Consider the following 217,504-nt stretch of genomic DNA (forward strand, 5'->3'; position numbering starts at 1 on the left):
CTACTAGCACATTTAACAAGTTTTCTTAGCTGCACTGATCCACCAAACCGCCATGGACATATGCCATGCTGAAATATCTTTTTTATGCAGACATCTTACATTTTATTTATCTATACCCTTTCTTTGCCTTGGTTTCATATTGCAGTTCTCTATTCATGTGCCGCATCACACTATAAGGACTTTTTTGCGCTTTTTACCTTTGAAGTTTTCAGCTTGCTTCCTGTGGTGATGCAGGCTGGTGTGTGCGATGGGGTGTCCGCCACAAATAACCACAATGGAATTGGTAGTAAGCTCCAAGGTCTTTATTTGGACTTTACAATAGAGTCATTATATGGTCCACAGGATCTTTAGGGTCTACCGAGCTCTTAAGGGGGATTGGCGCTAGGGCCATCCCTCAATCTCTACTTCCCACCAGTTTACCCCCTCCATAGCCCAGGCACCCCCAATGGGGATGTTAGTTTCTCGCTAACGGGGACAAATATCCGTCTGTCGGCGCCTATTCCATTGATGTTTCTCTAAGATGGTTGCTGCCTAACTCCCTATGGGATTTTATGACTTTCCCTGTCCTACACCGCTAGGTATCCTATGGAGTTAGGGATGGTGCCTTCTTTCACCTAGTATGACTCGCTCTTTTCACACACGTTGTTACCTGACCCTTCAAAACACTGCGTTCCTAAAATGTTCTTCTCCAACCTCTCACTTCGCCTTTCCACCTCCACCCTTCCATCTTACTTTTTGCATTCCTGCTCTTACAATCAATCTAAGCTCCAACTATCACTCCTCTTCTCCCTACGCTGTTATACTATCCTTCCTACCTCTGCTACTAATATTACTGCCTCTCCTGTCACACTGCTACTCTCACCACTACGCCTATTCTCCCACTCTGTAACTACTGCTCCACTACCTCTCACCACCACTACTCCCTCTCGACTACCACTTCCTAAGACTCACTACCGTTGACCTACCATCTCCTACTCCCTTTACCACTTTACTATCCCCACAACTACCACCTTCACTACCAGTACCACCCTGCTACTCCTACTCTACGCCACTCTCTTTACTAACACCTAATTAAACCCACACTCAAGTATTCACACACACCTACTAAAATACCCTACACGCTCACAGGATTAGCCAACTTACCTTTAGCAAATCACCTTTCTCAATGATTTATTTTAACATACGCATACTAGATGTCCCTCATTGAAGGGGTCTTTTCATACTTTTAACAGGGTTTATTGTAAGATGTATGTGATGTAGTTTGCCTTTTCCACACAATGAAAGATGCTCTTTAATTGAATTGACACTTTTTGTGCTGCAACACTGTTTGCTTGGAACAACTTTGTATGATCCTGTGCCAGAACCAACTTCATTCCCCCTGTGGTGGCAAGTTCTCTAGTTGTCTTGGATCAGACCTGCTGAGCACCCATGTTTATGAGAAGGCCACAACTCAGTATGTTTGTGTTCATCTTGCTATGCTTGCTTACTCCCTCTCAACATAGCTCTCAACCGTTTATGTTGCAAAAGCGGTTGAAAACACCCGATTTTACTTTTGGCGGGTGAGCGGCCCATTTAAATGAATGGGCGTGCATGAGGTTTGGCGGGTGAGTCCGCTGTTTACAAGGCTGGTGACACCCGCCAAAAGCGTGTGAGTTGGGAGCTATGCTCTCAATCCCACTATTTCTCCATCGGTTGGTTTTCTTTCTCTGTCTGCATGTTTGGCTACTTCTCTCTGTAAGTCTACATTTCTGGCGTCATTACGATTAACTTGAAGGGTCCACATGATTTAGTCAGATAGGACTGCAAAAGGATTGTATATTACCGCACAGTAATGAATTTGTGTGGAGATAATTACTGCTACACTATCAATTTGAAAATGTACATCTGGAACTTGGAATTTGGTGGTTTGGCAAATCATTGGATATTGTAGAGCATCCGAGTGTTTTACCACTACCACCAAACTATGTAATCAGGCCCCTTGCCTCTGCTAGTTCATAATCTGTTTTTTCACGTTTCTGGATTTTTTTTCTTGGTAGCTCTCTCTTTCTAGCCTCTAGCAGGTCTTTCAATCTACTGCCCATCTCTCAGTCCCTTCCTCCCTCCCCTCCGCCGCCTCATGATAACCAGATTTCCGGTATGCTTGCGCCTTGGTTTGAGGAGTTTCCTCAAAGGAAGCTGGCGGGGGCCTTCATGCCTGCTGCTGGGTGGCCCTGGCGTTCCTCCACAGTACGGCTTCCCTTCCCGTCCTTCTGTGAATGCTGCATTGTGTAATCCCACCTGCAGCTGCCCCAGAAAGCGCCTCTCTGGCAGTTTGTTTCAGTCAGAAACAGAATGGCGTACTTTTCATTCAGCTGAGATCACTTCCGGCGCCGGGGAAGGGGAGACCGGATGGGGCGGGCTCCTTCCGATGACCTCATCCGTCATCCTAGGCCTCGGTCTGTTTTCATAATCATGGCGGAAACAGACGCATCTGCTGCAACCTCGGCGGGCTTCCTGGCCGCAGAGGGAGGGCTTGCTGCTTGGCTTTCCCTCGCACAAGCGCACAGGCTGTGCTGCTCCCAGAGCGGCCGTGTTTATTTAGGAGAAAGTTGAGAGTACCTGCTGGCTGCATGAAACAGTGCTGGGAAAGGAAAACATTTAAAGGGGGCGGGGTTCCAAGGAGGCGGGGCTCAAAGGAAATGTTCAAAATAATAGTTTTAAAATGGTGACATTTCTTCATAGCTCTCAACTCACACGCTTTTGGCAGGTGTCACCCGCCTTGTAAAGGGCTGACTCACCCGCCAAGCCTCCTGCACGCCCATTAATTCCAATGGGCTTCTCACCTGCCAAAAACAAAATTGGGTGATTTCACCCGCCTTTGCAGCACAAATGGTTGAGAGCTATGTTTCTTTCATGCTGCTTCTTTCCAAACTACTTTGTAGTACATGACCAGCGTAGCTCAGCAAGTTGAGAGACAGTTGCTGAGATGTTCTACATTAAAAACTGGTTGTTAATTGTATGACTTTTTGTAATTGCTTATTAAAAACAAGCGCTATAAAATGTGTTTGGCCAGGGAATGGGTTGGAATGGTCGCTTATATTCAGGGCGGAGGGTGGGCTATTTTTGCCCCTGTAGTTAAAATCAAAAGTTGGCACCCATGAACACACAATTTAATTTCCTAACAACTGCTGTCAGCACAACATAAGCATTTGTGCTTAGGCAGCTTGACAAGCATACAACATCCTTATAAATATAACAGGTGATAAAACACAAAGAAAGGGGCACACAAATGACAGGGTATTATTTGTGTTGTAGTCTAACAAAAAAAGAAACACATTTCAAAGAAAACTAGTCAATGCCAGTTTAAGCAGCATTTTTGAGTTTGGAAATTACTTTGTCTTTTTCTATGGAAGAGTAAGTTGCACATTTGGAAAACAATAGTGTGGCCAGCATGTAAAAAGCCTACTTTTAAAAGTGATGGCCCCTCCCCCAGCGATAGTCATGGCTCGTTGATTCCTTTGGTGTCCCTTTTATGCCAGAAGAAAGAAACAGGCTGAGCAAATAGAGCATACAAACACACAAATGGCTGCTGGGGAAAGGAGCACAGAGCAGATCATTAGATCACTGAGCCCGCAGCTTCCCTCTGCAAAACTGTGGGCTCCGTAAAGTCTTATCAGGGCTGAGGCAGGCCGGGTCTAAGATCCGAGATACATCTGATGCCAGAACTCAGACCTGGCAAGAGCCGGTCCATTGACCAGCGCTGGCTGCATAAGGAAAACAACAGGGGAGCAATTCCTTGCCCTGATGCTTTATTAAATGGATTAGTGAGCAAAATGTGGTCCAGGCAGGAACATGTGGGGTCTGTGCACATCACAGATAGATTGACAGTGCATTGTTTACATTCAAGTGCTAGGGCAAAGTTGAGCATTAGGTGGCGAGTAGGTAGCGAGGCATAATGCCACTCTAGAACCCTTGTGCCACTGCCAGAGCCAGGGAGTGCATTTCCAGAGCTGTCTTGGTGGCCTGCTTTGTGGGGGTTGCATAACCTCTTGTTCTTAATTTAAATAGAAACATGGTTAAACACTGCACACGGATAGCAGGGGAGAAAAGTCAGGGCGACTTGAACTGTGGGTGTGAGGAGCTTGGGGAACATGCATGCATACATCACCATTCTGATGCACCTGGGAGGGAGATTTCATCAGAGAAATGGGGAGACAAAAATGTCCCCATAGGAATGCACTGGATCTAGAATTATTTTAGGTGGGGGAAAAATATTTTTCACTGAAAAATCGCAAGCCTCCCGCCTAAATCGGAAGGGTTGGCATGTATGCACATGGACAGTGGGTGTGAGGTGCTTGGGGCACATGAAGAGTGAGTGTAAGGAGTTGGAGCCAGTGGCGTGTCCTGGGAGGGGTCTGGGGTGGCACGTGCTAGCCCTGGAATCTGATTGGCCACCCCATTATCCTAAACTATGATCATTATGTTTGTGTGTGTGTGTGATCGTACTTCATGACACCGCTGCATAAGTCAGTGCCCCACTTGGGCCACTCTAGTCAAAAGAGCCTGAACATGCCACTGGTTGGGGTGAGGAGTTGGGGCACATGGACAAACAGCATAGGACAAGACTGGTTGGTAATAGAGCTGTAGAGAAAGACATATATCATGTTATATTTTGTTAAGATGCATATCCGTAGAGTGGCATATGTGCAGTTGAAGCATTACAAATCCATAAGAGTATAACATCAGGTGAAGCGATGGTCTTAGGAAAGATTTTCTTTTTGCTCCTTTTCCTTCTATAGACTTCAATGGGACAGTCTCTCTAAATGCTTTTGTCTGCTTACTGACTTGATGCAAGTAAAACCCTCAGCTTCAATTCACTTGCTTTTTGCTCACTTTTTAATGAAGAAACTGATCAGTTCCTAAGACTATCAGTACTGGTAGACCCTTTCTCCCTTTTTCGAATTCTTGTTATTGTAAGCTGCACACCTTGAAGTCAAGTGTGCTTAAGATACTTTGTATCCTTATACATTTTTCTTTTTGTAACTTTGTTATTAAAGTCACAATATGTCAAGGAAGAGTTGGTGGCAGCGGATAGTTTCCTACTGTCTTTTTAACTTTTTACTTGTGCACTTTTACATTTGCTGCATAATGCCATTTAGAATACATATACTCTAACATGGCTATACTATGAGATGTATGCCTGTGCCTTGGCTATTTTGTGCCTGTGCCGATTTCCTGCCTTGTTGGGTCTGGAATTGCCATATAGGGAAAACCCTTTCCCAGGCAGAGCTTCTGCTTTCCCGGGTAAAGTGGTGGCCTGTGTTTGTAGCTGGATGTGGGTGCTGGGACTGTCTGGATCCAGTCCACAGCCAAGCCACAGTGGTTCTGTTTCTGGGTATATGTGTTGGCCAGAGGCTGTCCATGATTGGATAGCATCTGTCAGTTTGAAGGGTGCAGATCCTTACTATTGGTGGGTTTGGGGGCAACTCAGTCCCAATCCTGGATAAAAGTAGGACTCCTGCAGCCATTCGACAGATCAATGTTGGAGCCAAGACCCCTATGAATAGTTGCAGCAGGCCGAAGACCCCAGGAGGACCGTTGCAGCTGATCAGCATTGCCTCCAGCTGAGTCCCGATGAAGCCCTGATCCTCTGACCTGATCTCTAGAAGGCCTGAAGCTCCGGACTAGTGGGAACAGCCTGTCCCGACGCCTGCTCGATGATCCATGCCCACTGAGCCTTCGGAAGTGTCCCTGGACCATCCAGTGGACTGACCAGCTCTCTTGCTGCAGGTGGTACCATTCCGAGTTCGTCCTTGGAACTCTGCAGATCTTCAGCTTCTGTAAGAAGACACCTGCTTTCGTAGTTTCAGCCTTGCTAACCGAAGAGAAGCCGTGACGCGCTGCTCCTTGTTCACACCATGGGGATTGCCTGTTGCTACCTCATTGTGATGACTGCTGCTGCAGCTTGCTGTCACTGTGTCCTCATGGTCCACTGAGGTCACAGCAAAACAAAAGCAGTGATAATGACATTGCTCTGGGCAACCCTCCAGACCATCGATCTTCAGCCTGCCAAGTCATTACAGAAAGGGGAAAGACTATGTGCAAATCAGGCTTGGTCCCATCCTAAAAGGGGCAGTGCAGTCCAAACTGCTAGGTCACATCTCTTCTGCACAAGACCACAAGCAACCCCAGCCATGTTTCGGGCTCATTGGGCATCATCAGTGACGTGTAGCATGGGTTTAGAGGCCCAGCAGGTTTGGGACCCAATTGTGGCAATACCTGTCCTACTCGGGGTCACAGAGCAAAACAAAAGGTGATGGCTGGAAGGTTTTGAATACATCATAACCACAGGCAGGGCAGAGCTCACTTTGTACGTCATGAAGGGGCCAACCTATGCGAAAACATTTTTTTTAGCCTGCTGGGTTAGAGCTTTGCTCATTCTCTGCCGTAAATACTATTGGGTTTCTTTTTAAAAGCAAAGTTTGACGGATCTTACAAGTCAGAGACAAGTTAGGCACCAGTAGTGCCTAGTCGCTAGGCTCCATATTATGTAATGCTGACGATGTGGGATACTGTGGGCAGTAAAAGGCGACGGTATTGCCTTCACAAACTTTACTGGTGAGTGCTGATTTTAGGCATACTAGACATAGGCAGTGCTGAGACAAAACAGAGGCAAGTTGCAAGTATGAGTTAGTTGTGCGTTATATGAGTGTATGAGTTGTGTAGAAACGCTCATTTGGCAGTGGCATCATGGCATGGTGTGGCCTTTATTGGGACTGGGCAGATGGGTGGCGCGCACGCTCGTAGACTTTGAACTCCAGTAAGCAATGCTTAGTGTGTGAATGCTAATAGAGGTCAAAGTGCTCCTTGGTTTCACTCTGCGTTATGTGAGCACGGGGGAAACGTTCCCTCCCCCAAGGGGTGGACTGGGAACCAAAAGAGGCCCTGGAAATAATGCTCAAAGTGGCCCCATATGACCCATGTTCAGCAAGCCCAATTCTTTTCCGATGGGATAATTTGAAAGAAAATCAGTTACCACACAAAGGAGGTCCAGTGAGAATCTCCAGAGATCCATATAGGCCAGCCCACCCCTGCAGTGGGGTGCAAAGTCCTACCGGGAACTCTCCAGAGATCCATATAGGCCCGCCCGCCCCTGCAGTGGGGTGCTCTCCAGAGATCCATATAGGCCAGCCCACTCCTGCAGTGGGGTGCTCTCCAGAGATCCATATAGGCCAGCCCGCCCCTGCAGTGGGGTGCAGAATCCTACCGGGAACTCTCCGGAGATCCATATAGGCCAGCCCACCCATGCAGTGGAGTGCTCTCCAGAGATCCATATAGGCCAGCCCACCCCTGCAGTGGGGTGCTCTCCAGAGATCCACATAGGACAGCCCACCCCTGCAGTGGGGTGCTCTCCAGAGATCCATATAAGCCAGCCCACCCCTGCAGTGGGGTGCAGAGTCCTACAGGGAACTCTCCAGAGATCCATATAGGCCAGCCCACCCATGCAGTGGGGTGCTCTCCAGAGATGCATATAGGCCAGCCCACCCCGGCAGTGGGGTGCAGAATCCTACCGGGAACTCTCCAGAGATCCATATAGGCCCGCCCGCCCCTGCAGTGGGGTGCTCTCCAGAGATCCATATAGGCCAGCCCGCCCCTGCAGTGGGGTGCAGAATCCTACCGGGAACTCTCCGGGGATCCATACAGGCCCGCCCACCCATGCAGTGGGGTGCTCTCCAGAGATCCATATAGGCCAGCCCACCTCTGCAGTGGGGTGCAGAATCCTACCGGGAACTCTCCAGAGATCCATATAGGCCCGCCCACCCCTGCAGTGGTGAGCAGAATCCTACCGGGAACTCTCCAGAGATCCATATAGACCCGCCCGCCCCTGCAGTGGGGTGCTCTCCAGAGATCCATATAGGCCAGCCCACCCCTGCAGTGGGGTGCAGAATCCTACCGATAACTCTCCGGGGATCCATACAGGCCCGCCCGCCCCTGCAGTGGGATGCTCTCCAGAGATCCATATAGGCCCGCCCGCCCCTGCAGTGGGGTGCAGAGTCCTACCGGAAAGTCTCCAGAGATCCATATAGGCCAGCCCACCCATGCAGTGTGGTGCAGAACCACCCCTGCAGTGGGGTGCAAGCTGGACGGTGCTCTTTTATGCTCATGCAATGCCTTGCAGCATGGCTGCTTCTGACGCCTGCTGATCAGGAGGCTGATGGCAGCGTGGGTTGGAAATGTGCCAGACCCACATTCTGTCTCGCGTTCCTGTGCCCGCTTGAGTGTGTGAGCTCATTCACTGCCAACCAACAGTGGCACACACCAGCACACACATCACTTAAACACCTGCAGCATGACCACATGTAAGCCTTGACCTTCCGACGAGAATCAAAGCAATCATTTGCAGAAACACCGGCCTTACTGAACCCTCTCCCGCATGAGTGAAACTGCTCCTGCACTGTCATCTATGGAAACACCGGCCTTACTGAACCCTCTCCCGCATGAGTGAAACTGCTCCTGCACTGTCATCTATGGAAACACCAGCCTTACTGAACCCTCTCCCGCATGAGTGAAACTGCTCCTGCACTGTCATCTATGGAAACACCAGCCATTGGTGCCCAAAAATCATGCACAGGGCGCTGGTAGGCCCAGGGCCGGCACTGCCTGAGCTGATAAATGGCACCAAGGGCTGTTGTTTCCAACCCTCTGAGAATTCTGCGTTGTGTCCATACGAAGTTCAGAGCAGGGCAAACGAAATGCCTCATCACAAGTGTGGGGGTATTGGCAGTGCTAACACCTTGAGCAGGTCTTCTAGGCTCCCAGGCTGGGCTCGAGGTGCCAGCTCTTCAGCCAGGAAGTGTATAGAAAGTCATTCTCTCGCAGTCCCCAGTCCCCTGTAGCACGCATTAATAAACAGCCAACACAGGGGCCGCCCGAGGTGCAGGGGATTGGTTAAAGAGTGCAAAGGCAAACTAGTGCATACTGATTGGTGGATGAGGATAGTGATGGCATGTAAATATGTAATTCTCAATCCACTTTCACAAGAGGCGCTTTGTGTTTCCAGGAAAGGGTGCATGTGGTCCTACTCTACCAAATAAAAGATGGATTGAAAGTAAATCAATTACCAAAAACTCAATTCACCCCACTGCAGGTTTACCAACCATATGCCCTAATCCCAAGACCAGAAACCTCAGACTTCGTTCCAGGATTCCTATAATACCAAAGCCAAACGGTCAAATATATCCCACCCTACCCAAATAAACCCTCCAAAGAACATATCGACCTCAAACTGAGCCAAAAAAAGATCCTACCCAGAGCTAACTTCACTCACCCCAGCAGTGAAAGGGGAGCCCGTCAAAGGAGTGCTAATAAACGCCAGATTCCTTGTTGCTCACGCCATTGAAATTGCAGACGTCATTCTGTCCAAGAACCTCGACTTCCTCGCAGTGACAGAAACCTGGCTGCATGCGGCAGCAGGCCCATCTTTAGTACTAGCTGTCCCTGATAATGATTCTATCCTCAGAGCTGACAGACACAATGCTAGAGCAGGAGGCACCGCCATCATCTTCAGAACTTTGCTAGACATAGGAATAGTGCCTTCATGTTCTTGCACATCATGCAAGCTTTTATCAGTTAAATTCCAAACATCGCTCAGAAGTACTATCAGCATCCACCTGATATACAGGCCGCCGCGTCCCATAGGATCCTTTGAGGAAGATGTCATGACACTACTTGTCGACAACACCAAACCTACATTGCAAAATATAATCCCAGGCTTCAACGACCCCAATGATCTACCAGCCACAGCCCTAGCTAATGCTCTATCCGAACAAGGATTCACGCAAAAAATCACTCAACCTACCCATGAGAAAGGAATGAACAAGCCCTTACCTCTCTTCTCCACTTTGTGCTCAGCCTTAATAACTTAGAGAAGAAAACATACCCAGTAGCACCACCGTGTCTCACTAGAAACAAACGCAACATCACTGCTGAAGCTATTGTACCTCTAGTAGTCCCTGCTTTAAAGGCTTTCCCTTCTCAAATGACAACAACTTACTAGTAGACCTATAAAACGAATCAATGGCCAAAGCCATAGACACAATCGCTCCGCTCAAAATGTGTAGAGAGAAACCAAGAGCTCATCTAAACACTTGGTTCACCAATGAACTAAAAGTACTACGATCTGAAAAGAGGAAACTTGGAACACTCTGGAAAATCTCCCCATCCTTAGTGAACAAATCCAACCTAGCAGATATCACTGCTAAATACAAAAGCGAGATTATCCGAACTACGAGGGAGGCCTTCAACAACAGAATAAACCAAGCAGGCTCCAGCACCAAAGAATTGTTCAACATACTGAGAGAGTTAGAAAATCCTAACCCACCCTCGGACATCTGCCTAAAAGACAAACCCTGGTGCACTAGCATCCAAAACGCTCTCACCAATAAAATTGCCGGCCTTCAATCCAAAATAGCTGACAAACGGCATGAACTAAATGCCTCCACCCCTACTTCACCACCTGTGGATCCCTCTACTTCTCCACATCAATTTACAGGCTTTAAATTTACTCACATATCAGTTACAGATGTACAAAAAATAATAGCCTCCCTGAAGATCTCCAACTGCCAGGGTGACAGCTGTCCAGCACAGATCATAAAAGATGCGGCCAGAGACTTGTCTCCATTCATCACTAAGCTAATTTTTAAAAAACAAAAAATTATTTTACTTGATTCAATTTACAAAAGAAATTTTTACAAGATAGAAAAACATTTTCCCTCCCTTCCACCTTCCAATTTATCAGTTCCAGTCTGTTCCAGTCTATGATGTGAGAGAGGCAGATAGCCTCCTCAGACGAAAGAAGAGAAAGAACGAGAAGTAGATAGAGGATGGGGAATAGCCCTCTATGCTGACACCAAGCCAGGTACTAGCTTAGCGTAGTATAGTACAAAAGGGTCTCGAACTTTTCTCATTCCAAAAGTTCCAGATTAAGGTTCAAGAGGAATTGTGTGACCGCTATAACATAGGAGGTGTTATCTCCCTCTATAAGCTTGTTCCACCAGTCCTCTTCTCCACATGTGGTTGTCTCTTTAAATATATGGCCAAGGTGTTTACTTGGCTGGACCCTCAGGTTTGTACATGTCAACAGCAGATGTCTCAGTGATTCAATTTCCACTGTTTTTTTACAAAAACGACAGCTGTTTTCCAGTGAGATCTGTCTTATCACCCTGATTTCGTTTGTGGGCAAGAGGTTCATGTGAAAACGCATAAACTTGCTTCTTAGACGTCTATTTGGAAATTTTTTAAATAATTTGGGATGTCATTTATACCTCTTGTTATAGGTGGTTGGTGGTTTATTAGTTTGCCTCTATTTTCCAAGGACGTTTTCTGGATCCAATCTCGTTCCCACAGTTTTTGTCTAACTTTATTTGGGTTTTGGATCAGCTCTTCTTCAGTACTGTCAATCTCGGCGAGAGTATTTTGGTTTTCTGTCGCCCAGTTTGTGAGAAGGTTGCTTATGTGGGCTTCAAGCTCAGCGTTGATGATGGTAGCTACACTTGGGCATTTACTGATTTTGATTTTTCTGTATAGCATTATTATATTTCTTATCACCATCGACTCGAGTGATTGTAGTCCCAGTTCTTGACGTATTGTTGAAATGGGTATCGAGGTCGGTAGCTTCTGAGTAGTTCTCCAGAAAAGGCCTCAATTCGCCTCCAGAATTTACGTGGCATCATCAACATTGCATTGGCTCCATATATGAGGGCTGGAACCACTTTCCCCTTGTAAAATTGTATCAGGGGAGTTATTGTATATTTACAGAATCTTACGTCTATCATTTTTGCCTGGGTAGCCAATTTCCTTGTTTTTTCCAGGAGATGAGCTTGCATTGCAGATTCCTGATTGTTGTTACTGAGGATTACCCCTAGGTATTTGAATTTGTTTACCCGTTCGATCTTTTCTCCATCCAGGGTCCATCGGAAGTTTTCAGCACTGTAGGTTTTTCTTTCCATGATCATCACTTTGGTTTTGGTTTTACTAATTTCTAAGTTGTTATTCTTTACGTAAGCTGCCAGCTCATTTAGTTGGCGCTGTAAACCGATTGGTGTAAAATCCAACAAAATTAGATCATCTGCATGAAGCAGTCTTGAGATTTTTGATGCTCCTATAGTAGGTGGAAATGCACGAGTCACTGATTCTCCTTCTTTGATGTCCCATAGATACGAATTGAATAACGTTGGGGCGAGGGGGCACCCTTGCTTCACTCCTCTAGCCGTAGTTATTTGTTCAGACAGGAGCCCAGCATGGTTTAGACGTACTCTGATGGTGGTATTTTGATGGAGGGCTATAATCGGTTCCAAAATCCCTGCCGGGCAGTTTTTCGCTCTTAATTTGTCCCATAAGGTTTCTCTGTTGACCTGGTCAAAGGCCTGGACCAGGTCTACAAACGCCAGATAGATTTTTGGGCTACCTTCGTGAATCCTGCTTTTTAAGGTGCTTAGTAGCAGGATATTAACAGCAGTCCCGGCGTCCTTCACGAAACCTGATTGTAGTGGGTCTTCATTGCCCGAGGTTCTTGCCCAATGTGGAAAATTTTCCAGAAGAAGTGAGCCGAAGATTTTTCCAATCACATCAAGAAGCGCTATTGGACGATAGTTCTTAGGGTCCCCTCTCGGTCCGTGTTTATATATATCGGCACTATAGTTGCCGTTGTCCATGAGGTAGGAATGGATCTATGGAGAGTGCACTTCTTTATTACTTCATGGATGAAGTCAGCCCATTCTTCTTTATTCTCTTTTAGGTCAATGTTTGTAATGCCATCAGGGCCGGGTGCCCTCGAGTTATTTAAACGCACCAATTTTCTCATAATGTCATCCCGGTCCCATGTTGTTGTCCAGGGGGAGTCTAAGGTGGCAGATGTTATAGTATTTTGCCTTCCAACTTTCTGGAATAGGGCTCTAAAATGTTTCATCCAGGCCTCTTCTCCAACAAAGTAATTTGTTGCATTCACTTGCGCCCCAGAAGTTGTTCTGATCAAGGACCAGAAGTCTCTCGATTTCCTGCTGCATGTCCGCAGCATTGAAGTGGCGTCTGCCTGCTCAATTGTTGCTCTGTTGAGCCAAAGCCAGCTTTTATAAGATCTTTCAGCAGATTTCACTTGATTCAGCAGCTCAAGGGTGTTTACTTTTTTTGCTGAAAGTTTAAGTTTTCTTAATTTTTTTCTTTCCTCCACAATACTTTTATTGAATTCGTGCATATGGTTTTTTATTTCACGACTGGCCCACAGTTTTTTCTTTTTCTCAAAGATTTTTAGTAGAGGACGGTAGTCAATGTTATCTTTTTCTGTACTTAATCCTGTCGCTCGATTTGGTTTACATATCGCAGTATAGATGCTCGTCAGTTGTTCGACCGGCTTAGCTGGCAGTCTTAACCTTGTGCCTCCACTGCATTCCTCGATTTTTGCCGTCATACTTGGGCTAGGTGATCTTATATTTGTCCAAGTTGCCTTTAATAAGTTGTGGTCGCTATTAGATGTTTTCACGACATCGTAGTTGACCATTATTCTCAGCAATTCGTTGGAGATGAACATATGGTCAAGGTTTGCTTTCTGGTTATTACGTTCCCACGTTGGAATTGTCGTCCCTTCATTAAGCATAGATGTTTCTAAGCTATGGAGGTTCCACGCAGACATCATCTCCATCCATAGGAGTCCTCGGACCATATTTTGGGGTACTTTCTTCGTGTTTCTCTTGTGCGATTTGATTTTTGGGCAAACCGCATTCAGGTCCCCACATATCATGACAAATTTTGGTGCCCAATCTAGATACATTTTCTCTAGTGTGATGTTTCCTGTTTTCAGAAAGACTTCATTTTTAATTACTGCCGGGTTCCAATAGGCATTTATCACAACAATAATTTCTTTCTTTACAGAATTCTGGTTGTTGATGTCTGTCACCGTTTTCGTCCAGCCTAAAACGGATACTTGGAAGTGAGCGTTGGAAACCTCCCTTTTCATATGTTTGATTCCCACCCCAGATCTGATGGCTGTCATTAAGCCTGATGTTGGTCGGCCCTTTCCAGAGAAGGAGGCTGGCGCTAAAAATGTTTCATACCCTTCCAGAAAGGGTTTGTTAATTAGCCATGTTTCTTGGAGGCATAAGATATCAAAATCTCCAAGATTCACGTCGCTTTTTGCCAGAAGATGGCTAAAACCTCTAGTGTTCCAGCTACCCATTACGATGTTGTTCATCTGCTCCTCCAGCCCTCCTCTCGGCCCTTGCTCCCTGTCACGTCTCACGTTGCTCGCCCCATTAAGAACCGCACAACCACAAGCCCCACACCACACCTACCAAAAAGAGCAGTCCCTGCACATAGAAAGAACCAGCAGTTTGCCTGGCGTAGGAGGACACCAGCCTGTAGCCCCAGCGTCTACCGTCCTTTGTTTCGCTGGCAGTTACCATGGAGGCGCGCTCACGGCTGGTCACGCCCACGGATACTCCCACGGCAACGAACATCCAGTGTCCCGTGACCACGTGATCACGTCACGTCTCACACATCCGTGAGACACATCACGTGGTTACTGAATCAGTTTAAAAGCATCCTGGCAACGTGGTTACAGCGCTTCACAGCTGATCTCTTGAGGATTGTGTAGCGCTTTGGTTTTCCTGTTTCTGATTACGGATTTTTGCGACCTCGGACTGTTCTTTGGATTTGTCTTGCCTGCCCCTCGGATTTCTGTTTCTTGGATTACACCTTGTTTCCCCGGCACCTTGACTTTGGAACTCTCTTGGACTGCCTTTGGATTATCCTCTCTGAATCTAGTATCTTGGAACTTGGTTTTGAACTTCTTGCCTTGCTGGTCCATCTACATCAGACCCAGGTGTATCCCACCTTCTAGCCGTGCAGAACGCCTACTTCACCACCACCAACAATCTGTGGCTCTTACCACATTTAGGACCCTACTTGCAACACTCCTGGGTAAGCCTTGTCAATACTGATTGTTACCAGTTACCCGTATCAATTGCATTGCTCCTGTTTAACCATTAACCATTGCCTTGCAGCGGTCAGGGGTCTTTCCGGCGTTCCTGCTACCTGATTGACGGCTCAACACACCTGTGGCTTCAAAGATTGCACAGACAGTGTATCCTTTCTGTCTGTGCGGTACTTGGGGACGGAGGTTCAATAATCTGCACGACCATCACGATCAGAACACTCCCGGAGCTCCGTTGGTTCTCTGCGTGGCTAGTTCTTTCTGCTTAGTGCTTTTGAGTTCCAAGTCCATCTTGAGGCCACACTGTCTGCTTTGTCCTTTAGCGTGTGCGATACGGTTGAGCCATTATCTCTTGATGGTTCTTCCTGGGGGACTGTTATTGTCAGGGTCTTCACTGGGCCCTTTGGATGTCTTCCGTTATTTAAGGGGTCCCGATATATAGTTCTAACTGGGTCCACCAGGGGCTGGGTTCCTTTTTGGGTTATCTTCTCCTCTGTATGAGTTCTTAATGTGTTCGAGGGCTTTTTGTCACTGTGGATTGCTCTTTCATTTGATCTCCATTGGTGATCACTTATGTCAGCCCCTGTTTGTGTTCTTCTTGAGTGTGAGTAGTCTCGTCTTACTCGTTTGCCTTTCTCCTGATCCAGTTGTCGGTTTCTTGAGCGGTAAACGCTTAGATCGTACCCTAGCATTTGGAAACTTTCTAATTCAGCTGTTATCATGGCTCTGATTATTGGGGATGGAATGTGTAGATAGACACTGTCTCTTTTACCCGACGTGCTGAATTCTACGAATCTGATGTCGTTGTAATTGATCTGTCTCAAGTTAGGAATGCACTTCATAAGGGCCAGTGTGTTCTTTCTGTTCAGTATCAGGTTGCCTCGCGTTTTTCCTACACGCTCCAATTTGAACGACCTTTCACTTCCAATTTTTTTGCTATATGGAATATAGGCCTCTTTCTCGTACTCTGAATTCTTTCTTTTGTTTCTCCCCTTTCTGTCTGTAGTTTCGTCTCTTTAATTTCTCTTTCGCGTATCGTCTGGTTTTTGATTGTTAGTGGATTTTACTTCTTTCCATGTTTGAGTTTTAGAGACTCTTTTGGGGCTTCTGGTTCTTCTTCGCTGGGTCGATGTCCTTGATTCACATTCCTTCTCTCTGGTAACAGCTGCCCTTTTTCCCTTTTTTCCTTGGTTGGAGTTTTAGCTCTTGCACTGTCTACATGTGCCCCAACAATTTTTTTACGCTTATCTTCTAGCGTTAGGAACGGGCTATTACTGTCTTTTTCTGCCATATCGCTGTTATTAACTTTGGCTTCTGTTGTCTCGGTTTCCAGTTGAGGCGACTCTTGATCGACATCAGAATCCTCACTGTCATCAGGATATATTGACAGGTCCATGATGTCGATGCTATCTTCACTGTCTTCAGTATTTTGGTCGCTTATAATTATTGATGTGGTGTAAGCTTCTTCTCCCCTGATTATATGTTCTATTTCAGAAGGGGCTACTGGTCGAATATTCACTTTTCCATTTAATTTCGTTGTTATTTCCTCATGGTTAGAGGATTCTTTCGTCGATTTGCTAAGTGGTTGCTTTCCTTCTAGTATAACCACTCTATCACCAGCTTTGTTTACATTTATTTTGCCATTCTCAAAAAGTGGGTATGTTGACTGTACTCTGGGTAATGTGTTTAGGTGTTTTAATTCGGAGGTTACGCTTAATGGATTGGGTTTCTTCTTCTCAGTTTGGGGCTTTCTATTTCCGATTTCCTCTTTGGATATTGTACTTTTCCCCTCTTTTCCCAAAGTCAAAACTACGCATCCATTTGTGGATTGTTTTTTTTGCAATTCTTTTAATTTGCCTCCTTGTTGAGTTCATACTTTAGTTTGGGGGGTATTCTGAGGCTCCTCACCGGCCTTGCGAGAGTCGTTTTCACTCTTTTTTGTCGTTAATAGATGACCCAGTCGTTCTCCTGGTTCTTGCTCCTTTTCATTTCTCAATTCTTTTAAATTGTTCTCCGTCTGGGTGGCAGTTGAGGCGAGGTGCTGGCTACACTTCATTAGTTCTATGTTGGTTTGTTGACCGTTATCTCTACTTTTTACCCTATTAGGTGTAAGGGGTTGCCCTCCTCTGGGTTCCCTAGCCGCAATGAAGCCTTCCACGTAGATCATTTTCGTATGTAGCATTGCTACCAAAGTCAGTTGATCCTTTAGAGTGTCATGCAGGGATTCGTATAGTTTACAAAATGGGTTCATTGCGATGTTTATTGCAGACATTATTGCAAAAATGTCAGGTTTTTTTGTCGAAGGTTCTTCCTCGCTATCGGTGTTCCTTGTTGAAGCTCTCCTGTTTTGCATTGGTGTGTTTATCTCGTTATTCTCAATCCCATTCCATGATCTTCTATTTTGTGATTGGGGGCATACATACGGACCTGGTGTGACACTGTTACTGAGGTCATTTGACCTTACTTGTTTTTCGCTTTGAAAATCGTCTTCTATAGTTCTTTTCTCTCCTGGAGGGTGCCCATACAATTTCTTTCTCAGTTCGCCCTCCGTCAATTTCTCCATTGGACCACTAGCTTCTAGAGACTTCGTTTTTTCCTTAGTTGGAGTTCTGTCGGTCTTTTCCATCGTTGGAGTCTCCTGAAGTTGTTCCCTTGTCGGGGACTCTGTGTCAGTCGAAGCTTTTTCTACTACTGTCTCAATGTTGGGCTCCAGTAGTATAGTGTCCATTGTCTCCTTTGTGCTGTCACTTACAAAGGCTCCCTTGGGTATCCCGGATCTCCCTATATTCGGGTGATTATTGTTCGTCTTACTTCCTTCGCTCCGGGCTTCATATGTTTTCTCAATCGACTTGCTATTCTGATGTTGCGGCCCCGGATCAGGAGATGTGCCCTGCACTTCTGGGTCTTTAAAATATCGAATTCCTGGTTTTAAGCCAGTTTTGGGGGTGATTATTCTCATCCCTAACCGATCGGTTCTTGATTCATGGATGCTGTCTGGTAATTGAGAGATATCACCCTCTAAAAGTTCTGCATCTGATAGTTCCTCAGTTAGATCATGAGTTTCCAGCGTTTTTTTTTTAAAGAATCTGGCTACTGAGTTTATCAGATACATATTTTATTTTAATCTGGATTTAGCTTTTCTCATCGTTCTTTTAGGTTGGAACTCTAAAGAATTTTTCCTCTTGTCCGTGGGTGATTTAAATTTTCCGCCTCGTTGCTTTTGGGCTGTTTTTTTTGCCGGGTTGATTGCTGATGGTTTCCCGGATAATAACACCTCCTCGCCCTCCTGGGATACGTTATGCGATTGTGGGAGATTGATGTTGTCAGAGTTGTTATCAGGTAGCGCAGCAACCGTTTCTTTATTTGCCAGGGCCACCTCACACAGAATTTCTGGTTGGATGTTTACTTCTGAAGCCGGTTTGTCTAGCTTAATGATTTTATTAGAGCTCTTTAAGTCCTTCGTTGTTGTTTTACCCCAGTCACCTGTTGGGGAGGGGGCCAGATTTGGGGCGTAGCTGTCGCCCATGTCAATCCTCAAATCGACCATAGAATTTTCCAATATTGAAGTGTCCTCAATATTCACACTTTCATTAGAAATTGATTCGTCCATTGTCAGGACGTTGGCCGGGCTTTTCAGGTCGGCACATAACTTTGTCGGATGTACCTCTATGGCGATGTCAACATGAGTTCCAAGGTTTACATTTGCAGTGTATGTCTGCGGTTCCCTTTGTGAGATTTCCCCACTTTCCTTTCCTTCCCCCCTGCTCCCGTCTACCGCTGCTTCAGCAGCACCTCCGGGGGAGAGCGGAGCATTGACTTCTCCCCCCTCGTCCACACAGTCTATTTCCCTCAATGCGAACAACTCGCACGCGTCCTCCTTCATCAAATTCCTCGCTGACGTCTTTGAAACAGAGACACCAGCAGCCTCATCCCCCGTCACATAACCAACCACTCCCTCCAACCGTGGGCACAAGAGCTGTCCCATCAGAGACAGTGCTCCCTCTGTTTCGGGGCCCCCGTCCGACGGCTCCGCCAGCGGGAGCACCACCCATAACGCCGGGGCAGGGAGAGACGAGATGTCCCAAGCTACAGTGGGCGAGTCTAGTTCTTTCCGTAAGGGGGATGGTTGGGATGGTTAGGAGGAGGGGGGAAGGGGGAGAAGGAGTTTGAGGGAAGTGGATTGAGAGGTTAAAGTCATGTTTTTGTGGGTAGGTTCTCGATGAATCCTACCTGATAGATCCTGTAGAGGCGTCGCTGGTGTAGTCATTGTTGTGGCTGATGTAGTGGGTAGACGCCGTTGCCGGATGCTTTTTTTCAATGGACTCCTTAGATCCAGTCCAGAGTCCTCACGGCTCGAGCGGCTGCTACGCAGGGCCCGCCCCGACTCCTCCATGGAGGGAGGGTAGGAAGGGTGTCCGGGGGGTCTAAGGAGGTCAGGGGAAGCCTCTGCTCCCTCGTGCCTCCGCAGACTGCCGCGGACTAACCAAGCTCTGCAGCTTTGGTTATCGTCAATATCAGCTGCGGGAGATGTAGTGATACAGGACTGCCACTCTGCAGCCAAATGCAGTAATTACCTAAAGGAAGGCTGCGTAGGAGAACCTTGTCTCATTAATGTTTTCAATAGATTTTTGAAGAAGTGCAGGCAGGATCCCGATCCCAGCCCCAGCAAACAGCCAAACAGTAGCAATCCTTGTCGCCCTTCACTTCGCCGGGCTTAACCACTAAGCTAATTAACTCTTCCTTCTCTAGTAGTACTGTACCTTGTAACCTGAAGGAATCGTGGGTACTCCCCTTACTTAAGAAACAAACACTAGACCCTTCAATACCTACAAATTACAGACCGATTACCACGGTACCTTTCTTACTAAAAATCCTCAATAAGGTTGCAAACTTGCAAATCCAAGAGCACCTAGAGGCAAACAAATTACTGGGAACACGACAATCTGGCTTCAGACCTCAACATGGGACGGAAACTGCCCTTGTCGACCTCAAAAGCCAGACTGACGATTTGAAAGATAAAGTAAACGTGGCCATCTTACTCCTTCTTGACCCGTTGACGGCATTTGATCTAGTCGACCACAAGGTACTATGTGATCACCTCGCCACAGCAGCTCACTTCTCGAGCACTGCCATCACTTGGATTCAGTCATTCCTCTACAATAGAACCATGCGGGTCTTTTCACCGTCAGCAGCGGCTGACCCCATACCTATCGCCTGTGGTGTGCCCCAAGGGTCTTGCATATCGCCCACTTTGTATAATATTTTTACAAAGCCCCTGTTTGATAAACGGGACCATCTGGGTGTCACCTACACCAACTACGGAGATGACACCCAGGCACTCCTTCCTTTGACTGGCACCTATGACACGGATGTATTACGGATACATTAAATCTACACCATCATTCAGGCTTGGATGGCCCTCCACGGCCTCTGCCCGAATGATGATAAGACTGAAATCCTCCTGGTCGGCTCATCTACCAATCTAAATAAACTAAGCACAAACTACAGCAGCATCAACATAGATGGGAACAACATCCCGATCGCTAGGTTTTTACCCTGACGCTACCTCTAACCTTACCAAACAGGTGAACATGACTGCATCAGCCACCACCTACACAGGCAAGCTGATTAGGGCATGTAGACCTCTGCTGTCATCCGACAGCTGCCTCATACTAGCCAGAGCACTCATACCGTCCAAACTGGACTAGTGTACTGGTCTCTATCTAGGTGCCAACAAAACCATACTTAATAAACTCCAGATAATGCAGAACAATGCACTCCGAGTGGCCCTAAACATACCTAGAAGAGAGCACATCTCAGCGACTAGAAAACTCTGCAAATGTCTATCCATACAAGACAAAAATCTGACTAAAAACGCTCTGCCTCACTTACAAAGCACTGAACAATTTAGCGCCACCTTACCTCACTGACACATTCACTGTAAGATCCTCCACTCGTACTACAAGATCCTCCAACTCCTCTTGCCTAGTAGTACCCCGCTACAACTTAAAAAGAACAGGCGGCACCAGATTCTCGGTCCTGGCCTCCCAACTCTGGAACACACTCCCATCTGACATTAAATCCATCCAAATATTCACTAACTTTAGGGTGAGTGTTATCTCTTGGCGACTCAAAAGAAATAACCCGACCCGTTTCTTAATCATGTATGCAAATGCTTTTCACCTTCAATTCTTGTATGTCTCTGCCTCTTGAATACGACTGAAAACCTATTTGTAGAGTGTTTATCACTGCAATCTGTAACCGTCCTCTTACTCATGAGCACCCAGATACCCCTGGGTCAGGTGCCCTATACCAGTAAAATAAACAAACAAACAAATGCAGGACATCCAGGTGAATTCCCTGAATTGGATTTGGCTTACTTTTAGCTTACTTTTGGTTTAATGCACCCGAAATATGTTAATTAGCAATCCCAACCACAGGCAATGCAATCCCCAAAATAATCCTACAAAAATCCCAAACCAATGCAATTCTCAAATCAGGGTGCAAAATGTCAAGTTGCAAGAGCCTCGGTTTAGCCGTAGAGCCAGTCAACAAGAAGCATCTGATGGGAGATGCACGCCTGGCTCTCCCACAACTGCCTGACATCACTCTGGTTAACAACATGCTCTTTACAAACACAGGAACAAAACGCATGGACCGGAGCACCCTGCACTGCCAGTGCTCTGACGCACCCTTCCTTAGGCAACTCCCTCCCACCCAGCTTATATGTCCCCGGTGACTCACCGGCCGGACTCACCCACGGGTTAGTCTTCGCTTGTGGTTGCAGTTTCAGTAGGGTGACCTTTTCATGGGGTGTTTGTGGCAGGCATCTCAAAGGCGAGGAAACAGCTGTTAGGAGAGGGCGGTTTCCAAAGCTCTCAAGCTGTTCCATGGCATATGTAGCTGCTTGTTTACTGTTGCATGCGCAAATGCTTGCTCACTGCTGCATGTGTAACAGCATGCTCACTGATGCATGTGTAACTGCAGGCTCACTGCTGCATGTGCAACTGATTGCTCACTGCGGCATGTGTAACTGCTTGCTCACTGCTGCATGTGCAACGGCAGGGTCACTGCTGCACGTGTAACTGCTTGCTCACTGCTGCACGTGCAACTGCTTGCTCACTGCTGCACGTGCAACTGCTGGCTCACTGCTGCACGTGTAACGGCTTTCTCACTGCTGCATGTGCAACTGCTTGCTCACTGCTGCATGTGTAACTGCAGGCTCACTGCTGCATGTGTAACTGCAGGCTCACTGCTGCATGTGTATCTGCAGGCTCACTGCTGCATGTGCAACTGATTGCTCACTGCTGCATGTGGAACTCTGCTCACTGCTGCATGTGCAACTGCCTGCTCACTGCTGCATGTGTAACTGCTTGCTCACTGCTACTTTTGTAACTGCAGACTCACTGCTGCATGTGTAACTGCAGGTTCACTGCTGCATGTGAAACTGCAGTCTCACTGCTGCATGTGTAACATCGTTCTCACTGCTGCATGTGTAACTGAAGGCTCACTGCTGCATGTGCAACTGATTGCTCACTGCTGCATGTGTAACTGCTTGCTCACTGCTGCATGTGCACCTGCTTGCTCACTGCTGCACGTGTAACTGCTTGCTCACTGCTGCATGTGCAACTGCTTGCTCACTGCTGCACGTGCAACTGCTGGCTCACTGCTGCAGGTGTAACGGCTTTCTCACTGCTGCATGTGTAACTGCTTGCTCACTGCTGCATGTGTAACTGCAGGCTCACTGCTGCATGTGTAACTGCAGGCTCACTGCTGCTTTTGTAACTACAGGCTCACTGCTGCGTGTGTAACGGCTTTCTCACTGCTGCATGTGTAACTGCTTGCTCACTGCTGCATGTGTAACTGCAGGCTCACTGCTGCACGTGTAACGGCTTTCTCACTGCTGCATGTGTAACTGATTGCTCACTGATGCATGTGTAACTGTTTGCTCACTGCTGCATGTGCAACTGATAGCTCACTGCTGCATGTGTAACTGCTTGCTCACTGCTGCATGTGCAACTGCTTGCTCGCTGCTGCATGTGCAACTGCGTGCTCACTGCTGCACGTGCAACTGCGTGCTCACTGCTGCATGTGCAACTGCTGGCTTACTGCTGCATGTGCAACTGATTGCTCACTGCTGCATGTGTAACTGCTTGCTCACTGCTGCATGTGCAACTGCTTGCTCGCTGCTGCATGTGCAACTGCGTGCTCACTGCTGCACGTGCAACTGTGTGCTCACTGCTGCACGTGCAACTGCGTGCTCACTGCTGCATGTGCAACTGATTGCACACTGCTGCATGTGCAACTCTTTGTTCACTGCAGGCTGGTGTGACTGCAGGCTCGCTTCTGCGTACTTGCTTGTGTATTTCTGCTAAATGACTGTTATTTGAGTGTGTGTGTGTGTGTGTGTGTGTAGGCGGGTGAGCTAGAGCCATGGCGCCTTTTTTCATTTTTGGAGTGTTTTAGACTGTGACATGCACAGCGACCTAAACGACAGTCAGTGTCACCAAACACTGCTTGTGCGATGCCAGGGCTGGATGCAGGCTCTGGGCAGTGTGTTCTGGGCGCCACATTCATGCTTTGTAGGGACGGCGCTGTGCCTCTCTGAGGCCCATTTCATGTAATGTAAGTTGCCACCACCGTCCACCCTGGGGGACCTGACCTGCACCCAGCTGATGTCCCGGGCAGTCCCACATACCGACCACCCCCCATTCCCGCCTCGCAGGTTCACTCATTTCATCCAGGAAAGGTGCATTGTCCATTTGCAATTTTCACAGAGGTGACCTCGAGCTACGTCGCCGACCCCTGCTGAAAAGAGTCCCCTCGTCCCATGGCCTGCAGTGCAAACTCACCCAATACTGGTCTTGAGTAAAATAAACTACTGGAGTGGGGTGGGCCACAAGGGTCCCGCTCCCAATCCAGAAACTTCCGGCTGAAATGGTGGGGGCTGGGAGAGGGCATGACATCTAAAGGAAATGGCCCCCTGCCAAATGAGGGGGACAAAAATGGTGTGCCCCCTTAAAATGATGGTCATGCCAGCTGGTGCCGAATCGAGCTGCTCGGATCACCTTGCAGCAGCCCAGGAAGCCCAAGGCTTGCTGGCAGTCACCCAAAGATGCCCACTCTGAACACTTGGCAAACCCTCCTCCCTACCTCATCTTCAGACGTCCACCCTAAATCGGCCAACAGAGTAAAAACAGGATCGAAATCGCTGCTGGCTCAAGGCCTCAGCCTGTGATACTAGCTCCCCGATAATTTCCGAGAGCTGGGGTGTGCCATTCAACAAGACCTCTGCGTCCAACGTGTTGAGACCAGGCCTCAGTGTCCGCCATCTCTGGCCTTGAGAAACCCCCAGTCCAACCATGCGATGTGTCCTTCAGGGCCGGGACCGTGTGCACGTGTAAGTGCCAACCTTGAGAAAGTGACAGTGTGCTGAGACAGACCCCCCTCACGGGGCTGCATGCGCTCTGCTTGTGGAGCGCAACCTTGTAGCACATCAGTACAGAACACACTGGTAATGGCGGCCTTCTCTCAGACACCCACGCTGGGCATAATAACGCCTCTGGAGAAGCTGCTGGCTGTCACCAGCTACTTCAACTGGTTCCTCCAGCCCCTTGAAGCCCTTAACCGCCCTGGGCTGCGCAGACCCCCTCACCCCCAACTACCCTGAGACATAGACGTTTTTATGGGAGGGCAAAAGTGGCACTTGCCCAGGGCCCCCACCTTGGAGGGGCTGGCTGATCTAAAATAAGATTCCATTGTTCACCAGACTTAAATAGCACACACCAGGAGATTGTATGGCATGCTCCTGAGGCGCTAAACCTATTGTCTGCCTTGATCAATTAATCATGTAATGCTTTCTGTGTTCACTGTGGAATAATAGTGTGTGTGTTCCGTACGGCACAACTCTGTAGCATTCTTTCCTTCTTGTGGGAATTATGTTGATCATGTGCAATAGCCAAAGTTGAAATCCATATTGATAAATTGAGTGCCACAATGGTTCAGACGTTAGCTCAGTGTGTTAAGCACTCATTGCAGAGATGTGTGTTCATATGGAGGATTAGAAGAGCACATTACAGCAAGGCTGGATGAACCTTTCCTATGTCTGAAGTTTATAAACCTACCTGCATATCTACTTGGTTTTGCAGCATAAGAGGTGCTATTATCAGCAATGTTCCTGCACCAGATAGGAGTTGCTATATAAACTAACATGCCATTCGTATGGTGAAGGTCTAGAAATTGGTTTGTTCAGATGGGGCGTTCTAAAACCTAGGTAATCCCCTCCAAAGATGAGCATAAACTATTAGTCCAAGAGGTGAATAAAAGACTCTGGAACCAAAGCGTTCATGCTGGTATCCTGGCTTTGCCAGCAGACGATACAGTGATCCTGGTCAAATCATATAATGTCTCTTGCATTACTGTGCTGTCTTTTGTGTGGTTTGCCTTCTTGCATGCTGGTGGCATCGTTTAGCTTGTTACTTGATCTTTCTTCTTATGTAGGCTATTTGAGTGGAAGGGGTGGTAGACAGGAGAGAGGAGCCCAGATTTTGACCGCTCGTTTGACACAAAAAAGTTTAGCTTTTTGTTTAAAAGTCAAAGGGTTTTTTGCACGTTTATGAATGACAATTTCACGAGCCGTTGTTTTGGAAGTATTTAAAGCTTAAAAGTACAAAAGACAAACCTAGATTAAATCTGTTAAATCACATTGATTGATATGCTGGTACTTGTATACTTCCCTTGATACTAGAGAGAATGAAGCTATAATCATTCCCATTTTGCCCAACACCCTTCTGTAATATTTTGGTTTTAAAAATTGTCAGGTTTGGGAATGTGATTTGTGTACTTTGCAAGTCCGTTTTATAAAATGAGATTGTTTTAGTACATGGCAAGAGCTGGAAAAGAAAGTGTTCAAATGCAGAAATTGCAGGGTTGGCGCAAATCCCAGCTTCACCCCTTAAGCAATGTGTGATCCTGGGCATCTCATTTAATCTTGTATTGCCTAACCTCTCAGAATTGTCAGCCCTTCAGAGTGATTTCCTTCTCAGGGTATGATCTTGATAAATGCCTCACTCATTTTTTCACTGGCTATAGGGTTGCTTCCACTATAATAGTGAGGATTGATATACTGCACACCACAGGAACTTGATCCCTTGATCTCTAATGGCAACACTATTTGAAAACCATGTCCCACTTCTATTCTTAGTCTGTCTGGATAGAGACACCTTCCCGGTAGCTTCTAATCTGCATCCACTATCCATGTTATGCTATGTGTAGCTTTCTCCTTCCTTCCAGTTGGTCTCTTCTATCCATGCTTGAGCACTTTTGCATTCTGTGAGGCAGCTAATGTGAGTTCTCTGCCTATTCTGGGTTACATGTACCTTTTACATACGGTCCTGCATTAATACTACAGGATGCATACCTTCCTGGATGCTATTGATAAAAAGTCTCCTGTTTCTATACTAGAAGAGAAGTAACCTCCTCGTAGATGGCTAATGTTGGCCTTCAGATGCTACTGGTTTATCATTCTGATTAGAGCAAGTATGAATAGGGTACAGGGACTTAAAGGGAGTAAACATGCTTATTTTGAATGCTGCAAGGCGGCATATCAACCTACGGGTTATGCTCATGGTGGGGGCCAGGGTGCCACCAGATATTCTTGATCACTTAATTCCTTTTGGTTTGGTTGAGGGGGGCCCAAAAATGTCCATGCCCAGGGGAGAGAGGGGGGGCAAAATGCTTAAGATGGCCCTGCCCTGAGAACCCTAACTTCCTTATGCTAGACTCAAAGGCAGATTCTGAAAAACAAGCACAAATAAAAGAATCGCCGAGGATGCCCACATTGACAAAATGCGCAGGACAGACACTGTGTTCTCAAAGGTGACCTGGTCATTTCATGAGTGGCTGGACAGGAGTAGCGCAAAGATGCGAACTCACGGATGTGCTTTAAACCACGGTGGTCATACTGACAGAAAAAAGCATCAGAGAGTCATAAATAACCGTGATCTCAACAGGTGCAGGGGGGGGGTACCCTAACTTCTGTGCATTTCAAAGCGCACCCCGTTTGTGAATTCTTTTAAATGGGCAGAAACGCCCCCTTAGTTGCACAAATGGTTGAAAAAGTGCATTTGAATGAGCGCATCTAACATGCGCTCATGCCCCTAAGTGCACACCCATATCCGCCATTTGATGCTCCGCTCAAATAGCTCCACTCACTCCCTGTCCGCTGCCTCTTTGGTGCAGTGTCTGAGAACCCCTCTCAGGGAGGGTGAACATTTTGCCATTTTAAACCTTTTTTCTTGCCCTTTGAGACTCACTGTGCCTGCATGCTGCCCCCCGGTGCCCAACCACACAGCTCCTTGCTCACCGAGTACAACCCAAACCTCAAAACCCTGGGGCAAAGGGTATGTATAGGAACTCTCCTAGGGCCATTGAAGGCGACCAACTCCTCCAAGAGTAGCGCAGTGGGTTTGTCGGAGGACGGAATGCTTATAGTAGACTGGAGACCGCAACAAGCGGCACTCTAGAGGTTTTAGACTCCAACTTCCACGATCCCTCACCATTCACTATGCTGGGTAGAGATGGAGGGAGTTGTAGTCCAAAACATCTGAAGAGTCAAAGGTTGCAGACCCCTGTAGTAGACACAAAATTCCAGCGTCCTACCTTTTTTACTGCTTCACCAATCATTCTCGCTGCTGCACCAATTCTAAATGACTGTGTTCCATAACTGCTGCATCCAAACCAGCGTGACCCAGCCCGCTTGTCAGCACAGTGCCGAACTAATACTCTGCCAGGGCAGTGCCATCTTGAAATATCCTCTTACACGGGTTTGATGGTATAAAAGGTTTATTCATGCATGAGGATTGAAACCCACCTGTCATCACAGCTTACAGAACATGACTGACCCTTTCCTGTGCATCATTCCCCCAGCAACCACATTCTAGCATTCTAGCATCCTCCCTTCCTACAACATTCTATAGTCCATATCTATAGCCCATCTGCATATGTGAATACACAAACAATGTAAACCCTAATACAGATACATACATAATAACCAATAACAATGAGATACTACACATCTTCATTTACCTGCAGGCATCCACCCCTCTGTGGCTCACCTGTGGGTATTGTCACAAATCCGAAGGCAACATCCCTTTTTAACTGGCGAGAGCCACTCCTTTTAAGGCCAGAGACTTGAGCCTGCGCAGCAAAACCCTCCCTAGGGGGTTGGGAAAGCAAGACCTCACTGGGAGTGACTCTCCTCGAGGGGACAAAGACTCCCTTTTCCACAGGGAACGCCCTATAATTGAAGAAGTATCTGCATACACAGGAATCCTAGAAACTAATGTTACATTGTGCTGTGAGAGGCAAAGTAATACTGAAAGTGCCTTTGGAGGTTTGGTTCAAGACAATGCTGGTCTCTCCGTGGGCTTAACAGCTGAACATAAACAACACGCCCCATTTTCCATTTTGGTCATAGAGTAAGAATAAAGGCACAATCATCCTTGAATGGCAAAGAAGAAGCTATACGCAGAGGCGAGCGTTTGTAGTGACCGCTTCACTGAGAGGCGGAGCCGGCTGTGGGCGGAAAGATGCTAGAAAAGGAGAGAGATGCTGCCAACCCGGCACAGAGTCATGAGAAGTCGGCGAGGCCGAGGCCTTATCTGCAGGCGCTACCACATTGAGGATGTGGTGGCTAAGGGCCTGAGAAAGAATGCCAAACCCAGACCACGAGGGCAGAATTAATCCTTCGCTCCCAACTAGGAAGCAGAGAAGCAGAGAAACGTTGAGACAAGCGGACGGCAGAGCTTGCTCATAGGCGGCTTTCTGGCATTCTAGAAGGTACCTGAGTTTCTCATAGTGGAAGGGTGCAGAGAGACCAGAGAGTGAAGGGGGAAGAGAGAGAAAGAAGCAAGTAACCATAAGGGTTATGGGAGCCCAAGGAACCCGAATGTTGTAATAAGCCATACGGCTCATAGAATAATTTTTGTTATTTTGACAATTAACAAGCACTTTTGTGTAGTTTGTTAGGAAGGGAACTCCCCTTTTTAGCAATATCGCTAGACATGTGTTCTCGTTTAAGTTAAACGCCTTTTATAATAGGCCCTCTGGTCTGAGTCGTTCTTCTGGCTTGCCATATATGGTGTTAAAGGTGGGATTCTAGTTGCCTGACACAGAGTAAGACCCTCGCCCCAGGTCGCATGGCAAAACCCATTGACCATCTTCCACCAATAGGACACTGTGGGCTAAAACCATCTTTTGGGGGCGATCCCTAAAAATCCCAAGTTAGAAAAACTGGTAACTATACCCCTTTCCATCAAACTCCCAATTGATCTAGAGGACAAGGAAGAGTGAGTCCCCTCCCTCCGAAAACTGTTTTTGGCAATGAAATCCTGGATCCAGGAGATAAAATTCAAATGGCCTCACTCAAGACTCTCCTACAATGGATCATTGAGAGCAAAGCCCGGACCGAACAACAGCCCCAGGAGAGCCTCGACAAATAGGGATCGGCCAAAACCAATAGGTCCTCCCCGCCGGGCTGTCACAACCCTACCATGAGGGAGAAGACCCAAGCGCCTTCTTCACTAATTTTGAAAGATTAGTCATCCAGTTCCAGTGGGACAAGACCCTTAAAGTTTGCTATTTGGGCTGTCTACTTAGGGGAGGATTTCAACTATCTTACCAAAATATCAATCCCCATGGAACCACTCCCTTTCAGGAAATGAAAACTGTCCTCTTTGAAATAGTGGGTCAAACCAAAACCTTTTTTTCCGTCGAAGTTTAGAAATACCCAACTACTCCCAAACAAAAGCATATTGGAGTTGGCCGGCTGAATACAAAACACTGTAGTCAAAGGTTGGGGAAGAAAACTGTACCCCAACCATCCCTAGATATGGCTATTCAAATAGCTGAGGCCCACTCCAAGGCATTTACATGTTTTAAAAATATGGGAAACCAAGGAGAGAATATAAAACACTGAATCTCTTCTGGAGAAACCTATAAAATACCAGAAAAACGCGTTCATAATTTGAGCACGAAAGAAGAGACTAACCAGAGACCCTTGTCTCTCCCAGTCACAAAATCAAAGGGGAACCCAGAGGAAGAGCTTGGGACGACGAACACCTCTTTTTTCTGTTATACCCACCTGTTTCTCCTGCAGAGAAATGGATATTTCACCCTGTCCTGTCCCAAAAATCTAATTGAAGGATCTATGAAGCCAGGATGGAAGAGGAGGGAGGAGGATCCCGAGGATGCAGAAATTGGCTATTGCAACCCACATCCCTTCCAAACTCAAGAGATCATCTGAGTCAATGACGTTTGGCTAAAGCTGTGATTGACTCCAGAAGCAAACAGATGACTATCTGCTCAGATTTAATCTATGCGGAAGATCTAAAGAATGAGGGAGTTGTAAAAATCAGTTGCGTGCACGGAGATGTCGACACCTATCCTGTAAATCCCCTAATCCTAGAACTTCGAGGTTATCCCACCAGGAAAAGCGCACCATTGGTACCAGGCCTACCGGAGGAAGTCATAATAGGTACGGACTTCCCTACCTTTCTATGAGTTCGTCCCCCTCCTCCTTGAGAACTTTCAAAGAAATATTACACCATGTCCTCCTGGGAAACCTTTGCCGAAAATGACGGTGCATCGATATGGGTCTGGGAAAATGAAAATATCAGAGGCAAGACAGCCTTGTAAGAGGGGTCCTCATTAATGGTAGGGGTATGTGACAAATCCAAATGCTTCATCCCTTTTTCCCTGGGGGCGCCACCCCCTTTGAGTTTATGGAGGCGAGTCCGCTCAGCAAAACCATCCCTAGGAGTTTGGGAAAGCATGGCCTCACTGGGAGTGACTCCCCTCAAGGGGACGAGGACTCCCATTCTCACAGGGAACTCCATATAACTAAGGCATTACCTGCATACAAAGGAATCCTAGAAATTAATGTCACATCCTGCTGTGGGACTGATACTGAAAGTGCCTTTGAATGTTCGGCTCAAGACAATGCAGGTCTCTTGGTGGGCTTGACAGCTGAACATAAACAACACACCCCTTTTTAGTCACAGAGCAAGAATTTAGGCACCATCATCCTTGAATGGCAGAGAAGAAGCAATATTCAGAGGCAAGACACCGGAGTGAGCACGTCACTGAGAGGCAGCGCCGCGCTGCACAGTAAAGTCGGCCATGGCATGGAGAGAAGCTGAATGAGAGAAACGCTGCTGACCCATCACAGACCCATGCGCAGTCGGGGAGGCCAAAGCCGAGCAGAGCCGGCCTTATCTGGAGGCTCGGCCATGAAGAGGATGTGGTCGGCCCAGGGCCTGAGAAATGACACCAAACCTAGACTGCGAGGGAAGAAAGAATCCTCTGCTCGCAACAAGGAAGCAGAGGAGCAGAGTAACACTGAGGAAAGCTCAAATCCAGATCGGAACGCCAGAAAGATGCCACCTCACTGGAGCACACCCTGTGACATAAGGTACCCAGGTTGCTCATACTGGAGGGGGGGGGAGAGACCAGAGAGTGGAGGGAGAAGAAAGAAGAATTGCCCTAACGCCATACCAGTGGCCGAAAGGCCTAAAGGGAGAGAAAGAAGCATTAACCATAAGGGTTACGGGAGCCCAAGAAACCAGAATATTGCAATCAGCCAAACGGCTCACAGAAACTCCCGAGAACCACGAGAGGCATGAGGACTTACCAACACCGCAGGGAGAGAAGTGAGCAGGTTCCAAAAATGGCCACCCAGGGATGTAGATATGAAATAACGTTCAGACAGAGCTCAGGTATGAAAGGGAAGGAATAGTGAACTGTGCAGTGCCCCTTGGGCATGCCATCTGGTGGCACGACGGCACAGGGTCGGATGGACTGGAGCATAAAATTGTCTACGGCACCAATGAAAAAGTGCTCCACAGTTGCAAATGGCAATTCATTTCTTTTGTGACAGACTGTTCGAGTAGTACCCAAGTGGGAGGAGGGGTTTGATAAAATGTGATGCAAATTGTGCATTTTAAAGAATATTTTTTCAGTAACACTGGTAAAAACTACTAACCAAATGGTGAAGTCACTTATCAAACTGGCCCACCCTAGCGTTTTTGATTTGGGAATTGCTCTATTGCCCTATAGGCCAGTAGAAGCCTGCAACAGCAGGCTTATGGCAACCCTGCACCATCTCACGTCCTCTCTTTATCTGCCTCTCCGCTGAAGGCATTGGTCGCAAAGGGCTGAAACACTGCCTGTCCCCGGTCTCCAGCCTGTAATCATTGTGCAGGTTTGCCCAGCCGCCGCCTGTTTATTTTCCTCATGTCCACTTAGTAGAGTTTCCTAAAGACACAGCCCACTCTTACTATATATTGTAGGCGCTACACCTGCTGGTGACCACACAGCGCATATAGGCATGGGTGGGAAGAGAAGGGAGACAGACAGGGAAATATAATCATAATGTTCTGTACGGGCCACACCGATACTCCACATTAATGCTGCGCCTCCAGCCCGAAGCATTTGGATAACACAAATGCGCAGATAATTATTTCATAATAAATTATGCACAAAGGTGGTGTAGGGGATCAGAAGTAGGACTGAGACAAAGTGGTAAAATGCCTGTCTATCACTAAAAGTAAGAGGGGTTTACATGCCTCAAAGGAAACTAGTGAATCTGTAAGGAAGTCCGAAACTGAAAAACCTGTCACAGTCCTGTCCAAAAACCTATCCCTATCCCTAACACTACAGACACAAGAGAACTGTGCAAGGATGGTTTCTTCCAAATAAGCAGTGTCTTTTGAGGTTTCAATCACAAGAAAGGTTTCCAGCTTTGCTGTTGATAAAGTGCTGCAAAATGATAAGGATCCAATATTTCCTGTGGATATCGAGTTTCCAACTGACCCCAACGCCTGCTTAGAAAACCTATATCAGGAATATAATTCACTTGTCTTTGTTAAGGTTTTCTCTCCATCTCACAATCCATCAATGTCACCTGTTAGGATACTATTCTCTTCCCCCTTTTATCAGTTCGCTATTTGTGGTAAACGTTTTGCACTCTCCTGCCAAGTATTACCTATTGTGTTTTCCATCCACTGGGACGAGGAAGAACAACACTCTTCTCATACGTTTCCTTCCTCTGATGTGATGGGTTCAGTTCTGGTCAGCTGTCTTCCAGTTACTTCACTGGAGGCAGGGTGTGCACAATGATGGCACGCTGTAGGCTTCCAGGGCACCCATGAGGCCTCCTATGGCATTGGACATATGCTCCTGGAAGCCAGGTTCCCTAGTCCTTGGGAACCTGTAGTTAGTGGGCTCTGTTGTAAGGAGCAGTGCAGGGGCGGTCCTCTTCTCTGGCGCTCTGCCAACGTTCTCCGAAGCGCAGGTCCACGCGCTTCTCGAGGACGAGAGATCTGGCGAGACCACAATCTCGCGACGTCTCCACACACTGCTTGTCATATGCCTTATTCAGAACATCAAGTTATTTAGTGTTGGTCACTGTTTTTCTTAGGAGCTTAATTGCACCCCTCTTCACCGCTGGCAGCGTTGCCTCTGGTCCCCACTGTTTGCTCCCCGCCCAGCAGTACCTCTCTGTCCTGGTTCCTCTGCTTCCTTGTCTGACTGTCAGCTGGGTCTGGGAGGACGAGACAGGCACGTCCTTGCTGCGCCTCTCCCTGGCAACAATCACATCACTCGGCAAACCCTTGCCTGGAAGGATTCTCTTTCCCGTGGTCTGCTGCTTTCCACCGGTGTAACGAACCGGTTCATTTTCGGCCACCCCGTCGCACGGTGTATATTTCTTTCCACCGCCTCATTCTCTTTAGGTTATTCTCTCCACTTCTGCTACCGCTACTGCTGCTCTCTCAGCTGCGTCTCAGTTCCTTTTTTGTACGTGGCCACCCTTCTGCTGTTGGTCGATGCCTAGACCGCTCATTCCGCCTCCTCGTTCATCGTGTTACAATGCCTAAATACATAGGTGTGTGTGAATTTTGACTATTAGTGAACAGAGAATCTGTGGGAATGTCACTGTGATGTTCTACGTTTTCCAATTAATTCTGCCCAGCACCATTGTGTGTAATTGTTTCCGGGGCATCTACTCTCTAATTATTACTGCTAAGGGGAGTATTTGGTAACTGCAATAATTCCCAACCTGACCGACAGTGGTTTACCCCTTTAGAGAGTTATCTTGTGCCTCGTCACAGTGGACACAACTCTTACATCCAACATCTTAAACTGGGCATCTAAGAAATCCAGAAAGAATGACCAGTGCAATAAACTTCAGGGGCAATGAGTAGGGCAGTCACCCGAATCATTCATGATTGGAGAAGTGGAAGTGGAAAACAAGACCTTTTAAATCCCTGATAAATACAAAAAATCCAGTTCTTGGCCTAGAACTCCCTGAAGCCCTTGTGGGTACAGGGAAAATGCCCAGAGGCAGGTCAGTACACCCAAAATCACGGTAGCGGAGTTCCTTAGAAATCAATGGGACAAAGCAAGTTGGCCATCTGCTTGTATGGGGGAAAACGGGTACGTCCCTGTTTTATCCCTCAGTGTGGATTCTGTGGCACAAATACTCAGGGAGGACAGGGGAGACCCCATTCAAGATGAACTGGATAGTCACAGCCCCTTTGATGAGTAGCAATTACCCTGGAGATGGATGGGGATGCAGATTTGTATTCATACACCAATAATCGAAACGACTCAGGTAGTTGGCAAAAGTAAGACTTTTAATATCAATTATCTAAAACAGGGAGACTAACGAACATCAACACACTCGCTCGATCCTCTTACTCAAACATTCTTAGTAAAAACTGAGATCTTATAAGGAAAACTCACCATCAGTGACGTTAACCTGCGTATGTACTAACGTTATCCTACGTAGCAAACTAGAAAAACCTAGGAGTATGGGTGATTGGCTCTGAGTGGACATCTAAGTATACGATTCCATACTAGTCTAAAAAAGTGTGAATATGTGATTGGCTACTTAACATCAGGTGGGGCAATAAAGCCCTACCCTAAAAATGACCACTATGAACGTCACTAAATACCCAAGGTCCCATTGGTTTACACAGCCATAGGACCCCTAATTACACGGTCCTCTACAATTGGTTGGCACTCTAACCTCCGTCAGTACTTTTCCATCTATGTCTAGTAGCATGCAGGCTGGCCATCCAGGTGCTGGTGAGCTCGCCTTAGCTATTGCTTCCCACCAATTAGCATATCAATCCATCATCACCTCAGTGGTCTGCTGTCAATTAGGCTTTGAAGCTTGGCCTTGAGCTTGCTCTTAGCTCTGAGAAATTTAGGGAGTGAGAAGCATGGACTGCCTTTGTGCGTAGGTGGGACCATTTTGTTTGTCCAACTTCATGCTTCCATGTAACTAGAGACCATGGAATCGAGCCTTTTGGTGCATTTAATAAAACATTTTAATAGACCTCTGATGTCTTCCTTGTTATGTTCATGCCTTCTGAACGGGAGTTTTGTTCTTTCACACGATTTTGTATCTAATGTCAGTTCACTCCAGTTTGATAAGATCTTGGCTTCTTGGCTCACCCAGCCTCGTCTGCTGAGATTCACTTTATAATAAAATTTTGCTTTTTAACTGCGACACACGAGAAATGAGGACTTCTTGTCCAGCACTGCTATAATGCTTAGTGGAAACATCCATCCTTCACTTGTCCATATGCCTATATATATATATATACATATATATTGGCGCTTGTCGCAATCTATTCACTATAAAGCCAGCCTTAAAATTACTTGGTCTGCTTGCGTTTCGTTTGCATCTGTACATGTGTAAAATGAGTCAATGTCTTCATCTGTTTCTGTGGCATAAGCTTCTTCACCTTGATCCCAAGATGTCACTTATCCTTGATACTTTCTTGATGCCTTATAGAATATCTGCATTCGCTGGTCTCTGCATCTCTTCTGGGTACATCATCTCAGCTCTGCATGACGTGTACTGGCGATGGTTAGTGACGTTAACATTCTTCCTTGCCATTTATTGGCTCTGCTTCTTCAAGGATTTCATTCAAAGGGTCATCATATTTTCTTGTATGCAGGTATGGTTTTCTCAATGGGTACCCTGCATCCAAGATTTGCTTAGGTATTGGTACTTTCACTGGTACTGCACAGAGTCCATACTCTGCCCTTTGTTGATTCAACTGTTCTGTGTATGTCACATACTCTGGTTTCCAGCATACAGGTAAAAGGGGTGGAATGGTTGAGGTAGGGGTACTTGGCTTCTCCTCTACAAAGAGATTCAGAGGTCAGTTGAGGAACCTGAAGTCTCAGAAGAAGATGCAGCAGGGCAGGAAAACCTCCGATGTTAGTCAAGGGGGAAAGTGATAGTACCTTGCTTACAAAGAACTCTAAACCGCACCAAAAGGATCACTGAGGCTGAATATCTCAGATTATCACAGGTTGAGGTAAGGACCCATGGTTGCAATTTCAGCACAATCGGCTCCAGCAGCACGAAACAGCTTGGTAACCACAGAGCTTTTTTTTCAGGTCTGGTTTACAAGATCTGGTGCCCTGGGGCTTAAACCTGTAACTAACAAAGACCTCCACCATGGAAAAGAGCAACAGGCAGCGTTCCCAGGATGTTGCCCATGGCCACCAGTGAAAACACCAGAGAGGAAGACTCAGGGGAGACAAAGGAACCCAGGAAGATGAATTATGGCGACTTGGTGGACAGAAGGAGGGTGGCGCAACCGCAGGACACAATCCCATGATTAGGACAGAGGTGGAGGCGACCCAGCTCCAACTAATGAACTGATGAGTTGGGTGTTTGTGTCCCAATAACCTTCCAGGGAATGGCAGCAACCGACAGCGGGAGACTATGGTGGAGAATGTCGGGAAGCAGCGGTAAAAGGTCATGGAAATGGTCCCAGCACAGAAGGCTCGACCCAGCACTGAAGTAGAGTCAGCAACTGCACACAGGAAGCCCGGCTGAGACTTCTAGGAGCAGAAACCCCTCAAGTGGGATGTGCCCAAGCTAGTATAGCCAGATGAGGACCTAAAACTGCACAACACAGATGGAATAGCGGGACACTCCTCCAACAGGACACCAGTCCTGCTTCTTTCAAGATCGAGCAACAAGAGAGCGAGCAGTGGAAGGGGGACGCTTTAATACCACTGCCTTTACGGACTGACCAAAGCTACAGAGTCAGGTAGCCACACAATGTGTATGGTCATCCGGATGGCCTGTCGGCCCAGACCACCCCTCACGAAATGAGTTATAGCTCATGGACTTTGGCTGGTCTAAACCAGTTAGAACCAATATGGAGGCAACAAGCTGGGCGTGAATAAGCCTCTTTTCCTACAAAAATCGACAGATTTGCTGCATGGTTCATCCAGCGGTGGTAAATGTGGAGGAAAAAGGCAGTAATGGAATTTCCAACATTTTTTTCTCACCACGTCAAACATGTTATGAGACCCAATGTCTGAATACCTGGATTTCAACCCTCAACATGACCTACTGAGTCTCTTATTATTGTGGTATTTATTGAGCGCGGCCCTAGCTTCGAGAAGCGACTGAGTGCTTTACAAGCCATAGTGAAAAGGACACCGTGAGGAAAGCAGAGAAACAAGGGTGCGGGGAGCTAACAATGGGGAGGCGGGAGGGGAGGCAATTTCGCAGCAAGTACTCTACAAGCAACCAGGGGAGGAAATGGGGGAGCCATTCACCCAGTCTCAGGTTAGGTGGGGACTGGAGGGCGCCTGGACGGTGTTTGGTATTATCCCCCCATCTGCCGTCCTGAACATGAGCCTATAATCTTTAAGGACTCAAGGGCACCCAACAACTGGATGCCAGGCCCCACGCCAGTGCTAGTTGAGGTGTCATTCACAGGAGGGTGTGGCATGTTCACATGGCCGTGCAGCCATCAGCGAAGGGCCAGAGGCAAAGTGCAGGCCCCTACTGAGCAGCTCCACTTCGTGTGTGCCGTTGTTCGCCTGGGACGTGTGAGGGGTCAGAAATGCAAGACGGACACAAAGGTATTGTTTTATCAATGTTTGCAATTTTTTTAAATAAAAGGGGTGAGATAAGCACCTATCTTTCCTGATCCTAATGAGAGTATCCCTACCTAGCAAACTAAAACGAAAGAAAGATGACCTAATGTTCAATAGTTTCTGACCCTCACACTAATACATACAATACACATGTACAGGGAATAGTTGGCTGACTTCAGTTCAACAAAACAATGCACAAGTTCAAAATTAGATGTTTTGAAAGTACTCCTTGCAACCAGGGTTGGACTCCCTTCCCCTGGATCAAGTCAGGAGTAACCTTAAAGCAGTTGCGATTCAACAAAAATCTGCCCAAGTAAACAAAAAATGTCTTTTCCATCTAATGCTTCTTTGGACTTGATAGGCAAATATCTTCTATACAAACACGTGTTCAAAAACCAAAGCATTAGTTCTCTTCCACAAATATCCTTCTTGATAAGGCATATGTTTATTTCACAACATACCAGTTCATAAACCAAGTGAATAAAGGATCAGAATTTCATTTTCAGCCTTAGCACAACCTTATGGCGAGACTTTGAATTTTTGAAATTTGATTTGAATTTATTATTTTCCGTGGGGCTGCACTTTGGCTCCCAAATCTGAGGCAGATCAGACTCATGAAGAAATCAAAAGTGGGCTTGAAAGATCAGAAACCTGATTTTGCACCCTCCTACTGGTTTTCACTTTGTTTGTAATGAGAGAAAATGTTATCAGCTGTTAGTTCAAATTCTACTCAAAGACGATTAGAGTCTTATCACTGCTTTTGTTTTACTTATAACAAAGTTTGCTTTATTCTTGTGAATTGTTCCAAAATAAATTGCTATTTCTCAAAGTGCATCTTATTTTGAATACACAATGTCAATGATTTTGGGTTAAATGAAAGAAACATCCTCACAACCTCGACACGTGTTCCTCTGTCCTGTTTTGGCAAACAGTTCCTCAGGAGGGAAGGAAAGCCTATCAATCGGCTTAATAATAGTTTGTATACATCAACTAAAAATTAAAAATAAACAGTGAATATTCTCAAATGCTATTCGTTTAACATTTTTTGAAAAGACACATTTTTTCCTGTTCTATGTTCAAGGACTATTTATCCTTATTTCATGTTTTTGAGCTGTATATTTTTGCTTGCCAGATTCGTGATGTCCTGCTTTGTATGTTTTAGCTGAGTCAAAAGGAGAGAAATGTGTATGTAGAAGCTCCGGTTTAGATAAGTATCCTTATTTATTTCTTTCCTTTCCATCAGTTCATAAACCAAGGCAATTGTTTTCTCCACACAATGGGCCTCATTACACGGTAGGCGGTAAAAATCGGCAATTACCGGCATGGCGTAATTAGCGTGTCCGCCCTCGCAAGAGGCCGCAAATTGCATGCCATTACGAGATCGCGGGCACGAGCCTACCGCCATGCCGGTAATGAGCCTACCGCCATGCCGCTAAACTCCCCAAAAAGTCCCTTAACGGCATCCTCGAAAGCGCTGTTAGCACTTCCGACCTGCCGCCACATGCAAATAGCGGTTTCCGCAAATAGCGGTGACCGCTATTAGCGGTCCCCGCTAATAGCGGTTTCCGTAATATTGCGGAACCGGAAATAGCGTCATCGCACAGGAACGGGAAAGAGCACGGCGGCCATCTTTAAAAACACAATCCATTGCCATCCTCCTTATCCAGGACACCTTACCAGGAACCACGTTGGGAAAAACACCAAGGACACCGTGAAGATGCCCAAGGCCGTTAAGAAATCGTCTGAGCGGCAACGCAAGGAGACATTTTGCAAGGAGGAGCTCCTCATGCTAATGCAGACAGTAGCAGACAATGCTCATGTTGTCTTCAACAACGACATGCGTCGGGAGACCATTGTGAAGAAGAAGGCCATCTGGGAAGAGGTAGCCCACAAGGTCAGCGCGGTAGGCACCACAACCCGCACAGTCAAAGACTGCCGAAAGAGGTGGGATGACCTCCGGCTCCGTGTGCGGAACATTCTATCCGTGAACCGCAACATGGCTACGGGCACAGGAGGAGGCAGTGAATCGCCAATCAAGCTCACTGAGTGGGAGGAGACATGTGCATCAACCATCGGGGTGGAATACATTGAGGGAGTTGGACAAATGGAGCATGGCGTGGCCGTTTCGTCCGATGGAGGTGAGTGTATGCATCAAACAATGCACAGTGAAGTGTGATGTTCCCCCCAATCATATGTCCATATGAATGCCGTGGCTCCAGCCACAAACAGACATGCATGCATCACCACATGCCCGTACAACACAGACCCATTCATGCATGACCCACCCAACATCCCCATTACCTGCATCCACACTAAAGAGCCCGGAATGCATAGAACGGCATGAGGTATTCATTTTGCTCAAGGCAGGTCGACCCATTACTGATGGTTGTCAACATTTCTCACCCTTGCAGGTTCACACACTGACACTGAGGAGGCACGCACTTCCACACCTGCTCTCACATCCAGCAAAAAAGCAAGGAGGGATGCCACAGGGGACACCGCCACATCCACAAGGGCAGCCAGGACGAGTGTCCATGACCACAGGGACAAAAGCAGCCGGAACACCAGTTGCACGCATCCACAGGCCATTTCTGCTCCCGTCGTGGCACCCACGGAAGTGTGTCTCCCAGTAGGTGAGGGCAGCATCGAGGGGATGCACTCTGCTGCCACCAGCTCAACTGGTGAAGCAGCAGCCACGGCCCCACCTTCAGATGAGGAGGACACACCTGCCATTGATGCTGATAGCCAGAGCCCCAGACCAACAAGCCCCTTACTAGCAAGCACGAGGTACTCCTCAGGTCTGGGTAGTCATGGAGATTCACCCACCCCTGAAGGGATATGGAGCCCCCAGATATCCTCTCCTGATGCAAGTGCAATGGGACCAGGTGCATCAGCCATCCCACCAGCACCCACCATGCGACATGACCTCTCGTCCATCTACCAGAGGCAGACCGAGATGAGTGGCCTAGTAGGTCAACATGTGGCAGAGACAGCCCGCCTTAGGGAGGACATTGCTACACTTGCACAGCAGACAAGGGAGGGCATGGAGGCATGCACCAGCCGAATCTGCAGTGAAATGGCCCAACTGCGGCAGGCCATGAACCGCATAGCAGACGCTATTGAGCGTCGGTGCCCACTCCCGGCCCAGGAAGAACCAGGCCCCTCCTCGTCTGGGAGTTCACGCCAGACTAGTCCCCTGCGCCGGTCTATGCGGAACCTGCGGCGCACGGCTTCACAGCCACCAGATGACGATGCAGGCACTGGCAAATAGGGCCACCAGGATTCGTGTGCCACATGTGGCAATGGACACATTCACGTCATGAGACTCACATGGGAGTGTTGAGGGGGGGAGGGGGGTAAGGGTGTGTTTGGGTGTGTTGAGGGGGGGTAAGGGTGTATTTGGGTGTGTTGAAGGGGGAGGGGGGTAAGGGTGTGTTTGGGTGTGTTGAGGGGGGTAAGGGTGTATTTGGGAGTTTGGGTTATGCACTTTAGTACCACGATATGTTCAATATACACTGTTCAGAGTTTGAAACCCAAGCGTGGTCTCCATTATTGTGTATGTCTTCATTCATTGTGGACAGGGTCCTTTGTGGGCCTCGAAACATGCACCAGGGCAACAATTCCCATCTACGTCCATGCTATTTCACCTTGGTGCATGATGAGATTACAGAATCAGATGCTGATGCACATCGTGTGCCTCCTTGGCACTGCCTGTTTCATGTCCTGCTGGGGCATTCCACCCGCACTCATCCCCAGCCACATCATACTCTTCTGGTGGTTGCATGTCAATTTCAAGTGGCATAGGCACATTCCATCATATGCACATTTTGTGATGCTCTACACATGCCATGGTTGTCTTTGCCACTTTGACACGGCCGTACAGGAGTGCCACACCCAGGCCGCTTAGGCAGCGGAGCACTGTCATTGGAAGGATGTACTATATTGTTGCCCTCTTCCTGATGGTTCTGTGGGTTCCGTACAGGGGTTAGGAGCCACCTCCTCAGTGGATGGCTGTCTTCGCCTGTATGGTGTGGGTAATGGGTGCCTGTTACGGCTCACCTCTGGTGCTGGCTGTTGTTGTAGGTGCTGCACTGCTATCATGTATCAAGGCTGTCATGTCATGCTGCTGCTATTGGGACCATCTTGGTGTGGGAAGGGGTGTGGGTAGGGGTGTGGTGTGCTCTTTTGTGCTGCCTGTCCCCATAGCATGCACCTGTGCTGATTGTGTCCACCTGTAGTTGATGGGTACACTGCTCAGGTCTCTTAACGGGTGCTTTTCGATGCCGTTATTAGCGCCATGCCGGTAAGGGGTTTTTGGGTGTTTTACATGCCGCTAATACCATGTCCGCATGGCTTGTGATGGCCTGGTATTAGCGCCATGGCGCTAATTCCGGCATGTGGGTCGCGCGCCCGCGGCCTTGCCGCTATTAGTGGCACCGTAATTAACGGGTGCGCAGATAGCGGTGGGTCCGGGTCGTGATTTGCTTAGGGAATTAACAGTACCGGTAAATCATTACCGGTAACGGTATTCCATTACCGCACAACGTGTAATGAGGCCCAATGTCTTTCTCAGACTTTAAAGTAAATCTTAGCACACCACACTGATTCTTCCAGTGGAATGTTTTTGTCAGGAAAGCACACCGACCACACTTGGTGATGCAACAATTTGTCAAAAGAACATAATTCTCAATGTCTCCTCTACAACACCTTTTTACAACAAGCATTTTTCTTTCAATCAAATGTTACTCTCCTGGTCTATTCGCCCACCAGGACTAACTGTGAAAGGTCCCTTTCCTGGTTCACTCTCCTGCTAGGAAATGGGAAATTTCACCCTTTTCACCTTCTTATATTTTCTCAATAAGGGTTGTTAGTTAGGCATTAATGCATCTGTCCTTGCCCCCCCCTCCTGCTGTTACGTCTGTAAGGAACTCATGGTGGTAACAGTAAAGACAGACACAACTGATCACAGTTCAAGGTTGTTTATTAAACTGTATAATGGGTGAGAAAACCGCCTAATCTAAACCTAAATCTAAGATGGGAGCAAGCTACCACCATCAAGTAATAATAAGGCAGTCCTTGTGGCGTCTTGTCAAATAAAAAGGGCCAATACTAAATAGTGGGGATAACGTTCTCAAGAAGAGAAAGAAGTGTTTACCAAATAATAAGTTAAGATTGTATGGCTGGGGTCTCCCTTCCACATGTTTTTAGCACGGGACAAGGCAGGTCCTTTGAGCACAGCACACTCCTGGGCCTCACCAGCAGGAGGTTACAGTTCCATTCAATGATGCCAGGACCTTCCCGGGCCAAGTCTGTTTCCTGCAATGTTTCTTGCCTTAGAAGGTCTGCTGGACCATAAACAATAAACAAAACAAAAGTTCCTTTGGTAACCTTTCATGTTGGGCGATTGCCCTTCGCGCCTTGGATCCCCCTCAGCCGGGCTCTGATCCTTCTTGCAACGTTAGCCTCCCTCAATCGGGTTCACTACGGCCTTTCACTCAAATTCGTATCATTAAAAAGTCTCAATGTCCTTTTGAACAACTATTCATTGTGGACATCCCTCAGCCGGGGTCACACTTGTCACCACAATGCTCACTGGTATTTCACTGATTACCCTCAATTTGCAGGCATCCCTCTGTCGGGTTCACATTTGCCAATTTCACAGTTCAATCAGTTTTCTCCAATGTGTCAAAGACATTTGAGTGTACAAGGGGTTTTGCTCGACCCTCGTAGGACCACTTTGTCATTTCACACCGGGCTCTCCGATGGCCTCTTGCAACATGGTTTAACTAAACACCACAACCCAAAAAGGCTTCAGTCAGAGTGCTTCGAATGAGCATGCTTGTGACGCCGGACCACTTTGCTTTTGAACATTTTACTGGGGTTTCTTTAAAGTTCAATTACACAGGTTCTTTGTTCAACAAGGTTGCCGCCTTCAACCTTGGGCCCAGCACAGTTTGGTTTACTATCTGTCTTCTCCGACTCACCGGCTGTGGTGAACTGTTGGAGTTTCTTGTCTTGGGAGTCAAGGACGGCACCACGGTGGCACTGCTTCTACCCGCTTTGGCTATCAGCGCGGGAGGGCCCTGTGTGCCATTGACACCTGTCGCACCACACGCCACAAGCCAGCTTGAAGTGTGTTTTTGTGCTCTGCCTTTTATCCCTGTGGGGAAGGGAAAGAGCCATCGGGTGTGCGTAGTTATTGTCCATTGCCTGACTCTGCCTGACCCTTCTGTTGGGACATGTCAGGTAAACGGCTCTGGTGTTAGTCCGTTGTCTGTCACGGTGTAGGAAAGTGTTTGTGTTGGAAAAGGGTTTTGGTAGAGAACCTCTGAATATCCTAAGGGGTACGATGGGGAAAAGGTGTCATAAGGAAGGGGGTGGTTGGTCAACTCGGAAAGGTGAGCTTTGTAGGGTTTGTGGATTGAATAGGGAAGACCGTGGGAAGGGTAGGGTTTTGTCAAAACAAACTGGGAGTTCAGGAAATAATCAGAGGGACAGGGAGGAGAATGACTGGGAGTATTCAGGTAGGACACAGAAAAACAGGGATTCTGGGAAAGATAGTTTCCGAGTGCAACTGGGTTTGGGTTTTGTAAGGAACTCATGGTGGCAACAGTAAAGAAAGACACAAGTGATCACAGTTCAAGGGCGTTTATTGAGCAATGTTTGCAGGGTGGAAAAACGCATAGACTAAACATAAATCTAAGATGAGAGGAAGCGTCGACCATCAAATGAAAAATAAGGCAGTCCTAGTGGCGTTGTGTCAAATAAAAGGGCCTATACTAAGAAACGTATTGCCAATCCTTACAACTAAATCTAAACAGGAGTGTGGGATAGTTTTCAAGAAAAGTCTGATCATAGTCCGATAAAGGAGCCCATATATTCATGAATTGGTGACGTTTTCCTTCTTTGCTGCCATAACTTTTTCAGCTACCAAAATATCCCATACTTTAATCCACCAGAGAGATAGATCCGGCCCCTCCAGAGATTTCCAACAGTGAGCAATCGTAATGCCTGCTGCCAGCAATAGTTGTGTAATTCATTTTGCACGTTCCCCAGATTTAGGATCCATCTCTTCAATTGGGGCCCCCAAAAGGAGAGTCTCAGGATTCATCGGCAGTTTGGTATGGGTGATGGACTCTATGATAGTGATTATACCTTCCCAGAAGGAGTGAATAAGTGGACAGTCCCACCACATGTGAAAATATGAGCCTTGTGCCCCACAAGTTCGCCAGCAAGTAGGTGCCAATGAAGTCTGAAAATGATGTAGCTGTGCTGGGGAGTAATACCAGCGGAATAGAAGTTTTATGCCACATTCATTGTTGGTCATGCATCTGGAGGAAGAATGGTTTCTGGCCCAAATGTCTAACCCCAATTGGTCCTCCAGTGGGTGGCCCAAGTCAGTTTCCCATCGACTCATGTAAGATGGATGCCCGGATAGCATATTGCCCCTCAGGAGTTTATACAATTTAGAGACCCCGCCAGGGTGTGGACCCTCCAGGGCGGTTAGCTCAATCGGGCTCAAGGCACGTGTGGCATTTTGTCTTATTCCTGGATGTGTGATCAAGTGCTCCAGCTGAACATAGGAGAATTTGTCTGACTCAGAGAGTTGAAATACCTTTTTACAGTCATTGAACCAGTGTGGCTGGTCCCCTTCAAACAGCTGGGCCAACGTTTGAAGGCCAGCCCGCCTCCAATTCCTAAAGGCTTCCGTCTGCATGGTAGGAGAAAAGGCAGCATCATAAAAGATTGGGGAGAGCGGGCCCATGCCTCTAGGAATCTTTTCCACTCTCAGAGCTCCATCCCATAACTTGAAAGTGACTTTTGAAGAGGAGAGCAGGTTTTGCCATTGTTTTCATGTCATATGGGGGACAAAAGGCAGAAAACGAAGAGGCAGTGGGAGTCTTGACTGTTCAATATCAACCCATTTTGGTAGGAGAGTGGGGGACATCCATGTTAATAGATGTGAAATCTGCACTGCCTCAGAGTATTTGTGCAAATCTGGGACCCCGAGCCCTCCCAACCGGGCACCTCCGATCATTACCTTCCCAGGTATCCTAGCCTTTTTGACCCGCCAAATGAACTCCATGGTTTCCGCTGAAGGCGGTCTTGTATGTTTTTCGGGATTTCCATCGGAAGGGATGAACAGGAATAAAGAAGGCGAGGAAGTAAATTCATCTTCTCATTCCAGATTGTCTTTTTGCATGCATCCCAGGAGTGGTGTGCCGCCAATGATCTCTGCCTTAATGCCAGAAAGACTGAGATCCTCCTCATCGGCACACCTGCACCTTCCTTTCCTGTCACTCTCTGGCCGGCTTCCCTTGGCCCTCTTCCTGCTCCCACCTGTGAGGCTAAGAACCTCACGGTAATCTTTGACTCCACACTCTCCTTCTCTCCTCACATCTCTGATGTCTCTAACAAGTCTAAATACCATCTTCACCTCCTCAGAGGTATTCTTCCCTTCCTCGCTTTCCCCCAGAAGCTCACCGTCTCCAGAGACCTGGTTCTCTCTAGACTGGATTACTGCAACAGCCTCCTTTTAAATCTGCCTGTCTCTACTCTCTGTCCTCTACAACTCATCCAGAACAGGACTGAGAGACCTGTCCTTGGCCTCAAACCCAGGGATTGTATCTCTCCAGCCCTGAAATCTCTCCATTGGCATCCAGTGGCTGCAAGAATCAAGTTCAAGACCCTCCGCATTGTCCACAAGGCTTTCTGGGGCCTAGGACCGCAATACCTCCAACTCCCTCTTCGGAAATATCTTCCTACTTTAGCTCTTCGCTCCTCCACCTCCAACTCCTTGAGGGTCAGTCGCTTCTCGAAGCAACGAGTTGGGGGCAGATCTCTTTCTTCGGCTGGTGCCTCCCTCTGGAATAGCCTCCCTGTCTCTCTGAAACTTGAGCAGAACAATCTCAGGTTCTGGGAGCACCTCAACACCTTCCTCTTTGCTTCTGCCTTCTCTCTTCCTCTCCCCTGCTGATCTCCTGCCTGACTGGCCGGTCCCTGCCTGTCCAGCTGCAAACCTGCAGTGCCTCGTCACCCCCTGCACTTGTGGTCTGTATCTGTAACCCTACAGTCCTCTCTCCTGCACCTACCTAACACTTGTTGTCTGCACTTCTGAATACCCTCACTTGCCACCCGTTGGCTGCACTACTTGTTGTTTCCTGCTCCTTTACCCTGCACTTGTCCAACCTCGCCACTCCCTCCCCCCAGCACTTCCACCCTTCCCTGCACTTGTGCGATCTGAATGTCACTAGGCCTAGTAAGATCGTTGTTTTTTGTCCTCCCTCTGTTTCCCCCCTTGCCTTGTCGCACCTTGAAACACTTGTGAATAGGCGCGTTATAAATGCCATATCATATCAAAAGAAAGAATTGTTCAGAAATAATATGTCAGGATGCGGTAGCTTGGGTCTCCCTTCCCCACGTTTTGAGCACGGGGTAAGCTGGGATCTTAGAGCACAGCACACACTCGAGCTTACTCAGCATGAGTGAATAGTTTCATTCCAGTTTATTGACCCTCTTCTTGCTCCCACCTGTGAGGCTAAGAACCTTGGGGTCATCTTCGACTCAACACTTTCCTTTTCTCCTCACATCTCTGACATCTCTAAGAAGTCAAACTACCAACTGCACCTCCTTAGAGGTATTCGTCATTTCCTCTCCTTCCCCCAGAAGCTCATTGTCTCTAGAGGTCTGGTTCTCTCTAGGCTGGACTACTTCAACAGCCTCTTCCTAAATCTGCCTGCTACTACTCTCCGCCCTCTGAAACTCATCCAGAACAGGCCTGTGAGAATTGTCCTTTGCCTCAAGCCCAGGGATCATATCTCTCCAGCTCTGAAATCTCTTCATTGGCTCCCAGTGGCTGCAATGATTCAGTTCAAGACCCTCTGCATTGTCCACAAGGCCTTCTGGGGCCTTGGTCCCTATACCTTCAACTCTCCCTTTTGAAATACCTTCCTAGTCGAGCTCTTCGCTTCTCCACCTCCAACTCCTTCAGGGTCAGTCGCTTCTCCTAGCAACGAGTTGGTGGTAGATCTCTTTCTTTGGCTGGGGCCTCCCTCTGGAACAGCCTCCCTATCTCTCTTAAACTTGAGGAGAACCACCTTCGGTTCCGGAAGCACCTCAAGATCTTCCTTTTTGCTTCTGCCTTCTCTCTTCCCCTCCCCTGCTGATCTCTGTTACTGCACTGGGCACATGGGTACCCTCTGAACTCGGGCCCAGATCCCTGGCACCCCAGCTGCATACCCACAGTGCCTCCTGGCAACGCTTGCACTTGGGTCTGTATCGGCAACCCTACAGTCCCCTTACATGCACTTACTAGACATCCGTTGTCTGCACTTAATTCTTGCACTTGCCACCTACTGGCTGCACTACTTGTTTTTTTGATCCCGTGTTCAGCACTTTCCACTCCTCCCCTGCCCCTTGCACTCTCCCCTGCACTTGCACGTTCTTAATGTCACTGGGCCTAGTAGGATCATTGTCTTGTCCTCCCTTGTACCCTTCCCTTGCCTCGGGTGCCTTGAAACACTTGTGTATAGGCACGCTATAAATAAAATATCCTATCATATCTTAAGTTTCTTTCGGCAGAGGGTTAGCAGGGTTTTGTCGAAAAGAGCAAGGTCGTGTCTCTCCTTGTCAGCCTCTCGATATTTCCCACCTTTCTCCTCCTCTTGAACTGCCGGGTCTGGATAGCTGTCTCGTCGTGCAGTCTGCCTTGCTCGTACTGTGCTCTCTTGGTCCACCTTTTATTCTTGCAGGGAAAGGAAAGGGCTGTCAGGTGTGTATGACTTTGATTAATCGCCTTACTTTGCCTGACACTTGTGTCGGCCCAAGTCAGGTAAACAGGTTTATGGTTAGTCCGTTGTTTTCTTCTTCAGGAGGAAGAAGGTGGTAGATTTTTCACATATCCTATAGGGTCTGAAGGGTAAGAGGTGCTTGTGTCAGAAAGGGGGAAAGTTAGAGAGTTTGAGTATTCTACGGGGTGTAGGGGGGAAGAGGTGTTCTATGGGGTTATATTCCCTTGCCAGCGGTTTGTGTATGTTCAGACGGGTGAGATTTGTAGGGTGTGTGGAATAAACTGGAATGACCAGGATTATTGTCAGAAAATAAACAGGGGGGTTTGTGGGAATGGTAGTGTTTTGTCTGAGCAGGTTGGGAATGCAGGAAATGATCATCAAAGGGACGGGATTGGTAGGGTTTTGTCAAGGTCAATTAGGTATTTGGGAAAGAACAATCGCAGGGACACGAAAAAGAATGGTTGGGAGTATTCGGGTATGAAACAAGAAAACAATGACTCTGGGAGTTGTGTGTTTTGAGGTTAACAGGGTTCCTAGTTGGTCTACTAGAGTGGTCAGGGTGGCAGGATGTTAAAAAGGGAGCTTCTTTGGTTGGAAGGGAGGTGGATGCAGAATAACCAAAGAAAGCTTCAGGGACGTCGTCCCTGGTAGAAAACTGCATCTCTCTTGGATTGTTCCCTCAAGTACAACCCCAGATTCCCCATCCCGGTGAGCCTTTCTCGCTCTTTCACCCCTAGAGTTGGGATCTGAGCGGATCAGCCCCTCGTTGGCCACCTGAATAAGGGTTTCTCGCGGTTCGCTATGTGAGATACCTTCAGATATTTAACAGTTCCTAGAGGATTTGTTATATATGGAGGGGTCATTGGATCTTGGCAAGAGAGATTCATTGTGTAAGAAAGCAGACAGATGTGGTACAGCCTACCAAGGTCTCAGGGATCCAGTTTCCTCTCCTTCTTCCCTGGTATAATACTGCATCTCACCTGGGTTTTTCCCCCGAGCACAACCTCGGGCTCCCCCATCCAGGTGATCCTCTCTCGCTTGTCCGCCCCCTTGGTTGGGATCTGAGAGCGTCTGCCCTTCACTGGCCACCTGAATAAGGGATTCTCGAGGTCTGCTTGGGAGAATACCCTCAGGTTTCTCAAACTTTGCTCTCGGATTCCCCATTCGTTATTCACGGGGGCAAACAATGTTATGAAGCGCCCAGTGCAATGCGGTGCTTCTGAGGCTCACCGGTTACTGTTGGCGGCTTCACTGCTCTTCTTAGGTACTGTGCTGTACAGCGGCTCTTCTCTGCAGCGGCTCTGGGGCCTCTCTGGTTCTCATGCCGCCCCTGTCTCGCTCTCTGGGAGCCTCGGCTGATCAGCTCCCCGAAACCATGGGTCTCCCGATCTCCCGGTTTCCTTGTGGACACTGTCTGCTGTTTCTTCACTCGTCTGCACACCTACTGCTCCATACACGCTTCTGTCCCAAGCTGCAGCCTTTGAGAGCAGAGTCTCTCCTGCTCCTTCTGCTTCCCCCTCATTCTACCCACAGCTGTGTTTCATCTTCAATGTTAAAGGTCCCGCTCAGGTGCCCTGCATCCAAACAACTAGACTGCATATTCTTTTCCATGGCATTTCTGATCCTCATTGACTTCTGGTTCCTCTTCTTCGTCCCGGGAGCAGAGGCATTATGGATATTGAAGTCCATAATGGGTTTGAGCTTTTTATATCCATTCATTTCTATGGGAATGTTGAATTGGATGCTATCAGAGTTAGGAAAGGTTATAGAATTGATTTCCTCTACTTTACAACATGCCATCAATTCTTCAGGGAGAATAGGAGAATCAAAAGGGGTCACCAATTCCACTAGAAATGAGTCTCCTCCCATGTGATCCTCCCTCATAATACCGCCCGCGGGATCAGGTAGCAGCTGCCATCCTCTGGCCACATGAAAGCAGGCGCAGAGTCTCAGTGATGATCTCACAAGATTCATCACAGACGCCTGAAGCAGACAACCTGCAGCGACGGATAAGATCATTGTGATGTGGGTGGGGAGTGCAGCCATTACTTTTCTCCATCACTCTTATTAACTAATTATCCTATACCTACTTGCATCTAGCCTAACTGTCTAACTGGTATTTCATTATACTACCAGAGTTTGAATCTAAGTGGTATTTCATCACACTGTTGAATCTAAGTGAGTTTTCTATCTAGGTTCATTTTCCCACTACTGTATATTTAGAATCTAGGTGCCTTTTCCCACTACTATGACTTTGAATCTAGGTTCATTTTCCCCACTATTGTATATTTGGAATCTAGGTGCTTTTCCCCACTAATGTGAGTTTTGAATCTAGGTCTTTTTTCCCCACTACTGTACATTTAGAATCTAGGTGCTTTTCCCCCACTATTGCATATTTTGAATCTAGGTGCTTTTTTCCCACTATCGTATATTTTCAATCTAGCTGCTTTTCCCCAATACTGTATATTTTCAATGTAGGTGCTTTTTCCCACTATTGTGAGTTTTGAATCTAGGTGCTTTTCCCCCCACTACTGGACATTTAGAATCTAGGTGCTTTTTTCCCACTATTGCATATTTTGAATCTAGGTGCTTTTCCTCACTAATGTGAGTTTTGAATCTATGTGCTTTTTCCCCACTACTATATATTTTGAATCTAGGTGCCTTTTCCCACTAATGAGAGTTTTGAATATAGATGTTTTTCCCACTACTGTATATTTTAAATCTAGGTGCGTTTTGCCACTACTGTATATTTTGAATCTAGGTGCTTTTTCCCACTAATGTGAGTTTTGAATCTAGGTGCTTTTCCCCACTACTATATATTTTGAATCTAGGTGCCTTTTCCCACTAATGAGAGTTTTGAATCTAGGTGTTTTTCCCACTACTGTATATTTTAAATCTAGTTGTTTTTTCCCACTACTGTATATTTTGAATCTAGGTGCTTTTTCCCACTAATGAGAGTTTTGAATCTAGGTGTTTTTCTCATTACTGTATTTTTAGAATCTAGGTGCCTTTTCCCACTACTATGAGTTTGAATCTAGGTTCATTTTCCCACTACTGTACATTTAAAATCTATGTGTTTTCCCCACTACTGTATATTTCGAATCTAGGTGCTTTTCCCAATACTGTATATTTTGAATCTAGGTGCCTTTTACCAATACTGTATATTTTGAATCTAGGTGCTTTTCCCCACTAAAGTGATCTTGAATGTAGGTGGGGTTTTCCCATTACTGTATATTTTGAATCTAGGTGCTTTTCCCCACTAATGTGAGTTTTGAATCTAGGTGCTTTTTCCCACTACTGTATATTTTGAATCAAGGTGCCTTTTACCACTAATGAGAGTTTTGAATCTAGGTGTTTTTTCCCCACTACTGTATATTTTGAATCTAGGTGCTTTTTTCCCACTACTGTACATTTAGAATCTAGGTGCTTTTTCCCCAATACTGTATATTTTGAATCTAGGCGCTTTTCCCCACTAATGTGAGTTTTGAATCTAGGTGCTTTTTCCCACTACTGTATATTTTGAATCTAGGTGCTTTTCCCCCCACTAATGAGAGCTTTGAATCTAGGTGTTTTTCTCACTACTGAATATTTTGAATCTAGGTGCTTTTTCCCCACTACTGTATATTTTGAATCTAGGCGCTTTTCCCCACTAATGTGAGTTTTGAATCTAGGTGCTTTTTCCCACTACTGTATATTTTGAATCTAGGTGTTTTTTCCCCCACTAATGAGAGCTTTGAATCTAGGTGTTTTTTCACTACTGAATATTTTGAATCTAGGTGCTTTTTCCCCCCTATTGTATATTTTGAATCTAGGTTCTTTTCCCCACTAAAGTGATCTTCAATCTAGGTGGGTTTTCCCCACTACTGTATATTTTGAATCTAGGTGCTTTTTCCCCACTAATGTGAGTTTTGAATCTAGGTGCTTTTTTCCCACTACTGTATATTTTGATTCTAGGTGCATTTTACCACTGCTCTGCACTCTAAAAGCACTCTGAATGTTTGATTAGATGGATTGTTGGGGGTGGGAAAAGTGGTACATTTAGTTGGATTTTTGGGGGTAGGAAATGTGCCCTATTCAGATGTATTTTGGGGGTAGGAAATGTGTTTCACTCAGATGGATTGCTGGGGCAGGAATGTGTTTACACTTAGATGGATTGTCAGAGGAATGTGTCATACCTAGATTATTTGTGAGGGATTGGATTTGTGTTACACTTAGATAGGTTGCCGAGGTAGGGAATGTGTTATACATATCTATGAAAGACAAGCAATGCGTTACAGGAAGATGGATTGTTAGAGGAAATGTATTACTCTTGAAGAATTTGCACATGCTTGCATTAGAAGAAACAGTGTAGTTTTAGTAGGCTGATTCCTCTTGAAGACCGTCGCACCCATAGGGCCAGTGTGCGCATTAAATTGATCTGGGAATGACCATTCGCGGTGCGCCCATGAGGCTAGCCGCCTTTACACCCCAGATCTACTCTGGTAATCCCTCCATTACACTTAAGATCATAGCTCAGCCTTGGTATCCTAATGTCACAGTTAGTAGACGGCTGTTAAGAGCGTACATAGAACCAGGAAGATATCTAGTAAGACTATAAAGGTAGCCTGTCCATGGCGCCTAGAGAACCCTACTATCCTAAATACCATGGTAGCCGCCTAGTAGATATACTCGGCCAGTCAGCCTATTGCGCTAAAATGACTTGAGGATAGCCCCGCAATGATGTCTAGAAGAGTCTACGAGCGTAGCTGGTCTTTTTTTTCCAAAGACTTTCAGAGGACACAGCAACATCAAAGATAAGTTCCATCAGTGCTCTTGGTACGTAAAAATGCACTGCTGTAGCTGACATTCTGCCGCAGGCACGGCTATCCATTCACTCACAGTAGAATGCAGCTACGACCTACGACAACATTTGGGCTAGCTGGACACTTAAAGAAAGTTGGTAAGCCTACTTACACCAGACTGTGTCTCAACACCCCTGACATTAGTATGCAGCGTAGACCTGTTACAAATTCGGGCACGCTGGTCACATGATGAGTCTCTAGCACTCACGCCATATTATGACCTCTCTCAGCACTCATCCATCTGCCTGATCTTCGTGGGTTGTTTCTACCAGAACCTGGCCAGCCCACTAAACCTTATCATGGACACACGCACACATGCATTCTAATCCTACTCTGTGATCTTCAACACTCTGGACTTCGGTCCACCAAGGGCGTTCCCACTACCAGTGCTTTGAGACTAAAATGATGGTAAAAGGCGCTATATAAATGACAATTACAATACAATACAGTACATCATTGACTTGTGCCAGACAGAGTCTTTCAGGCACACTCTTAATTGGAAGCAAAATCACTGTTTCATAAAAACAAAACTGGAAGTTGCTGGTGAAAAGATGAAGAGACACAAGTCTTTCTAAGACACCGGAAAGGCTACTCTGCGACCATAACATGGAAGAAGAAAGCCTTTTCAAACAACCAATTTGGCACAGTGTAAAAGCATATTAAAGCAACATAACAATACCCCATCGCCCAAGCCACTAATACTTCTGCTGAGGTTTCCCAGTGCTCCTCTGAAACCACTGCTGGCCCAGGAACTTGCAGGTGTCCTGTATACATTATTCCATGACAAGATTGAGACCATCCAATACCACATCTGGCTCCTCCTGCCCTGCCACACCGGAAATTATACCATCGCCCTCCCTCATGACTTCCAGACAGATCACTCTGGCAGGAATCATGAAAAAGAAAGCCTCATCTTAGCAAGCTTTTCCTTCTCCAGTAACGACACTCGAAGATCCCGTTTCTTCCCTTGCTCTGCAGGTGACCTTTCTGGCCAAATGTTATTCCCAGAATGGCTGAGTCCCTCAGTACATGAAAACGACTTGCGAATCTCCTCTTCTACAGAAGCACAGGGGATCCTGACATTGTCGGCAACTAGCCCCCTAATATTGCAAATACCCAATCATCAGAAATGGTGCTGGACTACAGTGAGTCACCCTTGGAATATACCTCACGAGCATCAGTGAGTGTTGAGACCTGCTAGAGACACTCAATCCACCCACCTACCCATGAATGATGACTGCGCACTTCTTGAGAGCAAAGTGCTTGTGTGTGCAGGAGGTATTTCTGTGTGGATTACCTGCAGAGAAAAACTATGCAGTTTCAGTGCGGATGTCACATGTCGTAAATCCGTTCCACATGTCAAGTCTGCACTGTATGGAAAAACATCAACATCCACCAGAAAAGCTAAGGGCAGAAGTTCTAGGGCTATTAATGTACATTCTCTGGCAACAGCAAAGTTATTGGTGATTAGATGTAGTGGGCTAGCCCCTTTGCCCCCTTTCTGCTACACTGTATTTAGTACTTGTGAGAAACCTGAAGTTGTCTCACCCGCTAGTCCCCGGGGATCTGTCATCCAGGTGGCCAGGGAACGGCCATTGCTATTGGATCCAGTTCCTGGGGGTGGACCGGTGCGGGAGGATCACCTGGATGAGGCGTCCTCGGAGAATAGTTGTGGGACACAGAAGGGTGAGACGCAGTTTCCCCTTTCCGGTAACACCTTTTCTCCATCCTACCAGTAGGATACCTGGAAGCTCAACCCCTCCACCCTTTCCCGACACAAACACTTTATTATGGGCAGTTCATCATGAGCGACAACGGACTAATACCAGAGCCGTATACCTGACATGTCCCAACACCCTGGTCAGGCAAGGCCAGGCAATTATTAATCATTACACACACCTGACTCCCATCACACTTCCCCACACAGATAAAAGGTGGAGCACGAAAGCACACTGAGTGAGGAAAAGCACACAAGGAAGCAGCATTTCCAAGGTGGTGATTTAACATGAGGAGAAAGGCGGCAAGGCCGGAGAGGGTTGCAAGGCCGGAAGTACCCTTGACCTCTAGAAACCGTTACTTTTACAAGCCTTGGAAATTGAGAAGCCTAAGACTGGGAACTGGAGCTAAACAAGCCTACGCTATGCATCAAAAGTATGCGTGGCGGTCCTGTGTCAATAACCCAGGCCGGGAGGAGCGATTTCTGCCGTGGTACTGTCCTTGGCTCCTGCAAGAAAGCCGTGCAAGTATAAGCAGCACAGCTGGTGAGTCAGAGAAACCGATCCAAAATCAGCTTGTGTTTGAACCAAGGTTCCAAGCGACAACATTGTATGAAGAAATCCACAAAGGACAGTGTTTGACGTGCATGTGATGAGAGGCGCAAACAAGTGGAAACTAAAGGAGTGAATGTACTTGGAAAAAGCCAAATCAGAGACAGTGTACAGAGTGGTCCAGCCCACGTGGGTGCTCATTCGAAGATCTCTGCTAGGTATCCAACTGAGTGGCAACTACATTGTAAAGAAGGAACTTTGTATCGAAGTGGTCCTGCGACGGGTCAAGCTAAACCCTGTGCATATTCGAAAGTCTTTGATGAGTATAAAGTGAACTGTAATTGGTCAGAGCCCGGCTGAGGGAGACTAATTGAACACCAAGAAAGGATCTGAGCCCGACTGAGGGGGATCCGGGGTGACCCGCGAGTCAGCCGAGAAAGTATAATTGTGGAACCTGAGAATAAATGGATCTGAGCCCGGAAGAGGGGGATCCGCAGGATTTAAAAAGGGATCTGAGCTGGAATAGGGGGATTTATGGTATCTAGAAAGGGATCTGAGCCTGGCAGAGGGGGATCCAGGGTGAGACATCAGAATCGCATAATTGTAAGAAGTGAAGAACCTGCTATTTTTTTTTATACATCAGACCCTCTGAATCAAGAGACTTTGATGGAAAAGAAACTTGAGCACAGAAGGCTCTGATGCTTGAATTGGAACTGTATCCTTGTGTCAAGGAAACCAGAGTGTGTGCTTGGCTCGAGTAAACCACCTTGCCCCATGCTGAAAATGTGCGGAAGAGGGGAGGCCAACAGCCTGAACATCCTGACTTCTCCAGCATGGGGTCTGGCATGAATTCACATGCTCGTGAATATTTGCCGTCAGGCTGGGAATCCTCAGTAAAAGAAAAACAGTTTCACTTTCACTTAAAAACTGTATTTCTCCTTTAAACCAATCACTGTCCTCTGGGTCATACTGCCCCATCCAACAACAGTCCTCTCCCTAAGCCCCTCCTCTTGCAGCCATCTTTAGATTTTTACTGCACGCTTCATTGTTGATAGTCTTCGAGTTTGCTCTGTGAGCTACTTCTACATTTTTTCGTGTTTTTCAACCGAAAAAGGTTCTATTTTTGTTCCGAAAGAGCCTGTGTGCTCTTCTGTCCATCTGCCGAGAGCATGTTGTTGGTGAGTTTCGGCGCCCCTCAAGAGCGAAGATCATCAAAGTTTCCAGAAGGCCATTGGTCCTACTTCGTGCCCTCCAAACCATGACGTAGGTAGAAGAAGGACGGAAGATCCCTATTCAAGTCTTGCACCAAGTACAGTCTACGGAATGTGTAACACCTGCTATGCCTCTACTGCCTGCATCCAGACCACAAGGAAGGAGAATGCGAGATATGCCTTGGTTTCTCCAAGAAGATGATGAGGGATAACCACAGTAGACTGGTGGCGTGGCTGACCGCCAAGGCCTCTGCCTCGTGCTCCGAGCAGGGTCATGCCTCACCCAGGACCTGCTGGTCTGAGGAGCAGTCTTCTAAGTCATTTGAGGGCATCTCATCTATGGGGGCCCAAGACAAGGCCAAGAATCGCAAGTCCGGTTCCACCGGGGTCGCTGTGGAAGCCTGTCCCACGGTGGACAGGGCACGATCGAGGTCACCGCCACCTCCATTGCCAGCTGCCAATCGAGCACCTCCTCCACGAAAAAGGAAATCGTCCAACCTGGCTAAACTGTGGCAGAAGCCCGAGAAGCTGCGGACGTAGGAGAAGAAGGCCGAATTGCCCAAGAAAGCCCAATCAGCACAGGATAAGTCTTCATCGGCGATATAGTTGGTGGCGGCTGCTCTCACGAAGGCTAAGGGGGCTGAACCGGTGAAAGGGGCCCCCGTGGCACAGACGGTATCTCTTCTCCTGAGGCGCAAAACCGCTGCAGTGACTTTGACAAAGTCTGCTGGCAAACCGGAGAAGAGGACACTCTCTCAGAACCTGGTTCCAGCCCCTCAGGGTGGGGAAAAGAAGAGGGGGGCAAGGAGGCCCCAGATCAGGCCATGGCCCAAACCATGGAGGTTTTGTCCACGGATGACGAGGACATGGAGTCCTTATGCAGGGTCCACAAGGACTTGAAAGAGGAGGGCGACGGTGACGACGATAGCGCAGTGCCTAGTGTTCTGATCACGCCAGCTCAGCTGAGGGATGGGTCTCTGTTAATCCTGTCCACACATTGGTGTCGGAGATCCAGAAGAGGATGCCACAGGGCCCGGCTCCAATGGTCCCCCAGACCCCTGATCATCTGCCAGCGAAGAAGAGGACGCGTCATCCGACACCCCCATTTCAGCATCCACATCCTTGTCAGGCCCTCTCTCCCCGAGCAGACCCAGACATGGGTACGGGGACAGATACAGCCACGACGACAACAGATGATGACATCGTCGTAGCGGGCAGCTGGTCCCCGCACCCTAGGGCATCCCCACCGGAAGAGGTGAGGTTGTTCCATTCCATGATCGGCAGAGCCTCTGAGCTAGTCCAGCATGTGCCCAAAGAAACCAGGAAGGAGGGTTTCTTGTACGAGTGACGCGAGGCCAAGAGGAAGACAATCATGGTAGTGCCCCTTCTGGACGATGTGTGGGAGGAGGGCCTGGTCCTCTTGAAGATCCCTTGCATGGCTCCAGCCAAACGGGATAGGCTGGAGAAGAAGTACCACATGCCAGAATTCGCACTCAAGTGCATGAAGTCCCAACCATCGCCGGATTCGGTGGTTTCAGCGGCTGTGAGGAAACGGTCAGCTAACCCCTTCTCGTCGTCTTCAGTCCATCCTGGCAGCAAGGAAAAGAAGATGGACGCCATGGGAAGGAAGGTGAGTTATACTGCGGCATCCACCATCAAGTCAGCCAACGCACTGGCGATCCTAGCCAGGTACTATGGGTAGCTATGGTACAATCTGGGGCCGATTTGGGAGTTCCTCCCCGATGACAAGAAGATGGAGGCAATTGCTCTCTTCCAGGAAGGGGAGGTAGCATCGGATCATTCCATCATAGCGGCGCTGGACATTGCTGACTCAGGGTTCCGGCAGATCGAGAACAGTGTTTGCCTTTGTCACCAAGGGTAGATGAATGCCACAAATTTGTGCCAGGAGGTCCAAGCGAATGTACTAGACATGCCTTTTGACAGAGAGATAACCTTTTCTGGTAGGTCGTCGACGAGTCCCTGCAGTCCATCAAGGTGGATACAGAGACAGCCCTTCCCTGGGCACCCTCCAGCAGCACCGCTCTTCTTTTCGCTCCTCCAGCGGAAAATCGAGCAGGTTGTCAAAAGGTTTCTCCTCATCGTACCATCAGCCTACCAGACCCACGACTCGGGAAGTCTACAGAGGCCATTCCCAGGCCTGCGGTCGAGGAGGACTGCTCACCGTCGCCCGCAAGGAAGGACACCAGCGCCGAAGCAGGCCTGAACCGGCTAGGATGTCGTTCCCCCCCGTGCACCACAGTGGGAGGCCAGCTGATGAGGTTCGTCTGCGAGTGGAAAAAAATCGCCAGCGACAGATGGGTGCTGGACGCTCTCGTCCAAGGGCATCCCCTGTGGTTTCAGTACAGGGGTCCACGGATCCCTCCGGTGGTCCATCAGGAGGAACACATCCCTCAGCTCTTGGAGGACGTACGGGCCATGCTACAAAAAAGGGCGATAGAGCTAGTTACCTAGCGGCTCCGGGACTTCGGAGTCTATTCGAGATACTTTTTTGGTCAGAAAGAAGAACGGGGGCAGGAGGCCACTCCTAGACCTGCGACGTCTGAACAAATACCTCAAGTCCCAAAAATTCAGGATGGTCACGTTGCAGCACGTGCTTGGCCAACTGGAAAGAGGAGACTTCTTGATGTCACTCAACCTGGAGGATGCCTACTTCCACGTCCCCATTCACAGGAAACACTGATGGTTTCTATGCTTCGTAGTGCAGGGACAGCACTACTAGTACAAGGCCTTACCTTTCGGATTGAAGTCGGCCCCCAGAGTGTTCACGATGTGCCTGGCCCTGATGGCGGCCCATCTGCATCCACAGGGGATACATGTATACCTGTACCTCGACGACTGGCTCATCTGGGCCCGCTCACGAGAGTTGGCCGTCGGACACATGGAGGCGACTGACCAGTTGCTGATGGATCTAGGATTCTCCATCAACTATCCAAAGTCCTGCTTGACACCATCGCAGAACGAGCTGTTCCTGGGAGCCACATTCAATACAGTGTCCTGCCTAGCGTCACCCTCGGAGGAGAAGGTAGTGGCCATTCAAGGTAAAGTGCAGTGGCTGTTGTTAATGAAGACCGACACAGTGCGAACCATCAAGTCGTTGCTCAGCATGATGTCCTGCATCTACCTTATTCGGATCTGCAGGTTACAGATGCGACATCTTCAGGAGTTCCTGGATGCTCGCTGGATACAGGGGTCCAGAAGCGTTGCGGACATGATCCCGCTCGACAAGGAGTTCCGTCGACCGATGAGGTGATGGGGCATTCCAACATCGCCCAGGGCACAGGGTTTCAAAACCCCCATACCAGTAGATAGTCACCACGGACGCTTCCCTGGAACGTTGGGGAGCCCACACAGGGCTTCTACATGTCAGAGGCCTGTGGCTGCTGGAGGAGAAGGATCTCCATATCAACATCCTGGAGCTCCGGGTGGTGTTCTGGGCCCTCAAGTAATTCCTTTTGTCTCTGAAGGGCAAGGTGGTGAAGATCTTCACGGACAACACCACCACAATGTCCTACATCAGGAAGCCAGGGGAACCCTCGATCCCTGGTGCTCTTCAAGGAAACGCAGGACATGTGGTGCTGCGCCGTCAGACAAGAGATGTTCCTCGTTCCTCTTCACCTAGCGGGAGTCAGGTACACCATTGCAGACACCCTGAGCAGGAAATTGCGCTCCTGCCATGAGCGGGAGCTTCAGCAGGACCAGGTGGATCCCACCCTCGTCAAGTGGGGCAGGCCCCAGATTGAGCTGTTTGTGACAGCGGCAAGCTCCAAATGCCAGAAGTTTGCCAGCAGATTCCACCAACCGAGGAGCCCGGGGACGCGTTCTTCCCATGGGATGGCCAGTTTCTTTACACATTTCCTCCGTTGCCTCTCCTACTACGAGTCATCAACACACTCAGACAGTGCCGATGCAGGATGATACCCATCGCCCCGGCGTGGCCGAGGCAGATTTGGTACCCGGACTTTCTTAGCATGTCAGCATCGCCTCCGGTCAAGCTGCCAGTGGCTCTGGATCTTCTCACCAGAGATGGAGGCACAATCCTTCACGATGATTCAGGATCGCTGAACCTGAGGGCTTGGCCACTGCAGCCATAGAGTTTGGAGAATATGAGTTGCCTGCAGACTGTAGGGAGGTCCTCGCCAAGGCCAGGGTGTTGTTGACTTTGAAGTGCTACAGTCACAAGTGGAAGCGTTTCACTACGTGGTGCGGTTCTCAGAAGATTACCTCTCTGAGGGTCACAGCCCCGCAGATTAATCCATACTTTCTATCCTTGGCCAAGGCCGGACTGGCACAAGCTTATCAAGGTACATCTGGCCGTACACCAGGTTTCCGGGTAGATCTTCACGTGGTCTCACGTTGAGGAGCTCCTCAAAGGATTGTTCCGATCTTTCCAACCAGTGAAGGTTCCTGCCCTGGCGTGGGAACTCAACGTGGTGCTGATGAGGATCATGGGGGACCCCTTCGAGCCCATGCATCACGCCCCTCAAGTTCCTCTCGTTGAAAACTGCTTTCCTTGTGGCCATTAACTTTGCCATGAAGGTAGGTGAGATCCAGGCCCTATCCTGCAAAAAACCATAACTGATTTTCCACAAATCGAGGGTGGTGCTGCGGATCCACCCCTCTTTCATGCCGAAGGTTCTGTCGGAATTCTGCCTCAATGAGCCTTTGGTGTTACCTGTTGTTTTCCCGAAGCCTTTGTCACCGGCTGAAAGGGCCTTGCACTCGCTGGATGTTGCTTGTGCCCTGAAGTTCTATGTGACACAAACAAAGAGTTTTCGGAAGACTTCTCAACTGTTCTTGAACTTGGGTCCTGTGACGCATGGGAAGGCCTTTTCCAAGGCGTCAATCTCAAGGTGGCTCTCAGGCTCCTTCACGCACTGTCATCTGTTGGCGGGCCAAGCGCTGCCAGGCCGTCCGAGAGCCCACTCCATCACAGCGATCACTCCGACGATGGCGTTCCTGTCTGGTGTGTCCCTGCTGTACATCTGCAGAGCGGCTACGGCGAGGTCCACGCACACCTTCACGAACTTCTACTGCATCGACAGGGATTCCAGGGAGGAGTCCAGAGTCGGCCAAGCAGGGCTACGCAACCTGTTTGCTTGAGGCAAGTCTGTTCCAGAAGCAAGAGTTGATTGCTTCTGTTGAGCCTTGCCACTTTCCGTGGTTGTGTAATGTTGTACTGCTATGTATTGGTTATTCAGGAGCATGTGAATCCGTGCCAGACCCCATGCTGCAGAAGGAACAAGTTACTTGCTTGTAATTACTGTTCTCCAGCATGGGTCTGGCATGGATTCACATGCGAACCCTACCTCTGTCCCCTCTGCCACTCTTCTTGGTCATACTGGCACTTTACGTGCTACCAAATCTGAAGATGGCTGCCAGAGGAGGGGTTCAGGGAGAGGGCTGTCATTGGATGGGGGCAGTATGACCCAGAGGACAGTGATTGGTTTAAAGCAGAAATACAGTTTGTAAGTGAAAGTGAAACTTGTTTTTTCTTTTACCGAGGATTCCCAGCCTAACGACGGGCAATATTCAGGAGAAAGTAACTTTTTCCTTATCATTTTGTGAACACTTTTCTTTTTCATGAGCATTACCCCCACACTATTTGTAAAGTAGCAGTAAGGATTGGCAATAGGTTTATTGGTATAGGCCTTTTTATTTTGACAAGACTCCACTAGGACTGCATTATTATCATTTGATGGTCGTAGCTTTCTCCCATCTGTAGATTTAGGATTAGATGGGCGCTTATCACACCCTTATGAAAGTTTAATAAACACCCTTGAACCGTGGTCACTTGTGTCTGTCTTACTTCGATACCATGCCTTCCTTACATACTCCTCTTTCAGGCTCGCCCTGTCCTACAATGTATTGGAAAGTAGGGGGACTGACCTTTTGCAGCCCCTTCTGCTACATTGTATCTAGTGATCCTCTGTCAGGATTGCCTTGTGCTACGATGTATACGAAGTAGGGGACTACCCTCCTTCTGCTACACTGTATCTGGTACTCCTCTCTCAGGGTCGCCCTGTTTTACCATGTATTGGAGGTAGGGGACTACCCCATCCCCCCTTCTGCTGCACTGTGTCTAGCACTCCTCTGTCAGGATCACCCTGTGCTACAATGTATTGGAAGTAGGGGACTACCCTTTTCTCCTCGCCTTCTTCTACACTGTATCCAGTAATCCTCTGTCAGGATCACCATGTGATACAATGTATTGGAAGTAGGGGACTACCCTCCTTCTGCTACACTGTATCTGGTACTCCTCTGTCAGGGTCGCCCTGTCTTACCATGTATTGGAGGTAGGGGACTACCCCATCCCCCCTTCTGCTGCACTGTGTCTAGCACTCCTCTGTCAGGATCACCCTGTGCTACAATGTATTGGAAGTAGGGGACTACCCTTTTCTCCTCGCCTTCTGCTACACTGTATCCAGTAATCCTCTGTCAGGATCACCATGTGATACAATGTATTGGAAGTAGGGGACTACCCTCCTTCTGCTACACTGTATCTGGTACTCCTCTCTCAGGGTCGCCCTGTTTTACCATGTATTGGAGGTAGGGGACTACCCCATCCCCCTTCTGCTGCACTGTGTCTAGCACTCCTCTGTCAGGATCACCCTGTGCTACAATGCATTGAAGGTAGCAGGGAACGTTGGCCAGCTACTGTGGGGTATCTGTTATTTCTTCATTATGGGGCTGCAATTTACCGATGTTTATGGTGTCCTTTTCTCCCTACTCCTTTAGCATTCCAAGGTGCAGGTCTTGCTTCTAGGATTTAGTCACAGCACTTAAGAATGGGAAGAGTCTTACCTAAGACCATTTACTGTTTTATGGACTTACTTACTGTTGTGTTGATTTTATAAGAGGTATTTGCCTTTATGGGGACTTCATGTGTAATTCTGTAATAAGATGTATATTTTGCAGTATATCTGTGTACTGTATTCCTTGGGGTAATCTGTTGGGCCTGACTGTCCTTGGCTACCAGTCAGGATCACCCCCCCCCCCCCGAGGGAAGCCTGATGCTCCGCCATGCTACCCCTTGAAGGAAGTTTGGATTATATTTGGAGGAAACCTTGTATTCAGTTAGGATCATTGTTCCTCACCAGAGGGTTGTGGAAATTCTTCATTATCAACAAGGTACATCGAAGAGACACCCCACCATAAGAAAGGCCTGAGACCACCCATTACTAGCTGCATGGCACCCCAACTACCAAACTATCCCTTTATGCGACATCCATAACCGCTGTGCTGACCCTTTAAGACACAGGGTCTTTAAACAGTGTCAGACCAACATTGGAAACCCAGCACCAGAAATTACTCCACTCAATTGGAGGCCTCTCAAACAACAGGGTATCTTCACATATTCCTCTGCGACCTCCGTTGCAGCCCCACAAAGGCTGCTGGAGTTTGCAAAAGTCTCACGCATTGCCCATGGTGCGAGGACTGCAGACCACTCCAGCAATGCCAGTGGCACTCGACACGGGCAGAGTAGTTACAGAGGCCATGGGTGGGGTTGGATTACTTAACCTGTGCATAGTAGCATTTACAGATACCGGTCTTGGAAAAGCAGTGGACCACTGCCCTCACAGCTCCATACAAACCACAAGAAAGGCTCTTACAAAAGCCAAGATGGCGGACCCGCCATTTAAAGACTTGGTCTACCATTTCACGGGTTGAATACTAATTGACCTTTTCACAATTGACCTCGGGAGAATTTACCTAATTTAGAAGGTCAATTAGGACATATATAGGGGGGGAAACACCCCACAACCCCCCACCAAATCCAAAAACCCCCACAACCCCTCACCCAATCCCCTTATACTATTCATAATCCAAAACCAACCCAATACATATATAAAATAACTAAAATAATATAAAGGTCAATTGTGCAGAAGGTCAATTAGGACCACTATAATTAGTTCAATTGTGCAAAAGGTCAATTGTAAAAGGTCAATTTGGGTAATACCGTTTTACGCATCCTATTGACTCCAGCCAGTCTCAGTACTTCACAACTGAAGATCCTCATATAGAGTCCAGCCCAAGGGAAGTCAGGGCTCTCAGTCTGACACCGTTGGTGGTTGTTTGGAAAAGCAGTGATTGTTCAGAATTTGAAGGCAGTTGAAAGAAAGATGAGTTTGGAAGGAAAGAGGATCCTGGAGAGTAGGAGGAGGTTGGAACAGGGGAGAAATCTGGGGAGGAGGTTGGAAATAAGAGGGGAAGAAGGAGGCGGGAGAAGCAATCAAGGATAGGCTGAAGGAAGAAATAAGGAGAAGGGTGGTAGACATCAGCAGGAGGTCAGCAAATATTAGGAGGAGGTGGGTGGTGGAGTTAAGAAGGACATTGGTGGAGAGAATTGGGAGGTGGTGGGGAGAGAGGAGGACAGTGAACATCAGGGGTGTTGGTGAGATAAGTATGAGGTTGGGGAAAGAGCACGAGATGGTGCTGAAAAAAGATGAGGAGGAGGTTGGTGAGCATCAGGAGGAGGGCAGTGAACCTCAGGCAAAGGGGTTGGAGGATAAGTAGGAGGTGGGAGAAGAACATAATGAATGAAGAGAGACAGCTCAGGAAGGTCTGAGGTCAATTGGGACCAAGGGAGGGAGTCAGTGGAAGACCCTGATCTGAATGGGATGGGCCCATGCTGGGAGAAGGAATGAGCATGTGACACAGTGATTAGGAAGGGAAACCCTCAGAGGCTTGGAGATCAGAGATCCGAGTGTGGGGTCCCAGAAGAGTAAGACTAGTCCAGGCTCCTTCACCCTTCCTAACACTCCTGGAGAAGGTCCTTTAGATTGCACAGGGTCAACAAGCAGCGCCTACAGGGCTACCTAAGAACCAATGACCAAATCAGAAGCAGAAGCCCAAGAGTGGCCTAAGAGGAGTGTGTTGGAAACCCTCAAGCCCAAGAGTGGTAGAAATAGAAAGAGCACAGGAATCCCTCAAACCTGAGATGGGTAGAGAAGAAGGCTTCAGGAAACCCTCAAGCGTAACTTAAGGCTGTCAAGAAGGCCCAACTGACTGGGACCTGAATTCTGAGATACTTTTGATAGTGGAGATCCAAAGCCTTGAGCTGGTCATCCATGGATCGTCCCCATCTATGTTGGCCGTTTGGCCCCTCCTGTGATAATGCCCCTAATAAAAGTTGAGCTCCTTGCTTCTTTTGACTTGGTATGATTACTGACCCGTGTCACCCTCATAACCGTAGTCTTTGTGGCGAGTGAAGAAGCATCGATTCTGGCATTTGGTGGGAGATCCTTGTCACTTGAGGGTCCCTACTACAAGCAGATTTGATTAAAGATATGCCAGCCCTCAACTATTCTGCATTCCTCCAGACCCCTATGCCGAGCTGTACCAGGGTATCGAAAAACCTTAGTTGCCACAAGTTTGCAGTGCAGGCTCTAGTCCTGAGGTATGTCACTTGACCTGCTCCCCCCTCACACCCTGACGTCATGGAAAAGTGCACCCTTTGTTCCTCACGTCTTTTCCTGCCGTACTGCTCCAGTCTCTCCCTTCTCCAACCTGATCGCCACCAGCTCTCTCTGCCTCGCCTGTCCTGTAGGTTCATCCTACCTCTTGTCATTATGTGTTCTGAAGTGACCACTCGTACTGCATAAGCTTGTTGCAAATGTCCCAAAAGCAACACATGTGAGTATGCCTAGAATATGAGGCTGTTCTGGCCTCTTATGACTAAATCTACGCCCGGGTGTCTGCTCCCGGGCCAGGGCCTAGTTTAACAGGGCTATGAACCCTTTGGTGCAAGGAGATTATATATCGCTGTACAAATGGGAGCGTATGCTGCCTGGCCCACTGTTAAATCATGTATTTATTTTCAAATGTGTTTATTGGCATTTTTCAATAATATCAAACACGTTGTGTACAATGGAGCCAATCTCAAATAGTTATAAACATATGTTTAACTTAACGTCAAAAAATTACAAATACAAAAACAAAACAACCGTAACTGTCTCCATATTCTGTCCGTTTCATATATCGTTAACTGTTTCGGGGGGAGGGTGGGAGCGAAGGGGAACCATCCGGCAACTACAATTGGGGAAAGGCTTCCGCAAGGTCTCTGTCCTCTGCCGTACTTCCGCTGCTGCTGGCTTTATGACAGGTCTCACATGGGCCTGGTTTAAGTTCGGATTCAGGGGGGTTTATCATCCGAGGGGTGGAACATGTGTCTGGTGAGTTCCTTCCATGCCTCGAGTGACATACTAGAGTCATCCCTGGATCTGGCCACACAGTCCTCCCATGCCACGGTCTCGGCCAGCAGCCACCGTTCAGTCTCTTTGTGCCATAGTTTGAACTGAGGGCCCATGGGTTTCTTCCAGGCCATTGCTATACTTGTTTGGCCAGTATGCACGATATGTCCATGAGCCTTGTTGCATGCTTGAGTTTGGCTGGTCTGGGGTAGGTTCCTAAGAGGCACTCACCAGGTGTCCAATTATATTTACTCAGGCCTGCTTTTTCGCAAGTTTGTTGGACCCTGTCCCACAGAGCCCTTGTCTTGGGGCATTCCCATAACATGTGGATAAGATCCGCTCTTTCCCCCTTGCACCAGTTGCAGGTCGGTTGCGCCTGGGGATTGAAGGTGGCTAAGCGGCACGGGGTCAGGTAAGTTCTGTGTAGTATGTTCAACTGAATCTGCCTAAATCTATGGTTTCTGGACACCGTTTTGGGGAATGTGAGAGCTCTATTCCACTCCCCTTCAGTCATTTCCCGGCCTATATCCTCCTCCCATTTGCTTTTCATTTCCGTGCTCCGAGGATTTGGCATGTCGATCAGGTGGCCACAGGTTTTCCGCCCTCTCCCAAGTTGTACATCAAGGTGAGGAGTGGGTCTGTGTCTGGTTCCATCGGCCACAAGTCCCATTGCGTCGGGCCACAGCACGAGTTCTTTGGTACCACAGAAACTGGCCGGTATGTATGCCTTCCGTCTCCTGCAGCGAGGTGAACTCCCTGAAAGTGCCTTCATCATACAGATCTCCCCAGGTCTAGACCCCTTCCCTCTCCCAGAGCCTGATATGTTTCAAATCTGAAAGTGTTGTGCATAGGTCTGCGATCAGGGGGACTTCTGGGGTATAGGAGTCCCGTGAGTTAGTGAGCATTTTCGTCCTGTGCCAAATTTTCCTTCCCAGGTCAGCCAAAAAGGGTAGAGTACCCAGCAGTTCGGACGGTGCCCAGATCAGTTCTTTCAGATGGAATTGGGGCAGCATGGCCTGTAGCAATGGTGTTTCAGATGTGGGTTCATCATCTAGCCATTTGGTCACAAAACTTAGCTGTGCTGCTAGGTAATATCTTTCTAGGTTTGGAAGTTGAATACCGCCGTGGCTATATGGTAGGGTTAGCAACTGCAACGCTATCCTGCGCCTTCCTTTCCCCCATAAGAACTCTCGCAGTATGGTCTCAAGCAGTCGGAAGAAGGGCTTGTGTATATAGTAGTGTACATTTTGAAACCCATAAAGGAAACGCGGGAGAACGATCATTTTAGTTATCGAAGCCCTGCCCATCATCGAGAGGGGAGTTGTCGCCCAGAACGCCATTGATTTGCGCAGGACGGGGAGTGCTGCCTTTGGGTTTCGTTCGTGCATTAGCTCGGGGGTATGCATAATGTGTACTCCAAGGTAGCGGAATGACGTATTCTGCCACTGGATCCCAACTTCAGGGAGTGCTTCTAAACTCTCTGTTTTCAGGGCCGCTAGGGGGAACATACAAGACTTTAACCTGCTAAAACTTATCCCAGAGACCTTGGAATAATTGTCCAGCACTTCTAACATGGTTGGTACGTTGAGGTGTGGGTGCCTGATGTATATGAGAACGTCATCCGCGTAGAGCGAGATGATGTGATCCACGTCGCCCAGTCTAATGTCTGCATCGAAGAATTGCTTTCTAAAGTAAACAGCTATGGGTTCTAGTCCCAGTATGTAAAGCATTGGGGATAGTGGACAACCCTGTCTAGTCCCCCTACATATATCCCAGGCCTCCGACACATACTTCCCAGATTTCACCCTTACCTTAGGTTTAGCATACAAGATGTTAATCCACCTGATAAACCCGGGACCAAAGCCAAACTCCCTAAGCACTGCCACAAGCCATTCCCAGTAAATGGAGTCAAACACTTTGACTGCGTCTAGGGACAGCAGCGCGTATGAGTCCTTGTCTTTATCGGTTTGCGCTATAATGTGCTGCAGCCTGCATAGGTTCATGGATGTATTTCGGCCCGGCATGAAGCCGCACTGATCTGGGTGAACTATGTCTCCTATTATTCTAGACAGCCGCTTCGCTAAGATCGTAGTCAAGATTTTAACATCATAATTTAACATTGCAATCGGGCGATATGAGTCACATTGGTCTGCCGGTTTATTGGGCTTGAGGATCGGGATCACAAGCATCTCCCTCATACTTTCGGGTAGTATCCCTTCTTCCTATGCCTCCTGGTATACTGCGTGTAATAGGGAGGTCAGGGAGGACTCATACGTTTTAAAAAAACTCCATGGGCAACCCGTCTGTTCCCGGTGCTTTGCCTGTGGCCAGGGATCTGATTGCATCGGTAATGTCTTCGGGCATGATTTCTGCTTCTAGGGAGTCGGCTTGCTCAGGGGACAGCCTGGGGAGCCCTATCTCTTCTAGTGTTTCTACCAACCGTTCATGGGGGACCTGCTCCTCATGTGAATACAGGTGGGTGTAAAAGCAAGTGAAATTGTCATTTATGCCCTGCTGCGTACAGTGTGTGTTTCCATCCTCATCTTGTAGTGAGGTGGTGGGGTGTTTGGGGTGCTCTTTACGGCAGAGCCAGGCGAGTAGTCTGCCGGGTCTGTCGACCTCAACGTGTGCTCTATTTGTTCTGGCAGTATAGTCAAACTTTTCCAGCCTGTTCCACGCAGTTATGTTCCGCTCTCTAAGTTTCACAAGCTCCTCTTCCCTCTGTTGGGTGTCTACGGGGATAGCCTCAAGTCGCTCAATCTGCCGTTCCACTAGGTCTAGTTCTTTCCTGAGCTGCTTCTTGATACCTCCCGCCTTTGCAATTACTTCTCCCCTGGTTACCACCTTTAGAGCCTCCCACACTGTGCTATTGTAAGCTACACTACCGGTGTTAACCTCTAGGTATGCATCAATAGAATCGTGTGATTCTTCTCGGAAAGCTGGGTCCCTCAGGGCGTCTGTGGGCATTTTCCACATGGGAATGGGGGGTCTGGGCCCTCTGTGGTTCCATGTTATCAGAAGCGGGGAGTGATCAGAGATAGTCCTCCCCAAGTATTGTGCTCCCTCCACCCGGGGTAAGTGTTCCCTGTCTATGAATATGTAATCTAGTCTTGTGTGTAACTTATGTGGGGATGAGTAAAATGAGTATTTGCGTGCTTCAGGATGTTTTTCCTGCCACACATCCGTCATTTCCACCCTCCCCAACATGGCGGATAGTGCTGTCGTAGCGGTCGATGGGCCTCCTAGCTGTGGTGTGGATCTGTCCAGCCGTGGCTCATGTACACAATTAAACCCCTCCCCCCCCAAATAAAGAGATTGTTCCTGTACTGTGCAACTCTATGGTACAGTGAGTTCAGGTAGGACGGTATGTTATTGTTAGGGAGATAGGAGTTCATGATGCATACTGCTTCTTGTTCAATTAATCCCCAAATTACGACGAACCTACCTTCCGGGTCTATCTCAGTTTTGTCCACACGGAATGGGAGCTGCGGGTGAATCCAGGTGTAGACCCGTCTTGCGTATTTAGAATAAGTGGTACCAAACCCCTGTCCACCACAATGTGTTTGTAGCTTGGCCACCGAGTCCGCCGTGCAGTGGGTCTCCTGTAGTAATGCTATCATTACCCCTTTTCTGTGCAGGTAGGTTTTAATCCTGTTCCTTCGGAGATAAGTCCTTAGGCCCCTTACATTCCATGTCATTATTTTTATGCTGGTCGCAGCCATAGGGGTTTAGTAACGGATCTGTTGTCCCCCCTTTTCCCGCCTCTGCCGCCCCCGGGCCTGGACCTGTTAACCAGGGGTCGGTCTATGTTAGGGTTGGGGCGCGAGCCTCATCGTTTCCTCCCTCCCTTCCCCCCTCCCTCTCAGTGTCAATTGGAGACTTATTAACATTAACAATCCTCATTCTAGTGAATAAGGGCAACAAACCTTTCAACTCAAAACTGCCCCCAGCAGTTGCCTCAAACTTGCAGTGCTCGGGGGCACCCGATCCTTCCAGGCCTTTCCGGGCCTCCCGGCGCGGGCGGTGTGACGGCAGTCGGCCTCCACGTGTTGCAGGGGGGTGCATCGGCTTTGTTATTATTCGCATGGGTCGGTGCGCTCCTGCCCGTCATGGCGTACGTAGAGTTGTAGATCTCAAGCGGTCCGGAATTCATTCAGAAGTTGTGCGAACCTTCGTTTTCCAGTCGTTTGATGCTTTCAATGGCCTGTGACTTCATGCGCAGTGCTTTCCTTATCATCAGCAAGGTTGTTGTCCTCAAGCCACATATTTGCCGCTGCCGGAGTCTCAAGAAAGATAGCTTTCCCCTTGTATAGTACCTTAAGGCGGGACGGGTACAGTAACATGTACTTGAGGTTTAGCTTGCGCAACCTAGCTTTCACTGTTACAAATGAGTTCCGTGCTCGCTGCACCACGGGGGCATAGTCTGGGTAAATGACTATTTTGGCGCCATGTTTCTCGATCTCCCCTCCTTCTCTTGAGAATCTCAGTATAGTCTCTCTGTCGCGAAAGTTCAATACTTTTGCAATAATAGGGCGCGGTCGGGAGCCCGGAGGGGGCCTCTTCTGAAGTGATCTGTGGGCCCGTTCTATTGAGAAGCCCTGGGTCAGTTTGCCGGCCCCGATTTCTTGCAGGTCTGGGCCCTCCGTGTCTTCCGGTACCCCCAGGTTTCGGATGTTGCCGTGGCGGGCACGTCCTTCAGCGTCCTCTGATCGCGCCTCTGGCCGCGCTACTTGCAACTCAAGGTCTTGGACCTTAGATTTAAGTTCTGTGGTGTCGTTAACATTGTCTTGGAGCGTTGCCTCCGTTGTGGCCACCCTTTCTGTAAGGTTACGGGCGTCCTGTCTCATCAGTTGCATGTCCGACTTGATTTCATCGATCATGGTTTCGATGGACGTCCGTAGCGCCGCTATGGCTTGTAGCACTTGCGTATTTGTCGGATCGTCCTCCTTAGCCGTCGGGTCGTCTGCTGCCTCTGTCCCCTGTTGTTTCGCCCTGACCGTGGTGAAGGAGTCCATGGTCGTGGTTTTCAATTTGCTTTTGGGGGGCGACATCGCCTGTCTTTGGGCGTGCTCCGCGGCCTTTTCCCGTTCAGCGGGGACGTGTATGTAGGATCGATTGCGAGGGCGGTCGTTGCCGATGCGGAGTCATCAGCCCGCGGATGTTCCGGAGGGAACCGCCCGTCGCCTTCTCTCTTCTTCGTGTCTCTCCGTGTCTCTCGCGGCCTCCCGCCAGCCAGCGCCTCTCCTGCACGCGGTCTCACGCTGAGGGTCCCCCCACTTTGTCTCTTCCTCCCGGCACTCGGTCTCGGAGATAGAGTCCCGGGTCACAGCCGGCCGCGGGGGTCCGCCCCCCCCGGGGTGTCGCCGGATCACTGGGTTGGACGCTGTGGGCCCTCCTCTCTTGCCTCCGGAGGCTATCCGCCCTCCAGCGGTGCGTCTCAGATGGGGCCGGCGGGCGCCGCCATTTTGTTGGGCCGGTGCCTCCTCTCTGTTCGCTTCGGTTAACCGTTATCTCGGTCCGATTTTCTTGCGCAAACTTCGTCGAGGGTAGGGAAATGGTTCTCCTTCCCGTAGCTACTTCAGGCGTGCTTGTTCAGCTTAAGCAGGCCGAACGATTCGGTCCGTTGTAGGATCTCGGGCAGGAGCGCAAGGAGAACACGTCCTCACTCCATGCGCGCTGGCCACGCCCCCCCATTAAATCATGTATGTGTCATAAATGGGCAACAAGGCTTGTTTCTTAATTCAGAAATGAACCTGGGCATAGGCTGGTTGCAGATGGTCATATAAGGCATTCCGAATATTATGCTGCAAGCAAATGACAAAGATAATCGCGGAGCATCGCTATTGCTTCTAGAAGATGGTAAATACCAATCACGGCGACCTGGCTTGTGGGCCTGGTAGAACTCCCTGCCACAGACCACAGTGCCAACAGTAAAGTTCCATCCGAGCCTCAAGGGACGTATAAATGCACCACCTCGGTGGACACCGACCGCAGGCACGGCTACTTGCACTCATGCGTCAGAATGCTGCAACAACCTACGACAATTTTGCTCTTGCTGCGCACATAACGTTTCGCCAACTTACATCAGACTGAGCCTCAACACCTCTGCCATTATAATACAGTGACTCTGTACTCGCTCAAACTCCTGACCTCTCTCAGCACCCGACCACATGCCTGATCTCTGGTGGGTTGCTTACAGGAACCCGGCAGGCCCACCTAATTCCTTATCTTGGCCGAAATGCACACACACATTCGAAACCTCTATGAGAATTTCCCAGACTCTGGACTGCAGCCCCAGAGAGCGTCCCCGCCACAAGCGCGTTGAGACTTTAGTAATGGTAAAAGGCGCTATATAAATGACTACAATTACAACATAAAGGCAGAATCTGGGGGCTTGAGGTTGCACCTGGCATATGATGCACTATAATCCGGATGTGCTAGGCTGTCCCTTGGCACGCGATAGACAGAGCTGGGCATTAGGGACTGCAAGTGACAGATAATAAAACCAGGCCTATTGGCTTTGTCTTTCCCTGTTTCTTTTATTTAGGGGTGTGGGTGTTTGATGGGCGTGAATGAGTGGAAGGAATGAGGGCGAGTGTGGGGGGCAGGCGATGGGTGTTGGAGCGTGTGAATAATAGGCCTGGCTGAGTGAGTTCAAATATGAAGAATCGAGGTGTGCAGTTATTTTGGAGGTGGGCAATTTAGGGGAAGAGGTGGTTGTGAATGCTTGCAGGTGCAAGAGGGTGTGAATGTGTGGCTCAGTGGTATAAGGTTGGTGCATTTGTTAGTGTCGTTGTGTGAAGGCGAGGGGATGTGTGGTTCTGGTTTTGTGTAAGGGAGGAACGTGTAGATGATAGAAAGGTTGGTGTGTGCGTGCGCAGAGGAGTATTAAAGGATAGTTCCGGGACTTTTTTTTTATTGTCCCTACGGGTCGGCCATGTGTTTGTAAGCATAAATCGGTAGATCGTAGGAAACTTTCCTATGGACCTTACCCGACTTTTCGCCCATTATCGCACTCGAAATCAGCCTCCATTTTGTGATAATCCTATCATTCCGCCGCATCGACCTGGCTCACCTGCCTTTGCGGCACTAAATCAAATCCCCCGCCCCTGAAACAGACTTTATCAAAACATTCATATTCCCCGCCTCTATCCGTGACGTGACTGAGCTGCGTAGGCAAACGCGCCCAGGCGTCTTCTACGCGACTCCACACAGACCCCGGAAATCAACACAGATCAGCTCACAATACAGCGCACCACAATTCGGAATATGAAACTGTACTTTGAAATCAAACCGCAAGATTGTAAATGTGGTAAAGTACATTTATTTGACATCAAATGTTTAGAGAATATTCAGCGATTTGCATTTTTATTTGCTCATGTTCCAAAAAGTTCGTATTGAGGAACGCGATGGTCCTTTGCTGTACACAGGGTCTTAGAGCATCTCACAATACAGCACCACAATTCGGAATGTGAAACCGTGGTTTAAAAGCAAACGGCAAGATTGTACATTTGGCAAAGTACATTTATTGGACATCAAATGTTTAGAGAATATTCAGCGATTTGCATTTTTCTTTGCTCTCGATCCAAATTAGTTCGTCTTGAGGGAAGCGATGTTCGTGTGCAGTACACAGGGTGTTGGTTTACGATAAAAATAAGCTCTTCTGTCGCACTGATAATCGCATGGCTGTTCCAACAACGAGGCACTAGGCCACCACAACGGTAGGTATGTTGCATCTAACCGTTAGTACCGCGTAAGGGCATACTTGTACTTGGCGATCGTCCCATAAAATGGTCAGGGTGGTAACGTTGTTCACGCGGAGAAGCAACTGGCGGCTGTAGAAGCCGTCCGCCGGTGTCTGGTACTCGTGACACAGACAGTAGTGAATGATGTACCTAAAAACATAAAAAATGAAATTAGTCTCACCATCAGATCCTTATTAAAATTATTCATTTCATAGCGAGGACAGCGCTACTGGGTGTACACAAGTGTTTAAAGGCGTGGCGAGGCATGGAGGGGGGGGAGTGGAGTACAAGGTAAGTAGCATAAAATAATAAATAAATAGGGCCAGCTGGTGGCAAGTGCAAGGTAAGTGCAGAACAAGTGCTGGGAAGGGGGGGCTGTAGGATACTGAGACAGTCCCCCAGTGCAGGGGTTGACAGGGAGGCAGTGCAGGTGGAGAGTGGAAGGGCCCAGGACCGAGGTCGCAGACAGTGGACCAGTTGTAGCAGGGGAGAGGGAGAGAGAAAGCAGAAGCAAAGAGGAAGGTTTTGAGGTGCTTCAGTAAAAGCAGATGTTTCTCCTCCAGATAGTGCGCGGTAGAAAACACTATGCCACATAGAACGAACAAGTACAACTGAACCCGTCTTTAAAGCCACTGTATAGTAATGAAATTGCGGTATAAACTCATCAAAAGTTACTTACATTATATTTGCATTTTCCATTGTGTCTCTGTGTAGGGCAGACCCGAAACACCACTCCTTCTTTGCCGACGTTACTTCTTCTAATGAACGTGGCTCATCGTTTCGTTTCTGAAATTTTATTCATTATCTTTTCTTAGTCTTTCAGGATGGTCCCGGCCTGTCAAGGTCAAATCACAATAGAACCTTATATTGGGTCGTGGGCCGTTCCGCCACCCGAGCAAAACATCAAAGCAGCTGACCTTCACTTTGAGCGAGCACACATTTCTAGTTAGCTCCAGTTAGTGTAAGGGCATCTTGTCTGCGTGCCTTTTTTTTTATTGTCCCTATGGGTCGGCCATGTGTTTGTAATACGGAAACATTCTATAATTTTTGTAAAAATGATTTATATTACTGTTTGGTTTAATTGCAATGGGCCTGCAACATGAGGAGACTCGAGAGAACAGACAATCGAATTACAATCATTTAAACCGTGATGTGTATTTCTCAATGAGCTCTGCTTTAGGTGGACATGGAACAGAGGCAATGTTGGGTGGCAATGCAGTTGTCCCCTGCATAGGTTCGTTCACCACTCCATGTATGTGCCTATCGAGGACATCTACGATAAGTCTCTCAATAAACTCATATTGCATATCCTCAAACACTGGTTTGATCACCCATTGTTTACTTCTTTTAGTGAAGGCCTTATTGTAGCGAAGCGTCCCTAAAGTTCCGGTCGTCCTACTTTGTTGACGGCCAACATTATGGTTATGTGCCAAGACCGCTAGAAGAGTCCGATTTATCATGCCTTCCATGCCAAAATGCAATCTTTTGGGCCTGTACTTGAGGCACATATTGTGGAACACCTCCAAATCTCCTGTGTGGCAGAATTCCGTGAGTCCCCTCAAAGCTTTTGTTATAGTTTTATCAAATACAATCTTTTCAATGGCCTTGTGAGTGGGTGATGAAGGAATCAACCACTTCTTCTTCCGTGCCTCCTCTGTGGACAAATGGCCATGTTCACATTTGTGGAAATGCTCATTTGTCGACCATCGATGTACGTTGCTACAGTGCAACATTACTGACCGCCATTTTTCCAGTAGAATTTCCAACGACCCTTCACATGTTTTTGAGCTCCACCAAAGATGGTTGCTGATTGACTTGGACCACTGTGAAATACCTTGCATATCTTTTTTTTTTCCTGCAGCCGACAATTTTTTATTGATTGATTTTGCAAGATGCCAAACGTCAAATTGGTGATTTATATTTTTGTACTGTTCTCTCATTGTCTTGGCAATTGAAACGTGTCTGTCCGTGGCTATCAGGTCGATCACCATTCCCCGCGATTGTAGTTCTTGCAATGATGCTACAAAGCCAAATTTCTCCATGGCCACTGAGGATGTACTTTGTGACACCTGCACGACCACCGAACTCACAATTTTCTTACTTTCCATGTCCTGAAAGTGGTAGGTGCAGTACTTGGCTGAAAATCCTGGACTGTCGCATTGTCCATCACCGGCTAGCCTGAAGCGTTTGCCCGCGAATGTACTTTCCATTGACATTTTTTCCATTCTCCAAGCTTCGCTGATGGCTGGAAATAGATAATCGGTTTGGTATTTGTAGAACTGACTTTTCGCAATGAAATGGATTCCCACAAACTGAAAGAAATACTGTAACTTTTTAAAACTTGAACCACTAAAAAGTGCGGCCGCTGCACAAAGTAGATTGCCTGCTGGCAGTTGCCCCAGCATGGGTTGTGCAGACCATGCGAACGGATGATATTGTGTACAGGTGGCATGTATTTTAAGGTTAGTGCCTCGAATTGCACGAGTCACATTAATCAATGGCTCCCCACATACTTCCCCACCAACCCAATGCCCACATTTCATCATCATAATAATATCCATCAAACAGCTATCGAATACAATGAATTTGGCCTCTTTCCTTATACTGTCACTCTGCATCCCAGCTGGTTCGGCCTGTAACGTTGAGGACATGTCACTCGCATGAAAGGTACAATCTCTGATATCGTCTTCCGCTATGCTGAGTGATATTGATGGTGTTTCATTGTCGTCCACTTCATTCTCTTCCATTGCAACATCTGTTCCTTGTCCGGAGATGGGAGAAAAAAACAATGTCTTCAACTTTCGCGTGCTCTTATTTTTTGCGGGTGTGGATTCTGTGAATTGATCTACGACTGCATCCAAACTACCAGGAGGACATTCACTATCAATGGCTGGTGGTGGTATAGCTCCGTTGTCAATCACTTCATATTCTTCCCATTGGCACGATGCATCTCCAGTCTCAAGTCCCTGCCAAAAGGTTTGACAAGCAACATCTCTCGTTCGCTTCACTGTCTGTGTAGATCTAGTTCTTACACCCACTCGCAACTAGAGGACAGATTAGAAAAGGGATGTTCAGTTTAAACACAACTTACAGTATTGAACTATTGACAGTGAAAGACAACATAATATAGTGAACAGGACACTAACCTTCTTTTGCTTTCTTTTCTTTGAAACTTTCTTTCCTCGAACTTCAACATCTGGACGCTGTTGCTCCGACTCGTGTGTGCATGTCTCCACTTCCTCTCGCGCTGCAACGACTATACTTTCATGATAAGCACATCCATCACTCACTGAGGCTCCATCGACTCGCTGAAACATAGAACTTTCATTAGTATGTATAATAATATTGAAAACACAAAATGTACTTGGGGACCAATACCCATACGTACATCTCAATAGCAAAACACGAATGAACGCATTGTGTAGAACATTCAAACGACAATAGTTCACGCATTGTTGATCTAGTTAGATTGAACTGTCAAGATCCATACCTCGGGCTCCGCATAGACTTCCATTGATGATATTATTGAAGATGAGGCTTCAGCAACTCCCTGAAACACAGTAATTGCATTAGTATGGTTTTGTATTTTGTTTAAAAGAACATAAACTTTCTGCAGGCGTCAACGGCTCATCTAAATAGACCTGCACAAATGATCAGTTGTCTAAAATAAATAATGGATATCTAAATATGATTCGATTTGCTCCATCGTTGGAAGTGTCACCACCCAGAGATCTGCATCAACTACTAGGGGTGATGTTCTTGTTGAAGAAGCTCCGTCAGCTCCCTGAAACATAGTACTTGCGTTAATAAAGAAGGAAGTATAGCGGATGTAATCACGTCATTTGATCTCGCATGATTGATCTGTCAGTATCCATACCTCGAAATGCATAAGAACATCAAGGGACGCTGTAACTGCGGTGCACACTTCTGCAAGCTGTTGCGCCGACCCGTAACTGCATGCTCCCCCTTCCTCTTGGACTAATGCTCCATCGACTCCCTGAAACATAGGACTTTCATTAGTAATGAACACAATATTGAAAAAAGAAGACACATAGGAGGGCGACGACAGAAGGACATACCAATGGCTAAAAACGAAAGAAACATTGTGTGTAACAATCACGCTACAAGAATGCAAGATCTGATGATCTCCATCGATGGAACTGTCCGGAAACGTACCTCGAGCATCTGAGTGACATCTACGGTTGTCGTCAATGCGTTGGACTCCTCAGCATCTCCCTGAAAGACAGTACTTGCATTATTTTGGATAACAATAATTATAACTGAAAACAAAGACTAGAGGACGAGTACTGTGGTGTACCATTAGGTAAAATAATTACACGATCAATTAAAACTATTGATTTACATGCCTAAAACAAGTCAGTGTCAGAATAGCTAAGTAAGATTACCCGATAGGCGCTTGAAGTGGCTGATGACTGCAATAACGACACGGATGGAGAATCTTCAGCCTTCATATTGAGTGGATACATAAATGGGGAAATTATTGTTAGCTAATGCTACACACTACCGCAATGCCGAGAGATAAATACGTAAACTTGACTCACCAGTGGAGGGATGTGGACGAATAGAGTGGGAATAGCGGTTGAGAGCAATTTTCGCCTCGCTCGCGGTGTTTTCGTCCTTATTAGCAATGATGTGGAGTACATGTCTGGGCTAAAGTGCCTGCTGCAGATGCGGTATCGATCACCCCTCTTGTCCGCAAAGACTTCTAGGACTCTACTTTCTATCTCAGAGGCTGGATATCCGCAATATCGGACCCATTCTCTTATCTGATCTATTGTCTTAGGGAAAACATGCATTATAGTACCTTCAGATTTGTTATGGGTCTTCGAAGGGCAAACGCCAATGGAACAGGCAGGCATTATGGAAAGTTCTGAAAAGTAAAGATCAACAATTCTCTATGAATACCAATGTGTTAAAACATTAAATGACACATAAAAGGTTCAATGCAAGGTCCGTTTTGGTTCTTGGAACTATACATGTTATTCACATGCGGATAAGTATTTCAATAACTTTCAAAAAATAGAAAAAGTAATTTGACTAAACTCAGAACATGTGACTAGTTCCTTGCATGTACTGTCGTGAACGAAAAGAAAACATGGATGCAATTTGATGACTACTAGCAAATAGATATAAATTAAAAAATTGGACGCAAAATGATTATGGTACATGGACTTACCTTGACGAACAAACAGTTAGATGCAGGGATCAGAGTAGTTTCTTGTCGTAGAACAGGGAGCAGTTCACAGGTTGCAAACTGACGAGTTTGCTCAAAGTGGTCACGGAAGTTCACAGAGACGAAGAGCAGATAACCAGCACCTTCACGGGTTGACTAGCAAAGCGCAAAGAAGTTCTCATTAGAAATATGAAGTGGGTTATAAAGAATTCGAAACAGGGGTGTGTTTGTGAATGAATGACGTGTATATGTCGTGGCATTATGCGGTCTGCAGGGGGCCGTCCAGCGTGAGCGGGGATGCTTGGCAGGAGACAGGGGGTCTGGAGGTAGACATGGGAACAACAACCCATGCTCTATAGACCACTTTGAAGTGTACATGGTCTTTGGCACCTCTTGGCCTTTATCGCTCCCTGACAGCTCCACTTGCCAGCACAAGTACCCCGGTGCGAACTGCCTTTGATAGGGCGGGGGGTGGATCGGGGCGGTGGTCGTGCAGACAAGACACAGGAAGACTTGTGAATGGAGACACACTTATGTGGATTGCAGGGGGCCGTCCAGCGTGAGGGGGGATGCTTGGCAGGAGACACGGGGTCTGGAGGTAGACATGGGAACAACAACCCATGCTCTATAGACCACTTTGAAGTGTACATGGTCTTTGGCACCTCTTGGCCTTTATCGCTCCCTGACAGCTCCACTTGCCAGCACAAGTACCCCGGTGCGAACTGCCTTTGATAGGGCGGGGGGTGGATCGGGGCGGTGGTCGTGCAGACAAGACACAGGAAGACTCGTGAATGGAGACACACTTATGTGGATTGCAGGGGGCCGTCCAGCGTGAGGGGGGATGCTTGGCAGGAGACACGGGGTCTGGAGGTAGACATGGGAACAACAACCCATGCTCTATAGACCACTTTGAAGTGTACATGGTCTTTGGCACCTCTTGGCCTTTATCGCTCCCTGACAGCTCCACTTGCCAGCACAAGTACCCCGGTGCGAACTGCCTTTGATAGGGCGGGGGGTGGATCGGGGCGGTGGTCGTGCAGACAAGACCCGTTTGCCGCAGGGCCTCACCAAGGAGAGGCCATCTAACTGAATGTAAGAGGATGGCTGCAGGATCTACTACATGGAATGCAGGGGGGTGAGTTTATAAATACCTCACCCTCCCAGGAGAATATACACTAGATTCATTTAAAAAATCAAAACAACCATTGTTAAAATATATGTTGGGCTTTATTTTAGATTTTAATTAAACATAAATAATAAACATTACACATTGTAAAGTTGAGGTTGCAGCACATCGAGGGAAAATCCGCGGTATTGTCCACTGTCACTGGGGAAATGTTGTCTAATGGCAAGTACCGCACAGGCAGGTATTACTCTCCGAACGCGGTGTCCGAGCCTCCCGTGAAGCCACCAAGTGAAGCAACGATAGGCCACCAGCCTGTACCACCTGTGAAAAAAAAAGATGCAAACTGTATTAAACTGACCAAACTTTCTTATCAATGTCGATTCAGGTAACACATGTCATTTTTCTTAGAAAAAAATTATATCTAGAAAATGCACTATATGGAACAAATTTACATGCGTTCGAATGATATGTAAATGTAATTTTATATGTGGGAGACGACCATGAAATAGTGGTGGCATTACTGACATCACAAACAGAGTATACTTACTCGTTACTCGGATTACGCGGACGAACAGTGCCGCGAAGTTCGTGCATAAGCACCATCATCATCCTCAACACGGTCCGTGAGAGGCAGGCTTCCCTGAACTCTGGCAGCTCGGTGATGCATTGCGGACTTTGCTCGCCTTCCTGCAGACTTTGCTCGCTTTCCGAAATGTAGGCCAAGCACCCGGAATTTTCACGGCAGCAGCAGTTCTCCTCCTCAGTTGGCATTAGCTCGCACCGATTGCACGTGCACCAGGTGGAGACGCCGTCCATGCGACATGGTCCAGGCTCTTCATCCGTTGACTGGTCCTCCCAACTGCCGTCCGAATCCCCATCGTTTTCGCGTGCTTGACTTTCCAGTAGTTCTTCCTCGGTGTACTCGGGCTCGTACATATACGGCATTATTGTGGCCATTGTGCGGTAAAGATAGTAAAATAATTTACAGAGATGGTACAGGTGTTCACACGGGCTACAAGCGGCGAAGGTAGCTGACCAGAGCACTGAAACGAGTCACAGAATACTCAAAGTAACACAGAGAGAGGAATGGAATCGAAAATCTGCTGCTGTGTGTTGTGAAACGGTCTGTTTATACTTATTGGGGAAAGAGGCGTCCTGCCATTTCCATGGCAACACGTCAATAGCTGAGGCGCAGCGATTGTTGACACGAGACGTGCTTGAAATGGGCAGTACGCGTCTGCTGATGTCAGGCTCAGGGGCGGGGGATTTGATTTAGTGCCGCAAAGGCAGGTGAGCCAGGTCGATGCGGCGGAATGATAGGATTATCACAAAATGGAGGCTGATTTCGAGTGCGATAATGGGCGAAAAGTCGGGTAAGGTCCATAGGAAAGTTTCCTACGATCTACCGATTTATGCTTACAAACACATGGCCGACCCGTAGGGACAATAAAAAAAAAGTCCCGGAACTATCCTTTAATTGTGCTTATGTGTAAGCAGACTGGATAAGTGAGGTGACTGTATTATGTGGGTGGGTTTGAATAAGTGTGGATTGGGTAAGTGAGTGCAAATAAGTGTGTGTGAAGGAGAGTGGGTGTAGGATTGTGAGTGTAAGAAAACATTGGTGTGGTTGCGTGTCTGTGATTGCCAAATGTACGCGTGGGAAACTCAGTGAGTTTGAGTAGATGAGTGAGTGTGGCTGAGCACAAATGAGAATGCTAGTGAGTGCAAGAGTGATTGCAAGAGAGAGTGCATAAGAGCAGGTTAATGAAAATAAAGGCATTTGGTTGAGTGCAAATAAGGGTGGATAAGTGAGTGAGGGTGTGTGATGTATTTTGAAGCATGTCCAAGTTGGGGAGAGTAAATTAGTTGAGCGAATGAATAAGTGAGAGAGAGAGAGAGAGAGAGAGAGAGAGAGAGAGAGAGAGAGAGAGACTGCGAGTTTGTTTCGAATTTCTAGATGTGAGTAAGTATAGAGGGGTGCGTGGGGCCTGCTCGGTGAGTGAGATCAAGCGAGGGTGTGGACACATGAGGAGTGAGAGTGGATCAGCTGGGGGCGTTTGCATAACCGAGTGTGGGTGTGGAGTCGTTAGATGTTGGTGAACAGGTGTAGGCGTATGTTTGGTGAGTGGGCGTGAGTGTAAACTGGTTGCTTAAGTGAGGGTGAGTGCAGTGGTTCGGGAGTGTGGCTTGGTTGTGCGGGTGGGCTGGCGCATGCATGAATTAGCTAGGAGTGAGTGTGGATCGTTTGGGTGAGTCTGAATAAGTGAGGGGGAATGCATTCATTGTTGTAGTGTAGAGAAGTGTCGGCGAGTGCACCGTGGCGCGTAAGAGTGCTGGGGGTGGATTTTTTAGATGTTGGTGTATGGGTAAAGCCGGCATGTGGCACAGCTTTGGAGGGCGTGGGTGGCAGGGCGAGTTTGCATAAGTGAGGGTGTGTGAATTAGTTGGGCGACTGTGGAAAAGTGAGCCGAGTGTATATAAGCGAGTGTGCATGTGTAAGGAAAGTGTGTGGATTGGTTGGGTGAGCGCATGGTTGATAAGTAAGAAGAGACTGTGGATGGTTGGGTGAGTGTCAATAAGGGAGAGTGAGTGCATTGAGTGTTGTGCTGAGTGAGAGTCCTATTCGAGTGCGCGGCCCCCGGGGTGGGCACTCGCACCCCTGCTCTCTCTCTCTGCATCTCGTGCTCGCCCCCCTCACATGTCTGAGCGTCGTGGGTTCCGTGTTTGCGCACGGTCACCCGAGTGTCAGCTCGCCCACTGTGTGCGCCTATAGAGAGGGGACGGCAGCGCTGCAGCCCGGCTCTGCAGCGGTGCAGGCCACGTGTGACTCACCGTCCCTCCCTCCCTCTCTCTCTGCTGAGCTCCTTTCCTGGGTGGGGTCAGAGTTTGGGCAAAAAACGCGCACTCTCCGGCGCCTGCCACTTTGCAGGCACTTTTCTGGGCAGAGGCAGAAGCTGTGTTTTTGGGGGGCAGGCTTGCAGCCAGCGGCGGAGTTTCCTCCTTGTTGGGGTTCGAGGAGCTGCAGAAAGTGTCTGGCGAGGAGGAGCCGCCGAGAGTGGATGCTCCTCGGGGTCCCAAGGTCAAACGCGAGGGCAAGGACCCCCTGAAGGCGCATTGGCACCGACATGGGCGACGAGCAGAAACGCGTGGAGCTCTTCGTGAAGGTAAGATGGGGCGACCCCTCCCCGAAACCTAAAGATTGCACACAGGAAGTGGAGACTGCATGCACTCCCCGTCCTGAAAACTGGGAGCGTCACCCCGCGTCACCCCAAGCGTGTACCCCGTTTAACCTCTAAGGCTCCTTGTTAAGGACACGCACTACTTTATCACAGTGCCCTGAAACCCCATATACTGTAAGCGCTATGAACTTAAAACACTTTAAATGGAAGCTGTACTTGAATGTGAGTGCACAGTTTACTTTCAAAACTCCTTCTTAACCTGAAACTTTGCGGGGGGGTTCGGGGTCAAACTTCTGGGACCCCCCCGTGAACGATCGATGTTTTCCAGGTGGCTATTTGGAGGGCGGGGCTGCTGTTTGAATCTGGGATGTAGCCTCGCCAGCCCCCACTTTCACTTTCTTTCCACGCCCAGCCCTGCTTCCTGCCTCCACGCTCTCTGCAGCCAGGACTAGGGTGGGGGTAGTGGCGCACACAGGGGCTTTGTCTGGGCTCCTAGGTGTGTTTTCAGGTCGGGGTCCCGGAAACACGCTCTCATTCCTTCCTGACCCCAAGGCTCCATCTATCTGTCTGTTGGTTGTTTGGGGGTTCGGAACACAGACGATTGTCCGATTTCGCTTTCCCTTCATGTACTAGTTTGTAGTCCTGTACTTATTATTGGGACACAAAACTGCAAGTACCAGATTGCAAAGTCACTTTGGTTGCACTGCTTACCAATTCCAGGCGGCTCCTTAGAGTGCAACCTGAGAGATGGCTATGCTTTCTCAGGGCGTTGGTGGCCGTGTAACCTGGGAGATGGCTCTGCTGTCTCGGGGCGTGATGGAGGGCCGTGTAACCCGAGAGATGGCTCTGCTTTCTCATGGCGTGGCGGAGGGATGTGTAACCCGAGAGATGGCTCTGCTGTCTCGGGGAGTGACGGGTGGGCTGTGTAACCTGAGAGATCACTCTGCTTTCTCAGGGCTTTGGTGGCTGTGTACCCTGGGAGATGGCTCTGCTGTCTCGGGGAGTGACGCGTGGGCCGTGTAACCCGAGAGATCACTCTGCTTTCTCAGGGCGTTGGTGGCTGGTAACCCGAGAGATGGCTCTGATTTCTCAGGGTGTTGGTGGCTGTGTAACCTGAGAGATGGCTCTGATTTCTCAGGGTGTTGGTGGCTGTGCAACCTGAGAGATGGCTCTGATTTCTCAGGGTGTTGGTGGCTGTGCAACCTGAGAGATGGCTCTGATTTCTCAGGGTGTTGGTGGCTGTGTAACCCGAGAGATGGCTCTGCTTTCTCAGGGCGTTGGTGGCTGGTAACCTGAGAGATGGCTCTGCTTTCTCAGGGTTTTGGTGGCTGGTAACCTGAGAGATGGCTCTGCTTTCTCAGGGCGTTGGTGGGTGGTAACCTGGGAGATGGCTCTGCTGTCTTGGGGTGTGATGGGAGGGCCGTGTAACCCAAGAGATCGCTCTGCTTTCTCGGGGCGTTGGTGGCTGGTAACCTGGGAGATGGCTCTGCTTTCTCAGGGCTTTGGTGGCTGTGTAACCTGGGAGATGGCTCTACTGTCTCGGGGTGTGATGGAGGGCCGTGTAATCTGAGAGATGGCTCTGCTTTCTCAGGGCTTTCTTGAAGGTTGTGCACCCTGAGCGATCACTCTGCTGTCTTACGTGTTACCTCACTGCCTCCTCCTATCACACACACCAGCTCCTGATTTCCTTTTCCCCATCACACACCAGTCCCTTCTTTCCTTTTCCTCATCACACAGCGGCTCCTTCTTTGCTCTTCCCCATCACACACCGGCTCCTGCTATGCTGGTCCCCATCACACACCAGCCCAGCTTTCTTCCCCCGCCCTTGTGCCACCCGTGCACCGGGCAGGCAGCAGTCCTTCTGGACAGTGGCAGCCACCTTTCCCACGCGCCCTGCGTTAATCATTGGCCTCAGTCAATGGGATTGGAACAGGGGCAACAGCAGGGACCTTTCGTGGGATAAGTCGACCTGCCCCCCCCGCGTGGCATTAGAACAGGCTAGAAGCCACCCCCTATTGTGAGGCCTTGGTCTAGGACCCCACTGGGGGTAGGTTCACGTGCTAATCCGCATGGCACCTGTGGGAAGCAGGCGAGTTAACTGCTTTGCCAGAGCCGACAACACTCCACGCCCCCCTCTCCCGCTCCACCTGCCCAGATATTCACTAGAGAATAGCCCCCGCGCTGCCACCTGGACAAACTACACCTCCAGCTAGTCTCGCTGCTCGCCCGCCCCCCTTCCCAGCGCCCAAGCAGCCCCGGCCTTGCCCACCTCCAGCCTTCAGCCCTACACGGCCTCCAGGTAATCCTGAGCAGGCCACGCCCCCCCCGTATCCCGGGTTAATCAGTGGCAGAGTCCGGAATGGAGCAGTGCCAGGCCTGTTCCTGGCATTCACTCTTGCCGAGGGTGGGGGGTGGCCCGGGAGGGGAGCAAAGGACAGTGGCATTCTGCCCATTGCTGTGCTTGGCGATGGCTGCCCACTTGAGGTAGCTACTGGTGACGGTGGCATCCGTTGCAGGCCTGATGTCACAAACACAGGCCGTATTACTGATCTAGCTGGGAATGAACTCTCCCGACGTATTGGTTGTTAACATGGACTTATTTCTTGGGGGAGCTTTGGTTGGCCAGGAACACATTCTTGAGGGTATGGCTGGATTTTTGAGGGTTGGTCTGGTTTGCATAGCTACGTTCTTGGGTAGCTTTGGTTGGCCAGGAGCTCATTCTTGAGGGCATGGCTGTATTTTTGAGGGTTTGTCTGGTTTGCATAGCTGCGTTCTTGGGGTAGCTTTGGTTGGCCAGGAGCACCTTCTTGAGGGTATGGCTGGATTTTTGAGAGTTGGTCTGGTTTGCATAGCTGCGTTCTTGGGGTAGCTTTGGTTAGCCAGGAGCACATTCTTGAGGGTATGGCTGGATTTTTGAGAGTTGGTCTGGTTTGCATAGCTGCGTTCTTGGGGTAGCTTTGGTTAGCCAGGAGCTCATTCTTGAGGGCATGGCTGTATTTGTGAGGGTTGGTCTAGTTTGCAAAGCTACGTTCTTCGGGTAGCTTTGGTTGGCCAGGACCAGTGCAGTCCCCAGGTCTGCCTGTGTGAGATTTGTGGGCACTCTGCCCCGCCCACCACAAATGCAGAACATCAGGGGGCTCAGTTTTGTTGTTTGGCTGATACTAAGTATCCACCGAACAGAAATGAACCCCTTGCTGTTATTGTAAAGTGCATTTACTTTAAGGGCACTTTGTGGCCAACTCAGTGTCATGTAAGTAGCGTCTAGGCGTGATTCTTTAATAGGCGCTGTTTACATGACACTGAGCTGGAGGCACTGCGCCCTTTATCTGCTGTGCATTGGTGCGCCCTTGTGCAGCTGGCTGCAACCTCTGAGCGCACCTTGAGCCGGCGCTGGCTAGGGCTGTATATTTGAGGGTATCCGGTCATATTTTCGAAAACTTATTTTCGAAATGCAGTTTCGTCAAACATTTTTCCGAAATTCATTTTTTCGGATGTCTTTTTAAATGTGTGTGTGTGTGTGTGTATATATATATGTGTGTATATATATATATATATAATTTTTTTTTTTCTTTTTTCCGGCTAAATGTTTTCGAGGAAATGCAATTCGAAAATAAGCCATTCGAAATAGTCACTATAAACCATATTTGAGGGTGAGTCTGGTTTGCGTAGCTGCGTTCTTCAGGTAGCTTTGTTTGGCCACGACTGCATTTGTGAGGGGATGGCTTTGTTTTTGAGGGTTGGTTTGCATAGCTGCATTTTTGGGTAGCTTTGGTTGGGCAGGAGCGCATTCTTGAGGGCATGGCTGTATTTTTGAGGGTTGGTCTGGTTTGCATAGGCGCGCACGTTCTTCGGGTAGCTTTGGTTGGCCAGGAGTGCATTCTTGAGGGCATGGCTGTATTTTTGAGGGTTGGTCTGGTTTGCATAGGTGCACACATTCATTGGTTGTCCAGGACTGCATTCGTTAGGGGATGGCTGTATTTTTGAGGGTTCGTGTGGTTTGCATAGCTGCGTTTTTGGGCTAGATTTGGTTGGCCCGGAGCACGTTATCGAGGGGATGGCTTTATTGTTTAGGGTTGGTCTGGTTTGCATAGGCGCGCACATTCTTCGGGTAGCTTTGGTTGGCCAGGACTGCATTCGTGAGGGGATGGCTGTATTTTTGATGGTTGGTTTGGTTTGCATAGCTGCGTTCTTGGGATAGCTGGTTGGCCAGGACTGCATTCTTGAGGGGATGGCTGCATGTTAGGATTGCTCTGGTTTGCATAGCTGCGTTCTTGGGGTAGGTTTGGTTGGCCAGGAGCGCATTCTTGATGGGGATGGCTGTATTTTTGAGGTTTGGTCGTGGTTGAATTCTTAAAGGCAGTTGACTATGATGATGGCTCTATGCTTTAGGAATAGCAACAGTAAATGCAGCATTCCTGGTGGTAGCTGTGATTGACTATAGGGGGGGCATCTCTGGATTACGGATGGGGCATCCACAAGGATAGCTGTGGGTGACCGTGGCAGACTATGGTAAAAGGCTGGTGTATTATTTGCCTCCGCTATCCTTGATGGTGGCTGGTTTCTTGGTGGTTGACCTTGGTTAGCTGTGGCTCCGTTCTTGGTGGTGGTGGTGTTGATTGTTGAGCATTCTCGCGGTGCGCTCGGTTGATATTGGGTCTAGAGGTGGTTGGTGATGGCTGGGTTTTTGGCAGGGGCAGCTAATTGGCATGGACGATGGCAGCTTCCTTCATTGCAGCCACGGTTGATATAAACCTTCTGTAGGGTGGATGTGATGAGCGCTGACAACTTTCTTGAGGGTGCTTGTGTGATCGCCTCTGTGGGGTCTACTGTGGTGCGTATGGCAGGACCTTTTGAGTAGCTGTTGTTGCCAATGCCTCTGGTGCAAACTTTTCTGGGCGGCATCCTTTCATGGTTGGTAATAGCTGCATTTTTGTTAGGTAGTTGTGCTTATAATGGATGTGTTCTTGCAGTCTAATGGCACCATTTTGGAGTAGATGTTCTTGTAAGTGGCAGTGTTTCCAGAAGTAACTTGTGCCTGTTGGCAACAATCCAGGCATAGGTCTCGGATGGTGACTGGTGTATTTAGAACATAGGCCTTGGTTGGGAATGGCTTAAAACCTGCGCCAAAGCTTGCTTGCCTGTGTTCTTTGGCTACTCCTTGGTTAATGAAGGTGTTATTCTAGGGGTAGGTCATGGTTGCTGTGCTCCTGGGTCTAGCAGCACTTGGTGGTTCCTGTATTTGTGGTTGGGGCTTAGTTGCTGATCACTTTTCAGCACCTTTCCACCACATGCACTACTCTTAACACTTCTACCATAAGAATGCAGCTGCCCCTGTGATCCCATACCCTCCAGGCTACCTCTCAGCACCCATCCACATTCCGACTCGACATGGGTGGCTAGCAGGGACTTGGTCACGCCTTCCTGCCTTCGTATTGGCTAAAATACATGAACGCCGTCTATACCTCTCTGTCCAATTTCCCATACCTGGACTTCGGCCCCCAAGGGCATTCAGACTACAGCAGGTTGGGATCCAACCAATGGTGAAAGGCACTATACAAATGATGATGATGTTGCTGGGGCAGGCTCTTCTCTTAGGGGGCATATTAGTAGCGATGGCTGTATTTTCTGGGCAGGGCTTGCCTTTCTGTAGTTGCTTATGGCTGTACTCTTGGGTTTGGGTGCAGAAGACTGTATTCTCTGGGCAGGGCTTGCCTTTCTGTAGTTGCTTATGGCTGTACTCTTGGGTTTGGGTGCCGAAGACTGTATTCACTGGGCAGGGCTTGCCTTTCTGTAGTTGCTTATGGCTGTACTCTTGGGTTTGAATGGCGATGGCTGTTTTCTTGGGACAGGGCTTGCCTTTCTGTAGTTGCTTATGGCTGTTCTCTTGGGTTTGAATGGCGATGGCTGTTTTCTTGGGACAGGGCTTGCCTTTCCGTAGTTGCTTATAGCTGTACTCTTGGGTTTGGGTGCCAAAGACTGTATTCTCTGGGCAGGGCTTGCCTTTCTGTAGTTGCTTATGGCTGTTCTCTTGGGTTTGAATGGCGAAGGCTGTTTTCTTGGGGCAGGACTTGCCTTTCTGTAGTTGCTTATAGCGGTACTCATGGGTTTGGATGCAGATGGCTGTAATCTTGGGGCTGTGGGGCCTTGTGTAATCCTTGGTTACTGATGCATGCATTCGTCAGGGTGGTGCCTGGTTGCTAATGATAGATGTATTCTTGGGGGAGGTCCTGGCCTATTCTTAATTGCAGATGGCTATATTCTTGCGTTTGCTTGGCAATGGTTGTATTAATGGAAGGCCCTTGACCAATCCTTGGTTACTGATGGCTGGATTCATGGTTTAGGGCTTGGTTGGCAATGGATGTATTCTTTGGTGTGGACTTGGCCAATGATGAATTTCTATATTCTTGGGGTAGACCATGGGTGTCTATGGCTGCATGTGTGGGCAGGGCGTGGCCTTTCCTCGGTTGCAGATGGCTGTAGCCTTGGGGTCAGGGCTCGGTTGGCATTAGCTGTATTTCCGGATGCTTTGGCCAAGCCCTCGGTGTCTACGGCTGCATGTGTGGGTGGGGCGTGGCCTTTCCTCAGTTGCAGATGGCTGTAGTCTTTGGTAGGGGTTGGTGCTGGCTGTATTCTTGCAGGAGGCTTTGGTTAGGGCTTGCTTCACAATGTCTGAATTGTTAGGTGTGGCTTTGGTCAATACTTGGGTATTCGTGGCTGCGTTTGTGGTTGGTGCTTGCCTGGCGATGGCAGTCTTCTTAGAGCGGCTTTGACTCTTCATAGTTGTATTCCTGGGGAGGACTTGCTTTGTGAATGATACTTTCTTGGGGAAGGGCTTTACCTTTCCTTAGTTGCCAATGACTGTATTCTTGGGTAGGGCTTGGTTGGTGATGTATGCAGCCTTTGGTAGGGCTTGGTTTTTGATGTCTGTATTCTTGGGGGAATCCTTGGCCTTTCCACAGTTGGTGATGGTTGTATTCCTGGGGCAGGGCTTAGTTGTCTTCCCAGGGTAGGACTTGGTTCACAATGGCTGTATTCTTGCGGGAAGCTTTGGCCCACCTGTGACAAATCAACTTCCGGGCCCCCAGTGGTCCAGGGGTGAAAATCGGTTTCTAAACCATCAATCATTCCCACACCTCTAGCACAACAGAAGCGATCCAAATAGATTGGAATAACAAGCAAATTATAAACCTTGTCCAATTTTGGTAACCTGGATGGGACTGCAGGCTTAATGTCGTGGATCGTTGGTCACTTGCAATACAGTAAAAATACAATCATTACCCAATGATGAAATGTCCAGTCAAGGTTGTATCAAAAATACCTACTTTATATCACAATAGAAATTTCTAGCAACACTTTGAAATACAGCCAACTCTGTAAAGGAATTCAGAGTACAGTTTCAGTGAAGGAAAAAGGGATGTACTGTGGATACTGACAGTAGGGCAATCGGTATGGGTACTAATCACAACAGTTTAAGGTTACTTGGCTTCAGCACAAAGGGAGTAATGGGTCTTAAAATGTCTCTAGGGGCCTTCTGGGAAGGACCAGGGGAACAGAACCACAATATACCATGTTCTGTAGGTGTTCTTGGTGCTCGACAGGGTTGAGTGAGATTCGGGGTGCTTTGCAGGCTTCTGTGACAAAGTTCAAGACAGGAGTCAGCTGCGGGTATCGGGCGGCAAAGGTTGCCCCTACACGGCAGCTTTGGGTCAGGAATCGTCTCAGTGCTGATCTTCGGTTCTGAAGCACTTGTCGGAACGTTTCGTATGTCTTTAAGGGACTGCGGGTTGACTACAGTCAGTGTTGCAGTCAGTTGCAACTCGAGAAACTCGACTGGCTTCAAAATGTCATTTAAGGGAGACGTCACTAGATGCTCATCGAGGCACTTCTCCCAGCTTCTTCAATGGGCTTGTGTCGTCCTTTTAAGGTGGACGGCCCACAGCTGTGGAGTGTGTTGCAGGCTGCGGCCTTGTCCTTGGCTTTGGGTTTAGAGACCTTCTGGCACTGCCTACCTAGGAAGCTTGCTGCAGAGCCTAGCAGGGCCGGCTGGCTGCTGGCTGTGTTCCAGTTCTGGAGCAGCTAGAGGGTCCTCTGGAGTCAGCATCTCCCTCTTTTCCCTGGGTGATGTTTAGGGGAGGGATCTTGGCTCCCTCTTTGGAGGTCCTGGCCTTCATTCACTGGTGGAAGATGTAAGGCAGACAGTACTTTCAGCCAGGGTCCAATGATCGTTCTTCTTGCTACTCCTTGCGAAGTCTACAGATCTGCCAAAAGAGAGGCTCAACCCTCTTTTAAAGCCAAACAAGCCACATTGATTGCTGTGGGCTAAGCCTGCCTTAATGAACCAATCCTGGAGCCCCTACCAACAATATTCTGTATGCGTGAGGTCATAACCACAGTGCTTTGCAACAGGAAAGGCAAATGAGTGAAGACATGTGATACTAAGTCCCACCCATCTTCCTGTCAGTTGTGAGAGTCTCTCTGGTTAATGGGTGTCTCTGTGGTTCCTAATTAAAGCGGCAGGTCCCCTGAAGCTGCGGCGAGACCAGACTCTCTTGCTCCTGCAAACCCTATTCTCATACCTTATGAAAGGGGTACCCATACTTGGGTGGCCTATTGAAAACATGCAGTCCCAGACATGATGGCGCACTGTCCTTGATACTGAGGGCAGGAGCTGGCTTCAGGTTGACACAGTTACATCAAAGGTTGTTGGGGTTTCCGGTATCCTTTGTTTACCTCTGCAGCCAGGCCCCATGTGTGCGTGTTTGAAGATCCCTCTAATTGGTATGCTAATTGCTGCGACCAGCTGCAGGGCCGAACTAAAGAGCAGGGCAGATCCTTGGAGCCTTTGTTAGTTAATCGGGCTGGCCATGGCAGGGGGAAGTTTGGTCCACTCCTTCCTGGAAAGGACATAGTGTTCTCCTGGCTGTCACATTCCAACTAAATATGACGGGTGGCTGTGCCTGTAGACTTTATCCACTCAGAGCACACGGGTGTATGCGTTTGTGGAGTGAGCATAGGAAAATGTGCGTGGATTAGCCCCCACACATTTTCCTGAGGTTGGTCTACCATCATTCATTTTTTATTAAAAAATTTTAAAAGCCCAGGCGAGCGCACACTTTATGTGCGGATGGTCGAATTCCTCACACCACTCTTGGCTACAGATGGCTGTTTGGCGGGTTAGGGCTTGCTTCACAATGTCTGAATTGTTAGGTGGGGCTTTGTCCAATACTTGGGTATTCCTGGCTGTATTTGTGGTTACTTGCCTGGCGATGGCTGTCTTCTTAGGGAGGCTTTGGTCAATACTTGGCTCTTCATAGCTGTATTCCTGGGGAGGGCTTGCTTTGCGAATTATGCGTTCTTTGTGAAGGCCTTTACCTTTCCTTAGTTGACGATGGCTATAGTCTTGGGCAGGGCTTGGTTGGCGACGGCTGCAGTCTTGGGCTGGGCTTGCTTGGTGACGGCTGTAGTCTTGGGCAGGGCTAAGTTGGCGACGGCTGCACTCTTGGGCAGGGTTTGGTAGGCGACGGCTGTGGTCTTGGGCAGGGCTATGTTGGTGATGGGATGGCTGTAGCTTTGGGCAGGGCTTGGTTGGTGACGGCTGTGGTCTTGGGCAGGGCTATGTTGGTGATGGGATGGCTGTAGCTTTGGGCAGGGCTTGGTTGGTGACGGCTGTAGTCTTGGGCAGGGCTTGGTTGACGATGGCTGTAGTCTTGGGCAGGGCTGGGTTGGCGACGGCTGTAGTCTTGGGGGAGGCCCCAGCTGGCAGTGATCATGTGGTGTTCTCCATGACGGGCAGGATCCCTGACCTACTCACTCACGCCTCCCAATGCTGTTTGGTTACGCCATTGCCATGTGAACCTCACTCCACTTGCATCCAGCCTGCCCTTTCCTGCCTGCCTTCCCCTTCACTTCTTGTTCCACACACCCCTCTCCCCGCCCACTCCCCTTTTCCTTATTACTCCCCACCATTGAGCTAGTCTAAAGAGGCAATAATACCGCCCAATAGGTGGGGGGGGGGCTTAAGTAGTCGATGAGAAACCTTACTGTAGGTAGACAGTGACGTAGATATCCTTCCTGTAGTCCCAGAACAGGAAGTTGTCACATGTGTCCTAACCTGGTGGGCTACAAAATGGACTGAGGCTAGACCCTGGCAGGACCTGCCTGAGCAATGGCCACACTACTCTAGAAAGATGGCGGGGCATGGGGTTGGCCAGGCGAAGGTAGGGTGACTAGACTGTCACAGCATTTGGTTCTCTGTCCCACTTTCTCAAGATCATGTTTCCATTGGAAACGGCAGTGGTCCCGGCTTTTGGTGGTAGGTCTTCACAGTTGGCAGCCAGGAAGGCACAATCTCGCACAGAAGAAATCGCCTTTTGCAACTTAACATAGTGTGAGTTTGTGATGAATTCATTATATGTGCTTTTGAACAGTAACACTGAACTCCCTTCTCCTCCTAACGCTACTGAGCCCCCCCCCCCATGTTAGTCTGGTGGGTTTGGATGAAGACAGTGCATGCGTTTGTTTGGGAGGGGGTACAACGCGGCGCGGCCACTAGACAGACCCAAAATCCCAGAGAGGCTTCTAGAAGGGGCGGAATGTGCCATTTTTAGATGCGGCCATTAGTCACTCAAGCATTCGCATTCCGGAGCCTTGATTGGGTAAAGGTAACGTCATGGGCGTTTGGCAGGAAACTCGCCCAGCCCTTCCCCCTGGGCTTCTGCCAGCCCCCAACAGTCCTTGCCTATTTCGGACAATTTGAATTGAAGGCAGTTTGTGCTGTTTTTTAAAAAAAATTCTTGGACAGGGAGCAGCGAGGGAAGGGCCTGGTCTTCAGCCGTGTATTCAGCAAAGAGTGGGGGGGGGGGGGGGGGTATGGAGGTCTGACTCAAGCCTATGAACCGGCGCGCCTCTCCGCGCGCCCTGGCTTATGCCCGCTACCTTTACAATGCCACCCATTGATAGCTTCTGCCCCTTCTCAGTGATGGAGAGGCCATCCTCCTTCGCTGGTAGGACGGCCCCCCCCCCCACCACCATAGTCATGGCACCGGCCTTGATAGCGTGTACCTCGGCAGTGGACCCTCTCACTGTGTCCCCCCCCCACCCCCTCCTTCTGGGACCCTCCTGGCGGGGGCTCTGGGGACTGGGAAAGCTGCCCACCAGCTACCAAGGCTGGAGCGCGAGGCACCAGGTACCGCTGGGAGCTGCAAACGCCCTCCTCCCCAACCCATGACTGTTTCACATCATGCCATCCCTGTAGGCAGACCATTGGGTCTTCCAGAGCAGAGGCCAAAGACTGGGAACATGGAGAGACAGTCCGTGGGGCAGCTGTGGCCATAGGCCCATTGAAGAGTGCTGATGATCCCAAGATTGGGAGATATGATCGCCCTTAGAGAGCAGAGACCCTCGGACTGCTACAGATACAGAAGTGAGCTGGTACTATATCCCGAGAGAAGTGAGGTGGGCTCTATAACCAGAGCAGAAGTGAAATGGGCACCATGGCCTTGGGATTGGAAAGATGCGATCCATGTGCTATATCGCTGGAAGGATTACAAATGGCGAGCTCTGTGCTATATCCTTGAGATGTAATTGGAGCGTCAAGAAGCTGACTAGGCTCTATGTACCCGAGACTGAATCGGAGCATCAAGAAGCGGACTGGGCTCTATATACCCGAGACTGCATCGGAGCATCAAGAAGCAGACTGGGCTCTATACACCCGAGACTGCATCGGAGCATCAAGAAGCGGACTGAGCTCTATATACCCGAGACTGCATCGGAACATCAAGAAGCGGACTGGGCTCTATAGCCATGATGGCATCGGAGCATCAAGAAGTGTGCGGGGCTCTATATATACCCGCGACTGCAACGGAGAATGAAGAAGCGGACTGGTCTCTATATCCTTGATGGCATTGGAGCGTCAAGAAGTGTGCGGGCTCTATATACTGATGGCTGCATCGGAACAGCAAGAAGCAGACTGGGCTTTATATACCTGAGACTACATTGAAGCCTCAAGAAGCAGGCTTGGCTCTATACCCTTGAGATGGCATTGGTGCGTAAAGAACCAGGCTGGGCTCTATATACCCGAGACTGCATCGGAGCGTCAAGAAGCGGGCTATGCTCTTTATTTGGCATTTATGTCGCGCTCTATATATCATTGGTATGATCTCAAAGTGCTGGTAGATTGAAGTCCCTCGGGACCCGCAATTCTGGTTAGTAGAGTGATAGTGTCGTAGGGTGCGTGGGTGCACCAGTTATGTGTGCAGCTGATGTAATAGCCTGATGGGAGCTGCATCCTAGCATTAGGTGTGGTGGGGGAGATGTCGGTTGGATGTGTGCAGTCTGGTGGGTGGACACCCAGATTGGGTTCTGGCTGCGTTAGGCCTGAAGGACGCCTATGTGAGCAACTAGGCCGGAATGTCATGGGATAGCCGCGTTCTATTAGGGTGATGAGGTGTTCATGGGGTAGTGTTCGTATGTGAACAGCTAGGCCAAATTTATCAGGGTTATAGCTGTGTTCTAGTTGAATGATGCTGTATAGTAGAGATTAAGCGTAGTGATGTGATATGATGGTTATCTATTAAGCGCCCGAGACCAGGCACGTGAACAGGATGGCAGGGAACAGGGCGACAACGGACACATGGAGACGGGGAGCTGGGCTTACAGCGACAGGAGGTGGGCTACGGATATATAGCACCAGCATGGGGAACAGGAAGGCAGGGAACAGAGCGACAACGGACACATGGAGGCAGGGAGCTGGGCTTACAGCGACAGGAGGTGGGCTACGGATATATAGCCCCAGCATGGGGAACAGGAAGGCAGGGGGCAGAGCAACACATGGAGACGGGGAGCTGGGCTTACAGCGACAGGAGGTGGGCTACGGATATATAGCCCCAGCATGGGGAACAGGAAGGCAGGGGGCAGAGCAACACACGGACACATGGAGACGGGGAGCTGGGCTTACAGCGACAGGAGGTGGGCTACGGATATATAGCACCAGCATGGGGAACAGGAAGGCAGGGAACAGAGCGACAACGGACACATGGAGACGGGGAGCTGGGCTTACAGCGACAGGAGGTGGGCTACGGATATATAGCACCAGCATGGGGAACAGGAAGGCAGGGAACAGAGCGACAACGGACACATGGAGACGGGGAGCTGGGCTTACAGCGACAGGAGGTGGGCTACGGATATATAGCCCCAGCATGGGGAACAGGAAGGCAGGGGGCAGAGCAACACACGGACACATGGAGACGGGGAGCTGGGCTTACAGCGACAGGAGGTGGGCTACGGATATATAGCCCCAGCATGGGGAACAGGAAGGCAGGGAACAGAGCGACAACGGACACATGGAGACGGGGAGCTGGGCTTACAACGACAGGAGGTGGGATACGGATATATAGCACCAGCATGGGGAACAGAGCGACAACGGACACATGGAGACGGGGAGTTGGGCTTACAGCGACAGGAGGTGGGATACGGATATATAGCCCCAGCATGTGGAACAGAGCGACAACGGACACATGGAGACGGGGAGTTGGGCTTACAGCGACAGGAGGTGGGCTACGGATATATAGCACCAGCATGGGGAACAGGAAGGCAGGGAACAGAGCGACAACGGACACATGGAGACGGGGAGCTGGGCTTACAACGACAGGAGGTGGGATACGGATATATAGCACCAGCATGGGGAACAGAGCGACAACGGACACATGGAGACGGGGAGTTGGGCTTACAGCGACAGGAGGTGGGATACGGATATAAAGCCCCAGCTTGGGGAACAGGAAGGCAGGGTACAAATATAGCTGAACACTATACCCTGCGACTCTACTTAAGTCAGAGATCCATATAGAACCAACTATGTTTATTATATAGAAAACCCAAAGGCACCATAGTCTGTCCACTTCGGTCACGATTTGTTCACTTTTTGCCCCCCTCCCCCGCATTTTTGTCTGGATTGTTCCAGGTCAGGAACTTCCTTTTCCTTTCCGGATGCCCCTTTAGAACCATTCGTCACTTCCGCCAGTCCCCATCCTGACACAGAGAGCTCTTGATGTTCATTCTTCTTTGTATATTGCTGCAGGAATGAAATGCACATATCAAGGGAAGCCAATCCAAAACCGAGATGCCCTTCCCCCCACAGGCTGGCCATACCTCCGGGGCCCTCTGCTGTGCTACTGGGGGCTGTAGCATAGGTGCCCCCCCCCGACCCCCTGCAGGCTTGCCATACCTCCGGGGCCCTCTGCTGTGCCACTGGGGGCTGTAGCATAGGTGCCCCCCCACAGGCTGGCCATACCTCCGGGGCCCTCTGGTGTGCCACTGGGGCTGTAGCAAAAATGCCCTCCCCCACTGGCTGGTCATACCCCCAAGGCCCTCTGATGTGCCACTGGGGGCTGTAGCATAGGTGCCCCCCCCCTGCAGGCTTGCCATACCTCCAAGGCCCTCTGCTGTGCCACTGGGGACTGTAGCATAGGTGCCCCCCCACAGGCTGGCCATACCTCCGGGGCCCTCTGCTGTGCCACTGGGGGCTGTAGCAGAGATGCCCCCCCCACAGCTGGCCATACCTCCAATGCCCTCTGCTGTGCCACTGGGGGCTGTAGCATAGGTGCCCCCCCACAGGCTGGCCATACCTCCGGGGCCCTCTGGTATGCCACTGGGGCTGTAGCATAAATGCCCTCCCCCACTGGCTGGTCATACCCCCAAGGCCCTCTGATGTGTCACTGGGGGCTGTAGCATAGGAGCCCCCCCCCGACCCCCTGCAGGCTTGCCATACCTCCGGGGCCCTCTGCTGTGCCACTGGGGGCTGTAGCAGAGATGCCCCCCCCCACAGCTGGCCATACCTCCGGGGCCTTCTGCTGTGCTACTGGGGGCTGTAGCATAGGTGCCCCCCCACAGGCTGGCCATACCTCCGGGGCCCTCTGGTGTGCCACTGGGGCTGTAGCAAAAATGCCCTCCCCCACTGGCTGGTCATACCCCCAAGGCCCTCTGATTGATGTGCCACTGGGGGCTGTAGCATAGGTGCCCCCCCCCCTGCAGGCTTGCCATACCTCCAAGGCCCTCTGCTGTGCCACTGGGGGCTGTAGCATAAATGCCCTCCCCCACTGGCTGGTCATACCCCAAGGCCCTCTGCTGTGCCACTGGGGGCTGTAGCAGAGATGCCCCCCCCCCACAGCTGGCCATACCTCCGGGGCCCTCTGCTGTGCCACTGGGGGCTGTAGCAGAGATGCCCCCCCCCCCCACAGCTGGCCATACCTCCAATGCCCTCTGCTGTGCCACTGGGGGCTGTAGCATAGGTGCCCCCCCACAGGCTGGCCATACCTCCGGGGCCCTCTGGTATGCCACTGGGGCTGTAGCAAAAATGCCCTCCCCCACTGGCTGGTCATACCCCCAAGGCCCTCTGATGTGCCACTGGGGGCTGTAGCATAGGAGCCCCCCGACCCCTGCAGGCTTGCCATACCTCCGGGGCCCTCTGCTGTGCCACTGGGGGCTGTAGCAGAGATGACCCCCCCACAGCTGGCCATACCTCCGGGGCCCTCTGCTGTGCCACTGGGGGCTGTAGCATAGGTGCCCCCCCACAGGCTGGCCATACCTCCGGGGCCCTCTGCTGTGCCACTGGGGGCTGTAGCAGAGATGCCCCCCCCCCACAGCTGGCCATACCTCCGGGGCCATCTGCTGTGCCACTGGGGGCTGTAGCATAGGTGCCCCCCCCCACAGGCTGCCCATACCCCCAAGGCCCTCGGCTGTGCCACTGGGGGCTGTAGCATAGGTGCCCCCCCCCGCAGGCTTGCCATACCTCCAAGGCCCTCTGCTGTGCCACTGGGGGCTGTAGCATAGGTGCCCCCCCCTGCAGGCTTCATACCTCCGGGGCCCTCTGCTGTGCCACTGGGGGCTGTAGCATAGGTGCCCCCCCCCCCGACCCCCCGCAGGCTTGCCATACCTCCAAGGCCCTCTGCTGTGCCACTGGGGGCTGTAGCATAGGTGCCCCCCCACAGGCTGGCCATACCTCCGGGGCCCTCTGCTGTGCCACTGGGGGCTGTAGCAGAGATGCCCCTCCCCCACAGCTGGCCATACCTCCAAGGCCCTCGGCTGTGCCACTGGGGGCTGTAGCATAGGTGCCCCCCCCCGCAGGCTTGCCATACCTCCAAGGCCCTCTGCTGTGCCACTGGGGGCTGTAGCATAGGTGCCCCCCCTGCAGGCTTCATACCTCCGGGGCCCTCTGCTGTGCCACTGGGGGCTGTAGCATAGGTGCCCCCCCCCCCCCCCGACCCCCCGCAGGCTTGCCATACCTCCAAGGCCCTCTGCTGTGCCACTGGGGGCTGTGGGTCCATCTAGGACTTGGCCTGAAATGGACTACAGAACGCCCACCATCCCCCTCTGCCTGCCTGCGACACCGATGCTGCTGTCACGGTGGTCGCCCTATTCCCCAATCCATATTTTTTTCGGATAGTAAACAGGGCTGTTCTCCGCATTTTGCTTATTTTTGATAACTCGGGGGGTGTGTGTAGTGGGTGCATGGTGTTCGGCTGGCTAGAACTAATATATTTATTTTATTTATTGACGGGAGGAATCCTGCTCTTTTGATTACAAAAGAATGTCCAGTAGAACTGGTACTGGTGCATGTTTTGGTGGTAGGATTGCTTCATAGTTTCTTCTGTTACTTTACTACTATGGGCTGCGAGCAGCAGTTTGCATCGCAGTCTGCTGCTTGAGCGCTTGTTTGGTGATTGGGTGGATGTATTGGGAAGATCGTGAGTTTGCGAAGCTAGAGATCCTGGCGAATTTGCAGGCATTTAAAAACGGCATTGTGGGATATATTCAGTTTCTCGCGTGGTTGCATGATGGAAGAACCCCATGTGCTACGATGCCCCCAGTTATTCAGATACCAGGCGCTTCTCGGTGCCGGCCCTTGTTGGCCATGCGGGATGGTGGCCACTTCCTGTTCTGCTATGATGGGCCGAACCTTGCAAATCCAAGACCAAACCATCATCGATGTGTTCCGAGTTCTGCAGCGAGTATTCCCAAAAGACGTCCAACATCTGTGGGTTTCAGAGCGGCTCTCGGTAACCAGGGGCGATTGGCATGCCCGTGGTGGCCCAAGGGTAGACCGACTTAGAAGTAACACCCCTGCATATATCTACTGGATGTGTGCAGGGCTCCAAATTAAGATTGGATAAGCAGGCACTACAAGCAGCTCCTGGGTATTCAGCAGGAACCGGTCACCAGGATCTACCACTGGGGAACGATGAGCTGTTGCAAAGCATTCCGCAAATTGAATGCATACATATCATTGTATCCATTATTTCTGGCCGTTTATGCTTTCAGTGCCATATAGATGTATCCTAATGTTTATTTATAGATTGTCGCAAATGCACAGAGTTAAATTCACATAGTTGTTTGTTTGTCATCAGTTGGCCCGGGGAGCCAAAAGTGCAGTTTAATACAAATGAATTCTCCCTATAATAGAAAGGGGTTTGGCCCTCCGCCCCTCCATATTCAGAGTTTGCTTGGTCGTGCGTAATTTGGCACACATCGGATACATTTATTTTTTTGCCCATATCGCTAGTTGGTGTCCCTTAAATAGGGAGATAAAAGTTTCAAGTTGCAAGTTACTAGCCAGGTACGAAAAGTCACTTGCCCCTCAATTCGCCACATGAATACAGCACACCTTCTCTTACCCGCCAAGAGTTAATACCCACTAGCCAATGACTAGTGGTGAGTGTAGGTTTTGTGGCCGACCTTAAATAGTTTGTGGAATTCTTACGTTGTGGGGATTTATAGTCCATTTGAGAGGTTCACAGAATTGCAGGTTTTACGCAAATTCACTTTATTGCCCAATTTTATCGGGTTCAAGACTCTCCCTCAGGAGCATCGAGCAATAGATTGGTAGAGACGAACGCCTTCATAGAGTTTCCACGAATGGGCTCAGGAGGGATTTGCATAGCCTGTTAGTGGTCCTATATCTATGGCGACACGTTTTGGAGACGAGGGGCACCCAAAGGGGTTCCTCTTGTCTATTGCGATGGGTGCAGGCTGTGTGCTGCTGTGTACTGCTCTCCTGCTTCTTGTACACTTGCCTGTAAACCTAAAACCACTAGTAAGTAATCCCAAGCAACTCTACTGAAAGCCTTTTTGGCATCAAGGAATGTGATGGCTCAATGGACTGCCCGTGCGGAGGCTCTGCAGCAGACCTGGATCCTGGTGCAGCCAAAGCTTCTCTGGCCCTTAGTGTTGCTTATTGGGTAGGAGTGGCCTCCCATAACTAGCTTCTGCGTCTTCCTTTAAGGAGAATGCCCTACCATAGGTCACCGCTACATCCCCCAAGCACCTCTCTCATTTGCCCTCGACAGATGGCTTCTGCCTATTCCCTAGGGGCCATGCTCTCTTGTATGTGTAATTGACATTCCCATTCTTCAAACAATTGTCCATTAAATATTTGTTATAATACATTTACAGATAGTGGAGGCATTCCCCAGAAAGGGGCCTGTACCATGGCACAAAAATGAGAACGGTGGTGAGCCAGTTTGAGGGTCTGAACCAAGTGGGACATGTATCCCTGATCTAACAAAGAAAAAAAAGTGGACCTAGCAGGCAAGTGCTGCAAACTAAAGGGGGAATATTGCACAAATATACAAAATATTACACGGCACTGGGCGAGTGGTGGGGTCAGCTCGGGAGGATGGTGGAGAGGACAGGGCGGGGGTTCCCCCTTTCACAAGTAAGTGGAGTTGAAGCAGAGCTCTGTAGAGATTGAGTCCGGCTGGCTTAGATTGCGATGGGTAGTCTGTTTGCAACGAGCAAACAAGAAGGGAGAAAAGGGCGGAAGCGAGAGAAGGGAAGTGGGGGGCATGGGACAGTGATACTGAGCGCAGAAGAGGAGCGGAGGGAACTAGATGGTGAGTAGACGGATAAAATCAGACAGGTCCTGGGGAACAAGGACATTATAGGTTGGGATACTAGGAAAGGAACTTGAAAGAAGGCCAGATGTGCCTGGAGAGACAACCAGCATGTTTTTGGTAGGTAGAAGCAGGGAAGATCTTGGTAGGTTGTAGAGTGTGGGTAGCAAAGATGAGGAATTTGTCCAGTGGGAGAAAAGAGTAGAGGGGAAGGCCAAGGAGTAGGTGTGAGTAGTATTGCACTTTGCTGGGTACAAGTGGTGAGTAAGAAATGGACACATTTTCTGAATGTTGAGAAGGTTAATATGAGCAGTGGAGGCGGTGGTACGGGTGAATTGCTGAAGTCTGCGATCACTATTAAAGAAGATTTCAAGGTTTGGGCGAGGGAGCAAAAATGTCAGGCCAGAAGAAGATATGGGGAGGGGTGTCATTGGAATCCAGGAGACTGGGGGAGGGATGGTGTTGAAAAGCAGGAGCCAGCAGAGAGCCAGCCGTCCAGTGACTGGTTGCAGTGAGGGTGTTGTTACTCACTTTCAGGTCAAGATGGAGAAAGAAGAAATGTGAGTGTCGTCGGCATCTGGGTGAGGGTGGAAGCCAAAAGATGAGATGAGCCTCCAAAGAGCAGAGGTTTGTGGGATGGTGACTGGGAGAGGGGCGGGGCTCAGAGGTTTGCGAGTTCTGCAAGTTTTTAAAGGAGCAAAATTCCAGGTAAGGAGTGCTCCAGGCGAGAGCAGATTTGCAGAACCCAAGGTTCTGGATGTTGAGGAGGGGAGAGGTGTGGTCAGCCATGTCGAAAGTGGTAGAAGGGTCCAAATCGATAGAAGTGGTGAGCACTAGAGAGAAAGTTGGAGCTGTGCACGAGTGCAGTCTCAATGGAGTGTTGACTCTGGAAGCCGGGTGGAAGGCCATTGTGGCCATGGTACTTTATGCTCCGGTGGGAGATCACCCGCTCGAGGACCTTTTTGAATGATGGGAGGAGATTTGGAGCAGCAGAGGGTTTCTTGAAGAGTTGCACTATTTGAAGGGAGTAGAGCCGAGTCCAGTGGAGAGAGGGGTTGGGGGGGAGGGGCATTGAGAGCAAGTCTTCAGACCAGCCCCACAGGTGAGTGGGCACCAGGCCCGTATGGTCTCTAAAGAGCAAATGCCCCAGTGGTGGACACCTGGAGTAGAAATGGGTGACCAGCACGGAGAGGGCATCTTGCTTCCTCCAGCCTACTCCATGGATGGGTTTGGGTCAGCGGGGGAAGGGTGTCTTCTGTTACTCGTGCATGAAATGGAGCGGATCCTAATGGCAAATATCCATCTTTTTGTGGGCATCACTACGTGCTGTGGGCAAATAGATATCTGGTCTAGAGTTACTCGCCTAAAAAAAATACTGCCAGTTGAAATTGGACATCTTGTCGCCCCTCCCCAATTAAAAAAAGAAATAGGAAATACTCCCACTTCAAAATCTTCTCTGGCGCCCCGTTTGTGTCTTTTCTGTTAGGGGCGCCTCCATCTGTACGTTGCCCAGCCCCTCCCTCGTGTTTGGACTTCGCCCCCCGCCCCCCCCCCCCCGGGAATTCTGTAACTTGAGCAAAGTTCACTGTTTGCTACATTTACATTTTGTCCATGAAAAACAACGGCGTGTTTTGCAAGTAGATCAAACCGCGCACGTCCACAGCTGGAAGGGGGGGGGGCGACACTGACGTGCTGGCCCCCCCTTGAACTGTCCATTGCACGCGAGCTGTCCCTTGTGGGGTCGCAACAGAGAATGCTGATTGTTGAAATAAAAAGTAGAAAAGGCTGGTCGGAGCCTCTCCATAAGGGTTGGGGAGGAGGAGGAGGGGGGGGCTTGGAGACCCTTTTCTAGATAGTCGGGCCGAAGCCGGCCAACCATTCAGACTCTCAACCCATCGATTCGGACCCTGTGGGCGACTGGTCCCCCTCGGGCCTGCTAATTACCCGAAGCATCAGAGTGTGCCTCGCCCCCACCTGGGCGGGCGCCTACTGGCCCAGCTCTTGAAGCTAGCTGGCAAAGAGCTTCCGGGGAAGGGTCTTGGAAGTCCCCGAACCTCCGTGCCACCCGCAGCCCCCTGTTTCACCCCTCCCTTCTCTCTCCTTGCCAGCCTCGCCCGTCACCCCGGATCCACTCCTCGCCGTTTCCAGCAAACCTTCCACTTAAAATCTCTTCCATTCACACAGTCCCCTCTGTCCACCGACTCCCCTATCCACGTAGACCCTCTTCCTCTTCTATTTGGCAGCCCCCACCTCGCGCATTGCCCCCCACTACTTCCTGACTTGACCCCTTTCTGCTTGCTTTCTCTCTGCCTCACCCCGCACTCTTTTCCTCTCTGGATCGCCTTTATACGTGCAGTGCCCTCCATCGCCCACTGCCCTCTCTGCATTCACCTTGCCAGGCCCTCCACTAACTCCTGCCCTATTGCCCCTGCTCCTCTCTGCCCACCACTCCTTCCTCGTGCCCTCCACACACCCCTTGCCATGCCCCCTGCCCTCTCTGCATTCACCTTGCCAGGTCCCCCACTAACTCCTGCCCTATTGCCCCTGCTCCTCTCTGCCCACCACTCCTTCCTCGTGCCCTCCACACACCCCTTGCCATGCCCCCTGCCCTCTCCGCTTCCACTTTGCCAGGCCCTCCCTCCGCTAACTCCTGCCCTAGTGCCCATGCTCGACTCTGCCCCCTCTCCTTCCCCGTGCCCTCCACACACCCCTTGCCATGCCCCCTGCCCTCTCCGCTTCCACTTTGCCAGGCCCTGCGCCTCTGGAAGGTTCCTCTGGCTGGCATTAGGTTGGTGCTATTTTTGGAGACATTGCCTCACTCCAGGAAGGGTGGTGCCGAGGACGCCACCCGGCCCCACTCCTTCCTTGAGGACTTTCTCGTCCCTCGTGGCACCAGTCTTGTTTGCTTTGTGGGCGATTGTGAGTGCACACCCCTCCCTTTGCAGCCCCGGGCTCCCGTGTTGTTTCACTCAGCGGCCCTGCCCTGACTCCCATCATGGCCCACGATTCCTGTGTGGCCGCAGCACTGTGGCAGAATGCGTGTTATCTACCAACTCTGAACTCGCCTTTACGAGACCGTGGCGGCAGCAAAGGTCACACCCGTGACACTACTGCTCCGTAGGAGTACAGCAGGGGTGAGTGGTAACTGAACCGCCTACTCTGCCCCACGCCCCTTCTAACCCAGCAAAGGTGACACGGGCACAGCTCGACGACTGGCATAGCCCCTTTGGCAGCACAGGCTGAGGGCAAGGCTAGATCTTGAGGAGGGGTGAGGTGATTGCAGTCGCTACCCACACAGCGTTGGCATAATAGTTCCAAAAGAAAAGAACCTCACCTCAATGTTTAATTAAAAAATAGACTTTTTTTTCAACAACACTTTGTTTTTCATAAACACAATAGTAAAAGTAACAATGCTTCACAATCAGCATAAATAACAAAATTTACAAAAAGACAAGAGCATCATAAATAGTTCAGAGCAAACAGAAACCCAACTGTAGTGAAACATAACCAACAAACTAACCACAACCATACAAGACAGCACAAACAAACAAAAAGAAAAAAGGGGGGGGGACCCCCACCTTTTCCACTACTACTACCATGACCATCAAAACAAGTCCACCTACCCTATAGCTTCCTGCTGCCATGTTTTTCTTCTTCAAATGTTTCACTGAGAGTTTAGAATGCATAAAATCTTAGGGAGCAAGCAGTGGATGTTAAGGGGGGCTTAATACCCCACCCCCTACAGGGGCACCCGGGATTTGTCAAGTTTTGGAAATGTCAGTTTCTTGACTTGGGGATGCAAAAAAGATTGAGCTAATTTTTACTCGAGGTCAATTTAAGGTTAGCTGGAGCCAGTACTCCAGTAGCATTCCCTTAGGGTAGGCAAAAAAGGTAGCAGGCACCCCTCTCTAGAAAGAACGTGGCATGATAACCTGTTCTGTGGTTTGTACCCACTGTGAGAGTCCGCAGCCAACGCTTTTTAGCTCGCTGTACTTTCACAAAGGAGGCCTTTCCATTTACAGATCGGTCTTTGTCCCGCCCACATGGGCAGTCCAGCACCGAAATGCCAGGCAAACCTGTGCCTGCGCCGCTGCCCATTGAAGCCTGAGAACTCGCTGCGTTGGTCTGCGTGTAATTTCGGAACGGAAAGAGTTAACGTTGCAAGACCAATGTGTGCCACGTAGCCCCGCCCACTCAAGTAAAGCAGGAAGAAACGTTTTCCGTTCGGAAGGAAAGCGTTTCAAGTAACAGAGAATGAAGAACTTTATTTGTGTATAATATCAAACGTGCCCTCTGTCCTTTTTTGCCGCCATAAAGTAACATGGAGCCTTGCCCTCACCTCATTCCGTCGAGGTGTGGCCCACCCCCATAATGACACAGGCTACTTTCCCTGAATGGCCAAAATAAGCCTGGAGCGGGAATGGGGTAAATATAACATTACAGTGGAGCAGGCTAGGCTGCCTGCTGCCAAACCTTCCTGGCACTTCTGAGTCTTTTCCACCTCTGAACATGGGTTTCCTTCCCAAGCTGCTGGGTGATGGCTTTAAACATGCAGGCACCAAAAAGCCCCCCCCCTCCCTCCCCCGATCCCCTCCTTGTACTGCCTTGGCATTCTCACACCAGCAGGTATTTCCCCTCCCTTTTGCTCAGGGTACATTACTTTGGCATTCTCCTACCAGCAGGTATTTCCCCTCCCTTAGGCTGAGTAGTGTGGGCTCCCCTTGCTCCCATTACATTACCAGAACCCAACCTAAGCAATAACATAGCAGACAAATTATGTTTGTGGAAAAATCATAGGCCGTGGGCATTTTATTGTCTTACAGAAAATGCATAACAACAAAACCAATAACACAATCCTATGCTTTTGGTTATCTTGTGTCCAGTCTCGGAGTTGCCCAAGGCTCCTCCCGAGTCTTTGTTACTCTTGGGCCTCCGTTCCTGGGCACATGCCGCCTACGACTTTCTTTGGACCGTGTACCAAAAGAAAGTACTCGGCGTTCTGGCTCCTGCCTGCTTCCTTCTTCTTCCGTTATCTTTGTAGGGTGGGTTGGGTGGCAACGTTTTTTCCTTCCCTTTATCCAGGCCCTAGGAGCTTACCCGAGGGAGGTGAGCTCCTTACCTGGTTTGTACTGCCTCGCCTTTCCTGGGTTACTTATACCTCTGAGCTCTTTTGTTCTTCCCTGGGGGGGGGCAGGCTTTCCCTGGCCCCCTGCTGTTACCCTTCGCACCTTTCCCAGGTGCTATTTCCTGCCCTTCCTGGGCTTTTGTGTTGTGGCACCATACGGACGCCCCTCCCTACTGCTTTCGCGCTGTTTGCCCCCCCCCCCCCCCCCCCCGACCCCGCACCTAAACTCCCAGGCCCTCCATTGGCCCGCATTTCATGCGGCCCGGGGCCTGGGGCATTTTCTTGGGCTATATTACTTAGGCATTCTCCCACCAGCAGGCATTTCCCCTCCCTTTTGCTTGTGGACATTCTCCCACCAGCAGGTATTTTCCCTCCCTTTTGCTCAGGGTACATTGCTTTCACATTTTCCCACCAGCAGGTATTTTCCCCTCCCTTTTGCTTGGGGTACATTGCTTTGACATTCTCCCACCAGCAGGTATTTCCCCTCTCTTTTGCTCAGGGTACATTACTTTGGCATTCTCCCACCAGGAGGTATTTTCCCCTCCCTTTTGCTCAGGGTACATTGCTTGGACATTCTCCTACCAGCAGGTATTTCCCCTCTCTTTTGCTCAGGGTACATTACTTTGGCATTCTCCCACCAGCAGGTATTTTCCCCTCCCTTTTGCTTGGGGTACATTGCTTTGACATTCTCCCACCAGCAGGTATGTTCCCCTCCCTTTTGCTTGGGGTACATTGCTTTGACATTCTCCTACCAGCAGGTATTTCCCCTCCCTTTTGATCAGGGTACATTGCTTTGACATTCTCCTACCAGCAGGTATTTCCCCTCCCTTTTGCTTGGGGCATATTACTTTGGCATACTGTAAAGCCCTCCACCCGGCCTAGTCCCAGTGTGTAGCTCGTGTATCGACCCTTGGATAGGAGGGGGAGCCGCCCTGTGGCACGCATTCTCCACTCTGTGCCAGTGTCTGGCGTCTGGCTCCTGGGTGCACCGGTTCAGGGTGGCGAGAACTACGCTCGCAACCAACCGCAGAGCGCCACAGGTGGCTGCCTGCCTGGAATTCCAAGCCCACACTCCTGCTCTGATGTGCGGCCAAGCTTCCCATCCCGGAAGTCCCCTCCTCATCCTGTGCATGGAAGGAGTCCAGCTGGGGCGCCTGCTGCCAAGCGACAGGATTCAGAGAAGCCGAGAGTGTGAGGGCAGCCGCTGTCACGGGAGGGCAGCGCCCACTGCCTGCTCTGCACACACTGACCTTGTGGTGCCCAGCTGTGCTCGGTTCTAATGCACTCATGCCCCGGAAGTCTCCATTTGGACCTGCTGTGGGGTGGTTCCAGATTGTCGCTGGGTCCCATGCAGCCTTTTTTCTGATTTCCCAAGGGTCATGGGCTCCCTGCACGCCTCTGTCCCCCGCCTGTGGTGTTGGGCACCCAGAACGCTTCATGCTCCGTGCACCCGTGAGAATGTGCCTGGGATCTCCCTGGCATAGAAAGGCCACATGGTAAGGGTTACATGGCACTGTTGGCATTCTCCAGCCTTGAACTGCGCTTTGGCGCCCTTTACCATGGCAGCCTCTAGGGTCTCCCTGCTCCGTGCTTCATCTGCAGGGGTTGGGGGGGGGGGATCCTCCAGACCCCATCCCTCCACAGGCCACATGCTCTACCTACTTGTCCAGGCCTCCTGGCGCGGCTCTGCTACCTCTGCGTTCCGCTTTGCCTGTATAGCTGGGACTACATTGCACAGCACTTTCCTTACCAGGTCCCTGCACTGCTACAATGTAACACAAGCAGCCGTGTAAGTGGGGTGTGGCAGAGTGGGGTTGCCAGGTCATGTGTACAGTGAGGACTGCCGGCCTAGAGGCGGTGCACATGGCAGCGGTGCACTGTTACACTGTAACCTATGCCAAGCAGTGGAGTAACTTTGCTGAAAATATTGGGGGTGGGGGGGACATGTCATCGGAAGAAAAGGTGCCCCAGCCAAATGAATGGGGACAAAATACTGTGCCATGAAAGTTGGTGGGGGTGGGGGGCAAACACCCCTGCCCCCCCCCCTAAAATTACGCCCATGATGCCAAGCATGGCTGGAAGGCCTCAGTAAGGGCGCCTTGGGCATGGTGCAGCCAGCAGAGGTAAGGTACCAGAGTGCCATAGGATTGAAGCTTGCTGTTGGTGATCGGCACAGTACAAAAGCTGAGTAACATATACAACCCGCCAAAAGACTCCCAACAATGAGTCCTTCTCTGTGCGCTGAGTATACTGATGCGAGGCAACACTCTGAAGGTGTAATTTGGGGTAGTAGAGCCTGTGGGAGTTGGGGTTCAGGCATTTTCGAGCCTCTGGGAGAAACCACTGGGGATTCTGGCCCTTGCCCCGGTTGCCTTCGCATTCGAGTCCCAGCAGGGCCCACTGGGCACAGCACCTAAGCAAGTGGGTGAGGTTTGGCGTGGCACCCAGCCTGCCCACCAAAGTATTAAGGCTGGTGAGGCGAGGGCACAGGGGTTCCATGTTCTCCGAGCCACCTGGGCTCTCCCTGGTCATGGTTGGAGGTGGCCGCTGAGGCCGAGCAGCTCTGCTATGTTTTGCCTTGGCACGCTCTGCAAGGACTTCACTGCTGTGTTTTGCCTTGGCACGCTCTGCAAGGACTTCACTGCTGTGTTTTGCCTTGGCACGCTCTGCAAGGACTTCACTGCTGTGTTTTGCCTTGGCACGCTCTGCAAGGACTTCACTGCTGTGTTTTGCCTTGGCACGCTCTGCAAGGACTTCACTGCTGTGTTTTGCCTTGGCACGCTCTGCAAGGACTTCACTGCTGTGTTTTGCCTTGGCACGCTCTGCAAGGACTTCACTGCTGTGTTTTGCCTTGGCACGCTCTGCAAGGACTTCACTGCTGTGTTTTGCCTTTTATATGCCGGTGTGGTTGGTGGCACTCCTTGCCAACATGCGCCACATACTACACTTCTCCCAGGTGCCCCACACACCCCCTTCCACCAGTACGGTTTTGCTCCCCGGTGCCCACTGCACTTCGCCCCATGGTATTCCATGTATCAGCGCCCTACTGTGATTTTGTTCCCTTATGCCCAATCTAGCTCCTGGAGACCGCACCTTCGCCTTGTAGCACCATCGGGACTCTTGATTATCAACTATTAACTCCACTCCGGAACTACTCTCTCCCGTGGTGTGCATGGTACCCACTGCTGCACACTCTGACCTCCGCACCTCCCGAGTGCCCCCCTCCCCCACTACCCTCATTCAGTACCAGCCTCTGCACACTCTAGCACATCCTACTCAAAGGGCACCGTTACCGAGCCGTTGCCATGGCCACGCTCTCACTCTTTGCTCTGGCACGATACCAACTAAGCCAATCGCACAAGGCAATTGAATAATGTCCATTTGTTTATAGAAGATTTCTAAAGCGTCATTTGTGAAACGCAGAAGCTTCAATGCGCTAGACTAGCCCTCCCAGTGGACATTAAACTGAATGTTACACCTCTTCAAGCAGCTCACACATCAGTCTCGGCCAATGCATTCCAGGTGCACAGGCATGCCAGGCTGCTCTCTGGGCACCAGTGCCTCTGTGCTCTGAAACAGACCTGCATGCAGTGCCCAGCCAGTGCACTCCCCGTCTGCATGCATCATGGCATGTTCCCCGAACCCCACTTCCTTCTCTGTCAGGTCCCTCGGAGCACTTGCAGACCGTGGCAGGGGCAGTGGCATAACCGTGGCCATTGCGGCCTAAAGAAAGCGCGCGATGCTGCGAGGCCGCTGCATGAGTGCAGATGGGGAAGCCTGCCTCGCCCCCCCTCCCTGCCCACAGGCTTGCCCTCCGAGCCCAGGAGTGCCTCCGTCTCATCATTCTGCGCAAGGTTCACGGGAGGGCCACGCAGTCCGCTCCGGTCCCATGTGGACCGCTACATATCGCTGTAAACGCGCTACCCCCTCCCACCCCCCCCCCCCCCCCCTCCATGTTTTGCACTGTAAAGCGTGGTGTTTATTCGCTACAAAGGAATGCGCTTGAATGCCTTGGGCAAAGGCGAAACATAGTAACAGACTGCATGTCCTTCCCCACCTTGCTTTCCAATGATGACCTTGAGTGGGGTACTGGCTCTAGTGTCCAGGTGAATAGATAGCTCACTGGTTAAGCGCTCTTCTCTGACGCTGGATAGCTCACTGGTTAAGCGCGCCCCTCTGCCGCTGGATAGCTCACTGGTTAAGCGCTCCCCTCTGCCGCTGGATAGCTCACTGGTTAAGCGCTCCCCTCTGCCGCTGGATAGCTCACTGGTGAAGCGCTCCCCTCTGACTCTGGATAGCTCACTGGTGAAGCGCTCCCCTCTGACGCTGGATAGTTCACTGGTTAAGCGCTCCCCTCTGCTGCTGGATAGCTCACTGGTGAAGCGCTCCCCTCTGCTGCTGGATAGCTCACTGGTGAAGCGCTCCCCTCTGACGCTGGATAGCTCACTGTTTAAGCGCTCCCCTCTGACGCTGGAAAGCTCACTGGTGAAGCGCTCCCCTCTGACGCTGGCTAGCTCACTGGTGAAGCGCTCCCCTCTGACGCTGGCTAGCTCACTGGTTAAGCGCTCCCCTCTGAAGCTGGATAGCTCACTGGTTGACGCTGGATAGCTCACTGGTGAAGCGCTCCCCTCTGACGCTGGATAGCTCACTGTTTGACGCTGGATAGCTCACTGGTGAAGCGCTCCCCTCTGACGCTGGATAGCTCACTGTTTAAGCGCTCCCCTCTGACGCTGGATAGCTCACTGGTGAATCGCTCCCCTCTGACGCTGGATAGCTCACTGGTGAATCGCTCCCCTCTGACGCTGGATAGCTCACTGGTGAAGCGCTCCCCTCTGCCGCTGGATAGCTCACTGGTGAAGCGCTCCCCTCTGCCGCTGGATAGCTCACTGGTGAAGCGCTCCCCTCTGCCGCTGGATAGCTCACTGGTGAAGCGCTCCCCTCTGCCGCTGGATAGCTCACTGGTGAAGCGCTCCCCTCTGCCGCTGGATAGCTCACTGGTGAAGCGCTCCCCTCTGACTCTGGATAGCTCACTGGTGAAGCGCTCCCCTCTGACGCTGGATAGCTCACTGGTGAAGCGCTACCCTCTGACGCTGGATAGCTCACTGGTGAAGCGCTCCCCTCTGCCGCTGGATAGCTCACTGTTTAAGCGCTCCCCTCTGCCGCTGGATAGTTCACTGTTTAAGCGCTCCCCTCTGCCGCTGGATAGCTCACTGGTGAAGCGCTCCCCTCTGCTGCTGGATAGCTCACTGGTGAAGCGCTCCCCTCTGCTGCTGGATAGCTCACTGGTGAAGCGCTCCCCTCTGCTGCTGGATAGCTCACTGGTGAAGCGCTCCCCTCTGCTGCTGGATAGCTCACTGTTTAAGCGCTCCCCTCTGACGCTGGATAGCTCACTGTTTAAGCGCTCCCCTCTGACGCTGGATAGCTCACTGGTGAAGCGCTCCCCTCTGACGCTGGATAGCTCACTGGTGAAGCGCTCCCCTCTGACTCTGGATAGCTCACTGGTGAAGCGCTCCCCTCTGACGCTGGATAGCTCACTGGTTAAGCGCTCCCCTCTGCTGCTGGATAGCTCACTGTTTAAGCGCTCCCCTCTGCTGCTGGATAGCTCACTGGTGAAGCGCTCCCCTCTGCTGCTGGATAGCTCACTGGTGAAGCGCTCCCCTCTGACGCTGGATAGCTCACTGGTGAAGCGCTCCCCTCTGACGCTGGATAGCTCACTGGTGAAGCGCTCCCCTCTGACGCTGGATAGCTCACTGGTGAAGCGCTCCCCTCTGACGCTGGATAGCTCACTGGTTAAGCGCTCCCCTCTGAAGCTGGATAGCTCACTGGTTGACGCTGGATAGCTCACTGGTGAAGCGCTCCCCTCTGACGCTGGATAGCTCACTGTTTGACGCTGGATAGCTCACTGGTGAAGCGCTCCCCTCTGACGCTGGATAGCTCACTGGTGAAGCGCTCCCCTCTGACGCTGGATAGCTCACTGGTGAAGCGCTCCCCTCTGCCGCTGGATAGCTCACTGGTGAAGCGCTCCCCTCTGCCGCTGGATAGCTCACTGGTGAAGCGCTCCCCTCTGCCGCTGGATAGCTCACTGGTGAAGCGCTCCCCTCTGCCGCTGGATAGCTCACTGGTGAAGCGCTCCCCTCTGCCGCTGGATAGCTCACTGGTGAAGCGCTCCCCTCTGCCGCTGGATAGCTCACTGGTGAAGCGCTCCCCTCTCCTGCTGGATAGCTCACTGGTGAAGCGCTCCCCTCTGCCGCTGGATAGCTCACTGGTGAAGCGCTCCCCTCTGACTCTGGATAGCTCACTGGTGAAGCGCTCCCCTCTGCCGCTGGATAGCTCACTGGTTAAGCGCTCCCCTCTGCCGCTGGATAGCTCACTGGTGAAGCGCTCCCCTCTGCCGCTGGATAGCTCACTGGTGAAGCGCTCCCCTCTGACTCTGGATAGCTCACTGGTGAAGCGCTCCCCTCTGACGCTGGATAGCTCACTGGTGAAGCGCTCCCCTCTGCCGCTGGATAGCTCACTGGTGAAGCGCTCCCCTCTGCCGCTGGATAGCTCACTGTTTAAGCGCTCCCCTCTGCCGCTGGATAGCTCACTGTTTAAGCGCTCCCCTCTGCCGCTGGATAGCTCACTGTTTAAGCGCTCCCCTCTGCAGCTGGATAGCTCACTGGTGAAGCGCTCCCCTCTGACGCTGGATAGCTCACTGGTGAAGCGCTCCCCTCTGACGCTGGATAGCTCCCTGGTGAAGCGCTCCCCTCTGACGCTGGATAGCTCGCTGTTTAAGCGCTCCCCTCTGACGCTGGATAGCTCGCTGTTTAAGCGCTCCCCTCTGACGCTGGATAGCTCGCTGTTGAAGCGCTCCCCTCTGACTCTGGATAGCTCACTGTTTAAGCGCTCCCCTCTGACGCTGGATAGCTCACTGGTTAAGCGCTCCCCTCTGACGCTGGATAGCTCACTGGTTGACGCTGGATAGCTCACTGGTGAAGCGCTCCCCTCTGCTGCTGGATAGCTCACTGGTTTAGCGCTCCCCTCTGCTGCTGGATAGCTCACTGGTTTAGCGCTCCCCTCTGCTGCTGGATAGCTCACTGGTGAAGCGCTCCCCTCTGACTCTGGATAGCTCACTGGTTAAGCGCTCCCCTCTGACGCTGGATAGCTCACTGGTGAAGCGCTTCCCTCGGACGCGGGTCAAGCCTGCATTTCAGCCTTTTATCTTCCGCAGGTCGATGCATTGGGTAATGGCAGCTGTTATTAAGAACATTGAAGCTGGAAGAGCTATATGGAAACCTCATTCTTTCTTTTTCAATTTTTAAAAAACATTTCTTTATGACATTTCTAAAATAAATAGTCAGTTTTATGGGTTCTACGTCTAAATAGCGCTCTAGAAAGAGCGACGTTGTGGAAGGCCGCCCCCACCCTCCCGACAGGTGGTGTGCAGAGTTGTGGTCCCCGCTGCCCGGGCGACTGTACTATGTGTAGGCCTACGTGCAGCGCTCTTTTATATGTCGGCTTTAGGCCAGCTGTCTCTGGACCATAATCGATTTTATGTGCATTTGATTAACAATAAACCGACCCCATGTCATAATAAGGGTACCCAGTGATCATGTGGCTGGGGGAAATGGCTCCACCCTCCAGACAATCGCACACTTTCCCCAAATATTCTCGGGTTGGAGGTAATAATATATAATTATATCCTTCTACAATATTTGGGGAACACATTTTGAGTTAGAGGGGGCAGGGGGGGTAGGGCGAGTCACCTCCCTGGCGACTTTTTCGCATCGACATTATCACATGGGACCTGACATGAAAGTGGATTGAAATCACTCCAATTGCACTCATGTGCTTGAGTTGTGACCAGGAATCGTGGCATACAGGAGTACGGCTGCAACACAGAGTACTTTGCAGGAAGTCCTAAGAGCCCCTCCTCGCATGGCCTGTGCCCCAGTGGGACTCTGGCCCTCAATATGTCCTCATAGGACCTCTACACCACCTCTGGGATGCCCGTCCAATCCAGAGCCCACTAGCCACGACGGGCGTTTATCTGCTCGCCCCTCCATGCCACCCTCATATTCGTCCACGCTGATCGGGGAGCTCCTAAACCCTCCTCCTGCCCCATTCTGCCCCTCTCCCATTGACGTTTGCCCCCCTCTCTTTGGGGTGTGCCAGGGTTCTGTCTCTGCCCGTCCCTGCTTGGGGTGTGCCAGGGTTCTGTCTCTGCCCGTCCCTGCTTGGGGTGTGCCAGGGTTCTGTCTCTGCCCGTCCCTGCTTGGGGTGTGCCAGGGTTCTGTCTCTGCCCGTCCCTGCTTGGGGTGTGCCGGGGTTCTGTCTCTGCCCGTCCCTGCTTGGGGTGTGCCGGGGTTCTGTCTCTGCCCGTCCCTGCTTGGGGTGTGCCGGGGTTCTGTCTCTGCCCGTCCCTGCTTGGGGTGTGCCGGGGTTCTGTCTCTGCCCGTCCCTGCTTGCTGTGTGCCGGGGTTCTGTCTCTGCCCGTCCCTGCTTGCTGTGTGCCGGGGTTCTGTCTCTGCCCGTCCCTGCTTGGGGTGTGCCAGGATTCTGTGCCTACCCACCTCTCCTTGGGGGTGTGCCGGGTTTCTGTGTCTACCCGCCTCTTCTGGAGGTGTTGCAGGTGTCTGTGTCTGCCTGCCACTGCTGAGGATATGCTAGGTTTCTGTGTCTGCATGCCACTGCTTGGCGTGTGCCAGGGTTCTGTGTCTGCCTGCCACTGCTTGGTGTGTGCCAGGGTTCTGTGTCTGCCTGCCACTGCTTGGTGTGTGCCAGGGTTCTGCGTCTGCATGTCACTGCCAAGGATGTGCTAGGGTTCTGTGTCTGCATGCCACTGCTTGGTGTGTGCCAGGGTTCTGTGTCTGCCTGCCACTGCTGAGGATGGGCTAGGGTTCTGTATCTGCATGCCACTGCTTGGGGTGTGCCAGGGTACTGTGTCTGCATGTCACTGCCGAGGATGGGCTAGGTTTCTGTGTCTGCCTGCCACTGCTTGGGGTGAGCCCGGTTTCTGTGTCTGCCTGCCACTGCTTGGGGTGAGCCCGGTTTCTGTGTCTGCCTGCCACTGCTTGGTGTGTGCCAGGGTTCTGTGTCTGCCTGCCACTGCTTGGTGTGTGCCAGGGTTCTGTGTCTGCCTGCCACTGCTTGGGGTGGGCCAGGGTTCTGTGTTTGTCCGTCCCTGCATGGGGTGAGCCAGGTTTCTGTCTCTTCTGGCCACTGCTTGGCGTGTGCCGGGGTTCTGTGTCTGCATGTCACTGCCGAGGATGTGCTAGGTTTCTGTGTCTGCATGCCACTGCTTGGTGTGTGCCAGGGTTCTGTGTCTGCCTGCCACTGCTGAGGATGGGCTAGGTTTCTGTGTCTGCCTGCCACTGCTTAGTGTGTGGCAGGGTTCTGCGTCTGCATGTCACTGCTAAGGATGTGCTAGGGTTCTGTGTCTGCCTGCCACAGCTTGGTGTGTGCCAGGGTTCTGTGTTTGCCCCTCCCTTCTTGGAGACCTTCTCCGACTTTCCAATGTTGCCAGAATGAGTCCCTTTGAATTGAGTAAAAGTGACAGATGTTGCTAAGGAACACGGTTTAACTTTTTTTTTTTTAACCAAAATGCCCCCCTCTTTGGCAGCAGAAATATTCCTACGAACATCAGAGTTAAAAAAGAGGGATATTTGTGTGATAAAGACAAGCGGGTACGCTTACAATTTATAAACATTGGACCAAATGGATTTGCAAGTGAAACAAACAAGTAAAATAAACATTGAGCTTCCCGACCATTGCAGCCAGACAATGGAACTTACTCCCGCCGGCCCTGCCAGACGAACGATCCTACTGGACCTTCCAGAGGACTTTACAAACATGGAGGCTTGCATGAATTAGGAACCGGGCCTGCATGACATTGACTTTCTATGCATCCATTGTGAGTAACTGGTTTTGTAACAGTGCCTTGATGCCCTTGGGTTTAGTGCGCTTTAGAAACAAATAAATAAATAAAGGCACATTCCAATGTGAAATCAGCACAGTACCTTTCCTATCGGGGCAGCTGAGAACCATGCAAGACTTGGCATGCCTGTATATTTGTGTCTGGTGTCTTTTAGCATGTGCTCCAATACACCACAAACACGCCGCACCTGAAAAAGAAGGAAAAACTATTTAATGACATTTTTTTTTTCTTAAAATGCCTCATCCTCGCTCGGTACCACAGGTAGAAAGCAGTGTGCAGTGAAAAAGTCAAACATTATGTCGAAAGTCATAATGTCGGAATTTATTATTTTTTTTTTTTCCGAATGTTTTCTTTTTTTATTTACATGGTTTTTTTTTTGGGTTTCGCAAGTAAAAAAAAAAAAGGGGTAAAACAAAAAAAATTACAAAAAGGGGGATTCTGGGGGAACCCCCCCATTTTGAACAAAAAACAAACAGACATTTGAGAAAAAAAAATTCGACTTTTTATACTCCACATTATGACTTTCGACGTAATGTCGTTCGAAATTATCACTATAAACCATAGAAAGCATGGCTTATGCATCCCAAAGGTTTGTATTCAGTTGCCCTTCAGCAGGTGCTCATTTCTGTAATGACTCCTTCTGTGTTTCAGTGCCTTGCTGGAGCCAGAAGGCTAAGGATGGCCAAGCCCAAAAGGAACATTTGAAAGTATAAGTAGACTCGTCCCAATCTCCCCTCACAGCGATTGTGTACATGCATACTTTACTTTTGGGCTAGTCTTAGTTACTTGGACCCTGCCCAACACGTGACGCCTGTGAATGCACAAAAATACAAATTGTGCTGTTATTGAACTGTTTATTTTCTGATATTGTATTCCTTGCATGGTTTACACAAACCTCTTCAGTAAATGCAATACAGGATAGAGCTGCACGTTTTAATGTGTGTTTTTAATTTACAAAGTGTTTTCCTTGTCTACAAAACATTATTAAAAAGGCAACTATTCGGCTCCGGCCAAATACTTGTCCAACTATTCGGTATTCAGACGAATACTTAAATCTACTATTCGATACACCCGCCCCCCCTACTGGCAACCCCCACCCACCAGGCCGCAAGAAGCAGAGGCCTTTTTTTCTGAAGCCTGAAGCTCTTTGGTATAAGAGAGAACTTCAGGCTTTGTTGCTGACCCGCGCCAGGCAAACCCTTTGATGCGTGATCATCACCCTCACACTCCAGGTGAGAGGGTGATGATCGATGCGAAGGGGTGCCAAGCAAGGGGGTCGACACCGCAATTAAGCAACAGACCTGAAGGCTACCTTTTGCAAAATCAAGCCGGGCCTCCTACGGGGACTTGGGCAAAATCTGGCATGCCTAACGGGAGACATTCATGTCGGGTCTTAAATGTGGCACTGAACCCCTGGCAGGACGCGCCCCTTTTCAGCCACACCCTTATGAGCCATGGCTCGATTTTTGAATGCCATGAAAAGCATTGTCCAAAGCAGGGCCGTTGCTGGGGGGGGCCTAAAGGGGCTATAGCCCCTGATCTTTTGGTTGTAGCCCTGGATAGAATCTCAGGAGCTACAGCCAAAAGACTAGCTAGCCCCCAGTCCCAACAGTTCCGACATCAGCGGAGCCCCGGGTCTTTTCCAGACCTAGCAACTGCCCTGGTCCAAAGTGTGTAGAGCCCAAAAGTGCCAAAGCTTTGTCCACCTCCACATTGGAGGGGAATGTGGCAGGAGTTGAATTAGAGGGTTGTGGGGTGAAGGAGAGCTGTTAATCCGGTCTTTTGGGTGCTTTTCCAGGGACTCCTTCGCTGTTGTATTTTGGAGGTATTGAGTAAGGAGTGCACACTCTTTTGCTGGTGCTTAATTGTGTGGGGGAGGCGGGTGACGCATTCATTGACTGCAGAAGGTAAATAAAGGGGGGGTGGGGTGGGGTGAGGTGCTGGGATAAGTCAGTGTTCCAGGGAGCTGGGATGACTTGTAGGGGTGTACTGAATAGTAGATTTAAGTATTCAGCTGAATACCAGTATTTGGCTGGAGCCGGATAGTTAATAAATAGTTGTGTGGACAAGAAAAACACTTTGGGCCTCATTACGAGGAAGGCGGTAGGGGTTTAATGGGGCCGGTAGAGCTGCCGGCCCCGTTAACCCCCTACCGCCTCATTATGAGGTCTGCTCGCAGGACCCGCTAAGGACGCCTGGTAAAAGCAGGCGTCCTTAGCGGGTCCCGCAAGCAGACCAGGATGCTAACAGGCCCGTCATTAACGGGCACGTTGTTAGCATCATCCCCATTTCCATTGAGCCCTATGGGGGCTGAAATGGGGATGGTCCGGGTCCGGGTTCCTTGAATGGGGAAATACCGGGCCCTCCGAGGGCCTGGTATTTTCCCATTCAGGGAACCTGGAAGCGGTACCCGGAATGGGGGTAGCCATGCCGCAAAAAGCGGCATGGTTTCCTCCAGGGTCGTAATGAGGCCCTTTGTAAATTAAAAACATACTTTTCAAATATGCATATACAATTCTTTATTGCATTTCTTTCTTTGTTGTTCATGGGTGATAGGAATACATTATCAGAAAATAAAGTGTTTAATAACAGCACAGTATTTTACGGCGTTCCCAGGTGTCGCATGTTTTGCACAGCCCAAGTAACTAAGACTAGCCCAAAAGTAAACTATGCATGTATGCAATCGCTGTGAGGGGAGACTGGGGTGAGTCTACTTGTATTTTCAAATGTTCCTTTTGGGCTTGGCCATCTTGGCCTTATGGCTCCAGCAAGGCACTGAAACACAGAAGGAGTGACTACAGAAAGGAGAACCCTGCTGACTGCTGTAGTGCTGCTGAATACAAATCTTGGGGGTGCATAGGCCATGCTTTCTTCCTGTGGTACTGAGTGGGGATGAGGCATTTGACAATGTCTTTTCATTAATAGTTTTTGTGGTGTGTTTTTGTGGTGTGGGGGGTGTGTTTATGGTGTTTTGGGGCGTGCTAAAAGACACCAGCCAATATAGGGAATTCTGAGTCCTCCAGGGTACTCGGCTGACCCTATAGTGAAGGGGCAGTGCTGAATTCAGATCTTTAATGGGCATATGCATGTAAATGGTACTATTGTTTTCACTTGTACATCCATTGGGTCCAATATATCTAACTTGTAAACTTGTATTGCGAAGTCTTTTATTACACTACTGTTTCTCCTTTTTTAATTCTCTAATGTTGGGAGGAATATTTCTGCTGCCACAGACTTGGGCATTTTAGTTAAAAAAGAGATAGCCATCCTCTTTACTAACCTCTGCCACTTTTACTCAATTCAAAGGAACTCATTTTGGCAACATGAGAAAGTTGGGGGGTGGGAATTGTAACCTATGTTTCAATATTAGAATCACATCTCTGCCGCAGGCACATTTCCCGCTGAGCCATCTTACTTGCAGGCTGAATAACGTTCTTTGCTGCAGGCATACTACCTCCTGGGCTATTTCACAGAGGGTTTGGAACTTAATGGAATCCCTGCAACAGATCTATTAATCCACGTACTTCTATTATTTGGATTGGGAATTTGTGGGGTTGGCCCTGTAACTTTTCTCACACAGGTCATCGGCAAATCAAGAAGTGCCGAAAGAGAATACCATGTTCCCGTCCCTGCACTTCCTCCTCTCTCGGGCCCTGTGTGCTCGGGTCCCATCTCTGTACCGCCTCCTCTCTCGGGCCCTGTGTGCCCGGGTCCCGTCTCTGCACTTCCTCCTCTCTCGGGCCCTGTGTGCTCGGGTCCCATCTCTGTACTGCCTCCTCTCTCGGGCCCTGTGTGCCCGGGTCCCATCTCTGTACCGCCTCCTCTCTCGGGCCATGTGTGCCCGGGTCCCGTCTCTGTACCGCCTCCTCCTCTCTCGGGCCCTGTGTGCCCGGGTCCCATCTCTGTACCGCCTCTTCTCTCGGGCCCTGTGTACCCGGGTCCCATCTCTGTACCGCCTCCTCTCTCGGGCCATGTGTGCCCGGGTCCCGTCTCTGTACCGCCTCCTCTCTCGGGCCCTGGTGCCCGGGTCCCATCTCTGTATCGCCTCAGTGTCCCATCTCTGTACCGCCTCCTCTCTCGGGCCATGTGTGCCCGGGTCCCGTCTCTGTACCGCCTCCTCTCTCGGGCCCTGTGTGCCCGGGTCCCATCTCTGTACCGCCTCCTCTCTCGGGCCATGTGTGCCCGGGTCCCGTCTCTGTACCGCCTCCTCTCTCGGGCCCTGTGTGCCCGGGTCCCATCTCTGTACCGCCTCCTCTCTCGGGCCATGTGTGCCCGGGTCCCATCTCTGTACCGCCTCCTCTCTCGGGCCATGTGTGCCCGGGTCCCGTCTCTGTACCGCCTCCCCTCCCAGGCCCTGTGTGCTCGGGTCCCATCTCTGTACCGCCTCCCCTCCCGGGCCCTGTGTGCTCTGGTCCCATCTCTGTACCGCCTCCTCTCTCGGGCCCTGTGTGCTCGGGTCCCATCTCTGTACCGCCTCCTCTCTCGGGCCCTGTGTGCCCGGGTCCCATCTCTGCACCGACTCCTCTCTCGGGCCCTGTGTGCTCGGGTCCCATCTCTGCACCGACTCCTCTCTCGGGCCCTGTGTGCCCGGGTCCCATCTCTGCACCGACTCCTCTCTCGGGCCCTGTGTGCCCGGGTCCCATCTCAGTACCGCCTCCTCTCTCGGGCCATGTGTGCTCGGGTCCCATCTCTGTACCGCCTCCCCTCCCGGGCCCTGTGTGCTCTGGTCCCATCTCTGTATCGCCTCCCCTCCCAGGCCCTGTGTGCTCGGGTCCCATCTCTGTACCGCCTCCCCTCCCGGGCCCTGTGTGCTCTGGTTCCATCTCTGTTCCGCCTCCTCTCTCGGGCCCTGTGTGCTCGGGTCCCATCTCTGTACCGCCTCCTCTCTCGGGCCCTGTGTGCCCGGGTCCCATCTCTGCACCGACTCCTCTCTCGGGCCCTGTGTGCTCGGGTCCCATCTCTGCACCGACTCCTCTCTCGGGCCCTGTGTGCCCGGGTCCCATCTCTGCACCGACTCCTCTCTCGGGCCCTGTGTGCTCGGGTCCTGTGTGCTCGGGTCCCATCTCTGCACCTCCTCCTCTCTCGGGCCCTGTGTGCCCGGGTCCCATCTCTGTACCTCCTCCTCTCTCGGGCCCTGTGTGCCCGGGTCCCATTTCTGTACCGCCTCCTCTCTCGGACCCTGTGTGCCCGGGTCCCATCTCGCAACCGACTCCTCTCTCGGGCCCTATGTGCTCGGGTCCCATCTATGCACCGACTCCTCTCTCGGGCCCTGTGTGCCCGGGTCCCATCTCTGCACCGACTCCTCTCTCGGGCCCTGTGTGCTCGGGTCCCATCTCTGCACCTCCTCCTCTCTCGGGCCCTGTGTGCCCGGGTCCCATCTCTGTACCTCCTCCTCTCTCGGACCCTGTGTGCCCGGGTCCCATCTCTGTACCTCCTCTCTCTCGGGCCCTGTGTGCCCGGGTCCCATCTCTGTACCTCCTCCTCTCTCTGGCCCTGTGTGCTCGGGTCCCATCTCTGTACCGCCTCCTCTCTCGGGCCCTGTGTGCTCGGGTCCCATCTCTGTACCTCCTCCTCCTCCTCTCTCGGGTCCTGTGTGCCCGGGTCCCATCTCTGTACCTCCTCCTCTCTCGGGCCCTATGTGCTCGGGTCCCATCTCTGTACCTTCGGTCCTGTGTGCCCGGGTCCCATCTCTGTACCTCCTCCTTTCTCGGGCCCTGTGTGCCCGGGTCCCATCTCTGTACTGCTTCATCTCTCGGGCCCCGTGTGCCCGGGTCCCATCTCTGTACCGCCTCCTTTCTCAGGCCCTGTGTGCTCGGGTCCCATCTCTGTACCTCCTCCTTTCTCGGGCCCTGTGTGCCTGGGTCCCATCTCTGTACCGCCTCCTTTCTCGGGCCCTGTGTGCTCCGGTCCCATCTCTGTACCGCCTCCTCTCTCGGGCCATGTGTGCTCGGGTCCCATCTCTGTTCCGCCTCCTCTCTCGGGCCCTGTGTGCTCGGGTCCCATCTCTGTACCGCCTCCTTTCTCGGGCCCTGTGTGCTCGGGTCCCATCTCTGTACCTCCTCCTTTCTCGGGCCCTGTGTGCTCGGGTCCCATCTCTGTACCGCCTCCTCTCTCGGGCCCTGTGTGCTCTGGTCCCATCTCTGTACCGCCTCCCCTCCCGGGCCCTGTGTGCTCTGGTCCCATCTCTGTATCGCCTCCCCTCCCGGGCCCTGTGTGCTCGGGTCCCATCTCTGTACCGCCTCCCCTCCCGGGCCCTGTGTGCTCTGGTTCCATCTCTGTTCCGCCTCCTCTCTCGGGCCCTGTGTGCTCGGGTCCCATCTCTGTGACTCCTCTCTCAGGCCCTGTGTGCACGGGTCCCATCTCTGTGACGCCTCTTCTCTCGGGCCCTGTGTGCTCGGGTCCCATCTCTGTACCATCTCCTCTCTCGGGGCCTGTGTGCCCGGGTCCCGTCTCTGCACCTCTTCCTCTCTCGAGCCCTGTGTGCCCGGGTCCCATCTCTGCATCATCTCCTTTCTCGGGCTCTGTGTGCCCGGGTCCCATCTCTGCACCTCTTCCTCTCGGGCCCTGTGTGCCCGGATCCCATCTCTGCACCTCTTCTTCTCAGGCCCTGTGTGCCCAGGTCCTATCTCTGTACCGCTTCCTCTCTCGGGCCCTGTGTGCCCGGGTCCCATCTCTGTGACGCCTCCTCTCTCGGGCCCTGTTTGCCCAGGTCCCATCTCTGTACCGCTTCCTCTCTCGGGCCCTGTGTGCCCGGGTCCCATCTCTGTGACGCCTCCTCTCTCGGGCCCTCTGTGCCCGGGTCCCATCTCTGTGACGCCTCCTCTCTCGGGCCCTGTGTGCCCGGGTCCCATCTCTGTACCTCCTCCTCTCTCGGGCCCTGTATGCCTGGGTCCCATCTCTGTACGGCCTCAGGGTCCCATCTCTGTACCGCCTCCTCTCTCGGGCCCTGTGTGCTCGGGTCCTGTCTCTGCACTTCCTCTTCTCTCGGGCGCTATGTAACCGGGTCCCATCTCTGTACCGCCTCCTCTCTCGGGCCATGTGTGCCCGGGTCCCATCTCTGTACCGCCTCCTCTCTCGGGCCCTGTGTGCCCGGGTCCCATCTCTGTACCGCCTCCTCTCCCGGCCCCTGTGTGCTCGGGTCCCATCTCTGCACCTCCTCCTCTCTCGGGCCCTGTGTGCTCGGGTCCCATCTCTGTACCGCCTCCCCTCTCGGGCCCTGTGTGCTCGGGTCCCATCTCTGTACCGCCTCCTCTCTCGGGCCCTGTGTGCTCGGGTCCCATCTCTGCACCTCCTCCTCTCTCAGGCCCTGTGTGCCCGGGTCCCATCTCTGTACCTCCTCCTCTCTCGGACCCTGTGTGCCCGGGTCCCATCTCTGTACCTCCTCTCTCTCGGGCCCTGTGTACCCGGGTCCCATCTCTGTACCTCCTCCTCTCTCTGGCCCTGTGTGCTCGGGTCCCATCTCTGTACGCCTCCTCTCTCGGGCCCTGTGTGCTCGGGTCCCATCTCTGTACATCCTCCTCCTCATCTCTCGGGTCCTGTGTGCCCGGGTCCCATCTCTGTACCTCCTCCTCTCTCGGGTCCTGTGTGCCCGGGTCCCATCTCTGTACCTCCTCCTCTCTCGGGCCCTGTGTGCTCGGGTCCCATCTCTGTACCTCCTCCTCTCTCGGGTCCTGTGTGCCCGGGTCCCATCTCTGTACCTCCTCCTTTCTCGGGCCCTGTGTGCCCGGGTCCCATCTCTGTACTGCTTCATCTCTCAGGCCCTGTGTGCTCGGGTCCCATCTCTGTACCTCCTCCTTTCTCGGGCCCTGTGTGCCTGGGTCCCATCTCTGTACCGCCTCCTTTCTCGGGCCCTGTGTGCCTGGGTCCCATCTCTGTACCGCCTCCTTTCTCAGGCCCTGTGTACTCGGGTCCCATCTCTGTACCGCCTCCTCTCTCGGGCCCTGTGTGCTCGGGCCCTGTGTGCTCGGGTCCCATCTCTGTACCGCCTCCTTTCTCGGGCCCTGTGTGCTCGGGTCCCATCTCTGTACCTCCTCCATTCTCGGGCCCTGTGTGCCTGGGTCCCATCTCTGTGACGCCTCCTCTCTCGGGCCCTGTGTGCTCGGGCCCTGTGTGCCTGGGTCCCATCTCTGTACCGCCTCCTTTCTCGGGCCCTGTGTACTCGGGTCCCATCTCTGTACCGCCTCCTCTCTCGGGCCATGTGTGCTCGGGTCCCATCTCTGTACCGCCTCCTCTCTCGGGCCCTGTGTGCTCGGGCCCTGTGTGCTCAGGTCCCATCTCTGTACCACCTCCTTTCTCGGGCCCTGTGTGCCTGGGTCCCATCTCTGTACCGCCTCCTCTCTCGGGCCCTGTGTGCTCGGGTCCCATCTCTGTACCGCTTCCTCTCTCGGGCCCTGTGTCCCGGGATCCCATCGCTGTACCTCCTCCTCTCTCTGGCCCTTTCTGCCCGGGTCCCATCTCTGCACCTCCTCCTCTCTCGGGGCCTGTGTGCCCGGGTCCCATCGCTGTACCTCCTCCTCTCTCGGGCCCTTTGTGCCCGGGTCCCATCTCTGCACCTCCTCCTCTCTCGCACCCTGTGTGCCCGGGTCCCATCTCTGCACCTCCTCCTCTCTCGGGCCCTGTGTGCCCGGGTCCCATCTCTGCTCCTCCTCCTCTCTCGGGCCCTGTGTGCCCGGGTCCCATCTCTGCACCGCTTCCCCTCTCGGGCCCTGTGTGCTAGTGTCCCATCTCTGTACCGCTTCCTCTCTCGGGCCCTGTGTGCCGGGGTCCCATCATTGTACCTCCTCCTCTCTCGGGCCCTGTGTGCCGGGGTCCCATCTCTGTACCTCCTCCTCTCTCGGGCCCTTTGTGCCCGGGTCCCATCTCTGTACCTCCTCCTCTCTCAGGCCCTGTGTGCTCGGGTCCCATCTCTGTACCGCATCCTCTCTCGGGCCCTGTGTGCCGGGGTCCCATCGCTGTACCTCCTCCTCCTCTCTTGGGCCCTTTGTGCCCGGATCCCATCCCTGTACCGCCTCCTTTCTCGGGCCCTGTGTGCCTGGGTCCCATCTCTGTATCGCCTCCTTTCTCGGGCCCTGTGTGCTTGGGTCCCATCTCTGTACCTCCTCCCCTCTCGGGCCCTTTGTGCTCGGGTCCCATCTCTGTACCGCCTCCTCTCTCGGGCCCTGTGTGCCCGGGTCCCATCTCTGTACCTCCTCCTCTCTCGGGCCCTGTGTGCCCGGGTCCCATCTCTGTACCGCCTCCTTTCTCGGGCCCTGTGTGCCCGGGTCCCATCTCTGTACCGCCTCCTTTCTCGGGCCCTGTGTGCCCGGGTCCCATCTCTGTACCGCCTCCTCTCTCGGGCCCTGTGTGCCTGGGTCCCATCTCTGTACCGCCTCCTTTCTCGGGCCCTGTGTACTCGGGTCCCATCTCTGTACCGACTCCTCTCTCGGGCCCTGTGTGCTCGGGTCCCATCTCTGTACCGACTCCTCTCTCGGGCCCTGTGTGCGGGGGTCCCATCTCTGTACGGCCTCCTCTCTCGGGCCCTGTGTGCCCGGGTCCCATCTCTGTACCTCCTCCTCTCTCGGGCCCTGTGTGCTCGGGTCCCATCTGCCCGACTCCTCTCTCAGGCCCTGTGTGGCCGGGTCCTATCTCTGTACCTTCTCCTCTCTCCGGCCCTGTGTGCCCAGGTCCCATCGCTGTACCTCCTCCTCTCTCGGGCCCTGAGTGCCCGGGTCCCATCTCTGTACCACCTCCTCTCTCGGGCCCTGTGTGCCCGGGTCCCATCTCTGTACCTCCTCCTCTCTCGGGCCCTGTGTGCTCGGGTCCCATCTGCCCGACTCCTCTCTCAGGCCCTGTGTGCCCGGGTCCTATCTCTGTACCTTCTCCTCTCTCGGCCCCTTTGTGCCCGGGTCCCATCTCTGTACCTCCTCCTCTCTCGTGCCCTGTGTGCTCGGGTCCCATCTTTGTACCTCCTCCTCTCTCGGGCCCTGTGTGCCCGGGTCCCATCTCTGTACCTCCTCCTCCTCCTCCTCTCTCGGGCCCTGTGTGCTCGGGTCCCATCTGCCCGACTCCTCTCTCAGGCCCTGTGTGCCCGGGTCCTATCTCTGTACCTTCTCCTCTCTCGGGCCCTTTGTGCCCGGGACCCATCTCTGTACCTCCTCCTCTCTCTGGCCCTTTGTGCCTGGGTCCCATCTCTGCACCTCTTTCTCTCGGGCCCTGTGTGCCCGGGTCCCATCTCTGTACCGCCTCCTCTCGCGGGCCCTGTGTGCCTGGGTCCCATCTCTGCACCTCTTTCTCTCGGGCCCTGTGTGCCCGGGTCCCATCTCTGTACCGCGTCCTCTCTCGGGCCCTGTGTGCCCGGGTCCCATCCCCATCTCTGTACCGCCTCCTCTCTCTGGCCCTGTGTGCTCGGGTCCCATCTCTGTACCGCCTCCTCTCTCGGACCCCGTGTGCCGGGTCCCATCTCTGTACCGCCTCCTCTCGCGGGCCCTGTGTGCCTGGGTCCCATCTCTGCACCTCTTTCTCTCGGGCCCTGTGTGCCCGGGTCCCATCTCTGTACCGCGTCCTCTCTCGGGCCCTGTGTGCCCGGGTCCCATCCCCATCTCTGTACCGCCTCCTCTCTCGGGCCCTGTGTGCTCAGGTCCCATCTCTGTACCTCCTCCTCCTCTCTCGGGCCCTGTGTGCTCGGGTCCCATCTCTGTACCGCCTCAGGGTCCCATCTCAGCACCGCCTCCTTTCTCGGGCCCTGTGTGCTCGGGTCCCATCTCTGTACCTCCTCCTCCTCCTCTCTCGGGCCCTGTGTGCCCGGGTCCCATCTCTGCACCGCCTCCTTTCTCGGACCATGTGTGCTCCGGTCCCATCTCTGTAACTCCTCCTCTCTCGGGCCCTGTGTGCCCGGGTCCCATCTCTGCACCTCTTCCTCTCTCGGGCCCTGTGTGCCCGGGTCCCATCTCTGTACCGCTTCCTCTCTCGGGCCCTGTGTGCCCGGGTCCCATCTCTGTACCGCCTCCTCTCTCGGGCCCTGTGTGCTCGGGTCCCATCTCTGTACCGCCTCAGTGTCCCATCTCTGTACCGCCTCCTCTCTCGGGCCCTGTGTGCCCGGGTCCCGTCTCTGCACCTCCTCCTCTCTTGGGCCCTGTGTGACGCCTCCTCTCTCGGGCCCTGTGTGCCCGGGTCCCATCTCTGTGACGTCTCCTCTCTCGGGCCCTGTGTGCCCGGGTCCCATCTCTGTACCTCCTCCTCTCTCAGGCCCTGTGTGCCTGGGTCCCATCTCTGTACCTCCTCCTCTCTCGGGCCCTGTGTGCCTGGGTCCCATCTCTGTACGGCCTCAGGGTCCCATCTCTGTACTGCCTCCTCTCTCGGGCCATGTGTGCTCGGGTCCCATCTCTGTTCCGCCTCCTCTCTCGGGCCCTGTGTGCTCGGGTCCCATCTCTGTACCGCCTCCTCTCTCGGGCCCTGTGTGCTCGGGTCCCATCTCTGTACCTCCTCTTTTCTCGGGCCCTGTGTGCTTGGGTCCCATCTCTGTACCGCCTCCTCTCTCGGGCCCTGTGTGCTCGGGTCCCGTCTCTGCACCTCCTTCTCTCTCGGGCCCTGTGTGCTCGTGTTCCGTCTCTGTGACGCCTCCTCTCTCGGGCCCTGTGTGCCCGGGTCCCATCTCTATGACTCCTCCTCTCTCGGGCCCTGTGTGCCCGGGTCCCATCTCTGTGACTCCTCCTCTCTCGGGCCCTGTGTGCCCGGGTCCCATCTCTGTGACTCCTCCTCTCTCAGGCCCTGTGTGCACGGGTCCCATCTCTGTGACGCCTCTTCTCTCGGGCCCTGTGTGCTCGGGTCCCATCTCTGTACCATCTCCTCTCTCGGGGCCTGTGTGCCCGGGTCCCGTCTCTGCACCTCTTGCTCTCTCGAGCCCTGTGTGCCCGGGTCCCATCTCTGCATCATCTCCTTTCTCGGGCTCTGTGTGCCCGGGTCCCATCTCTGCACCTCTTCCTCTCGGGCCCTGTGTGCCCGGATCCCATCTCTGCACCTCTTCTTCTCAGGCCCTGTGTGCCCAGGTCCTATCTCTGTACCGCTTCCTCTCTCGGGCCCTGTGTGCCCGGGTCCCATCTCTGTGACGCCTCCTCTCTCGGGCCCTGTGTGCCCAGGTCCCATCTCTGTACTGCTTCCTCTCTCGGGCCCTGTGTGCCCGGGTCCCATCTCTGTGACGCCTCCTCTCTCGGGCCCTGTGTGCCCGGGTCCCATCTCTGTGACGCCTCCTCTCTCGGGCCCTGTGTGCCCGGGTCCCATCTCTGTGACGCCTCCTCTCTCGGGCCCTGTGTGCCCAGGTCCCATCTCTGTACTGCTTCCTCTCTCGGGCCCTGTGTGCCCGGGTCCCATCTCTGTACCTCCTCCTCTCTCGGGCCCTGTGTGCCTGGGTCCCATCTCTGTACGGCCTCAGGGTCCCATCTCTGTACCGCCTCCTCTCTCGGGCCCTGTGTGCTCGGGTCCTGTCTCTGCACTTCCTCTTCTCTCGGGCGCTATGTACCCGGGTCCCATCTCTGTACCGCCTCCTCTCTCAGGCCATGTGTGCCCGGGTCCCGTCTCTGTACCGCCTCCTCTCTCGGGCCCTGTGTGCCCGGGTCCCATCTCTGTACCGCCTCCTCTCTCGGGCCCTGTGTGCTCGGGTCCCATCTCTGCACCTCCTCCTCTCTCAGGCCCTGTGTGCCCGGGTCCCATCTCTGTACCGCCTCCTCTCTCGGGCCCTGTGTGCTCGGGTCCCATCTCTGCACCTCCTCCTCTCTCAGGCCCTGTGTGCCCGGGTCCCATCTCTGTACCTCCTCCTCTCTCGGGCCCTGTGTGCTCGGGTCCCATCTCTGTACATCCTCCTCCTCCTCCTCTCTCGGGTCCTGTGTGCCCGGGTCCCATCTCTGTACCTCCTCCTCTCTCGGGTCCTGTGTGCCCGGGTCCCATCTCTGTACCTCCTCTCTCTCGGGCCCTGTGTACCCGGGTCCCATCTCTGTACCTCCTCCTCTCTCTGGCCCTATGTGCTCGGGTCCCATCTATGTACCGCCTCCTCTCTCGGGCCCTGTGTGCTCAGGTCCCATCTCTGTACATCCTCCTCCTCCTCTCTCGGGTCCTGTGTGCCCGGGTCCCATCTCTGTACCTCCTCCTCTCTCGGGTCCTGTGTGCCCGGGTCCCATCTCTGTACCTCCTCCTCTCTCTGGCCCTGTGTGCTCGGGTCCCATCTCTGTACCGCCTCCTCTCTCGGGCCCTGTGTGCTCGGGTCCCATCTCTGTACATCCTCCTCCTCCTCTCTCGGGCCCTGTGTGCTCGAGTCCCATCTCTGTACCTCCTCCTCTCTCGGGTCCTGTGTGCCCGGGTCCCATCTCTGTACCTCCTCCTTTCTCGGGCCCTTTGTGCCCGGGTCCCATCTCTGTACTGCTTCATCTCTCAGGCCCTGTGTGCTCGGGTCCCATCTCTGTACCTCCTCCTTTCTCGGGCCCTGTGTGCCTGGGTCCCATCTCTGTACCGCCTCCTTTCTCGGGCCCTGTGTACTCGGGTCCCATCTCTGTACCGCCTCCTCTCTTGGGCCATGTGTGCTCGGGTCCCATCTCTGTACCGCCTCCTCTCTCGGGCCCTGTGTGCTCGGGCCCTGTGTGCTCGGGTCCCATCTCTGTACCGCCTCCTTTCTCGGGCCCTGTGTGCTCGGGTCCCATCTCTGTACCTCCTCCATTCTCGGGCCCTGTGTGCCTGGGTCCCATCTCTGTGACGCCTCCTCTCTCGGGCCCTGTGTGCTCAGGTCCCATCTCTGTACCACCTCCTTTCTCGGGCCCTGTGTGCCTGGGTCCCATCTCTGTACCGCCTCCTCTTTCGGGCCCTGTGTGCTCGGGTCCCATCTCTGTACCGCTTCCTCTCTCGGGCCCTGTGTCCCGGGATCCCATCGCTGTACCTCCTCCTCTCTCGGGCCCTTTGTGCCCGGGTCCCATCTCTGCACCTCCTCCTCTCTCGGACCCTGTGTGCCCGGGTCCCATCTCTGCACCTCCTCCTCTCTCGGGCCCTGTGTGCCCCGGTCCCATCTCTGCACCTCCTCCTCTCTCGGGCCCTGTGTGCCCGGGTCCCATCTCTGCACCGCTTCCCCTCTCGGGCCCTGTGTGCTAGGGTCCCATCTCTGTACCGCTTCCTCTCTCGGGCCCTGTGTGCCGGGGTCCCATCATTGTACCTCCTCCTCTCTCGGGCCCTTTGTGCCCGGGTCCCATCTCTGTACCTCCTCCTCTCTCGGGCCCTGTGTGCCCGGGTCCCATCTCTGTACCTCCTCCTCTCTCAGGCCCTGTGTGCTCGGGTCCCATCTCTGTACCGCATCCTCTCTCGGGCCCTGTGTGCCGGGGTCCCATCGCTGTACCTCCTCCTCCTCTCTTGGGCCCTTTGTGCCCGGATCCCATCTCTGTACCGCCTCCTTTCTCGGGCCCTGTGTGCCTGGGTCCCATCTCTGTACCGCCTCCTTTCTCGGGCCCTGTGTGCTTGGGTCCCATCTCTGTACCTCCTCCCCTCTCGGGCCCTTTGTGCTCGGGTCCCATCTCTGTACCGCCTCCTCTCTCGGGCCCTGTGTGCCCGGGTCCCATCTCTGTACCTCCTCCTCTCTCGGGCCCTGTGTGCCCGGGTCCCATCTCTGTACCGCCTCCTTTCTCGGGCCCTGTGTGCCCGGGTCCCATCTCTGTACCGCCTCCTTTCTCGGGCCCTGTGTGCCCGGGTCCCATCTCTGTACCGCCTCCTTTCTCGGGCCCTGTGTGCCCGGGTCCCATCTCTGTACCGCCTCCTCTCTCGGGCCCTGTGTGCCTGGGTCCCATCTCTGTACCGCCTCCTTTCTCGGGCCCTGTGTGCCTGGGTCCCATCTCTGTACCGCCTCCTTTCTCGGGCCCTGTGTGCTTGGGTCCCATCTCTGTACCTCCTCCCCTCTCGGGCCCTTTGTGCCCGGGTCCCATCTCTGTACCTCCTCTCTCTCGGGCCCTGTGTGCCCGGGTCCCATCTCTGTACCTCCTCCTCTCTCTGGCCCTGTGTGCTCGGGTCCCATCTCTGTACCGCCTCCTCTCTCGGGCCCTGTGTGCTCGGGTCCCATCTCTGTACCTCCTCCTCCTCTCTCGGGTCCTGTGTGCCCGGGTCCCATCTCTGTACCTCCTCCTCTCTCGGACCCTGTGTGCCCGGGTCCCATCTCTGTACCTCCTCCTCTCTCTGGCCCTGTGTACTCGGGTCCCATCTCTGTACCGCCTCCTCTCTCTGGCCCTGTGTGCTCGGGTCCCATCTCTGTACCGCCTCCTCTCTCGGGCCCTGTGTGCTCGGGTCCCATCTCTGTACATCCTCCTCCTCCTCTCTCGGGTCCTGTGTGCCCGGGTCCCATCTCTGTACCTCCTCCTCTCTCGGGTCCTGTGTGCCCGGGTCCCATCTCTGTACCTCCTCCTCTCTCGGGCCCTGTGCGCTCGGGTCCCATCTCTGTACCTCCTCCTCTCTCGGGTCCTGTGTGCCCGGGTCCCATCTCTGTACCTCCTCCTTTCTCGGGCCCTGTGTGCCCGGGTCCCATCTCTGTACTGCTTCATCTCTCAGGCCCTGTGTGCTCGGGTCCCATCTCTGTACCTCCTCCTTTCTCGGGCCCTGTGTGCCTGGGTCCCATCTCTGTACCGCCTCCTTTCTCGGGCCCTGTGTACTCGGGTCCCATCTCTGTACCGCCTCCTCTCTCGGGCCATGTGTGCTCGGGTCCCATCTCTGTACCGCCTCCTCTCTCGGGCCCTGTGTGCTCGGGCCCTGTGTGCTCGGGTCCCATCTCTGTACCGCCTCCTTTCTCGGGCCCTGTGTGCTCGGGTCCCATCTCTGTACCTCCTCCATTCTCGGGCCCTGTGTGCCTGGGTCCCATCTCTGTGACGCCTCCTCTCTCGGGCCCTGTGTGCTCAGGTCCCATCTCTGTACCACCTCCTTTCTCGTGCCCTGTGTGCCTGGGTCCCATCTCTGTACCGCCTCCTCTCTCGGGCCCTGTGTGCTCGGGTCCCATCTCTGTACCGCTTCCTCTCTCGGGCCCTGTGTCCCGGGATCCCATCGCTGTACCTCCTCCTCTCTCTGGCTCTTTCTGCCCGGGTCCCATCTCTGCACCTCCTCCTCTCTCGGGGCCTGTGTGCCCGGGTCCCATCGCTGTACCTCCTCCTCTCTCGGGCCCTTTGTGCCCGGGTCCCATCTCTGCACCTCCTCCTCTCTCGGACCCTTTGTGCCCGGGTCCCATCTCTGCACCTCCTCCTCTCTCGGGCCCTGTGTGCCCGGGTCCCATCTCTGCACCTCCTCCTCTCTCGGGCCCTGTGTGCCCGGGTCCCATCTCTGCACCGCTTCCCCTCTCGGGCCCTGTGTGCTAGGGTCCCATCTCTGTACCGCTTCCTCTCTCGGGCCCTGTGTGCCGGGGTCCCATCATTGTACCTCCTCCTCTCTCGGGCCCTTTGTGCCCGGGTCCCATCTCTGTACCTCCTCCTCTCTCGGGCCCTGTGTGCCCGGGTCCCATCTCTGTACCTCCTCCTCTCTCAGGCCCTGTGTGCTCGGGTCCCATCTCTGTACCGCATCCTCTCTCGGGCCCTGTGTGCCGGGGTCCCATCGCTGTAACTCCTCCTCCTCTCTTGGGCCCTTTGTGCCCGGATCCCATCTCTGTACCGCCTCCTTTCTCGGGCCCTGTGTGCCTGGGTCCCATCTCTGTACCGCCTCCTTTCTCGGGCCCTGTGTGCTTGGGTCCCATCTCTGTACCTCCTCCCCTCTCGGGCCCTTTGTGCTCGGGTCCCATCTCTGTACCGCCTCCTCTCTCGGGCCCTGTGTGCCCGGGTCCCATCTCTGTACCTCCTCCTCTCTCGGGCCCTGTATGCCCGGGTCCCATCTCTGTACCGCCTCCTTTCTCGGGCCCTGTGTGCCCGGGTCCCATCTCTGTACCGCCTCCTTTCTCGGGCCCTGTGTGCCCGGGTCCCATCTCTGTACCGCCTCCTCTCTCGGGCCCTGTGTGCTCAGGTCCCATCTGCCCGACTCCTCTCTCAGGCCCTGTGTGCCCGGGTCCTATCTCTGTACCTTCTCCTCTCTCGGGCCCTGTGTGCTCGGGTCCCATCTGCCCGACTCCTCTCTCAGGCCCTGTGTGGCCGAGTCCTATCTCTGTACCTTCTCCTCTCTCGGGCCCTGTGTGCCCAGGTCCCATCGCTGTACCTCCTCCTCTCTCGGGCCCTGTGTGCTCGGGTCCCATCTCTGTACCTCCTCCTCTCTCGGGCCCTGTGTGCCCGGGTCCCATCTCTGTACCTCCTCCTCCTCTCTCGGGCCCTGTGTGCTCGGGTCCCATCTGCCCGACTCCTCTCTCAGGCCCTGTGTGCCCGGGTCCTATCTCTGTACCTTCTCCTCTCTCGGGCCCTTTGTGCCCGGGACCCATCTCTGTACCTCCTCCTCTCTCTGGCCCTTTGTGCCTGGGTCCCATCTCTGCACCTCTTTCTCTCGGGCCCTGTGTGCCCGGGTCCCATCTCTGTACCGCCTCCTCTCGCGGGCCCTGTTTGCCTGGGTCCCATCTCTGCACCTCTTTCTCTCGGGCCCTGTGTGCCCGGGTCCCATCTCTGTACCGCCTCCTCTCTCGGGCCCTGTGTGCCCGGGTCCCATCCCCATCTCTGTACCGCCTCCTCTCTCGGGCCCTGTGTGCTCGGGTCCCATCTTTGTACCGCCTCCTCTCTCGGGCCCCGTGTGCCGGGTCCCATCTCTGTACCACCTCAGGGTTCCATCTCTGTACCGCCTCCTCTCTCGGGCCCTGTGTGCCCGGGTCCCATCTCTGTGACGCCTCCTTTCTCGGGCCCTGTGTGCTCGGGTCCTATCTCTGTGACGCCTCCTCTCTCGGGCCCTGTGTGCTCAGGTCCCATCTCTGTACCTCCTCCTCTCTCGGGCCCTGTGTGCTCGGGTCCCATCTCTGTACCGCCTCAGGGTCCCATCTCGGCACCGCCTCCTTTCTCGGGCCCTGTGTGCTCGGGTCCCATCTCTGTACCTCCTCCTCCTCTCTCGGGCCCTGTGTGCCCGGGTCCCATCTCTGCACCGCCTCCTTTCTCGGGCCATGTGTGCTCCGGTCCCATCTCTGTACCTCCTCCTCTCTCGGGCCCTGTGTGCCCGGGTCCCATCTCTGCACCTCTTTCTCTCGGGCCCTGTGTGCCCGGGTCCCATCTCTGCACCTCTTCCTCTCGGGCCCTGTGTGCCCGGGTCCCATCTCTGTACCGCTTCCTCTCTCGGGCCCTGTGTGCCCGGGTCCCATCTCTGTACCGCCTCCTCTCTCGGGCCCTGTGTGCTCGGGTCCCATCTCTGTACCGCCTCAGTGTCCCATCTCTGTACCGCCTCCTCTCTCGGGCCCTGTGTGCTCGGGTCCCGTCTCTGCACCTCCTCCTCTCTTGGGCCCTGTGTGACGCCTCCTCTCTCGGGCCCTGTGTGCCCGGGTCCCATCTCTGTGACGTCTCCTCTCTCGGGCCCTGTGTGCCCGGGTCCCATCTCTGTACCTCCTCCTCTCTCGGGCCCTGTGTGCGGGGGTCCCATCTCTGTACGGCCTCCTCTCTCGGGCCCTGTGTGCCCGGGTCCCATCTCTGTACCTCCTCCTCTCTCGGGCCCTGTGTGCTCGGGTCCCATCTGCCCGACTCCTCTCTCAGGCCCTGTGTGGCCGGGTCCTATCTCTGTACCTTCTCCTCTCTCCGGCCCTGTGTGCCCAGGTCCCATCGCTGTACCTCCTCCTCTCTCGGGCCCTGTGTGCCCGGGTCCCATCTCTGTACCACCTCCTCTCTCGGTCCCTGTGTGCCCGGGTCCCATCTCTGTACCTCCTCCTCTCTCGGCCCCTTTGTGCCCGGGTCCCATCTCTGTACCTCCTCCTCTCTCGGGCCCTGTGTGCTCGGGTCCCATCTTTGTACCTCCTCCTCTCTCGGGCCCTGTGTGCTCGGGTCCCATCTGCCCGACTCCTCTCTCAGGCCCTGTGTGCCCGGGTCCTATCTCTGTACCTTCTCCTCTCTCGGGCCCTTTGTGCCCGGGACCCATCTCTGTACCTCCTCCTCTCTCTGGCCCTTTGTGCCTGGGTCCCATCTCTGCACCTCTTTCTCTCGGGCCCTGTGTGCCCGGGTCCCATCTCTGTACGGCCTCCTCTTGCGGGCCCTGTGTGCCTGGGTCCCATCTCTGCACCTCTTTCTCTCGGGCCCTGTGTGCCCGGGTCCCATCTCTGTACCGCGTCCTCTCTCGGGCCCTGTGTGCCCGGGTCCCATCCCCATCTCTGTACCGCCTCCTCTCTCGGGCCCTGTGTGCTCTGGTCACATCTCTGTACCGCCTCCTCTCTCGGGCCCCGTGTGCCGGGTCCCATCTCTGTACCGCCTCAGGGTTCCATCTCTGTACCGCCTCCTCTCTCGGGCCCTGTGTGCCCGGGTCCCATCTCTGTGACGCCTCCTTTCTCGGGCCCTGTGGCTCGGGTCCTATCTCTGTGACGCCTCCTCTCTCGGGCCCTGTGTGCTCAGGTCCCATCTCTGTACCTCCTCCTCTCTCGGGCCCTGTGTGCTCGGGTCCCATCTCTGTACCGCCTCAGGGTCCCATCTCAGCACCGCCTCCTTTCTCGGGCCCTGTGTGCTCGGGTCCCATCTCTGTACCTCCTCCTCCTCTCTCGGGCCCTGTGTGCCCGTGTCCCATCTCTGCACCGCCTCCTTTCTCGGGCCATGTGTGCTCCGGTCCCATCTCTGTAACTCCTCCTCTCTCGGGGCCCTGTGTGCCCGGGTCCCATCTCTGCACCTCTTCCTCTCGGGCCCTGTGTGCCCGGGTCCCATCTCTGCTCCTCTTCCTCTCGGGCCCTGTGTGCCCGGGTCCCATCTCTGTACCGCTTCCTCTCTCGGGCCCTGTGTGCCCGGGTCCCATCTCTGTACCGCCTCCTCTCTCGGGCCCTGTGTGCTCGGGTCCCGTCTCTGCACCACCTCCTCTCTTGGGCCCTGTGTGACGCCTCCTCTCTCGGGCCCTGTGTGCCCGGGTCCCCATCTCTGTACCTCCTCCTCTCTCAGGCCCTGTGTGCCTGGGTCCCATCTCTGTACCTCCTCCTCCTCTCTCGGGCCCTGTGTGCCTGGGTCCCATCTCTGTACGGCCTCAGGGTCCCATCTCTGTACCGCCTCCTCTCTCGGCCCTGTGTGCTCGGGTCCCGTCTCTGCACTTCCTCCTCTCTCGGGCCCTGTGTACCTGGGTCCCGTCTCTGTACCGCCTCCTCTCTCGGGCCCTGTGTGCCCGGGTCCCGTCTCTGTACCGCCTCATCTCGCGGGCTCTGTGTGCCCGGGTCCCATCTCTGCACCTCCTCCTCTCTCGGGCCCTGTGTGCTCGGGTCCCATCTCTGCACCTCCTCCTCTCTCGGGCCCTGTGTGCTCGGGTCCCATCTCTGTACCGCCTCCCCTCTCGGGCCCTGTGTGCTCGGGTCCCATCTCTGTATCGCCTCCTTTCTCGGGCCCTGTGTGCTCGGGTCCCATCTCTGTACTGCCTCCCCTCTCGGGCCCTGTGTGCCCGGGTGCCATCTCTGTACCTCCTCCTCTCTCGGACCCTGTGTGCCCGGGTCCCATCTCTGTACCTCCTCTCTCTCGGGCCCTGTGTGCCCGGGTCCCATCTCTGTACCTCCTCCTCTCTCTGGCCCTGTGTGCTCGGGTCCCATCTCTGTACCGCCTCCTCTCTCGGGCCCTGTGTGCTCGGGTCCCATCTCTGTACCTCCTCCTCCTCTCTCGGGTCCTGTGTGCCCGGGTCCCATCTCTGTACCTCCCCCTCTCTCGGGTCCTGTGTGCCCGGGTCCCATCTCTGTACCTCCTCCTCTCTCTGGTCCTGTGTGCCCGGGTCCCATCTCTGTACCTCCTCCTCTCTCAGGCCCTGTGTGCCCGGGTCCCATCTCTGTACCGCCTCCTTTCTCGGGCCCTGTGTGCTCCGGTCCCATCTCTGTACTGCCTCCTCTCTCGGGCCATGTGTGCTCGGGTCCCATCTCTGTTCCGCCTCCTCTCTCGGGCCCTGTGTGCTCGGGTCCCATCTCTGTACCGCCTCCTTTCTCGGGCCCTGTGTGCTCGGGTCCCATCTCTGTACCTCCTCTTTTCTCGGGCCCTGTGTGCTTGGGCCCATCTCTGTACCGCCTCCTCTCTCGGGCCCTGTGTGCTCGGGTCCCGTCTCTGCACCTCCTTCTCTCTCGGGCCCTGTGTGCTCGTGTCCCGTCTCTGTGACGCCTCCTCTCTCGGGCCCTGTGTGCCCGGGTCCCATCTCTATGACTCCTCCTCTCTCGGGCCCTGTGTGCCCGGGTCCCATCTCTGTGACTCCTCCTCTCTCGGGCCCTGTGTGCCCGGGTCCCATCTCTGTGACTCCTCCTCTCTCAGGCCCTGTGTGCACGGGTCCCATCTCTGTGACGCCTCTTCTCTCGGGCCCTGTGTGCTCGGGTCCCATCTCTGTACCATCTCCTCTCTCGGGGCCTGTGTGCCCGGGTCCCGTCTCTGCACCTCTTCCTCTCTCGAGCCCTGTGTGCCCGGGTCCCATCTCTGCATCATCTCCTTTCTCGGGCTCTGTGTGCCCGGGTCCCATCTCTGCATCTCTTCCTCTCGGGCCCTGTGTGCCCGGATCCCATCTCTGCACCTCTTCTTCTCAGGCCCTGTGTGCCCAGGTCCTATCTCTGTACCGCTTCCTCTCTCGGGCCCTGTGTGCCCGGGTCCCATCTCTGTGACGCCTCCTCTCTCGGGCCCTGTGTGCCCAGGTCCCATCTCTGTGACGCCTCCTCTCTCGGGCCCTGTGTGCCCGGGTCCCATCTCTGTGACGCCTCCTCTCTCGGGCCCTGTGTGCCCGGGTCCCATCTCTGTGACGCTTCCTCTCTCGGGCCCTGTGTGCCCGGGTCCCATCTCTGTACCTCCTCCTCTCTCGGGCCCTGTGTGCCTGGGTCCCATCTCTGTACGGCCTCAGGGTCCCATCTCTGTACCGCCTCCTCTCTCGGGCCCTGTGTGCTCGGGTCCTGTCTCTGCACTTCCTCTTCTCTCGGGCGCTATGTACCCGGGTCCCATCTCTGTACCGCCTCCTCTCTCAGGCCATGTGTGCCCGGGTCCCGTCTCTGTACCGCCTCCTCTCTCGGGCCCTGTGTGCCCGGGTCCCATCTCTGTACCGCCTCCTCTCTCGGGCCCTGTGTGCTCGGGTCCCATCTCTGCACCTCCTCCTCTCTCGGGCCCTGTGTGCTCGGGTCCCATCTCTGTACCGTCTCCCCTCTCGGGCCCTGTGTGCTCGGGTCCCATCTCTGTACCGCCTCCTCTCTCGGGCCCTGTGTGCTCGGGTCCCATCTCTGCACCTCCTCCTCTCTCAGGCCCTGTGTGCCCGGGTCCCATCTCTGTACCTCCTCCTCTCTCGGACCCTGTGTGCCCGGGTCCCATCTCTGTACCTCCTCTCTCTCGGGCCCTGTGTACCCGGGTCCCATCTCTGTACCTCCTCCTCTCTCTGGCCCTGTGTGCTCGGGTCCCATCTCTGTACCGCCTCCTCTCTCGGGCCCTGTGTGCTCGGGTCCCATCTCTGTACATCCTCCTCCTCCTCTCTCGGGTCCTGTGTGCCCGGGTCCCATCTCTGTACCTCCTCCTCTCTCGGGCCCTGTGTGCCTGGGTCCCATCTCTGTACCGCCTCCTTTCTCGGGCCCTGTGTACTCGGGTCCCATCTCTGTACCGCCTCCTCTCTCGGGCCATGTGTGCTCGGGTCCCATCTCTGTACCGCCTCCTCTCTCGGGCCCTGTGTGCTCGGGCCCTATGTGCTCGGGTCCCATCTCTGTACCGCCTCCTTTCTCGGGCCCTGTGTGCTCGGGTCCCATCTCTGTACCTCCTCCATTCTCGGGCCCTGTGTGCCTGGGTCCCATCTCTGTGACGCCTCCTCTCTCGGGCCCTGTGTGCTCAGGTCCCATCTCTGTACCACCTCCTTTCTCGGGCCCTGTGTGCCTGGGTCCCATCTCTGTACCGCCTCCTCTCTCGGGCCCTGTGTGCTCGGGTCCCATCTCTGTACCGCTTCCTCTCTCGGGCCCTGTGTCCCGGGATCCCATCGCTGTACCTCCTCCTCTCTCTGGCCCTTTCTGCCCGGGTCCCATCTCTGCACCTCCACCTCTCTCGGGGCCTGTGTGCCCGGGTCCCATCGCTGTACCTCCTCCTCTCTCGGGCCCTTTGTGCCCGGGTCCCATCTCTGCACCTCCTCCTCTCTCGGGCCCTGTGTGCCCCGGTCCCATCTCTGCACCTCCTCCTCTCTCGGGCCCTGTGTGCCCCGGTCCCATCTCTGCACCTCCTCCTCTCTCGGGCCCTGTGTGCCCGGGTCCCATCTCTGCACCGCTTCCCCTCTCGGGCCCTGTGTGCTAGGGTCCCATCTCTGTACCGCTTCCTCTCTCGGGCCCTGTGTGCCGGGGTCCCATCATTGTACCTCCTCCTCTCTCGGGCCCTTTGTGCCCGGGTCCCATCTCTGTACCTCCTCCTCTCTCGGGCCCTGTGTGCCCGGGTCCCATCTCTGTACCTCCTCCTCTCTCAGGCCCTGTGTGCTCGGGTCCCATCTCTGTACCGCATCCTCTCTCGGGCCCTGTGTGCCGGGGTCCCATCGCTGTACCTCCTCCTCCTCTCTTGGGCCCTTTGTGCCCGGATCCCATCTCTGTACCGCCTCCTTTCTCGGGCCCTGTGTGCCTGGGTCCCATCTCTGTACCGCCTCCTTTCTCGGGCCCTGTGTGCTTGGGTCCCATCTCTGTACCTCCTCCCCTCTCGGGCCCTTGGTGCTCGGGTCCCATCTCTGTACCGCCTCCTCTCTCGGGCCCTGTGTGCCCGGGTCCCATCTCTGTACCTCCTCCTCTCTCGGGCCCTGTGTGCCTGGGTCCCATCTCTGTACCGCCTCCTTTCTCGGGCCCTGTGTGCCCGGGTCCCATCTCTGTACCGCCTCCTTTCTCGGGCCCTGTGTGCCCGGGTCCCATCTCTGTACCGCCTCCTCTCTCGGGCCCTGTGTGCCTGGGTCCCATCTCTGTACCGCCTCCTTTCTCGGGCCCTGTGTGCCTGGGTCCCATCTCTGTACCGCCTCCTTTCTCGGGCCCTGTGTGCTTGGGTCCCATCTCTGTACCTCCTCCCCTCTCGGGCCCTTTGTGCCCGGGTCCCATCTCTGTACCTCCTCTCTCTCGGGCCCTGTGTGCCCGGGTCCCATCTCTGTACCTCCTCCTCCTCTCTCGGGTCCTGTGTGCCCGGGTCCCATCTCTGTACCTCCTCCTCTCTCGGACCCTGTGTGCCCGGGTCCCATCTCTGTACCTCCTCCTCTCTCTGGCCCTGTGTGCTCGGGTCCCATCTCTGTACCGCCTCCTCTCTCTGGCCCTGTGTGCTCGGGTCCCATCTCTGTACCGCCTCCTCTCTCGGGCCCTGTGTGCTCGGGTCCCATCTCTGTACATCCTCCTCCTCCTCTCTCGGGTCCTGTGTGCCCGGGTCCCATCTCTGTACCTCCTCCTCTCTCGGGTCCTGTGTGCCCGGGTCCCATCTCTGTACCTCCTCCTCTCTCGGGCCCTGTGTGCTCGGGTCCCATCTCTGTACCTCCTCCTCTCTTGGGTCCTGTGTGCCCGGGTCCCATCTCTGTACCTCCTCCTTTCTCGGGCCCTGTGTGCCCGGGTCCCATCTCTGTACCTCCTCCTCTCTCGGGCCCTGTGTGCTCGGGTCCCATCTCTGTACCGCCTCCTCTCTCGGGCCCTGTGTGCTCGGGTCCCATCTCTGTACATCCTCCTCCTCCTCTCTCGGGTCCTGTGTGCCCGGGTCCCATCTCTGTACCTCCTCCTCTCTCGGGTCCTGTGTGCCCGGGTCCCATCTCTGTACCTCCTCCTCTCTCGGGCCCTGTGTGCTCGGGTCCCATCTCTGTACCTCCTCCTCTCTTGGGTCCTGTGTGCCCGGGTCCCATCTCTGTACCTCCTCCTTTCTCGGGCCCTGTGTGCCCGGGTCCCATCTCTGTGCTGCTTCATCTCTCAGGCCCTGTGTGCTCGGGTCCCATCTCTGTACCTCCTCCTTTCTCGGGCCCTGTGTGCCTGGGTCCCATCTCTGTACCGCCTCCTTTCTCGGGCCCTGTGTACTCGGGTCCCATCTCTGTACCGCCTCCTCTCTCGGGCCATGTGTGCTCGGGTCCCATCTCTGTACCGCCTCCTCTCTCGGGCCCTGTGTGCTCGGGCCCTGTGTGCTCGGGTCCCATCTCTGTACCGCCTCCTTTCTCGGGCCCTGTGTGCTTGGGTCCCATCTCTGTACCTCCTCCATTCTCGGGCCCTGTGTGCCTGGGTCCCATCTCTGTGACGCCTCCTCTCTCGGGCCCTGTGTGCTCAGGTCCCATCTCTGTACCACCTCCTTTCTCGGGCCCTGTGTGCCTGGGTCCCATCTCTGTACCGCCTCCTCTCTCGGGCCCTGTGTGCTCGGGTCCCATCTCTGTACCGCTTCCTCTCTCGGGCCCTGTGTCCCGGGATCCCATCGCTGTACCTCCTCCTCTCTCTGGCTCTTTCTGCCCGGGTCCCATCTCTGCACCTCCTCCTCTCTCGGGGCCTGTGTGCCCGGGTCCCATCGCTGTACCTCCTCCTCTCTCGGGCCCTTTCTGCCCAGGTCCCATCTCTGCACCTCCTCCTCTCTCGGACCCTGTGTGCCCGGGTCCCATCTCTGCACCTCCTCCTCTCTCGGGCCCTGTGTGCCCGGGTCCCATCTCTGCACCTCCTCCTCTCTCGGGCCCTGTGTGCCCGGGTCCCATCTCTGCACCGCTTCCCCTCTCGGGCCCTGTGTGCTAGGGTCCCATCTCTGTACCGCTTCCTCTCTCGGGCCCTGTGTGCCGGGGTCCCATCATTGTACCTCCTCCTCTCTCGGGCCCTTTGTGTCCGGGTCCTATCTCTGTACCTCCTCCTCTCTCGGGCCCTGTGTGCCCGGGTCCCATCTCTGTACCTCCTCCTCTCTCAGGCCCTGTGTGCTCGGGTCCCATCTCTGTACCGCATCCTCTCTCGGGCCCTGTGTGCCGGGGTCCCATCGCTGTACCTCCTCCTCCTCTCTTGGGCCCTTTGTGCCCGGATCCCATCTCTGTACCGCCTCCTTTCTCGGGCCCTGTGTGCCTGGGTCCCATCTCTGTACCGCCTCCTTTCTCGGGCCCTGTGTGCTTGGGTCCCATCTCTGTACCTCCTCCCCTCTCAGGCCCTTTGTGCTCGGGTCCCATCTCTGTACCGCCTCCTCTCTCGGGCCCTGTGTGCCCGGGTCCCATCTCTGTACCTCCTCCTCTCTCGGGCCCTGTGTGCCCGGGTCCCATCTCTGTACCGCCTCCTTTCTCGGGCCCTGTGTGCCCGGGTCCCATCTCTGTACCGCCTCCTTTCTCGGGCCCTGTGTGCCCGGGTCCCATCTCTGTACCGCCTCCTTTCTCGGGCCCTGTGTACTCGGGTCCCATCTATGTACCGACTCCTTTCTCGGGCCCTGTGTGCTCGGGTCCCATCTATGTACCGACTCCTCTCTCGGGCCCTGTGTGCTCGGGTCCCATCTCTGTACCGACTCCTCTCTCGGGCCCTGTGTGCTCGGGTCCCATCTCTGTACCGACTCCTCTCTCGGGCCCTGTGTGCGGGGGTCCCATCTCTGTACGGCCTCCTCTCTCGGGCCCTGTGTGCCCGGGTCCCATCTCTGTAACTCCTCCTCTCTCGGGCCCTGTATGCTCGGGTCCCATCTGCCCGACTCCTCTCTCAGGCCCTGTGTGCCCGGGTCCTATCTCTGTACCTTCTCCTCTCTCGGGCCCTGTGTGCTCGGGTCCCATCTGCCCGACTCCACTCTCAGGCCCTGTGTGGCCGGGTCCTATCTCTGTACCTTCTCCTCTCTCGGGCCCTGTGTGCCCAGGTCCCATCGCTGTACCTCCTCCTCTCTCGGGCCCTGTGTGCTCGGGTCCCATCTCTGTACCTCCTCCTCTCTCGGGCCCTGTGTGCCCGGGTCCCATCTCTGTACCTCCTCCTCCTCTCTCGGGCCCTGTGTGCTCGGGTCCCATCTGCCCGACTCCTCTCTCAGGCCCTGTGTGCCCGGGTCCTATCTCTGTACCTTCTCCTCTCTCGGGCCCTTTGTGCCCGGGACCCATCTCTGTACCTCCTCCTCTCTCTGGCCCTTTGTGCCTGGGTCCCATCTCTGCACCTCTTTCTCTCGGGCCCTGTGTGCCCGGGTCCCATCTCTGTACCGCCTCCTCTCGCGGGCCCTGTGTGCCTGGGTCCCATCTCTGCACCTCTTTCTCTCGGGCCCTGTGTGCCCGGGTCCCATCTCTGTACCGCCTCCTCTCTCGGGCCCTGTGTGCCCGGGTCCCATCCCCATCTCTGTACCGCCTCCTCTCTCGGGCCCTGTGTGCTCGGGTCCCATCTTTGTACCGCCTCCTCTCTCGGGCCCCGTGTGCCGGGTCCCATCTCTGTACCGCCTCAGGGTTCCATCTCTGTACCGCCTCCTCTCTCGGGCCCTGTGTGCCCGGGTCCCATCTCTGTGACGCCTCCTTTCTCGGGCCCTGTGTGCTCGGGTCCTATCTCTGTGACGCCTCCTCTCTCGGGCCCTGTGTGCTCAGGTCCCATCTCTGTACCTCCTCCTCTCTCGGGCCCTGTGTGCTCGGGTCCCATCTCTGTACCTCCTCCTCTCTCGGGCCCTGTGTGCTCGGGTCCCATCTCTGTAACGCCTCAGGGTCCCATCTCAGCACCGCCTCCTTTCTCGGGCCCTGTGTGCTCGGGTCCCATCTCTGTACCGCCTCCTTTCTCGGGCCATGTGTGCTCCGGTCCCATCTCTGTACCTCCTCCTCTCTCGGGCCCTGTGTGCCCGGGTCCCATCTCTGCACCTCTTCCTCTCGGGCCCTGTGTGCCCGGGTCCCATCTCTGCACCTCTTCCTCTTGGGCCCTGTGTGCCCGGGTCCCATCTCTGTACCGCTTCCTCTCTTGGGCCCTGTGTGCCCGGGTCCCATCTCTGTACCGCCTCCTCTCTCGGGCCCTGTGTGCTCGGGTCCCATCTCTGTACCGCCTCAGTGTCCCATCTCTGTACCGCCTCCTCTCTCGGGCCCTGTGTGCTCGGGTCCCGTCTCTGCACCTCCTCCTCTCTTGGGCCCTGTGACACGCCTCCTCTCTCGGGCCCTGTGTGCCCGGGTCCCATCTCTGTGACGTCTCCTCTCTCGGGCCCTGTGTGCCCGGGTCCCATCTCTGTACCTCCTCCTCTCTCAGGCCCTGTGTGCCTGGGTCCCATCTCTGTACCTCCTCCTCCTCTCTCGGGCCCTGTGTGCCTGGGTCCCATCTCTGTACGGCCTCAGGGTCCCATCTCTGTACCGCCTCCTCTCTCGGCCCTGTGTGCTCGGGTCCCGTCTCTGCACTTCCTCCTCTCTCGGGCCCTGTGTACCTGGGTCCCGTCTCGGGCCCTGTGTACCTGGGTCCCGTCTCGGGCCCTGTGTGCCCGGGTCCCGTCTCTGTACCGCCTCATCTCGCGGGCTCTGTGTGCCCGGGTCCCATCTCTGTACTGCCTCCTCTCTCGGGCCCTGTGTGCTCGGGTCCCATCTCTGCACCTCCTCCTCTCTCGGGCCCTGTGTGCTCGGATCCCATCTCTGTACCGCCTCCCCTCTCGGGCCCTGTGTGCTCGGGTCCCATCTCTGTATCGCCTCCTTTCTCGGGCCCTGTGTGCTCGGGTCCCATCTCTGTACCGCCTCCCCTCTCGGGCCCTGTGTGCCCGGGTCCCATCTCTGTACCTCCTCCTCTCTCGGACCCTGTGTGCCCGGGTCCCATCTCTGTACCTCCTCTCTCTCGGGCCCTGTGTGCCCGGGTCCCATCTCTGTACCTCCTCCTCTCTCTGGCCCTGTGTGCTCGGGTCCCATCTCTGTACCGCCTCCTCTCTCGGGCCCTGTGTGCTTGGGTCCCATCTCTGTACCTCCTCCTCCTCTCTCGGGCCCTGTGTGCCCGGGTCCCATCTCTGTACCTCCTCCTCTCTCTGGCCCTGTATGCCCGGGTCCCATCTCTGTACCGCCTCCTTTCTCGGGCCCTGTGTGCCCGGGTCCCATCTCTGTACCGCCTCCTTTCTCGGGCCCTGTGTGCCCGGGTCCCATCTCTGTACCGCCTCCTCTCTCGGGCCCTGTGTGCCTGGGTCCCATCTCTGTACCGCCTCCTTTCTCGGGCCCTGTGTACTCGGGTCCCATCTATGTACCGACTCCTCTCTCGGGCCCTGTGTGCTCGGGTCCCATCTCTGTACCGACTCCTCTCTCGGGCCCTGTGTGCGGGGGTCCAATCTCTGTACGGCCTCCTCTCTCGGGCCCTGTGTGCTCAGGTCCCATCTGCCCGACTCCTCTCTCAGGCCCTGTGTGCCCGGGTCCTATCTCTGTACCTTCTCCTCTCTCGGGCCCTGTGTGCTCGGGTCCCATCTGCCCGACTCCTCTCTCAGGCCCTGTGTGGCCGGGTCCTATCTCTGTACCTTCTCCTCTCTCGGGCCCTGTGTGCCCAGGTCCCATCGCTGTACCTCCTCCTCTCTCGGGCCCTGTGTGCTCGGGTCCCATCTCTGTACCTCCTCCTCTCTCGGGCCCTGTGTGCCCGGGTCCCATCTCTGTACCTCCTCCTCCTCTCTCGGGCCCTGTGTGCTCGGGTCCCATCTGCCCGACTCCTCTCTCAGGCCCTGTGTGCCCGGGTCCTATCTCTGTACCTTCTCCTCTCTCGGGCCCTTTGTGCCCGGGACCCATCTCTGTACCTCCTCCTCTCTCTGGCCCTTTGTGCCTGGGTCCCATCTCTGCACCTCTTTCTCTCGGGCCCTGTGTGCCCGGGTCCCATCTCTGTACCGCCTCCTCTCGCGGGCCCTGTTTGCCTGGGTCCCATCTCTGCACCTCTTTCTCTCGGGCCCTGTGTGCCCGGGTCCCATCTCTGTACCGCCTCCTCTCTCGGGCCCTGTGTGCCCGGGTCCCATCCCCATCTCTGTACCGCCTCCTCTCTCGGGCCCTGTGTGCTCGGGTCCCATCTTTGTACCGCCTCCTCTCTCGGGCCCCGTGTGCCGGGTCCCATCTCTGTACCGCCTCAGGGTTCCATCTCTGTACCGCCTCCTCTCTCGGGCCCTGTGTGCCCGGGTCCCATCTCTGTGACGCCTCCTTTCTCGGGCCCTGTGTGCTCGGGTCCTATCTCTGTGACGCCTCCTCTCTCGGGCCCTGTGTGCTCAGGTCCCATCTCTGTACCTCCTCCTCTCTCGGGCCCTGTGTGCTCGGGTCCCATCTCTGTACCGCCTCAGGGTCCCATCTCGGCACCGCCTCCTTTCTCGGGCCCTGTGTGCTCGGGTCCCATCTCTGTACCTCCTCCTCCTCTCTCGGGCCCTGTGTGCCCGGGTCCCATCTCTGCACCGCCTCCTTTCTCGGGCCATGTGTGCTCCGGTCCCATCTCTGTACCTCTTCCTCTCTCGGGCCCTGTGTGCCCGGGTCCCATCTCTGCACCTCTTTCTCTCGGGCCCTGTGTGCCCGGGTCCCATCTCTGCACCTCTTCCTCTCGGGCCCTGTGTGCCCGGGTCCCATCTCTGTACCGCTTCCTCTCTCGGGCCCTGTGTGCCCGGGTCCCATCTCTGTACCGCCTCCTCTCTCGGGCCCTGTGTGCTCGGGTCCCATCTCTGTACCGCCTCAGTGTCCCATCTCTGTACCGCCTCCTCTCTCGGGCCCTGTGTGCTCGGGTCCCGTCTCTGCACCTCCTCCTCTCTTGGGCCCTGTGTGACGCCTCCTCTCTCGGGCCCTGTGTGCCCGGGTCCCATCTCTGTGACGTCTCCTCTCTCGGGCCCTGTGTGCCCGGGTCCCATCTCTGTACCTCCTCCTCTCTCGGGCCCTGTGTGCGGGGGTCCCATCTCTGTACGGCCTCCTCTCTCGGGCCCTGTGTGCCCGGGTCCCATCTCTGTACCTCCTCCTCTCTCGGGCCCTGTGTGCTCGGGTCCCATCTGCCCGACTCCTCTCTCAGGCCCTGTGTGGCCGGGTCCTATCTCTGTACCTTCTCCTCTCTCCGGCCCTGTGTGCCCAGGTCCCATCGCTGTACCTCCTCCTCTCTCGGGCCCTGTGTGCCCGGGTCCCATCTCTGTACCACCTCCTCTCTCGGTCCCTGTGTGCCCGGGTCCCATCTCTGTACCTCCTCCTCTCTCGGCCCCTTTGTGCCCGGGTCCCATCTCTGTACCTCCTCCTCTCTCGGGCCCTGTGTGCTCGGGTCCCATCTTTGTACCTCCTCCTCTCTCGGGCCCTGTGTGCCCGGGTCCCATCTCTACCTCCTCCTCCTCTCTCGGGCCCTGTGTGCTCGGGTCCCATCTGCCCGACTCCTCTCTCAGGCCCTGTGTGCCCGGGTCCTATCTCTGTACCTTCTCCTCTCTCGGGCCCTTTGTGCCCGGGACCCATCTCTGTACCTCCTCCTCTCTCTGGCCCTTTGTGCCTGGGTCCCATCTCTGCACCTCTTTCTCTCGGGCCCTGTGTGCCCGGGTCCCATCTCTGTACGGCCTCCTCTTGCGGGCCCTGTGTGCCTGGGTCCCATCTCTGCACCTCTTTCTCTCGGGCCCTGTGTGCCCGGGTCCCATCTCTGTACCGCGTCCTCTCTCGGGCCCTGTGTGCCCGGGTCCCATCCCCATCTCTGTACCGCCTCCTCTCTCGGGCCCTGTGTGCTCTGGTCCCATCTCTGTACCGCCTCCTCTCTCGGGCCCCGTGTGCCGGGTCCCATCTCTGTACCGCCTCAGGGTTCCATCTCTGTACCGCCTCCTCTCTCGGGCCCTGTGTGCCCGGGTCCCATCTCTGTGACGCCTCCTTTCTCGGGCCCTGTGGCTCGGGTCCTATCTCTGTGACGCCTCCTCTCTCGGGCCCTGTGTGCTCAGGTCCCATCTCTGTACCTCCTCCTCTCTCGGGCCCTGTGTGCTCGGGTCCCATCTCTGTACCGCCTCAGGGTCCCATCTCAGCACCGCCTCCTTTCTCGGGCCCTGTGTGCTCGGGTCCCATCTCTGTACCTCCTCCTCCTCTCTCGGGCCCTGTGTGCCCGTGTCCCATCTCTGCACCGCCTCCTTTCTCGGGCCATGTGTGCTCCGGTCCCATCTCTGTAACTCCTCCTCTCTCGGGCCCTGTGTGCCCGGGTCCCATCTCTGCACCTCTTCCTCTCGGGCCCTGTGTGCCCGGGTCCCATCTCTGCTCCTCTTCCTCTCGGGCCCTGTGTGCCCGGGTCCCATCTCTGTACCGCTTCCTCTCTCGGGCCCTGTGTGCCCGGGTCCCATCTCTGTACCGCCTCCTCTCTCGGGCCCTGTGTGCTCGGGTCCCGTCTCTGCACCACCTCCTCTCTTGGGCCCTGTGTGACGCCTCCTCTCTCGGGCCCTGTGTGCCCGGGTCCCATCTCTGTGACGTCTCCTCTCTCGGGCCCTGTGTGCCCGGGTCCCCATCTCTGTACCTCCTCCTCTCTCAGGCCCTGTGTGCCTGGGTCCCATCTCTGTACCTCCTCCTCTCTCGGGCCCTGTGTGCCTGGGTCCCATCTCTGTACGGCCTCAGGGTCCCATCTCTGTACCGCCTCCTCTCTCCGCCCTGTGTGCTCGGGTCCCGTCTCTGCACTTCCTCCTCTCTCGGGCCCTGTGTACCTGGGTCCCGTCTCTGTACCGCCTCCTCTCTCGGGCCCTGTGTGCCCGGGTCCCGTCTCTGTACCGCCTCATCTCGCGGGCTCTGTGTGCCCGGGTCCCATCTCTGCACCTCCTCCTCTCTCGGGCCCTGTGTGCTCGGGTCCCATCTCTGCACCTCCTCCTCTCTCGGGCCCTGTGTGCTCGGGTCCCATCTCTGTACCGCCTCCCCTCTCGGGCCCTGTGTGCTCGGGTCCCATCTCTGTATCGCCTCCTTTCTCGGGCCCTGTGTGCTCGGGTCCCATCTCTGTACTGCCTCCCCTCTCGGGCCCTGTGTGCCCGGGTGCCATCTCTGTACCTCCTCCTCTCTCGGACCCTGTGTGCCCGGGTCCCATCTCTGTACCTCCTCTCTCTCGGGCCCTGTGTGCCCGGGTCCCATCTCTGTACCTCCTCCTCTCTCTGGCCCTGTGTGCTCGGGTCCCATCTCTGTACCGCCTCCTCTCTCGGGCCCTGTGTGCTCGGGTCCCATCTCTGTACCTCCTCCTCCTCTCTCGGGTCCTGTGTGCCCGGGTCCCATCTCTGTACCTCCTCCTCTCTCGGGCCCTGTGTGCTCGGGTCCCATCTCTGTACCTCCCCCTCTCTCGGGTCCTGTGTGCCCGGGTCCCATCTCTGTACCTCCTCCTCTCTCGGGTCCTGTGTGCCCGGGTCCCATCTCTGTACCTCCTCCTCTCTCAGGCCCTGTGTGCCCGGGTCCCATCTCTGTACCGCCTCCTTTCTCGGGCCCTGTGTGCTCCGGTCCCATCTCTGTACTGCCTCCTCTCTCGGGCCATGTGTGCTCGGGTCCCATCTCTGTTCCGCCTCCTCTCTCGGGCCCTGTGTGCTCGGGTCCCATCTCTGTACCGCCTCCTTTCTCGGGCCCTGTGTGCTCGGGTCCCATCTCTGTACCTCCTCTTTTCTCGGGCCCTGTGTGCTTGGGCCCATCTCTGTACCGCCTCCTCTCTCGGGCCCTGTGTGCTCGGGTCCCGTCTCTGCACCTCCTTCTCTCTCGGGCCCTGTGTGCTCGTGTCCCGTCTCTGTGACGCCTCCTCTCTCGGGCCCTGTGTGCCCGGGTCCCATCTCTATGACTCCTCCTCTCTCGGGCCCTGTGTGCCCGGGTCCCATCTCTGTGACTCCTCCTCTCTCGGGCCCTGTGTGCCCGGGTCCCATCTCTGTGACTCCTCCTCTCTCAGGCCCTGTGTGCACGGGTCCCATCTCTGTGACGCCTCTTCTCTCTGGCCCTGTGTGCTCGGGTCCCATCTCTGTACCATCTCCTCTCTCGGGGCCTGTGTGCCCGGGTCCCGTCTCTGCACCTCTTCCTCTCTCGAGCCCTGTGTGCCCGGGTCCCATCTCTGCATCATCTCCTTTCTCGGGCTCTGTGTGCCCGGGTCCCATCTCTGCATCTCTTCCTCTCGGGCCCTGTGTGCCCGGATCCCATCTCTGCACCTCTTCTTCTCAGGCCCTGTGTGCCCAGGTCCTATCTCTGTACCGCTTCCTCTCTCGGGCCCTGTGTGCCCGGGTCCCATCTCTGTGACGCCTCCTCTCTCGGGCCCTGTGTGCCCAGGTCCCATCTCTGTGACGCCTCCTCTCTCGGGCCCTGTGTGCCCGGGTCCCATCTCTGTGACGCCTCCTCTCTCGGGCCCTGTGTGCCCGGGTCCCATCTCTGTGACGCTTCCTCTCTCGGGCCCTGTGTGCCCGGGTCCCATCTCTGTACCTCCTCCTCTCTCGGGCCCTGTGTGCCTGGGTCCCATCTCTGTACGGCCTCAGGGTCCCATCTCTGTACCGCCTCCTCTCTCGGGCCCTGTGTGCTCGGGTCCTGTCTCTGCACTTCCTCTTCTCTCGGGCGCTATGTACCCGGGTCCCATCTCTGTACCGCCTCCTCTCTCAGGCCATGTGTGCCCGGGTCCCGTCTCTGTACCGCCTCCTCTCTCGGGCCCTGTGTGCCCGGGTCCCATCTCTGTACCGCCTCCTCTCTCGGGCCCTGTGTGCTCGGGTCCCATCTCTGCACCTCCTCCTCTCTCGGGCCCTGTGTGCTCGGGTCCCATCTCTGTACCGTCTCCCCTCTCGGGCCCTGTGTGCTCGGGTCCCATCTCTGCACCGCCTCCTCTCTCGGGCCCTGTGTGCTCGGGTCCCATCTCTGCACCTCCTCCTCTCTCAGGCCCTGTGTGCCCGGGTCCCATCTCTGTACCTCCTCCTCTCTCGGACCCTGTGTGCCCGGGTCCCATCTCTGTACCTCCTCTCTCTCGGGCCCTGTGTACCCGGGTCCCATCTCTGTACCTCCTCCTCTCTCTGGCCCTGTGTGCTCGGGTCCCATCTCTGTACCGCCTCCTCTCTCGGGCCCTGTGTGCTCGGGTCCCATCTCTGTACATCCTCCTCCTCCTCTCTCGGGTCCTGTGTGCCCGGGTCCCATCTCTGTACCTCCTCCTCTCTCGGGCCCTGTGTGCCTGGGTCCCATCTCTGTACCGCCTCCTTTCTCGGGCCCTGTGTACTCGGGTCCCATCTCTGTACCGCCTCCTCTCTCGGGCCATGTGTGCTCGGGTCCCATCTCTGTACCGCCTCCTCTCTCGGGCCCTGTGTGCTCGGGCCCTATGTGCTCGGGTCCCATCTCTGTACCGCCTCCTTTCTCGGGCCCTGTGTGCTCGGGTCCCATCTCTGTACCTCCTCCATTCTCGGGCCCTGTGTGCCTGGGTCCCATCTCTGTGACGCCTCCTCTCTCGGGCCCTGTGTGCTCAGGTCCCATCTCTGTACCACCTCCTTTCTCGGGCCCTGTGTGCCTGGGTCCCATCTCTGTACCGCCTCCTCTCTCGGGCCCTGTGTGCTCGGGTCCCATCTCTGTACCGCTTCCTCTCTCGGGCCCTGTGTCCCGGGATCCCATCGCTGTACCTCCTCCTCTCTCTGGCCCTTTCTGCCCGGGTCCCATCTCTGCACCTCCTCCTCTCTCGGGGCCTGTGTGCCCGGGTCCCATCGCTGTACCTCCTCCTCTCTCGGGCCCTTTGTGCCCGGGTCCCATCTCTGCACCTCCTCCTCTCTCGGGCCCTGTGTGCCCCGGTCCCATCTCTGCACCTCCTCCTCTCTCGGGCCCTGTGTGCCCCGGTCCCATCTCTGCACCTCCTCCTCTCTCGGGCCCTGTGTGCCCGGGTCCCATCTCTGCACCGCTTCCCCTCTCGGGCCCTGTGTGCTAGGGTCCCATCTCTGTACCGCTTCCTCTCTCGGGCCCTGTGTGCCGGGGTCCCATCATTGTACCTCCTCCTCTCTCGGGCCCTTTGTGCCCGGGTCCCATCTCTGTACCTCCTCCTCTCTCGGGCCCTGTGTGCCCGGGTCCCATCTCTGTACCTCCTCCTCTCTCAGGCCCTGTGTGCTCGGGTCCCATCTCTGTACCGCATCCTCTCTCGGGCCCTGTGTGCCGGGGTCCCATCGCTGTACCTCCTCCTCCTCTCTTGGGCCCTTTGTGCCCGGATCCCATCTCTGTACCGCCTCCTTTCTCGGGCCCTGTGTGCCTGGGTCCCATCTCTGTACCGCCTCCTTTCTCGGGCCCTGTGTGCTTGGGTCCCATCTCTGTACCTCCTCCCCTCTCGGGCCCTTGGTGCTCGGGTCCCATCTCTGTACCGCCTCCTCTCTCGGGCCCTGTGTGCCCGGGTCCCATCTCTGTACCTCCTCCTCTCTCGGGCCCTGTGTGCCTGGGTCCCATCTCTGTACCGCCTCCTTTCTCGGGCCCTGTGTGCCCGGGTCCCATCTCTGTACCGCCTCCTTTCTCGGGCCCTGTGTGCCCGGGTCCCATCTCTGTACCGCCTCCTCTCTCGGGCCCTGTGTGCCTGGGTCCCATCTCTGTACCGCCTCCTTTCTCGGGCCCTGTGTGCCTGGGTCCCATCTCTGTACCGCCTCCTTTCTCGGGCCCTGTGTGCTTGGGTCCCATCTCTGTACCTCCTCCCCTCTCGGGCCCTTTGTGCCCGGGTCCCATCTCTGTACCTCCTCTCTCTCGGGCCCTGTGTGCCCGGGTCCCATCTCTGTACCTCCTCCTCCTCTCTCGGGTCCTGTGTGCCCGGGTCCCATCTCTGTACCTCCTCCTCTCTCGGACCCTGTGTGCCCGGGTCCCATCTCTGTACCTCCTCCTCTCTCTGGCCCTGTGTGCTCGGGTCCCATCTCTGTACCGCCTCCTCTCTCTGGCCCTGTGTGCTCGGGTCCCATCTCTGTACCGCCTCCTCTCTCGGGCCCTGTGTGCTCGGGTCCCATCTCTGTACATCCTCCTTCTCCTCTCTCGGGTCCTGTGTGCCCGGGTCCCATCTCTGTACCTCCTCCTCTCTCGGGCCCTGTGTGCCTGGGTCCCATCTCTGTACCGCCTCCTTTCTCGGGCCCTGTGTACTCGGGTCCCATCTCTGTACCGCCTCCTCTCTCGGGCCATGTGTGCTCGGGTCCCATCTCTGTACCGCCTCCTCTCTCGGGCCCTGTGTGCTCGGGCCCTATGTGCTCGGGTCCCATCTCTGTACCGCCTCCTTTCTCGGGCCCTGTGTGCTCGGGTCCCATCTCTGTACCTCCTCCATTCTCGGGCCCTGTGTGCCTGGGTCCCATCTCTGTGACGCCTCCTCTCTCGGGCCCTGTGTGCTCAGGTCCCATCTCTGTACCACCTCCTTTCTCGGGCCCTGTGTGCCTGGGTCCCATCTCTGTACCGCCTCCTCTCTCGGGCCCTGTGTGCTCGGGTCCCATCTCTGTACCGCTTCCTCTCTCGGGCCCTGTGTCCCGGGATCCCATCGCTGTACCTCCTCCTCTCTCTGGCCCTTTCTGCCCGGGTCCCATCTCTGCACCTCCTCCTCTCTCGGGGCCTGTGTGCCCGGGTCCCATCGCTGTACCTCCTCCTCTCTCGGGCCCTTTGTGCCCGGGTCCCATCTCTGCACCTCCTCCTCTCTCGGGCCCTGTGTGCCCCGGTCCCATCTCTGCACCTCCTCCTCTCTCGGGCCCTGTGTGCCCCGGTCCCATCTCTGCACCTCCTCCTCTCTCGGGCCCTGTGTGCCCGGGTCCCATCTCTGCACCGCTTCCCCTCTCGGGCCCTGTGTGCTAGGGTCCCATCTCTGTACCGCTTCCTCTCTCGGGCCCTGTGTGCCGGGGTCCCATCATTGTACCTCCTCCTCTCTCGGGCCCTTTGTGCCCGGGTCCCATCTCTGTACCTCCTCCTCTCTCGGGCCCTGTGTGCCCGGGTCCCATCTCTGTACCTCCTCCTCTCTCAGGCCCTGTGTGCTCGGGTCCCATCTCTGTACCGCATCCTCTCTCGGGCCCTGTGTGCCGGGGTCCCATCGCTGTACCTCCTCCTCCTCTCTTGGGCCCTTTGTGCCCGGATCCCATCTCTGTACCGCCTCCTTTCTCGGGCCCTGTGTGCCTGGGTCCCATCTCTGTACCGCCTCCTTTCTCGGGCCCTGTGTGCTTGGGTCCCATCTCTGTACCTCCTCCCCTCTCGGGCCCTTGGTGCTCGGGTCCCATCTCTGTACCGCCTCCTCTCTCGGGCCCTGTGTGCCCGGGTCCCATCTCTGTACCTCCTCCTCTCTCGGGCCCTGTGTGCCTGGGTCCCATCTCTGTACCGCCTCCTTTCTCGGGCCCTGTGTGCCCGGGTCCCATCTCTGTACCGCCTCCTTTCTCGGGCCCTGTGTGCCCGGGTCCCATCTCTGTACCGCCTCCTCTCTCGGGCCCTGTGTGCCTGGGTCCCATCTCTGTACCGCCTCCTTTCTCGGGCCCTGTGTGCCTGGGTCCCATCTCTGTACCGCCTCCTTTCTCGGGCCCTGTGTGCTTGGGTCCCATCTCTGTACCTCCTCCCCTCTCGGGCCCTTTGTGCCCGGGTCCCATCTCTGTACCTCCTCTCTCTCGGGCCCTGTGTGCCCGGGTCCCATCTCTGTACCTCCTCCTCCTCTCTCGGGTCCTGTGTGCCCGGGTCCCATCTCTGTACCTCCTCCTCTCTCGGACCCTGTGTGCCCGGGTCCCATCTCTGTACCTCCTCCTCTCTCTGGCCCTGTGTGCTCGGGTCCCATCTCTGTACCGCCTCCTCTCTCTGGCCCTGTGTGCTCGGGTCCCATCTCTGTACCGCCTCCTCTCTCGGGCCCTGTGTGCTCGGGTCCCATCTCTGTACATCCTCCTCCTCCTCTCTCGGGTCCTGTGTGCCCGGGTCCCATCTCTGTACCTCCTCCTCTCTCGGGTCCTGTGTGCCCGGGTCCCATCTCTGTACCTCCTCCTCTCTCGGGCCCTGTGTGCTCGGGTCCCATCTCTGTACCTCCTCCTCTCTTGGGTCCTGTGTGCCCGGGTCCCATCTCTGTACCTCCTCCTTTCTCGGGCCCTGTGTGCCCGGGTCCCATCTCTGTACCTCCTCCTCTCTCGGGCCCTGTGTGCTCGGGTCCCATCTCTGTACCGCCTCCTCTCTCGGGCCCTGTGTGCTCGGGTCCCATCTCTGTACATCCTCCTCCTCCTCTCTCGGGTCCTGTGTGCCCGGGTCCCATCTCTGTACCTCCTCCTCTCTCGGGTCCTGTGTGCCCGGGTCCCATCTCTGTACCTCCTCCTCTCTCGGGCCCTGTGTGCTCGGGTCCCATCTCTGTACCTCCTCCTCTCTTGGGTCCTGTGTGCCCGGGTCCCATCTCTGTACCTCCTCCTTTCTCGGGCCCTGTGTGCCCGGGTCCCATCTCTGTACTGCTTCATCTCTCAGGCCCTGTGTGCTCGGGTCCCATCTCTGTACCTCCTCCTTTCTCGGGCCCTGTGTGCCTGGGTCCCATCTCTGTACCGCCTCCTTTCTCGGGCCCTGTGTACTCGGGTCCCATCTCTGTACCGCCTCCTCTCTCGGGCCATGTGTGCTCGGGTCCCATCTCTGTACCGCCTCCTCTCTCGGGCCCTGTGTGCTCGGGCCCTGTGTGCTCGGGTCCCATCTCTGTACCGCCTCCTTTCTCGGGCCCTGTGTGCTTGGGTCCCATCTCTGTACCTCCTCCATTCTCGGGCCCTGTGTGCCTGGGTCCCATCTCTGTGACGCCTCCTCTCTCGGGCCCTGTGTGCTCAGGTCCCATCTCTGTACCACCTCCTTTCTCGGGCCCTGTGTGCCTGGGTCCCATCTCTGTACCGCCTCCTCTCTCGGGCCCTGTGTGCTCGGGTCCCATCTCTGTACCGCTTCCTCTCTCGGGCCCTGTGTCCCGGGATCCCATCGCTGTACCTCCTCCTCTCTCTGGCTCTTTCTGCCCGGGTCCCATCTCTGCACCTCCTCCTCTCTCGGGGCCTGTGTGCCCGGGTCCCATCGCTGTACCTCCTCCTCTCTCGGGCCCTTTCTGCCCAGGTCCCATCTCTGCACCTCCTCCTCTCTCGGACCCTGTGTGCCCGGGTCCCATCTCTGCACCTCCTCCTCTCTCGGGCCCTGTGTGCCCGGGTCCCATCTCTGCACCTCCTCCTCTCTCGGGCCCTGTGTGCCCGGGTCCCATCTCTGCACCGCTTCCCCTCTCGGGCCCTGTGTGCTAGGGTCCCATCTCTGTACCGCTTCCTCTCTCGGGCCCTGTGTGCCGGGGTCCCATCATTGTACCTCCTCCTCTCTCGGGCCCTTTGTGTCCGGGTCCTATCTCTGTACCTCCTCCTCTCTCGGGCCCTGTGTGCCCGGGTCCCATCTCTGTACCTCCTCCTCTCTCAGGCCCTGTGTGCTCGGGTCCCATCTCTGTACCGCATCCTCTCTCGGGCCCTGTGTGCCGGGGTCCCATCGCTGTACCTCCTCCTCCTCTCTTGGGCCCTTTGTGCCCGGATCCCATCTCTGTACCGCCTCCTTTCTCGGGCCCTGTGTGCCTGGGTCCCATCTCTGTACCGCCTCCTTTCTCGGGCCCTGTGTGCTTGGGTCCCATCTCTGTACCTCCTCCCCTCTCAGGCCCTTTGTGCTCGGGTCCCATCTCTGTACCGCCTCCTCTCTCGGGCCCTGTGTGCCCGGGTCCCATCTCTGTACCTCCTCCTCTCTCGGGCCCTGTGTGCCCGGGTCCCATCTCTGTACCGCCTCCTTTCTCGGGCCCTGTGTGCCCGGGTCCCATCTCTGTACCGCCTCCTTTCTCGGGCCCTGTGTGCCCGGGTCCCATCTCTGTACCGCCTCCTTTCTCGGGCCCTGTGTACTCGGGTCCCATCTATGTACCGACTCCTTTCTCGGGCCCTGTGTGCTCGGGTCCCATCTATGTACCGACTCCTCTCTCGGGCCCTGTGTGCTCGGGTCCCATCTCTGTACCGACTCCTCTCTCGGGCCCTGTGTGCGGGGGTCCCATCTCTGTACGGCCTCCTCTCTCGGGCCCTGTGTGCCCGGGTCCCATCTCTGTAACTCCTCCTCTCTCGGGCCCTGTATGCTCGGGTCCCATCTGCCCGACTCCTCTCTCAGGCCCTGTGTGCCCGGGTCCTATCTCTGTACCTTCTCCTCTCTCGGGCCCTGTGTGCTCGGGTCCCATCTGCCCGACTCCTCTCTCAGGCCCTGTGTGGCCGGGTCCTATCTCTGTACCTTCTCCTCTCTCGGGCCCTGTGTGCCCAGGTCCCATCGCTGTACCTCCTCCTCTCTCGGGCCCTGTGTGCTCGGGTCCCATCTCTGTACCTCCTCCTCTCTCGGGCCCTGTGTGCCCGGGTCCCATCTCTGTACCTCCTCCTCCTCTCTCGGGCCCTGTGTGCTCGGGTCCCATCTGCCCGACTCCTCTCTCAGGCCCTGTGTGCCCGGGTCCTATCTCTGTACCTTCTCCTCTCTCGGGCCCTTTGTGCCCGGGACCCATCTCTGTACCTCCTCCTCTCTCTGGCCCTTTGTGCCTGGGTCCCATCTCTGCACCTCTTTCTCTCGGGCCCTGTGTGCCCGGGTCCCATCTCTGTACCGCCTCCTCTCGCGGGCCCTGTGTGCCTGGGTCCCATCTCTGCACCTCTTTCTCTCGGGCCCTGTGTGCCCGGGTCCCATCTCTGTACCGCCTCCTCTCTCGGGCCCTGTGTGCCCGGGTCCCATCCCCATCTCTGTACCGCCTCCTCTCTCGGGCCCTGTGTGCTCGGGTCCCATCTTTGTACCGCCTCCTCTCTCGGGCCCCGTGTGCCGGGTCCCATCTCTGTACCGCCTCAGGGTTCCATCTCTGTACCGCCTCCTCTCTCGGGCCCTGTGTGCCCGGGTCCCATCTCTGTGACGCCTCCTTTCTCGGGCCCTGTGTGCTCGGGTCCTATCTCTGTGACGCCTCCTCTCTCGGGCCCTGTGTGCTCAGGTCCCATCTCTGTACCTCCTCCTCTCTCGGGCCCTGTGTGCTCGGGTCCCATCTCTGTAACGCCTCAGGGTCCCATCTCAGCACCGCCTCCTTTCTCGGGCCCTGTGTGCTCGGGTCCCATCTCTGTACCGCCTCCTTTCTCGGGCCATGTGTGCTCCGGTCCCATCTCTGTACCTCCTCCTCTCTCGGGCCCTGTGTGCCCGGGTCCCATCTCTGCACCTCTTCCTCTCGGGCCCTGTGTGCCCGGGTCCCATCTCTACACCTCTTCCTCTTGGGCCCTGTGTGCCCGGGTCCCATCTCTGTACCGCCTCCTCTCTCGGGCCCTGTGTGCTCGGGTCCCATCTCTGTACCGCCTCAGTGTCCCATCTCTGTACCGCCTCCTCTCTCGGGCCCTGTGTGCTCGGGTCCCGTCTCTGCACCTCCTCCTCTCTTGGGCCCTGTGACACGCCTCCTCTCTCGGGCCCTGTGTGCCCGGGTCCCATCTCTGTGACGTCTCCTCTCTCGGGCCCTGTGTGCCCGGGTCCCATCTCTGTACCTCCTCCTCTCTCAGGCCCTGTGTGCCTGGGTCCCATCTCTGTACCTCCTCCCTCGGGCCCTGTGTGCCTGGGTCCCATCTCTGTACGGCCTCAGGGTCCCATCTCTGTACCGCCTCCTCTCTCGGCCCTGTGTGCTCGGGTCCCGTCTCTGCACTTCCTCCTCTCTCGGGCCCTGTGTACCTGGGTCCCGTCTCGGGCCCTGTGTACCTGGGTCCCGTCTCGGGCCCTGTGTGCCCGGGTCCCGTCTCTGTACCGCCTCATCTCGCGGGCTCTGTGTGCCCGGGTCCCATCTCTGTACTGCCTCCTCTCTCGGGCCCTGTGTGCTCGGGTCCCATCTCTGCACCTCCTCCTCTCTCGGGCCCTGTGTGCTCGGATCCCATCTCTGTACCGCCTCCCCTCTCGGGCCCTGTGTGCTCGGGTCCCATCTCTGTATCGCCTCCTTTCTCGGGCCCTGTGTGCTCGGGTCCCATCTCTGTACCGCCTCCCCTCTCGGGCCCTGTGTGCCCGGGTCCCATCTCTGTACCTCCTCCTCTCTCGGACCCTGTGTGCCCGGGTCCCATCTCTGTACCTCCTCTCTCTCGGGCCCTGTGTGCCCGGGTCCCATCTCTGTACCTCCTCCTCTCTCTGGCCCTGTGTGCTCGGGTCCCATCTCTGTACCGCCTCCTCTCTCGGGCCCTGTGTGCTTGGGTCCCATCTCTGTACCTCCTCCTCCTCTCTCGGGCCCTGTGTGCCGGGGTCCCATCTCTGTACCGCCTCCTCTCTCGGGCCCTGTGTGCCCGGGTCCCATCTCTGTACCTCCTCTCTCGGGCCCTGTGTGCTCGGGTCCCATCTCTGTACCTCCTCCTCTCTCGGGTCCTGTGTGCCCGGGTCCCATCTCTGTACCTCCTCCTTTCTCGGGCCCTGTGTGCCCGGGTCCCATCTCTGTACTGCTTCATCTCTTGGGCCCTGTGTTCCCGGGCCCCATCTCTGTACCGCCTCCTTTCTCAGGCCCTGTGTGCTCGGGTCCCATCTCTGTACCTCCTCCTTTCTCGGGCCCTGTGTGCCTGGGTCCCATCTCTGTACCGCCTCCTTTCTTGGGCCCTGTGTGCCTGGGTCCCATCTCTGTACCGCCTCCTCTCTCTGGCCATGTGTGCTCGGGTCCCATCTCTGTACCGCCTCCTCTCTCGGGCCCTGTGTGCTCGGGTCCCATTTCTGTACCGCCTCCTTTCTCGGGCCCTGTGTGCTCGGGTCCCATCTCTGTACCACCTCCTTTCTCGGGCCCTGTGTGCCTGGGTCCCATCTCTGTACCGCCTCCTCTCTCGGGCCCTGTGTGCCTGGGTCACATCTCTGTGACGCCTCCTCTCTCGGGCCCTGTGTGCTCGGGTCCCATCGCTGTCCCTCCTCTCTCAGGCCCTTTGTGCCCGGGTCCCATCTCTGTGACGCCTCCTCTCTCGGGCCCTGTGTGCTCGGGTCCCATCTCTGTACCGCCTCCTTTCTCGGGCCCTGTGTGCCTGGGTCCCATCTCTGTACCGCCTCCTTTCTCGGGCCCTGTGTGCTCGGGTCCCATCTCTGTACCGCCTCCTCTCTCGGGCCATGTGTGCTCGGGTCCCATCTCTGTACCGCCTCCTTTCTCGGGCCCTGTGTGCTCGGGTCCCATCTCTGTACCTCCTCCTTTCTCGGGCCCTGTGTGCCTGGGTCCCATCTCTGTGACGCCTCCTTTCTCAGGCCCTGTGTGCTCGGGTCCCATCTCTGTACCGCCTCCTTTCTCGGGCCCTGTGTGCCTGGGTCCCATCTCTGTACCGCCTCCCCTCTCAGGCCCTGTGTGCTCGGGTCCCATCTCTGTGACGCCTCCTTTCTCAGGCCCTGTGTGCTCGGGTCCCATCTCTGTACCTCCTCCTTTCTCGGGCCCTGTGTGCCTGGGTCCCATCTCTGTGACGCCCCCTCTCTCGGGCCCTGTGTGCTCGGGTCCCATCTCTGTACCACCTCCTTTCTCGGGCCCTGTGTGCCTGGGTCCCATCTCTGTACCGCCTCCTTTCTCGGGCCCTGTGTGCTCGGGTCCCATCTCTGTACCTCCTCCTTCTCTGGCCCTGTGTGCCTGGGTCCCATCTCTGTACCGCCTCCTTTCTCGGGCCCTGTGTGCCTGGGTCCCATCTCTGTGACGCCTCCTCTCTCGGGCCCTGTGTGCTCGGGTCCCATCTCTGTACCGCCTCCTTTCTCTGGCCCTGTGTGCTCGGGTCCCAGCTCTGTACCGCCTCCTCTCTCGGGCCCTGTGTGCCTGGGTCCCATCTCTGTACCGCCTCCTTTCTCGGGCCCTGTGTGCCTGGGTCCCATCTCTGCACCTCCTCCTCTCTCGGGCCCTGTGTGCCCGGGTCCCATCTCTGTGACTCCTCCCCTCTCGGGCGCTGTGTGCCCGGGTCCCATCTCTGCACCGCCTCCTCTCGGGCCCTGTGTGCCCTGGTCCCATCTCTGTGACTCCTTCCCTCTCGGGCTCTGTGTGCCCGGGTCCCATCTTTGGGGTCTGGACGGTCGGGTTGGAAGTGCTGTGAATGAAGCCTCTTATTGGAGGGAGCCTCGGCCCTCAGCTTTCCCGCCCAACTCGTGGAGACCTAAACAGGCACCTCATTGTTACCCAGAACACCCTGCTCCCCCGTGCCAGTCCCAACGCCCACTCTCTGCCTCCCAGACCCACGCAAACTCAAAACAGGCCCCCCCCCTTAACCCCCCCCCCCCTGCTCACAGCACAGGTACAAGGCAGCAGCAGTGCAAGCTTCCACCCCAGACAGGGCACTGCAGCGGCGTCCCCTCTCACCCAGCACATGTGGGCAAGCGTCCCTCGCCGCCTGCACAGGCACAGAGCGGCCACTCCCGCTCTCAGGCGGGGCTTGCAGTGGTTTCTGTCCTCAGGGACCCATCTAATAAAGGCCCACTCCAGAGACGGAACATTCCAGAAGGATGACAGGGGGTCCTTTGTTGTTGGCCTTTGGTGGTAGGGAGGGGGGCAGGGTGGGTTTTGCTCCCCAAGGCCTGGTGGTTTCAGGAGACGACAAAGCTGTCTGTGTTTTCGTCTGGAACGTTCCTTGAGAGCCCGCCTGCTGCACTTGAGCTGGGCCTGTCGCCTGTTTGGTGGCCAGGGGAACCCTTTGGCCATGGTCTCTGCCTGTGCATGGGGCGAGGAGGATTCTGGGAAAATGGGCGATGCCTGTTAAGGGCAGTGAGTGATAAGCCTTTTAAATACACGTGGACTGGGGTCTAGAAAGAGTGAGACTACTCGGCGGTGTGAGAATACAATGGCCTGGGAGTGAGTCTCCAAGGCGGGGTAAGACGGCAATGGCCTAGGAAGGAGTCTCCATTGCGGGGTAAGAGGGCAATGGCCTGGGAATGAGTGATATACCATGACGGTGTAACAGGGAATGGCCTGGGAATCAGTCTCCGTGGCAGGTTAACGAGGGCTGTGGGCTGGGAATAAGTGAGACCCCATGACTGTGAAAGCGGGCAATGGCCTGGGAATGAGTCATCATGGTGGGGTAAGCGGGCAATGGCCTGGGAATGAGTCTCCATGGCGGGGTAACGAGGGCTGTGGGCTGGGAATGAGTGAGACACCATGACAGTGTAACAGGGAATGGCCTGGGAAGCGGTGTCTCATGCCCATGTAAGAGGGAACTGGCTTGGTAATGAGTGAGACTCCGTGATGGTGTAAGATGGCAATGACCTGGGAATGAGTGAGACACCATGACGGTGTAAGAGGGAACTGACCTGGGAAGGAGTGAGACTCCATGACGGTGTTGGAGGGCAATGGCCTGGGAAGGAGTGAGACACCATGACCATGTAAGAGGGCAATGAGTGAGACACCATGGCCATGTAAGAGGTTAATGGCCTGGGAATGAGTGAGACCCCATGACGGTGTAAGTGGGGAATGACCTGGGAATGAGTGAGACCCCATTACTGTGAAAGCGGGCAATTGCCTGGGAGTGAGTCTCCATGGCGGGGTAAGATGGCAATGACTTGGGAATGAGTGAGACACCATGACGGTGTAAGAGGGAACTGGCATGGTAATGAGTGAGACTCCGTGATGGTGTAAGATGGCAATGACCTGGGAATGAGTGAGACACCATGACGGTATAAGAGGGCTATGGCCTGGGAAGGAGTGAGACACCATGACCATGTAAGAGGGCAATGAGTGAGACACCATGGCCATGTAAGAGGTTAATGGCCTGGGAATGAGTGAGACCCCATTACTGTGAAAGCGGGCAATTGTCTGGGAGTGAGTCTCCATGGCGGGGTAAGATGGCAATGGCCTGGGAATGAGTGAGACACCATGACGGTGTAAGTGGGGAATGACCTGGGAATGAGTGAGACCCCATTACTGTGAAAGCGGGCAATGGCCTGGGAATGAGTGAGACTCCTTGACCTTGTAAGGGGGCAATGACCTGGGGATAGTGAGACACCATGATGGTGTAAGAGGGGAATGGCCTGGAAATGAGCGCGACTCAATGACTAGGTAGAAAGGCAATGGCTTGGGAATGAGCCAGTCTCTATGATGGTGTAAGGAGGCAATGGCCTGGGAATGAGCCAGTCTCTATGATGGTGTAAGGAGGCAATGGCCTGGGAATGAGTGAGACGCCATGTCTGTGTGAGGGCAGTGGCTGGCAGTGAGCGAGACTCCATGATGGTGTAAGAGGGTATGGCCTGGGAATGATTGAGACGCCATGTCTGTGTGAGGGTAGTGGCTGGCAGTGAGCGAGACTCCATGATGGTGTAAGAGGGTATGGCCTGGGAATGAGTGAGACGCCATGTCTGTGTGAGGGCAGTGGCTGGCAATGAGTGGGGCTCACTCTGTTGATGGGAGCTCGGCTCTGGCCGCCATCTCTCCTGGCCGCCATCTCTCCTGGCCTGGCTGCCTGTGCGCGGGCCTGCCTCGCCCCTTGGGGAGGGTGGGGTGCTGGGAATGCGAGCTATGCACTCCTCTGCCTCCCTAGCACCGCCATGCCCGAGTGGGCGAGGCGCCCTGCCCGGATGCGGACGGTGGCCCGGTGCCAGTGCAGGCCGTGGGATGACCTGCGGCAGGTGGATTGTTCCAGAGAGTTCCAGAGAGCGGCGGGCCAGCGCCTCCTGCATCTCTCTGAACAGCAGGATTGCGCATGGCCCCTCCTGCTGGCGTTTCGCGAAGGCTCTTGATCAGAACATATTGAAACCACAAACCTTTCGTCGAGTGCGCCGCCGCTCCCATGTTACCTTTAGAATAGACCTGTTTGCGGAGTCACCCGGGGTGGCGCAATGAAGTGAAGTTTAGCTGACGCACATCTTAGCAGTCATCTTGAACCGCAGATAGCTGACATATTGCGCTGTACAAGTCTTCTTGGTATTGGATAAAGATTCTTGAGTTTGCACACTTCTAAACTAATTAATTGTATTGAAGTAGCCATTTATAAAGCGCCTTTTCCCATTTGTATAGCCACAAAGCGCTTTGTGGTAGGAACGCCCTTGGGAACCGATTCCAGGTGTATGTGTTTGGCCAAAATTAGACGTAGGAGGAGTGCTGGCTAGGCTCCAATAAGCAGCCCAAGAGGACAGGCACGTGGGCGGCTGCTGAGGTTGGTCGTGATGGAGCGCTAGTGCAGGAGACTCGATATGTAGCCAGTGTAAGGAACACATGCACAATGTGATAAACTGATTACCCCTCTTTCCGCCTAAGGCAAAGGGATTGGTGGTGTTATCATGGAATGTTCAGAGTAACATAACCAAAAACAATTATAATATGATGGTACCAAACGTCATTATCCTTACAAAACAGATTTATTAATATCTAAAACACAAGACAACCTGGACAAAATCATTCCATTAGTTGTCCTAGTTTGCAAAATCTAAAAACTTGTTCACACGAAACATAATACATAGGTCAAATTGCATGGGGGATAATTATTACAACATTTGTAATCTCTAATCAGGTTAATGATGTAAAAAAAAAAACAACCTCTTATTAGTATAGGCTATTTCAGAGAGTCGACATGTTTCGGCCTCATTTAGCATTGGACACTATCCCTAGTGTCCTTGTCAGTATTCAGGATAAGAATTTCTTGGTAGTCGAATCTTATATACCCCAGAACTTGTTCATGGACAGTGATATCAAGGGCTCCGCAGTTAGGCTTGCAGGCTTAGTTTTAGACTATAGACCCGGCGTTGTTTCAGAGACGTGCACTAGGTGTTCGTCATTTCACACACTTCGTAACTGGCTCCGAAAGTCTTGCCCAATCTGAACTGTATCGTGAAAGCAGGTAGAAGTTGGACATCTAGTCGTGCCGTGTGTTGTACAAAACGGCACAAGATCCGTATGTTGCTGTTATCGCTGCAAACCATACAATTCCAGAGCTCACAAATATCCTTGGAATTTCACTGGAGCGTAACGTGGTTTACTGCCCCACTCCGCCCTCACAATCTATAGGGCAGGGGACGAATGCACCTGCGTTGGGCTTCCGTCTCACTTGCTCCAGTGTAAGGAAAGCATGGTATCAAACAGTGAGGACAGACACAAGTGATCCCAGTTGAAGGGTGTTATGAACTTCAATGGGTTGGCTCTAATCTTAAATCTAAAGATGGGAGTAAGCCACGACCATCAAATAATAACGCAGTCCTAGCGGTGTCTTGTCAAAATGAAAGGGCCTATACTAATAAACCTATTGCCAATCCTTACTTCTAAATACAAATTGTATGGGACAACAATGTATGCAAAAAGAAAGTGTTCAGGAAAGAATGTCAGGATAGTTGAGCAGTTAGCCCTTCCCCACGTTTTCAGCACAGAGCAAGGCGGCACACTCGAGCTTCGCACACACTCTGGCTTCTCTGCCACGAAGATGCAGTTCAAAACACAAGTATCGGGGCCTTCTGTGTCAGTCTCTTTCCCAATCAAGTCTTATTGCAGAGGGCCTGATGTACCAAACAAATATGAAAGTACCTTTCTTCTTAGGATTTTCACATTGCCAAGTTCTTGGGTGGTTTACTGTTCACCTTGGATCCCCCTCCACCGGGCTCAGACCCCATTTTACACCATGTTCACCATTGGTCTCCCTCAATTGAGCTTAAACCATTAAACGCAATGTTCCCAATTGGTCTCCCTCGATCAGGCTTTGACCATTAAACCAAATGTTTACTTTCTAATCTTTCCTCTTCGTATCAAAAATCGACTTTCGACTGTATGATAAATGAAATGATATTTTATTTATATCGCGCTCGTACACAAGTGTTTCAGAGCGCGACCAGGCAGAAAGGGAGGGGAACAGAGAAAAAACAGAAAACAGCGATCTTGCTTGGCCCAGTGACATTTAAGAAAGTGCAAGGGAAAGAAAAATGGGGGAGAAGTGTGGCGGGTGGGGGGGGGAGTGGAAAGTGCGAAGCAGAGGAGAGGACACATAAATAAATATTAAATAGAATAAATAATAAATAAGGGCTTTAAACCATGGTAGTGCAGCCAGCAAGTGGCAGCTGAAAGTTAGTCAGAAAGGTATATCTGATAAGTGCAGAAGAAATGTGGGAGGGAGGCTGTATGGGTACAGATACAGAACCCTAGTGCCGATGGTGGCCTGGAGGCAGTGCAGGAGAGTGGCAGGTTGAGCAGATACCTGGGCCCGAAAGAACAGATGGTGGCCAGGTGCACTATGCCATGAGAAGAAACAGATCAACAGGGGAGAAGGGGGGCAAAGGCAGAGGCAAAGAGGAAGGTCTTGAGAAGTTTCCGCAACCGAAGATGTTTTTCCTCAAGTTTCAAGGTGGCCGGGAGGCTGTTCCAAAGGGAGGCACCAGCCGAAGACCGAGATCTACCCCCAGCTCGTTTTTTTGCAAAATGACTAACCCTGAGCGAGTTTGAAGTAGAGGAGCGAAGGGCTCGAGAGGGGAGGTATTTACGGAGGGATAGTTGAAGCTATTTTGGACCCAGGCCCAAGAAAGCCTTGTGGACAATGCAGAGGGTTTTAAATTTAATCCATGCATCCACTGGGAGCCAATGAAGGGATTTCAAGGCTGGAGAGATACGATCCCAGGGCTTGAGGCCAAGGACAAGTCTTGCAGTCCTGTTCTGGATTAGTTGTAGAAGGCGGAGAGTGGAGGCAGGTAGATTTAGGAAGAGGCTGTTACAGTAATCCAGTCTGGAAAGAACCAGAGCTTGGGAGGCAGTGAGCTTTTGAGGGAAGGAGAGGAAAGGTAGAGTACCTCTAAGGAGGTGGAGTAAAAAGTTAGATTTTTTGGAGACATCAGAGATGTGTGCAGAGAAGGAAAGTGTAGAGTCAAAGATAACCCCAAGGTTCTTAGCCGCGCAAGTGGGGGTGGGAGGAGGGCCAAGGGAGGCCGGCCAGAGAGTGAAAGGATGGAGATGGTGTACCAATAAGGAGGATCTCAGTCTTGTTGGCATTTAGACCTAGATCATTAGCTGCACACCAATTTTGAATGGCGATTAGACAATCGCAGATGAGGGAAGGAGAGGAGGAGGCTGAGGGAAGCCTGAAAATGAGTTGTGTGTCATCAGCATAGCACTGGAAAGTTGAGCAGAACATTGAGCTGCAGTAAGCGAGAGTTGTCAGGTATTGGTTCAAAAGCCAGGGCGAGCGGATAGACCCCTAGGGAACACCACATGTGGAGAGGGATATAGAAGATAGGAAGGACCCAAGTTGTACCTGGGAGGGTCTATCAGAGAGAAAAGAAGTCAACCAGGCCAGAGCCTGATCAGTGATGCAGAGGTTGTCATGAAGACGATTGAGTAGGTTGGTATGGTTGACCGTGTCAAGCGCAGAGGAGAGGTCAAGTAGGATGAGGACAGAGGGAATGTTGGAATCGACATTGGAGAGCAGGTTTTCACGGATGTTCAGGAGAGCAGTTTCCGTACTTCTGGCAGCTCTGAAGCCAGATTGGTGGTCATGGAGGGAGCCAACAGAGTCGGAATGGAGATTAAGCTGAGAGATGGCCAGCTTTTCCAGGAGCTTGCCCAAAAAGGGAGTAATAGAAATTGGGTAGTAGTTTGCCGGACATGACGGGTCAGCAGTGGATTTCTTGATGGATTTTGTTGCTTCGAATTACTTCTCATCCATTTCATCTTTAAACTTTCATTATTGCTAGTTTCGCCCACAGTAGTGGGGCTATATCTGTTTTTGCCACAGGACTCTTAGGGGGGGGAAACACAACCACACCACACACACACACACACACCACCCACACACCAAACACACACCACCACCCCCCCGGCCTAATCACTGATTCCAGGCAGCGACCTCCTTCCATGTGGCCAGGGAATGGCAGTCACTACATGATCCTCAGGGCGACTATATGAGGGAGAAACGCATGGTGGGAGACCACCTCAAAATTAACCACTCAAATTGCACTCATTGACCATTCAGAATTCATTTACAATTTAGGAATACTGGAAATGGTTGTTTACATTTTCCAAGTCCATCCTCAAAAGCGACCTTCATCTCCCAGAATGACTAAAGTACTGGGTCAAAGAAGCTGAACAGAACAGTGAAGATCAATGACAGCCAGAAGCCGAATGTGCACTCTAGTGTTTGCAGAAACACACCTATGCCCGGGAAGTTTAAAAGGCAAGTGAAGCAGAGAATCAATGTCTGCTGCTGGCGGGAGAGCGCTGAATCTCTCTATGTAGGCGAAGCAACTGAGAGGTGTTTACCAGTGTGGTGGAGCGAGGCGGCTCTCCAGGGAAGAAGGAAGAGGCTGCACAAGAAAGACATGCTGCAGGAACGCCAGGACCTCTGGTGAGAGACTTCTGGGTGTTCGCAGGTGATGGAGAGCAGAGCGCTACATACCGGAGCCCGGAGAGAAGCAGGGCAGAAGAATAGGCCAGGCAAACGAGCCTGAGTAAAACCAAGAGTTCCTGAGAAGAAACATCAGGACTGAAGAAGGGACGGTGTTCATTTAAAAGACCAAGGAGTTCTGAGAAGAAATATCAGGACTAGCATTTGTACGTCAATTGTTGTGAGCCTAAAAGGCACAAAGACCTGTTGTCTGAGACTTTGGAGAGCAAAGAGAAATTCAGGGGGACGAGAACCATCCTCTGGAACGAGGCTATCTATCCTCGAAGAACCTTTGTGTTGGAGCCATTTATTCTTCTTTTGTGAAGGTTAAAGACAGTTTCTGTTTCACCATAGAGTTTAGTTTTAGTGTAAGGGTCAAAATAGAACTTTGTACACAGGACAGTATTCCTTTTGACATCCTGGCAAAGACAGATCCTTAATTTTGGTTTAGGCAGGGAAATTCCTCTTAGGCAGGGTCAGAGAGGCCTTTTCCAAACCCCTTTTATTTTCAATAAAAATTCTTTAACCAAAAACATGGCAAACATGTGCCCGAGTTTCATTCCTGACTCATTGTGTCTCTTTTTGTAGATCGCAACATGGCCACCAATAATTACTTCTGATGTGTTGCTTTGTTTTTGAAATTCCTTCGCGTCTTAGATGGCCCGGGTTTATTTTATGTTCAGGGATCGAAAATTAAGATGAATAAGCAGGAACTAAAAGCAACTCCTGGGTATTCAGTATTGACCCGTGCCCAGGAGCTACCACTGGTTAAGTAGGTGCTAGTGAAATCTTACTTCCACATTAAATGCAACTTATAATTTAGTCCATTATTTATGACCCCTTTATGCTTTTAATGTTGTAGAGATGAATCCTAATGTTTATGTATAGATTGTCCCAAATGCAGAAGGTTACATTCATAGGTGCGTTTGTTCAGCGTTAGTTGGCCTGGGGAGTAAAAAGTAGCTCCTGGTAGCTGCTGGTGTCAAGCTAACCAGGCTCTTCTGGGCTGCAAGCAGGAGCTAAATAGCTCCCAGCTCCCCTCACTTTCGAACCCTAATGTTCACCGATGTCTTTTATGGGGCAGAGCTTCTCTCCCCACTTCAATATGTTGTCTTGTACATACAGTTTCTCTCTCATGTGCCACATTTCTTCCAGATCCACCTGCATCCACAAGCACTTGATATCTGATGCCTGCACTTACCCCTGCACTTGCCACTGTTGGCCTTACTTTTACTATTGTTATTGATTCTTTTATCCCATGTACTACACTGTCCCCTCCCCTTCCCCCTCCGCACTTTCCCCTTTCCCCCTTCCCCTGCACTTGCGCGATCTGAATGACACCTGGCCTAGTAGGATCGTTGTCTGTCTTCCCTCTGTTCCCCCTCCCTTGCCTCTTCACGCCTTGAAACACTTGTGTATAGGCGTGTTATAAATGCCAAATCATATTGAGTTTTCTTCAATTTCCTTGATGACTTCTATTAAGGAAAGCTAATCTTTCCATGGCACTGTTCCATTCTTTTTATGTAACCGCCTGGTCCAGCCCAGACAATACCATTTCTTTTTCTTCGATATGTTCCGAATCTTCTTTGGTCGTTCGCCTTAATAGACAATCCGCTGTACAATCCTTTGCTTCTGGCCGCTACACCATTTGGAATGCATATTCTTGTAAGCTTGTTACTCATCAATGTATCCTACCAGATACATTGTCCAAACCGTTCAAAGTTAGTCTCTGCTAATGGTTAAGGACCCATATGAACTTCAAACTTTGAATTTCTCCATGGCCCATTTGATAGCTGAAGTCTCTCTCAATTGTAGTATGTCTTACAGCACATTTTAGAAGTCTTGACGCAAAAGTTAGAATCTATTCTTTGTCTTCTTTTAGGGTTAATACTGCTCCAAACCCTTCGCTGATGGCATCTGGTATTGTTTTTCTTTCTTGTTTGTGGTTGCCAATGTTGGCAAGCACTTTCTTTCATGGTGACCATTCTCGCTCACCGTTTTGAGCCCACTCAACATCTATTCCTCTGCTTATTAATACCGTTATAGATGCTGTATTATCTTCAGAGTACGGTATACATTTTGAATAATACTGTGCTATTCCTAGGAACAATCTTTGGGTTTTGTTGACTGGAGATGGTGTCTCTTCTGTGTCAATTGGATTATGTTTTGGTTTGTTCCTTTGAAGATCTCACATGTGAAGTATTCAATTTGCTTCCTCTTTCTTATATTTGTCTTGGTTAAGTGTCATCCCTGCTGAAATGAGCTTCCTCCGTACATTTGGGAGTCTCATCATGTTGTTGTTCATTTTCTCAGTGCACTTGTATATCATCTTGGAAGAACAATGCTTCTTTATCACCATCGAACAACTTATACATTAGCTTTTGGAAAACTGATGCTGCTGAAATGAGTCCAAAGGGCATCCTCGTGTATTGATGAAGAGCCCCAGGAGTGATGAAGGCCATCACATGATATAAATATTTTGTGTAATGTGACTTGGTGATAAGCAGATGTGAGGTCCAATGTCGAAAAACATGTGCTGGACCCATAAATGCAAGGAGTTCATGGATGTTTGGTAATGGGCGGCTGTCCAGTATAACACAATTAACTCCCTGAGGTAGATGCATATCCTAATTTTCCCAAATCATTTTCTTACCACCACTAGAGGTGACAGTCGTTCTGAGGCCTCTTTCCTCTTATAATCCGTTTGTTCTTCTAACTTTCCCAACTCCTAATTTACTTCTACTCTCGTTGTGATGGGAATGTTGCAGAGTGTTTGACTGGTTTTGATCCAACACTCGGTCTAATCTGGTTTAACTACATGTTTTTACATCCTATGTCCTGTTTATACACTTTTTTTCCTTCAGATCCTGCAAGTTTACCTTTCTGTTTTCTTCACATATCATTACTATTTGGGGTGCCTTAGGATCTAAGCTTATTACTAGATTCTTTTGGTGTGCCCGGCTCAGAAATGGAGTAGAGCCTTTCTTCGAGATCTTTGCATTCCCTGTAGTAGACCTTTCTTAGAACGTTAGTTTGTCTTGGAACTGACCTACCAAATCAATGTGTATTCTTCCATAGGCCACTCGATTAATGTCCCCTTGATATAAAAACCTGTAGTTGAACCTATTCCTCTACATTGCTGCTGGAAGCAAGGTGCATTTTGCATCAGAGTCAACCACTGCAATGGTTGACTCATTCACCTGGAGTGTGCCCATTGGACTGTCCAGATCTTCATCCTCCTTTTCCACTACATAGATACTTTAACTGTCTTCAAATAGGTCATTTACAGTTTGGATTAGTGTCACATCTGTAGCATCTCCGCTGACTCATGTTTCATGCCCGATCCCTTGAAACATCTCATTTGGGTGCACATCTTTTTTGTCTAGGTCTGGTTTCATCCATACTTCATCTTTTTGTGGTTGCGTCCGATCGGCCTCCAACTTGCGTTATCATCTCGTCTGTTGTCTGTGTCCCCTCTGGCTCTTTTACTGAGAGAGGTTTGTTTCTACTTTCTAGGTTTTTGACATGAACGCATCAGTGTGCTCAACTTCTTTGGCTAGGCAAAGAACTATTTCTAAAGAGGGATTATCCTCCGACCAAAGTTTGTCCCTTGCCTTGCTGTATCGGCACTCTTAACATCATCTGATCTCTAAGAGTCTCATATGTTTGATTCCTGAAATTACAAGATTTTACCAATTCTCTTAATACTGTGATGTACTGTTTCACTGTCTCAACTTCTTGTATTTTCTATCCAAAAGGATAACATTCTCAAATTGTGCTTGCTTTTTAAAATCATGTTTATTCACTTTTGAACACCTCTCTGGTACTCGGTAATGTCCTGCCTTTCCTCCTCTGAAAGGTCTGGTAAAAGTATTTACATTTTTCTTGACTCCAGGAGCGTAAAATGTGTAGTAAGGATGTCTTCCCTTCCACGCTATAATTTGCACCACACATCACATTTGTGTAGTGCTCGAAGGACTATTGGCATCTTTTCCAGGGAACTGTCTGTTCACCTGGTTGCAGGTAGCGATATCATGGATGGGGTTTGGGGGTTAGCCCTGCATGCTCTTTGCGTACTCTGGCCAGTCCCCTCAGCTTCTGTTGTATGCACACTGGTACGTATCATTATCGATCTGGTGTTCTGTTTGATTTGATGTTTCACATATGCTTGTAGCGGTGAAACAGTATTGACAGATCAGCTTCCGTACACATCAACCTCCTATCAAATGGTTCTCTGTTGTTTGTTTTCTGGTTGCTAAGCAACATTCTTTAATGCACGGCAGGAGTCGCATCGTTCACACAGTACAGAGGGAGGCACAGCTGAGGACTTGGTCTCAGAGTGGCTCGCAAAATGATGGTGTACAGTGAACGGCTTTTAAGTGTTTAAATAAACACTGTACTTTGGCCTCCCATGCTTGCCTTTTGGATTTACTTTCATAAATACAAGGTTACTAATTAATCGACCAACCAGTAGCCTTTACATATCCCAATTGCAGTGGTAAGTGAGGTAACCACGTAGGAGGCAAGAATGGTTGGTTACATTCTTTGTTGTCGATACTTAAGCAGTGATACAAGGAAAGGCCCACAGCAATCCCTTCAGTCCACCTTCACCTATCTACCACCAGACCCCCACTTACACTCCACATTCCATCCACTTTCCAACTCTACCTTCTACATTCCAAACACCACCCTGCCAGATAACATATAAGGATATAACACCTCCTCCTTCCCTTAACTTGTGACAACAAAAACAAACTACAAATAATATAAAGAGATAACAGCAAAATACTAAAGTCCAAAGGATAGAATAATGTCCACAAAACCTGAAAAATAAGTTATTAGTTGTACATGATGATAAAACAACAAAAAAGAACAGGTGAACAGGGTCAATCCTATCTGTTTCGCAAACCCAATATTCTATTTCACATTATACACAGGACACACCTTAGTATTTACAATCGATGTTTATAATCAAAGATGCAGACCTACTGGTCTATTTACACATGGAGCACAAGGGACATTCCATCTGACAATACATACAGGTGTGTGAAAAATATAGTGCATCCAGCTTCGAGGTCAGTGAAGCTCGAATAACAATTCAGATATGAAACAAAAAACATGGCCTACTGCTGCGTCAAACAGGGGTCGGTGACAGGTAATACTTGAATAGTACAGAATACTGAGAAAGTTACATAAGCACTCGGAGTCAATGGACACTGAGGTAAATCATAGTCTTCACAGTTGTGTTTTGGCCCTGGTAGGTTGTAAAGTGTGCCTTTCTTGAGTGGGCCTTCATCAGGGCGGGCGAACTTGGAGGATGGAATGTTCTATGTGGATACTGCCTTGTTGATCAGATGACTCAGCACGGTATTCAGAAAGAGGTGGGACCCAGAGTATATCGGGCAATCTCTTGAGATGATTGCTGTTCTCAATTGGTGCAGTCCAATCCGTGTAAACCACAGCGTGTGTTCAATCAAATGCATGGGAGAAAGGCTGAATTGTTGCAGCAGCCGCTCTTATCCCCTGTGCTGCATCATATCTTGTCTATTTGGTGGATCATAGTCCTCAGAAACAGAGCAGCGGGCTAGTGACCGTGCAATCCTTCTTTATTTATCGAAATGCATGTAATCCCTGGGTATCTCGTGGTCACTATATGGTAAACTATTGTCTCCTAATGGAGCGATTGGGATGCATGGAGTGGTGATCTCATTTAACAGCAATCCGGATCATAAGTATCTGCAGAAATAATTCGGACACGTGCTTTAGACTTGCGGCTTACCGCCGAGAGCCCTAAGAAACGTGAACGTTTCTTAGGGCTCTCGGCGGTAAGCCGCAAGTCTAAAGCATGTTATGAACACCACAGACCTGTTGTTCAAATTCGGCATCCGAATTAACATCAATATCACCCACACAGGACATTCTGGATAGAAAATCTACAATTCCTCTTCCCAGGAAAATATTCTACCTCACAATTATATTCCAATAGCTTAAGACTTAATCTTTCAATCCTTGGCATAGCTCTGGACATTCCCAACTTCAACTAAAGGTTTGTGATCTGTTTTTATAACAAAGTTCTCTCCCCATACACACTGCTTAAAATGCTCCACACCCCAACAACATGCTAACAATTGTCTCTCAATCACAGAATAGCGTGCTTCAGTATCAGTTATGGCTCTCAAACAAACATCACAATTCTTTCCCGATCCCCTTCCATTTGGGTCAAAACGACACCTAATCCCTTTGCACCCGCATCCACAGTAGTAATTGATTTTCCTCCTGGTATAAAACCTCTCAGTAATGGTGCTTCATCAATATACTTCTTTATTGTGTCCACCACTCCCTCATGAACCTCACTCCAAATAAATGTTGCCTTCTTTGTCATGAGCTCTCTTAATGATTGGGTCACCTCAGCAAAATGTTCTACAAATTTATTGTAATATTCAGCTAACCCTAAGAAAACTGTAGTTCTTCCTTATTGCGAGGGTAAGGTGCCCTTTCAATAGCTTCCATTGCTTAAAGTTTGTCTGTATCCTCCCCTGGACATTGTGTGTTCCATGTAATCCATCTCCTGACTACCAAATTTACATTCGGAATATTCCTTTGTCATCCAATTTCCTTAAAACTCCATACAACATCTCGTCATGCTCTTCCATCCCTTGTCCACACATCAATATATCATCCTGGGAAATATATACCCCAGGCATGCCATCCAAAAAATGCAACAAGACTCTTTCAAACCCAGCATCAGCTGAAGCCAAACCAAATGGCATCCTAACATACCTATACATACCAAAATGCGTAATGAAGGTAGTATACTTTTTAGATTCTTCATGTAACTGTATTTGGTGATAGGCAACAGACAAGTCAGTCATGGAGAAAGTGTCAGCTCCAGCATTCAGAGATCCACTATAATTGCCTTGTTTAATTCTCTAAATCCATAGAGATTCTTACCTGACCATCATGTTTCCTAGCAACCACTATAGGGAAAACCCATTCATACACATCCACCCCTTCACTCTTCAATCTTTGTAATTCCACCTTCACACCATTTCTTAAGGCTATAGGGATGGGCCTTACAGTGTGACACATAGGTTTAATTCCAGACTTCAACTGGATTTTGTGTTTATAGGCCTGAAGTCTACCAATACTTTCCTTGAATACATTAGGAAATAATAATTTTTCCTTGCCTCTAGCATACTTGAACCTATCATCCTTATTGCACTCGACAAGTATAGAAATATGTTCTCGATAACAAGGATTTAGTTTAATTTGAACTATGGCCTGGTCCCCCTAGCCTAGAACATTCACACCTTTGGACGCCACGTATACTTTAACTTCCGCCAATCAGCCTTTGAATTCAATTAAAGCAAGTCTATAGCCCAATATTTTGATCACTGAGTCCGCGAATGCTATGGGGTCCTTAATGTCTGGTTTCTTTAAAAATAGGATTCTAACCCTTCCTATATAACTCGGTGAACCGGGGTCAACCGTGAGTTCAGAATTAACGCCATCAATGCAAAATCTACTTTTTGGAGGCATACTTTTCACCATAGTAACCACCTCTACCTCGTGTTCCTCCCCTTCCTCATCCCCATCTTGTACACATTTAATATTTTGTTTGGGTCTCTTATTTCTACACACTGTGTTGAAATGACCCTTAATCCCACAGTTAGAAATTGTTTTGTTTAATGAAGGGCAAAATTGAGAATTGGCATAATGTCCCCTTTTTCCATATCAAAAACATTTTCCAGAAAAAAACGTATCTCCAACACACTCCATAGTGATGGTAGACTTTGTCGATTCTTTATTCCTCCAATCTTTGCTCCTGATATTTGTCTTTTCCTTAGCTACTTCTTTAGGCTTCACAGCATTCACCTTGACAGATCTAGTCATTAAATCTTTCTCTCGGTCCTTAATTGCTTCACTGCAAGTTGCTGTATGTTCTACCTTTTTAGCAATTGCTATCGTTTCATCCAAGGACGGATAGCCACACATCCATAGTCTTTCTTGAACCACATTGCTGTTGGTGTGAATTATTTGATCTCAAATCAGTTTGTCTTGTGTCACACCTCTACTGAAGTTGCACGTACAGCCAGTTTGAGCACTAACATATTCATCAATCGTTTCACTGACTTGTTTTCTCATGCAAAAATATTATCGGTTTACGGCTACATTTGTTTTGGGATGATCATTGGTATCCAGAGCTTTGGGTACCAGCTCATACTCCTCCATTCCATCACCCTCTCCATTTCCCACTCTCACATGAGGTAACGCCCTATATATCCTGTGCCCGTCGGGACCTCAGGAGTGTAGAAGCAACATCTTCCTCTTGGTTGCTGTGAAATTATCATTATCTATCCTATCAATATAGTTCCTCCAGTATTCTCTCGATGGAATAGGAGGTTCTCCTGCTGTTGCTAGGAATGTTTTGGGAGGATGAATGGTTACCCCCTGCATTGTGTGTAATGTAACGATATGTAATACTTCAAATGAGTGTGCTCACTGTTGAGGTAGCACTGTGCACTTGTGATTATTATAATGTTCTTTTTTTTTTAAGTGACCAAAACATAATTGTTTCTGTTTTACTTTGGTATGGGATCGGTATAAATGATGAACAGATTCACGACTGTCGCCTTACACAGCGTGCTGCAGTCTATGTCCCAAAACCATGACTGGGCCTAAAATGGCAACATGCAAATGATGAGCTTAGGTTTTTTTCCTTTATTGCTCCGGCTGAAGCAGTGTAGCGCGAGGGCACCAGCAACCAGCGTGCGCACACAGTGCCGAAGTAGGACAACAAGCGCGCGTGCAACAGTGATACAGCGAAGAAAGCGGAGATTAATTTTAAATGAAAGGTCTCCTCAACGGAATTGCGATCAACAACAATGTGCTTCTGGAGTGCCAAAAGTCATGTAGCGACAGTACCAGTAGGGCCAATGCATACTTGAGGAATACCTTAACAGTGGGGACGCCATCCTATCCCCATCGCCATCTGAGGTAACCACACAGGAGGCAGGAGGGGTTAGTAAAGGGGTTAGTAACCTTCTTTATTGTCGATACTTAAGTAGTAAGCGGTGATGCAAGGAAAGGCCCCACAGCGATCCCCTGAACTCTGCCCACCTTCAACTGTCTACCACCAGACCCCCACTTAGACTCTACATTCCACATTCCTCCTCTACCTTCTACATTCCAAACACCACCCAGCCAGATAACATATAAGGATATAACAGTAAGAATGCCAATTTCCTTTTGTATAGTAACATATATACATATTTGTTCACAGACACGATAGGATTGTGTGCTGAGCAGGAGGTCATTACTGATCTCTAAGAAGTATTATTCATTTTAAGGATAGCGTTTTATGGAAAAGATCATTTCTTTGATTTGGTTCCCTATTCTTAGAGTATGTTCAGAATTAAATTAGGTTATATCTTTATAGGAAATAAATACTAGATTTACTCCTGAAGGATTCTATACCCAAAACGTTTTGGGACTGAATTTACATCTTGAAAATGCAGAAAGAGATTAGTGAACTGTATTGAAAAGTTTCTAAATAATTTAAGAAAGACTTGCATTCAATGTCTATTTTGTTTTGTGATGTCTGGTGAATCGAGCAATGTCATTGCTGCTTCCCTGGAGAGAAGCTTCTTTTCCGTGGCCAGGCAAAGGCAGAAGCTACCTGACTCTGACCGTGGGGGTGGCTATCTGTGGGAGGACCACATGAGGGAGGAGGACCCTCGGGAGGCGGAGTAAACTCGCTATGTCAAGACAGGAATTTCCTGTTTCTTTAGCCTCTGTTAACACCCACTTCGCCCCCCACCCTCCAAATCCTGTATGGCATACTACAGTGTGGTTGTAGAATGTGCATTCATGGGCAACACTGAGATGAGGAAGAGGACTGGAGTAATGCAGATCACTAGAACCGGAAACCAAATGCTGCGTTCTTGTTGTTGGAAAAGGTTAACAGGTGCCATGACATTTAAATGCACTACACCTGGAGAGTTGGTGGAAATTCACTGCTCCCGACGTCGGTCGGGACACCGAAGGAAAGCAGGCTGCAGTGTGGAACCTGGTAAGCCCCTTCAGGGGAGCTGGGACACTGGGGCGATGGAGCAAAGAGACTAAGGTAACTGAAAAGGGGTCGATGACCCAATTATATGAGAAAGTATAATTAAAGAGTCTTGGAACTATACAAAAGAGAAGGTTTATACTGATGCAAAGTGAGTGTCTGGGACCCACACCCAAATACTGAACCAAATAAAGTCCTGGCAGGAGAGTAAACCAAGCATAGAGTGAGTCTGGGACCCACACCCAATCAAAATTGTTGAACTTGGGAGTGGAGGCGTGAGGGCAAAGAAGTCCCCCAAATGTGTGGAATCTAGGGGAAGGGCGTCTTCCCTCCCCTTTTGCTGTGAAGTTGGTAAATTGTGAAAAGGTCAAGAAAACTCAGGAGAAGCAGCATAGCCCTTGAGCATGTGAATTGTGAAACTGTGAAACTCGTGCACTGTGGAGGAGCTAAGGAAATTCAGTGGAGGACGGCTAACCCTGCAAACTGTGAATTGTGAACAAGCTAAGAAAGCTCAGGGCAGAGGCATACTCCTTGAGCCTGTGAATTGTGGATCTGTGAAAACCTCAAAGGGAAGAGCCATACCCCTTTAGATTGTGGAATGGTATAACTCAAACGGAGGTCAAGAGGGAGATCGTATATATTGAGTTGATGGACTGTGTAAAATGGAAGAAACCCAGCGAGGTGGGGGGGGGGGCTAGGTCTGGAGTTATCCCCCTTGAGATTGTGGAGTATGTTAATGTGAAAGGGAGGAACTTGGAAAAGATGGAGAAATCCAGGGGCAGGGAAGATCCCCTTGCACTGATAGAACTTTGTTGGCTTTCTTTGACCCTTTAGAACTTTATGTTGGAACTTTGGAGAGAAGCAGTAGGTGATCAGCTAAAGACATTTTCTCCTTCACCTTATATTGAGTTCAGTGTGTGATGGTCGGGTTATGATTTTGGGCACACGACCGAACGCTTTTTGTTTTTGACCTACTGACACAGACAGGGTAAGGACGGCACCCGTCGGGCTAGTGATTTGTTCACTCTCCACGCAACCGCTGGCTGAGCAGGCTTTGCCCCTCCAGCACGTCTTCGCGTCGGAGGCTCGCCTCTGCATGGGAGTCTCTTGCTTTGATTCAAAGTTCCTTGTGGTTTTATGTACGTCATCAGAAACAAAAGGGGTGTGTCGTTCTTCTTTGACTGTGGCGTTCAGGCGGGATCCAGTATTACCTGAGGCAGACGGGATAGAAGAAATGTCAATAGTGTGAGAGTCACAAACGGTACTACATCTGGACTTAGCTGGCTTTTAGCACTGTTGGAACTTGCACCTTGAAGGACAGAACTAGCCCTGATGATGGACTTCTAGTCCGAAATGTATCGACTACTCACCCTGCCACCTCAGCATTAAAGAGGGGATGGCACACACTATTCAACATTGTCGTGATTTGTTTTGCCTATAAGTTTGCTTTGAATGCCTTAGTATTTACTGCAAAGGGTGGTCTCCCAGTCTGGTGGCTGATACCATCAATTCATCTTTACAGTTTCTATTTCTGGAAAAAGTGCATTAAGTGGGCAGTGGACGATAAGGCAATGACTTGAGCAGTAGAGCCTGTGGCTGGAAAGCTGCTAGGATGAGTGCAGGCCAACTGGAAGAGTCTGTGGTGTGGAGTCCAAACTTGGAGACGTTTATCGAGGCTGCTAAAGACATTGTGGAGAACCAAAGCAGTTCAAGTAAGCATCTGGGCTACATGATCCAGACTCTGGTGGAGGAGCAGGGCCACCTGGTTATTTAAAGAAAGCTTTCTAGGGCGAGAGTGCTTGGACCTAGGCAGAGGCTAGAGAAACTCTACTCCAAGCCGTGTGTGTGTGTGTGGGGGGAGGGGGGGTACCTACTTGATTTGCACAATGATACTCCTCTCACAAGCCAACTCTTTGCTTTAGGACTTTAGCAATGCCATGTGAGGCCCTTTCCCTGGTGGGACATTGCAGAAAGAATCAGAAGAGACATGAGGGTAACACATTGATATGTTGGTTGAGGCAAGAGGAACGGGAGGGGATTGTGACTAAAATTAGTATCTGACCCCATATGAGAGTCGCTTCTGAGCAATGAGGGCCCAATTCAGTTTAATGCGTACAGGGACTAAGTGACTATTAAAAAGCAGGTCATCGGTTGGCCAGAGGTATGGCTTACTTCTGGGGTCTGGGCACTGCTCTGGGATCCGAGCTGCTGGTGCCCGACTTTAATGAAGAAATTGGCAAAAACCACTTGTTTCAATAATGGGTCCTCCAGCAGAGCCCTATGATTTTTAAAAGCCGGCGGCTACATCAGGAAAGGAGGAGTGCTGATCTCTGCATTGTTTAGACCCAACTCGAACAAAAGGGATGTTCCCAGTCTCCAGCTTGCCCAATCATCTGGGCTCCAACACCGCCTGTGATAATGCCGAACAAGCCAACTGCGGTACCCATTTGCTTAACTCTCCATCAATTGGCTGTGATGTGCTCAACAAATCCTTTACCTTAAGTGCCTGACCTTTGCTTCAAGCATCGCCGTAGATGCCTGCGCATTATGGAATAAACTGGGTACTTATTTCACGCTTCATGCCAGAGACCAGCCTCTAAGCGGGAGATCGGGAAATCTCGCTTCCAAAACGAGCGCATTGCCACGGAGCTATCCCCCCCGACATAGAACATAGTGGCGCTCCTCCAGCATCCCCAGCCGCCTCGCTAACGGTTGTAATGGAAATTCTTAACCTTGTTCTTCCTTATATCTGGGTCTTCCTTATCGCCCTGCAAGGGTTCCTCACTCTGCCTGTTAGTTTTGTCTTTCTTTTTCCGCCCCCCTCCCCCATCCCCGTCTTGTGCATCCTCTCGTTTTTTGTTCATTCCAACTCTTAGCGTCTAAATTATGCATTTCTCTTCCTCAGGATTGCCACTTGCATTTAAATTTAAGAAATGTCTTAAATCTTATTTATATTTTTATATACTTTTTTACCCAAAATTCTATTGCTAATAACCTTTTACTTGCTGGATGGATTCGGATGAAATGTAACCAGTAAAGCCTCGCCCCCCCCCCCCCTCCCTTCTGCTTTTTGCCATGTATTGCTATTGTACGGTTATGATTTTTCTTGGGAACTTTGGATAATCTACAAATACTGTAGTAAATGAATGAAAATGTCCTCTCTCCTACCACCTGTCTTGCAAGACTCTCCTTCTCTGGGTCCTGCAGGTGGCTGGAGCTCTTTCTTGGAGTCTGTGAATTGTATAGTCTTAGCAGCAGATCCTGCACTGATGGGAGCGATGCTGACGCGGGTTTCGGTGGTTCAGACGTTGCGTTTAGACGCCGCGGCAAGGCGCTATGTCGTGGTATAGAATCATTGTTGGATTCACCATTTCAAGGTACAGCATCGTTCAGTTTACCCTGACTCTGCTGTGAAGTGTATGACGGAGATTTAGAAGGATTATTTAAAAATATTAAGGTCGGCTTAATTTCCCTGAACAAAGTACCTTCTATATATATTGTGGTCTACATAAGCATGTTGGGCTCTGTAAGTGGGAATTAAACCACACACCGCTGCCATTTGCATGGTCTGGAGGCCCTTTGATTGCTTTGCTGTGGTGTTGATGCATGCAGACCGGAAGTACCCAGAGCTAGGCCTGTGCTTGAGTTGCTAGGTGTTCTGTGTAGAGAGCCTAGGGGTATTTGTGTCCAGTGGGGAGGAGTCTTGTGTGCCCGTGCTAAGAGGCATTGGCCGAGGGTGTGCTATGAAAGTTGGTTGCAGAAGCATGCGCTCGGCTATTGGTGTTCTGTTCGGCGGGGTGTTATGTTGCTGTGTGCAGTGCGCATTGTGCACATGGCTTGTGGTACGAGCACTGCGTTTGAGCCGATTGGTCCAGGGACCAGTCAGTGGAGAACTTAATGGACCTTTGGAGCATCCATCCCTTGGGCCTTGCTTACCTCCCGATAGTGGAGCACCTCTCACAGGAGGTTCTGAGCAGAAGATTGCGTGCCACCCTTATTCCTAAATCACGTTGGCGAAAGATCTGGGAAGGCGCATGGGCGCAGGCAACATTGGGTGAGGAGTGGCGTGCAATTGATTCAAGGGGAAGTTCATGTAGGAACACCTCGGAGGGAAATTGCAGTCGGGCACGTGAACACAAAATCATAGCGGGGCCAAATAAAAGAGGGACACCTGGGAGCAACATAATGGTGCATAATTATAGTGGACTACACAGGAACAAGATGTGTGGGACCTCCTATAAGCAGAATTGCAATGGGACACTTGGGAGGTCAAAGGTGGATGGGTAGTAGATTGATGAGCAAATAAGAAGCCACATCTAGCACGGCCTAACAAAGCAGTACAATTCATAGTGGGCCAAGAAAAAGCCTAACCATGCACTCCTACCAGTGGCTCCCATCCCACTGCCGACCGGTGCTGCGGTCGCCTTGCCTCCCTGTCTGCCTCTCTGTAGATAGGCCACACTCCTCCCCATCGGCACAAAGGTATGTTGCGTGCAGATAGGGAGTAGTGTGGATCAGGGTGAGAAGATGGAGTGGCTGCTGCTCTGGATTCTGGAGGTCTGAGGAGAGTAAGTAGGGGTGTGTGTGTGTGTGTATATATTTGAAGCACAAGGGGTTAATGAAGCATAGAGAACCGGCTGCTTTGATTGATATTTCATTTCTATCGCGCTCGTACAAAAGTGTTTCAGAGCGCAACAAGGCAAGGGAGGGGAACAGGGGAGAACAAAATGGCGATCTTACTAGGCCCCGTGACATTGAGAACGCGCAAGTGCATGAAGGGGGGAGAGCTGGAAAGTGCGAAGCAGAGGAGAAACGGATAAATAAATAATAAAGGCAACAAACAGTTTTAGTGCAGTCATCAATTTGCAAGTGCTAGGTTTAGGCAGCAGAGAGGGTAGGTCTGATAAGTGCAGGAAGAAAAAGGGGGGGCTGTATGGGTACAGATACAGACCCCAGTGCAAGAGGTGGCCCGGAGGCAGTGCGGGAGGGTGGCAGGATGAGCAGGTTCCTGGGCCCAAAGGACAGAGGGTGGCCAGGTGCACGGTGCCAAGAGAGAACAGAACAGGGGAGAGGGAGAGTGAAGGCAGAAGAAAAGAGGATGGTCTTGAGGTGCTTCCGGAGATGGTTCTCCTCAAGTTTTAGAGTAGCAGGGAGGCTGTTCCAGAGGGAGGCCCCAGTCGAAGATCGAGATCTACCCCCAGCTCGTTTTAGAAAAACGACTGACCCTGAGGTAGAGGAGCGAAGAGCTCGAGAGGTGAGGTCTTTGCGAAGGGATAGCTGATAGCTATCAAAAAGCAATGGGCAGAGGAGCAGGAGAAGTTGTGAAGAGTGCAAGTTAACAAGTTTATTTAGGGGGCAGAAAAGTAGTGGGGGCCCAGCAGGAAGCTAGAGCTGTAGGCAAGACTGCATTGTGCAAGCGTAGAGAGTAGAGACTGTCCTAGCAGTGATTGTATCCAGTCTAGTCCTGCAGAAGCAGCACTCTCAAGGGCTCTGGCTGATGGGAACTGAGCTGAGTGTAGCATGGAATTCAAGGCTGCCTGGTTTCAACAGATTCTCGTGTGCAGTTCTCCTTTATGAATTTAAGTACATGTAAAAAAATCAAAGGGTATTTCTGCTCCTCTTTGCAATTAACTCAGCCTTTTAATTAAGTAATGTTTAATTACGTCCTTAACACCAGGGACGTCATTTGGAGGTTGCCTGGGGTAGCGGCTGCTACCGCTAGACCTATCCTTGCGACCCCTGGGCCACTGGAGAAAGAGGCAGTGCCAAGAGCAGTATCTGTGTTGCACCTGAAAGGGCGGTTGTAAATGCAGCTAAATGTGCCACTGCTTTTTTCACCTGGATTCTCGATCTCGTTACCTAGAGAAATAACAGGGATACAAGAAAAACCATGAAGCCGCCATCACTAACAGGTTGGCAGTCCATTAGTGAAGAATGCCTGAATGGTTGGGTTCAGAGGTGCGGCTGTCTGTGCAGCGCATTTCCAGTACTGTAGCAACAGGAAGGCTATGGGGGCTAGGTCTAGTGAGCTTGGAAAGGGTAAGATCAGCCTGCAGTACTCGGTGAAAGCACAGCATGAACGCAAATCTCATCAGTGTTTCTTGTTGTCTGCTTTGCACACCCAGTGAGCCACTGGGCCTGTGATGCGAGTGAAGTGCCCCAGTGGCTTCTGCCACCAATCCTGCCTGGGCATTGTATGACCTGGCCCCGATCTGCATCACAGGCCACTGTAGATAGACGCAAGGTGAGATAACTACTTACATGAAGTTGCCCTCTGCTTTTGAAAGAAACCATCTATTGCTTCCTCAAGCAAAATGTGTAAGGATCACTCAGGGGGGGCAATGCTCTTGCTTTGGGAACAAGAGGATGGAGTGCAACATGGTTCAGTGCTTAAGAAACTAGCATAACACAAGATATAGTGGACCAAAAAGAAGAATAAAAATGGGCCTTTTCTAGGGGTGATGTCATGGAGCTGCTGCTGCTGTTTACATTTTAAGATAAAATAAAAATCTGCAATTACTGTGACCTGCAACACATCCTTCCCCTCTAACAAAAATAAATGGTGGTTTACTTACAAATAAGCAAAACAGAAAGGTGATGGCTGGAAGGTTTCAAATCATTCATAGCCACTGGCACAGCTCTGGGCAACACCCAAAACCATTGTTTTTCAGCCTGCGAAGCCACTACAGTAGGGGAAAGACCATATGCAAATCAGGCTTGGACCCACCCCCCAAGGGGCAGTCCAGCCCACCCTTCTAGGTCACATCCCTTCTGCACGAGAGCGCAAACATCCCCAAACACGTTCCAGCCTCATTGGGCTTCATCAGTGAAGAGTAGCTTGGGTCTCTGGGCCCAGCAGGCACGGGACCAACGTCTGGGCATGCCCGTCCCACTTGGAGTGAACATAGCAAAACAAAAGAGGTGATGGCTGGAATGGTTCAAATCATTCATAACCACTGGCACAGCTCCGGGCAACCCCCAAGAACCTAGTTTTTCAGCCTGCAAATCCACTACAGTAGATGAAAGATGATATGCAAATCAGGCTTGGGCCCACACCCAAAGGGGCAGTCCAGCCCCTTTCTGCACGAGAGCGCAAGCATCCCCAGACACGTTCCAGCCTAATTGGGCATCATGAGTGAGGAGTAGCCTAGGTCTCTGGCTCCAGCAGGCTTTTCTAGGGGTTATGCCGTGGAGCTGCTGCTTACGTTTTAAAATTTTTAAAAAATGCTATTACTGTGACCTGCAACACATCCTCTCCCATCTAACAAAACGAAATGTGGGTTACTTAACAAATAAGCAAAACGGAAAGGTGGTGGGTGGCTGGAAGGTTTTGGATCATTCATAACTACTGGCACAGCTCCGGGCAACCCTCCAGGCCATCCTTTTTCTGGTTGGACTTGTGTTGGCCAGTTGCTGTTTCTAGTCTGTGGCCAGATGCTTGGCAGGCACTGGATGTCTGCGCTTTGGGGTTTAGGCCTTTTGGAGATGCTCTATTTATTTACAGTTTAGCCCAAGTGATGTACAATAGTCCAGGTTATTGTGTTGCACATCTACTTACATTCATAGTAATTTGGTAATATGTGTCTATCCACACACTAATATTAACGCTAAATATGACGTGCCATTCTTGTATGAAATGTAGATCATATTACAGTGATATTGTAACCATATTTGTCTTAGTGTACTGTGGAACAATGCTATGTGATGCCACTTCCTGTTTTTGTCAAGGAACGAAAGGTTGTGTGCCATCACTTCCCATGATGTGATTTGGGAAAGGGTACAATGGCTTCACTTCCTGCTATGTCATCAGAGGTCAAGGGTCGTGTGCTGTCGCTTCTACTACCCCCGGCATTTTGGTGAAATTCCATCCCTGCTTAACACCAGAGACCAGTCTCTAAGCACGGGACTGGGATTCAAACCTGTGTTGCTCTGCGATGTTTTGTTTCCAAGACAAACATGTTATCCCTGAGCTATCGTCCTCTTTAGTCTTTTTTTTAATTTTGTTATCCCTTTTGATGGATTGTCATTCTGAAACCATTTGCGGGGGGGGAGGGCTTTTCTGGGCCTCCAATGTGACAGACTTTCAAATTCAGGTTGCAAAAAAAAAAATGGGGCTTAAAAAAGACATCCAGAAGTTGTGGCGACAGCATCCGAAACCGCAGAAGCCACACTCGAAGATGTAACCCCCTCTGCATCCGTTTGAAAGACCCTTAGTTAAGTGAGAGACCCCCTCTCTGAGAACCTTACGCTGTATGTAGTCACCCTCTCCACCCCCGGGGGCACCACTCCCCCCTCCGCAGATACATTGACCCATTACCCCACATGTAGTGGCGAACATGTACTTCAGTGGAAAACTGTCAGGAGTCAGTGTAGTGCTGTAGAAGAAAAGAAGCTGCATCCGGCGCGCTGCATAAGCAACCATAGACTCCCACTCCCCATCATCGCCTCAACCCACTGCCCCATGCACCTGCACGCTCTGAATGCTCACAGGGCATAGTAGTTTCGTCCCTTTATGTTTTTCCTCTCACTGCTCTTAAATATTGTGTTTTTTAATGTTTTTCCCACCCTTGCTCCCTCCCTGCCCTGTGGGCGGTTTGAACCAGTATTTTCTTATTGTATAAGCGCCTAACAATCAAACGATAAAATAAATAAATGGAACCTTCTGGCGGCTTCTCATGTCAGTTTCTGGGGGGGGGTGTGGGGGGGGGCTGGTGGGAACCAGATCAGCCAGGGTCCGGCTACATTTAAACTGGACTAACGCATTGTTCATGTAAAGTGCCCACAAAGCACCGTACTTGAATAGATGGGAAGCGCTGTCGCCCTTGTCCCTTTTATCACCCCACCAAGTGGTTGATGTAAGACGGGGCATGCATGGCTCCCATGACTGTAACTTTTTTAAAAAATTAAAAAATTACGGTTCCCCATTCCACAGCAAAATGTTGTGCACGTCTAAACTTTGTAATGATCTGACAATGTTCCAATGGACCAGTGGTATTTACACTTTTTTATGCTGCCCCCCTGTTGAGTAAAAATAGTGTTGCAGGGCCCTCCTTCCCAGGTGCCAGATCTGCTTATATTTTCTATTTAAAGCAGCCCACCCCCGGCCCCCCCCAACCCGGCCATTCTTTGCCCCCTGCAGTTTGAGGACCACTGCAATAGACTATCGCAACACGAATTCGGAGAACACATGACTGCTTCTAAGGCTCGCTCCTGTTGGTAGCAGTGTCGTGGTTTTGCTTCCTGAGCCATAGGAATGTAGTTGGGAGCGGTAGATTCTGCAGTAATCTAAGCGTACGTCCATGGCTTCTCATGCGAATGAACGTAGGCTGGTTGCAAAGGCGTTCCTATAGTAGGGCAGGTGTTCTACGATGGTCCATTGGGTAGAATCCCACCCTCTTGATACCTGCTGGCCCCCTCAGCTGGGCCAACAACTTGTGTCTGACCAACCAACACATGCGGCCCTGACACCCGCACCAAGAAGCAGTGCAACGGGCAAGGTAAGGGTTTGCAGCCCCTCGTGAGAGCTTGTGCGCCCTTCTGTGCCCCTGGAGAAAGTGACACTCCTGACTGGGGGAGCATGGCCAAAAAGGGGGGTGAGTGTTATCCTGTCACCCCCTGCTCTGTCAACATCAAGTGGCGCATCTTAGACACCCTGCTACCCGCGTCTCGCTGCCCTGCCCTGACATCAAAGGGACTGACTGTGAACCTGACCGTGGCGCAGCCTGGACGCCCTGCTACCTGCATCTCGCTGCCTGCCACTACAGCCAGGAACTAAGCCGATGTGGCCCCTGGTATCCACCAGGTGCAGCGTTGCCGTCCTTGAACTATACCCTCAATGGACCTGTATCCGGGAAAGTGACTCCTGAACGGACACTGATGGAAAGTGAACTGGTCTCCTGCAGTCCTGCAATTGCTTAAAGAGAACTCAGTAAACATGCGTTTTCATGCTGTGAACCTGCATATTAGCTACATTCTTAAAGTCGTCTCAGTAAAGAACAGTGATGCGAAGCTGTGATCCCGCAGTTGGTAGGTGTGCTCCATATGGTGCCATCATCTAACAATGGCGTCATTCATTGTTTGCAATTCTGTACCCCAGGTTAATAAAAGGTCTTTATAAATGTGGTAGAACTGCCACCATTCCACTGGCGTTTCACCAACCACGACTGTCACCTGCTGAGTATGTTTAGAATGGGTTAGTATGTGCTATGTTGGTAACTATCTGAGTAGCTACGTATGTGTCAGTGGCATGCTCCACTATCTGTCTACCCCACAATTCCCAAGTGATGAGTATTGTCGTTCTATAAGGGGGGGGGGGATCATGCATGTCTCAGCAACATTTGTTTTGTTCCTTATGAAAAAGGAGGAGTGTGGTGTGTGACCCTCCTATGTGTGTTGCCCCTTTAAGGGGATGTGTCCCTCCCACATGTATTGCCCCTTTAAGATGGGCCATGACTGTGTCCTGGCCCAAGCTAATAAAAGGAGCCCCTGCGGGCACTCCTACAATGGAACTCCTGTGTCCGCCTCTCATTGTGGGCCTGCAGGCCTACACCATGTGAGCGTGGTCCTGCGGCCCTGGCCTGCAGGCCCCATGCTGTGTGAGCACGGCCCAGCCCAGGCACCCACCATTCAGGATGTTACCGGCACCCAGGACATGGCCCACAGCCTCACAATATACCTAGAAGTCTGAGTGACTCCGGCCCCCCAGCACCCGTAAGGCCGGCTGCGTGACCGCCACCGGCACCACAATAATGGGTAGCCGGCTCCATGCTGGCACCCCAAGGAGCTTCGGTGTGTAGATGAGGTGTACTCTGTTGGGAAGCTGTCGTGGGAGCAGTTGGGTAGCTGTAGTTCTTGCCGCTGCCTGCCTGCCTCCCCCACCCCCCAGAGTTGCCCATAAGGGGACTCTATGCAAATCCAGGTCTGGCTGAAGGGACCCCCTTGGCAGCTCTGATGCCCTGTTGCCCGAGCACACTGCTCTGCTACCCCCCAGACTCCCCACCAAGCCTTCTGTAGCATATAGAAAAGAGGGGGTGAGCTTCTTCCAGTCTCTCACGGCTATACTGGTGCATCTCGGCCCCCGAATGGGGAGGTGCGCACATTCTTTGCTTTTTAAAACATTTTTATAATGAATTTTCCATTCTTTCTTTTTTTGTAATTTCTTTGAAATACTTGGTATGTCGTGCAAGCCGATGAGTGCGCATACAATGATGTGGGTGTGCCGCCTCTGGCGTGGACTTTAAACCACGCTTTGTTTGCATACCTGCCGGGCGTACCAAAGAGACGTTGCAAAGCTGCACACTGCTCCAGGTGGCAGGGCGAGTTTTATTCCCAGGGGACTGCGGCCACCCCGCCCCCGGGCCACGGCGAGGGCAGTCTCCAGTGAAAACACTTTCTACCTGTCTCTACAACACAGACACATACACTCTCTCTCTCTCTCTCTGGTTCCTCGCTCATTCACACATACACACTCTCCTCGCTCATTCACACACACACACACACCTCACTCCTTCACACACACTCCTCACTCATTCACACACACTCTCCTCACTCATTCACACACACTCTCCTCGCTCATTCACACACACCTCACTCCTTCACACACACACACTCCTCACTCATTCACACACACACTCCTCGCTCATTCACACACACCTCACTCCTTCACACACACACACTCCTCACTCATTCACACACACTCTCCTCGCTCATTCACACACACCTCACTCCTTCACACACACACACACACTCCTCACTCATTCACACACACTCTCCTCGCTCATTCACACACACCTCACTCCTTCACACACACACACTCCTCACTCATTCACACACACTCTCCTCGCTCATTCACACACACACACTCTCCTCGCTCATACACACACACTCTCCTCGCTCATTCACACACACCTCACTCCTTCACACACACACTCTCCTCGCTCATACACACACACTCTCCTCGCTCATTCACACACACCTCACTCCTTCACACACACACTCCTCACTCATTCACACACACTCTCCTCGCTCCTTCACACACACCTCACTCCTTCACACACACACACTCCTCACTCATTCACACACTCTCCTCGCTCATTCATACACTCTCCTCGCTCATTCACACACACACACTCGCTCATTCACACACACACACTCTCCTCGCTCATTCACACACGCACACACTCGCTCATTCACACACTCTCCTCGCTCATTCACACACACACGCTCATTCACACACATTTCTCGTTGATACACACACTCCACAGTCATTCACACACATTCCTCGCTCATTCACACGCACTCCTCGCTCATTCACACACTCCTCGCTCATACACACACACACACCTCACTCCTTCACACATACACACTCTCCTCGCTCATACACACACACACTCCTCGCTCATACACACACACGCACTCGCTCATTCACACACACACACTCTCCTCGCTCATTCACACACACACACTCTCCTCGCTCATACACACACACACACACACACACTCGCTCATTCACACATACACACTCTCCTCGCTCATTCACACACACACACACACACACGTTCACACACACACACACTCGCTCATTCACACACTCTCCTCGCTCATACACACACACACACTCGCTCATTCACACACACACTCTCCTCGCTCATTCACACACACACGCTCATTCACACACATTTCTCGTTGATACACACACTCCAGTCATTCACACGCACTCCTCGCTCATTCACACACACTCCTCGCTCATACACACACAAACACACACACGCACACCTCGCTCATTCACACACACACACCTCACTCCTTCACACACACACTCCTCACTCATTCACACACACACTCCTCGCTCATTCACACACTGTGTCACACCTATTCGTTCCTGGCGTTGGGAGGCCACCAGTCGGTGTCCTGGGCTTAATCATGCGTTATGAGACACACACGCACACTCGCACACACACTTCGCTCATTCACACACACACACCCCTCGCTCATACACACACACACACCCCTCGCTCATACACACACTCACACAAACCTCGCTCATTCACACAACTCGCTCACACACACTCCTCGCTCATAAACACACACTCCTCGCTCATTTACACACACACACACACACACTCTCCTCGCACGTTCACACACACACACACACTCCTCGCTCATTCGCACCTGGCACTGGGAGGCCACCAGTTGGTGTCCTCGGCTGAATCATGCGTTATGAGTAGGACTCCCGGTTTTTTTTTTTTTTTTTTATTTGTATTTGGTTCATTTACAAAAATACAATTTCGTAGAACCTTTACAAAAGTTAAAAGCTACGTACAATAGAAAAAACACATATTCACATTTAAGTATTCGCACATACATTCAATCAGAATCATAAATTCATTTATATTTCAAATTTGAGCAACTCCTTTTCAATGTATTTGCACGGCTGACAAGTTCAAATATCCCGGTTTTAGGTTATTCATTTTTAGATATTTCAGTTGTATTTATCCAAGTTTATTTCTTACTCATTTTATCTGCATTTATCCACGTTTTATATTTGCTTTGTACATCGAAAAAAAAGGGTTGCGTTGCACTAGTGCTTTTCCACATTTACTCAAATAAAAAATCGACCTCTTTGATGCCTGTAATGAGAAGCACAGAGAGCTGGGTTCTTCATTTCAATCTAAGAGCCATTTTGACCTTAAAAACAAACTTTTCCTTTTGCTGATGTGTTAAACATCTCTGTAGTCCTTTAACTTCAAAGAAAATCAATCCTGTTTTTAGCCTCTGTTGTGTTACTTTACACAGTTATTAGTCGGCGAGGCCCACGTCCCACCCAGAATAGCTAATACAGAGACATGGGTTTCCTTTTTTTCCACTTTTTACAAATATATACTGAAAGGAAACCGAGTACTTCCCGTCTGTATTTGTGTGAAAATCAGCAAAAATATTTAAACTGAGTTCCTTCATTCCAAGCCTGCGTTCCAGGCCGGTTGATTGCTGCTCCCCTGTGCACCTTAATTCCCCTCACACATGCGCCCCTACTTTTGCTGGTCACCTAGTCCTTGTCATTCGAGAGGTCACCACGGGGAGAGAAACACGCTCCCGAGCCCCTCTTGCTTCACCATGGTGGCCATCTTGGGTGGGGGCCATATCTCCTTTGATGGATGAGTACACCACAGCAAACCCCCCATCTATCAAAGGAAATCCCCCATTTATCAAAACAAAAAAATGTTTGCGCCGGTTGCTGATAGTGTTAGGCACATGGCCATTCCCTTACTGTGGCTACGATCTATCAGCTGATCTATCGCCACCTGGTCAGATCTCCTCCTTCCTCTCTGAGTGGCGGACCTCTCCGCCTCACTCCTGGCCTCAACCACTCAACTCCTCCTTCTTGGAGACTTCAACATCCACCTGGATGCCTCCTGTCCTCCCTCTGGACTCTTTTGTGACCTCTGCAACTCTCTCACTCACTATTCTCCCCTCTGGCCCGACTCACTCTGCAGGGCACACTCTGGATGTTCTGATCTCCTCAGACTTTCCCCTTTGTCCCTCTCACTACTCCTCTACTGGAGTGATCACTTTCTCCTTTCCTCCCAGCTCACCCTCTCTACCCCTCAGGCCAAGCCACTTCCATTACTGCCACCCACCTTCTCGGTCATCCGACCCATGAAGCGTGTATCAGTTGAGGCCTTCGCCGCCACCTTCTCACCCTCTTCCCCCTCCAGCTGACTCCCACCCTGACACAGCCCTCTCCACGCTCCACTCTGCTATATCTGATACTCTTGATATCCTTGCCCCTGTCATGAGGATCTGCCTGAAGCCCAAAGCCAAGTGTAACTCCTGGTACGACTCAGATCTCGTCACCCTAAAACGCAAGTGCAGGGTGGCCGAGAGGAAATGGCGTGCTTCATGTACATCCTCTGACAAACTGGCCTGCCTCCGCCTCCAGAGGCAATACCGGCTCTCTGTCCTAACCAAGAAGAGAGCTCCTATCCATGCCCGCGTCTCTGAGGCATCTAACAATTCGGCTGAACTCTTTAAAATCTGCAAGGAACTGGCCAATCATGCTGCAGTCTCTACCTCTCCTGTCCCTTCCCAGGCCCTCTGCACGGTACTGGCTTCACACTTCATCTCTAAAACTCAGGACATCCTGTCCTCACTCTCCTCCTATCCCCTCCCCCCTCTACTTCCTGCTCTTCCTCTTGCCCTTCTGCAGCCTTTCCCCTGTTCTCCGCAGACAAGGTATCTAGACAAGTCCGATCTATGAAAGTCTTGTCGAAACAGGTTCACCCCTGTTCCTCCAAAACTATCAAGGACCACATCGACTCCCTGGCTCCTTCCCTGGCCGATTTCTGCAATCACTCCTTCGCCACTGGAGTCTTCCCATACGCCCTGAAGCACTCCCTTGTGCACCCTCTTCTTAGGAAACCCTCTGCCGACCCCTCCTACCCGGCTAACTATCGGCCAATCTCCATCACTCCCTTCCTAGGCAAGCTCCTGGAGAAACTGGCCATCTCCCAGCTTATCCTCCACGCTGAATCTGTTGGTAGTCTTCATGACCATCAATCTGGCTTCTGAGCGGCCAGAAGCACGGAAACTGCTCTCCTGAAAATCCATTAAGACCTGCTCTTCAACCTTGATTCTAAGACCTCTTGCGTCCTCATCCTGCTTGATTTCTCTTCTGCCTTTGACACCATCCTGCTCAGCCGTCTCCGTGATAACCTGGGTATCACTGGTCAGGCTCTGGCATGGCTGACTTCTTTCCTCTCGGACCGCCCCTTCAGGTCTAACTTGGGTCCTTCCGCTCTATCTCTTTCTCTACCTGTGGTGTCCCCCAGGGATCTAACCTCTCTCCCTGGTTGTTCAACCAATACCTGGCACTCCTTGCCCACTGCATCGATGCTCTCTGCCCCAACTTTCAGTGCTATGCGGATGACACCCAGCTCATTTTCCGGCTACCCTCAGCCTCCTCCTCTCCGTCCCTCATCTCTGACTGTCTGCTATGCAGGAGTGGTGTGACGCCAATGACCTCTGCCTTAATGCCAGTAAGACTGAGATTCTCCTCATTGGCAAACCCGCTCCCTCCTTTCCTGTAGCTCTGTGGCAGGCCTCTCTTGCCCCTCTTCCTGGTCCCACCTGCAAGGCTAAAAACCTTGGGGTCATCTTCGACTCCACACACTCCTTCTCCCCTCACATCTCTGACCTCTTTAAGAAGTCGCACTACTAACTGCACCTCCGCAGGTATTCTTCCTTTCCTCTCCTTCCCCCAGAAGCTCACTGTCTCCAGAGCTCTGGTTCTCTCTAGGTTGGACTACTGCAACAGCCTCTTTTTAAATCTGCCTGCTTCTACTCTCCGCCCTCTGCAACTCATCCAGAACAGGATTGCAAGACATTTCCTTGGCCTCAAGCCCAGGGATCGTATCTCTCCAGGACTGAAATCCTTGCACTGGCTACAGTGGCTGCGAGGATTAAGTTCAAAACCCTCTGCATCGTCCACAAGGCCTTCTGGGGCCTCAATACCTTCAACTTTCTCTTCCTAAATAGCTTCCTTCTGAAACTCTACGCTCATCCGCCTCCAACTCCCTCAGGGTTAGTCGCTTCTCCAAGCAGCGATTTGGTGGTAGATCTTTCTTCTGCTGGGGCCTCCCTCTGAAACAGCCTCCTTGCCTCTCTGAAACTTGAGGAGAGCCATCTCTGGTTCCGGAAGCACCTCAAAACCTTCCTCTTTGCTTCTGCTTTCTCTCCTCCTCTCCCCTGCTGATCTCCTGGCTGAATCTGAAATTTCACTGGCTACCTGACTACCCTCTGATCTCGGGCTCAGGTCCCCTCCCCGCCAGTTGGACACCTGCACTTCCCCCTCCCCCCCCGGCAACCCTTGCACTCAGGGACCGTTCTGCATCCCTACAGCCCCTACTAGCACTTGACTCCTGTTGTCTGCACTTACCCTTGCACTTGCCACCAGCTGGCTGCACTTTTATTTATTGTCTTATTTACTTTACTGTTATCCTATGTACTGCACTGCCCCCTCCACTGCACTTGCGCGATCTGTATGACACCTGGCCTACTAGGATCGTTGTCTGTCCTCCCTCTGTTCCCTCCCTTGCCTCGATGCGCCTTGAAACACTTGTGTATAGGCGCGTTATAAATGCCATATCATATGCACTGAATGCAGTATCGCTCACCTTCTCAGTGAGTATCTGTGGTGCAATTCTAGAATGCAATTTGGAAAGTTCAAAGGTGCCGGGGAGAATAAGTGACTCTGACACAGTAAGTCACCAAAATCTGCAAAGGGAAAAACAAGTGTCCTTAATAAATGCAATCATTGACATTCAGTAAACAAAAAAGGGGGGACGGACCTCAATGCTTTTTGGGACAATAATTCCCTTAATCAGGAGCACGAAGTAACTAATTGCAGAGTAAATCAATTTCCACTCATACATTTGTGGGGTCTTCACAGTGGTCTAGAAAATAAACGGAAACGCGTGTCAGTTAAATGGGCACTGGCATGACGTGGCAGTACATAACAAGGATACTAATGCCCACAGGGGTAGTATCCCCTTAGTTGGCTGTTCGGAGATGTGGGTATCCAGTCATTGCATCGAATACAAAGCATTGGATGCCAAAAGCATCGAAAAAAAGCATTGAATGCATTTTTTTCAAAGGTAAAGGTTTTATTTTAAGTATAATGGGTTTTAAGGGGTAAAGAAACAGGGGTTGGGGGACCCTCATTAAAAAAGAAAAAAAGGCATTCGATTCAATCGCTATAAACCGAGATGTGCCCTTCTGTTCTCTAGAAGTTCCGCTCTCTTCTTTTTCCGCGAGTGACTGCCCTTTCCTGAGGGATGTAGTTCAGGGGTTGTCATGAGATACACTGCTTCGCGAATAGAGCGATTACTTGAATATGATCGATGTGAAACATGTGTATGAGCACGATACAAATACAAGATCAATATGCAAGTGCGCCACCATGGATGGAAGATCTAGCGCCTACCTCCGCGTTGCTGTGTCTGTGCCCGCTGCTATGTGTTCATTGATGACTGTTAGTCAAGTTCCAAAAGGGTTCAGCGTGAATCTAATCACATGTCATCTTATGCCTGCAATATCTAAACTGGAGACCGATCACTCACTAGTGAGTCTTTTTGTAAGCGTGCATAGTCCTAAAAATATAACACAACTCTGTGTAAGCAAAGAGGGGACTTGCGCACTGTCATTGTGCTATTGCGCGAAAGCGTGAGGGAAGCGTTCACAGAAGGTTGTCCACAGTAATGATGTTCCAGACCTTTAAAAATGAATGTCATTAGTCCCCGATACTTACAGAACGGTCTAGAATATGACTGGTCCTGGTGCCTAAAGCCATATTAAAAGCTTCATGTGTGCCTAAGTAGTGGTCTACTGTTACAGAGGTCCGCAATATATCGAAGAACTAAGTTATAGAAGGCTCATTCAGGTGCTAATCTATAGGAAGTACTTACATTGACCGTTTACAATTGATCGTTTTCACTTTTTGACCTACAAATTGATGCCCCTTTTTAACTTTCCTTACATTTCACCTACTTTAAAATATACCTTTGTGCAAAGGTGACAACATCTTTGTTTCCCCTCATTTGTGTGCGCTTAAGTACACTTTTATGCTTTTGGCAGCTAACTTTTTACTAGTGGCCTGTTCATTTGCTAGTGCTCTGCCCATAACGACAGAATAACTTCTCGCTTATTATGTTTTATAATTGAAGCCACTGGAGGGCACGCTACGTTCAAAAATGAAGTGGACAGATAAAACAATATGGTTTTAATTTGTCTCCTGGTGTTGGAGACTGCGCTGAAATGGAATACTAAACCTGCAATAAGCAGAGTGTTTTTGGACACGCTTGGATTGGCCACAAGGTGCCACTGTTGCCTCACAACGTGCCCATTACTGGCTGCAGAGTCCTGGGACATTCTTAACGAATCCACGCAGTCCTGTTAAAAACGAAGTTGCAAAATATTTGCAATTTATTTGTTTATTTATATAGCACGCAAGTAGCCCATGGGCATTGAGGCGCTGTTACTTGCAAGAGCTTAGTTACAGGAATAGAGGCATTCAGTGGAACATTATGAATTCCACAAGGCATTTAGCTGATATTTTGGTTGGTACAGTTAGTCATTACAATACAGTTTATGCATTAGGAACATCTGATATTTATTCAATAGCTAAGTGACACTCGGCTTCCTTCTGTTAATGTTTGGAAGAAAAGAAATCCATGAATTCATTTAAATTCTAGGCTTGTTTTTAATATTGTATTGGTGTCGCTATAATCCATTTCACATAAACAATTCAACAATACATATTAAACCCATTCAATGTACTGTTCATGTCCACATGTTTCAGATTGCCTTTCGTGCACACGTCTGCTGCAACGACATAACAGTGGAAGTTGTCCAGGCCACAAATCTTGATGCAGGAACCATAATTAAGCATTGTATTCTGCACCAGTGGGATATTTCTAGACTATAAAGTGCCCAAAACACAGGCTTGTGGGCTTTAACCTGCCATTATCGCCTGCTGACACTGGGGCTTAGTTACAAGACCCATAGTGGTAATGAAAAGCAGAAACATTTACACGATGGACGGCTCAACACAAAACACATTCCTAGTTCGCCCAAACTGTTACATAAAGAATGGCGTAGAACAGGGCAACACAAGTCATTGTACCATTTCCGCAATGCGAAATTGAGTTTTATACTTCATAACGCATAGATGGGAACAGATGATCAAAAGGTCAGATTAGCCGCGAGCTGTTCACTCGCGAATAATTGTGAAGCGAACAAATCGGATACTTCCAATCTAAATACGCACTGATGCGAAAAGCACGTGCGAGCACTAAGCTTAAGCCGGTTCTCTGGTCAGTTTTCTCATGCATGTTTGGTAAAATGCTAAGTGGCAATATAAGGTTTCTAGATCACGCGTGAATGTCGTTGGCGTGAAGCGGCCATTTCCCTGCTTGCGGAGGAGGTTCTATGTAAATGATGTGAAATGTGTGTGCCGCCATATGTAAACAGAAGGTGGGCCTTACTTGGAAGGCTATGCAGTGGCCTGTGTATTTATACGACTAGTGTACTCCCAAGTACTATTCTGCTAGTGAAATATATGTAAAGACCCTCCATGTAGCAGATTCAATGAGCGATCTGCCCAGCCTGGAGTAGCCGAGAGCAGAAGGAGGGCGATTGAGACATGGATAACAGGATGTAACACTTCACACGGTTTCACAGATGGCTACCTAGGTTCCCGACATTCAGTCTACATTTTAATCTGCAAAATGGCCAGCGCCTATACAATGGTCCATATATACATACATGAGTATCATACATACCTGTCGAATACAGTTTCTGTTTGGAGTTAATATATTGTCTGTTTCTTAATATTCATTGCCTTCAACATGTTTTTATGAGAAATAAATGACTAAAAAAGATTCCAAGAAAGGGGTTAAACAGAAGGGGAAGTTACACAACATCTAAACGTATCGAGCAATCTTTCTTTAATAAGTAATGACTTCCTCTTGGAATGTTTAATTCCGTTTCCCATAAACGTTGACCGTGTTCTTGCAATTATCGGTCGTGACATCTATGGGTTCTGTGATGGTCTTTCTATAGTAATATCTACCTGTATTTACCATTCCCGGTCACCATCAATAGTTAAATTATCATGCGTAAATTTTATATGATCCCATATGCCTATAGGTAACTCCTGTAGGAACTATTAAGTGTGTAGATGGAGTGTTTCAATAATGATTCATTAGGATCTTGTCAACAAATGTGTTAACACTGAAGACAGTCATAGGCTCTGTTCAAGATGAGCTTGAATAAATGTAGATACCAGTTCATAGAAACAGAGTTGGACATAATTCCTCGTTCAGGCCTGAAGGGGCCATGGAGTCCAATTTGTGAATCCAAAACATCTCCCTTATAGAGGGGAGGGTATTCACTACCCCTTTGTGGAGTTCTAACAATTTCTAGGACTACATATTTCAATTGTGCAAACGAATGTCTGTTGTCTGCAAAATGTCTTGCAACAGGTGACTTCAAATTCTTTGTTCTAAGATTTGATTTATGTTCTGTGATTCTATCCTTGACTTTGCGGGTCATCTGTCCCTCGTAGTACCTCCCGCATGGACAAATCGCACCATAGATTAGACATTTCAAATCACAAGTTGCAAAATGTTTCAGGGCAATTTTTTGTCCTGTTTTTGGATGACATATGTTGTCTTTCTTTTGGATATTGCAGTGTCTGCAATGTAAACACAGGAATGTCCCATATTTTGGTTTACCAATACACTTTTGTTTCACCTGCTGGATTTTTTCTGCTTCCAACAGATATCCCTCAAATTCCCTCCACAGGTGTAGGGCACAATGGGGGGTTTTGGAAATAGTTTGCATAGTTGGGGGTCTAGCCTCATGATTTTCCAATTCTTCTTTAGGATCCGATTGATGTGGATACTCGGTTCTGAAAATGTCATCAAATGAACGAATGGTTGTTCGGTACCTTGTATTTTTGGAGTAAGGTGGTCCTTCCTGGTTACACTATCAAATTTATTTAGCTATCTCTAGGATGTTATCAGGGTAGCCCCTGGTCTTAAATCTGCCGCGTACTTATTCTCTGGTTTCACAGTATGTTTGTTCTTAAGATAATTCTCTGCATCCTCATTCTTTAGTTGTGTCGGATGGTGGCTTGCAAAGTGTAGTGCGTTGTTGAAATCTGTCGGTTCCTGGTATTGGTGGTTATGAGCTTATTTGGTCTTGGTATTACGAGGACAGGCAAAAAATGTACACTCGGGTTGCCCACTTAGAGAGTGAATTTGATTCTGGGGTGTATCTCAATGTATTCCAGAAATGCTGTGAGCACTTCTTTATTACCTGTCCAGATGCCAAAAATGTCATCTATATATCTTCTCCATACGTTTAATTTAGTTTTCCATATTGGGTGGTCTAATGAGTTGAGTCTCAAATGCATACTTTAATAAATTAGCATATGCAAGAGCCATGGATGAACCCATCGAAGTGCCTGATGTCTGAAGATAATAGTTTTTCTGAAAACGGAAATGGTTATTATACAGAATGATCTATGCCTAAAGTAAAGACGTTGTCTGATTGAAAATAATCTTTGCGAAGTAGGTCCCATTCGAGTGCCTCCAGTCTGTCATTGTGAGGGATGGACGTATAAAAACGTTGTACATCTAGCGTGAATCGTATCCAGTCTTGATTGAAGTCTGTGATTTTCAAAACCGTAAGGAAATGGGTTGTATCTCTCAAATAGGCCATAGTCTTTTGGACTATGGGTTGGAGTAGTTTGTACACATATCTTGCCATGGGGTCGAAGATGCTGCTGTGGCAGCTACTATAGGTCTTAATGGTGGTGTGTTGAGGTTCTTGTGTATCTTTGGTAGGCCACAGAAGACTGGCATTATTGGAAATGTATTAGTAAGGAAGTCTTTGTTTCTCGCTGTGATCCACTTTTCATCTAAAGCATGTACAAAGCATGTACCAATACCTTTTCTATCACTGGTCGGATATTGGATCTGGGGTCTTGATCCAATTTTAGATATGTGTCACTGTCATTTAGAAGTGTAAGGCAACTCTAGTTGTAGAAATTGCTGTCCATGATCACAATTGCTCCTCCCTTGTCTGCTGGCGATCACAATCGCTCCTCCCTTGTCTGCTGACGATCACAATCGCTCCTCCCTTGTCTGCTGGTTCAATTGTTATGGTGGATTTGCTGGTTGTAGCTTGTGTTGAAGTTTCCCTAGATTGTGTGCTTTGATGTCAAAATATTTGATTGACTTGTGATCTCTAATCCTGGAGTTCTCAAAGATCCAGTGCTGAATTCTTTACACTCGGATTGAATGTGCTTTTTGTGCTTTTTGCCTTCATTTCTAAATGATGTGGACCGTTCTTCGATGGTTGGACAGAATCGAAAAAGACCTTCAAGCGCATTTTTCTTGTGAGTTTGGATACATTAATGTGTTCCTCAAAGAGGGGGGTGTACCCCAGGTTCAGTACGTGTATTTCTTGTGTGGTCAAGATTCGGTTTGAGATGTTTACTACAAATTGGCTGTCTTCTTCTTTCCTGTTAGTTTTCTTATGTCCTCTCCTTGTTTTCCCTCTCCTACAAACGGTATGTTTGTCAATGTGGAGGCTCTATCGGTTGGCAGTGTGTTGGGTAACGGGTTCTGCTCTGCAACAGTATTGTCTGTATTTGGAGTTGTAGATGGTGTGGCGTTGCCACTTCCTGAGGTATCACTAGATGGATCTGTTTCTGAGCCAGTGTTCCTGGGTTGTCTTAGTTGATTAGGTTCTCAACAGGCTTGAAATTGTTGATTCTGTCGATAGTATTCTTGCCATGTGAACACAATATCTTGTGAGTACAATATCTTGTGAGTAATCTAATGTGTCCCTTCTGAACTTCCTAATTTTTCGTTGTTCGATTTCATGTTTATATGTTTCAAGTGATAGTTTTAGGCCCCGCATGCTAATCAAATGAATTCATCTTTTTTTTATTCTGCACCTAATACCGGGTACCAGTCTCTAAGTGCTGGGACCAGGAGTCAAACCTGTGTTGCTCTGTGTGGTCTTGCTTCCAAGATAAACGCGTCGCTTCGAGCTATCCTCCCGGTCCATTGTGGGATGGACTTGGCTGCTAACCGCACTAAGCCCTTGTTGGGGCCTTCAATTTGGTTTTGCTTTTTTTTAAAATTGCACCATATTTTTGAAAACGGGTATAATTATTTCAAAGACAAACACAGGCACATAGCCTTTACAAAATGCATAATACACTTAAAAAAGGAACAGAATTCATATGAAGAAGTGGACTGCATTCTGTGGAAATGGCGTTCAAAGCATATCCCTCCTTGTATCTGTTTGAGCTAGGCCTATCAAGCTGTAACGATCAGGTTTTGTCCTGTGTCTGGCCTGCCAGGGATATTTCTAAGCATCCTTCTGAGAGTTAATGGCTTAATTGCAGCTATAAATTTGCTACTGGTGTAAATAAAAGGTCTTAACCAAGTTAGCCTTCACCCACTTGATTTACAAGTAGTACGTGTCCTTGCATCAGTTCTTTGCACTGAAGTCCTATGCTAACAGTTTTGAATTCTGTATTGGTGTTTGGAAGGCATTGGCCAGGCACTGACCTCGTATACCTAGCCATTCACACCATCTTCGAGCTGTAGCCGTCTTTTGGCCAGGTAGTACAGCTGTAGCCATCTTTTGGCCAGGTAGTACACTGAGTGCCCAGCTAATGCCTATCCCGTGCCAATGCTGGCCTTGATTGAAGCTGTGGAACCTCCATTGCTTGCCCGGTTTAACCCTTCTTTTTGCTCCTGCAGGCTGGCAGCGATGGCCATAGCATCGGCAACTGCCCCTTCTCCCAGCGGCTCTTCATGGTGCTTTGGCTTAAGGGCGTCACCTTCAATGTCACTACGGTGGACATGAAGAGGTAAGAGACTGGGGTTACCAGGGGCGTGCAGTGTTGGGGAGGGGGGGTCAAAGGGGCGGGTTTATAGTAGAGGTGCAATGGCTAACTAGGGCTCGAGATAAGGGATCTCGTAATGAGTAATTGCACTTCTGAATAGTTAACGAGCTGTCCCATGCAATGAGTAGGCCCTGCACAGCTTCCCTTTACTGTCCCATGCAATGAGTAGGCCCTGCACAGCTTCCCTTTACTGTCCCATGCAATGAGTAGGCCCTGCACCTCTTCCCTTTACTCCTTTTCAGCGGCTAGTGTGCTTCGCAAAGGCCCTCCTGCACATTAATATGCAACAAGCTCGCAGGGAATGCTTTTAGTGCTCACACGTGTTCCACGGCTAATACCTTTCAACAGTGTTCTCATGAATGTGTATTTAGCTGGTGAGTCCCTGCCTCAAGGTGCTCCTGAGTGTGAGAAGCTGGAGTGCCACGCTGAACTGGCTCAAGAGCATGTAATGAGCTGGCAGTGCACTGCCTTGCCTTTCCAGCTCATCATTGGATATGCTGCTGCATTTCCCATTCATGTGCATTGCTGGGACAAAGCGAAATGCTGCTGAGTGTGCAACAGGGTGGAAGCGTGCCCTTTTGCCCAACACGTGACTTGGAAATGGTCTGGGAGCACATGCGTAACCATCCTCCTAAGTATGGAATACTTTGGATGCCAGTTGGACATTTGATGAACCCGTTCTCCCTTTTCTCCTCCCCTCTTCACTGCTCCTTCCCCATGTTCCTTTGTCCCATTTTGAAGTATCCCCAACTCCTCCCACACTCCCACCTCTTGATACGTTGGGGCTGACCTGGCTTCTTGCTTTTTGCCCCCATTCCTTCTGGTGTCCCCTTTGTCCTCTTATTTTTTTTTCTGCTCCGGTTCTCTTGATCCTCTTCTTTCTACTGCATTTTCCTCATCCCGTTTCCTAATATTGCTTCTGTTCCGTTTGTTCCTTTTCTCTGCCTCATTGTCCCGGCTCTCCATTACTCCTGTCCCCATTGTAGGAAGCCGGACATTCTCAAGGACCTGGCGCCTGGCGCGCAGCCACCGTTTCTTGACTTTGGGGGCGAAGTGCGCACAGACACAAACAAGATCGAGGAGTACCTGGAGGAGGTCCTCTACCCACCACAGTAAGTTATAACTATCATCAGTCGTAACGCTGCACTGCAGGTCAGGGATGGGGTACAACAGTAGCGCTGAAGCCTGAGATGGAGGCCCATGCTTGTGTATTGGTGGGAGGTACCTCAAACCAGGATGGAGGTGCATTGGCAGAGCATTGTATGGACTCTATTACTTAAACAGGGGCACTGCAGGTCATTGTTGAGGGGCATTTGTAGAGTGGTTTGTCAGTCTCTGAAATGGAATGGTGTGGTGCATTGCCACACTTCATAGAAGTCTTGGGTCTGGATTGTTGGGGTGGGGGGTGCACCGCAGGACCACCGTAAGGTGCAAGTCTCAAATCTTTTTCAGTTACTCTGTTTTTGGTTTTGAGTAAGAGCATGCTTTAATACGTTTTCTCTCTCTCTCGCTCTCCCCCTTCTTGCTTGTCTCCCCTATTTTCCTCCGCCTCCTGCATGTTGTCCTACACACTCCCTTCCCTTTCCCTGTTTGTTTCCTCCCACTGCTCTAATTCCTTTTCACTCCATTTAACTCATTTGCAGGTACCCCAAACTTGCAGCCAAGAACCCTGAATCGAACACCGCTGGGCTCGACATCTTTGCCAAATTCTCTGCCTACATTAAAAATTCCAACCCAGCCTTGAATGACAGTAAGTCCGTGGCGCCTATTAGCAATGGTGGATGGGAGACATAGTGCCTAGAGGCCGTGGCCGGGGGTCCTATGCATCGTATCTGCTCTTTGCATTTCCCCCCATGTGGGGTGCAGTGGGTGTAAGGTTTTCTTTGGGGGCCCCTATCCCTGCCTTGTAAGTGGACTGGTTCCCTCTAAAGTGGGGTGGTTGTGGTGTTGCTAGAGGGTAACAATTGAGGGACCTAGGTGAATTGACTCATTACCCGATCCAGGCATTGGTGCCACATTTTCTGCTTCAAGGGTGAAACGGGTACCCCTCTGCCTGTGGCCACCTAGTACTGCTTTGCTCTGGCACCTAGCCGTGTGAATTTTCAGTTTTTTGGCAGGTCACACCAAAGCTTCAATACTGCGTGACTTGGTGGTGCCGGGAAACCGCCGCAGTGGGGAGAGGATTAGTGAGCATAGAAAGAAATGTGTATTACCACTTTGGAAAACCACTGGCGAGGCCTCTGTTCTGTTTCCAGGTCTAGAGACCACATGTGGAGTAGTTAGTCCAGTTTCAGAGGCCTCACCTGAAGTACCTTGACCATTTTCTTTTTGACATTTTATTAAATTTTTTAAATTTAAAAAAATATATATGTTTATACCTGTTCTGAAGATTTGTGCCCATTGCTGGGGGGTTTAATCCAACTATTACAACTTGTTCTGGAATCGTCATTAGGGTTGTTGTGTCCCTCTGCCGGCCACCGCCTCTGTTGCTGTATGGTCCACTTGTGAATGGCCTGCCTGAATTATCGTGTCCCACTTCAGAGGGCCCTTGTGAAGCCTTGTGCCCCATCATAAAAGCCACACTTGGGGCATTGTGCCCATTTTCAATGGCTGCACTCATATTGCGCTTCTATTTGGAGTATTGCGTGCAGCTCGGTGGCCCTCCCCAAAGTGTGTACTGTGTTTAATTTCTGGGGGCCTCACCCCCTAGGACAGATAGAGGCAGATTAGGGGGAACCCGTGTTAGAGGTGCCAAGATTGTGTAAGGTCTGTACCAGGAAAGAAGTGTTTAAATATGTATGGTCCAGTGGAGATCAGGGAAAGGAAGGCATTTTTGAGACTTTCTAATACCAGAGTGGGATAAATGCACCAGGGCAGGCATTCATAATCCAGGCGCGGTGTAGATAAAGGGGTCATGCGCTAAGCTTTTGAGATGGAGGGTGAAGAATAATCTCTGGAAAGAGTGATGAATGCAGGGAGTCCCTGCCAAGTATCAATAAGGGGGAGAAAATCAGTAACTGAATTCAAGTTGGTCCTGGGGAGACAACATGCATTCATTGTAGCATGAGAAAAAGGAGAACTTGAGACTGGGTAGAGATGCAACAATTCAGGGGAAACGGGCCTGACGGAAGGTCCATGTATGGTGCTGGGTTGTGCTTCTATGTCTAATACTTCAGTGTATGGTGTGGTGGTGAGAAGCCGGTTGCGTGTGACCCATGTTTTGTGACCACCTGCACGTTCATTTCAGACTGCGAGAAGGGATTGCTGAAGTCTCTGAAGGTTCTGGACAACTACATGAATACACCTCTGCCCGACGAGATTGACGAGAACTGCGCAGAAGATGAGACCACCTCCCACAGGAAATTCCTGGATGGCGACGAGCTGACGCTGGCCGATTGCAACCTACTCCCCAAGTTGCACATAGTGCAGGTGAGACCTTCCTTGGGGTGAGGCACAGATGGGAGCGGTTGTATGGGCTCTGCCCACCTGTACTGGTGGAGGATGGGGGGTGTTTAGGTGAGGTTCATTTGGGTGTGGGGGAGGAATGGGTGATGCGCAGTTATGTTGATAGTCTGCCCGTCTGAATTAGAGAATTGGATGTGGAACAGGCATGATTTATTTATTTGAAATGTTTTTTTTGTTTTTAGTTTTGCAGCGCTCTGTTGAAGGCCTGCTTTAGATGTGTGTGTGTGTGAGTGCTTGAGTGAGGGCCTTCATGCCTCCCGGGGGAGTGTTGGGGTGCTCCTAGAAGGGTCTGCTCCTGCTCGGAAGAGGAGCTTCCTGACAAAGACTGGTCGGAGTGCTTGGGCAAGGGCCTGGCACACTATTAAAGAGTAGTTGAGCCACTCCGGTGAGGGTCTGCCTACCAAAGGGGAATGCTTGCGGGGAGGTCTGTGCTTGGAAAGGTGCAGTGGGATGCTTGCATGAGAGATGGCCTGTCTGTCAACACCAGAGAACACTAGTAAGGAAAGTTTGCACACTGCTGGGCTGACCTCACACCACATCCAGACACCCAGGACCTTCCCAGTAACTCTTTTGGGTAATGGAAGGGGCATGGGGATGTGGGACACCTTTTTACATCTGCCTGTGTTGTGGTGTTCTCTTCCTCCCTTTCCCCATGCTCTCTCTCCCTTGAAACATCCTTCTATCCTCTCCATATCCTCCTCCTCTTCCTGCTTTGGCCTCAACCCCCTCCTCAGTCTCCCCACTTTTCCCTCTTCGCCCCCTCCTCTTGCTTCCCACTTCGTCATTTTGCACATTATTCCCACACTGGTCGCCATCCCATCTTTCCATCCATGCACTCTCATGCCCCGCCCTCTCTTCCTGACACCACTTTCCATGCGCCCACACTTTCTTAATTTCTTATTCTCTTTCCACCCATCTACTCTTCTCCTCCTGACTCCTTTCTCTCTTCCCTGTGTTTTGCTAAACAATTATCCATCGCCAACGTTCTACCGCATTCTCTTTGCAGGTGGTCTGTGCGAAGTACCGCAACTTTAAGATCCCGGAGGAGTTCACGGGCGTCCACCGCTACCTGAAGAACGCCTATGACAGGGAGGAGTTTGCCAGCACTTGCCCGGCCCCCTTCGAGATTGAGCTGGCCTATCAACCAGTGGCCCGGGCCTTGAAGTAACCAGGGGCTCCGTGGATCGCCACACTTGCATATTCCATTTCTGGGAGATGATTTGAGGGGTCCAGGGTGCAGGGTGGGCATGGGATTGGCCTATAAAAACAAAGAAAGAGATGCTCTTGCTGTTTCTGATCGGCCAGGATGGGCGCATAGTTGTTCATCAGAACACAGTCCACCCTTGTAAAGTCCACACCCCCTATTCCATCCACACGCCCCCCCCCGCCCAGTTTAGATTTAAAGACTTTTTTTATTGCTTTAGATGATCTTGTCCACTTGTCCACTTGCCCAATGGGCTTCCTACCAGAATTCTGTTGCTTCTTATTGGCAGGAGACTGCAGACTGAGATTTCACAGATTCTGTTTTGTGTTTTGGATGGGGGTGTTGGGAGTGGGTGGGGCATTAAAAAGTGACAGGTTCACTCATTTCATTCATATTAACGTTCCCAGACTGGTGTCCCCCTAGATTTACCAATCCAAAAGCGGAGCGTGACTGAATATTTTTTTAACTTGTGCCAATAAAGTTATGGAGGTGAAAAAACTATTGTTTCTGGCCTTATGACTTCTGTGTTTTTTGAAAATGTCTGAGGGCTGGTAGTTTAGAAAATGACTGTTAACGCAGCAGGAGAGCGCTCCACCTCATATCTTCTTTGGGGCGCCTTGAGCGATTCTGATTTGCCTCCCTAACACGAGTGCTTCCAAGTTTGTTTCGCAAGAGCCAAATCCACTTTGTGTTTTAGGGAAACTCACACAAAAAGCATTTGAATGCAGTCAGTCTTAATGAGCTATGTAGATGGTAGTTATCCTGAAAACCTGGTGTGGTTGGGGCTCTTGAGGACTGGACTTGGAGAACACTACCTTAAAAAAAAAGATTGAAGAAATTGCGTCAAACACAGTGCGGTGCTGGCTTGCTAGCATGGATGAGTGGTACCGACTCTGTGGCTAAGATCTTCCATGGTCACATGGAATTTACCGCATAGAGGTACACCTTCCAACCCTTCCCACAATCACAGTGAAAGGGGCTGTAACAGTTTGAGAGTCCACCCTCAACACAGGGAGTTCCTTCCCTGCCCACTCGAGGTGTCACGCAACAAACTGTTTAACAGATTATTTTCTTCAGCCCTACTTCAGCCGCATATCGTGCCAATGAGCCCAGAACCAGGCCGCTGTACAGGAAATAGATTTGTATTTATTTAAATTAAATGTAATAGAAATCACAATGAACTGCACCTTCTTTGTGGCTCACCATTAACTTCTTGTTTCCCAAATCAATTACACAAATTAGTTTTCAAAAAACCAAATCACAATTCTTTACTGTCTACAAATTTCACTTCAATAAATAATTAAACTGACCAATAACCAAAACATTTATAAATGTAGTGTTGTGCGATTTTGATTTTACTGCAGGTTTAAAAGGCTGGCAGTGGTATTTCAAGATTGGTACAAATACATATGGCAGTTTTGATTCCACCCACACCTTTCATTTAAAATGAACACAGGGTGATTTAGCGTTTTGTTTTCAGACCCCCCTCTGCCCCTCCTACTTTGGTCTGTGTTGTGGGAAGTCGGACAGAAAAATTTGAATGTTTTGGGGAATCTTTGGGATTTTGGACTCCCACCACTGAAAGGCCTGTGTTGGGGGAAAGTTGCACAAAAAGATTGGACTGATTTAAGAACAAAGACACCCCTCTTCCTTGAAGTTGGGGTCAACTGTACAAAAAGGATTACCCAATTAAATTATAGGCTATTGTTTTTCAGCGCACACTGGGAAGTGAGCTTTGTTCATTTTGAATTTTAACAAAAATCACCCCATAGTGTTCCACCAAATGGGGAATTAATTTAAATTAATCTTTTTAGTTAAGTAGGCTAAGGATCTACACAGATTTGCCCCCCCAAACCCGCCATAAAGGGAAAGGATTCAGGGCAAGCAGACTCCCCCACTTTTTCGTGTCCCATTGCTCAGTTCTACTTACATAGAAAGCCTCTGTTAAAAGTCCAGGAAAGCCAGCTGCATCTCAGTACACTCTGGAAAGATAGTTCAGGGGTCTGGTAACTCCACTCTCAATGATGGCCTCCCGCTCTCCACCATTGGACCCAGTCAGCTTTGAGGCCTTCCTAGAAATAGACCGCTCCAGCAAGATGCACTCTCAGCAGTCTCCTCTGGTGTTCCCTTGCAGCTGTCGGATGGTAAGTTGCAGTGGCACTCTTCTGATGGTAAATATTCAACAGCTCTGTCCCTTCCTCCTAGTACAGTCACCCTTATAGTAGCAATGACCCCACCAATCTTGGGGGCGGGGAGGAGTACCCTGCAAGAGGTCACGCAAATAGGTTTGGACAGTTACCCTTCTCTCTCCTGCCCACTCCAGCCCTTCTCTTTGGATTGGTTTAAGAGTCTAGAGCAGCCATACGGCAACTTAATTTACAAGCCCCATTTGTTCTCATGTCAAGTTTTTGGCAAAAACTAGTTATGTGGCAAAACTTCATAATCCGCCTTATGGTTGCTGGTGAAAAGGCCTAAATGATGATAGTCGTTTACATTAATTGTAAATCTTCACGTGGGACACATGGCAATTCTCCTGCCTTCAGGCCATATGGTCTCACTGGGTCAGCCTATATTCTCTTTGTGTTTGCAGCTTGCTCTTTGAAGTTGGTTGCCTGTCCGAAGTTGTTTAGTCATGCTCCTGCCAAGGCGAACTTGTCTTGCAGTAACTGCCTTCAGAGCCAGCAAGTCTGGGGAACACTAGGGTTTCCACACTTTATTGCAGTTGTAATTAGAGGGGGGATGTCAGCCTTCCAGTGGGGAAGTTTGTGGTGACATGTGTCCAACAGCCAGCAAAAGGGATTTGCCTTGGGCTATCATTTTTCGGTGGAATACAAAGTGGCTCTTCACATGTCACTGGTATTTTGTATGTGAAACATAATATACATTACTTTTTATCAACACACACCATGTCTTTTTCCCTAACATTTTTCCTGTTAGCAGTGGTAAAATGTTCACATTTAAACTGCAAATACACATGCCTAGCTGTTTTTGTGACATTGTTTAAAAAGTCTGTTTTTCATGTGAAGGGGACCTTTGATTTTTCTTCTTGCTTTGTGAATTAAAATGAGGCTTTTCATTGGGCAATGACGGGTATGCCTTTTTCACAGGGCCCTTCAGTGTTCATTTGCAATCACACACGCAAAGCCATTTTTTTGTCAGTATTGAAAAATCCTGCTTTTCGTGTGAAAGGCACTTCAGTTTGGTGCCTTTGAATGCACTCGTAGGTTTAGACATGGTGAACGTGCGCCGCTCCATAATCCAACCATAATCTTTTAATAGCTGGGGAAACCTGTTCTGGTTGCACCCTCTTTCACTGCAGAACCTTTACTTGATCAAGTTCAGTCCTGAGTTTCTTTGGGACCGCCCAGGCGGTGGCCAGCTCTGAACAGATGACAATGGTCTCTGAGTTTAACTCTTAATTCAGCTAACGTGGCGAGTGTCATTTCAGCTCTACCTTCACCTCCGCAGGTTTCTCTATCATTTCGCCTCTGGTGAGATGAGGGGCCACTGAGAATTTGGTCAATAACATTAGGTTCCCCTTTAAGAAAGTCATTTTATGTGACGTTGCTGTCATTCGACTCCTGTCTCTTATGCACTAGATGGAATTGTACCCGACAGCCAGCCTCCTATTCCTGCTCTTGTGGATATTGTGTGCACTCTGTCAATGCCCCTTGTTTGCACCCTCCACCACCCCCTCTCTACCGGCTCCCAGTCCTCCTTCTGTGTTCATTCCCTTTTGCTGCACAGTGCGCCATTACGTTATAGCTAGGTTTGTGCTCTGTAAATCCCAAACATCTTTGAATTTCTCTTCCTGAGTGTCTTGAAAATTCACCTCAAACCTTGCCCTCCTTCTCTTCTGGAAATCCCAATGTCCAGATGTTAAACACCCTCAGCATCTTCTGTTTCATGCTGTTTTTCACAGATTGCCTTGTTCCAAGGAGTAAAGATAGTTATTTTCCAGCTGAAGAGGTCCCGTCTATCTTTCTTCACTTGGCGTTTGGTCCTGCTCTGCTCAAGATGTCTCAGTGTGGGTGACGGGCATTGAACGTAAGAAAGAAACGGCCCCAAATTCTCATCCACCCAGCTGGGCCGGTAATTGGCAGAACCCCTCTGCATTTGTCATGCCAATGGAATTCCCTCTGTGGCTGTCCTTGGCGAGCTTCCTGGTGTGGCAACGTATTTGTATTTACGGCGAAAACCGGATGTCCTGTCAAACAGGAACACTGTACATAGGATGGATTACAGAAGAACAGGGGCAGTGCCTAATGAAGCTGCCTGCAAAATAGGGTTGGATAAGTAATAGTTGGGGGGGGGGGGGGGAGCAGGTAGTTCTGTGGTGGGGCATATGTTGGTAATTCTAGAGGGAAATCCAGGGCGCAACTGTTTTAGTACAACATGCGATCTCTAACTCTTCCCGCGGGAAAAAATATAATGGGTAGAGCATGAACAGCCTGTATTGTGAAGCAGTTAGTCAACCAACAATAAGATAACAAATAATTAGACTTTATTAAGGTATAAAAGCATAGGTGAAAATATAGAAAACGCAGTATAAAGGTAACCGTGAGTACTCAATAGACACGTACTCGGTGTGCAGTCAAATTGCTAAAATAGTGACTCTGGACCATATAAAGTTGTACAACTCTTCTAAATAGAAGCATTGATGGTTTGTGGTACATATATCATTTATGGTCTTCAGTAGAGTATCAGTGACTACGTGTATACAATGCTCTAGGGCTTAGGCTCTTTCTCGACATGTTTCTGTTCATTTTCCATACAATGGTGAACATTCCTCAGGAGATTAGACAATGTGGTCGCTAGTAATAACAGGACTTTTGCATTCTTAGTCTCGTCGCTCTTTAGTAAAACAATATCCACAATAAGTGATCATCGAAACTGCTCTCAGTGCAGGCTGTTGGTAAAAACAAAGACAACAATGCTGTTAATGTACAGGTTGGAGGTAGTGAATTGTCTCTGTGGAAATTTGGTATATAATTTACCTTAATTGGAAAATGGGGGTAGTAGTAGAGTGTTCAGTCTTGAAAATAGACCTTGTTTGATAGCACTTAATTATGGATTTTAGAATACTAGCTTCTATTATATACTTTCTTTTATTACTGTCTTCTCCCTCTGGAGTCAAAAGTTAGTAATGGGCGTAATCACCTGAGTTGTTTGCCGCAGTGGAGTATTTCAATTGGTGCAGCTAACGGAGTTGGGTTGCTCCCTTCGCCTCCCTGTTGCGCGGAGGGCTATATTGGGTAAAAGGTTATACTTTTAATAAAGTGTAATTATTTGTTAAGTGTCAACTCACGACCCGACCTTGAAGCTTGCCTCAGAGACATTGACCGATGGATGAACAGAAACCACCTCCTTCTAAAACTGAGATCATGGTGAGCAGCAACACTTCCCTTCTCCCACGTCCACTCCCATGGCCCCCCTCCCTTGGTACCCCCCCTCCTACCTCCCAAATAGTTAAAAACCTTGGCTGCACTATGGACTCTGGCTTAACCCTCACCCATCAGATCAATAATATATCAAAATCCTGTCCCTACCACCTCAAGCTCCTAAAACACATTTTCCCTTACCTCACCTACCCAAACAGGCTCGCCGCTGTTATGTCCACTGTTATCTCGAGACTGGACTATGCCAACTCCTTATATCTGGGTCCACTCGCATACCAACTTAACAAACTCCAAAGAGCCCAAAACGCTACCGGCAGACTCCTACTTGCACAGGGACACTGGGATCACATCTCCTCCGCACCCTTAACTGGCTTCCTGTTGGACATAGGGCCACTTTCAAAATCCTATGCATCGCCCACCGAGCAGTACACAAGACTTGCCCAGCATACCTACAAGGGAAGATTACACCCTACCTCCCCCTAAGGTCAAGGACTGCCCTCCTATTAGTGATTCCAGCCTCCAATGCAACCAGGATTGGAGGGTCTGCCTACTCAACCTTGGCTCCAACTCTGTGGAACTCTCTCCCCCTCACATTCGAGACACGGAGTCCTACAGGGAAATCACCAGAGTTCCCGCTCGGCCAGTCCACCCCTTCCCAGGGTGCAGAGTCCTGCCAGGGAATATCAGGAGTTCCTTATATGCCAGTCCACCCCCGGGCCAGGTGGAGAGGCCCACCGGGAAATCTCCAGAGTTCCCTGTAGGCCAGTCCACCACCGGGGAGGACGCAACAGCCCACCGGGAAATCTCCAGAGTTCCTTACACCCCAGTCCACCCCCGGGGAGGGTGCAGAGGCCCACAGGGAAATCTCCAGGGTTCCCTGGGTGCAGAGGCCTACCAGGAAATCCCCAGAGTTGCCTATAGGCCAGTCCAGCTCTGAATATCGCTCGTAGCACACTTGCCCTTTGTTGCCTCCCACGCGATCTACATGAAGACAGCAAAGACATCTAATTGTGAAACTGGAATGGAAATGTCAGCCCCTTTTATCCACTCTTTTGTATAATGTACAGCAAATAAATTACTTTAAACATCTCCTTGCTGTATCGATAACTCTTCTTAATACAGCGTATGTGGTATTGGACATTTTTATTCTGCTTGCTCCCAAATTAAGTATTTGCCTTGTGTGAAAAGTGCTAGGAAACACTACAATAAACATCTTGTTAGTTGACTTGCGCCGCCTCCAGTCCACAGTCACAAAATGTGCCTTTACATTCTGTAAATGAACCCCAACATGCCAGTATTGCCGTTCAGAAAGGCAGGAAGCCTGCGTGTTTGTGTCCATCCCACTGCTCCGTGCTCGGTATGTAGGAGGCGGCATCGCGATGGGGGTCACAGGTTACCCAGAGTTCAGGGTTCGCTCGTGACTGCCAGTTTTTTTGCCTATTCTTCTTGCTGGAAGCGCTCACTAAGAACCATTTCTAGTGACGGGGGAGCAATATATTCAAATTATTCTCTCGATTATAGTAAGCAATTCACATATCCTAACATGTTGCCCCTGCACTCACGAATGGCAGGGGTAGCGGAAGTGACATCACATGACCCTTGAACTCTGATGACATCACAGGAAGTGATGTCACTTGACCCTACCCTGAAGTGACATCACAGGAAGCAATGGAACACGACCGTTTACCCATTGACAAAACAGGAAGTGGCATCACATAGCATTGTTTCTAAGTACACTGTGAAAAATATGGTTACAATAACACTCTGACGTGATATGCATTTCATACAAGAATGGATCACTATGCGTGTTGGCAGAAAAAAACATGCTATAACTGCGACTTGCGAAAAGCAAAATACATAGTACGAAATGGATGCTTATTCTACTCTAAATGCTTTTTGGAGGATTTTGTCTGCATTGTGAATTTGAGGTGTTTAAGAACAGACTAAATCAGTGACTCACCCACAAAAAGTGTGCCTGAAATAAACCTTTAATGAGTCTAGCAATTATTGTATAGAATTCCAGAAAGACAAATTATGTGTTATTCCTATTCTTTCTTATTTAGGATCACTGCTCGAAGTGTTATATTTGTGGAACCCCCTGGTATTGGCCACAGCCCAGGAGCTTCAATTTGTAAACAAAAACGTTTTTTTAGGGGTAGCAAGGGAGACATCCGGGGTCGCGAATGCAACCCCTTAATGACATCCCTGGCTTTGCATTGAACCTGCCTGCTGGCCAGCATTGTGTCTCTTGCCATTTCGACCTTCTGCGTTGACACCTGTTGCACTTGCCTTGTATCTGAGAAGGCAGTTTATGTTTTGTGTTGCTTGCACACATTTGAGGCTTGAAGACTGTCATGGTCCTCTGGACTCAGGCAGGGCTGTCCAACTCCAGGGACAGGATCC

At 51.8% G+C, this 217,504-nt stretch overlaps 1 protein-coding gene across 1 annotated transcript; it reads left to right on the forward strand.

The window, feature by feature from the left end:
- Positions 1 to 83,513: 83,513 nt before the first annotated feature.
- CLIC1 (chloride intracellular channel 1) lies at positions 83,514 to 210,200 on the forward strand. The gene is made up of 6 exons (XM_069635152.1): positions 83,514 to 84,494; positions 204,888 to 204,997; positions 206,020 to 206,145; positions 206,677 to 206,783; positions 208,281 to 208,462; positions 209,505 to 210,200. Exons 1-6 carry the CDS (start codon positions 84,456 to 84,458, stop codon positions 209,664 to 209,666), a joined length of 726 nt encoding a protein of 241 aa, XP_069491253.1. The 5' UTR covers positions 83,514 to 84,455; the 3' UTR covers positions 209,667 to 210,200.
- Positions 210,201 to 217,504: the final 7,304 nt, after the last annotated feature.

Source organism: Ambystoma mexicanum, chromosome 13 (assembly GCF_040938575.1).
Source record: "Ambystoma mexicanum isolate Mex_15411 chromosome 13, UKY_AmexF1_1, whole genome shotgun sequence".
In the NCBI taxonomy this organism is placed as follows: Eukaryota; Metazoa; Chordata; class Amphibia; order Caudata; family Ambystomatidae; genus Ambystoma; species Ambystoma mexicanum.

Excerpts from the sequence above, each read along its gene's own strand:
- CLIC1 (XM_069635152.1), top strand. The coding sequence starts at position 84,456 with ATGGGCGACGAGCAGAAACGCGTGGAGCTCTTCGTGAAG. Across the intron at positions 84,495-204,887 it reads GCGTGGAGCTCTTCGTGAAG|GCTGGCAGCGATGGCCATAG; the intron begins GTAAGATGGGGC and ends TTGCTCCTGCAG. Across the intron at positions 206,146-206,676 it reads GAGGTCCTCTACCCACCACA|GTACCCCAAACTTGCAGCCA; the intron begins GTAAGTTATAAC and ends ACTCATTTGCAG.